Genomic DNA, 269548 nt, shown 5'->3' on the forward strand with positions numbered 1-269548 from the left:
GCATTGGGAGCACTGAGTCTTAACCACTAGATCAGGCTTCCAGGGAAGTCCCTGTACTCTAATTTTATTCATGGGTTTTTTTTTTGTTTTTTTTTTTTAAATCAGGGTGTGGGAGGTGCATACAGAGAAACAGTTGGTGTATTTAAGACAGGAGCAAGGCAGAGATGCACACCTGCACAGAAAGGATGTGGGTGTTCTCCTAATGAGGAGGAATGCCTCTATGCATGTTGAAAATCTCCAGGGACTTCCCTGGTGGTCCAGCGTTAAGATTCCACACTTCCTCTGCAGGGGGCGCAGATTCGATCCTTGGTCAGGGAACTAAGATCCCACAGGCCTTGTGACCAAAAAATAAAATCTTTATAATTAAAAAAGTCAAGGTCCTTTGAACCATAAAGAATAAGAAAGGTCTCTGTGACCAGATTTGAAATGGTCCTCAGGAGAAATAAAATGAAAAAGGGCAAGGTGCTGAACAGTGCAGGGAATATGCTTTTGTGTACGACAGGGAGGAAATACAAAACCAAAAGTATAGAGAGGAAAGAGAAAACTCATTTTAAATTTGAATTGGAAATATCAATATGCGCTCACGATTCAAAAATAAGAAAAAAGTCCCAGCTATGTCCTTCAGAAGGACCCAGAAGCAATGGCTGGCCCCCCATAGCAATGAGCACATGTAGCACCCAAATCTTAATCTTCCCTCCCAAAAAGGAACCAGGGCTGCTTGCAGAGAAAGGGCTAATCCAGAAATCTAAGTGGAACTGTACCAGTTTGTCCCAGAAAGCAGGGAGGACTGCAAGAAGGGTTTCAAAGGTCAAAGGAGCTGGTTTGAGAAGACCTCCCACTGACCAATTATTGTGAAAAAGGAAAAACTCCCTTGCTGCCTGTACACTGCTGCTCACAATACACATAAAACGCTCTCGAACCAAGTGCGTGGGCTTTTCACGACCAAGCACTTCTGACACCAACTGCCTGGAGTCAGCACCGACCCCACAGGTGAAAAAGGCTCCATCCCATAAGACTGTCTCCTACCCAGAAGCCAATTGCAAGTCCAGGCCTCCCCGACTTCCAACCGACTGGCTGTAAATTGAGGGTTCCCATGACCCTTCCTTGGGCTCAATAATTTCCTAGAGGGACTCTTAGAACTCAGGAAAACAGTTTAGTTACTAGATTACCGGTTTATTATGAAAGGATGCAACTCAGGATCTCAGGATCGGCCAGAAGGAAGAGATGCACAGGACACAGTACAGGGTGAGGGGGCGGAGTTCTCTGGGTTCTCCACCCTCCCTCCCAGCACTCCATGTACCCAGCAATCTGGAGGCATCTGAACCCACTCTGGTTATGGTTTTATGTCAGATTGATGCCTAGGCAGGGGCTTCCCCGGAGGAGGAGTGGTAAAGAGTCTGTCTGCCCATGCAGGAGACGCAGAAGACAGGGGTTTGATCCCTGGGTCGGGAAGATCCCCTGGAGTAGGAAATGGCAACCCACTCCAGTATTCTTGCCTGGAAAATTCTATGGACAGAGAAGCCTGGCAGGTTACAGTCCATGGGGTCGCAAAGAGCCGGACATGACTGCGCACCTGGGCACACACACACTTCATTACTAGGCATAACTCATTAAATCACTGGACATTTTTTTGGAGATGAAACTCAATCTTTAACCCATCCCCCTTCTCTGGAGTTTGGGGGCTGGGGTGAGGGTGGGGAAGTATTGAGGCTGAAAGCTCCAACTCTAATCACGTGGTTGGTTCCCCTGACAACCAGTGCCCCAGCCTTAGTGGCTTTCCAAAAGCCACCTCATTAACATAAACTCTGTTGTTATTGAAAGGGGCTTCTTATGAATAACAAAGACTCTCCTTTCACTTTTATCACTCCAGAGCTTTTCCAAGAACCATGGACAAAAACCAAACATATCTTGCTTATTATGTCAGAACATCACCAGTGTGAACTATTGGATAAGTGAAAATCCATTTGTGCATGGTATTTGATTTGAAAAAATAGAAAAAATGTATTTGCCACCATTCGAGTTGAATATATCAACTCTTTACACTGAAAGTTAGAATTAAAAGAATTAACCCTTGTGCACTGCTGATGGGATTATAAAATGATGCAATTGCTATGGAAAACAGTATGGTGGGCCTCAAAAAATTAAAAATAGGACTACCACATGGCCCATCACTTCTGGGTTTATATCCAACCAAACTAAAAGCAGGGTCTGGAAGATAATGACTGCATACTTGTGTTCATAGCAGCTTAATTTACAATAACCAAGAGGCAGAAGCTACCCAGTATCCATTGACAGATGAATGGACAAAAACAATGTAGTCTATACATAACAATGAAATATTATTCAGCCTGAAGGGAAGAAAACCCAACCACTTGCTACAACAGAGAGGAACCTTGTGGGCATTATACTAAGTGAAATAAGCCAGACACAAAAAGACAGATTGTGTGATTCCAATTACATGAGGTACTAGAGTAGTAGTAGTAGTCCCTTGGACTCCAAGGAGATCAAACCAGTCAATCATAAAGGAACTCAGTCCTGAATATTCATTGGAAGGACTGATGCTGAAGCTGAAACTCCAATACTTTGGCCACCTGATGAGAAGAACTGACTCACTGGAGAAGACCCTGATGCAGGGAAAGATTGAAGGCAGGAGAAGGGGACAACAGAGGATGAGATGGTTGGACGGCATCACCGACGCAATCGATGGACATGGGTTTGAGCAAGCTCCAGTAGCTGGTGATGGACAGGGAAGCCTGGAGTACTGTAGTCCTTGGGGTTGCAAAGAGCAACTGAACTGAACTGAACTGAGAGTGGTCAAAATCACTGATTCAGAAAATAGAATGATAGTTAATCAGGGGCGGAGGCGGAGAGGAGGGGGAAGTGAGGAGCCATTTAATGGGTATAGAGTTTCAGTTTGCAAGATGAAGAAGTTCTGGAAATCTGTTTCCCAACAATGAGTACACAGTTAACACTATTGATCTATACACTTAAACCGATTAAGGGAATTCCCTGGCAGTCCAGTGGTTAGGACTTGGTGCTTTCACTGCTATGGCCTGGGCTCAATCCCTGGTTAGAGAACTAAGATTCTTCAAGCCAACAACCTAAATAAATAACTGATTCTGATATAACTTTTATGTTTTTATTACAATTTTAAAAAATCTTTGGGTTTGTTTCATAATGTAATAGTAATTGTTTAAAGTTCTATAACTCAAAAAGAAAAGATTTTACTTTGTATTTTGGAGGTGTATAATTCATTCCCAGTTGATGAAGGAAACCTTTTTTTTTTTTAATTTGAAGGATACCTTTTATTAAATATAGAAACAGAAAATCACCACTCTTCAACCCCTAAAGAATAATTGATTCAAGCAAGAATCAACAATGGATGCCAGAACTGTTCAGTGAAAGTTTGTTGGGAAAAGGGCAGGATGACAAAACACCATCACCCCCTCTTAATTACTTCTTAATCATAAAGTGAAAATACATTTTTACAATTAAGAGAGATGGTGGTCACTTCCTTAAGCATCACTAATAGTGAGGCAGCTAACATCCTGTGCCATCCAATAAAACACAGCACCTCCTAAGACCATCCTTGCCAAGAAACTTTAAATCTAATCAGGCTTTTAGACATAACTTCCAGTTTACAGGAGGATAAAAATCAAGTCCAGTGACACCATGAGGAAGTAATCAGACAAATCCAGACAGTAGGACATTCTTCTCTGGTCAACTGGCCGATCTCTTTAAAAGGTCAATGTTTGGGGGTGGCGGAGGGGAGAGACTGTTCCAGGAGTAAGAAAGATAAAAACACTAACTGTAGTGGGGGTTGAGATAAGGTCTCTAGACAGGTCACCAAACTGTTCCGGTCACCCATTCACTGTCCATTTATTATTTAAGCTGTTTATAGAAACAGCTTCCAATAAGTGACATACATTGTCAAGCGAAAAATAGCGGAGGGCTTCCCTGGTGGCTCAGTGGTAAAGAATCCACCTGCCAATGCAGAGGATAGGTCTGATCCCTGGTCTGGGAAGATCCCACGTGCCAAGGAGCAACTAAGCCCGTGTGCCATAACTACTGAGCCTGTGCTCTAGAGCCGGGGAACCACGACTACCTAAGCCCGCTCACCCTCCACAGCAAGAGAAACCACCACAACAGGAAGCCCTTGCACAACCGCTCAAGAGTAACCCCTGCTCCCAGCAACTAGAGAAAAGCCTGAACAGCAACAAAGACCCAGCACAGAAAAAAATATATAAATAAGATGATTTTTTCTAAAGTCAATGTTTGGGGGTGAGAAAGAGGAGAGATTGTTTTAGGAGTAAGAAAGATAAAACAGTCAACTGTGGGGGGGTGGTAATACAAGGTCTCTAGACGGGCCACCAAACCGTTCTGGTCACACATCCACTGTCCATTTATCATTTAAGTTGTTTCTTTATAGAAACGGGTACCATAAGTGATGTACACGGTCAAGCAAAAAGTAGTGCATCCTGTGGCGTATCCCTGGAGAATATGCAGCCCACCTCGGATGCCCGTGGTTTAAACTGTGAGCTCCGTGAAGCAAGCAGGTGGTGTGGATCATTCCTCTGGGATCCCTGGCACCTGGCATAAGAGCTCATTAAATGCTTGTCAAATGAATAAATGATTGAACTAATGAGGGAACAGGTCTGGCCTCCCTGAGGCCGTGGAATGAGCGTGGGCAGGTGGGAGCTGCCATCTGAGGTTTCTGGACCTCCATCCTGTTTCAGGGACCTCAGCTCTTTGGCAAAGTCTGCAGAAGGAAACCCCACTACATACCAGACTCACTCTGGCCCTGAGGCTGCAGAATCAGACAATAGGGGTTTTTGTTTTATTATTTTTTTATAGAAGTAATATGTACTACAAAGCTCCTTAACCCTTTGGGGACCGGTACCTATTTGGGAATTCAGTGTAATCAAAGGATCCTTTTCCCAGCAAACCCATATTCCCGGGTCAGATACTTGAGTTTCGCACGTGATCTCGGATGATTCATGGACTCCCACCCCCAGGTCTATACTCAGGTTCCATGTAATGAAATTCCCGACTTGAAGAAACCCGAGGGACCTCATGGGTTGTCTTCTGAGGGCCTCTCAGGGTGCACGTCTCACTTCTCAGCTGCTGCCAAAGTTCTGCTCCCCAAGTCTTTTTTTTTGATTGTGCTGCACAGCATGTAGGATCTTAGTTTCCCAGCCAGAGATCGAACCTGCAACCCTTGCATTTGAAACACCAATTCCTAACCACTGGACCGCCAGGGAATTCCCCCTAGTCATTTTTTATATATGATTTTATTTATTTATTTTTGGCCGTGCTAGGTCTTCGTTGTGCGGGCTTTTCTCTAGATGCTGCAAGCGAGGACTACTCTCTAGTTGTGGTGTGAGGGCTTCTCATTTCGGTGGCCTCTATTGCGGACCGCGGGTGTTCAAGCATCAGTAGTTGCGGCTCCCGGGCTCTAGAGCAGGCTCAATTAGTTGAGGCATACTGGCTTCGTTGTTCTGCAGCATGTGGGATCTTCCAGGACCAGGGATGGAACCCGTGTCTCTTGAATTGGCAGGTGGATTCTTTACCAGTGAGCCACCAGGGAAGCCCCCAGTTAGTCATTATTAAAAGGGTCTGCAATGAGGAGAGGAAGGGGCTGCTGGGCCCAGTGAGGTCTGTGGCATTGCTGCCCCTGGGCCGGGGTCTCCTTCTCTTGGAGGGCACATCAGCAGCCCCCACTGAGGGGTGCACCCCCTGATGGATGGTGTCGGCAGGTGGCTCCCTGAGCCTGTATTTCCCGGGGTGGACTGGGTGACTGCTGGAGTAACTCATGTCCGTAGGGCATGACCTGGGTATCCCAACCAAACTGGGCTCCTGCCACAGAGCTCTCAAGTCCAGGAGCCAGGCTCTGAGCCCCTGGCCCATGCAGAGCAGAACTCAGATGACTGGGCAAGGTAGCCAAGGGGTGACCTGTGGCTCGCACAGTTGCAGTGAGCGCTTGATGTCCTTGGCTCATCAGTCAGTCCCAGCTGTTCCCAGAGACACTCTGAGAGTTGGGGGTGTTTGCATCTGTTTACAGACGAGAATGCTGAGGCTCAGGGAGGCTGTGTGACAATCCCTTCTGGGTCGACTACACGTTTACTGAGCAACTGCTATGTGCCAGGCACTGAGCTAGGTGCTGGGGATCAAAAGATGTGCTACACCGTGTCCATCCTTGGGGTTCACCATGCAATGGGGAAGAGAGCCCTAAACAGATTATTTAAAACCAGTATGACAAATGACAAAAAAAAAAAAACATGCCCCAGGGGTACACTACCCAGTCCAGAGTTCAGGGAGGTCAAGGAGGCTCCTTGGAGCATGTGACATCAGCATAAGGCCCTTGAGGATAAGGAGGATATACCAGGCTGGGTGAGAGTGGGAAGACCCCAAGTAAAGGGACCAGCCTGGTGTAAAAGAGCCCCCATTCCTGTTTGCAAAAGCATGCTGGCTTGAAGCTGCTTGGTTGGGGGAGAGAGGGGGCGTTTTGTGCAAGGTGAGGCCAGAGAAATAGACAAAGTTGAGGTCATGGAGCAACACAAGAGGGTTGAATCCACTTAACCAGCAGCACTTGAGAGAGGATTGGGGGGTCAGATTTGTGAAGCAGCTGGTCAAGAACAGCTGTAACCATTCGAGTGCCTCTCCACCTCAGGTGGGTGCTGCCTCTTGAGGGGCATTACTCTCGCTTTAAGAAGATTTAATTAGCTTGCCTGCAGACACTCAGAGAACCATTCCTTGCCCAGAGCTCCCTCTGGGCACACGTGGTGAGTGCGTTGGGGAGTCGGGGAGGCTAAGACCCCGGGGAGGCAGACCTGGCCTGGGGCAGTCCCAGGGCTCGGCAGGCGCTGGCACACAGAGAGCGGATGCGCGGTGTTGACTGTCGGGTTGTGGGTCTGGGGCTCTCGATGGCTCCCCAGGGCAGGGGCGATGGTTCCCGGCCCAGGGTCTGGAGGAGAGGGACGACCGTCCCAGAAGGGGGCTAAGAGGGGCCGCCTCCAGCTGGGGGCAGCCCGGCCCCCGAGCCTGAAGCCCGGAGGAGCGAGGAGGCGCCGCTCCCGGGGCTGGACCAGAGAAAGGCGGGTGGCTCCTCCCCAGCCCCGCCGCCCTGGGTCGGGGCGCGGGGCCGGGCGCCGCGGGAGCCGCAGCCCTTTCCGGGGGGCGTGCCCAGAGGCGGCAGCGCCCGGCTCCTGCCCCGACAGGTGCGCGCCGCGCGCAGGAATGCGGCCGGCCTGACTCACCAGCGCCTCCTTCCTACCTGCCGCCCGCCCCATAAAGCGGTCCCCTCCCCGCCGCCGCCCGCCCTCCCTGCAGCCTGCCCTCCGCACCGTCCCGGCTCGTCCGCGCGCCGCATCTGGAGCCGCCGAGCGGAGCTCAGCGCCGGGAGGGCGCGAGTCCCCCCCAAGGTAGGTCCAGCCATCCCCCTCACCGCCCGCCCCTCCAGGGCCCCGAGCCGCCGAGGCTGGGCGCGCTCTCGGAGATCTCCGAGGGGAGAAGCGGGAAGGGAGTGCGCACCCCAGCCCCGAGCAGCTCCGCAGGGAGCTGATTGGTGGGCCGGCGGCTTTTGTTTCCCCAGCTCTTCCTTTCCGAAAAGCCGGCCGCCCAGGGCAGGTGACCAGCCTGCCCGGGTGTGTCCAGGGGACGGACCCCCGGGGCCAAGGGCAGAGCTGGAGAAGGCGCTTGGTTGTCAGACCTCTGGGTGAAGGAGGGCAGCACGGAGAGAGGTCTAGGTGTCGGGAGGGCGCTTGGGAGAAAGTGGTGGGCAGGGTCCGGGTGGTGGCAGGGGGGCCTCCTAGGCTGGGCCCTTTTGGGGTTCAAAAAGAAGCAGCCACCTGGAGACAGAGGCCCTCCGATTTGGTTGGGTGGTGCCACCGTCCATCTGGGGTCTGGGGACTCCCTGACTCTCCTCTCCTCTTGGCCGGGCTCATGCCTGCCTTGCTCCCAAAGTCAGCTGAGGACACCCTTCCTCCAGGAAGCCCTCCTGACCTCACAGCCCACCACTGTGACCTCCTCCAGGGCCAGTCCCCCGTCCCCACCCCCTCAGCCGCGGGTGGCCCTGTCCGGTTGTAGGGGGCCTCTAGATGGCTCCTCCTGGGCTCCTCCTCCCCAGTGGCCTTGCCACACCCTGAGCCCAAGGCTGGACGGGGTTGCGGCTGCCTCCGACCACAGCTGGAAGTGAAGCCTACGGGTCTCCTTCCTGGAGGGGCTGAGCGGGTAGAGGAAAGCAGGAGGGACAGCGGGGAAGGGATGTCTGTCTGTCTCCTTGGCCTTGAGTCTGCGTGTGATAGAGCAGCAGAGGGGCCAGAGGATAGGGAAGCAGGAGGGAAGAGAGCCATGGAGGGCCGGTGCGGACGTGCCAAGTGGGGGTCCCATGGGGTGGGTGTCAGGAGCACACCCAGCCCACGTTATGTGGGCCAGAGCGTGTGTCCAAGAGTGTGCATGTCCCTGAGCCTGCCAGTCGGGGTGTGCCGCTATGTGATAACAGTGGGTGGCAAGCACACACTTCCGGGACCCGGCTGCTGCATAAAAAGGCTCTGTGCCTGGTGGGACCCACAGTAGCCTGGAGAGTTCATGTCCCAATGGCTCTGCCCATCCCGCCACAGTCATGTCTTCCAGGAAGCCCACAGTCCTCTTATGTGAAATCTTATTTTTTCACCCACCAATGACTACTTTGAAAACTTTTTAGGGAGTCCCCTTGGTGGTCCAGGGCTTCCCAGGTGGCAAAGTGGTAAAGAATCCGCCTGCCAATGCAGGAGACACAGGTTTGATCCCTGGGTCAGGAAGATTCCACTGGAAGAGAAGATGGCAACCCACTCCAGTATTCTTGCCTGGAAAACTCCCATAGACAGTGGGGCCTGGCGGGCTCCAGTCTATGGGGTAGCAAAGAGTCAGACATGCCTGGGTACGCATGCAGTGGTGGTCCAGTGGATAGGAATCAATGCTTTCACTGTCGGGGCCTGGGTTCAATCCCTGGTCAGGGAACCAAGATCCCACAAGTCACGCAGTGTGGCCAAAAACAAAAAAGCTTTTTAGGCGGTTCCCTGGTGGTTAAGACTCCATGCTCCCAATGCAGGGGGCACAGGTTCATTTCCTGGTTGGGGAACTAAAATCTCCCCTGCTGCAAGATTCAGCCTTAAAAAAGAAAAAAAAAATTTTTTAAAACACAAGTTGAGTCAAACACAACACTCCTGTGTGCATCACTGCTATTTTAGTCTCTGAATATAATGTGAAGTTTAAATGGTGGTGGGGGGCGGTTGCTGCTGCTGTGCCAGTCTCATTTGGACAAAGGGGATCAGGCAGTCATCCCCCACTGGTTCCCGTGCAGATTAAATGGCGATCATGTACGTGACATACTGGGCGCTTGCCCATTGTGTGCCCAGCCTGTGGGCACAGGAGAGTGAGTAAGAGCCAGGCTGGGCAGTGCCTGTACCTGCATGTGTAATGGTGCCCCAGGGAGGCCCGGGGAAGCAGCCAGTATTGTGTAGCCTGTGGGTGTGGCGCCTGTGCCCCAAGGCTGCAGGAAAATCATTTCCCCCCAAGGAGCACCCTTCTCGGCTGGCTCCAGGTGCCCTTACCCCAGGCGCCTCTTAGAGGTGGGCTCCTCCCCAGCTGACCGCCTGCGGATGTGATGGAGCTCCTGGTGGCCACCTTGAAGAGACAGAGGCAGTGCCCTCCTGCAGTCCCCACGGGTCTCCCCAGAGCCTGGGGTGTGCCTGCCCCACAAGCCAAGGTCTGAGCAAGGACCCAAGGATGAGGGCCAGTAGGCATGGCATAGTCTCGGGCTCCTGGGTGACTGGCTCTGCAGAAAGAGGCTGGGGCGGTCACTCTTGCCCTCAGCTCTGCCAGGCCAGGCACCTCTGGCCAGCCCCTCTCTTCAGCAGGCTGTCCATCTTGAAACGTTCTCAGGGATGCCACTGCCTGCCCCAAAGGTCACGGATGACTCGAGATAGTTTAATAGTTGAACCAAAGGGGGCTTCCCTGGCTCAGTGGTAAAAGAATCCACCTGCCAATGCAGGAAACACGGATTCGATTCCTGATCCGGGAAGATCCCACACGCCGAGGAGGAGCTAAGCCCAAGTGCCACGCTATTGAGCCCGTGCCCTAGAGCCCGGGAGCCAGAACCAGAGAACCCACCACAGGGAGAACCCTGCACACCGCAACTAAGGAGAAGCCCATGCAGCAAGGAAGACCCAGCACAGCCAAAAATAATGAATAAAAAAATCATTAAAACAAAAAAAACAGTGAAGCAAAGGCAGATGGGGTATCCTGGGTAGCTGGCAGTGTGTGTGTGTATGAGTGGGCAGCAGGGGTTTGTAATCCCGCTCCAGGGTAACTTTCGAAAGGGTGATCTGCTCAGGGCCCCCACCTCTCGGGCAGGCAGAGGTGAGGGGACCCCCTCCTCTGATGGGCCAGGCAGCCGTTACAGAACTTATCTGAGTAGCAAATCACATCCTCCCTTCCCCAGGCCCCAAATATTGGGAAGGGCCCCCCTCCTCCTGGGCTGTATCCCATCACCGAAGGGCAAGTAAGCGGGCCAGGACCCTCTAGGGTGGCCTGTCCCTGCCAAGCCTGACCCAACCCAGTGGGGTCTGAAAGGTGAGGGTAGAAAAAGCCCTGGTCTGCCCTCCGGGGAGCCCAGCACAAGAGACCCGGCACTGGGACAAGCTCAGAGCCCAGAGTCCTCGGTGGTGAGAGGGCGGGGGCCTCCCTGGCAGGGCGTAGGCCTGCAGGGCATCTGGCCACTCTAGGGATGCCAAGGAAGGGGGCAGAGAAAAAGAGGGGTCCTGTCCTGGGCCCTGCCACTTGTAGGCCAGGTGGCCTCAGAACATCGTTAAAGTTCTCAGAGCCTCAGTTTGTACATCTGTGCAATGGGAATGGTAGAGCTCTGACGAAGACCCAGTGAGCTGACACGTGGACCAGGGTTGTCAGGCATTGTGTGTCAATTGTGGCTGTTTTACAGGAAGAAGAGGATGGCAGGGCCACATCCCAGCCCGTGGACCAGGCTGCTGCTGGCAGCCCTGCTGAGCATCAGCTTCCCTGGGGACATGGGTGAGTCAGACACGCCCCTGCAGCATCCTTCTTGGTGGGGCCTCAACTTTCAAGGCACTGCCCTTATTAAGGTAGCAGGGTGTGGGGAGGCTCTCACTCAGCCATAAAACACACAGCCACCACCCACTTCAAGGGCTGCGGAGCCATGATCCTGAGCCGCGTGGCCCAAACTCTTAGGGAAGCGGAAGGAGACTTGGTTTAAAGGAGGGAAAAGACATCCACTCAGAGAACACAGGTGCTTGCAGGGTGTCCTGAGGCTTGGACAGTGGAGTTGAAAGATTTTATGGGAATTTGAAAGAGAGGGAGATGATCGTCACCGGCTCTCTGAGCGTCTGCGGTCCTACTGAAGGAATAGCGCCTGTCAGTGGAGGCCATTGCTGGTAGCTCAAAGCAGTCCGTGGGGGAAACATTTATACTTTGGAAATCGGTAAATGCTGCAAGTCAGGGCTTCCCCGCCTTCACCGGAGACCTTGCTAAACATTGACAGCACACCTTTTCCTGAAAGTCCAGGAGCCCCGCCCTCTAGTACACATATTAGGTCCTCACTGTGATTTTCACTAAACAAAACCAAAGGGTATCCCAACCTTTGGGGAGACTGAAGTTTATTTATTAAAAACTCACCGTGTGCAGGGCATGGGCTTGGCACTGGGGACGCTGATGAATGACACACAATCCCGGAGGAGCAGGCGGGGGAGCTGGTTAGGGTGTCCCCGCCAGCAAATGGGCCAGCGCCTCCGTCTCAGCCCCCACCCTCCTTCCGTCCAGACTTGGGTGGAGAGTCCCAGTTTGAGACCTGGCTCTGCAGGTTGCTGACCACGTAGCCATTGGCCTCTGTTTCCCCCTCTGTATCTTGGGAGAGAATCCCTACCTCTTTCAAATGAGGATGCTTAAGGGAAGGGCATCTCAGTGGGTCTACCCTACCCTGCTCCCCAGCGAACCGCTGCAAGAAGGCCCAGGTGAAGAGCTGCACTGAGTGCATCCGCGTGGACAAGGACTGCGCCTACTGCACGGACGAGGTGTGTTGCTGCCCAGCCCAGGCCGCCTCCCCAACCTGCCAGCCCCACCCCTGGGCTCTGGCCAAGTCCACACTTGCCACACCCTCGGGACAGGCGGGTGTGGGAGAACAGGCAAGGGTTCAGGAAAACTGAGGGACGTAAATCTGGGGTTAGCACAGCAGTGGGGACGGGCACTGCCCTCCTGACCCCCGTCTCCGTCTGGCCAGGTGTTCAAGGAACGGCGCTGCAACACCCAGGCCGAGCTGCTGGCTGCCGGCTGCCGGCTGGAGAGCGTGGTGGTCATGGAGAGCAGCTTCGAGATCACGGAGGTGCCTGGGGTTGGGGGTCGGAGGAGGCCGGGCCGTCCAAACTCAAGGCCGGCTGCTTATGGGGCGTTATAGGGTCCCCTGGATGAGCTGAGCGGTCTCTCCGTTAGATCTGGAGAGACCCTCCAGCCAGATGCCCCCCTCCTTTGGGCACAGGAAAGGCAGATCGACACCACCCTGCGACGCAGCCAGGTGTCGCCCCAGGCGCTGCGGGTGCGGCTGCGGCCAGGCGAGGAGCGGCACTTTGAGCTGCAGGTGTTCGAGCCCCTGGAGAGCCCCATGGACCTGTACATCCTCATGGACTTCTCCAACTCCATGTCTGACGATCTGGACAACCTCAAGAAGATGGGGCAGGATCTGGGTATGGAGCGGGGCAGGGCATGGAGAGGGTGCCCCCCCACCCCCGCCAGCTGCTCAGGAGGCCAGGGCTCAGGCTAGCTACATCCAGTCCTCAAGGAAGGGCGGGACTTCTGAGCACCCCAAGAACTCCTTCTCCCCATTCTCAGAGGAGAGTCCTGGCCAGACCCCTCAATAACCACTCAGCAGTACAGAAGACGGCCCCACTGGGTGGGCCCCAGACCCCCTCTGGTCCTGGCCCCACTGGGTGGGCCCCAGACCCCCTCTGGTCCTGTTTGGTTTTTTTGGCTGCACTGTGTCACGGGCGTGTGGGATCTTAATACCCTGACCAGGGGTCAAACCCGTGCCCCTGCAGTGGAAGCCCAGAGTCCTAGCCATTGGACTGCCAGGGAACGCCCTCCTCTGGTCCTGACAAGGAGGGTCCCAGCTGCTACGAGGCTGAGGTTAAGTCCGAGCTCGACAGACAGCAGGTCCAGCTCCCCACCAACCCCCTCCAACTTGCTGCATGCGTGACTCTGGGTCCCCTGAGTCCCATTCCCTTCATCTGTAAATAATGACAGGGCTGTTGTGTGCACAAACTGATGCCAAACATGCAGAGTGTTGACATGAAGTTATTAAGTTATTCTTCCTCTTCCTCCTTCCCGAACCAGCCCCCAACACCTATGTGGATGTAGGGGTCTTGGGGCTCAGCTGCCTCTTCTTTTTTGTTTTTAAAAAGTTTATTTATTTTTAATTGAAGGATAATTGCTTTACAATATTGCATTGGTTTCCACCATACATCAACATGTATCAGCTATAGGTGCACATATGACCCCGTCCCTCTTGAAGCTCCCTCCCACCTTCCACCCCATCTCACCTGCCTAGGCTGTCAGAGCTGCCCGGGTTTCAGGTCCCTGAGTCACACAGCGAATCCCCCCTGGCTACTATTTTACACACGGTAGTGTATCTGCTTCCATGCTACTCTCTCTGTTCGTCCGACCCTCATGTGCCCCCTGTCTTTCCTACTGATGCCCAGCTCAGGTCCTGAGGCAGCTCACCAGCGACTATACAATAGGATTTGGCAAGTTCGTGGACAAAGTCAGCGTCCCTCAGACGGACATGAGGCCCGAGAAGTGAGTGACCGAGTGGACGGGGGTCCTGGCCAGGTGGCCCACCTCCTCTCCACCCAGGCACTTTGAAAATCTTGGGGCTGAAATGAGCCAAGGGGGTGGTCCCCAAGGAGAGTAGGTGCGGGGCATAGGGGTCTTCTTCCCTGACTCTCTCTCTCCCTGTTGCTCTCCTTCCCACTTTCCCAGGCTGAAGGAACCCTGGCCCAACAGCGACCCCCCCTTCTCCTTTAAGAATGTCATCAGCCTGACAGAAGACGTGGAGGAGTTCCGGAATAAGCTGAAGGGGGAGCGGATCTCAGGCAACCTGGATGCCCCCGAAGGAGGTTTCGACGCCATCCTGCAGACGGCCGTGTGCACCGTGAGTGCCGGGAGGGTCCTGCCGGCCTAGACCAGGGCTATGTTTCTCTACAAAGTCAAGAGCTGCCCATTGGCCTGCTCTGGTGCCGGGCTGGGGCCCCCATACCCTAAGACAAGCTCAGACCCTCTGGGGGACCCTCAATTCCAATCCACGTTTAGAGGTGTTGGGGCCTGAACAGTCTTATGCTGGTTTTGTATTGGTCAGTGAGGCGGACCTGAGCCTCAGCATTCTGGAATCTTTAGTGCCCCAAGGCCAAGCTCCGTGCTAATACCCATCTCCAGCTGTGCTGGAAGAGGGCACTTTTTATGTGCACATCAATTTTTTCATTTAAAAAATAATGTACCGATGTTATAGACAATTTGGAAAACAAAGAACAGAAATTGCTCATAATTCCACCACCATTACAGAGCCAGCTGCTTGATACCTTGCCAGCAAGTATTGTTTCCTTATGTAGTTGAAATCAATGCACGTTATAGTTCTGCCTTTTTTTTCCTCCCCTATTGCTTTCATAAACCTTTTCTCTTGTAAGACACGGTTTCTAAAATCACCCTATATATTTCTCAAACAAATGGCCACGTGCTGCTGGCCCTGTTTTAAGTCTTTTGTTGAACGTCGCGTGGTGTCCATTCTTCTATGCAGTTGAGAGATGCTCGCAGTGATTGAGACCTTGAGGGGACACCTGGCTGAAACTGGCTCCCATCTTGCGTGGTGCCTGCTGTGGGCACAGTCCCTGCGTCCATTTCCCGCTCCCCATGGCTGGTTCTGTGCCCCCTCCCCACCCCCATCATCCCCGTGGTGCCCGCTGTGGGCACAGTCCCTGCATCCATTTCCCGCTCCCCATGGCTTGTTCTGTGCCCCCTCCCCACCCCCATCATCCCCCTGGCGCTGTTTGTCATATGCGTCACTCATGGAGGCTGTGAATCCCAAGTCTTCGCTGAGCCCCGGGTTGGGACGCACCTTCGCCATGACGGGGCACGACGCTGTGATGTTGCCGTCAGCAGGCCACCTGCTCCATGGGCACCCCCTCCTTGCTCTCCCCAGAGGGACATCGGCTGGCGCCCCGACAGCACCCATTTGCTGGTGTTCTCCACCGAGTCAGCCTTCCACTACGAGGCCGACGGGGCCAACGTGCTGGCCGGCATCATGAGGCGTAACGATGAGGAGTGCCACCTGGACCCTACGGGCACCTACACTCAGTACAAGATGCAGGACTACCCGTCAGTGCCCACCCTGGTGCGCCTGCTTGGCCAACACAACATCATCCCCATCTTCGCCGTCACCAACTACTCCTATAGCTACTACAAGGTGCGGGGCTGGGCCTCCCTGGGCCGGGGGAGGGACCCATGGAACTGCTCAGACACCCCCCACCCTCTTTTCCTTTCTTCCGGAAACTTCGGATGGGCCCTGGTGGGAAGAGGCAGTCACGTGCCCATCCTCCGACCCTACTCCCAAGCAGGCAGGAGCTAAGAGCGTCCCCCACCTGCAAAGTGGGTGAGCCCCAAAGCTCCTGTCTGGATCTGAAGAGATGACGCTAGTCAGAGGCTGAGCCCCGGGTCCCACTTTCTCTCCCGCAGAAGCTGTCGTCGTATTTCCCTGTCTCTTCGCTTGGGGTGCTGCAGGAGGACTCATCCAACATCGTGGATCTGCTGCAGGAAGCCTTCAACGTGAGGGCCAGTGCGGGGTCTGAGGGCTGCGGGGGCGGGCGGGAGAAAAGGCTGAATGACAGAGGATTGGGAAACAGGATAGGAGGGCGGAAGGGTCTCCTGTGGTCCCTGAGGAGCCCCTCGGGCCTGGCTCCAAGCTCCTGCGGGCTCTGCCCCCATGACCCCCCAGCACCCAGGCCTCCATGCAGGTAGGACTGCAGCTCAGGCAGCCAGGCCACGGTGGGTGGGTCTGGGCCCCACCTCCCAGGTCATCAATAACCTGCTCCCTTTTAGCGCATCCGCTCCAACCTGGACATTCGGGCCCTGGACAGTCCCCGAGGCCTGCGGACAGAGGTCACCTCTAGGATGTTCCAGAAGACGGACACAGGGTCCTTTTTCATCCGGCGGGGGGAAGTGGTATGCCTCCGTGGGGGCCCTGAGACAGGGTAGGGCAGGGACAGTGCCCTGCAGGGTGGGGTCTACCCGGACAGAGATCCAGAGTGTGGCATCCCGAGTCAGACAGGTCTGGGTTTGAAGCCCCCTGGAGCAGCCCCTTGGCTGAGCTCTGCACCGCCCTTGGCTGGTGCTCAGCTGTAAAGCGGAGATCAGTCAGCACAGAACCCAAGCTGCTCAGCTGAATGAGCGGGCCGAAGGCAGCCCTGCTTACTGTCAGGCTCCTGTTATCCTGACTCTGCCTGGAGGAAGTGAGTTGGCAGCCCTGAGGAAGGACGGGTAGGGAGCTGGGTGGCAGAGGCCAGACACATTCCTGAAGCGTTAGGGCCGAGAACCTTCAGGTAGAACTTCCATCCCAGCTGGTTCTGCCAGGCCTGCCTCAGCTAAAGGTACATACCTGTATCCCTGCAGGGTACATACCAAGTGCAGCTGCGGGCCACCGAGGACTTGGACGGGGTTCATGTGTGCCAGCTGCTGGAGGCGGACCAGAAGGGCACCATCCATCTGAAGCCATCCTTCTCCAATGGCCTTAGGATGGACGTGGGCATCATCTGTGACGTGTGCTCCTGTGAGCTGGTATGACACGGCCCCGCCCGGGGGGCGCAGGCAGGGAGAGGCTGAATTGACCACCCGGGGACCTGAGTAACAAAGCAGAGCTCCCTTTTCGGGGTGCCCTGAGGGGTGACGGCCAGCATCTCCCGCCCCTCCCCCACCCACCCCACCACGATTTCATTCCAGCAAAAAGAGGAGCGGTCATCTCGCTGCAGCTTCCATGGGGACTTCATGTGCGGACACTGTGTATGCCATGAGGGCTGGTAAGTGTGGTGGGGGTGAAACTAGCACCCAGGATGCCAGCAGCTCCCAGAGAAGGGGCCCGCAAGTGCTTGATGCTAGGCACACCATGGAGGTGGGCTGAGGAGGGGGTGGCAGCTGGGCATAGAAAGGGCTGAGAAAGGGGCACATCCAGTTGGCAGGTGGATTAAATTCAAAGCACTTTGAAAAACATGGATGTGGGATTTCTCTGATGGGCCAGCGGTTACGACTTGGTGTTCTCATGGCTGGAGCTATGGGTTCATTCCCTGATCAGGAAACTTAAGATCTGCAAGCCATCCAGTGCAATACCCACCCCCCCGCCAAATTAAAAAAAAAAAAAAAAAACCTGGATAATTCCTGAAAAAATACCTGGGTATACAGGATTATCTCTGGAAAGTCATTTAAGAATCAGGACGGTGGCCATCAAGGTGTTGTGGGTTGGGCAGAGGGGGAGGCTGACTTTGCCCTCCATCCCTTTTGAACCTTTAGTATCTGAGCCATCCTGGAGAAGGAAATGGCTACCCACTCCAGTATTCTTGCCTGGAAAAATCCCATGGACAAAGGAGCCTGGCGGGCTACAGTCCATGGGGGTGAAAAGAATCGGACTCGACTGAACACACAGCACATCTGAGCCATGGGCCCCTATTCCCTGAGCAGAAGTGAGTCACGAATGAGTGATAATGAGAGTAAGGGCTTTTCAAGCTTCAAGACGTTGAACAGATTTGTCGTGACTTGAGGGGACAGAGGGAGGGTCTCAGGGAACTGAGGTTTGAGTTCTGTTCAACCACTGCTGTCTGCTTAACTTAGACCCACTTAGAGCCTCAGTTTCCTCATCTGTAAAATGGGATGGTGAAAGCCCAGCCTTCTTGCTGGGCAGTGGGGAAGTGACTGGCTCCTCCCACAGGAGTGGCAAGACCTGTAACTGCTCCACGGGCTCCCAGAGCGACCTGCAGCCCTGCCGGCGGGAGGGCGAGGACAAGCCGTGCTCCGGGCGGGGCGAGTGCCAGTGTGGTCACTGTGTGTGCTACGGCGAAGGCCGCTACGAGGGTCAGTTCTGCGAATATGACAACTTCCAGTGCCCCCGCACCTCCGGGTTCCTCTGCAATGGTGAGCTGCTGACCCGAGTGGGGTAGCACAGGGCCTTGAGGGTGGCCTGGGTGCCCAGCCCACACCCTGCCCCGCTGGCTCTCCCATCAGAGCCCAAGTTGGGAGAGCTACACCAGGAGTCAGAATCCCCATGTGCAGGCCTAGCTCTCCTCCAGATTCCCTGAGCGCCTCCCCCAAGTCCAGCCCCAACCTGGACCTCTCTCCTCCTCTAAAAACTTGATGCCCAAGGCCCCTGCCAGCATGATATTATCCTTATATTTAAGACTCTGGTCCCCTGAGGTCCTCCGGTCCATGCCAACCTCTTCTCCACTCTCCCATCGCACTAGGGTGGGTACCACCCAGCTCAGTCTCAGGGATTGGTGCTGTAAGGCATGGTGATCTTCCCTCTCTTGGAAGATGCTACATCTCTGGCAGGCAGGGCCTGGGGTAATGCATCCCACAGGGCCCAACACAGTGTGGGTCCAGGCCTGGGGCAATAGGCTGGCCAGAGCTTCTGGAACTGGGCAGGGGTCACAGAACCCACAGGGGCCACATGGAAGGACTGACCGGGTAAGTGGAGAAGACTGAATGAAAATCCACTCACCAAATACTTATTAAATCTAAACTGTATACTTGCCACTGGGGGTCTATTCTTTCCTTCCTTTTTGCTTTTATCTGCCTTCTCTTCTCTTTACCTGCCCACCCCACAGTATACTAAGAGAAATGAAGGGAGAACCCAGCATGTCTGGAGAAAGACAGGTATTTAGCATAGGCGGAGCCATGAGATAGGAAGGGAGGGAGATGCTGCTGGAAAGGAGGCAGGGCTGGAGTGTGAAGGGTTTGGATTCCAGTCCAGGATGTATCCAGTTTTAGTCTAGTCACACTTTTTCTTAAAGGGCCAGACATTAAATGTTTTCAGTTTTGTAAGCCAAATCGTTTTCTGTCACTGCTGCTCAGCTCTGGCGTTGTAGCAGAAAGCAGCTATGGGCAATATGGAAGCAAATGAGTGTCGCTGTTCTAACACTTTTGCAAAAGCAGGTGGTGAGCTGGATTTGGCCTGCAGGCTGCAGTTAGTCAACCCCTATTGTAGCAAGGATATTGGACTTTATCCTCTGGGCAAAGGCAGTCATTGGAGGTTTTAATTTCATTTTCTAACTCTTTATATGTTAACTTTGTATCCAGCCACCTTGCTCAACTAACTTATGAAACCTAATAACTTATCTGTAGATTCTTCTTGCTATTTGGGGACATTTCTGATATTGGCAAATAATGACAGTTTTTTGTGTCTTACTTTCCAATACGTATGTTTTATTTCTTTTTCTTAACCTTATGACATTGGCCAGGACTCATCAGAGGTTCTTAAACAGGGGAGACATGTGACTGGGTTTGTGTTTTGGGGTGATCACTCCATCTGCAGAGTGGAAGGTAGAGGGCAGAATAGAGCGGGGGAAATGGAGAGAAGGGAACTCCAGGAAAGACAGGAAGAGGTGGCTCTGCCCGTGGCTGGAGACGTCCCAGCTCTCAAGTCAGCTCCGCCGGGTGGGCAGCCTGGACTGCAGGTGCAAATGTGCCTCTCCTCTCTCGCCTTCCCTTCTTTGCAGACCGGGGACGCTGCTCCATGGGTCAGTGCGTGTGTGAGCCTGGCTGGACAGGCCTGAGCTGTGACTGTCCTCTCAGCAATGCCACCTGCATCGACAGTAACGGGGTAGGCCTGGGCATGAGGCAGGCCGTGGGGGACGGTGGGCGGGGCCCACCTCTCTGACAGGGATGGGGGCGCAGCTGACTCACGGGGCCTCCTCTCGCCTCAGGGTCTCTGTAACGGGCGTGGCTACTGCGAGTGTGGCCGCTGCCACTGCAACCAACAGTCGCTCTACACGGACACCGTCTGCGAGATCAACTACTCAGCGGTGAGGCCAGACTCGCTGGGTGTGGGCATGGGGACCTGACGCCATGGGAGCTGCCTGAGGGGGTGAGGTTGTGGGAGCGGGCCTGGCAGGGGCCACCCAGCACAGTGCTCGTCTGCCCCTCCTCCTCGCCCACCCAGATCCGCCTGGGCCTCTGTGAGGACCTGCGCTCCTGCGTGCAGTGCCAGGCGTGGGGCACCGGTGAAAAGAAGGGGCGTACGTGTGAGGAGTGCAGCTTCAAGGTCAAGATGGTGGATGAGCTTAAGAAAGGTACAGGGCAGGCAAGAGAACTAGGCAAGGGGAGACCTCTGAGAGGTGGGGGTGTCTCTCATCCGGGGCGGGGCTGTAGAGCTGGGTAGGGAGCTCATAGTCCAAAGTGAGGACAGGCAGTCCACAAAGAGGGGTTCCAGACAGGGCACACAGACCCAGGGAGGGGATGCACAGTCTGGCCAGGGCACCCAGTCCTAGGGAGGGGGCCATGAACATAGCAAAGGCGCATAAACGGGCCCTGGAGGCACACAGCCTCCTTTCCTCTGGGTCAGAAAAATGTTCTAGAAGCCCAGCTCCTGAGTGATGCCCAGGACAAGCACAGATTTGCAGGCTTCGACGGTCCTGGGCAGGGCAGCCCCACTTCACCCCCTCCGTGTGCACAGTCTGCCGGGAACTCACATTCTTCCCCAGGGAGAGGCCTCTCCCCATCCATCCCGACCCCGTGATGGGCAGGGAGGGCCCCAGAGCAAGGCCGTGGTGAGGAGTGGACCCCTCGCCAGGCCCTGAGGCGCTCCGGGCTGGGGTCGGGTGCCCTGCTAACCGTCTGTGCCTGCAGCGGAGGAGGTGGTGGAGCACTGCTCCTTCCGGGATGAGGATGACGACTGTACCTACAGTTACACCGTGGAGGGTGACGGCGCCCCCGGGCCCAACAGCACTGTCCTGGTGCAGAGGAGGAAGGGTGAGCTGGCGGGCCGGCATGGATGGGCCTGGGTGGCCTGTCAGACCCGGGTCGGGCGGATGGCACTGGCTCCCTCCTCCTCCTTCCTTCCTAGAATGCCCCCCGGGTACCTTCTGGTGGCTCATCCCCCTGCTCATCTTCCTCCTCCTGCTCCCGGTCCTGCTGCTGCTGCTCTGCTGGAAATACTGTGCCTGCTGCAAGGTGGGGGCTCCCCCGGTCCCCACCCCACTGGGATCCCTGTAGGGGGCAGAGGCCAAGTGAACCCACATGTTCCACCCAGCTCTGGTGCCCTCCCCACCCCAGCCCCTCGTCTCTGCCAACCACCAGTGGCTGGATTCCTGGGAGTCCCTGGCCCGGGGGTCAGCTGCATGCAAAGGGTCACGAGAGCCAACAGGAAGGAAGGGCTCTGCCCACCAGGAGCTGGCCGTCTCACTGGGAAGAAAGACCAGAGACAGGGGAGCGCGGAGCCTGGCCCGGCATGGGATGCTGAAAGGGGAAGAGGCGCCCCTACGGCAGCCCCCAGTGTCGTATTCATGTGTGTTACAGGGAAAAGAGTTCTGTGATCAAATACATTTGAGAAAGCGGTTTCTCCTCTGCAGGGCTTCTCGGAGCCTTTGATCTAGTTGCATGCATAATGAAACTACGTGGGGAAGGAATCCAGTGCTTCCCAAAGGGGTTTGATCACAGAACCTTTTACTTTCCAGAGCAGATAGCGGAACCAGAGTCCCGTGGCATGCATTCTGGGAACCCTCTGCGCCCGTGTCCCTCTGTGCCCACACCCAGGCCCCTGTAACTGCCTGGATATCCCAGTGTCCGGGGCAGGCGCTGCTGACCCCTCTGGACCACTGGCATGGGCGGGAGGCAGTGGCTGGAGGGACTTACCTGGGCCGGTACGGCAGTCTCAGCTCTCATCCCCACCCTCCTTGCCTCCTAGGCCTGCCTGGCCCTTCTCCCTTGCTGTAACCGAGGTACGGGCCTGGCATCAGCAGGGGCAGTGGGTCTCTGACGGCTCCTTCCTTCAGTGGGGGTGGAGGGGAAGCAGGGCACCAAGTCTGGGACAGAGGTGGGGGATGTGGGGGTCCCACCTGTGGGGTATGGTGAGGGAGGGTCTAGGAAGCAGCCCCTCAGCCCCGTACTGAGGCCCAGGTCCCACAGGTCACATGGTGGGCTTCAAGGAAGACCACTACATGCTGCGAGAGAACCTGATGGCCTCGGACCACCTGGACACGCCCTTGCTGCGCAGCGGGAACCTCAAGGGGCGTGACACGGTCCGATGGAAGATCACCAACAATGTGCAGCGGCCGGGCTTTGCCTCGCACGCCGCGGGCATCAACCCCTCAGAGCTGGGTGAGGGCTGGGGCTGGGCACTGCAGCTCTTGGTGCTGCCCTTGGGGCCCAGGGCACATTCGCCACTGTTCGCCGGTCCGGGATCCAGTGTTCCTCTTTTCTCTGGGTATTGGGTGCAGGCACAGGCCTGGCCACCTCCTACCCTTCCTGAGGGGTGCACGCCCCCAAAACCCCCCAATCTGAGCACGGCTTCTGGAGGGGACTTCTGTGGCACCCACCGTAGAGGGACTGACGACCCCCTTCCCGCCTGCCCTAGTGCCTTACGGACTGTCCCTGCGCCTCGCCCGCCTCTGCACCGAGAACCTGCTGAAGCCTGGCACGCGAGAATGTGACCAGCTGCGCCAGGAGGTGGAGGAGAACGTAAGGGCCAAAGGAACCGGTCCCAGGCACCAGGCACCTCTGGGCTGGGTGTGAGCCGGGTGGCGGGACGGCAGAGGGAAGCCGCTGTGGAGCCTCGATGTGGCCGGGTGGGAAAGAAGGGCTTCCTCGGACACGTGCCCGACTGGGGGTCACCCTGGGATCTGCCCCTGTGAATGCTTCCAGAGGGTAGAGCCACTGTGCATGCCTGTGACCATGCCCCCAGCCACCCTCAGGAAGTCCTCTGGGGGCGGGGGCTCTCCCAGGGCCCCAGCCTCACAGCCCTCCCTTGCCCGGCAGCTGAACGAGGTGTACCGACAAATCACAGGCGCGCACAACCTCCAGCAGACCAAGTTCCGGTGGGTCCTGGGCGCCCGGGGTGGGGCTGGGTTGGGGGCGGGGTGCTGCCCCCATAGCTGATGCCAGGGGATTTCTCCCAAGCAGATAATCCCTGCCCCCTAGGGACCATCTGGCTCACGGTCTTCACTTTGTCCCCCACAGGCAGCAGCCCAACGCTGGGAAAAAGTGAGTTGAAGACACACAGGTGGGGCAGTACCAGCCCCAAGTCCCACCTCCCCCATCCCCACTTCCATCTCCATCGTCTCCGCCCCGCAGGAGAGGAGGGCTGTCCGTGTCTGTCCTGGGGTAGGACCTTCACTGAACACATACCTGCATGAAGCCCTCACCAAGACCCAGCCCCTGTATAAGAACAAGAAACCCACAGGGAAACCAGCCAACCCAGTCCCTGGCCTCATATGGGCAATACCCCCCACCCAGTACCAGGGACGGCTGATGCCCAGACCCAGCCCTCCTCTGAGGCCAAAGGCCTTGATCCTGGAGGCACCGCTGGTTGCCAACCAGATGGTCCAGCGGGTGACACACTTCTCTCCCAGTTCCCACCCCAAGTCCCAGAGCCCGCAGGGAAGAGTGGGGTGGGTTCAATGCAAAGAAGACAAAACACAGCTCTCACCGGGCACTTTGAGTGCTGACAGCAGGCCAGGCCTTGTTCTAAGGACTCATGTGTGTGGTTATCTTATTCAAGTAGGTATCACTGCTATTCCCATTATACAGTTGAGGAAACTGAGGATCAGGAAAGACGAGAGTTCAATCCCTGGGTCTGAAAGATTTCCTGGAGTAGGAATGGCAACCCACTTCAGTATTCTTGTATGGAAAATTCCATGGACAGAGTAACCTGGGAGGCTACAGTCCATGGGGTCACAAAGAGTCGGACACGACTGAGCACAACACAGTAGCAGCAGTTAAGACTCAGGCTTTCACTGCCATGGACCAGGTTCAATTTCCATGTGGCTTAGTAAAAAAAAGAGCCAGGATTTGAACCCAGGCAGTCTGGCCTGTCCCCTTAGCATCTTTGCTGTCCTGGTGTGCATCACCAGCCCTTCTGGGAGAGGTGGGCAGGGAGAGGAGCTTCATCTCACAGATAAGGACCCTGAGGCTGCAGGGGGCGGCGGTGGGGCTAGCCCAGGCCCCTGCATCTGTCTGGCTCTGAAGAAACCGCTTTTTGCTGCCTGGAATCTTGTGCCCGATGCAGAGAGGACAGGCAGGAGGGACGGACAGGGACGCGTGGCTGCCTCCCGGCCGGCCTGACACCCCTCACCCGCCCTGCCCCCAGGCAGGACCACACCATTGTGGACACCGTGCTGATGGCTCCCCGCTCGGCCAAGCAGGCCCTGCTGAAGCTGACCGAGAAGCACGTGGAGCAGGGGGCCTTCCATGAGCTCAAGGTGGCCCCAGGCTATTACACGCTCACTGCAGACCAGGGTAGGTGGGCAGGCTCCCTGTGCTCCTCCTTCTCACCTCCCATGCCTGTGCGGCCCCCTGACCCCCGTCTGACGGCTCCCCACCAGACGCCCGGGGCATGGTGGAGTTCCAGGAGGGCGTGGAGCTGGTGGACGTGCGGGTGCCTCTGTTTATCCGGCCCGAGGATGACGACGAGAAGCAGCTGCTGGTGGAGGCCATCGACGTGCCTGTGGGGACTGCCACCCTCGGCCGCCGCCTGGTCAACATCACCATCATCAAGGAGCAAGGTCGGTCATCGTGGGGGGACTCTGGGACCTTTGTCTCTCCTCACATCCAAGTGGAAGTGAGACCTGGCCATGTGGCCTAGGCAAGCAACTTAACCTCTGAGCCTTGGTTTCTCCATCTGCAGAATGGGTATCAGGCTCTTGTGAGGGGTGTGGGGCTGTACCTCTCTGCACAGTGCTTGCTCGTAAGTGCTCAGTGTGGGGCTTCTCTTATAATCACCAGAGGGTACTGAGTTCTCCTGGAGCTGTCCTACGACCCTCTCCTTGTCCTGTGGCCATTGAACTTGAGACTGAATGGGTCCCCAGGATGCCAGGACATCAGAGCAAGAAGGGACCTGGGGCTTCTTCTACCCAGGCCTATCTAGAGGGTGGGCAAGGTGTCACACCACCGTCACCCACCTTGCCTTCCCTGCTAGTTTCTTGGGGAACCTGGACTTGTTGATAACCGTCCTTCCGGTGTCCGGAGGGTCTGTTCTGGTCGCTGACCCCACCTCCCCACTTGCCGTAGGACTTAGGCCTGCTCTGCCCCGGCCCTCGGTCTCAGCCCTCATCTCTGCTCTTGCCGCTGCCTGGCCTCCCTTCTCTGCCTTGACCCTTCCAGGATGTCAGCTGGACAATGTTCCAGCCTTGTCAACTTTTCTTGGAAGACTTTTCCAGCCCCTCTGTCCACTCTCCCCAGAGAGCAGAGGGGTGAGGGGTGACAAGCAGACTCCTGAAGTCTAGGCCAGGCTGGGCCAGAGGGAGGGCAGGGGCTGAAAGAGGGACTGTGGTCAAGACCCCTGACAGGCACTTGGCTCCTTGCAGCCAGCGGGATCGTGTCCTTTGAGCAGCCTGAGTACTTGGTCGGCAGTGGGGAGCATGTGGCCCGCATCCCCGTGGTCCGGCGCATCCTGGACAGTGGCAAGTCGCAGGTCTCCTACCGCACACAGGACAACACCGCCAAGGGCAACCGGGTGAGTCCTCGCCACGGGGTCAGGCACATCCCGGCTCCCGGTGGGAGCCGGACACAGCGGCATCCTGGGTCTCTGGATGCTGATGGTGCCACGGGCTGGCCTCCCAACGACATGTCCCCCCTGCCACCCTGCAGCAGGGGCATCAGTTCAGTTCAGTCGCTCAGTTGTGTCCGACTCCTTGCGACCCCATGGGCTGCAGCTTGCCAGGCCTCCCTGTCCATCACCAACTCCCGGAGTTTACTCAGACTCATGTCTGTTGAGTCAATGATGCCATCCAACCATCTCATCCTCTGTCGTCCCCTTCTCTTCCTGCCTTCAATCTTTCCCAGCATCAGGGTCTTTTCACATGAGTCAGTTCTTCGCATCAGGTGGCCAAAGTATTGGAGTTTCAGCTTCAACATCAGTCCTTCCAATGAATACTCAGGACTGGTTTCCTTTAGGATGGACTGGTTGGATCTCCTTGCTGTCCAAGGAACTCTCAACACCAAGAGTCTTTCCCAACCCCACAGTTCAAAAGCATCTATTCTTCGGCACTCAGCTTTCTTTATAGTCCAACTCTCACATCCATACATGACTACTGCAAAAACCATAGCCTTGACTAGACAGACTTTTGTTGGCAAAGTCATGTCTCTGCTTTTTAATGTGCTGTCTGGGTTGGTCATAACTTTTCTTCCAAGGAGCAAGTGTCTTTTAATTTCATGGCTGCAGTCACCATCTGCAGTGATTTTGGAGCCCCCCAAAATAAAGTCTGTCACTGTTTCCCCATCTATTTGCCATGAAGTGATGGGACCAGGTGGGACCTGATGCCATGATCTTAGTTTTTTGGCATCTTCTTCACCAAAAGGGCTAGTGATGCCCTGAATAAGGCCTCATCATGTCCAGACCATCTGTGTCCTCCCTGCAACATTCCAGGATCCACCTGGACACTCTTCAAAGAAATAAACTGCCCTGTCTGCCATGGTCCAGAGACTCTGGCCTCCTTGACGGGGGATCACAGGCCTCATGTCCCCAGGCTGTCCTTGCCAGGCAGGCCCTCTGTGGGCCAGGCCACAGGACCAACCCTTTAGGGCAGAGAGGGCCTCGTGGTGGGCTGGTGTCAACTTTATCACTAGGCTCCAGTCTCAGACAACCACCGTGTCCGGGTGGTGGACGTGCTTAGTTTGGCTTATGTGTCTGTTTGTTTTTCTAAATTAATTACCAGCGTTTTGTGTATTTTGATTTTTTTGGCCATGCTGCGTGGCTTGTGGGATCTTAGTCCCCCAACCAGAGATCGAACCTGGACCCAGGGACCTGGCAATGAAATTGCAGAGTCCTAACCACTGGACTGCCAGGGAATTCCCTCTTACCATTACCAACATTTTTTTAAATTAATTTTTTTATTGGCACATAGTTGATTTACCATATTGTGTTAGTTTCTGCTGTACAGCTAAGTGAATCAGTTAAACAGAGACATATATCCACTCTTTTTAGATTCTGTTCCCATATAGGTCATTACAGAGTACTGAGTAGAGTTCCCTGTCCTATACCATAGATTCTTATTAGTTATCTATTTTATACCTATTACCAACATTTTAAAACTAAAAATATTCGTATCAAAACTTCACTGGACTTCCCTGGTGGACCAGTGGTTAAGATACTGTACTTTCATTGCAAGGGGCGTGGGTTCGATCCTGGTTTGGGGAAGTTCCATATGCCACAGAGTGTGGCCCGAAATTAAAAATGAAACCAAAAAAGCTTCACTGAAAAAGTAATAAAGGTTAGTCTCACTGGCCTGCAGGCCCACTTGGCAATCATGGGAGCAAGTGTGCGCACACACCCTGTTCTTTATTTCTTTTTATAGGTAGGAATAGTTCTCATTACTGCTCTAATGCTCCCAGTAAAAATTCCAAGAAGGAATTTGTACAACCATAACTTTTCACTGAAAGTGAAAAAGCATTAGTCGTTCAGTCGTGTTCAACTCTTTGCGACCCCATGAACTGTAGACAGCCAGGCTCTTCTGTCCAAGTGATTCTCCAGGCAAGAATACCGGAGTGGGTAGCCTTTCTTTCCTTTCTCCAGGGGATCTTCCCAACCCAGGGATCAAACCTGAGTCTCCTGCATTGCAGGCAGATTCTTTACCGTCTGAGCCACTAGGAAAGCCCTTGGAAAAGATCCTTTGGTAGTGAACTATGTTTTTTAACATTTTAAAATATTTCTCAACTTTTTATTTTGAAAAACTTCAAACCTACAGCAGAATGGAAAGACTAATAAAAGTTAGCACCCATTTACTCTTGACATTGATTTACCCATTGTTGACAGTTGCTTTCTCTCTTTCTATATAGATGTATACATGTATGTATACGTAGATAGATGCCTGGGGGTATAGCTCAGTGGTAGAGCGCATGCTTAGCATGCATGAGGCCCTGGGTTCAATCCCCAGTACCTCCATCCTTACATTTTTGGGCTTCCTTGGTGGCTCGGACTACTAGCAAAGAATCTGAATGTTAGTTTGCAGCGCCACCTAGTGGACTCATGTGAAAAGGCTCTGCCTTACACACACTGCTGCTGCTAAGTCGCTTCAGTCGTGTCCGACTCTGTGCGACCCCATAGATGGCAGCCCACCAGGCTCCGCCATCCCTGGGGTTCTCCAGGCAAGAACACTGGAGTGGGTTGCCATTTCCTTCTCCAGTGCATGAATGGGAAAAGTGAAAGTAAAGTCGCTCAGTCGTGTCTGACTCTTAGCGACCCCATGGATTATAGCCTACCAGGCTCCTCCGTCCATGGGATTTTCCAGGCAAGACTACTGGAGTGGGGTGCCACTGCCTTCTCCCCTTACACACACAGGGCAATCTATCTGCCCCATACAGGTACACCTTAATCCCAGGATGTTCAGGAAAAACCTCTAGGGCATTGAAAAATAAAAACTGGAGATAATAGAAGCATGCCACCCAGGAGGCAGGGCCTGGGGGCTGGTGGGATCCAGGCTTCAGACCCCCAGGGTGTGGAACAGTTCCTCCCTCCTAGGTGAGGCCTGCAAATCTCAGCTCCCCTGGCTGAGTGCCTGCCTGTGTGGGACCCTCCTGTATCTGCATCCTTGTCTCTCTCATCCTCTTTATCTGCATCCCTGTCTCTCTGTGCCTTGGTTCAAATCCCAGCTCCACCACAACTACCTGTGTGAACTTGGGCAGCTTTCTTTATCTCTGTGTGCCTCAGTTACCTGATCTGTAAAATGGGAACAGTAATATCTCTACCTCACTCTGCCCTGAGGATGAAATGAGCTAATATCTGTAAAGTGCTTGATGCCCAAGAGGTGCTGTATAAACAGGAGCCATTCCGTGTCCACGTGGGACAGTCTGTACATGAGGGTCTTTGCCTTGTCTGTGGGGTGGGGATCTGTGGGTGTGTGGCCATGGCTCATCTCCCAGGCCTGCTCCAACTCTGACCCCTTCCCATTCCTAGGACTATATCCCCGCGGAGGGTGAGCTGCTGTTCCAACCTGGGGAGACCTGGAAGGAGCTGCAGGTGAAGCTCCTGGAGCTGCAGGAGATGGACTCCCTCCTGAGGGGCCCTCAGACCCGCCGCTTCTACATCCAACTCAGCAACCCCAAGTTTGGGGCCCGCTTGGGCCAGCCCCAGTCTGCCACTGTCACCATTGGGGACCGAGGTAGCCAGAGCCTGGGGTCAGGCTAAGCAGGTGGGGAGGGAGGGTTGGGGGCTTCCTGACAGTCTCAGGCGGGAAAAATACAGAATGCTCAGTTCGATTTGAATCTCAGATAAACAACAACTCAACTTGTAGCATAAGTATATCCCATGTGCTATTTGGGATATACTTATTCCTTAAAAGTATCTTTGTGTGAAATTCCAGTTTAATTAGGCATCTTGTTTTTATCTGGCAACCCTGCTCTCAATCAGAGAGACCAGGGTCATGTGGCCACTGGCCTGCCGCTGGCTGGGAATCCCACCATTAGGCCTTAGCCCTTTGACTTCAGCCTTAGTTCAAGCTAAAATGCAAGTGTTTCAGAAGGGGTGAAACACTTCTTATGGGCCCTTAGCTTCCAGTATAGAGGGGCCTGTGAGCCTACCCTGAAGGGGAGGTTTGCCAAGAGGACCAGGGCGGAGGAGGAGTCTTGGGGTAGGGGAGAGAGGAACAGCGTTGGGAGGAGAAAACGTTCTCCGTGGGGCACTCCTTGGCTGCCCAAGGGACAAAGAAGGCAAGCCCTCCCTCTAGAGACTCTCCTGGATCCCCCTGGAATAGGGGGAAGTTCAGTTCAGCCGCTCAGTCGTGTCCGACTCTTTGTGACCCCATGGACTTGCAGCACGCCAGGCCTCCCTGTCCATCACCAACTCTCGGAGTTTACTCAAACTCATGTCCATTGAGTCGGTGATGCCTTCCAACCATCTCATCCTCTGTCGTCCCCTTCTCCTCCCGCCTTCAATCTTTCCAAGCATCAGGGTCTTTTTCCAATGAGTCAGTTCTTCGCATCAGGTGGCCAAAGTATTGGAGTTTCAGCTTCAACATCAGTCCTTCCAATGAAAACCCAGGGCCGTAGAAAGCATCATTATGAACAAAGCTAGTGGAGGTGATGGAATTCCAGTTGAGCTATTTCAAATCCTCAAAGGTGATGCTGTGAAAGTGCTGCACTCGATATGCCAGCAAATTTGGAAAACTCAGCAGTGGCCACAGGACCGGAAAAGGTCAGTTTTCGTTCCAATCCCAAAGAAAGGCAATGCCAAAGAATGCTCAAACTACCGCACAATTGCACTCATCTCACATGCTAGTAAAGTAATGCTCAAAATTCTCCAAGCCAGGCTTCAGCAATACGTGAACCGTGAACTTCCAGATGTTCAAGCTGGTTTTAGAAAAGGCAGAGGAACCAGAGATCAAATTGCCAATATCCGCTGGATCATCAAAAAAGCAAGAGAGTTCCATAAAAACATCTATTTCTGCTTTATTGACTATGCCAAAGCCTTTGACTGTGTGGATCACAATAAACTGTGGACAATTCTGAAAGAGATGGGAATACCAGACCATCTGACCTGTCTCTTGAGAAACCTGTATGCAGGTCAGGAAGCAGCAGTTAGAACTGGACATGGAACAACAGACTGGTTCCAAATAGGAAAAGGAGTCCATCAAGGCTGTATATTGTCACCCTGCTTATTTAACTTCTATGTAGAGTACATCATGAGAAATGCTGGGCTGGAAGAAACACAAGCTGGAATCAAGATTGCCGGGAGAAATATCCATAACCTCAGATATGCAGATGACACCACCCTTATGGCAGAGAGTGAAGAAGAACTAAAGAGCCTCTTGATGAAGGTGAAGGAGGAGAGTGAAAAAGTTGGCTTAAGGTTCAACGTTCAGAAAACTAAGATCATGGCATCTGGTCCCATCACTCCATGGGAAATAGATGGGGAAACAGTGGAAACAGTGTCAGACTTTATTTTTTGGGGCTCCAGAATCACTGCTGATGGTGACTGCAGCCATGAAATTAAAAGACGCTTACTCCTTGGAAGGAAGCTTATGGCCAACCTAGATAGCATATTTAAAAGCAGAGACATTACTTTGCCAACACAAGTCCGTCTAGTCAAGGCTATGGTTTTTCCAGTGGTCATGTATGGATGTGAGAGTTGGACGGTGAAGAAAGCTGAGCGCCACAGAATTGATGCTTTTGAACTGTGGTGTTGGAGAAGACTCTTGAGAGTCCCTTGGACTGCAAGGAGATCCAATAAATCCATCCTGAAAGAGATCAATCCTGGGTGTTCATTAGAAGGTCTGATGTTGAAGCTGAAACTCCAATCGTTTGGCCACCTCATGCGAAGGGTTGACTCATTGGTAAAGACCCTAATGCTGGGTAGGATTGGGGGCGGGAGGAGAAGGGGACGACAGAGGATGAGATGGTTGGATGGCATCACCGACTCGATGAACATGGGTTTGGGTAGACTCCGGGAGTTGGTGATGGACAGAGAGGCCTGGCGTGCTGCGATTCATGGGGTCGCAAAGAGTTGGACATGACTGAGCAACTGAACTGAACTGATTTTCTTTAGGATGGACTGGTTGGATCTCCTTGCAGTCCAAGGGACTCTCAAGAGTCTTCTCCAACACCACAGTTCAAAAGCATCAATACTTCGGTGCTCAGCTTTCTTTATAGTCCAGCTCTCACAGCCATACATGTGATGTGATGTGAGGGGGGGGAGGAGTCTTGGTGTTTAACTGGGCGTCTGATGCCCCCTGGTGGTGGGTTTGGGTTCCTGCCCCCCCTCAAAGCCAGAGAGGAGTCTGCTGACTGCCTTGCCTGGGCTTGACCCCCTGCAGATGAGCTGGACCGGAGCGTAATGAACCAGACCGTGTCATCACCCCCACCCTCCCGGGGCGACCTGGGTGCCCCACAGAACCCCAATGCCAAGGCTGCTGGGTCCCGGAAGATCCACTTCAACTGGCTGCCGCCGCCTGGCAAGCCAACAGGGTACCGGGTAAGGTGGGGGGGGCGATGAGGGAGGTGGATGGGAGGCTGGGCACACACTGTGGAGGTGGGCCCGCCGAGGCCAGAGAGGGCCCCAGGGAGAGGAGAGGGCAAGCTTGGCCTCAGTGGGTGGGGAACCCCCATCTGCCCCTGAGGAAGAAGTCCCTGGAATGTGGCCCCCAAAACCTGGAAACACCTGTGCTCTGTGCCAGCCCTGCTGTGTGCGCCTGGCAGGGCACTCAATCCCTCCACGTCTGTGTGCCCACGGGACCGTAAGGACAGGGCTCAGCGGAGGGACAGTGGGCCCTGACAGCTGCTCCCCACTGACCAGCCCCGCCCTGGCCACAGGTGAAGTACTGGATCCAGGGTGACTCCGAGTCCGAAGCCCACCTGCTCGACAGCAAAGTGCCCTCGGTGGAGCTCACCAACCTGTACCCGTATTGCGACTACGAGATGAAGGTGTGCGCCTATGGGGCGCAGGGCGAGGGCCCCTACAGCTCCCCAGTGTCCTGTCGCACCCACCAGGAAGGTGAGGCCTCGCCACGTCCATCCCTGGGCACCCTGATGCCAGCCTGCCCAGCCCCGCCCAGAACTCTGCCCCCTTCCCTGCTGTTGACAGCTCTCTTCCTGCACCCCCTCTGCCCCACCCAGTGCCCAGCGAGCCCGGGCGTCTGGCCTTCAACGTCGTCTCCTCCACCGTGACCCAGCTGAGCTGGGCCGAGCCGGCCGAGACCAACGGCGAGATCACAGCCTACGAGGTCTGCTACGGCCTGGTCAATGAGGACAACCGTAAGGGCCCGCCCTCTCCTGCCCCCAGGGAAGGGAGGGGGCGGAGAAAGGGAGGAGGTCACAGCCTCCAGGTCAGTGGATGAGCCCCCCATGTCCGGTTGCCTGGGGGCATCGTTAGGTTTGTGGTCAGGTTTGTGCTGAGCTGCATTCCAAAGCAGAGCCCAGAAGCTCCCAGGGTAGGTGAGGATGGAAGGCCTGAGGTTATGTGTGTGCGGTGGGGTCACAGGTCCAGAGTGCCTGCCCACGCAGGTTAAGGAGAGTGGCTCAATTCTACGTGGGTCTCTTCAGGCCAGGGTAGACAGATATAGCAAATAAAAAGCAGAGGACACCCTGAACTTCAGACAAACAATTTTTCTAGTACATTTCATGCAATACGTTATCTGGTAGCCCTAGGCCAGAGCACCTGGCAGAACTCTTTATTTTTCTCCCGTTGTGGAAGATGACCCCTGCAATTGTCAGGATGGAAAACTTTTCAAGGGAACTCAGTCCCCCGCTCTTGCCTGGTGCAGGGCCCTCCTCTTTGCATCCTCACCTGTTCAGTTCATCCCAGGGGTGGAGAGCTTCCCAGCCCCAGACACAACCTGTGGACCCTAAAGTGGGTCAGGCTTAGCACTCCCAGGTGGCCCAACAGGGCAGAGGGCAGCAGGATTGCTCTGGGCCTCAGGCTCCTTGCTCTGTTAGCCTGGCCGACCAAGCACAATCTTCTCAGCTGCTGCGTCACACCTTGGCTCATTCTGTTGGCGACTCCTGGTCCACCCATGGACCACTGTCAGGAAGTCTTTTCTGACCCGGCCTTTAATCTTAACTAGGCGTGACTGATGGTTTCCGCCCACAGTCTTAGCTCCTGCATCACAAACATGTGAGGAAGCCCTCCTGACCCAAGGGCATCAGCGCTTTGGGGTGGCCCCCTTCCCTTCTCCCCCTGGCAGACAGATGTGAGGGGGTGGCCCCCACCTCAGCACTCAGAGACCTCCCCCAGGCAGACAGTCCAACATCAGCCAGTTCTTGGAGCACAGCCATTTTCTTATCAGACAGCATCAAGCTTAGCAGGTGGGGTTTTCCCCGAGAGCCCTCCTTTGGACCCCTCGGACACTGGGATGTCTTCTGATCACCCAGAGGGCCCCATCTTGTCAGGTTGGGGCCCCTAGGCACCGTAACTCACTCAGAGCAGCCTGAGGTCTCTCCCTCCCCTCTCCCTGGGCTGCGTGTCCTCCCTTCTGGGTGTGGGGGAGCTGCCTCACCTCTGCTCCCGGCTAAATGACTCTTGTGCAACCTCCATGCCACCCTGGCGCCCTCAGCTCCCACAGGCCTTGTCCTGTCCTTGGTACAGGATCAGGCCTGCTTCTCTCCTCCCGTCCTTGCCCAGGTGGCCAGGGCAGTCATGGCGAGTGTCCGAATGTCTCCACTTTTAAAATATTTTTTATTTTTGTTTTGGTTGTGCCTGGTTTTCGCTGGGGCATGCGGGATGATCAGTCTTTATTGTGGCACGCAGGATCTTTTCAGTTGTGGCCTGTGGGCTCTGGGGCTTCCCTGGTGGCTCAGCAGTAGAAAATCCACCTGCCAATGTGGCAGATCTAGGTTCGATTCCCGGGTTGGGAAGATCCCCTGGAGGAGGAAATGGCAACCCACTCCAGTGTTCTTGCCTGGGAAATCCCATGGACAGAAGAGCCTCAAGGGCTATAGTCCACGGGGTTGTAAAAGAGTCAGACATAACATGGCTACTCAGCAACAACATGTCCGATCTAGTTCTTTGACCAAGGATTGAACCCAGGTCTCCTGCATTGGGAGAGCAAAGTCTTAGTCCCTGGACCACTAGGGAAGTCCCCAAATGTCTCCACTTTGGATTTCCCAACAGAGCATTTGGAGTTTGGTTGGGGACGGTGAGGCACAGTGGTGAGGGCACTCTTGGCTCTGGAGCCAGCCTCGCACAGACGCACGCGAACATAGGACTTTACCAACTGGTGGAGGTGACATGGGGCTGACTTGAATCTAGTGTGTCTCTGCCACTCAGCTTAGTGATGAATGCTGTGGAGCCCTGGTGACACTTCTCTAAGCCAGTCACACCCAGGTTCTCAGGGCTTGGCCCATGGCTGGGCTTCAACAGTTGCTCGCTCCCGGCCTTGTTCCCCCAACCCCTGGGTGCAGTTCAGGGGCTGCGCAACGGTCCTGGTGCATCCAAGACCGGGCCCAGGCTGGAAGCTGGACGACCCCTCTGAGGCACTCTCCCTGCCCCAGGACCCATCGGGCCCATGAAGAAGGTGCTGGTGGACGGCCCCAAGAAGCGGACGCTGCTCATCGAAAACCTGCGCGAGTCCCAGCCGTACCGCTACACGGTCAAGGCTCGCAACGGGGCAGGCTGGGGGCCTGAGCGGGAGGCCATCATCAACCTGGCCACCCAGCCCAAGCGACCCATGTCCAGTGAGTAGGGGGCAGGGAGGCACGGGGTGGGCAGGGGCCCGAGGTTGGGGCCCTGGCTCACCCCTCCCCCCCGCCCCGCAGTCCCCATCATCCCTGACATCCCCATCGTGGACGCCCAGAGTGGTGAGGACTACGAGAGCTTCCTCATGTACAGTGACGACGTGCTCCGCTCCCCGGCCGGCAGCCAGAGGCCCAGCGTCTCTGATGACACCGGTGAGTGGGCCTGGGATCCCGGTGAGGATGGTGGGGGTCCTGGGTAGAGGGTGAGGCTGTCGTTGGTGTCCAGAGACAGCAAAGGGGCCAGTGACCACTGGGCATGAAAATCAAGGCTGAAAGTCCCCTCTGCAAAATCAACGATTTGGCAGGCACCATTCTGGCTCTGGGTACAGAAGGAACAAAGCCGACGCGGCTCATATGACTCGTGTGCACGTCTCTGTGTGAGGACAGACAGACAGACATGGGCTTGGGGCACATGCACACGGGCTCGTGCACATGAGATTGGAAATACAGTTTTGAGAGTGGAAGGCTCACCAGCTGTGCCATGGAGTTGGGACACCCAGGGCACCTCCCAGGGACAGGGCTACAGGCGAGGAGGCAAGCCTGGTCCAGGAGCCCCAGAATAGCCGCTGGCTTGGGGGCCCCCAAAGCAGTGCTCCTTGCACTGGCCCTGCTCCGCTTCCCTCTTGGAATCAGTACAGTGTGATGCAAAGAGCCCTTGACTGGGACTCCTGGGACCTGTTTTAGCTCTGGCTCCATTGCGGGACGGCTTCCCTTGTAGCTCAGTTGGTAAAGAATCTGCCTGCAATGCAGGAGACCTGGGTTCAATTCCTGGGTTGGAAAGATCCCCTGGAGAAGGAAATGGCAACCCACTCCAGTATTCTTGCCTGGAGAATCCCATGGACAGAGGAGCCTGGCGGGCCGCAGTCCATGGGGTCACAAGAGTCGGACAGGACTTAGTGACCAAACCACCACTGTGGGAATTCAGATGAATCACGTTCATTCTCTGCCTCAGTTTTCTGATCTGTGAAATGGGATGCCAATCATACTACCCTGAGTGAAAGTGAAAATCCACAAGGATTTGTATTTCCTTTTTATATAATTTATTTTTGGCTGTGCTGGGTCTTCATTGCTATGCCGGCTTCTCATCGCAGTGGCTTCTCTTACTGTGGAGCAAGATGGACTCTAGGGCTTAGTAGTTTCAAATCTCAGGCTCTAGGGAACAGGCTCAGTAGTTCTGACCTATAGGCTTAGTTACTCCGCAGCATGTGGGATCTTCCCGGTTCAGTTCAGTTCGGTTAGGTCACAGACCAGGGATCAAACCTGTTTTTCCTGCATGGGCAGGTAGATTCTTTACCACTGAGCCACCAGGGAAGCCCCAGGATTTGTATTTTCTTCCTTCCTTACCTACATCCAGCCTCCACGGAGTCAAGCTAGGGTTCAGGGGTCTTGAGGGTTTTGAGGGCCTGGGGTAGAGAGCAGTTGCTATGAATCAGGTTCCCCAGCTTGTCGGCACTACACAGATTTACTCCGGCGGCTGGAACTCGCTGGGAGGCAGGCCAGGGAGACATCACTCCCTCCCTCATCCAGATGGGAAGCAGGCTCAGAGCCGGGGCTCTGGTCCAGGGGGTCTTCCCTCGCCAGCTGCGGCTCAGGCCGCCCTCTAACACCTCCGGGCTGAGGGTCCCACCTGCCGCCGGGCTCCCCCGCCGCCGCACACCCACTTCTCCGCGCCCCCGGCGCCCCCTGGCGGTGCCAACGCGGCCCTTCGTTGTTCCCAAGGCGGCGGCTGGAAGTTCGAGCCCCTGCTGGGGGAGGAGCTGGACCTGCGGCGCGTCACGTGGCGGCTGCCCCCGGAGCTCATCCCGCGCCTGTCCGCCGGCAGCCGGCGCTCCTCCGACTCCGGGCCCCCGGGAGACGGCGCCGCCGATGGGGGCGCGCGGGGCGCCGGCGGGGAGGGAGGTGACCGGCACGCCCCCACCCGCACCCACCTAGGCTCCGCCAGAGCCCACCGCCGCCAGGCTGCCTTGCCCGGTGACCCCAGAGCCGGGGGACCCCAGGGCAGGCATGTGGGCTCTCCCCAGAGCAGGGCCGGCTGCAGGGGCTGCGAGGCCCGCCGGGCCAGGGGAACTGCGTTCCAGAAGCCTGCGGGGGTGGGGGGACCATGCACTCCTCCAGGGGCCTCTGTCCCTGGTGGGCAGAGGGAGGCTGGGTGTTTTGATGCCAGGGGGCCCCCAGAGGGTAGGTAGGTAACCTCCCGGAACTCCCAGGGCTGCAGCAGCCCGCCCCTCGGGGCTCCGGGTCTGCCGCCGGGTCTGTGGGAGTGACCCTGCCCTGTCCCCGCAGAGCACCTGGTGAACGGGCGGATGGACTTTGCCTTCCTGGGCAGCGCCAACTCCCTGCACAGGATGACCGTGAGCACCGCGGCCCACGGCACCCACCTGAGTCCGCAGCTGCCCCATCGCGTGCTGAGCACCTCGTCCACCCTCACGCGGGACTACCACTCGCTGACCCGCACGGAGCCCTCGCGCTCGGCCACGCTGCCCAGGGACTACTCCACCCTCACTTCCCTTTCCTCCCAGAGTAAGTGCTGCCCCCTCCCCAGCCCTCCAGCCAATCCTTCCTCTCTTCCAGCTCCTGGAGGCGGGGGCGGGGGCTGCTGTCCCCCCTGCCCCCAGCTGCCCCTCGTCCAACACGCACACACGCCCCACCCCAGCTCACTCGTGTTTTGTCCTGCCCTAGGCCTCCCTCCCATCTGGGAACACGGGAGGAGCAGGCTTCCGCTGTCCTGGGCCCTGGGGTCCCGGAGTCGGGCTTCGATGAAGGGGGCCCCCCGCTCCGGGGACTCAAGAGACTCTATAATCCTGGCTGGGCGGCCAGCAGCGCCCTCTTGGGGGCCAGGTAGTACAGGGGTGGCTGTCCTGCATCTCCACGGCTGTCTGGCTCCATGTCACCATCCACCCACCATCAGCACTGCCCGAGCCTCTTCACCCTCCATTCCATCCACATCCATGCTGGTGCCTAAAGCGGCCTGTCCTCCTGGGGTGCTGGGCTGGGGCTAGGGCAGGAGAGGGGCCAGCTGAGGAGGGTAGGGGGGCCAGCTGGCCGGCTCAGGTGGAGCCCGCACCCATCCTGAGGATGGTGGGGAGGTGCTGGGCAGCCTGGAGAGGGGGCTGCAGGGCTGAGTGGGTTGCCCTGCCAGCAGTCAGGGAGGTGGGGCTGAGAACCAGGGACTCCTGCCCAGACACCCCCGCCACGGGCTGACTGCGACCCCCCCATCTGCAGGCTCCCGCCTGGCTGCAGGCGTGCCCAACACGCCCACCCGCCTGGTGTTCTCCGCCCTTGGACCCACGTCTCTGAAAGTGAGCTGGCAGGAGCCACAGTGTGAGCGTGCGCTGCAGGGCTACAGCGTGGAGTACCAGCTGCTGAATGGCGGTGAGGCCTGGCTGCTGGCGGGCTGACACACAGGGGCACCGGCTGTCAGGAGCCCAGCCAAGCTGCTTGACCACTAATGCCCCCCGCTCCCACCCCCCTGCCTTTCTGAGAGGGTCTTTCCCTTCCGAGTCCCCCACTGCCTTTCACTGCCTCCCCATCCATCTCCCTGAGCCTCTCTCCAATCACTTCCCTTGCAAGGTTTTGCCTAGGGACCCAGGGCCTCTCTGCTGGGCTATGAGAAGTGGCACTTTTCTGAGCAGGCATGACCTGGGCCTGTAAATAGCCATCATACACAGATGGGATTTCAGGTTCCACGCATCCCTTGTATAGTGCACAGACTGATCCTGGCTGGGTGACGACCGTGTCTGGGCTGCGGCCTAGAGGACGGGTGGGATCAGGCCAGGGGTAGGAATGAGGAATGAGGCTGCTCCGCTGTCTGCCTCCGTTGCCCACCCAGGTGAGCTGTATCGCCTCAACATCCCCAACCCCAGCCAAACCTCGGTGGTGGTGGAGGACCTCCTGCCCAACCACTCCTACGTGTTCCGCGTACGGGCCCAGAGCCAGGAGGGCTGGGGCCCAGAGCGTGAGGGTGTCATCACCATTGAGTCGCAGGTGCATCCGCAGAGCCCACTCTGCCCCCTGCCAGGTGAGTTGCTGCTCCCACCCCCGCAGGTGCCCCCACCTGACACTAAGACCCCCAGCTGTCCCCTGACAAGCTTCCTCGGCTGCCCCCAGGCTCTGCCTTCACTTTGAGCACGCCCAGCGCCCCGGGCCCGCTGGTGTTCACCGCCCTGAGCCCCGACTCCCTGCAGCTGAGCTGGGAGCGGCCCCGCAGGCCAGACGGCGACATTCTGGGCTACCTGGTGACGTGTGAGATGGCCCACGGAGGAGGTGCTGCCCGCCCCGGGTTGGGGGGCAGGGGAGGGAAGGGGTGGAGAGGGAGCCGCAGAGGCTGAAAGGCATCTCCCCTGCCCAGAGCCAGCCACCACGTTCCTGGTGGACGGAGACAGCCCCGAGAGCCGGCTGACCGTGCCCGGCCTCAGCGAGAACGTGCCCTACAAGTTCAAGGTGCAGGCCAAGACCACCCAAGGCTTCGGGCCGGAGCGCGAAGGAATCATCACCATCGAGTCACAGGATGGAGGCAGGCTTCCTCACCCCTTCTCCAGCCCCGCCCCTCCCCTGGCCACGCCTTCCCCGGCACCATCTTCTCACTGCGCCCCCCTCCCCCCTCTGCAGGACCCTTCCCACAGCTGGGCGGCCACTCGGGGCTCTTCCAACAGCCAGTGTCAGGGGAATACAGCAGCATCACCACCCACTCCAGCACCACTGAGCCCTTCCTACTGGGTGAGTTGCCTGGTGGGGGCTCCTGGCTTTCCCTTGGGGAATACAGAGCTAACAGAGAAAGGGGGGGCGTGGTCAGGACCCTGGGGGTGGGTCCTTCAACTCTTCTTCCCCTGCAGATGGACTGACCCTGGGCTCCCAGCACCTGGAAGCAAGCGGCTCCCTCACTCGGCATGTGACACAGGAGTTTGTGAGCCGGACGCTGACCACCAGTGGGACCCTCAGCACCCACGTGGACCAACAGTTTTTCCAGACCTGAGCCCCCGCCACACCCCACCCCACCCCCTCCCACAGGCGCTCCCTCAGCTACTCCATCCTTGGACCCCTGGTGGCCCAGCCTACCCACATGCTGATCACAGGGCCCCTGCCTCTGGCCACAGCGCAGGGGCTCACTGTCCTCTGGGCGGCATGGAGGGGGCAGAGGTCCTGGAAGGCCCCCTTGGCTGCCCCCTGCCCCAGGCCCGAGCCCCTTTGTAACCAAAGAGCTGGACCCAGCATGACAAGGACCCGGCTTTGTTCTGCACTATAATAAAGGATTTTGCTACCGCTTGGCTTTGCCCTGACCATGTTTCTGGGGCCTGCCCAGAGCAGGGAGCGGTTAGTTCTCACACCCACCTTTTCTGATGCCCCAGCACACATCCACCTCTTGACGCAGGCGGGCATCAGAGTCAGAGATACAAGTTTATTGAACACCCAGACAGGAGGGGAGGCCCGCCGCGTGCCCTCTGGGTGAGGGCCTCATAAGTGCAGCACCTTGGCGCCATCAGCTGCCTGGGAGAGGTAGAAGGTGGCGGTCCCGCGGTACAGCTCCTGTAGGGATGGGCGGGTGGGGGGTCTGAGCTCAGGGGGGCCCTGGGAGCCCATCTCTTCTGCTCCCCGCCCCCTGACTCCAGCACTGCCCACCTGGATGTGCTGCATCACTCGGGGAGCGGCGGAGGCCTCCAGCAGGGTCACCGTGCAGCCCCCAAAGCCACCGCCCGTCATGCGGCTGCCGTAAACCCCAGGTGCGGAGAGTGCGGCCTCCACCAGCTGATCCAGCTCAGGGCAGCTCACCTCGTAGTCGTCTCTGCGGAGAGGATACGGAGCCTGGAGCTAGCCCCAGCTGTAACACGTGTGCCTGCGGGGTGCCAAGCACCCAGGGGCCTCACCTGAGCGAGTGGTGACTCTCCACCATGAGGCGGCCGAAGGCTCTGTAGTCGCTGCGGCTCAGGGCGGCCGCCGCCTGGGCCGTGCGCTGGATCTCGCCCACCACGTGCCGCGCCCGCCGGAAGGCTTCTGTGCTTATCAGGTCCCGGCCAGCTGGGGAGGAAAGGGGCTCAGCAGACCCGCCACCCACGGCCTCTGGGCCCCTGTGGACTCCAGGCCGCTGGCCCTGGGGGTGCATGGGGCATCTCCACTCTGGTTCTGACGAAGCTGTGGGTAGAACCTCAGGTTGGGGAGCAAGATTTCAGACCTCATCTCCTCGATTATAAAAGGGGGTACCCAGGATGTCCCTGGGGGTCCAGTGGTTAAGACTCCAAGCTTCCACTGTTGGGAGCATGGGTTCAGTCCCTGGTTGGGGAACTAAGATCCCACGTGCTGGGCAGTGTGGCCAAGAAAGGGGGCATTACCCACCTCATTTGGGGTGTGGGGAGAACTCAGTGAGCGGACACATGCAGAGTTCCCAGCGTGTCTGGCACACAGTGGGGACTCAATAAACAGCCGTTTGAGCCCCATACTCAGTGCTTCTCTGGCGAATGGGACACTGCTGCCTTCCAGAGGCCAAGACAGAACAGAAAGGAAAAGTCCTGCTGGTGTTTTTGCTGGACTAACAGCGAAACCTCCAAGGGCCAGGAATCCAGAACTGGGGTACAGCCCAGGTCTGCCTGGGACACCCCAGGGAACCAGCAGGCTGTCCAACTGGCTAACGCTGAAGCAGGCAGAGCCAGCTGAGTCACTAAGGGCAGCCCTGAACACCAAGGACTTCACAACTTAATTCCAGGTGCCAGTGAGGTTCTGGAGCTGGGGAGGGACAGAGCTGAGCTCTAGTTGACAAAAGTGACCGCCTTGGGCAGGGGCCCCGCTGGGAGAGGCAGGCGCCAGGAGTCCAGCTGGCAGTTGTTAAACGTCAGAGACCAGGAGGGGCCCGATGTGGGGGGAAAGGGGAGGAGGAAGAAGAGGTCAGAGACCTGAGGAGGTGGGGGGCCAGGAAGCACTCAGGGGTGACTCTGAAGTTTCAAACGGGAGTGACAAGGGTGAGGAAACAACAGACAAGGCGGTCAGAGGAGCGATGCCCAGAAGAAGGATGAGTTCCGCCGGGGCCAGGTAAAGGCTCCAGGAACCCAGGTGGGAATGGGGGGTTGGACTCCCACCTGAGTCCTCAGTGAGGCGGTGGTGGCTGGAGTTGAGTTGGGGACAAAGCCTGGGGCAGGCCCGGGAGGAGGAACAGGACTCTGACGAAGCAGATCCAGCGCTGAGGGGGCGGGGAGGGCAGCCCCCAGGTTTCTGCTGGGAGCCTCCAGGAGAGCTGTCATACCAGGTGGCATGGGAGACAGGCGGGCAGGTTAAGAGGATTTAGAAATGAGCAGAGAGGAGAAAGGAGACAGGTGGGCAGGTTCAGAGGATTCAGAAATGAGCAGAGAGGAGAAAGACAGGTGGGCAGGTTCAGAGGATTCAGAAATGAGCAGAGAGGAGAAAGACAGGTGGGCAGGTTCAGAGGATTCAGAAATGAGTAGAGGAGAAAGGGCTTTCGAGGTGGCATGAGTGGTAAAGAACCCGCCTGCCAATGCAGGAGACATAAAGAGATGTGGGTTTGATCCCTGGGTCTGGAAGATGGCTCTGGAGAAGGGCATGGCAACCCACTCCAGTATTCTTGCCTGGAGAATCCCATGAGAGAAGCCTGGCAGCCTACAGTCCATGGGGTCGCATAGAGTTAGACATGAGTGAAGTGACTTAGCACACACACAGAGAGGAGAAAATGGGGGTTGTGAGCATCGGGGACCCTTCCCAGAGGACTGACATAGGAAGGAGACTCCATTTGAGGATGTTAGAAGACTGGGCATGTTTAAAAGCAGAAGGTAAGGAGCAGGCGGAGGACAGAAAGGCAGGCAGAGAGAAGCAGGGTTCCTGAGGGAGACAGAGACCTCCAGGGCTGGGGCGTGGGGGGCGAGTGGAAGGGCCGAGGAGGAGGGGAGAAACAGCACACGCGCTCAAGGGTAAAAAGCTCCATCACCGCCACCTGCACAGAGCAGGTGGGGCAGACCTAAAGGTGATGGCTCACCACGAAGGACGAGATGGTCCCTGAAACGGGCCCCACACTGCCAGGGAGGGTAGCTCCTAAGGCCAGCAGCCTGGCCCCGAAGGTAGGAGGACAAGCTGATCTGCCTGGGATCAAGTCTTAGCCCTGCCACTTACTGTACATCCCCATCACAAAAAAAGTGAGAGGGACTCCCCTGGTGGTACAGTGGATAAGACTCCACCTGCCAGTGCTGGGGCCACAGGTTTGATTCCTGGTCTGGGAGCTTCCCACACGCTGTGGAGCAACTGAGCCCAAGCTACAGAGCCCAGGAGCCGCAACTACTGAAGCCCGCGCGCCTGGAACCACCGCAATGAGAAGCCTGAGGACCGCAACCAACAGCAGCCCCGGATCGCCGCAACTAGAGAAAACTCAGGCAAAGCAACAAAGACCCAGGGCGGTCAAAAATAATAAATAAATAAAAACTTTTTAAAGATGAGAGTAATATCTATCCTACAGAGTTGTGAGAGAATTCAATGAGTTAATGTTTACATAACCTTTAAACTGTTCAACAGGCTACCTTCCTGGCCATGTATATCTGGAAACTTAAAAATACATGTTATCTTTTGACCCTGTGATCCTACTCCAAACAATCTAATCCTGAGAAAATAGTTGGAAAATGCAGAGAAAGAACTATGTATAAAAACATCCCTTGTGGTGTTAGATGTGATTATCAGAAACTGGTTAAGTAAATTAAAGGGCACCTATATGCTGAAGTGCAACAGTAGCTTTAAAAAGCCATGGTGATGGGGACTTCCCTGGTGGTCCAGTGGCTAAGATTTCACGCTCACAATACAGGGGGCCTGGAACCAGTGAATGTTCCCTGGCCAGGGAACTATTAATAGATCTCACATTCTGCAACTAAGAATTTGAATGCTGCAACCCAAGATTCCACATACCGAAACTAAGGCCCCAGGCAGGCAAAAAAAAAAATCGCTTCCAGTGGCAGGGTCTGGGGAAGGGGTGGCAGGCACCATGTCGGACCTCAAAGGTGGCAAGAAGAAGCCCCTGATGCAGCCCAAGAAGCAAGCTAAGGATATGGGATGAGGAAGATAAGGCGTTCAAACACAAACAGGAGGAGGAGCTAAAAGCCAAAGCTGAAAGGTCCCCTGCCCACAGGAGGAATTAAGAAATCTGGCCAAAAAATGTTCCTTGTGCCTGAGGCAATGATGATTCTTAGTTCCATTCCTGTTTAAACATCTGGACTCCCTGCCATTAACATCTGTTGCCACCTATAGCTACAATGAAGTGTTGTCTTGGAACCTATTGTACATTTAAGAGTAAACTTTTGTGGGGAAAAAAAAAAAAGCCATATTGATGACCGGCCTTTCATGGTATAGAAGTGTTCTGAGAGAGTTAAGGGCAATAAAAAGGCAGGTAGCAACACTGTATTTACTCAACTTTGAAAATACAGATGATGAAACCAATACAACAGTGTAAATCAACCATAATTCAATAAAAAAATTTTTAAAGTATTTTTAAAAAAGAAAATACAGAAAACCACTAAAGGAAATACATTAAAATGCTAAGAGTAGGACCTCCCTGGTGGTCCGGTGGTTAAGAATCCTCCTGGCGATGCAGGGGACACTGGTTCTATCCCTGATCTGGGAAGATTCCACATGCCAGGAAACAACCAAGCCTCTGCGCCACAACCACGGAGCCCACGTGCTGCAGCTACTGACGCCCGTGTGCCTGGAGCCCATGTTCCACAAGAGAAGCCCGCACATCACAACAAAAAAGTAGGCCCTGCTCACCGGAAGAAGAGAAAGCCTGCACACATCAACAGAGACTCAGTGCAGCCAAAAAAAAAGCCTAGTGGCTATCTCTGGTAGCGATCTTAGAGCTTGTTATTTTCTTCTTTGTCCTTTTCTGTATTTTCCACAATCCATATTTAATTGTTAGATTATCAAAGACTATACTGAGATATCAAGCAGTCCTACATTAGCAGTGTCAGGAGTGGGCAGACCTTGGCAGAGATTCCGAGAGGCGAGAGGATGTACATCTGGGCCAAAGTCACGCTGAGGCCCCACCCACCCCCACCCCCTGCAGCCCCAGCGGGGTGCCGAGCAGTCTCCAGGACAGAGTGCACCCAGCCAGCCCTCACCCTCCACTCACCCTCCAGCTCCTCCAGCTGTACCTCTCGAAGGCTCTCCTTGCCCAGTGCCCGGGCCACCTCTTCACACTGGCGCCGCCGCAGGGGATACTCGCTGGAGCCCAGTGAGTGGCGGACGTTGGAGTTGGTGATGAGCACGGCCAGCTTGGGGTCCGACAGCGGCACCAGGCTTGTCTCCAGGGACCTGGGGCGGAGATGGAGCGGGGGAGATGACAAGGCCGGGCACCTGCTTGCTGCGCAGGCTCCACCCAGGAGCTCCTATGAGGTGGGAGGTCCAAGGGGAGCCCCTGACCTGCAGTCAATGAGCAGCGCGTGGCCTCTCTGCCCCAGCAGTGCGATCAGCTGGTCCATGATGCCACAGGGCACCCCTGCGAAGCTGTGCTCGGCCCGCTGACACACCTGGGCCCGGGCAGCTATTGTCCCCGAGTCTGCGGCACAGGGCGAGGTGGGGAGGCTGGGGCCCAGGAGGGGGCACTAGGGGTCGGCGGGCGGGAGCAGCAGTAGCTCCAGTGACGTTCCAGGGAGATTCCCCACCTACCCCCTCCAAGGCCACGGTTGGGGTCGGAAGCTCTGATCACAGGACCTCAGGGAAGCAGGGCTGGGGGGGGACTGGGAGGTACCTGGGCAGAGCTGCTGTAGGAAGGTATACGTGGCCACTTCCAGGGATGCCGAGCTGGACAGCCCACCCCCCAGGGGCACGGAGCTGACCACCACTGCGCTGAAGCCAGGGAGGGGGGCAGCTGCAGAGGAAAGAATGGATGATGGTAAGATGGGCCACCTGGGAGGATGAACACAAGAAGGGTGTGCGTTCTGGAACAAAGGGAAGCAACTGCCTGGCAGCTGCTGCTGGGGGATGTGTCTCAATTGTCAGAGGTCACCAATCTTCTGGACCAAGGGGTCCGCTGCCCTCCACCCTCCCACCCTGAGGGTCCTGAGACAGTCTCCCAGTTCTCAGGATTCAGGGCTCTGGAGACCAACATATTGGGGTTTGAATCCTGGCTCCTCCAATAGTGGGATGGATGGGCAACCCAGGGCAAGTTCTGGAACCTCTGGGGGCATCAGTCTCCTCACCCGCCCATTGGGGAATCTCCACCCTGCACACCTACCCCACAGTGGATTAGGTGAGCTAATGGCCTTTGTGGCTGAGGCAGGAATCTGACCCAGCCTGGGGCCCCATACCTGGGTAGTGCTGAATCACTCCCTTGACATAGTTGGCCCAGTGAGGGGTCCCAGGCTCCAGTGGCCGCTGGCTTGTGGGCAGGGGAAACTGCAGCCGCCGGGGCTCGTCAGCATCCTCAGAGGTAGTGAGGAGGGAGACAAGCCCATCCGCGCGGGGGCTGCCCACCAGCACGGTCACAAGCTCCAGAGCCTGGCAGGAGAAACAAAAGTATGCAAAACTCCCAACACCAGGGGGCCTGGGACAGACAGGCAGCTGACCTCCAGGCTCCAGGTGAAGGGAATGGAGAGTGTCCCAGGGAAGAGCCTGACGGCTCATCAGGCCTTGGGGGGCTTGAGTCCTGCCGCAGGGGAAGGGTCAGTGCTTCGGGAGTGCATACCTGGACTCTGCCCTGAGCGTGGGCTCCTGGCTGTGACGCAAGGGGGAGAGAGTTCAACAAGGGAAAAAACAACAGAACAGCTCCTTTTGGCGCTTCCCTATTTGGTGGCAACCTCAGAGGCACGGTACTCACTCAACCTGCCAGGCTGCACCGAGGTATGGACACGGCCCCAGGCTAAGGCAGTCCAATCGCCCCTGTGTGACCTTGGGCAGATCACTAGCCCTCTCTGAGCCTCCTCTGCGAATTGAACGGGCTGGACCAGGAGGCTCAGGACTTTACTTCGCCCGGATCTACCCCTGAGCGTCCCCACCCCTTCCGCATTCCCCCACACCGTGAGGAGGCTCCCAGGGAGATGGGGAGGATCAGCGGTCCACAGCCTACTTCCTCGAGGATTCCCGCCTTCCTGCCTCCCGACGTGGGAAATGCCCCGTCCGAGAGGCTCTCTACATGCTCGGGCCCCACACGCGGCGGGAGTGAAAGTTCGGAGCGGCCCGCGCAACGGTGCACGCGGGGCGCTGGCGCCTCCCGCCCAGCCCCTCACCATGGGCAGCACCAGGCCCCGGTTGTAGTCCGTGTGTTCCCCGATGAGGTTGACGCGGCCCGGGGCCGACACGGCTAGCTGGGGCTCGGCCCCGAACTCCTCCAGGAAGGCTCTCCGGGCCTTGGCCAACAACTCCCCGGCCTGGGGCTGCTCCGAAGCGGCCATGACGCTCTCCCGCCGGCTCCGCCGGGCGCAGTCCGGGAGGCGCGGGATGCTGGGGCGGGGCTGCGCAGCGTCGGCTCACAGTAGCTGCTCGCGCCGCCCCAAACCGGGCCGCTTTGGCCCCGCCCCGCCCGCCGCGCCGGCCCAATCCACCGGCTGCGGGCGGGGGGCGGGCTGGCGGCGGGCTTCGGGAAGGGTCGTTGGGAGCCCACCGCGGCGGGGATTGGCTGGACCGGGAGATCTGAGCTGCCCTTCCCTGGCCTCTGTGTCACACCCATCCACCTAGCCGTCTACCTCGGCTGGAGCTACAGAGCTGGCCTCCAGCACACCTGGGTCTCCCAAAAGGCTCTCCCAGGTCCTAAAGTCCTGCAGGTGTCAGAGGTCACCAACCCCTGATCAGGAATCTCTCTAAGAGGGTGGCCAGACAATCAGTATAGAGAGAAGGACTGCCCAAGTTTGGTGGAGTGCCTTTCTATCGGCTCCTTTTCTAGAGTGGACCCGCTGTCCCAGCTCCTAGCAATGCAGCAGTAAGGAGGATGGTAGTGGGCAGTGATGGGCCCACCTGCCAAGGCAGCTGCTTTCTCGGTCAGGAACCTTGGTCCTAGAGTCTGGTGTCCCGAGTGTGACATCTCCTCTCTCACCAACCTGCATCCTAAACCTTCAAGCTTGTCCACAGTTGGCCATCCCATAGGAAACCTTGGAAGGGAAAGGCTGAAATATAAGCAGATTGTTTGAAATTAGGGAGGGGAGCTTTGTGGAGGGCTGTGGCCTGGGCTGTAGCTGGGGGTCTGCTCAGAAGTTGCCCCAAGAGCATTCAAAAGTTAGCTCTGAAAACTCCTAGAAGTAAACAAAAGGGTAAACCTTTGGGACGTTGGCTTAGTCAATGCTTGTTTAGATATGACTACAGAAGCACAAGCAACAAAAGAAATATAGGCAAACTGTACTTCATCAAAGTAAAAGACGTTTGTGCATCTAAGGACCCCATCAAAAAAGTGAAAATACAACTCACAAAATGGAAAAAAAATAGCTGCAAATCATATATTTAAAGGACTTGTATCAAGAATGTATAAAAGAACTTCCCTGGTGGTCTAGTGGTTAAGAATCCACCTTGTATGAACCTGCATGAAAAGTGAAAGTGAAGTCGCTCAGTCGTGTCTGACTCTTTTGCGACCAGTGGACTGTAGCCTACCAGGCTTCCCCATCCATGGGATTTTCCAGGCAAGAGTACCGGAATGGGTTGCCATTTTCTTCTCCAATGAACCCACATGAAGGGGGGAAAATAAGCTCTCCTGCTGCAATTGAAACAGTTTACCTCATATTGGGACTTAAACCCATGTACTAGGACTCAACCCTGGAGAGGGAGATGGCAACCTACTCCAGTATTCTTGCCTGGAGAATCCCATGGACAGAGAAGACTGGCAGGCTACAGTCCATGGAGTCACAGTCAGACATGACTAAAGTGACCTGGTGCTGGGACTCAAACCCAGTCAAAACCCTGCTTGGGACTTGAACCCACGTGGCTGCAACTTGAATTTGGCCAAAACCCACGGTCTTCCAACTGAGATCACAGACCTGGTTTCAGGACCTAATGAAGCTGAGGTTCTTGATCTCTCATCGCACAAACAGTTCAGTGAGAGACAAAGTGATAGGTAAGAAGTGGATTTATTCAGATCAGAGAGAAACACACTTAACCGAGAGTATGGGCCATTATAGAAGGCAAGTAAGGTGGCCTTGAAAAGTGGCATGGTTAGTTTTTATGGGTTGGGTAATTTCACAGGCTGAGTGGGATATTATTTCAACTATTTGGGGGAAGGGATAGAAATTTCCAGGAATTGAGCCATTACCCACTTTTTGGTCTTTTGATGGTCAGCCTTGGAAGTGTCATGGCAGCGCCTTGGAACCATCCTGGAGCTTCTGGCTGTGTCATTTAGCTTGCTGATTGAGAATCAAAGTCTAGTGGAAGTTGACTTGTCTGCCATCTTGGATGAATTTGATTCTAATCGGTTTATGTTGTGTCCTCTGGCTATGTCATTAAAAGTTGGGCCCTGTCCCTTTCCCTCCTATTTCACTACAGAGCCCGATTGCTCTGGAGCTTGCTGAGCAGAGCGAAAGATCCCACATGATGCAACGAAATTCCCACAGGCCGAAACTAAGACTCAATACAACCAAATAAATAAAAATAAATAAATAAAAAATAAAGTGCTGAGTCTTTAAAAAAAAATCTTACAATAGGAAAAAAGACAACTTTAAAATGAGGGGGGAAAAAGATTACTGATAAGTCTTGGGGATCAATAAAGAAAAGTTTTAAAAGTTAGAAAAAAATGGGCAGAATATTTGAACATTTTCCCAAAGAAGACATGAAAAGATGTTCAACATCATTAGTCATTTAGAGAATGCAAATCAAAGCCACAATGAGATACTACTTTACATTCATTACGATGGCTAAAAATGTTTTTAAAAGACAGAAAATAACAAGTGTTGGTGAGGATGCGGTGAAATCAAAACCCTCATACACTGCTGATGGGAATGTAAAACAAGCAGCACCATAAAATGCTAATCATAGAGTTATCGTATGACCAAGCAACTTTACTCCTCACTATACATTGAAGAGAATTGAAAACATGTGTCCCCACAAAAACTTGTATACTAATGTTCATAGCAGCACTTTCACATTAGCCAAAAAGTGGAAGTGATCCGAAAGGGATAAATGGATAAACAAAATGTGGCTTATACAATGGAATATTATTTTTTTAATTATTTATTTTTGGCTGTGCTGGGCCTTCGTGGCTGCAAACAGGCTTTCTCTAGCTGCAGAGAGTGAGGGCTACTCTTCAGTTGCGGTGCATGGGCTTCTCTTTGCCGTGGCTTCTCCTGCTGCAGAGCACAGGCTCTAGGGCGTGTGGGCTCAGTAGCTGGAGCTCGAGGGCTCTGGAGCTCAGGCTCAGTAGTTGTAGTGCATGGGCTTAGTTGCTCTGTAAGATGTAGGATCTTCCTGGACCAGGGATCAAACCTGTGTCCCCTGCATTGGCAGGCAGATTCTTATCCACCGCACCATCAGGGAAGTCCCAGTGAAATATTATTTAGCTATGAAAAGAATGAAGTTCTGATACCTGCTACAGCATGGATGAGCCTTGAAAACATAGTAAATGAAGGAAACCAGTTACAAAAGACTACAAATTGTATGATTCTATCAATTAAAAATGTCCAGAATAGGCAAATCTAAAGAGAAAGTAGATTACCGGTTTGAGGCTGAGAGAAATGGGAGAATAAGAGGTGATAAGTAAGAATACCAACTTCTCTTTGTAGTGATGAAAATATTCTAAAATTTACAGTGGTGATGGTTGCCATATCTGTGAATATACTAAAACCACTTTAAATGGGTAAATTATATGGTATGTGCATTTTTTAAAAAATTTACTTGGCTACCCTGGGTCTTAGTTGCGACATGTAGGACTTTCAATCTTCATTGCAGCATGGGGGATCTAGTTCCCTGAACAGGAATTGAACCTGAGCCCTCTGCATTGGGAGCTTGGAATCTTAGCCGCTGGACAACCAGGTTAGTCCTTATGCATTGTATCTTAATAAAATCGTTTTTTAAAAAACGAGGAATAAAAGCAATTCCAAATTTCATCTGATGGTCTGCTCCTTTTGAGCACTCCTCAGCTTCCCTGGTGGCTCAGACAGTAAAAGAATCCGCCTGCAGTGCAGGAGACCTGGATTCAATCCCTGGGTTGGGAAGATCCCCTGGAGGGATCAGCTACCCACTCCAGTATTCTTGCCTGGAGAATCCCATGGACAGAGGAGCCTGGCAGGCTATAGTCCATGGAGTCACAAAGAGTCTGACACAACTGAGCAACTTTCGCTCACTCACTCACAGTAAAGCACACACATTTTTTGGCATAGGTAAAACAAAACAAGATAAAACAATGAGTGGTTCTTGGGGCTGGTTGAAATGGAAGTAAACTCAAACCAGGCCTCCCTGCAAGGCAAAGATGCATCCTTGTAGGGAGCAAGGACCCCTTGTAGGAGCAAGGATCCCTTGCTCCTCGAATCATTTACCCACCTCAGCTCTGATGGCCAACCCACTCTGAGCCCAAATTTCTGCCCTTACTATTGTGATATCTCAGTCAGATGACTTAGCCTCTCTGAGCCTCAGTTTCTCATCCATCTCATGGGGCTGGTGTTTCCTTCCTGACAGACTGTTCAGGAGGAAGTGAATGAGATCATCTTCACAGAGTGCCCAGCCCAGCCTCTGGCACTTGGTGAGCACAGAATAAATATTTGCTATTATTATCAGTCATCCATTAATACATTGTTGGACTCTCCTGCAAGCAATGGGCCAGGTAAGAGCCTCTGGCTCTCACTGTCCGAAAAGGGATAGTCTCAATCTGACCCTCGTCCCTCACTGAGATAAATGACCCGACAGGGGAGGAAAGAGCTTTCTAAGAGAGTGGAGGAATTCTGACCACTAAGCAGCTCACACCCTTATTCTTTAATTTCCATTGTTTTATTTTGATTGAAAAGATGTCCTTTTCACCCATCTTCATCTTTTGTATAGTTTCAGTTGTTCCTGGAAAACCTTAATTTGACCCAAGGGCAAGTTCTCCTGTTGACTCACGCTGGACTCTGAAATACTGATTTCATCTACAAGAACTGTTTACTATCAGTGTTTGAATGCTGTCTAGCATATTACATAAAATTTGTTCAGAAGGAAGTCTGCCTCTGACCTTTGACCTTCCCTCCCATTTGCTGGCCAAATGTCACAAGACTGGGGGGAAAGTGGCACCTTAAAGGGGACACTGCCACCCAAAGTCTGTCCTCTGCTTGTCTGTATGCTCAATTCTTAGTCCTTGGGGCCTCCCTGCTAGATCTGGTCTTTCTTCATGAAGTGAACGTCTGTGTGCTTCATGCAGCTCTGGCATCTCCACTGCAATTATAGACAAGACTGGTTTCCTTTAGGTGTGGCGTGTGGGATCTAGTTCCCTAACTAAGGATCGAACCCGGGCCCCCTGCATTGGGAGCGCAGGGTCTTAGCCACTGGACCACCAGGAAGTCCCAAGACTGGTTTCCTGGTGGGGTTTGGGTCCACATCTCCCAAGACACAGTCTCTGAAAATATTTGCTCTCAGCAGATGGCTCTCCCTCCTTTTTTTTTTGTTGTGCCCGGAGGGTTAACCTATCTCCTGATTTGGGCCCTCTTTGCCCTTCTGTTTCATTAATGACGACAAATTCTACAGTATTGATAATACTGATACTGAGTTTGTGGTGGGCCCTGGTATCAGGGCTGAGATGTAGCCTCTAGGGCAGCACTGGTTGTTCACTACCAGTGCCTGCTCTGATTGGTCAGTGCTCCACAATTTTGTTGTCAAATCTTTTAAAAGGCACCAGACTTTGCACAGATTATTAAATTCTTACAAGCCTATGGGGTAGGCACTGGTTTTATCTCTATTTTACAGATGAGGGAAAGAAGCCCAAATGGGTTAAGGAACTCATCCAAGTGGGACAGCTGGGCCTTGAACCTGGGTTTGTCTGACCCTGAGATTGTTCTCTCAGCAACCACCCTGTCCCTGGGAGCACTCTGACCTGCTGTGACGTCTGCTTACTGCAGATCCCAAACTCAGCCTCTTGGTAAGGAACAGGACGGGTAACAGCTCTCCTGGACCCCTGGAGCCCCCGTTCCCAATTTGGAAGTCGACCAGTAAGCAGAGCTCTTGGGAACCTGACTGATTCTTTGCCACCTGGGCTGGGAGCAGATCCAACCAGTTGTGCTGTGGGGCTGCCAGGGCCATTGAGTTGGCCAGCAAGCATGCCTGGAGTCTCTGCTGTGTGCCAGGTGTGACTCCAGAGGCCCTGCTTCTGGAGCGCCAGGAGCTTCTCGTCCATCCCTGGCCCCAGGTGCCCCTGCTCAGAGGGGCCAGTTGCAGGCCCTGTCTTTATTTGGTGAGCCCCACTGTATCCCTGAAGTTCCTGCCCTCTGGGCTGATGGCTACCCTGCTGATGGCCAGGCAGGGAAGGACCTAGACACAGCTGACTCTCCCCGTACCTCGCCCTAGGCACTGCTGCGGACCCAGTCCCCAGGCCACTGTGAGTGGGCAGGAGAGCTGAGACTGGCTGTAGACAGGGCACTGAGGGGAAGAGGCCCCCAGGCTCAGTGAACTCTCAGGTTGCATGAAAGCTGGGCCTTGGACCCAACCCCATCCTGTCCCCTCTCCTGGTGCTCTTGGCTCAGTGCTAAGGCAGTGAAGAACTTATGGGAATGGTCCTGGGGGCCAGTGTGTCCAAAAGAGGGGGAGTAGGGAGTAAAGAGTAACAGAGCTCGGGCACCACCTCCCTGGGGGACGTATGCAGTCCCTCCCACACCTCTCAGCAAAGGCTGCCAGCCCCAAGCTTGCAGCCCAGCAGCCCCTCTCATCACTGGGACTGGTGGCTGGGAGACGGCCTTCTTCCTTTCAGCCCACTCTCCCTGCCACTCTGTATAGTCCCAGAACTGCAACTTTCTAAACAGGGGCTAGCAGCTGTTGGAGAGAAGACCCCAGACCCTGGCTGCCTGACCACGCCCCTCTGCACATCACTTGTGGCCTTACAGCTCCTCCAGGAGTCACAGCCTCACTGAAGCTCCCCCTCCACTCCGTCTTGCTGATAGCAGAGGTGACTGCACCGCCTCTTAGCTTCTCCCACAGGAAGGGCATTGGGGTAGGTGGGATGGGGGTGGAGGGTCCTCTGCTCAGGGCAGAACTAAGACCTGCTAAGGGTGTCCTCACCCTTGCTGGACACTGCACACAGGCTGGGAACTCCTCACACGGGAGTCCCATGACTCTGCTTGGAGTAACAGTGGTTGTCAAGGGGGGATCCCCCACTGCCGGGGACAGCTGGGCAGCCAGCCGGACCACAGGGAGCAGGCATTGCTCCACCCACCCCAGGAGGGAAGACAACAGCCTCTGGCCCCTCCTTGCAGCACAGCTTCTGTGCCTAAGCTTGAAGATGTTCCAGCTGCCCCCACCCACCTTGGCCCACAGCCTCGCTCTGTCCCTAGACCTGTGGAAAAAAGGGAGTCCAAAGGCTGGCCACCTGGCCCAAGGACACGGGCCCTCAGGGAGTGCTGCAAGATTTACAAGACCCGGGATAGGGTCTGTTCTTCCTTCCTCCAGCCTCGCCCTGAGGAAGGCAGGTGGAAGGCTGCTTGCTTGAGGGAGTTGCTGGCCAGAAACCAGGCCCAGCTGGATGGGATGGTCTGGGTCGGTGACATCCCTGAGGAATGCTGAGGCAGGCAGGACCACCAATGGGGTGAGGAAGAGGCTGTGGAGCGCATACAAAGGGAACTCAGCTCAGCTGTGTTCTTCTATCAGGGCCTGGGGTGGGGTTGAAGCCAACTGGCTGTGACCGCCATGCTGCGGTCTGCGCTGTGTCCAACTCTTTGCGACCCTGTGGACTGTAGCTCGTCAAGCTCCTTTGTTCATGGAATTCTCCGGGCAAGAGTACTAACTGGCGTGGGCAGCCATTTCCTTCTCCAGGGGATCGTCCTGATTCAGGGATGGAACCCACTCCTGCATTGGCAGGCAAAATTCTTCACCACTGGAACCACCTGAGAAGTCCCATAACTGCCATGAGGTGACTTAAGTCAAGGGATGGGGAGGGGTGAGGACTGTGCCCAGGAGAGGTGCTCAAGGATGTTGTGCCTCATGGGCCACACCACCCACAGTGACACAATGGCCACAAAGGGTGTGCAGAAAACTCACCCTTCTCCATGGAAGGGTAGGTTGGCCATAAGCCTGAGGCAGACTGCTGACCTGCTGCTGTTCCTGTTCCCATGTACAGGCTGGCCTTTGCCTGCAGAAACTTCAGGGCAAGCCCAGTGTTTCCCGCTCATCCAATGACAGCTGACAGGGCCGTTTCTACCCTCTGCTGCCCTACTTGAAGGTGATCCAGAAGGGGCCTGGCTCTCCAATTGAAGCACAGATCCCAGCATCAACACCTGACACCAGGCAAGCAGCAGTGCTTGCAAGGGGCCAGACAGGGGAGCCCCAGACCACTATTGGGGAGAACTGAGGAAGGTAAGGCTTTCTGAACATTTCCCCAGAGAAAAACTTTGTGAAAAAATATACCATCCAAATGAAGACCATAAAGATAAACTTTAAAAACTTTATTTTTGTTTGCTTTTTTCACACTATCTAAACCCAGAGATATAACATATGGGAAGTTTCCTAAACCAGAAAGTACTTTTGCCTGCTGGGTTAAAAATAAACTCTGGAAGCGCAAGCTCTACTATTAAAGCAGCAGATTCCAAGTCGCCCAATAAAATTCCGCCTCAGGATGCAGACTTCAGGCGAGTTCCAGCGTCAACCACCTGAGTGGTCCTCAAGGAACTCACCGCCACTGGACAGGGTTCCCACCACCACCACACATTCCACTGGCTAGGATTCCAACATCCTTCAAGAATATAATGAATCAACTGTCAGAACTGGTTATGATAGACCTTCTAGGAAATCCGTTTATTTTTATTATACTGTGTCAGATCCCACTTTTGGCACCTTATAAAAAACTATCAATTCTCAACCCTAATTTACCTCCCTGCTTTCCAACGGAACCCCTTAACCCTTAATATTTGAAACTAGTCCAAACTTAAACTCCACTGAACTGTTTATCAAAGTATCTTTCTATAGCCACTGACTTCAAATTATACAGAATGCTTTTGTCTGACTGGGTTCTTGGGTCCATATAACGCTTCACTGGTGGCCATCATTGGCTAGGAACACTAGTTTCACACTGAAAAGGCAGCTTAGACTTAAAACTGAGTTCTACACCTGTGGGCACTTGTTATAACTTGCTGTATAAAGAAACCTATACTGGGAGGGGACATATGTACACCTACACCTACGGCTGACTCATGTGGATGTTAGAAAACAATATTCTGTAAAGCACTCATCCTTCAGTTAAAAAATAAAGAAAAAATCTATAAACGTTCTCCACAAATAGTTTCAGGAACAAACCCCAAATTTGAGTCCTAGAATTAAATTTCCTTTCCTTGACCGATACGGGGACGCAGGGAAGCCTTTTAGTCCTAGGCCCACACTGCAAGTATGTTGTCATGGCATTTTTATAAAGCCTCTATAGAGGGCTGTTTACATGCTTTGTAGAATTATTCTTGCAAATACTGCCTTTGTCTATCAAGTAAAACTTGAAATAAGCTAGACAACGACTTATTAAAGCTTTGCATTCAATTTAGGTTTTTGACACTTAATTGAATAAACAAGTTTATTTGTAAATTTAGTCAACATACATAATTGACCTAAAAACTTCAATAGGATAAATTTTAAAACCACTTGGAAAGCCATCTCTATGAAGTGCTTTTCCCAGAACCTATGCCACATGAACACCATTTTAACTGGCAGAGGTTCCATAAGCTGAAGCTGTGTCCCTCCCCCACAGCAAGTTTACCCTAACAGTTATTATAATACAAACCCCACAAGGAAAAAAAGTTCGGTATTGTTCCCCCTTGGTAGAGAAAAGTTCAACCTAGTTATGAGACCAATCACAACACAAAGAAAAGCTGCACTAACTACTATATTAGTAACAGATGATGCTGGTGTGAGTAACTTGTATTATAGTCTAGAGCCCTTATAAATAAATCCCCCTCCCCGTTAGTGTTTGCATTATCAGCTAGAGGGTTAGTTTAACATGTGGTAGAATGAGGACTTAGGCAAGGTACAACGCGCAAAGCATTTTACTACGTAAATAAGTGCAGTCTACTCAGGAGAAAAACCAATCGAACTCTAAATTACACACACCTTAAAGACAACACTCCCCACATGTCAATGTAAAACATTTAATTTAAAAATGTTGACACTACAATATATAAAATAGCTATTATAAATGCACATAGTGTATTCTATAGCTGCCAGGTTTACTTTTTTTTTTTAAGGAAACTGTAAGTTACACTGTGGTTAAGACTTGTATCTTCACCCTTGAAAAAGCCCACATTCTATCACAGTGATGTATGGTCAGACTTAACAGCCCCAATTGTTAAACACTTGGATCAAGTCATAACCAGTTTTATTGCAAAAGGACCCTGTACACATTTATCAATTCTAGTACCTTAATAGCTACCCAACAAGTCATTAACATACAGAAACATGCATCATGAGAAGCAAGAAATATCACCCATCCCTTCTGCATATTAGCAACTTGTCACTCCTGAGCAACAGTGCTCACATCACTGAGGTCTGTGAACAGTCACTTTTCGCATTCATCCTGAGTGAAAGATGGAATGACTTAAGTACAAATGCAACATATTATAAACAATTTCTTACAAAAAAAGTCACAAATTAAACCGAAGTATTTTACAGAATTTACTACAAAACACCATAAAAACTGCCTTCACTTAAGCTCTCTCTCCCCGTATCCGGCGAGCCAACTGGATGTCTTTGGGCATGATGGTGACTCTCTTAGCGTGGATGGCACACAGATTAGTATCTTCAAACAAACCCACCAGGTACGCTTCGCTAGCCTCCTGTGGAGGACAAGAGCCACACTATTAGACTCTCTCCGAGGAGGGGGCCGCGCACCAGCCCTCCGACCGGCCGCACACAGCCCCCGCCAGCTCACCTGCAGCGCACCGATGGCGGCACTCTGGAACCTCAAGTCGGTTTTGAAATCCTGGGCGATCTCCCTCACCAACCTCTGGAAAGGCAGTTTCCGGATCAGAAGCTCGGTGGATTTCTGGTAACGACGGATTTCTCGAAGCGCGACAGTCCCCGGCCTGGAGCGAGGAGAGGGCAAAGGGACACCGGTTACGACAGCGCCCCGCGAGCCACGGGAAGCTTCCCGCCCGCAGCGCCGCCGAGTCATCGTCTCCCTGTCGCACTGCCTACCTGTAGCGGTGAGGTTTTTTCACCCCGCCGGTAGAGGGGGCGCTTTTCCTGGCCGCTTTGGTGGCCAGCTGCTTGCGGGGCGCTTTCCCACCCGTTGACTTACGAGCAGTCTGCTTGGTTCGGGCCATTTTCTTTTACCTGTAGAAGACACCCGTGACTCCCGGGCCGAGGCACGCTCGCCTGCCGGGATGCGGCGGCCCGGACGCCCGGCGCCCAGACCCTCCCGCCTCCTCGCGGCCCAAGGCGGACGGCAGATGGCCGAGGGCGGCCGCCGCCTCCTCCCCCTCCCCTAATGACTCAGGCTGCGAGTAGCAGCAGCCTCCTCCGGGAGGGGGGGCGCGGGGAGGAGTCACTTCCCCTTCTAGACGGGCGGAGGCCCGGCTGCCCGGAACCCAGGGTCGGGACCTCTGAATCACCAGCGGGAAAAAGGCGGAGACGCGGTTCCGGAACGAAACCCCAAGGGAAAACTACCCGCCCCAACAAGCCAGCGATAACAGCAAGTAGCCCCTACCAGCCGGCACTTGGCTCTCAACGGCCGCGACCCGGGACATCAACGGCGCGCAGGGCCTCAAGTCACGGATAAAACCCAAGAACACTTACCTAGTGCCGAAGTTTTACGGCGCTTCTCCGACCACCGCGCCGCCGCTGCTGCCCAAAGAGCTGCAGTAGCTGAGACACGGAAAGAACTCCTTCCAACGAACGACCAAACCGCTCTGCGCTCTAAGCCCCCCCTATGCCTTCGTTTTTATACCCACGCTTCACGCTGCGTCTCTGCGTCATAGGACCCTAATTTGCATACACCAATGACTTTTTCTATTGGCTGACGCTTTCGCCGACGCGCTGACATCCCCCGACACAAAGGCCGTGCTTCGGCCCCGTTCCCTGATTGGCGGACATCTAGACCACTGATTGGCTGTTAAAGTGGCCTAACTATTGGATGAATGCAAAGAGGAATGGACGAATCAGAGTTTAGCACTAAGCCGCTCTTCTGATTGGATAAAATGGAGCTATGTTTGGATCCTTCCCTTGGTTCCAAAGCTCTACAATAGAAAGTCAATGCAAATGAATTGCACTGGTCCTTACCAGGACTGGTCCTTAATCAGGACAGTCGGGAGGGCAAAGGCCCTAACGTTATTTGCATCAAGCTAATACAATGAAGGAGAGAGTATTTTAATGAAAATTTTGTAAATATTTTCCAATGTAAAATAAAATGCATTCCCTGTGATTATTTACTTTTCATGAACATTTTGATAGGTAGTAGCGTAAATGAAAATTAGAATTCAGTAAATCATGTTATCAAGTAGTTTATCTATCAGGCATATACATTTTAACCAAAATGCAGTTCTTTTGTTTGGTGGGGTGGGAAAGATAAATAACAAATACAAAGAAACAAATGTCAATAAATTATTTTATTTGTAAGGACTGTTTTGTATGTCCTTAGACCATCACAAAACACTTTGTGATTTCAATATGCTTACAGTTAAACAAGGAGTAACTTACTAGGCAACGTATTCTTTAAAAGTATGTAATTCAACTGAACGAAATCACTACAGCCAGAATGGGAATAGTCAATTCTAAACCAGTGTTTGCATGTCCCTAAAGAATAAACAAAAGACAACTAAATTAAATATGGTCCCTTGTATTTAATGGTCTATCATGGAATATATTTCTTCTGAAGAAACATGACTAATGTATAAAAATGGTAATCCCTACCTTTGCCTACATGTCTTGAGTGGCTTTTAATACTTAGTTCTTCAGATGATTCAGTTATATAAAATATCAAAGCAGGCTTAAGGTTAAGACCAGCCAAACAAAGTTCAGAAAATTGAAACAAAGCCTTGGGCATTCTACTCCGCAGTTTTTACCGTGGATTCACCAAATATTTTAAATTATTTAAAAAAGCAGAAAAATCAGGTACATATAGATTCCAACAGAGAATTATACTACATAAATACAAATACCTCAAAAACTTACATCTGACGTCAAGAGTTCCCCCTCTCATCATCAAAAGTGAGAGAAAAAAATGCACAGTTTGATTTAAAGTGGCTATGGCAAAAACACCTTTGGCTCAACCTCTAGTTCCAAATTCGTTATTTTGGCCCTCTCAATCATAACACGCACAATATGCATTCAATTATCATTTATCTATAAACTTATATCATAATTCAGTCAACTTTAGTTTCTCTCCTCTGCTCAAAGCTTAGGGTAGAGGAAACATTAAGTCATTTCATGTCAGGCTGAGAAGAGAAACCAAGATGAAGGTTCTTGCCCTGTTCTCAGAAACTGTGTAAAGCTGAAAAACAGGGAACTGATTATACCCCAGGTAAAAGACTGTCAAATGTCCTTGAATGTAACCACAAAAATACCCTGCCATCTTGACTGCTCAGATGGCCTGGAGAAGGAACAGGCTCCTAAATTAACACCCACTTTTGTGTTCCAAGGCTTTTCTAGGAGTTCCAGAACCCTAGCTGTCTCATGCTTTCTACAGAATACAGTCGCGATCCATCCCCACCCCACACTCTCGCCCATCCCTGCCCCCAGTTTTGCTAATTATTAGAGATAAACTAAACTAAGTATGTATTTACACGCATCCATTTAAGAATGATTAGTGGAAATAATCTCTCTTACTTGGCAGTCTTATCGCTAGGTTTTTCTTTTTCCTAAGTGAATGCAAAGAAGGAAAAACAACACAAAAATAGGGAAAAACCGAAAATGCTAATACAATCAAAACAATGCAGAATGTGAGGCAGCATGTAGGTTACTGTCCTAATTCCTGTTCTGTCACGTACTTGCTGAGTAACTTTGCACAAGTTACTTAAGCTCTCTGAGTTTCGGTTTCCACTTCTCTAAATTAAGCAGTTTGGGTGATATCATCTCTCAATTCTACTAGTACACACTTACTCTGAAACTCATGGTATACACTCATTTAAAATCTAGCACGCTGAACTGTATTTCTTCAATCAAATCACACTTGGGTATTTTGGAGGATAACCTATAAGTTGATTACTTGGATTTAACAATAGGATTAAAGCAATACACCACAATTTACACAACTTTTTTGTCCCTTCGCAATTTTTCATCTTCAAACACCCCCTAGTGCTTAAACAATTGATTTGGTCTGTTTAAAAAATACCAGTTTCTCAACTTGGGTTTGGCTTCTGATGTGAAATTACTCGGAACAACATAAAATAGATATGTATCAGTCTCAAACATGAAAAATTTTCAGTCAGCCCACAGTGCTTCAACCGTAAGGTTAATCGAATGTTTCTTTAATGAGATTATCATTAGTTGAGGTTATCTAATAAAACGCAATTAGCCTGTAAAACAAGGGTTTTGAATAGATTCAATATGGAAAACCAAGTTAAATGACAAGTGTTAAAATATCTATGAAGAACTTCGCCCAACTGGCGGGAAGAGGCGAGGAGGCTGAGGGCCAGAGCACGAAAGTGGAGTGCATTATCAATAGTACTCTCTACTCAAACCCAGGCCCTTCCTCTGATGCTTTTCGACGTTCCTGCAACTTGCCGGTGTACCTGACACTATGTTAGACGGAGATTAAATTCGTTCTTGGCCCTTAATGTACTGGAAACACGTTGGTCGGGCCAGGTGTCGAGTTGAGGGACTCAAGTCGTGTGGAGTTCCAGGTTTCGGGGCTGGTAAAGGTTTATGGAGCGCCTCGGCAAAGGCGCGGGAACAGAGTATTGTGTTGTATTGCTCTTCGTTAGCAGAGCTTTCTCAAGCTGACTTCCAGCAGGCCGCCTTTCCTTCACGCTTGGTCCCGCCGCAGGAATGAGGATGTTAGCAGACTCCAGGTGCCTGCAGCTCAAAGGCCCACTTGCTAGGGGCCCGCATCAGAACCGAGCCCAAACTGGGATAAGTACGGAGGCGAGGTAATCATTATCTTGTTGGCAGTGAAATTACACTTGGAACGGTTTCACAGCAGTCGTTAGGCCCTCCCTAGCTCTGGGGCTTTTCGACCCCAAGGGCTCCAATTGCAGGCAAAGGATCCCCTACGAACCTGGAAACGCAGTTAAGAAGTAACGCAACCGGACTGCAAGCCCCACAAACCGTCGCGGGCCCTCAACATCCGGGACACTGGTCGCAAGGCTCTCTGGGTATCGTGGTCCGTTCCTTCGGCAGCAACCCTCTGCCGGCGGTAAAATTCCAGCCGAACCTGGGACCACAACTCCCAGCAAGCTTTGCTGCAGCGCGGGGGGTCTTCACGTTCTCGTGGCGCGGCGCAGCCGCACTAGGGCCTCGGCGCGGACCGCGCAGACTGAATAATAAAAGGGGAGCGGCGAAGAGGCAGGAAGACAGGACCATGTCGAAGGGCCCCGGGCCCGGCGGCTCCGCAGCTTCCTCGGCGCCCCCGGCCGCTACCGCTCAGGTGCTGCAGGCACAGCCCGAGAAACCGCAGCACTACACGTACGTAGAGCACCCCCCCCCGCCGCGCGCGCACGCCTGACGTCAGCGGCCAGCGTGAGTCACGCGCGCAGGGAGAGCGCGAGGCGGCCTCTCCCTCCCCCCCCCCCGTCTTCCTCCGGCCCGGCCCAGACCGGTTCCAACCTGCTGGGGCCGGTCCCAACTGCCTACAACTGCCTCCAACCTTTGGTCGGGCTGAGGGGCGGGAAACCCGGTCTCCGGCGCCGAGTGGGGAAGGCGGGAGCTTGGGATGCGGAGTGCACACCTCGTAGGCCGGGGCCTTTCGAGGCCTAACTGTTCCTCAGACCGTAAAACTACAGTCCCAGGCACTTTTAGGGGCGATAAGGAGTCCAAGACGCGACCAGGATGAGTTCCTAAGGAGCCAATCTTAGACTTGCTTATGAATGGACGGTTAGCGTGAAGTCCTGTCAGGCGACCCACTTACTAGGAACCAGAGGCCTTTTGTGACCACAAGGCCCGTATGTTGTCCACGGAGGCCACTCTTGCTTGAAATCACTTACAAAACAGTTGCCTCAGCCTGGGTGATGGGGTCCGAGTGTTGGCCTCAGGCCCAACCCAAATGTGGCCTCAGAGGGAGCCCCAAATGCTGGCGCTACAAGTCTAGTGAGATGGAAAACCTCTTGAGAATGTGCTTGTATCTTAAGTGGAGGTCCCTGTCTTCTCTTTATTTTCCTTCAGGGTATTTCTAAGCAACTACTTAGAGCTAGATGCTTTGGGAGAAAGTGAGAAAAAGAGGCAGGTCCTCCTGTAGAGTAAAATGTTGGTTTCCATTTTCCCTGATGTTCTTTGAGTACCGGACATCCCCTTGGGCTCCCAAGTCGTGTACAAGTCTAGAAGGATCCCGAAGTGTACCTCAGTCTTGCTAGAGATTTGGAACCTGGGGGTTGAACAACGCTTAACGGGCACACGATAACGCTGCCTGGTGAACCAAGTGCAAGAAGCATATGTTGGAGTAGAAATACCTAAAAGTAGATAGGAAGAGTTCTTGTTTGTCAAGGAAGTTAAGACCCATTGGGAGGCTCTTCTGGGATTAGGGAACATCGATTTTAAGAAGTGTATTGGGTTCTTTGTTAGATTCTCTGTTATTGGTTGAAATCATTTGAGACTTTTTCTTCTCTTCAGTCTGACTCACGTTAACTATAACTTTTCCAATGTGGCGATTGCTTTGCTGGCCCTTTCTTGCTGGAGTTCTTTCTGCAGTCTGGCCATTGGTTTTGGTGAGATGGCCTATAAAGAAGAATTCAGTGATCAGATGAAGGGTATGGTCCAACAGCAGAGTCTAGATTTGGACATCTGCAAACTTCATCTTATTGGAATTTATTTATAATCTCTGGTTGCTCAGATCACATTTTTTTCAGTAAAATATGGATAACATTTTGAGTAATGTGAATCTTGGTTTCAGCAATTTGTGTTTCTATGTTGTCATTGAGTATACTATGGAATCTGTATTAGAAAGACTTTCTAACCATTTTGTAATTGAGAGGTGAAACTAATCAACAGCTGTGTAAATATTAATATGAGTCTTTGTTCTCTTGATGCTAATTGTTTAAAATTTATTTATTTGGCTGCCTTGGGTCTTAGTTGGGATATGTGGGATCTAGTTCCCTGACCAGGGATGGAACTCAGGCCCCCTACAGTGAGAGCGTGGAGTCTTAGCCGCTGGACCACCAGGGAAGTCCCTGATGCTCATTGTTAGAATGAGATTTGTTTAAAATTTGTCTTTCCGCTCCTTGTAGGGTAAGTACAGAGTCATCAGTCATGGCTCTTGAAGTGGCTTAGTAAATGGACAGTAGCAGATGTAAAGCCCAGGTCTGATGGGAGGTTGGAGGTGTTACCGCCTCTGTTATCTGTTCGTGTGTGTCTGTTGTTTGTTTTTATCTCCAGAAATCAGAGGTAGAACTCAGTTGGTAGAAAGAGATAGAATTCTTTCTTGATAGATTTATGAGCCTTCAGAAACCTGGATGATACGGAAAGCTTCAGTCCCTTGCCATGGGGTCTGAGGAGCAGGGAGCATCAAGACACTGAGTATGGCACCAGTATACTTATTGGCTCTGAACCCATTTGTTGTCCTTGGGGGTTAGAAGACAGGAACATTTTAATTTTGATTTCAGTATTTGCTATAAAATTTTGAGCTGCCCTACATTTTTTAAATTCTCCTTCATAGCATGAATTTCTAGAATTTATTCCAATCTAAAGATGACCTTATCTATTGCACTGATACCATCATTAAATAGATACAGACTCCTTTCTTTTTTAATGTTTGTATTTTTTTACCTGTAAATTTTTTTTACCTTTTAAAGCTTTCTTATACATAAATGATGTTAATTTCATGTATTTTTTTTGTACCTGATATTTGAGATTATGTGACAAGCAGTAATTTTGCAATAATTCAGAGGAGGTTTGCATTAAAATTGAATCCCACTGATCTACAGTCCGTGGGGCCACAAAGAGTCCAACATGACTGAGCAACTAAGCACACACATCATAATGGCAGTATTGGCAAATGCTTTTGAATCCATCAAAAGTAAAAATTGCCTTCCTGTTCGCGTCCTTCTTGCCCTTTATTCTTATCCCACAGCCAAAGTCCTAGAGTTTGAGCCCTCCTTTTTCTAAACCAAGAGGATTATCATAACGTAGTTTGAAAGATAATTATTTTGTTGGGTGTTTTTTTAAGCTCTTGAATAATGTTACTTTAAGAGAAACAGAAGTAATCCTTTCAGAAAATTGATGTATTGGGCACTTGTGTGATGCCTGAGGAATTCGACCCTTTTAGAAAGTGGTTATATCAGAATTTCCTGTGCTGTACAATTCCATGTGTCTGATTAGCTCTAAGTAAAATGATAATGTGCCTGTATTAGTGCTCTTTAATACAAGAACCACACGACCTCTTGCTAGGTAATTTTTCTTTTTTTGACAGAGACTAAGTTTAATGCAGCTTTATTTAGAACAAATCCATCTTATATTTTAGAAGAGTTTTATGAAAACATTGAGGAATGGGAAATTTTGGAGTAACACAAATTTAGCTAACTTTGGGCTTTTTTACTACATAATTATATTGTTAAAAGTGTATAGTTGAACGGTCAACAAAAAAACTTGCTATTTGGGATTTGGCAATTCCCTGATTTTGGGAGTTCCCTGATAGTCCAATGGTTAGACCTTGGCACTTTAACTGCTGTGTCCTGGGTTCAGTCCCTGGTCAGGGAACTAACATTCTGCAGCTTAGCGGAAAAAAACTCAGTTTTTGACCTCACTATTTTGATCCCATAAGCGGATATAAACCTCAAAGACATCATTTTTGGATTCTTTTAGTTGGCAGTTGATTCTCAGACTTCTTAATGCTCTGTATTAAAGGAAAGTGAAATTCTGGTTTATTAAAGGTTTCTTGGAGCTTTCTGACCACTGGGTGATCTCATAGGAAGACAAGATAAATGCTTAATAGCCTCATCTAGCCAGTTGTCATTTTAATTGAGGCCTGTTCCCTGGGTATCTTTAAACAAGAATAATGTAGCAGTACTTCCATAGATAAATGATTTTGAGGGAAATCTGTTAGTGTATGCATTATGTAAATCTCTTGATCTTAGCTTGATTGCATCTGACTGTTTTGGAAAATCCAGGCAATGAACAGTATTTAAGTCATTATTGCAAATTGCAGTAACATTGTAAATACATTACTCTAGAGCACAACTTGTTGCACAGTGGAAGTCACTGGAAGCATTCCTTAGCAGCCTCAGCAGGAATGAGTTAAATTACCAATAAACATTTCTGGATCTTGTTTGCTTATTTATCAAGGAGAGCTAATTTCTTGCAGGACAAAATTGAGAGCTCACTGTGGCCTTCAGGCAAGCCTACAAAATCCCCATTAATAAGTGCCCGTGCTAAGGGTAGCCTTAAATTTAGCATCTAGTTGATATTTGCTATCATCTAAGTTAATGATTAAACTGAAAATTTGCTTAATGGTTAAGTTTTTTTGTTTTAATCCAGCTATGTTAGATACTAAAGAAGGCTTCCCCACCATCTATATGCATCTGCTTTGACTGGTGGTTTCTCTCAACCTACAAAGACTGTGGCTTATTGGTGAGGGCAGCTGGACAACTCTGAGAGCAACTTAGAGAAATCCATCTTGAGCTCCTTCTCTGGAAATAGCATCCCAGATAAGTGCCCAAAAGCAAGACACCCTCGTGGACCTACTTCCTCCCGCTTTCAACACATTGATGCCTGAAGGTGAGGTCTCCTTCCTGTGTGTCTTGGGAGCCATTAGCTCACTTAGGTAACGAGAACCCTGCAACAGCCTGAGCACCAGTCACCTGCAGGCTTTCTTACCAGACCTTTGCCTAAAGGCTGTGTTTCACCTTAGGAAAGATGCTAGGTCAGAGCCTGGGAAAAGTCAGGTTGCATTTAAAGCTGCGTTACTTTAATTAGAGGACTGGTGTAGAGATTATTTTCCCAAATGAGGATGATATTTGCTTAATGATTAAGTTTTTCATTTTCTTTTGTTTTGTTTTTGATCCAGCTGTGCTTGATACTAAAGGAGGTTTTCCCACATACGCATCTTCTGTATTTTGCAATTACAACTGTGGACAGTTATGGCTAATCCTAGTAGATTGTCTTCCCTTCTTTTAACATCTTGGATGAATTTTGGGGCACACTAATGTGTTATGTGAAGATGGATGTTGAATGTAAGTTTCTTGTTATTCTTAGTCAATATATGAAAATTACAGTTAGCCTGATTGCTAAAAATGCCAAGGATTTGCGATCAGTATCCTTCTGGACAATGTAGTTTTCTTGTTTTCTTACCATATAGATTCTTTGTAGAGTTACCCCAGCCAGCCACCTTAAATACCTGCATGGGCAACAGAGAGATCTGTGGAGAAAGTTTGGGTAAAGTCAGTGCTTATGAACATAGGTATGGGGTTTATTTGGGGGGATGGGAGTGTTCTGGAGTCAGACCATGTTGATGGTTATACTAAAAACCACTGAAATGTACACTTTAAAATGGTGACTTTTTATGGTGTATAAGTTACTTCTCAATTTTTTTTTGAAAAAAAAGGATTGTTAAAAGCAGTGTATATGAGCCCTCAAGAGACTTTTGACACATGGCCTGTCAGGGCTTGGTGGTATCATTCAGCATGGCAGAGCCCACAGTTTTCAGAGAGTTCCTTGGCACCCTTCTCCCAGCCTTCTCAATGGCTCCATCTCCGTATATCCATTCTAGGCAAGTGCCTCCATGTTGTAAGTCTATGGAGATTCTTTTAAGAAGTGAATACTCAGCAAATTTGGGATTCTAGTTGTTGGTAGTTGTACTTGAAATCGTCTCTGAATTGATAACCATTATATAGAACAAGCACACTTTTCCCAATAGCTTCGTAAAATGAATTGTGTTTATTTAGTAGGGTGGCTGGGAGGTAGAAGGGGTTGCTGTTCTGCTAAAATGAACCGATTCTGTTCATCAGGTGTTGTGAAAATTGTTTTAATGATCACATGGGCATTTCTGTAAGGACAGGCCATGTGTTTCAGGCATTTAAATGATATCAATGGCTATAATATTTTTAGTTCAAATAATCACAATTAACTTTTAATTTCTTTATAAAATCCCTCAACTTTCACCCCTTTTTTCTTTGCCAGTGTGTAGAATTTGACAACAGTTTCAAGAGCTGATGAGGAAGAGAAGATGGAAAGGAGTCTAGCGACTTAAAAATCTCATAGCGTTTTCTGTGAGGTGACCTTTTTCCTGTTGGTGGCTCAATTTATTTAGGAGACAAAGATATTAAGGCCTGTGATAGTATTGTCATGTCATATCTGAACTTACTGAAATATTCTCTCCCTTTCCTTATTCTTTATATCACAGTTTGCTTTTTGTGTTCATAAGTTGACTCGTTTGTTTCCCATTAGTATTTGAAACACCTTATGGCCACAGTGAGTCCTAACAGAATGACTTCTTGTGAGAAGCCGGTGGGTCTTCCCACCTTCCTATGAAATTTTGGCCTATTCACAAAACTACTGCCATTGAAGAGAGATAGTTAATGCTTAGGAAGGAAGAGGTTGATAAAACCTTGGCGTGGTGTGTTATGACTTGAACGTTTTTAAGCAGAGGTTTTTATATCTAAGCTTGTATTCATTTTGGTAAAAGCATTACTCTTTTTATTTTACTTTTACTGATAAGAAGTGCCAAGCATCTAGTAGTTCAGGATTTGTGTTAAGTCAAACGTCACATGAATTAGACTTCTCTGGTGGCCCAGTGGGTAAGACTCCATGTTTCTAACGAAGGGGGTGTGGGTTCAGTCTCTGGTTGGGGAACTAAGATTCCATGTGCCGCATGGTGCAGCCAAGAAACAAAACAGCAACAACAAAACCCACATAAATTAGAAACACACACTTGTATTTTCTTAGTTAAAACCAAATCGAACAGATTTTTACTATTGAACTGAGTAATTTTATAATGAATACATAGGTGAATATTATATACCCAGTAGAGTATGTTGAAGTTAATGCTTCTGTTTTTGTTTTTATTTTATGGTATTGTAATTAATGGCCTGTCAAAAACTCCCTGACATGTTTTCAACAGCTTCTAGAGAAATATTTATACTTATTTGTTACTGCTGTTGTTTTTCCTATAGCTCAATGAAGAAAAGCATAGTTAACAGTCCACATGGCGTTTAAGAGTAGGGACTCTAGGACCAGACTGTCTTGAGTTGCAAGGCCAGCTCTACCACTTACTAGCTGTGGGATCTCGGGCAAGTGACTTCCCTCGTGCTTCAGTTTCCTGACGATATTGACAGTATCTGTGCCAAGGGGTTGTTATGAGGATTCAGTGAGTTAATGTATATAAAGTGCTTAAAACCATGCCTGGCACTTAGCACAATGAAAGTACTGTTCTTACTCAGTATCTGAACAATGCCCAGGTTACTGCTTTCAGTAGCATTGCTGCCTCCTTCAACAGCCTGAGCCTGTGTTGTCTTCAGAGCATACTCCTCTCTTCTGTATCCATTGGAATTTCACTTCAGTCACAGTTCTTACAGCCTTCATCAGCCTGGTTATATCTTACATGATGAATTTGTTCTAAATGGATCTACTCTTTCAGGGATACAGACTTTGTTGTACAGAAAACAAGTGTTCAAAATAACACATCAGTTCAGACTTTATACTAAAATACTCATCAAATTGGAAGCTTTTCAGGCCAGTTGTGTACAAGAAGACTTTGAATCAAAGCAAGGTGTTATCTAGTTTAGAGAAGAATTATTATACCAGAGTATTCAATAGTCCTCAACATATTCTCCAGAATCAATGATATGAGTCACTGATTACATGAACTTGCTTCAGTTTTACCCATTGCAAGATCCTTAGGCCAAGGAGACAGTTATAGAAAGAGGGAACCAGGGTACTCTTCATGGTTCTTGTTCATTCTTGGGGCCGGGACAGTTCACAGGTGTCAGCTCTTTCCCAGTGAAGAATGGGCTGAAATCATTTGCGATGAGTGACTCCCCACCGTAAATGTTTCCTTGCTAAAATGCCTGTTGTACTTGTACCGTGGGTCCCGGTGTATGTATCTGTTTTAGGATAGTTCACTGTATCTTGGAGGTTGCTACTGGCCATAAGGTCTTTGGCTAAAACCTAGTTATAGAATCAAAGCCTGTCTAAAGATTTAGACATACACAGAAATTCACTAGATGCTTATTTTGTTTGCCTGAAGAATACTCTTTGAACTTGCTTTTTCTGCCAGAAAGAATGTGCTAAACCAGGATCACGTCAGAAGATAGCACTTGACCAGAATTTATCAGCGCTTTATCCAAATATTTACCAGTTACGAATTTTAGCTCTATTTGTTTTCTTGTTTTGTTTTTAACTTTGGCTGCTCTGGGTCTTCTCTGTGGCCCACAGGCTCAGGAGTTGCCGCATGTGGCCTCAGGGATCTAACCTGTGTCCTCTGCTTTAGAAGATGGATTCTTAACCACTGGACCACCAGGGAAGTCCCTGGGGCAGTTTTTTAAAAAACCTTTTTTTTGGTGGGGGTAGCAAATCCTACTGGTGTGGTTATTGTTATGTATAATGTTGTATGGTTTCTGGATTACGTTGGGTGTGAAACAGAATGTGTTTGTAGATCCCTACAAATGTTGAGTCTAGAACTGCTAATAGTTTACCTAACGCTTTTCAAAAATGAGGCAAGATTTCTTCGCAAATTGTAAGAAATATTGTTAAACACACACACATAAATAATTTAGGATTCTTAACGTACTGCTTATCTGCTCTTATAATATTCTTGAAATTAAAGATTTTATTCTCAAACTTAAAAAGGAAATATCTTGGTAAGCCATGAAGTATGAGCTCTGTGACCAAATTTCTTTATAGGAGTTACACATGGGAGAAAAAAAAAAGTAGCCAGTAAGGTTAATATGAATATGGAAAACAGTAGATTATATTAATAGATAAGAGTCATTTGAGCCTTTGGACACAATAACGAGTTTTTTGGGGGAGCTTGTTTATTTTCTCTTTTGCAAGTTTCAGAATCCCGTCACGCTGTGACTTGGTCTTAACAAGGAATATTTAAGAACAGGTTCATTTCTTGCATTTTAAGATTTCTTTTTGCACGATAAAGCTTGTATATTGCCTGAAACATACAAAAGTCAGATTTTATAAGACTAGCTGCAGTGGTGACTTATTAGGGACACGGGTACATCTGTCATGTTGCCAGATCCCTGTGGCCCCGGTGGGAGGCTTAGGAGCAGTGACCACTGACTGGCTAGGAGAACAGCTGGGCTCCCAGGAGCAGGGCCATGACCTCCAGACTGCGAGGCGTCCAGGGTGGGCTCCTCCTGTCGGCTCAGTCTGTTGTCTCCTTTTTGTTGGGCTCATAGATTGCTGTTTACTGTGCACATTGGGAGTCCTGAGCCCACCCTGTATTGCCGCACCAGCTCTTCCTGTTGCTTCTCCAGAGGCCATCATTGTCTTGCCTGTGTGCCTTTTTGTTCAGATCTGACCATTCTACACATGAATCCACTCAGACTTTACATATCAGAAGCAGGATGACATTTTAGGAGTCATTCATTTTACAAACAAGTTTACCACAATTGAATTTTCACTTAATTCTTCTGACTTATTAGCAACATACATCTTTATTTAATTTTGGACCAGATAGATTCCCTGTCAAGTTGTCAGTAAAACTGTAGATTTCTTTCCTAACAAGTTTTCTTTATCTTAAATGTAAAGTTACAGTAAAGAAAAGTCATGATAACCGCTAAAATCAACCATTAATACTGGATGTATTTTTCTTTCTGGTTTTTCTTTCTGTATATAGTTTAGGTAGTTGTCTGGTTATATTTATATATTTTTTTCTTTCACTTAATGTATCTCTGTTTATCTTTGCACATTCCCAGCAACAACTACAGAGCAAGCCATCCCACTGGTTGCTTTTCTAGTCTGCTTGTAAGGCTGAAGATCTTAAATTTACTGTTGAGTGTGAGGAGCTAGGCTGTGTGGATATTGTGGGGAAGGTAGCTAGAGAAGTTACTGGTTTCTTAATCGCCAGGAGAAACATCTAAGTTGCCTCTCAGTGTTTCGCTGAGTTAGTGCACAGCTTTTGTGGACCAGGCTTATACCACTTGGGATGCTTTAATGTTTTTGCTTTTTCTTGGACACGTGTCTTGAACACCTGCTGCAAGCTGGCTTTGTGCAGGGGTACAAAGATGAGCAAACCTGGCTGTATACAGAGCAGTTGAAATTCTCTATGGTGGGGCCATACCAGTTGTGTTCAAACAGTGTGGTGGAAACATGGAGGAGGGGGCGATTAATACCCCTGGGCAGGGCAGGAAACTCTCCTGCAGAGCGAGGCACAGCACAAAGGGGATCTGGACGCAGGAGCAGCATGACCAAAAGCAGGAGATGAAAAGTGAGGGGAGGCTGTGGTGTGTTGCGGAGTACCCACCCCTCAGACTGAGGGTGGCAACCTGCGGCTCTGTGCCAGACCCACCCAGCTGCCTGCTTGTGTGTGGCGGGTGAGCCGAGAGAAGGTTTTACATTTTTAATGGTCGAAAAAGAATAATATCTTGTGACACGTGAAAATTACATACATGAAATTTAATTTTCAGCATCCATAAATAAAGCTTTATTGGAACCCGCACTCATTGGCTTACATATCGTCTATGGCCACGTTTGCAGTTTAACCACAGAGTTCAGTAGTTCTGATGGAGACCAGGCGGTTGCTCTGCATTCACACATGTGGAAGCGCAGTTCAGTTCAGTCGCTCAGTCGTGTCCAACTCTTTGCGACCCCATGAATCGCAGCAGGCCAGGCCTCCCTGTCCATCACCAACTCCCGGAGTTTACCCAAACTCATGTCCATCGAGTGATGCCATCCAGCCATCTCATCCTCTGTCGTCCCCTTCTCCTCCTGCCCTCAATCTTTCCCAGCCTCAGGGTCTTTTCCAATGAGTCAACTCTTCGCATCAGGTGGCCAAAGTATTGGAGTTTCAGCTTCAACATCAGTCCTTCCAATGAACACCCAGGACTGATCTCCTTTAGGATGGACTGGTTGGATCTCCTTGCAGTCCAAGAGACTCAAAAAGTCTTCTCCAACACCACAGTTCAAAAGCATCAATTCTTCGGCGCTCAGCTTTCTTCACCGTCCAACTCTCACATCCATACATGACCACTGGAAAAACCAGAGCCTTGACTAGACGGACCTTTGTTGGCAAAGTAATATCTCTGCTTTTAAATATGCTATCTAGGTTGGTCATAACACGGCTCTAAATTGCTGTACGGTGCACTACAAATCACAGTGACACAGGTACAACTTGACAATGTTTCTAGCGCCGCGGTGTTTTATTATTCTTTATCACCAGTGCCTAACTATCATGTCAAAACAAGAGGAAGAGAAAAACGGACTTGAAATGCCGTGTTTTTTAGGGCACAGCGGAGTGGATTTTCTTGTCCCTGAATTAGTTGGCCAAGGTGTCTGTAATTAAAAAGCTGTGCTGAAAGAGTCCATCAGCATTACCAGACTACACAGTTGTCACAAAATTCCCAACTCATAGGAAGGCAACAGTCAGAAAAATTAAAATTTTAAAGAGACTGTTTTGTTACAGCGGAATTTCTTCATAAAAATGAAAATGAGGCTGCAACTGAAAATGAGGCCTCATTTGTTAACCAGGCAAATAAAGCCATACTAATATTGAATTAATTAAATTGCATTTGATTGCAGGAACTGAAGAAACATGTCCAGAGCATTTGTTTAAAAGAGCATTAGCCGTTGAGCAAGAACAATTTCTCAAAATGCTGAGGTCAATGGGAGCAACATCAATAGTCAATTAAAAACAAGGCAAATGATTTTGTGTAGTTTTTCTTGGCTCTTGATGAGTCGACAGAAGCTGTTTAGTTGTTTTATTCATGGAGTCAGTGCCATGTTTGAAGTGACTGAAGAAGTAGCCTCTTTGAACAGTCTACTTAAAACAGCTGCAGCTGAGAATATTTTCAAAAAAGATAAGAAAATACTAATTCAGTACAACCTGAAGTATAATCTGTTAATATGTGTCACAATGAATGATGGTAGGAATATGTGCAGAGTAGAAAATTATTTAATCTGTCATGAGCTATTGAAATGCTAGGATCAGTGATGAACTTCACTCCCTCTTGTGGGATTTAAGCATCCTCATTTCCATGAATTTTTATCAGAAATAAAAGCTGAATATTCTGACATGCCCTACTACACAACCATTTGATAGCTTAGCAGTGGTAAAATTCTCTTGCAGTTTTTTGAATTGAAGGCTGAGATTGAAATTTTTCTGAAAGAACAACCATTTTCAGTCACTATTACTGAACACTGAATGACTTTGGAAATTAGCTTTCGCTGCAGACTTGATGATTTTTCTTAATTCATTCTAAAATGACAAGGAAAAACATCACTTATATGCAAACTTTATATTGCACTAAAGTCATTTTGACAACTGATATTTGAATCATAAGTCAGGCTGCCTTATACACTTTCTCTGCTGCTGAAAGTTAAAGGTGAGACCTCTATTCCTACACAGATTTACCTTGGATATAATTTCTGAACACAAATTACAGTTTGAGCAGTGACTGCATCTCGATAGGAATACAAAAGAAATTTCCATATTTCAAAATATTTGCAAATGAGTTTACACCAAACCTTCAGATGAAAGTGATTAAGAGAAAAGTATCAGGACACTAATACAATTCTATAAATGTCTTTTAAGACTAATATATGGTCAGTTAAAGTCATGCTTGTAGAATGATAACTGCACTTGGCAGGACCTATCTGTGTGAACAGACATTTCCAAAAGTGAAGTTGGTCAAATCCTGTTACAGAGTCAATATTAACAGATGAACATTTGTAACCGATTTTTGATGCAGGGGACCCCCAACTTTGCAAATGTTATACTTGCCCCCCAAGCCTGTTCTTTTTAGTAGACCCATGAACAGTATGAAAAGGCAAAAAGATAGGACACCGAAAGATGAACTCCCCAGGTCAGTAAGTGCCCAATATGCTACTGGAGATCAGTGGAGGAGTAACTCCAGAAAGAATGATGGGATGGAGCCAAAGCAAAAACGATACCCAGCTGTGGATGTGACTGGTGATAGACGCAAAGTCAGATGCTGTAAAGAGCAACATTTCATAGGAACCTGGAATGTTAGGTCCATGAATCAAGGCAAATTGGAAGTGGTCAAACAGGAGATGGCAAGAGTGAACGTCGACATTCTAGGAATCAGCGAACTAAGATGGACTGGAATGGGTGAATTTAACTCAGATGACCATTATATCTACTACTGTGGGCAAGAATCCCTTAGAAGAAATGGAATAGCCCTCATGGTCAACAAGAGAGTCCGAAATGCAGTACTTGGATGCAATCTCAAAAACTATAGAATGATCTCTGTTCGTTTCCAAGGCAAACCATTCAATATCACAGTAATCCAAGTCTGCCCTGACCAGTAACGCCGAAGAAGCTGAAGTTGAACAGTTCTATGAAGACCTACAAGACCTTCTAGAACACCCCCAAAAGATGTCCTTTTCATTATAGGGGACTGGAATGCAAAAGTAGGAAGTCAAGAAACACCTGGCATAACAGGCAAATTTGGCCTTGGAATACAGAATGAAGCAGGGCAAAGGCTAATAGAGTTTTGCCAAGAGAACGCACTGGTCATAGCAAACACCCTCTTCCAACAACACAAGAGAAGACTCTACACGTGGACATCACCAGATGGTCAACACTGAAATCAGGTTGATTATATTCTTTGCAGCCAAAGATGGAGAAGCTCTATACAGTCAGCAAAAACAAGACCGGGAGCAGACTGTGGATCAGATCATGAACTGCTTATTGCCAAATTCAGACTTAAATTGAAGAAAGTAGGGAAAACCACTAGTCCATTCAGTATGGCCTAGATCAAATCCCTTATGAGTATACAGTAGAAGTGACAAATAGATTTAAGGGACTAGATCTGATAGAGTGCCTGATGAACTATGGGCAGAGGTTCGTGACATTGTGCAGGAGACAGGGATCAAGACCATCCCCATGGAAAACAAATGCAAAAAAGCAAAATGGCTGTCTGAGGAGGCCTTACAGATAGCTGGGAAGAGAAGAGAAGCAAAAAGCAAAGGAGAAAAGGAAAGATATTCCCATCTGAATGCAGAGTTCCAAAGAATAGCAAAGAGAGATAAGAAAGCCTTCCTCAGTGATCAATGCAAAGAAATAGAGGAAAACAACAGATTGGGAAAGACTAGAGATCTCTTCAAGAAAATTAGAGATACCAGAGGAACATTTCATGCAAAGATAGGCTCGATGAAGGACAGAAATGGTATGGACCTAACAGAAGCAGAAGATATCAAGAAGAGGTGGCAAGAATACACAAAAGAACTGTACAAAAAAGATCTTCACGACCCAGATAATCACGATGGTGTGATCACTCACCTAGAGTCAGACATCCTGGAATGTGAAGTCAAGTGGACCTTCGAAAGCATCACTACGAACAAAGCTAGTGGAGGTGATGGAATTCCAGTTGAGCTATTTCAAATCCTGAAAGATGATGCTGTGAAAGTGCTGCACTCGATATGCCAGCAAATTTGGAAAACTCAGCAGTGGCCACAGGACTGGAAAAGGTCAGTTTTCGTTCCAATACCAAAGAAAGGCAATGCCAAAGAATGTTCAAACTACCGCACAATTGCACTCATCTCACATGCTAGTAAAGTAATGCTCAAAATTCTCCAAGCCAGGCTTCAGCAATATGTGAACCGTGAACTTCCAGATGTTCAAGCTGGGTTTAGAAAAGGCAGAGGAACCAGAGATCAAATTACCAATATCCGCTGGATCATCGAAAAAGCAAGAGAGTTCCATAAAAACATCTATTTCTGCTTTATTGACTATGCCAAAGCCTTTGACTGTGTGGATCACAATAAACTGTGGACAATTTTGAAAGAGATGGGAATACCAGACCATCTGACCTGTCTCTTGAGAAACCTGTATGCAGGTCAGGAAGCAGCAGTTAGAACTGGACATGGAACAACAGACTGGTTCCAAATAGGAAAAGGAGTAAGTCAAGGCTGTATATTGTCACCCTGCTTGTTTAACTTATATGCAGAGTACATCATGAGAAATGCTGGGCTGGAAGAAACACAAGCTGGAACCAAGATTGCAGGGAGAAATATCAATAACCTCAGATATGCAGATGACACCACCCTTATGGCAGAAAGTGAAGAAGAACTAAAGAGCCTCTTGATGAAAGTGAAAGAGGAGAGTGAAAAAGTTGGCTTAAAGCTCAACGTTCAGAAAACTAAGATCATGGCATCTGGTCCCATCACTTCATGGCAAATAGATGGGGAAACAGTGGAAACAGTGTCAGACTTTATTTTGGGGGGCTCCAAAATCACTGCTGATGGTGATTGCAGCCATGAAATTAAAAGATGCTTACTCCTTGGAAGGAAGGTTATGACCAACCTAGATAGCATATTTAAAAGCAGAGACATTACTTTGCCAACAAAAGTCCGTCTAGTCAAGGCTATGGTTTTTCCAGTGGTCATGTATGCATGTGAGAGTTGGACGGTGAAGAAAGCTGAGCGCCGCAGAATTGATGCTTTTGAACTGTGGTGTTGGAGAAGACTCTTGAGAGTCCCTTGGACTGCAAGGAGATCAGTCCTGGGTGTTCATTGGAAGGACTGATGTTGAAGCTGAAACTCCAGTACTTTGGCCACCTGATGTGAAGAGTTGACTCATTGGAAAAGACCCTAATGCTGGGTAGGATTGGGGGCGGGAGGAGAAGGGGACGACAGAGGATGAGATGGTTGGATGGCGTCACCGACTCAATGGACATGGGTTTGGGTAGACTCCGGGAGTTGGCGATGGACAGAGAGGCCTGGCGTGCTGCAGTTCATGGGGTTGCAAAGAGTTGGACACGTCGGAGCGACTGAACTGACTGAATGGATTGCCAAAACTTGTGGCCAGTTATTTATCTTCACAAATAAAAATTTGTGGAAATTTGTTTTTTCTCTTGTTATGTAAGTACCTACATAATATCCTCAGTCTGGGCTCTTAGCCCTCAAAGTCTAAATTACTTACTGTATGGTCCTTGACAGAAAAGTTTGCCGACCCTGCTGTGGAGGTCAGCCTGCTGGTGGGGGGAGTGAGTCCCTGGCTGCAGAGGCGTCAGAGTGAGGCCACGCCAAACACTCTTCTCGGAGCAGTGGGGAGCTAGATACGGATTGAGACACCAGCTGCTTCTCGCCTGTTGCCTCCAAACTTACATAGTTTTGCTAACAGCCATCTCTAGTACTTTTCTGTTTATCCAGATTCTCCTCACACTCCTCCCCAGAAGAGTGAAAAACCTAAATGTATAAAGCTATTAAATGAGACAGCTTGGAACAGGATTTAAAGTGTAGTTGGAATTCCCTGGCGATCCAGTGGTTAGGACTCTGCTTTAAAGCACTGCCAAGGGTGCGGGTTTCATTCCTGGTCCTTGCAGCTGAGGTCCCGCAAGCTGCACTGTGTGACCAAAAATAATTAATAAAGAGTTTAGCTGGAAATTGAGCTGGTAGCAGTTAGCACTTCTTTTCACACCTACTTAAGAGTGATGTAATTTACTGAATTCATTGTTAATCCCTTATGTGTGTTATCACTGTTGGTTTAATGGGCCAGGTGAGTGAATTTAGATATCAAGTAGGCAGATTTTTGTCATTTTTTTTAGAACTTTGGAAAATAAAAATAATCCAGTAAATATTAAAAGTATTATTTGATTTTTTAAAATTTGCATGTACTTGATTTTAAAAGTTTTTAGGGAAAAGTATTAGTTTTATAAAGCAATTTAGTACTTTGATACCTATGATTATATTTGTGTAAAAATACTGGGAGGAAATTTACCAGAGGTCTAACATCATTTGTGGTGGAACTTAGGATAATTTTGCCCTTTTCTACATTTAAAATTTTTTTGTAAGTGGACATGTTACTTTCACAGTGATCTTTTAGAGGATAATTAATATGATATCCTAAAAAGGAATGAGAGGTGGCTTTGATTGGAAGTCAGCCCCCGGTGGGACAAACGTGCAGGCACTGCTCCTCAGTTAAGGTGAGCCCCTGACCAGCTGCAGTGTCCCTCTAACCCTCGTTGATGCTTCTGCTGGGCGAAGGTGTGGCTGTCTCCATCAGCTCTTATTTACTCGGGGCCTGGGTGGTTTCTTTTTTTCTTTTTCCTTGGTGGTTTCTCAACTCATGCTGGCCACGGTGGGTCACCGAGGCCTTGCAGTTTGCAGCTAGTCTGTGTTCATTGACGTTTATCCTTGAGTGCGGGTGTTCCCAGGAGGTGGTGGGGGAAGAATTGAGCTCTGTGGCCCTGTGCATCCCTCAGATCTTGGAGTGGGGCCAGGGTGGCTGGTGAGTCTTCTCTCCTAACAAAGGATGCCAGGACTTCTTGGTTTTCCTGAGAGCTGGTTGAATTGAAGAGAAACCTTTATAAAATAGAAAGATGGGTTGGAGCTTAAAGGAGAAAATTGTGCATTTCTTCTGAAAATTTGTTTCATTTCAATCCATGAAAGAGTGATTTCTGAGTGGTTTCTCTTTGCCGTCTTAGTACTGCATTGCCGGTTAGCACAAGGTTGGAGGGGAGCCGGGAAGTTCTCACTAAACAGTTTGGTTCCCAGGTGGTGGATGGTACAGTTCTGTTAGCAGAAGTTTAGAAATTTTTCTCATTAATTATTGTTGGTTGACAGTGGGTACTCTGCCTGCCTGGATTTGGTCATTTGGCCCCTTTTCTCACAAGAGGCTTTTATGCAGGACAGTCTGCCCTATCCCCTGAGTTACAAATTTCCTGCACTGTGGTCCTTTTCACAGGGAAATAAATAGTTTAGGCTTCCAGCTCTCAATGTCTGCCTGCTGGAGGCATCATAAAACTCTTGGTATTGCTTTGTGGACTTTGGCCCTTGTGCGACTTTTTATTTCTTGTTATATTCATTCAACAAACTTTGTTACTGTAGTGGGTTCTTACATGCTTGCTATCAAGGACTTTATAATCTAATAACAGAGGAAAATGTACACATTATTGATACGCAATACAGGATAAGGGAATGTCTAAGAAATGCCTAGAGAAAGTGCCATAAAAACTTAGAGATGATAACTGGGGACAGGGGCAGGAAGGGAGGTTAGGTAGAGGTGAAGGAAAACTTCATGGAAGTGATGGCGTCAAAAGGTTCATTACCTTTGAGTTCAGCCTTAAAAGATTTTTCCTGGTAAGGGAGGTGATAGGTACAAAGGCAGGGAAGTTAAAGATCTCTTTGTAAGACACCAAGGACTCCAGAGTTACTGAAATCAAGACAAATGAAGCTGGAAAAGTACATTGGGCCAGATGTGTAGGGCTTGAAATGCCAGGCCAAATAGTTAGTCTTTATTTCTCACTCTTCTCTGGCCCTGGGTTCAGCTTCCTCCACCCCCATTCCCCACCTGTTACCTCTCGAATGAGTCTTCTGTGGGCCGGGAGTCAGGTAGAGTGTGTGCTGCCTGGGAGAGATCAGTCTAGCCGTTCAAGGGGTAAGTGTCCCAGCTCAGTGCCAGGGTTTGGTCCCTGCGTACAGCACGCGGGGCAGAGTTCTGTCTTTAATCAGACAGGGTGACAGGGAGAAAGACCTTGTGTTCCAGTGCCAAAGAGGGTGAGAGAGGCCCTAGGGAGCCTTCCAGGGTTCAGCCCAGTGTCTCAGTGGCTACTGCTGGAAGCTAAAGGCTTTTAAGAAAGTAAGAATTCCGTTTGGGCTCTGGGAGGAATGGTGAGTGCACTGCCGCATCCACTGGACACGGGAGGCCAGATGCAAGGGGCCCGTTTATTAAAAGGTCCCAAGTGTTTGCCCCACGGCAGTGGGGATGGAGATGAAGAAGTGCCAGATGAGGTAATCTGCTGCCTCCACGTCTGTTCTCTGTGGCATCCCTGCCAGCTGAAGCCCTTTGGAGCCACAGCATCTGCACGCAGCACTGTGGACATTGCTGCCCCGCAGAAGCAGGCTTGCCAGGACCTCTTTCTCCAAGAGGACAGGCAGTTCTCTGGACTGCCTCCTTGGGTTTCTACTGAGGCATTGATCCTAAGCAGATAGGTGCCACTCTTAGGGTTGCTAGATTTAGCAAAGAAAAATACAGGATGCCTGACAGATTGAAATTTCAGATAATGGAAAATTTTTTAGTACAACCGTGTCCTATGAAGTATTTGATTTATCAAATTCCAGTGTAACTGGATGTTCTGTGATTACGCTGCCAATCCTGACTATTTCTCACTCTTCTGTGGCCCTGGGTTCAGCTTCCTCCACCCCCATTCCCCACCTGTTACCTCTCGAATGAGTCTTCTGTGGGCCGGGAGTCAGGTAGAGTATGTGCTGCCCGGGAGAGATCAGTCTAGCCGTTCAAGGGGTAAGTGTCCCAGCTCAGTGCCAGGGTTTGGTCCCTGCATACAGCACGCGGGGCAGAGTTCTGTCTTTAATCAGACAGGGTGACAGGGAGAAAGACCTTGTGTTCCAGTGCCAAAGAGGGTGAGAGAGGCCCTAGGGAGCCTTCCAGGGTTCAGCCCAGTGTCTCAGAATATACCTGCAGCCTGGAGATGCTGTCCCTAAAATTTGGCCCCTCCTACACCTCACCTCCTCCTCATTTCCCTTTTGTAGTTCTCCTACCCTACTCACATTCCACAAAGGCACTTGGAGCTCTTCACCTCCACAGACGGTTTCTAAGAAGGCTGAGTGCCGAAGAACTGGTGCTTTTGAATGTGGTGTTGGAGAAGACTCTTGAGGGTCCCTTGGACTTCAAGGAGATCAAACCAGTCAGTGCTAAAGGAAATGAATTCTGAATATTCATTGCAAGGATTGATGCTAACACTGAATCTCCAATACTTTAGCCATCTGATGAGAAGAGCCAACTCATTAGAAAGGACCCTGATGCTGGGAAAGATTGAAGGCAGGAGGAAAAGGGGACGACAGAGGATGAGATTGTTGGGTGGCGTCACCGACTCAACGCACATGAGTTTGAGCAAGCTCCGGGAGATAGTGAAGGCCAGGGAAGCCTGGCATGCTGCAGTCATGGGGTCACGAAGAGTCGGACATGACAGAGCAATTGAACAACAGCTGTTTCTAAGCTCATACTGTTTCCTTTGCCTAAAACACCCTTCCTACATTCTTCACCCATAAGTGCCTCTCCTTCCCTCTCCCATTTCTCTGTGGCAGCCTGGGTCAAAGGTCCTTCTTCTGGGTTCCCAAGGAACCCACAGCAAACCTTTCTTGTAACCTTTCCCACAGGTGACTGTTTGCACCTGTTACTGGTGTGTCTTCCGTGATGATGCAGGCTTCCTGGGAGAAGCACCTGCCACCTCAGTGTCCTCAGTGCTCACTACCGCACCTGTACCTAGTAGGTGCTCAACAAAGAGATGCTGAATGAACAGGACGCTATTTGAAAGCTTTACTGCCCCTTAAACACCTCTCTGTGATCTTTAGGGAGCACCCACCTCCGGCTTTCCCCCTGCCCAGTGTGGAAGCCTGGACACTTCACACTTCAGGGCTGGGAGGATTTTTTTTTTTTTTTTTGGGCCACGTTACATGGCTTGCAGGATCTCAGTTCCCCAACCAGGCACTGAACCCAGGCCCTCGGCAGTGAAAGTTCAGAGTCCCAACCACTGGACCGCCAGGGAGTTCCCCTTGTCTGGGGGGATTTTCCAGCACTTTCATTAGCATTAAAGAAAACCTGTCTGGAAGGTCTCGGCCCTGTCCTCACACCTTCAACAAGCCCAGGCTGGCAGGGCCCTGAACACCCTGGCATGAGCCAGAGACAAGGGCTGGACCTGCTTCCCTGTGTTCCAGGCCTCCCAGCTCCAGGTGGAGCTCCCATTCTGGACAGAGGCTCCAGGTCAGTTGGTCGCTCCCCCCATGCTCCCTTCTGCCCACAACCTTCTGTGCCTTCTAGAACCATCCTCCACACTGCCATCAAATGCCCTTTATCAAGCCATTTGTTGCCTGCGTTGCTAGGAGTTGAGGAAATGAATAAACTGGCCTGCCTGCCTGTCCCCCAGTGTGTGTGTGTGTATTGGAGGGGGATGAATCTAAGAAACGCTCGACCAGGACACAAAGTGACAAAACAGAGACGGATGATGTGGTTCTGTAAGGGGGTCGGGCCCTCCGCTGGGTGGTGATGGGTGGGGCTTGGAGTTGTCTCGGTTATCAGATGCAGAGTAAAGGAGAGAGACACAGGTTGGGAGGAGGCCAGAAGTACAGCCCCCAAGCCGGGGTGAGTCGGGATGGAAATAGAATACCTCAGTCCTGCAGGTGGTTGGTTGTGAGACTGTCGGGGGGGAAACATAGCCAAGAGGGAGTATCTTCAGATCCTTCTAACATGAGCTTCACAAACAGACATTTGGGTGATGCTGTAGGAAACGTCTCTGGGAGGAGCTTGGCAGACAAGACAGTGGCTACCTGGGACAGGGGTCTGGAGGGATACCTGGTGACCTGGGTTTTCAGCCCCAAAGCAGCAGCCTTCCTGGCGCTCAGCCCGGCGCCCATCCCTGCTCCTGGGATGAGTGAGGCCTCCTGGCCTGGCAGGCAGATCTGGGCAGCAGAGACCCCGCAGGACACTGCAGAGAGGGCCCTCAAGCTCCTGTTTGCAGCCTTTCCCCTGAGACCAGTGGTTTGGCCTAGGAAACCTCGGGTGTACTCGGAAAACAGGCCACTGAGGAAGCCCTCCCCTGGTCACCATGGGAGGCAGCTGACCGGGGAGGGCATCTGTGGTTCTGCCCTGCAGGCTGTCAGGAAGGATCCTCACGCTAAGGTCCTGCCTTCAGCCTGGTCTTCTCTGGTGTCTCGGTGGAACCGGCCCCTCAGAGTAGGGCCCTTGGGGGACTGGGTGGCCCGCGTCTTGCTGGGAAGCAAGGGCCGTGACGGCGCTCCTGGCCTGCTCACCGGGGCTCCCTCTGCAGGTACCTGAAGGAGTTCCGCACTGAGCAGTGCCCGCTCTTTGTGCAGCACAAATGCACTCAGCACCGGCCCTATACCTGCTTCCACTGGCATTTCGTGAACCAGCGTCGCCGCCGATCCATCCGCCGTCGGGACGGCACCTTCAACTACAGCCCCGACGTCTACTGCACCAAGTACGACGAGGCCACGGGCCTCTGCCCGGAGGGCGACGAGTGAGTGCCGGCCAGCCCGCCCTCCGAAGAGCCCATCCCCTGGGTCAGAGGCTGCCTTTGGGGGACTGCTGCAGCCTGGCGCACCTTCCTGTGACCCAGACCTGGGCTCAGAGCCTGCCATCCCCCAGGGGAAGCCCCTTCTCCTTTCCCCACTTTTGGGAGGACCTGCACAGGCCTTTCTTCTCCTAAGCCTGAAGGCCACACCGGAGCCAGAGTGGCTTCCTGGGCCTTCTTGTCCTGGTCCCCTGCAGGTCACAGGACCCTCTCCTCAGCCCACGCAGTTCCCACCACAGCCACTTACACAGAGCCTCTCCAGTTTCCCTTTTCGCTGACTGAATATTTTGCTAGGGCTTCCCCCAGTGGCTCAGTGGTAAAGAATCCGCCTGCAATCCAGGAGATGCGGTTTTGATCCCTGGGTCAGGAAGATCTGCTGGAGAAGGAAGTGGCTACCCACTCCAGTATTCTTACCTGGGAAACCCCATGGACAGAGGAGCCTGGCTGCAGTCCATGGGGTTGCAAAGAGTCGGACACAACTGAGCGACTAAAAGAACAACAAAATATTTTGCCACAGAGCTCTGTGAAGAGGCAGCATAACAAATGACAAGCATAAGAAGGTGGCAAGCCTGGGAAGGTCTCTGAGGGAACACGTTGTGACCCTGCCTAATGTGTGCTTCCCCCATGCAGAGGTGGTGATGGGGGGGTGCGCCTCACTGACCGTCTCGCACCAGCCCTCCCCATTCTCTCAAGGGTCAGAGGCTTGCTGATCCCACCCCAGCTTAGTGCAGCACCCAGAGCTCAAAGCGGTTTGCTTCTCTGAAGACCCCTGACCTGGGCACTCTTGTTCTCCCAAGAGTGCCCTCCTGGGAAGCTGCTTTTCAGGACGGCCCAGGGCCGTGATGGAGTAGCCTTTGAGAAGCTGACATGCAACGCCAGGCCTTATCAGGCCCCACTTGGGGCTGCAGCCCCTCCTGGCAGTGGGAGGGTGGCTCTGTTACCATAGCAGGGCTTGTCGCTTGCTTGCCTGCTCGACCCCCATCACTGCCTCCTCCAGATCATGAAAAGCCTTCCACAGGCAAGGAAAGGGCAGGGCTGGGAGCCCAGCTGCGGCGGGGGGAGGTGAGTGACCCCCAGCCCCTGCTGTGTTTCAGGTGCCCGTTCCTGCACAGGACCACAGGGGACACTGAGCGCCGGTACCACCTCCGCTACTACAAGACTGGAATCTGCATCCACGAGACCGACTCAAAGGGCAACTGCACAAAAAACGGCCTGCACTGCGCTTTTGCTCATGGGCCCCATGACCTCCGCTCCCCCGTCTACGACATCAGGTGGGTTGAAGGCCGTGCCAGGCTGATGGCTGTGGGCCCCGGGCAGGACCGCAGCTGGAGTGCAGGGCTGGCATTCTGCTTCCTTCCTCCTCATGCCCCCTCCCTGCTCTCTCTCTCTTCTGCTACTCTCCCCGCAGGGAGCTCCAGGCAATGGAGGCCTTACAGAACGGCCAGACCACAGTAGAGGGCAGCATGGAAGGCCAGTCAGCTGGGGCTGCGAGCCACGCCATGATAGAAAAAATCCTCAGTGAGGAGCCACGGTGGCAAGGTAAGGGTGGCCACACGGATGGCCAAGCCCCTGCCACCAGCTGCCTGTCCTCTCCCCTGTCCTCCCCATAGCCTCCCTGAGCACCACCCATTGCCTTCTCCACCCCAAACCACCACCTCTCCTGGGAGGCCTGTGCCCCCTCACCCCACTTCACACCCAGCCAACTGCAGCCCAGTCCTGCAGGGGCCCTGCTGGGGGAGTCTCCCCCGGGACCCCTGGCCCTGGTCCTGTCATCCCAAAGTGTTAGGGGTTTCCCTGGTGGCTCAAATGGTAAAGAATCTGCCTACAATGCAGCAGGAGACCCGGGTCAGGGAGATCCCCTGGAGAAGGGAATGGCAACCCACCCCAGTATTGTTGCCTGGAGAATTCCGTGGACAGAGGTGCTCCCTAAATGCCTTCAGGGGCTTTCACAGATACGTGGCTGAGCGTGTACATGAGTAGGTGTATTCTCAGCCCTCTCGAGGACTCCCTGTTTACTCTCTGACCTGTGAGCTTCTCCAGTGAGGGATAGTGGCATCCTCTTTACCTCTCTCCTGGGTCACAGACTTGGCGTTGGCCCACAAGGAAGGGGCCCTGCTCTTTCCTGTCACCAAAATCTTGGCTCCTAGACCCTTCCCAGTGGCTTCTCCTTTCCCTGCCCCTACCCTGCCCACCTGACCCCTGCCTCTGGCCTCCTGTGCAGAGACCGCTTACGTACTGGGGAACTATAAGACGGAGCCGTGTAAGAAGCCCCCACGGCTGTGCCGCCAGGGTTACGCCTGTCCCTACTACCACAACAGCAAGGACCGGCGACGGAGCCCCCGGAAACACAAATACAGGTCCTTTGGCCCCAGCAGGCCAGCCATGGGGGGAGGGTGGCAGGGGACAGATCAGGGCTGAGGCTGCTTGCACTGTGCTCCCAGGGGTGAGGGGCTAGGGAGGCCAGCCCCGGGGGTCGCAGGACCCCACTACAGGGAAGGGGAATGGTTAGGAGAGCTGAACAATCCTTTGGCGTGAAATGAGGATCTTTTCACTAGAAACTCCTCTAGTTCTGACCCAGAAGGGTGTCTTCAGGGCCAAGCTGGGATGTGGCTGTAGCCTGGCTCTCCTTTTGCAGCAGAGTGCTGGGGGCAAGGGAGGACTTGGCTGAAGGGAAGAAAACAGTGTCCTTCTGGTGATGTAGCCAGGCTGGGCAGGGAAGCAAAGCCTGGCTTCTGGCCCGAGTAAGGCCTCACTCTACAGCTGATCTTTCCTGTTTCAGAGCCTGGCTTTGCAAAGCTGGGAGACCTGAGAGGGGCCCTGAATAGCTGCGATCTTGTTAGCATCCCCCAGGTCCAGTCTGCGTCCCTCTGACCCACCCTCTCATTGAACTAGGTCATCTCCATGTCCGAACGTAAAGCACGGGGATGAGTGGGGAGACCCCGGCAAGTGTGAGAATGGAGACTCCTGCCAGTACTGCCACACCCGCACGGAGCAGCAGTTCCACCCCGAGGTGGGCCTTGGAGCTGCGACCCTTTGAGGGGCGGATGTCCTGTGAATGTGGCTCCCTTAACGCCCAGAGGCGCACTGGAAAGTCATAGCCCTGACCAAGATCATGAGTGGGGACGATCCCTCTGTGAGAGCTGGGTCAGGGCTGGTTGGGCCTGTGACCCAGGGAGGGAGGTGGTCCCCGGCGTGGGGGTGGCCATGTCTGCTTACTCTGTCTTGAGCAAGAAGTTGGTAGGGAGAGACTTCGGAGAGTGGCCTCGAGTGGAGAGGAGAAAGAAGAGACTTCTAAGCTAACCCTGCCCTGCTGAAGGCACCCTGGCTGCTGTCCCTCTGCCTAGGCCTGACCTGCCTCTCTTCTGCTCTGCCCTCCAGATCTATAAATCCACCAAGTGCAACGACATGCAGCAGTCAGGCAGCTGTCCCCGAGGACCCTTCTGCGCCTTCGCCCACGTAGAACGTACGCTCTTCCCGCTGCCCTGGGGCAGGCCCTCCCCCCGCCCCCCTCCCCTTCCAGAAGCTCAGTCTGTCAGCCAGCAGTGGGCCCTGCCCCCACTGGGAGTTCCATTCCCCCGCCGCCCTGCCCCACCTCTGGAACTGGCTCGAAACCCAGAGCTTCCAGGGTGGTGAGAGAGCAGGGACTGTGCCCCTGGTGGCGCGCTCAGAGTCCCAGGCAGAGGGAGGCAGAGCCCCGAGCCACTGTGCCTCTCCCGTGGCGGTGACCACTGATGGAACACAGCGTGGACACGGCGCTCCACCCTGCTGAGAGCAGAGCTGTCCAAGCGAAACTTAATGCAGCCCCCCTGAGTCTTTGCAGATTTTCAAGTAACCTCACCTAAAAGAAGAGAAATAGTGTTAAATTAGTTTTTAGTATATTTTTATTTAACCCAACATAAAATAATATCATTTAAAATATAATCAATGTAAAATCAAGGTTGGTTTTCTTCTTTTTCCCCCCAAACCAAGTCTTTGAAAGCCAGTGTGTACTTGAATAGCTGCAGCACAGTCCAGTCCAGACCAGCCACATTCTGGTCTCAGCCGTGGCCTGTGGTTCTGGGCTGCCGTACCGCTCAGCGCAGCTCCACACCACCCAGCCTGTCTCAGAAACAGGCTTGAGTTCCTGCCCCTGTCCACCCCAGACCACTGCTGTTTGTTCTTAATCCCTTCCTAGCCTTAGGCCTTGTCTCGGGGATTAGAGTGAAGAAGAAATTGTAGGCCCAGTGATGGGGAAGCGTGCATTTGGCTCAGAGGTGGGCCTGGCTAAGGCAGTATGGAGAGTTGATGAATGGCCCAAGCTTTGGAGTCATGTGGATTGGGGTTCAGATCCCAGCTCCTCCGTTTCCTAGTTCAGCTACCTTGAGAGATTTACCTAACCACTCTGAGCCTGAGTTTCCTTATCTGTAAAATGGAGACCATGATATTACTTCTATCTTCTGGTCATTGTGAAGATTCACAATTCATACAAATTGCCTGGCACATAGTAAGTGCACAGTACGGTGTGTGATACTGATAGAAACAAGGAGGAACCTTCCCTTCATACACAGGGGGCTACGTGATCTCCTTTAAAGACCCCAGGTGCATTTTTGGAGGGCCAGAGCTGGCTCAGGGGCCTGCTGACACCCTGCCCCTGTCTCTTGCAGAGCCCCCCCTCAGTGACGATCTGCAGCCTTCCTCAGCTGTGTCCAGCCCCACCCAGCCAGGCCCTGTCTTGTATATGCCGTCTGCTGCTGGAGACTCGGTGCCCGTGAGCCCCTCCAGCCCGCACGCCCCTGACCTCAGCGCTGTACGTGCCTGTCTGGGGGTGGGGGCACCATTCCTGCCCAGAGCCAGCACCTGCCTCTCTTGCCCTGTGCTTGGGGAGATAGTCTCTGCCCAAGGGGTTCTGCCCTTTGTGCTCCAGGGTTCTTCTGTCAAAAGCTGATCATGCTGGGGTGGTGTCCCCAGAGCCTATATCAGCCTGGGTAGAGCTGTAGAAGGGATGGAGAGCCTCATGAGGTTCTGAGTTCCCGGGTGCTGGTTGCTCCCCCTGGCAAATGGAAATGGAACTGAGCCTCTTGCTAGAGACTCTCCCTCCGACAAGGGGATGGAGGGTGGCCATGCCTCCACCTGCATTGTGCTCACTGGCCCACTCTCTTCCTTCACTGCAGCTCCTCTGTAGAAACAGCAGCCTCGGCAGCCCGTCTAACCTCTGTGGCTCCCCACCGGGCTCCATCCGGAAGCCCTCCAATCTGGAAGGCATTGTCTTTCCTGGGGAGTCTGGTCTTGCCCCTGGCAGCTATAAGAAGGCTCCTGGCTTCGAGAGGGAAGACCAGGTGGGAGCCGAGTACCTGAAAAATTTGAAATGCCAGGTAAGGGTTGCGGGGGCAGCCCAGTGAGGTCAGCCACATTCTACCTGTGGCTGGAGAAGCCCTGGAGGGTTGTCCTGGCCCGGCTACGGGGAGCGTGACCTGGAATTAGAAAGTCCGTGATCCCAGCCTCTCGAAGATTAAGAGAGTGGGTGAGGCCATCCCATTTTACAGATGAAGACAGGCAGGTTAGAGGCGAGCACCTCACCCACCATCAGAGCCATCAACCAAGGGGTAGGGGTTCCCAACGGAGTCTTCTGACCCCGCGTCTGGTCTCTGCGCTGCCTTGATGGAGCAGTAGGGCCTTGGGGAGCAGGACAAGAGGGGTCCAGAACTGGGCTTCTCTGTGACTTGGAGTCACCAGGGAGGAGAGGAGCACAGCGCCCCTGGTCCCCATGGGAGGGAAGGAGGATGCGTGTGAGTGACGGGACCACACAACAGCACCTCATGCCTCCTTGCCCCTGGTCCCTGCAGCCTCAGCAAGCTGATGCTTGGGAGGACTCTTGGGCTTAGGAGGCCTCGCTAGCACCACATTCATCTCCTGCTCCCTGACTTTTCTCTCAGGCCAAGTTAAAACCCCACTCACTAGAGCCCAGGAGTCAAGAGCAGCCTCTGCTTCAGCCTAAACAGGTATAGAGCCCTCAGCCCCCGCCTTCCCCTTCTGGCGCCTGCTGTAGACAGGACACGCCCAGAACCCCAGGAGGCTTCTTCAGGGAGCTCCGGGCACCGCTTTCTCTACAGACTGAGGGCAAGATTAAGGTGGGGCCCCGAATCCGAGGGGGTGGGGGGTCAGGCCCTGGAGCCCCTCACCACCTGGACTCATTCATTGGTCAAAAAACTCATTGAGCAACTGGCACTGAACTCGCTTCCCCCTTCCCTACTTCAGGGTTTTAGGGGCGAGGGAGCCTGCAGTCTCCAGGCCACATGTCTCCCTCTCCAGCCCCTCAGGAGGGTGTTGAGGGAACAAGCCGAGAGCTGGGACACACCCTTCCCGTCTGCCCAGCCAGCCCCTGGCCACGGCCTCCATGGCAGCAGTCCCACTCCATCTCTTCTTCACTCTCTCGTTCCAGGACATGCTGGGCATCCTCCCCGTCGGCAGCCCCCTCACCTCCAGCATCTCTTCCAGCATCACTTCCAGCCTAGCAGCCACTCCCCCTAGCCCCGCTGGCGCCAGCAGCGTCCCTGGCATGAATGCAAATGCTCTGCCCTTCTACCCCACCAGCGACACGGTAGAGTCTGTCATAGGTAATTGGGCCACTTCTGTTGCGAGTCTAGGAGCAGATCTGTAGCCAGGGATACTGGGTCTCCGGAGTGAGGCTGGTCGCTTCAGACATCAGTCTTGGGAGATCAGAAGGCGGGCGCCGTGAGTCCTTTGACCTGGATGGAACGTGCGTCCATGGTGTGGGGCCAAGACTTGGCTTTCAAGCACGTGAGCCCTTCCATGTGCTCTTCTGTGCAGCTTGGAAGAGGGACCTCTCCCGTGGGGGTGTGCAGTCTCATTCCAGCACAGGTGTCAGTCAGCCCCAGCAGGCGTCCTTGTGAACAGCCCGCCAGCTGTCCTTAGAGCACCTGGTCATTAGATGCCCCTGCCCTCTCCTCAGCAGGCACATGTGGGTGAGGGTCAGTGCCAGGTCCTCTCACAGGCACCAGGGTGACAGATGAGACAGGCCGTTCCTGTGCTCCCCGTCCAGCTCCGCAGAGCGCAGCGGACAGGTGTTGGGCAACTGCGAGGCACTAGCCACCGAGGGTCCAGAAACCTGCCCGCCCTCAGGGAGCTCAGGGGAGGAGGCCTGCCAGCAGGCACTCGTTTCCCCCTGGGGCCAGCACAGGCGGCTTCAGAAGGGAGAGCCATTGGAGCTGGACTTGGCCAGGGGTCAGTCTGGGCAGAGGAGCAGTCCAGGCACTATGGAGCCTTGAGATGAGGCAGGGGCAGGAGAAGAGGCAGTTAAGGGCAGGTGGGTCCAGACGGCGGGGACTGAAACCTGGGGACCGTGTAGCCCCTCGGGAGGCCGGCCGGCTCATAGGCTGCTCACTCTGCCTCTAGAGTCTGCGCTGGATGACCTCGACCTGAACGAGTTTGGGGTGGCTGCCCTAGAGAAGACCTTCGACAACAGCACGGTGCCCCACCCAGGCAGCATCACCATGGGTACTGGGTGGTGGGGGGCAGGGGGCAGGGGCTGGCCAGGGGGCGGGCCAGCGGGCAGTCCCCTGCTCAGCGTGGCCCCGCATGGCTCATCTGGCCCTCACTTGGCCCCGCTCCTGGCCTCTCTTGCAGGTGGCAATCTACTGCAGAGCTCCGCGCCCGTGAACATCCCCGGCTCCTTGAGCAGCTCTGCTTCCTTCCACTCCGCGTCCCCGTCCCCTCCCGTCAGCCTCTCCTCTCATTTCCTGCAGCAGCCCCAGGGCCATCTGAGCCAGTCAGAGAACACATTTTTGGGGACCTCAGCATCCCATGGATCTTTGGGTAAGAGCTGGTATGGCTCCCTAAGGCCTGGGGCAGGAATCTGGGCTTTTGGAAAGTGCCTTTGGGCATTCTGTCCCGGCTGGAGGCAGTACAGAGTGGAGGTGAGAGCCGGGGATCTGGACTCAGAGGTGAGTCAGGCCCCTGGTTCACAGTGCTCTGAGCTGTGTGAACCTGGACAAGTGACTTAACTTCTCTACCTTAGTTTCCTCTGTCATGTGGGTATAATGGCAGTACCACCTCATAAGCTGGTGCTGAGGCTTAAATAATGCAAGTGAAGTGCCAGGTGCCGGATCAGTACACAGTGAGAAGCATGGCCTCAGAGTTGCCAGGGCCTCCGTCTGTTCTTTGTGCCAGTGTGGTGGCTCTGCCCGTCACCCAGGGCTCCTGGAGGCCAAGGGAGAGGTCGAACAGGCTCACGCATAGTGCGGGGTGGCCTTCCTGGCCGGCAGAAGCGCCAGGGAGATGCAGCTCTAACCCCAAAGGCTGTTTGCCAAACCCACCGTTGGAACTGTGTGGACCGGGTCTCTGGAAGGCAGGTCAGAGCAGAGAGGCTAGAAACTCGAGGGGCTAGAGACCTGCGTATATGTGCAGGGCCCAGTGAGTGCTGACTGAGAGAACAGACGTAAACCAGCGATGCCCAGCCTGCTGCCTCTCGGTCACCAGCAGGTACTGCTCTGACTCCCCCTCCAGCAGCTGTTCCCAGAGATCAGAAACAACACCCCACCCCACCCCGCTGCCCCCGAGGGTGCTGGCCGTCCTGGGCACACTGAGCCTGAGCCTCTGAGGTGTGCTTTGACTTTGCGACCAGGTGTGGGTTCTGCCCTGATCTCACTGGAGACACTTAGGAATGACGTTGAGCCCTCTGCTTCACAGGCTTAGAGCTATGTCTCTCTGACTTGCCTCACACATTCTGGAGGCATCTTGACTGTATCCCTCCGTACTGGCCACGCATTCATTCATTCCTTCCCCACATAGTTACTGAGCAGTATATGGATACAGTGTGGGCTCAACCATCCCTGTTGGCGTGGTGCCATGGTCTGCTGGGGGAGGCACAGGCGCCAAGCCATGAGATCATACTTAGAGACCCTCACTGTCATGTGGAGGCAAAGGGCCTGCTCTGTGATTCATGATAATGGGGGGACCTAACCTGGGGGAAACACCACCCAAGAGGACAGGCACGGTGGAGCGCCTTGTCTCCACATGGGACGTCGCTGGTCATGTGGTTGTACTTGTGTTGCTTGGAAGACAGACTCTCTTAAATCCGTGTGGTTCTGGAACATCCTGGCTGGATTAGCGGGAAAGGGGGCAAGAAAGAAGTCATTAGAGTGATACATGTGGGCAGAATGCAGCCAGAGGTGGGTATAGGTCTCTTCCTCGGAAGATGGGGCGCCTTAGGGGCCATGGAGCAAGGGCGCACAGTATAAGCAGTTCAGTTTGGTTCAGTCGCTCAGTCATGTCCGACTCTTGGCGACCCCATGGACTGAAGCACGCCAGGCCTCCCTGTCCATCACCAACTGCCGGAGTTGACTCAAACTCGTGTCCATTGAGTCCGTGATGCCATCCAACCATCTCATCCTCTGTCGTCCCCTTCTCCTCCTGCCTTCAATCTTTCCCAGCATCAGGGTCTTTTCAAATGAGTCAGTTCTTCATATCAGGTGACAAAAGTATTGGAGTTTCAGCTTCAGCATCAATCCTTCCAGTAAATATTCAGGACTGATTTCCTTCAGGATGGACTGGTTGGATCTCCTTGCAGTCCAAGGGACTCTTCAAGAGTCTTCAACACCACAGTTCAAAAGCCTCAGTTCTTTGGTGCTCAGCTTTCTAGTCCAACTCTCACATCCATACATGACTACTGGAAAAACCATAGCTTTGACTAGACAGACCTTTGTTGGCAAAGTCATGTCTCTGCTTTTTAATATGCTGTCTAGATTGGTCATAGCTTTCTTCCAAGGAACACATGTCTTTTAATTTTATGGCTGCAGTCACCATCTGCAGTGACTTTGGAGCCCAAGAAAATAAAGTTTGTCACTGTTTCCCCATCTATTTGTCATGAAGTGATGGGACCGGATGCCATGATCTTAGTTTCTGAATGTTGAGTTTTAAGCCAACTTTTTCACTCTTCTCCTTCACTTTCATCAAAAGGCTCTTTAGTTCTTCTTCACTTTCTGCCATAAGGGTGGTATTATCTGCATATCTGAGGTTATTGATATTTCTCCCGGCAATCTTCATTCCAGCTTATGCTTCCTCCAGCCCAGCGTTTCTCATGATGTACTCGGCATATAAGTTAAATAAGCAGGATGACAATATATAGCCTTGACGTACTCCTTTCCCTATTTGGAACCAGTCTGTTTAAGCAAACACCCACCAAATGACCAGGTGAGGGCTGAGCAGGTGAGGGCGCTGGGTGAGCACATGGCTTAGCTTATCGCAAAACGTAGGCCTTTGGAGCCAGATGTCCTGACTGTGTACTAGCTTTACTGCTTACTGTTCCTATGATTCCTGGCAACGTGTTTTATCTCAGTTTCCTTGTTGTAAAACAAGGGGGGTGGGCCCAGGGCTCCCTGAACTCTTCCTGTTCCAGCTCTGCCATAATCTGAGGCTCTGACCCATGTCTTGCTTTCCTGAATCTCCTCCTGGGCCCTCACATCACAAGAAGGCTCCCCTTCCTCTAGGCTGACTGTAAAGTTGGGATCACAAATCACCACGCTCTCCGGCTGCTCTCCCCAGTCCCCTGAATCACCTTGGGAGGCAAATGAGGAGAACCCTGCTTTACAGACAGGGATGCTGAGACACAGAAGTAACAGGTGGTGCCTACACATCCCTGTGAAGTTCCCAGCCTTGCATTGCTGGAGCCTGGCACAGACAGCCCCTGGGAGCCTCCAGGTAGGGCTGACAGGGCCCAGGCCCGAAGCCCTTAGGAGTGCTGATGGCCCTCCCCTTCCCGGGGCAGGTCTGAACGGGATGAACAGCAGCATCTGGGAGCACTTTGCCTCTGGAAGCTTCTCCCCGGGCACTTCCCCTGCCTTCCTGTCAGGGCCGGGGGCTGCAGAGCTGGCCCGGCTTCGGCAGGAGCTGGACGAAGCCAATGGCACCATCAAGCAGTGGGAGGAATCATGGAAGCAGGCCAAGCAGGTACTGACTCCCAGGCCCACGCGCCTTCCCAGGGCCTAGGTCATTCAGCCGGAGCCTGTCGTACATGGACTGGGTGCAGGGGCTGGGGGGCGGGCAGGGGTCCTGGAGAGCAAGGCAGAAACTCGGCTGTTTATGCTCTCCCCCGTGGAAAAACTTGCCTTGTCAGTCGGGACCCTGGGGTGGCTGGTATCACAGGCCTGAAATGCCCTCTCCAAGCTGTTCATGTGGTCTGGTTCCACAGTACCTCGTGCCTCTCCCCAGAAGCCCCGGCTCCTGAGCTCTGGGTCCAGGGTTCTAGGTTCTGAGATGGGCCACAGCCTGGTTGCCCCTCAAGGTGCTGGCCAGCTCCGCCTGGTGCTCCCCTGCTACGCTGGGCTTGGCCCCCTGCCCTGCCCACAGAGGGTCTCTCGCAGGTCCTGAAACTTCTCTTTTCTGCAGGCAGCATCAGCCCTCCTCCCTGCCCCCCTTCCCAGACACCTGCCCCAGCTCCCAGCAGGCCCCGCGGCCGTGGTGGCCCCCACGGGCCCCCAGAGACGCGCACTCGGGCAGGGGAGAAGGGTAGCGGGCCATCGTGACAAGGTGCTGCGTGTTGGGCCCACAGGCTTGTGATGCCTGGAAGAAGGAGGCAGAGGAGGCCGGAGAGCGGGCCAGCGCGGCGGGTGCCGAGTGTGAGCTGGCCCGGGAGCAGCGGGATGCCCTGGAGGTGCAGGTGAAGAAGCTGCAGGAGGAGCTGGAGCGGCTGCACTCGGGCCCCGACCCTCAGGCCCTGCCCGCCTTCCCCGGCCTGGAGGCCCTCTCACTCTCCACCCTCCACTCTCTCCAGAAGCGGCTGCGGGCTCACCTGGAGCAAGTGGACAAGGTCAGCACCCTGGGGAGCACGGGTGGGGCTGCACAGTGGCCTCGGCCAGTGCTGGGACTTGGATGGGTCCCTGCCGTCCTGGGGCTGGCTACCTTCCTCCTGAGAGCCTCTGCCCCAGCTGAGCTGACCCAGGATGCCCGCGCTGGAGCTCCCCTCCGAGGAGAATGTCACTCCCTGGGGAGGGGAGAGTGGAGGTAGGGGGCGCCAGGGCCCACCCCAGCTCTTTGGAGGGCCGGCCTGAGCTGCGCTAGTGCGCCTGCGCCCTAGGCTTCCTCCTGACCACTTCCCTTCCTGTGAGCTCTGCATGCCAGCAGACATTCCAGAATGTTAGGTCCCTGGGGCTCTTGTCTGCATTCCTCAGTGCCCTGCTGGGTCCCTGGAGCACGACCTAAAGGAAGAGCTTTCTTCCCTTCACAGGACTTCCAGCAGCCAGGCCCCACGTGTGGCCCATTGGTACCCTCTCCAGACCCCAGAGTTCTCACGGGGGACCTAAGGTCACTACAAGATCTAACAAGACAAGAGACCGGAAGCCTCGGTGCAAGGAAAACCCTGACCCAGTGGGAGCTGCAGAGCAGCCCTGCCTTCCCCTACCCCACCGGGCCCCACTGGGCCTGCTGGCATCTGAAAGCAGAGATTGGGTGCCTCAAGGCGATGAGCCTGGCCTCTGACCCTGCCCTCTTGGGGGCTGTGAGCAGGCTCTAGAGCTCTGTGCCCGTTTCCTCACCTGATGGGGCTGAAGTGAGAGTTGAGGGACCTCCTTGTCCCACGTGGGGCCAGGCCAGTGACTGTGGTGTCCCTTCCTCCGCAGGCCGTGTTCCACATGCAGTCGGTGAAATGCCTTAAGTGTCAGGAGCAGAACCGAGCGGTGCTGCCGTGCCAACACGCCGTGCTGTGTGAGCTTTGTGCCGAGGGCAGCGAGTGCCCCGTCTGCCAGCCGGGCCGGGCCCATTCCCTCCAGTCGTGACCCTGCAGGCCTGGCCACGGCCTGGCTCAGATCTTCTCACCTAGGACTTTTTAAAGTATATATATATATATATATATATATATATATATATATGTATGTATGTATGTATGTATGTATGTATATGTATATGATTATGTATATGTATACATTTCTGTACGTGTGCAGGTATGTGTGGGCAGCCAGCGTGTGAACAGTGTCTGTGTGTATATCTGTACATAGATATAGACACACACTTTAAAACAGACTTACCAAGCACTTTTTAAAAGAAAACTATTTTGCAGTTCTCCCCCTGCCCGCTCCCTACCTTTCCTGCTGCAGAGACAAAGTCCCCTCTTTTCCCACCAGCCTTCTGGCAGGGAATTTGTTTCTGTCTCTTTTTTATGTAGGAACTAACTATTTTTAACTTTTTCCTGGGGCCTGAGCAGGTCAGGGTGGGAAGCTCCAGGGGGCCGAGGGGCGGGGACAAGCCTTCAGGGCAGGCCCTGTTCACCCCGCCTCCCCAGGCCAAGGCGAGCGCGCGAGCGCCAGAGTGAGGAGGACCCGGGGGGCAACCCTGGTTCCTAGCTGTCAGGCTGAGAGGGGGGTCCATGCCCGCCGAGCTCCTAGGTTTACCAAATGTGTATTTAGTCTGGGCTGGCAGGCCAAAGCTGTGGGGCCAGCCCCACTCCCGACCCTGGGCCCTTGACGCTCCTCGAGGGGCAAAGCCCAGGCGTTCTACCCCTCAGGTACCTGAGGCCGGGGTCTTCCCCAGCCCTCCCCCCAGCCCTGGGCTCCTGGAGTGGCCTCCCTGGCCCCAGGGACCTGGAGGCTGGCACTGCCCTCTCCACCCCACTCCCCCTTCGGCCCTCGGCCATCCCCCCTGCACAGCCCTCCCCCTGGCAGCTAGCAGGGCAGTGGGCGGGGAGGAGCTGCGGATGTGAGGACCAAGGCGGGCCCGGCCCTGCCCTCCTTGCCAGGCGGGGCTCCGTATGCATTCCGTGGTGCTCTCTGAGTGCAGCTGACGTCCTGCCCCGGTGGGGAGCAGGCGCCCGTGTGCATGTGTGTGCGTGCCTGTCCGATGTATATTGTGTCTTAGCTTCCATTTTAAAAATTGTTCTGTACAGAGAGATGCGGCAGGGGTGGGAGGGCAGAGTGGGGCCACCCCGCCCCCTGCACTGGGGGGTCTCGGGTGGGAGCGAGAGGGCCGCTGAGGGTCTGGCCCAGCCCAGGCCCCACCTTGGGCTTAGCACGAAAGGGCTTTCAAAGAATCAAGTGAAAACTTTTTTACAAAAATGCAAAAATCAAAGCTCCAAACGTATTGGAAATAAAATATGAACTTGTGATGGTGGCTTATTTACATGGGGGTACAGGAGAGCAGGGCTCTAAATGAGGGCCTCTTGATTATGCGCTGGACGGCTCCCAGCCCAGCCGTCCCATCCAGGCCCAAGGGCTGCTCCAGGCTCCTGGACAGCGTGTTCTCTGCCGCAGGCCTGCTGGGGCCTTTAATCCTGGACTGGGAGGCCGCCCAGGCCAGAGGACTCTTCAGAGCTCTGTTGTCAGTGGCAACTGGTGTACTTAAGGCCCGAAAGACAAGGCCCCTAGTAGTTTCTCAGAAACAGACAGTGCCTGCTCATAAAAGCATCAAAAGAAGGGTGGGCCTGCCCCTTGAGGGAGCCTTCGGGCCACCTCTCCCCCACTGCCTCAGGGAAACAGAGCCTTGGAGGTGACCTTATCTGATCATCCCTGTGCAGACATGGAGAGGTTAAGTGAATGACAGTGAGCCCCAGCCTGTGGGGCACTCCCAGTGACTCCCAGTCACTCCCAGTGACTCCCAGCCTGTGGGCCACTCCCCTAGGCAGGTCTAGAGCGGCTCCTTGGGCTCAGCCTGCGCCCACAGGAGGCCCCTCACTCCAGGTGCTCTCACGAGAGTGCCAGGCTCCTGTGCTGGCACTGGCCACGGAACCTGGTATGTCTGGTGGTGGTTTCTTCGAAGCCTTCAGCCAGAACACCAATGATCCCAGTTGCCCCAGCCCCTGCCGTTGCATCAGTTCCCTCCACTCCCGCCTGCTCTGTACCACGGGGGAGTGAGGGGTGGGTGAGGGTCCAGGATTGGGGCAGCCCAAGGTCGCCTGAGGACTGAGGAGGGAGTTTGCACAGCCTGACGGTAACCTGGGCCCCACTGCGGGCCAACACTTCATGTTCTGTGAGAGGACAGTGGATTGTTGGTTTGTTTTATTTTTGCTAAGAAAGTTTCTAGGTTTTACGCACTGTCCCAAGGAGGAGGGGTCCTCAGCAGACACACCAAACTGTCCCCACGGCCCGCCAGTTCTCACCCTTCTGAGCCAGAAGGTCCCTGGCTCCCGGCTCCTCAGCCTGGGTGCCGGCAGGCCCCTCAGGAGGTTCCCTCCATCACAGGTGCTGAAGAACAGGCCCCAGGAGCCTGGCCCCCATCCCAGAGGCTAGGACAGGAGATGGGGGCTGAGACCCTGCTCTGCCAGAGCAACTTCTCCCCAAGGAGGGGGGCAGGGGTGAGGGAAGCAGACCGCTGTCCCCCCACCCCGGGACAGGTCTTGCAGGGAATGCTGAGGCCAGGACCAAGGGGAGGAGGGAGGGAGTATAAATACTGTGAACTGGGCTCCTATCACTGTGGGCCCCAGGCTTTGGCAGCAGGAGCTCCCACACGCTGGGGCTCCCCAGACCCGAAGGGCCCTTCTGGGGTGTTAGGCCAGGTGGGAGGGCTGCGCTGTGGCAGGAGAACCCAGACCGCTCCCCCCCCCCCAGGGACCGAGCCTCCACCGCTACCGCCCCGGCCGCGGGCCGTGCTGGGAGGCCTGTTTGGCCCGCTGCCGCCTCAGCCGCACAAATGCCTGGGCCTCGCGGTCACCCTTCCGGCTCTCCAGCAGCTGCAGGATCAGATCCCCTGTGAAGAGAGGCGTTTGGAGGTCAGACTCGGGGAGACGCAGTGCCTGGCGAGTGGTCTGCCCCATCCACCAGAGCCTAGTGATGGGCCCACCCCAGCTACGCTCACAGGAGCCCCGGGGCAGTGGCACTGCCCGAATTCTCAGCCCAGCTGCAGCGCTGGAGCCTGATGTGCCTCAGGTGGCGACCATGACCTTTTCATATGAGAACCTTGGGCCGTTAACCAACGTGTGCCTTGGTTTGCTCATCAGGAGAACAGCAACAGCTGCCTCGCTGGGTGGTCGTAAGGGAGTGGTATGAGGGTTAATGTGTCCGGGGCTTAGAATGGGCCTGTCACAAGTGCTCAGACACAAGACCTACTCCTCTCATGGAGCTCGGGGGCTGTTCTGCAGGAACGTGCTGACCTTATCCCACCAGGGAGAGGCGCGCACACCCGGCCCAGCTTAGACATCTCAAGTCCTTGATCAGACCTGAGAGCTCAACAACACAAGCACCACTCCGGCTCCACAGGCTTCCGCCTCCAGGGAGGCATTCCTAACCCCGACGTCACCGCCTCTCTGGGGGCTCCAGAGCCTGGCGGCCCCTCCCCTGCATCCCAGTGCTGGGCCAGGCCCTGCACTCACAGCCTCTCGGCCTCTGCCCTGCCCAAGGGCTCAGGCCTACCGTCAGGTGCAGGGTAGGTGAGGGGCAGGCGGGTCTGAGGCACCTCGCCAGGCCCCTCCGTCCCTGCCAGGCCGGGCACGGAGCGCAGCGGCAGGAAGGCCTCCCCCTCCAGGTCATCGGCCCCCAGCGTGTCGTGGTCCAGCACTGTGAGCAGGAGGCACGCCCCGTCCTTCTGGCACGGCTCAGCAGGCACCAGGCTGGGCAGGGGGACAGAGTCAGCTCAGCTGCCCGCCCCGCGTAGTGCCACGGCCACCCACCCCCGCATGCGGGCTCGCCCAGATGGGTGGGGATTAGGATCACAGCGTCAGCTCTCAGCCTGGCATATCTTGGGCCACATGCTGTCATGCCTGCTCTGACTGTGGGCTGATGCTTTCAACCAGGGGCCCCTGTGTACCCAGGCCCCCCCTGTCTTGGGGAACAGAGGACCTCGGAGACAGGACCCTTCCCTGAAAGCAAGCCTCTCAGTCCAACATGTGGGAGGAATCTCCCCAACAGTGCCCTCTAACTCCACCTGCAGGGGTGCAGGCTTGAGGCATGTGCCAGCAAAGACTTGTCCCCACTGCCCCCTCCCTGGGGCTCAAACCCGGTCATCTGAGGGGAGCCCCTGGGCCCCAACTGGCAGGAACAGGCCTGAGGCGGGTCCAGGGTTGGGGGACGCAGCCAATGTAGGGACCACTCACAATTCAAAGGTCTCATCAAACAGTGGGTGAAGGTCCTTCTTGTGCTTTTGGGTCTCCCGGGGGGCCAGCTCAGGGAACTCATGCCTGGGTTCCAAGGTCAGCTGGACAAAGGGGTCGCTGGAGCCTGGCAAGTGGCCGGGGAGGGGACGTTGGCCAAGGATAACACCCGAAGCCCTGAGTGCTGTCCGCACCCCAGCAGCGGTGCCCTGCCCGCTAGCACTGCCCCCTCGTGGTGGTCCAGGGGAAATGCACCGAGCGCCCAGGAACTCGGGGGGACCCTAGCGCAGACACGGAGAGCGGCCGGGGCAGCGTCCACTCACCATTGGAGTCCAGGGGCAGCAGGTTGGAGGCGCTGAGCAGCTCCACACGCAGCTTCTGCTCGGAGGGGCGGTAGGAGGCCTTGACGGTGACGGCCCCGAGCTCCTCGGAGGTGGTTGCTGCCTGGGGGCGAGGCGCAGGGGCGGGGTCAGCGGGGGCCGAGCAGGCGGGGCGGGGCTCCAGGTGCGCGGGGCCTCACCTGCTGCTGGAGGCGGCTGCAGAAGTACCTGTGGACGAGCTCCCGACTGGAGGCCGCCTGCAGCTCCAGGTCCCTCTGCAGAGCCTGAGGAGGGGACACACCCTGAACCCTCACCCCCAACCGCAGCCCAGGGCTGCCCTTCAGAAGGTCACGGCCGATGGGGAAGCCCACAAAGTGATGTGGAAAGCCCCGGGTGCCTTGGGACCACAAGCCAGGGTTGCCCCGGCGACAGCCAGAGGCACCGACAAGGCGGGCTCCGCAGGTGTGTCTCAGCCGCCCTGCCCCAACCCGACTTTAGAAGAACCTCACGCTCTGTTTAAGGTTCTGCTGTTGCTGTCTTAAATTTTTCAATTTTTTTTTTTTTTTAAGAAAGGACCCATATTTTCATTTTGCACTGAGCCCTGTAAATTATGCAGCAGGCCCTGGACACAGGCGGGCACAGGAAGGCAGGCTCCCCAGTGCCGCCAGCTCACCCAAAGGCCCCTACCTGAAAGGTGGCGGTGTGCAGGGCCTCTGGCGGCAGGCCACAGCCCTCTGCATAGAAGCAGATCTCCAGGTTCTAGCGGGGGCGAGAGGTGAGAGATGAGCCCCCCAGGCACTCGTCCCAGCAGGGTGATCATTGTTGTCACTAGTGTTATTACCTGTAGTGCAAACTTCAGCCTGCTACTTGCCAGGGGGCAGCTCCGCTGGGTGGCAGCCACCTCGGCCAGCACTGTGAGTGTGTGTGTCCAGAGCAGACTCAGGAGGCTGGGGGGACGTGCAGAGGGACGCAGGACACAGGACAGGAGGACAGAGAAGGAAGCCAAGATGCTCTTGAGAAAGGGGAGACCTCAGGGCCCCCAGGCCTGCCCCCAGGTCCGCCCCACCCCCACCCTCCACCTGGTGGGACTTCACTGGTGGGATGGGACCTGGGGCGCAGGCAGGGGAGGGAGGGAGTGCTGGTCTCCTGAGGGAAGAGGGGGTAAGGGGGCAGTCAGGCCCAGTCCTATCCACAAGCTAGTGAAGAATCCTCATAGGATTATCAAACCCCAGTAAACAAGGGGGGTGGGGGGGAGGGGGTGGTCCCCCAATGACAGAATCTTGAGTGAAGATGCAAGTGGCCAAAATGAATAGGATCTCATGGATCAGCAGGTACTACTTGCAGGGAGAAAAAAAATAGCAAACCAAGCCACAGTCCATCCTAATAATAACCTGAAATAACTGAGATATTCCTTGTCGAAGTAGAGTCAGGCAGAGAAACACACACAAAAAGTGTGTGCTTAAGAATAGGGGAGGTCTAGGGGCTTCCCTGGTGGTCCAGTGATTAAGACTCCATGCTCCCAATGCAAGGGGCCTGGGTTTAATCCCAGGGATAGAGCCCTCAGATGGTCTCCCCAGCCATGCTGCCCCAGCGGGAAAGGAGCAGACCTCCGGGGGCCAGCAGCCCCGTGTAGGGGACCAGTGGGCATCATCGTCACTGTCGTCACGGCGGCTCAGTCACTGACCACTCCCTTTGTTGCAAGCTCTGCTCTCAGCACCTCACGTGACTCATTTAGTCCTCAACAGAGGCCAGAACTATGACCAACTGCACAGAAAACTTGAGTAATCTGCTCAAGGCCATCCACCAAGCAGCAGTGAAGCTGGAGTCTGAATCTGGGTCATCCAGAGCCCACGCCCTTGACCTCTACCCACTGCTGCCTATGTTCGGGGCCCTGCTCCGAGAGACCCTAACGGGAAGCTCTCCTGGAACATGGGGGAGGAACACCCAGGGAGGGAATATGAGGGAGGACAGAGCTGCAGCCCCCGGAAGATGCAGCCCAGGGCCAAGGGAGGGCAACCAGCAGGTTTCAGCTCAGACCGAGGCGAAGTGGACGGGCTTGTGCAGTGGTGAGCACCCTGACCCGGGCAGCGAGCATTTTAAGAACCCTGTTGCATCTTCCCCTGAGGCTGGACGCTGAGGCCGGGAAGGAGGGGCAGTAGGGAGGAGCGGTGGGGGCGGTGGGGCACCGCGGGGCAGGCGGCTGCTACAGACCTGCTGAAGTTCTCCTGCACCAAGTTGGTGTTCATGTAGCAGAGCTTCACCTCCAGGAACTTCATCAGGGGCAGAATGGCCTGGGGAGGGGTAGCGGCATGTCTGGTTCTGGCCCATTTGGGTCCCACCCCCGGCCCCTCGCCCCTACCCAGAAAGAAAACAGGGCCAGGAGCTTTCCTGCCCATCTGTGGAATGTCTGCAGGGCCAACCCTGGCCACAGTGGGCTCCAGCCACGCTGGCCTCCTCTATAGCTCTCGAACCTGCCAGGCCTGGTCCCACCTTTGCCCATGCTGTTCCCTCCCACAGAAATCCTCATGGCTCCTTCTCTTGCTTCCTTGAGGTCTTGACTCAGCTGTTACCCTCTGAGTAAGGCCTTCTCTGGCCACTATCTAAAACTACAGTCCTCAGGGACTTCCCTGCGGATCCAGTGGTTAAGACTCCGCACTGCCGCTGCAGGGGGTTCAGTTTCCATACTGCTCAGGGAACTAAGATCCCACAAGCCACATGGTGCAGCCAAAAAAATAAAGCAGTCCTTTGATCCATTCCACTCCCTTGTGTGTTTTTTCTCTAGAGAATTTATCATTATCTAATACATGTGAGCTTCGGTGCTAGTGGTAAAGAACCTGCCTGCTAATGCAGGTTAGACGTAACAGATGAGGGTTCGATCCCTGGGTCAGGAAGATCTCCTGGACGTGGGCACGGCAACCCACTCCAGCATTCTTGCCTGGAGAATCCCATGGACAGAGGAGGCTGGTGGGCTACAGTCCAAGGGGTCGCACAGGGTCAGACATGACTGAAGCGACTTAGCACGCACGCATGCATAGATACATATACATTTATACACACACGTATGTATAGTTCCAATAATGGCCACAGTGACAGTTTATACTTAGCTCTTTTTTAACCTCCCCTACTAGAATGAAAACTCTAGGAAGGCAGGGATTCTTATCATGGTGTCCACTAATGTATATCCCCAGTGTCTAAATCAATACCTGGGACAAAGTGGGTGCTTAAATAGTTGATGAATTAATGAGTAACATTCTCCCAAACCCTGATAGCTCAGTTGGTAAAGAATCCGCCTGCAATGCAGGAGACCCTGGTTCTATTCCTGGGTTGGGAAGATCCCCTGGAGAAGGAAAGGGATACCCACTCCAGTATTCTGGCCTGGAGAATTCCACGGACTGTATAGTCCATGGGGTCGCAAAGAGTCGGACAGGACTCAGCGACTTTCACTATTCTCCCAGTCACAGGTGTACATTACTATCCCTGATTGCAGATGTGGAACCTGAGGCCAGCTGGCCTGAGTAACCAGGACAGTCATGTGACTAGGCAGTTGAGAAGGATGCAGGGCTATCTGGCTGCAAAGTCTAAGCCCTCCCCCACTGCATCCCCCACACTCAGTGCTGGGAGAGCCTGTGGAATGACCCAGCCCCACCCCCTTAGCATCCAAGGAGGAAACTGAAGCCAGGAAGGAACATTCCTTGCCCACGTCTGTGGAGCTTAACTCTGACACCTCACGGCCTTCAGCCCCCTGCCCACCCTAAGCCCCTTGGCAATCCCTGACCCAAGCTGCTGGCAAAGTCAGTGAGCAGGGTGGGCCACTCACATCTTCAGGCAGGACAGACTCCCTGATGCCCACGAGTTTCTGGATGTGCTTGGCAATGCCCGCCTCCAGCTAGAGACACAAAATGGAAAGAGGGAGCCCAGGAGCATGAGTTGGGGGGGGGTCGGGAGAGGTTGCTTGGGGCCTGCGTTTAGGTTCAGGAAGAGGAGGGGGCAGGGCACTGACCCCAGTCCTGCTGGGAGAGGACTTCAGGCTGAGGTTGGGTGGGGTGGGGTCACTGTGGGTCAAGTAAATTACCTGTTCGGCCAAGGTGCGGACGCCGGTGCGGATCTCATGGCCCAGCCCGGCCAGGGCACCCTGCAGCTGGACATGCAGTGTGTTCTGCAGCTGCTCCTGCTCCAGCACAGCCCCCACCCGCTGCTCCAGCGCCTCCCATGCCAGCTGGGTGGGCAGCTTGCCGATCACCAGCCGCAGCTGCTCCATGTCATTCACCACCACGCACAGCTGCAGGCGGGCAGGGGCACAAGGAGGCAGGTTTCCGGAATAGTGTCAGCACTGGCCAGCTCCGCCCCCAGCCCAGTCCAGCCCCCGGCTCTGGCCCTTACCATGTTGGCCGCCTGGCCTTGGTCCTTTTGGCCTGCAGAGAGCTCCCGGGCACGGGCCTTTATAAGGCTGCAGTACACCAGGGCCAGCCGACAAGTGTCCTGGGGTGGGGAGGGGATGATCAGTTTGGTGGAGGATGATGCCAGGAGAGGCAGGTAGGGGAGGCACAAGGACCTCAGTGTCTTGGGGAATTTAGGGTGGAGTGTTCTGGATGCCGCTAGGGTGAGAACTGGGACTTCCCAGGTAGCTCAATGGTAAAGCAGCCGCCTGCCAATGCAGGAGACGCAGGTTTGATCCCTAGGTTGGAACGATTCCCCTGGAGAAAAGTGAAGCGAAAGTTGCTCAGTCGTGTCCGACTCTTTGCGACCCCACGGACTGTACAGCCCATGGAATTCTCCAGGCCAGAATACTGGAGTGGGTAGCCTTTTCCTTTTCCAGGGGATCCTCCCAACCCAGGGATCCAATCCAGGTCTCAAACATTGCGAGCAGATTCTTTACCAGCTGAGCCACAAGGGAAGCCCAAGAATACTGGAGTGGGTAGCCTATCCCTTCTCCAGTGGATCTTCTCAACCCAGGAATCGAACTGGGCTTTCCTGCATTGCAGGCAGATTCTTTACCAACTGAGCTATCAGGCAAGCCCTTCCCCTGGAGAAGAAAATGGCAATCCACTCTAGTATTCTTTTTTTTTTTTTCCTCCTAGTACTTCAATCCCACTCCAGTATTCTTGCCCGGGAAATCCCAGGGACAGAGGAGCCTGGTGGGCTACAGTCCATGGGGTCACAAAGAGTTGGACACGACTTAGCAACTAAAATAAAGAAACCAGTGGCTAAGACTCTGTTCTCCCAAAGCAGGGGCTCAGGTCTGATCCCTGGTCAGGAAACCAGATGAGAACTTGGGTGAGAACTTCGGAGAAATGGTGGAGTGGGAAAGAGGCTGCACCTCCACGAACTTGACAGTGATCATGAAGGCCTCCTCTGGGTCAGGCCAGTCCAGCTGCTTGGCAGTGTGGCTGATCTGGGCGAAGCAGGTGGACAGATCCACAGCGGACGTGCTATGCTTGGTCAGTTCCCCCAGAGGCACCAGCTAGGAGATGGGGGAGTGTGTAGAAAGGAGAATTCAAGCCTTGCCAAATCCATGCCCCTTCCTCCCCGCTTCCATCTGCAAGCATCCAGAGCTCATACTGCCAGCAAGCTCAGAGCTGGGCAGGGGGCTGCAAGGAGCACAGCAGGGCTCCGCTCAGAGCCCGCAAGCTGCCAGGATGAGACTATAATGGGAAGCCACGGTTTACCCATTACAAGAGACAGCGTTTCACACCTGCAACTGGCCTCAAAAGCACCGCTCAAAGCTGGTTACCCCGCTTCCGCACCTGCTGCAAGGTCCCGGCAGAGCCGAAAGCCACACCCCCAAATCTGGGACTCCGCCCCTAGAAGGACCACCCCTACCTGGTCCATCTGTACCGCGCGCTGCACACGCGCCAGGGCCACGTTGTAGGTTTTCTGCAGCCAGGACGGGATGGCCGGCTGGAACCAACGGTGGAAGCCTTCCAGGGCCAGGACGCCATCCCTGGGGAGAGCGGGGGTCAGCCTAGGGGGCTGCGAGACCTCCTCGCCCAGCAGCCAGTCGACTACCCACCTCTCCGAGGGGAGTGGGCCCAGCTGGTAGAGCTCCTTGAGGCTGATGTAGAGCTGGAACAGGCTCTCGCCTACCTCCGGGGTCACCGAGCCGCCCACCGCCGCGACGTGATCCTGCACCCTCTTGGCCACCTGTGGAGGGAAGGCGTGATGGGCGGAGCTCCGGAGGCGGGCGCTAGGGGCGCGGCCACGGGACGCGGGGAGTCTCACCAGCCACTGCAACTCCAGGAAAGCCATGGAGAAGAGGTCGATCTTGAGCACGCTGAAGGAAAGGCAGCAGGCGTGACCTGGCAGCACACAGCCGGGCCCCTCCGGACCCCGGGCGCGGCCCCCTGCACCGCCCCCGCCCCGCCACCTGCTCACTTATGAAAGATCTTGTTCCACGTGCGCTGGCACTGGTGCAGGTCGCCAATGATGTCCTGTACCAGGCTCAGTAAGGCCTTGCCCATCTCCAGCAGCCCCTGGCAGGGACAGAAGTGAGCCAGGCAGGGCTTCGAGCGGTGGGCATCCAGTCCCACCACCTACCGCCTGGCACGAGCCCCTCACCTGCACCATCGGCTGATGGTGCTGCTGCTTCAGGTGGAACCATTCCACGGTGCCAGCCTAGGGGCAGAGAGGCTGTGAGCAGGGAGGGGTGCCAGGCCCAGGCACGCGCCCTCCCCACCCCCAGGGCAGGCACCGTACCCGCAGTGCCTCGGTCACCAGGCTGGGCAGGGGGGCGCTGTCCGGGCACAGTTCCCCAAAGGCCTTCATCTTGCACATCTGTACCAGGATCCTGGGGGGATGGGGAGCTGTGTCCAAGATGCCGCTGCCCCACGGCCCTGCTCATTCCTCCAGCAGGCTGACACCCGCCCAGAGGCACCCCCAGACGGGGGCGGGGGTCACCACTGACCTGAGGAGGGACTGCAGCCGGGCTGGGGAGTCAGGCACCGAGAGGGGGAAGACAGATCGGAACCTCCGGATGAGGGAGAGGCCGTAGGCTAGCAGGGAGCTGAACGAGGTGGCCAGCTCCTCCAGCTGCAAGACCCGGAAGGTTCCGTGAGGCGGAGGCTGCTTTAGGGGCTGAAGCCGTTCCCTGAGCCCTGCCCGCCCCACACCTCCCCCCGAGCCCACCTGCTCTGCCTTGAGCCGGCCCTGGATCCACTGGTACTCGATGCTGGTAATGGGTAACAGGAGGCAGCTGCTAGGGAACTCCAGGCTCTGGTAGAGACGGCTGTAGGCCAGCCACTGCCTGTGGCAGACAGGAAGCCCTCAGCCAGCTGGGGGACCTCTTTTCCCACAGCTTGCCTGGCCTGGGGTGGGGGGTCAGGGGTGGACAGTGCCCAAACCTCCCCAGCCCCACTCTGCCCCAAAACCTCCCGGGGTTTCTCATCAAACTTTAGAGGCTAAAACCAGTGACTGAAAGTAACCCATGGAATTGCTTTTGTTCCCATAGTGAAAGTTGCTCAGTCATGTCCGACTCATTGTGACCCCACGGACTATACAGCCCACGGAATTCTCCAGGCCAGAATACTGAAGTGGATAGCCGTTCCCTTTGCCAGGGGATCTTCCCAACCCAGGGATCGAACCTGGGTCTCCCGAATTGCAGGTGGATTCTTTACCGTCTGAGCCACCAGGGAAGCCCTTTGTTCCCATAAGGGCTTTTCAAAACATGTAAGTGAATTGCCCTGTCTCTTAAATTAGAATATTTGTGATTTTAAAATTCAGGACTTCTTGCTTCTTTCGAAAAATCAGATTTGGAGACTTGAACCTTTAAGTCCAAGTCAGCCAGAGCATCCCTTTAGAGAGCTGAGGGAAGACTTCACAGAGGGGGCCAAGCGGAGACAAGCGGGAGGGTGAAGGAGCCTGGGGGAGGATAGCAGCACAGGACAGGCCTCCGCCGTTCAGGGACGCAGTGGCCACCCGCACTCCTGCTGGGGTCCTGGGGCTGGGGCGGCAGACTCAACTGCCCAGAAGGACTCAGGTGATGTCAGGGAGTGAAGTGTCCAGAAGGCAGCCATGATGGAAGCCAGGCTTCCCTGTCCTGACCCCCTGCCGCCCAGCAAGGTGACAGCCCTGCCGCTTCAGCACGAATCTTTCATGGGAAGCTGGCAATGTGAATCTGCACGGGAAATCTCCAGATTTTAAAAGTTGGCGACTGGACTTCTCTGGTGGTCCCGTGGTTAAGTCCCTACCTGCCAATGCAGGGGACGCAGGTTTGATCCCTGGTCCAGGAAGATGCCCCATGCAACTAAGCCCATGTGCCACAACTCCTGGAGCCCGCACGCCCTGGAGCCCTGCTCCGCAACAAGAGAAGCCACTGCAGTGAGAAGCTCGCACACCACAACTAAAGAGTAGGCCCTGCTTGTTGCAACTAGAGAAAAGCCTGCACACAGCAACAAGGACCCAGCGTAGCAAAAAACAAATAAAGTTGAGTCAGTTGGCAACTGACTCAAAACTTAAAATACACAGTTTGGGCCCCAAACAGAAACCTCTGGAGGGTTAGACTTGGGGCTGTCAGCCTGAAGGAGGGCAGGTAGGGAGGGAGAGGGTGGTGCAGTGCAGACGGCCCTCGGGCGCTCTGGCTGGGCTGGGTACTCACGCCAGGGACCGGTGGAACTCCGACAGGTCCTTCTGTGTGGCGTGGAGGAAGAGGATGGTGGCCGCCTGGGAGCTCAACAGCCCGTCCCAGGAGGTGCTGCCAGCCTGAGGAGGCAGGCGGAGGGGTGTCAGGACCCGGCAGGCGGGCCCTGGCCCCGCCCGGCCCTGGGAGGGCAGTACCTGGTGCTGGGTGACCTCGTGGGACACCAGCTGCTGTAGGAGGTGGAGGTGCACCGTGTAGCTGGGCTGGGAGCGGCTGGCCTCAGTGGCTCTCTGCGGGGGGTTGGGGGGAGGCCCGGCATGGCTGTGAGCAGAGGACCCCACGCCCGGGGTGGCCCCGCCTCCCCACCCAGCCGGGCCACCTACCCGCTTGTGGATAAACTGGAACTGGAGGTGACACTGACCACGGTCCGGGTAGGTCTCTGTACAGGGCTCCAGGGGGTACCAGTGATCCTCACGGCAGCGCAGGTCCTGGCAGGCCAGGCAGGCAAGAGGTGCCCATGCCCTTAAGCCGCAGGAGCCGCTAACGCTTGGGGGCCAGGGAGGCAATGGGAGGCAGACCCCAGGCTCCGCCCGGTACAGACCTGGAACCCCTCTCTTGGACCCCTCATCACCCCCAGTCCACTCACCTGTAGTCTGAGAACCACATTCCCCAGGAAGTCATCCTGGCCTTTGTCCTTCCGGGCCTCCTTAAACATCCTGTCCCAGGGAGAGGGGCCGAGAGCCTGGCCAGGTCAGGCTGGGATCTGCTCCCTACCTCTGGCCACCTGGGCCCAGCCAGAGCCTGCAGCCCAGCCACCGGGCTGCACATGGTGGGGGCGGGCTGCGGGCAGAAGGAGCCCCTATTCCTCCCCCGGGGAGGACCCTGAGGCACTCACCTTCTCAGCCCATGCAGGTCTGTGAGCTCCCCGAGCTTCTGTCTGACGGACTCCACGGTGTCCATGTCCCTGGTGTGGGCAGAGGCTTCAGTGGGAGGCAGACAGGGTGTCCTGGAGCCCCCGGCCCCTTCCTGCCAGGCTCACTCCCACCCCCTTCTCTTCCCCACCCCAGAGGGCAGGGCCCGCCCCTCACCACATGTCCAGATGAAAGCTGGCGTTGCTTATGTCCTCAAACTCTCTGTAGTGAGAAAAGAGCATGGCTGAGGGGCTTGGATGGCTAGGCCCCCTGACCCAGCCACTGGACCCTAGACCTGAGCCTGCCATCCTCAAAGTCAGTTCAGTTCAGTCACTCTTTGCGACCCCATGGACTACAACATGCCAGGCCCCCCTGTCCATCACCAACTCCCGGAGTTTACCCATGTCCTCAAAGTTACCCATCCTCAAGTCTTAGCCCTTGCCTGCAAACTCCTCCTCCTTCTCAAATGCATTGCTCCCTCCTTCAGGCTATGCCCACCCCCATTAACCCAGACCTGCCTGACCCCCCTTCCCCAGCACGTGGCATTTATATCACTGCCCTGTCCTGTCTGGCCTCCGGTCTGTCTTCCCTGCCTTGGAAGCAGCCTCTTCCTCTGGTCAAGCCACGCTCTCTCCCCCAAGCCAGGAAGTCCCGCTGATCTTACTGATGGGGGGCACCCACACCACCCCTGACGACCAGAGAGGGTGGGAGCTGGGGCAGGGCCACGTACAGGATGAAGGTCTCGTCCCACACAGGGTTGAGCGTCTGGGTGATGACCTGGGTGCGGTGGGTCTGCTCCTCGGGGATGGTGTGCCTCACAACGGCCTTCTGCCGGCGCCGGAGCCCCGGGCTGCCCCCGGACATGCTCATCCCCTGCTCGATGCCCAGCAGGCAGTAGGGGTCACTGAACCCTGGGGAGGAGGGGGTGGGGGAGGCAGTCAGGGTGTTGGCTAGGCTCCCAGGGAGAGTCCTTATCATCCCCTCCCCATCCCAGACTCCAAGGGCCAGGGCCAGCAGCCCCCAGCTGAGCCCCAGGGGACGCTTGGGGGATGGGAACTCTGGGACAGGCTGTGATGGGGAGAGGAAGGAGCCAGGAAGAAGGCCCCGGGTCCCCATCACCTACTCACCGCTGACATCCTTGCCCAGGATACCCTTAGCTTGTTTCACCGTTGCCTTCAGACAAAAGACTGGTTTCTGGAGCGACAGGAGGTGGGGGCTGAGTCCCCGAGGGAGCTGGCCCACCCAGCCCCCCTGCTGGCCCAGGGCAGCCCTGGTGGGTTACCTCGAGCTGCTGGACACGCTTTAGCATCTGCTGATGCTCCTCGGGCTCCATGCGGAAGGCCTGGTGGGGCAGGAGTATGGGAAGCTGGGGGCACAGGGTGGGGGGCCAGGCTGCAGGGAGGCGGGTGGGAGGGGGCTGGGCTCACCTCCTGCAGGTACCGCAGCAGCTCGGAGGACTCGCCCACATGGTTGGGCTCAGGCTGCCCCAGCCGGTACAGGACCGTGTAGAGAGCTTCCTCGTAGAGCAGGGCCCGCTGAGACACGGCAGGATCACCGTGGGAACCCCCGTCCACCCACCACCACAAGGTCTGAGCGCCACGAGCCACCCTGGTATCCACGGCATATGCCCAAAGCGGGGACCAGGCATCCGCACGCACGGTGAGGTGGGGTTGAGACCCAGCTTTTGCCAGGAGCCGGGCAGGCAGCAGGGGGCTGTTTGGGAGGATGCTGGCCTGCTTCCTAGTGCCCCTCTGTACCCCCAAAACACCCCGATTCTTACCTCCTCAGGTGACAAGTGGTGGGATGAAGGCTCGATCTGGAGAGCGAGGCGAAAAGACAGGGTGTCTCAGAGGCCGGGACCGGGATTTGGATGCCCGTACGGCTCCCCCCTGGGCAGGCCCAGCCCTAGGGCTTGGGGGCCCCAGCACCCAGGGTCCAGCCCCACGGTGCCGCGCACCTGTTCCTGCGGCAGGCCTCCTGGGGGTCCGGCCCCCGGGCCACTTTCCTCGTCCCCTGGCCTGCCATGGCTCGGGTCCATCAGTTCTCAGCTGCCCGCCCCCCCTGGCAGCGTGAGCTCAGCACGGCCCGTGGCCCCAACCTTCCTTCCTTCCCCAGAGGAAACAGGGCTGCTTATCGGCGGCTCTGCTCTGCACCCCAGCGGCGGAAGTGAGGCCCAGCAGCGAGGTGGGAGACTGGGGGGCATGCCCAGTGGGCCTGGGGGCTGCTCAGCGGGTCCCCCAAAACCCAGCCCACAGCAGCCACGCTCTTTGCCTAATGGAGCTCAGGTCTTTAGAACTGGAGGAGCTCTGGGTGGCCAGCAGGGGATAGGGGCAGGTGCCGGGATGAGCCCACCAGAGAGGGGGCTCAGAGAGGCTCAGACCCCGGACCTGAGGCTCTGGGGAGCCCAGAGAACACCTGGCAGGCCCTGTTTTGCCGACCCCGATCCCAAAGGCTCTGCCCGGGGCTGGGGTAGGGCCAGGGAGGGGAGTAGAGCTGCAAGAGGTGGGGCCCCGCACCCAGAGCCGACAGAGCCCCACCCAGGCCTGCTCGGCTGCCCGCTGAGGTCCCTCCTACCTCCTGAGCCCTTGGGGGCCGAGGATCCTGCAGATCTCTGACCCTGCGGCGCCTTATCTTGATGGCCTGGCGCAAGAGGGGAGGGCGCCGCTGGGGCCTGGAGAAGAGGGTAGCCATGGTGTCCAGCCCTGCCCTTCCCCTCCGCCTGGGGGAAGATAGAGAAGCCACAAGGTTATGCAAAGAGCCCGGGGCTGCCACCCGGTTCCAGGGGAGGGGGAAGGAAGGGCAGGCCCCGAGGAGGGTCAGGTCAAGGTTTCACCACCTTGGGGTGGGGGCCTCTGGCTCCCTGGCCCCTGCACCTTCCTCCCTGGGGCTGGCTGGGATGCTGGGAGGAACCTGGGCAGACTGGAGGCAGAGGCAGACTGGGGGGGTGGGGGGCGGGGCTGTCCCACCGCAGCCTCCCACACAGGGGCCCTGGGGAAGGTCCAGCACCATCCAGCAAGGGGCATGAGGGCCGGGGGGCAGCAGCCTGGCCCCCCCACCGGGTGACTGAGGGAGGCCCACCTGGCCGGTAGGTCCTCACCCGCAGCTTCCTCTGGATGGACCGCAGACCTGGAGTTGGGGTGGGGAGTGGGCAGGGCACAGGGTGGGGACCCAGAGAGGCGTCTCCCCCAGGGCCAGCCAACTGCTCAACCTGCTCTGCCCCACAGGTGACATTCCACCGAGCTGACGGGGCCAGGCTGTGCCGGGTGGGGACGGCCTCATGGCCCCTGCCTCCACAGGGAGGGCAGCCTCTTCAAATGCCCTTGCAGAGGGTTTCACCAAGCCCAGGGGCTGCTGGGCAGGGCTGGCCAGAAGGAAGGGGCTGGGGAGGCGACTTGGTCCAGAAGGCACAGGAAAATGGATGCTTCAGGCTAGGCTGGGCTCCATCACATCCAGGGCCTCCCTCCAGGTCAGGGTCCTGGGGGCACAGGCCTGGATGTGGGCTGTGGCCATTTCCCGCCCCTCCTGGCCTCAGGCACGGAGCTTCTTCCCAAGGAGGGTGGCGCCAGGGCCTACGCCGTAGGGGCCAGGCTCGCCCGGCCAGCCTTCAGACGTGCTGGGCCCCGGGGGACTCCGTGGGTGGACACTGTTGCTGAGCAACCACCACGAGACGGACACGGGAGAGGCCTTGGCATCCTGGGCCCAAATGGGCCGAGAGAACAAGGGACTCTCAGACGGGAGGGAACACCATGGCCCAGGGGCCTCCCCCTGCCCCCACCCGGCCGGAGGGCAGACAGCTCCCCTTCCCAAGAACACCTCCCTCACCACACAGAGCCAGACAGCGGTCCAGTCACTTCATTTTCACTAGTTCACATTTTCAGCAGACAAATCAAGGTGCAAACAGGATTTATTTCACATTAATATATTAACTGAATTTTTTTTTGTCAAATAAATAGGGAATCCTCTTTAAATAACCATCTCCTCTCTTCACAGCCAGTCCAGGAGCAAGTGAGAGCAAAATTTTAGTGCACTAGGGGACACACTGCCAGCCAGGCATGAAGCTTAAAGGGAACAAGGCAGGCTGAGGGGCTGGCAAGGGGCCTCAGTCAACGTCCAGGCCGGGCCCCAGGGCTCAGGGGTCTGGTTCCCAGCCCACCCGACAGCCCCCAAGTGGACATGCAGTCTCCAGTTCCAGTGCAAGAGGCCCCTTCTAGAGGGAAAGGAGAGGTGAATGGAAACAAATTCCAGAAAAACCAGCGAGGCAGCAGAGGGGCTCTCCCCCCAGCCATGACGGCTGGTGGGAAACCGCAAACGTAGAAAGCGGAGGCAAGAGGAAGACCCAGGACGAGGCAGAGACGGGAAGGTTGAGTGTGAAGGGGCGCAGCCGGCTGGGAATGGAATGCAGGTGGACAGTCGGCAGGCAGGTGGCCCTCCTCAGCCAGGCACAGAGGAGGGCAGATGGAATGTGAGTGGGGCCTGGCAGGGTGCCCAGGGCAGGGGGTGGGGGTGGGGCAGGGCTTGTGAGGCTGGGGATAAAGTGGCTACAAAATCAGAGAGCTGGACTGCGGCAGAGGAGGTGGCCAGAGAGTCCCTCCGTGGGCAGAAGCTACGAGAGCAGGACGGGGACGAGGGGGGCGCCCCCTGTCCCCTCCACGGGACGGCGCAGCAAGCCAGCAGGCTCCGGGCTTGCGTGGGAAACTGGGAGGCACCGCCCCGAGTCAAGGGGCCCCCCCTTCCTTCGAGGCGAGTTCCTGATAACTGATTTTTATATCAGAGCTGGAGGAAGGACAAGGCCCTCCCATCATGCCCCCACAACCCCGACTCAGCCCCAGGGGGAGGGGAGGAGGGGGCGATGGGAGCCAGGAGAAGGGGGTGGCAGAGTCTACTGGGTCTTCTTATCTTCGGGGGGGTAGTAGGGCGGTGGTGGAGGCTGGTTCTGAGGAAGAAAGGAAAGATCACGTTAGGACAGTCTGAACAAGCCGAGGTCTCTCCCGCCTCTGAATAGCAGCAGCTGGGGCTGCGGGGGCCCCTCCAGTGCACGCCCACCCCACTCACCGTGGGCATGTAGACATTGTGTGGGTTGCCCGGGTTGTAATAGGCGCTGGCAGCTGCTTCCGCGGCCTTGGCTTCAGCTGTGAGAACATGCACACTCGGGACGAGCCCCAGAGACAGGCCTCCCCACTGCCTCCAGCCGCCCCTGCAACCCCGGTCCCCTGGTGCTCGGGTGGCTAGCGCCAAGGACCCGGTTCCATGAATCAAGCAGTGGTTAACCTTCCCTGAGAGCTTCTGGCACCATCGGGACACTGTCCCGTCCACCACCCCCTGTACACCTCCCCATCTGATCTTCACCATGACACCCCCAGGTGGTTCTGTTGGCACCTTTTGCAGATGAGAAGACTAAGGTACAGAGAGAAACCTTTCCCAGGGAGCACGGCCAGCTAAAGGGGAGAGAGTGGGCTGGCGTCTACTGATCTCTCTTCACCACCAGCCGCCACGCGGCCGGTCCCCCGGGACTGTCCCTAGGCCAGTGGTCGTGTGTTATCTGGGGCTTCCATGCACCCATGGGGAGCAGCCCAGGGGCTGAGCTCACCTGCAGGAGTGGAGGGGACATCGGGGCCGCTGACCGGAGGCTCCATGGGCCCAGGGTAGGGCGGTGGTGGGGGCTGCACGTACCCCATGGCCCCGTCCATCATGGGGGGTCCCGGATAGAACTCTGCTCACGAAAGGGACGGGACCCGGTGAGCGGTGCCCCCCGACCCAGGCCCCTCTGGCTGCTCCTTCCGTACTGAAGCAGGTCCAAGAACAAGTCTCCCCTCTGCAACCCCCTGGCCTGGGCGGGGGTGGTTAGTGGGCGGGAGGTAGGGATGGGGGTGGGCAGCAAAGGACACACTCACCAGGTGGGGGCGGTGGATAGGGGTAGCCAGGAGGGCAGGGGTACATTCCATTGGCGACTGGCGGGGGGAAGACATAGGCCCCGCTGGGCATGTAAGAATAGCCATAGGCTCCGTTGGGGGCTTCGCCTCGGGAGGCTACATACAAGGGGAGAGAGAAGTGAGTGTCTCCGGCCTCAGGCGCGGGGAGCTGCAGGGTCCCTGGGTGTGCGCAGCCGACGGGCCTCAGCCCTCCCTGCTCGAGGCCACCTCGGGCAGGGATGGGGTGAGGGGTCTGGGTGCGGATGGAGATCAGAGCTGGGGCAGAGGAGATAGGGGTTGAGGGAGGGAGGGAGGGGAGAAAGGAGGCTCAGGGAGGGGCAAGAACAGAGCTGGGGGAGCCTGGGGCCGAGGCGAGGAGGTCTGTGGAACACAGCCCTTGGGGACTTCACAGGTTGCCTCATAGGAGCGTAATGGCTGGGTTTGTTTCTGTGAGGCCACAGAACAATATCCTCGAGGCCAAACGGCTCTGGCAAATCGTCCTATACCTGCTCCAGGCAAGGGAACCTCAGCCTTTGGGGTACAGGGAAGTGATGCTAATTACAGGTTTCCTTCCCACCGCCCTGGTGGCTCAGACAGGAAAGAATCTGCCTGCAATGCTGGGTCGGGAAGATCCCCTGAAGAAGACAATGGTCACCCACTCCAGTATTCTTGCTTGGAAAATTCCATGGACGGAGGAGCCTGGCGGGCTACAGTCCAAGGAGTTGCAAAGAGTCAGAAACGACTGAGTGGCTAACACTTTCACTTTCCCTTTCCAAACTCCCAGCCCTGGGCAGCTCGGGGCCCAGGGATTCACCTCCTGACTGCTTAAAAAGCAGAACTAAAAGGAAACAAATCCAAATGAACAAAATAGCACACGCATTCCACAGGTCCTCAGCCCCGGATTCTGAGAGCCTCGATACCTTGCGATGCCACCTGTAACATCCGCTGTCCAAATTCGATGGCGCCCCCGGACATAAAGGTCAGCTTGTAGGATGCAGAGCCTTCCCAGCCCCCTGAGAAGAGAACAGAGCGTCAACAGCTCAGGAGAAGAGCGTTCTGTCTGCAGAGATGGTTATACGTCCTCTCCAGGCCCCATCCAATGGCCTGCCACTCACATCACACGCCAGCACTGCGACCCGGCCGGCCCCCTGCCCACTTCCTGCGCAGTCCTGTAAGCACAGCTGCGCTGGGGCCTCCCACCTCCATTAAAGCAGCAACAGCTGATTCAAGTTCAGAGCAGATCTCTCACTCCCAGGGGAGGGGTTGGTGGTGCTGAGAACAAACTCCTGCACCTCCAGCCTGGCTTCTGTCCAAGGGCGAACCATGAGCTCAACAGCAAGGCTCAGGCCGGGCTGAGTGTGGGGGAAAGCGAGCAAGGCGCAGGGGTCTCTGGGGTCTGCCAAGAGCCTGCCAGAAAGCAGGCTGGGCGTTAGAGACCGGCTCGAGGCACAAGGCCCCTGCCTCCCACGCACCTGACACAGCTCCCTCCCACACCTAACGTCTGACACACGCCCCAGGTCACAATGAGCATTTTCACTGGGTCTGCGGTTGTTAAGCTGCCTTGGCTGTCTCTCTCTGACCTGAGCTGTCATCCTGAATGCCAGCATTTCCCAGCTCCTGGCAACTTCACCCCCCGCTGAATGGCTGACAGCCCAAGGGCTGGTCTTGGAAGCTACTCCGGAGCCCGGAAGAGGACCAGCTAGGGTGTCAGGGAGCCAGAGACCCTCTCCAGGGCTGCAGTCAGAGGTGCCCCGAGCCCCCTCGTCACCCACCTCCTGCTTCGGCCTTCACCGTCCCCTTGATGTAGTTTGCCCCAAACACAGGCTGCTTGATCTCACAGTCCTTCATCAGATAGAAGGGCATCATGAAGGACTGCATGGCATCCTTCGCCCTGGACAGAAAAATGACCTGCAAGGAAAGAGGACGAGGGCCATCACCACTCGGACCACAGCCAGCCTGGCCACCGCTTCCTGTGTGTGAGGCCGCCGCTCCCAGGGCTGGAGTGGGCGGCCACAGCCAGCACCCAGCAGCCCCAGGGCACTCTCTGCAACAGCCACCCCCGGAGGGTGCCTTTGGAGTAAAAGGCCCCACATGCAGCCGGGCTGGGGAGGCCAGATGTGTGAATTCACAAGAAAAATGCGTGGCTCAGGCCACACACGTGAACAGGACAGCCTGCTCTGTCACTGATGGGTGGTGAGTAGGCGGCGGATGTGGAGCCTCAGTGAAGAAGCTGCGAGGCCAGGGCAGAGGGGCGGGGAAGGGCTCCCGAAGCGGGGGTCCAGCCCGAGAACGGCAGGGGTGGCGGACCCTGGAGAAGGGGCGGCCCTAACCCACCCGTGGACTCTGCCCGATCAGCAAAGCTCCCACCCCATGTGTGGAGAACCTGCTGTTTTACACCACGACTTCCATCTGTGACTGGAGCTGCCAACCTGAACCCCCAGAGACAGGCTTTGAGACACCCCTCCCCACCCCCACCCTGGTCTCCTCTAAGGCCTGTGCTCCTCTCCCCTCTCCGCCTCTAAGTCACCTCTCGGGCGGGCCTAGGCAGCCATCTGCTTCCAAGAACATCCGTTTGTGTTTCTCTGGAAGTCTCTTTGAGTCTGCCCAGGGAACTCTTAGGTGAGGCCCATCTGCAGGCTGGCATTTCTTGCTCTGCCGGGTTTGGCCGGGCTCTCTGCCCAGCCTAGAGACTGCGGCTGTGCTACTGAATCCTGTGGACCACACTTATCACTCTGGACGTGCACAAGGGCCTCATGGGCTACTCCTACAGAACTCAAAGTAACCACGGCCTCTCCCCCCAGGCCCAGGTCATTCCAGCAGCTGCACTGAACTCCAGACTGCTTGCGGCAGTAGCTCGGAAATTTGCATGGATTCACTGTCCAGCCGTCAGTTTTGCTGCATGAAGAGCCAGGTGGTTCTAGAACCAGGGACATGTTGCAGAAACACGCTGACGTTCATCAGGGTTCAGAGGCCACTAGACTCACGAGGCTGAGGCTGACCTAAGGCTGCTACATCAGCCTCCAGGAGCCACGAGTCTCCAAACCAGGTGTCTTACTGTACAACTTACCCGGTACGGGGTAAGGTAGACGGTGCCTTTCTTGGTCCCTTTGAAGGCCTCTGGCACATTCCTCATGTCACTGAACGTAAGCTCAACATGGTCATAGGACATCAGGATGCTGTGAGAAAAGAGGACAGGCCCTGATGAGACTGCTGGAGTCACAATCTGTCACCCCCAAGGACTGAACCCTCTTGGGTAGCAGCTGCTTATGAGTAGCTGCCAGCATGTGGTCGTTTCAACACCGCTGTGAGGAGTGTGACAACATGGCCATGGAAAAAATGAGCAAGCTGGGTTCCCCGAACCCCACCCACAGAGCCCGGAAGTGACCAGTGTAGGGACTTCCCTGGCGGTCCAGTGGTTAGGACTCCCCATTCTCACTGCAGAAGGCCCAAGTTCAACTTCTGGTCAGGGAACTAAAATCCTACAAGCTGCAGGGCACAGCCAGGAAAAAAAAAGTGACTAGTGCAGTAGAAGAGCTGCAGGGCTTTGCAGACACCATAATTCTGCCAATCAGGTTAGATCATCTGGGTTAACTCCTCTTTCTTCCAGGTCCTTATGGCAGGTTCTCTGTTTTTGTTGGTTTGCTTTTTTAAGCCTGATGCATAACATTTTAAGACATGACTCTCCACCTTACCGAAGGGCTCACTTCAGGGTTCCTCTAAACCTGGGGTGCTTAAGCTGAGTGTGCAGGGGTTTCAGTCCATGAGTCCTCAAGATGATCACACACATGCTTTTTCCTGCGACAGTCCATAGCTTTCATCCCTCTCACAGGGATTCTTGATTTGCAGAGTGAGGTTCGCTATTTTACACATCAAGCTTTATATGCCGAATGTAGACTTCAGTTACCGTTTACACAACTTTTTCAGAAATGGGGCTCAAGTATTTGCTAAAAACAAGGCACACCATTATTCAGCAGCACGGAGTCCTAAACCAGGTAGGAGGCCCAGGAGGATAGATAACATTCTTTTTTTTTTTTTTTTAAAGATAACATTCTTGTCCTGGAGAAGACCCACTGAGACAGAAAGAACAGTCCCTGGAGATGGTACCAAATGGCATCAGCAGGGTTTGTCCACCCTGGGACTGGCTCGCACACAGAGAGGCTACACACCCAGGGCCATGTGAGGTTTCTCTGATTACAAGACAACGCGGTCCAAGTTCACGTGGTTCTATTTGTCTTTTTTCCCCTCCCAGATATCACAACTTCCTTCACTGGGGAGGGGTAAGTGGAAAGAGAACCAGTACCAGAAAAGACAAGGAAAGCTCAGAGAAAAGAGGTCATTATCACGAACAGGCTGGGCCTGGCAGACCCTGAGCCGGTAGCATGGAGAAAGGGGCAGTATTCTGGGCTCCCTGAGTGCTTTCCTCTGACTCAACAAGCATGCTGTGTTACAGCCCTGGGCTGAGTGCTGGCCTTAACCAGCGTCTAGGCTCTGATCCCACCAAATCTCTTCCGGGGACTCGGACTCCTTCTGTGCTCCTTCAAGAGGTGCTTTTGGATCATCAGAGCTCAACCAGGGCTGGCCGGTCTGATTCTCAACGCCCAAGGAGCAAGAGAGAAGCCATTCAAGGAGTAGAAGGTGGTAGGAGAGACAGAATTGAGTGGGGGGTGGCCAGGACAGGTGGGAGACTGCTCTGGGGAGTGACCCTGGCCAACACGAATTCAAGGGAAAGAGGCAAAGACTGACCTTTATAGGAAATATGTCAGGCATCTGACAATCGTTAACTATGTAATTTCACCTCTGGGCCTCAGTTTCTCACCTGGAAACTGAGCAGTTCCGGAACATACTGAAAGGCTACATACTGGTAGTTAAGGCTACTGACTTTGGAATCAAAACTCCTTTGCTGTTACTACAGCTCTGTGAGCTCAAGCAAGCTTCTTAACTTCCCTGTGCCTCAGTTTCCTTACATATAAAATGTGTATCGAGTAACAACATCTGCCGCACAGGATTCACATACTGAAAAAAGGCTGGAGATGCAGCCCCTCCCCGACACGCAGTAAACGCCTAAATAAATGGCAATTACTTTTGTCTAAAGCTCTCCGCGTTTCCTAACGTCGCCTCCTCTGGGCAAGGGGTTCGAGAACCACCCGCGGGCTGCACTTGTCTCTGCAAGCCCCCGCCCCATCCGGCCGCCCCGGCCCCATCCCACAGCTGATCGCAGCATCCCGACCCCTTCCTCAAGGCCCACTCAGCTGCCTGTAGCCCCGCCGCCAGCCGTTCCCCCCGCCCCCCATCCGTTTCCCCTCTTCACGGGTTCACGCCCCGCCGCCCACCGCCCACACCCTCGGCGCCCACACCCTCGACGCCCGCCCCTCCGGGCCTCTAGGGTTCTTCCGCATTGTCTTCACCTCTCGGTGTTGTTGACGATCACTCCGCCGCCCTCCGAGTGATTCTTGTTGAGCGCCATAGTCCCTCGGAAAAGGGTCCCGAGCCTGCGGTCGCAGTGCGCTTGCGCCCTTCTTCGGCCCGCCCCTGGTGGCGTCGTTCTGATAAGCGCCAGCCAATCACAGCTCCCGAGCGGAGGCTGGCCCTACCGCCTGATCCCGGGCGTCACGTGCTAAGAGTTTACGGCCTCGCCCCCACCCCCCTCCCTGGGTTGCGCCTGCATCACAAACAAGCCCGAGACTACAACTCCCAGATGGCAATGCTCCTTCAACTCCGACGGCTCTTCCTGCACGCTAGCGGAAGGATGCGTTCTGGAACTTGTAGTCTCCGAGACCAGAGGCCCCGATTGACTCCACTAGTTGCATAACTAATCCCCACCCACCTCCACTCGGCCCACCCAAATGAATAGTTCGGTCAGCCACAGAGGAATTAATCGTAAAGGCGCTGGAGGCAAAAGCTCATACCCACAGGATGGGGATTGTAACCTACCCCAGCTGTAGGAGCGCTGATCACTAACTGGGGCAGCTTCATTCCGTCTACAAACGTTTGGGGAGAACTTCTTACATGACTTTGCTCACCCCCCCCCCCCCCACGACACACACACTTGAGTAATCACTGAGCCAGACAGATGAGTGCAAGACCAGTCTCTGTTTTGTAGAGAAGAGTCAGGAAAAACTGCGATCGCTCCCATGAAATCAAACCCAGGCCCTCCGAAGTGGGCGGTGGGAATCTCGGTTGGGGGAAGAGAACCCGAGCCCAGCGCCTGCATCTCATCGCCGCGTCCACCACCGCTGGCCTCGCGGGGGCGCTGCTCCCTCTAGAACGTTATAGCTTTGCTGCCCGGCCCTCCCAGCATTTTCCAGGCTCGAAAATTTAAACCAGACTGGGAGTAACTGAATGCAATTGCGCACAGTGCGAGACTGAGTGCTTAGGGCTGAGTCACTGTGACCCAGCACTGTGCGGTCCCAGCTCGGCCGCTGTAGTTTTGTAAACATCCCCCACCTCCGAGGCGGGTCTTTCCCGGAATTGTGGGAGTGGGAGTTGGGGCGGGGCGCGCGCGCGCCGGGAGGAGTGTCTCACTCCCGCCTCTGGCGGTGCTGGTGCATCATTGATTTTAAGGGATCAGAGTTTGATTTGAAGCAGACTGCTAATTTCCTGACACGTGGTGGCCAACTTTGTGATCCACCTGCTTGACTTTCATTATGAGTGAGATTTCCTAGGTGAGGGGTCAAAAACTAGTAAATATTATGAAGCAGGTAACGGCTTTCTATAAGGTCTTGTGCAAAACCAGGTTGGACATTGCAGGACAAGTAGTACATCAGGGGACATGATGAAATCTGCCCTTGAAGGTTAGGTTAAATTCCATACATATGGGACTTTCCTGGGGGTCCAGTGATTAAGACTCCATTCTTCCACTGCAGGGGGCAAGTTTTCCATCCCTGGTCAGGGAGTTAGTGAAAGTCTGCTTGTCGTGTCCAACTCTGCAACTCCACGGACCGTATAACCTGCCAGGCTCCTCTGTCTATGGAATTTTCCAGGCAAGAATACTGGGATCTTCTGGACCCAGGGATCGAACCTGGGTCTCCTGCACTGCAGGCAAGTTCTTTACCTTTTGAGCCACCAGGTGGTAAAGGCAGGGCACAGCCTATATCCCCGGCACAGCCAAAAAAAAAATCCACACATGCAATCTATGCAGTCGTTGAAAAGAATGAAGTCAAATTCTGTGTGCTGAAATGGAAAGGTTGCTAAGGTTTGTCTGAACAAATGGTGTATAAATATACTTACATTTGTCTAAAAAATAAGATCTAGGTATTAAGTCTCTTGAAAGATCTACCAGACATCATTTTTGGCGTTACTGCTTTGAAGCTCAGCTCTGGGAATGGGGTTGGCAGGTGACTTTTTGTGCATTGTATGCTCTTTTATACTGTTTGTTTACTGTGCACATTTTATTTATTTTTTGGCCATGCGGCATGCAGGATCTTAGTTCCCCCACCCGTGTCCCCTGCAGTAGCACGGTGTCTTAACCACTGAACCAGAAGGGAGGTCCCTACTGTGTGCATTTTAAATGTTAATAATACATTTCAAAAAGAAAGAGAGGGGAAAAAAGAGAAAACTCAACCCAATAATGGGTGTGCAAGAACAGCTGCTGTAAGTACCAAAAGAGGGGACGTGGGAGAACAGTGCACGACCCCGACTGGTGGCAGAGACAGAGGCTGGTTTTGTGGAGCCTGAAGCCTTTCCCGTGTTGGAGGCCCTGTGTAAGAACTAAAACACAGGATTATAAACACACCATGCTGTGGCCACAGTGAGGCCTCATGAGAAGAGGAAGTCTGAGTGGAGCAAGGTAGCAGGCTTAACCAATTCTGGCTTAAGCGTCCAACTTTTGCAAGTTTCATAAAACGCATGTGACCATGTGAACACATTGTTAGGGCTGCTCCCAGGCAGTGGATAGGGCAGGTCCTTTCCAGGACCACACTGAGGGACTCAAGAGCAGTTCATTGTTGAACCATGTCAGGGTGGAGGTGGAGATAAATTAGAAGTTTGGGATTAACATATACTACATATACTACTGTATGGCTTCCCAGATGGCTCAGTGGTAAAGAATCCGCCTGCCAAGCAGGAAACACAAGTCCGATCCCTAGGTCAGGAAGATCCCCTGGAGTAGGAAATGGCAGCACACTCTAGTATTCTTGCCTGGAAAATCTGATGAACAGAGTAGCCTCGAGGGCTACAGTTCATGGGCTCGCAGAGTCAGACACCACTTAGCGTCTAAACAGCAAACAGCAGCAAACAGAAAGGACCTACTGCATAGCACAGGGAACTATGCTCAATATATTGTAATAACCTATAATGGAAAAGAATCTGAAAAAGAATATATGGGTGTGTGTGTATAACTGAATCATTTTGCTGTGCACTTGAAACTAACACATTATAAATTAACTATACCTCAAGAATAAATAAAATAAAAACTGCTTAAGCATTTTGTCATGAATGCTATTTTTCCCCAGAAGGAGACTGTGAAGTGTATTACCTAAAAAGGAAAACAAAAAAGAGTCACAGATCAGGATTGAGACAATTTTCATTTTATATTGTGATGTCCTCTGAGATTTCGGTAATACATTGTCTTTTAAAATCTGCTAATCCTTGTGCCCTAAATTGATTTCATAATCCTCACTTTGAAAACTCCTATTCCAAAAGGAAGGATGAGGGCAGTGTGGGTGGGGGAAGCGGAGGAGAGGACAGGAGGAGAGTGCTGGAGTTGATGGGAATAGCGCCCCACCCCACCCCACCCCACCCCACCCCACCCCACCAGAGATGGGACTTGCATCCACCCAGCTCCTGGAGCTGAAACTGCCCCATATTTACGGTTCCCCAATCAGTTTACTAAAGGCTGTGTCAGTGAGATTTAGGTCATTCTCATCCTCCTGGTGAGGAGGAGAGTTTTGTTTCTCTTAGTATTTTTTAAAATTATTTATGTATGTATAGTTGCACTGGGTCTTTGTTTCTGCACTCTGGCTTTCTCTAGTTGCCGTGAGTAGGGGCTACTCTGTTGCGGCGCACAGGCTTGTTGTGGTGGCCTCTCTTGTTTTGGGGCTCAGGTTCTAGGTGCGCGGGCTAGCTGTGGCACACGGGCTCATTAGTCGTGGCTCTCCGACTATAGAGTGTAGACTCAGTACTTGTGGCACGCAGGCTTTAGTCTGGACGCTTCCTGGACCAGGGATTGAACCTGTGTCCCCTGCATCGGCAGATGGATTCTTATTCCCTGTACCACCAGGCACGGCTGAGAGTTTTTCTTTAGATGTCACATCTTTGTTTCACTCTTCATGGGCTAGGAGACTCAAAAGACTGAGGGGCTTTTTTCCATTTCTCAACCAAGAGGGCAGGGAAGCCTTCCTGTTCCTTAACAGTAGTTCCCTGCTCTGGCTGAACACAGAAGTTGTACAAAGGTACAAAGCCCCAGGCTCTTGCCTGGAGCCTACTATCTGTGACTGGGGCTGGAGAGGCTGGAGATTGGAGATGACAGAATGACTAGACCTAGAGAGGGAAGGGGTGCTTTCCAGAGCCCTGAACTGGAGCAGAGTTTGGGGAATTCTCAGTGGTACCCCTCCAACCCACCCCCGCTTTTCTCTCCTGCTCCCACACAGCAATCCCAAGAGGCGGGTTGTGGTCATTGGGGGTCCTGAAGTGTGCTTTGGGGGGTTGTGTGAAATTGTCCAGCTATCTGAACAGAGAATTCAGTATAAAGAATTAACATAGGTATAAAGCTAGGCATGTTGCTTTAAAGGTAGGTCGCTAGGTAACAGAAAAGGTGAAAATAAATAATTCTAAGGTGTCCCAGTGGTATCTGAACCTAGGATTGGAGGAACCAAAGGGCAAAGTCAGAATAATTATAATAAAACATGGGAGCTTGAAGGAAACACCCCTGGGGACTAAAACCTAATGCTTTGAGTGGGGCACATGCTCGGAGAAGGCAATGACACCCCACTCCAGTACTCTCGCCTGGAAAATCCCATGGATGGAGGAGCCTGGTAGGCTACAGTCCATGGGGTCGCTAAGAGTCGGACATGACTGAGCGACTTCACTTTCACTTTTCACTTTCATGCATTGGAGAAGGAAACGGCAACCCACTCCAGTGTTCTTGCCTGGAGAATCCCAGGGACGGGGGAGCCTGGTGGGCTGCCGTCTATGGGGTCGCACAGAGTCAGACACGACTAAAGCGACTTAGCAGCAGCAGCAGCAGCAGCAGCAGCATGCTTGCTGGTGGCAGTGTCTCTGAACGGGGCTCAGGGTAGCTAGTTCTGCAAGGGGTGGAAAAATGGCAAACTGCATTTAGCTGCAGATAAGGAACTGCAGCTGGGCTTCCCTGGTGGCTCAGTGGTGAAAATCTGTCTGCCGATGCAGGAGACATGAGATGTGAGTTCTAACCCTGGGTTGGGAAGATCCCCTGGAGAAGGAAATGGCAACCCATTCCAATATTCTTGCCCAGGAAATCCCATGGACAGAGGAGCCTGGTGGGCTACAGTCCATGGGGTGGCAAAAGAGTCGGACACGACTAAGGGACTAAACAGCAACAAAGGAACTGCAGCTTCCGGGGCGAGGAAACCTTCCGGTGATGACGAAACAGCCAGACGCTGAGAAGCGGTTGACCCCCTCCTCCTCGCCCTGCAGGCCCTTTAGCGCCCCCTGTTGGCAGAACCTGACAGGGAGCAGCAGGTACTGGAGAAATGCAGCGTCCTAGCCCCTGTATCAATATTCATAAAACGAAGGTCATGGCACCCGGTCCCATCACTTCATGGCAAATAGATGGGGAAACGAAACAGCGGCAGACTTTATTTTCTGGGCTCCAAAATCACTGCAGGTGGTGACGGCAGCCATGAAATTAAAAGATGCTCGCTCCTTGGAAGAAAAGCTATGACCAACCTAGACAGCGTATTAAAAAGCAGAGACATAACTATGCCAACAAAGGTTTATCTAGTCAAAGCTATGGTTTTTCCGGTAGTCATGTATGGATGTGAGAGTTGGACCATAAAGAAAGCTGGGCGCCAAAGAATGGATGCTTTTGAGCTGTGGTGTTGGAGAAGACTCTTGAGAGTCCCTTGGACTGCAAGGAGATCCAACCAGTCCAACTTAAAGGAAATCAGTCCTGAATATTCATTGGAAGGACTGATGCTGAAGCTGAAGCTCCAATACTTTGGCCACCTGATGCAAGGAGCCGACTCATTAGAAAAGACACTGATGCTGGGAAAGACTGAAGGAGGGAGGAGAAGGGGGCAACAGAGGACGAGATGGTGGGATGGCATCACCGACTCGATGCGCATGAGTTTGAGTAAACTCCGGGAGATGGTGAATAACAGGGAAGCCTGGCATGCTGTAGTCCACGGGGTTGCAAAGAGTCAGACACGACTGAGCAACTGAACAACAACAACAAGCCCCTGTACCACAGAGCCCTGTTTACAGGGTGGATGTTGTGATTTGAATTGTGTCCCCCCTCAAATGCATGTGTCAAAATCCTAACCCCTAGTTCCTCAAATCGTGACCTTATTTGGAATGAGGGCTGTGGTAGATATAATTAGTTCAGATGAGGTCATTAGAGTGGGCCCTAGTCCAACATGACTAGTGTCCTTATAAAAAGGGGAAATTTGGGCACAGCTATGCACACAGGGAGAATGTCATGTGAAGACAAAGGCAGAGTGCTACAAGGATTGCCAAACATTGTCAGTAAACCCCCAGAAGCTATGGGAGAGGCCTGGAACACATTCTGCCTGAGAAGGGACCCACCCTGCCAACACCTTGATCTCAGACTCCGGCCTCCCCAGAGCTGGGGGACAATGCATTTCTGTTGTTTAGGCCAACTAGTTTGTGTTACTTTGTTAGTCTGCTCAACCAAAGCAGACTCACACAGTGGGGCTGGAGCAGAAAGACAACAGTTGGTCACAATCTCCAAACCCTTGCTTGGCCCAGGGGAGAGGAGGCTCATCATACAAGGACCACTGGGGCTCAGATCACGGGCATCTCAGCTGCTGCCCCAGTGGAGATGCTTTCCTATCCCATGTGTATGCTCTTTTCTTAGTGGCTGAGTCGTTCCCCACTCTTTGCAACCCTTTGGGCTGTAGCCCATCAGGCTCCTCTGTCCATGAGATTTCCCAGGCAAGAATACTGGAGTGGCTTGCCATTTCCTCCTCCAGGGGTTAAGGGACCGAACCTGCATCTCCTGCATTGCAGACAGATTCTTTACTCGCTGAGCCATCCAGGAAGCCCCCTTCTATCCCATAATGTACTGTATAATGTAAGTAAGTGTTAGTCGCTCAGTCGTGCCCAACTCTTTGTGACCCCATGGACTGCAGCCCACCAGGCTCCTCTGTCCATAAGATTTTCCAGGCAAGGATTCTGGAGTGGGGTGCCATTTTCTTCTCCAATGGCACTGTATAAATCCAGACTATGATTCTACTGAGGGGAAGACCCCTCAAACCCGAAAAAAAAAAATTCCTGAGATTGAATTTCTTACCCTCTGGGTGAAGGGCAGCTCATAATCAAATTTTATGATTTCGGAAAAATACCAAAATTGACATTTCTTGTACCTGAGCGTTATGGAGCCTTTTCATACTCGATACACTGAATTTTTTTCCTTCACTCAAGCCAGTCATCATCTTGAGAAAGAGAACTCTTGGTAACCTTCAACTTTCCGCCATCTGCTGTTGGTTGGTTGGGCTTCGAAGCTGGAGCGGTAGACGCCACATGGGTGCCAGTGATGGGAAGTGAGCTGTTTCAGGGCATGTCATTTTGGCCGCGGGTATTTCAGTAACTCAGGTTCCTTGCTCCTCCATCAGGAAGCCCAGCCAGGGCTTGTCTGGGGCTGTTTCTGGTTGCTATGGAGATGAGCTCCACCCGGCAGTTCCCCATCCAGACCTCCCTGCTCTGTGGAGTTCAGCATCCCCAGGCACAGCTGCAAGGCCGGTTTTGAATGATTCCTGCTGTGAGAGTGTTTATACAACGCCCCTGCTCTCCAGTTCCCCCTCTGTTCCTCCCACATCCCAGAAAGCCAGAAAGACCCAGGCATCACCTCTGACCTTGTCTCCACCCCAGCACCGAAGAGTTGTGCCTGGAGGGACCCTTCTACAGGAGGAAGCTCAGGGAGGGGTCTGGAGGGGCTCCTGTGGGTCTGGGCCCCTTCCTGCTATTTCTGGGTCCTCCTTCCAAGAGGGTGGGGGGCAGGGAGGCTCCTCTCCGTCTCCCTGGAAAGATGCATGATCTCTCTCATCCCTTTTTTTTTTCCTTCTTTAAAACCATTTTTCACTTAAATAATAGAAGTGGGTTGGGGTTTTTTTTTGGCCATCCCACAAGGCATGGGGGATCTTAGCTCTCCAATCAGGGATCTAACCCAAGCCTCTTGTAGTGGAAGCATGGAGCTCTAACCACTGGATGCCAGGGAATTCCCTATAGAGTGATTTTAAACTTTCAAATCCGATTGTATTGTTTACCCATGTGAAACCCTGCCATCAGCTGCCCATTCCTCCTAATTAAGGTCCAGAATCCTTACCAGGCTCTGCCCCACCAGGCCTGGCTGCCACTTCACACCACTTGCCTTCCTTAAAACACTTTGGTCCCTGGGTGCTTGGCCCAGTCCCGAGCCCACACTCATCCTCTCCGTCTTGCTCACTCCTTGTCCTCCAGGCCTCAGCTGTCCCTTCAGGGAGGTCTTTCCTGAAAATGCCTGTCCGCCAGCCCCACTAGGGCCCCTTCTCATGACCACTGTCTAATTTCCTTTTTTTTTTTAATTTCTGTCCCTGGGAAATTTGTGTTTCATTTCGTTTTGTAATATAGCAGAGGCAAAACTTTTCTTCAGCGTAAAAATACACTGGCTACGTCACATAAAATTTACCACCGTAAGTGTGAAGTTCGGTGGCATTAAGCACGATCCCATTATTGTGAGACCATCCCCACCATCCTTCTCCAGAACTTATGCAACACCCCAAATGGGAATTCTGACCCCAGTAAACACTAGCTCCTCAATCCCCCCGCCCCCAGCCCCTGAGAACCCCCCTTCCTACTTTCTGTCTCTATTAATTTGCCAATTCTAAGTGCCTCCTATAAGTGGAAACACACAAGATTTGTCCTTTCCATTTGGCTTATTTCACTTAGCTTAATGTCTTCAAAGTTTATTCATGTGATAGTATGTGTCAGAATCTCAGTCTTTTTTAAGGCTATTGTGTATTTAGACCACGCTGTGTTTATCCATTCGTCCATTGATGAACACTTGGGTTATTTCCACCCTTAGGCTGTTGTGAATTATGTTGCTATGAACAGGGGTTTACAAGCATCTGTTTGAGTCCCTGCTTTTAGTTCTTTTGGGTGTATCCCAGGGGTGGAGTCCCTGCCCTTTTCTTGTGCAGTACTTATTACGGCTACGACTATCATGGGGCCGGTTGTGTGGCTCAGGCATCTCTGTCGGGATTCCTCACCACGGTATCCCCAGCCCTGAGTACAGCACATCGCGCTGAATACATATTGTTGAGTGTGTGAGTGAAAGCGTCTTGTCTTAGTGGGTGGAGCAACATGGAGCGTCCTGACACATTTAGTCTGGGCTAATCTTAGCTCCCAAAGAACAAATTCATAGAGCTCCCCAAGGACTGACAAAATTTCCAAGAGTATAAATTTTATTTATTTTTGAAATATAAGTATACACGTTTTAATTTATTTTTAAGAATATATTCATATTTTAGAAACAGGACATGTACACGTATGACTAAGCAGCGTGGTTGACACAGACCACATCCACACCGGTAAGCTTCCAAGAACCATTTGCTGTGCTGCCAGTGGTACTGGTGAAGAAAGACGGAGAATAAATAATAGTGCTTTGGGGAGCATCATGGTCATCGATGGGGTAGGTAAAGAAGGAGCCTCATTGTGGACATAACAGCAGGAACAACTCCCCAGTACTGCATTCAAGAGAAAAATAATAATACCAGTAATGTGTATTGAAGGCTCACTCTGTGCCAGACTTGTACCAAGCACTTTGCCTAAATAGCTCATTTCATCCTCAAAAAAACACTATGCGCTTTTCTCTGAATTTCTCCCACCTGTTTCTTTGCCTCCTCCAACCCACTCCCTTCTGGCAACTACCTGTTTGTTCTCTGTATCTGTGTTTGAATTCCACTACTATTATTTTTAAAACCCAGTACCAATCATTAGCAGTCTAGATTCACAGATTTTTATTTCACTTATTTGTTATTCTTTCAGCTTCCCCGAAGGGCATGTGGGATCCTAATTCCCCGACCAGGGATCAAACCCGTGCCCCCTGCACTGAAAATGAGGAGTCTTAACCACTGGACCACCAGGGAAGTCCTTGCGCTTCTTTTATTATCCCGATTTTACTAGTGAGGAAATCGAGGCACAGAGGGGGCTAAGTACCCTGCCTAAAGGCATATGGCTAGGAAACGGCCAAAGTGGAATTTTTAGCCCAGACTTTCTGATTCCAGAACTCACACACAGAGCCATTCTTCGCCACTGCTGGAGCAGAGAAGTGCTACTCTACGTTATAGCCAAATCAGAGATATTACAGAGTAAAATTAAAAACTGAATGTCATTTACAGACAAAGTACCCAGGACCTCAAAGACTACCTCCTACCTGTCTCCATGTTTGGGCTGTGAGCACCTCTCTGGCCAATTCGCTGAGAATGCTGGGAAGCAGATTGAGGCTTGCACCCAGATGCGGCCCGTGAGAACCACTCGAGACCTCCTGCAGTTCTTAGGCATCTCCCGGAAGACATGATGGTACAGAAAAGGAGTGACCTCGTGTTCCAGATTTTGAACATTGGCATCGAATGTTGAGTGTATTGCAGCAAAAATGGAAATGAAGTCTTTCCTCTCCTGAGAACAGGGAAAGTAAACAGAACAGGAACAGGCTAGAGAAGAAACTTAAATGGGCCTGAAAGACTTAATCACTCCTAGTTTTATTTTCGGAGAAGGCAATGGCAACCCACTCCAGTACTCTCGCCTGGAGAATCCCATGGATGGAGGGGCCTGGTGGGCTGCAGTCCATGGGGTCACTAGGAGTCGGACACAACTGAGCGACTTCACTTTCACTTTTCACTTTCATGCATTGGAGAAGGAAATGGCAACCCACTCCAGTGTTCTTGCCTGGAGAATCCCAGGGACGAGGGAGCCTGGTGGGCTGCCGTCTATGGGGTCGCACAGAGTTGGACACGACTGAAGCGACTTAGCAGCAGCAGCAGCAGTTTTATTTTGCCTTCACTAATCTGTAGTGTCTGTTAGATTTGTCCTTCACAAAGCTAACCTATCGCCCCCTGATACTGTTTTTATTGCATCCTGCACCTGGTGTTTGCTCTCTCCTCACTCTCTTGAAGCAAATCACCCCTTATCACTGTTTGCATTTCAGAAAGAAGGTCAAAGGCAGATAACCCAGAGACAAATAAACCCAGTTACGGGACTGTTTTGAAATAACGCAAGAAGAAGAAAAACACAAGACCTTCATAACTTTGAGCTTTATCATTTACCCTAAAACCACAAAACCCAGGCTATATAACGTCTCTCAATTCCCCTAGGAGGTGGGTACAGTCCTTGAGGTGCTAGCCTGCTGTGTCTTTCCCCCCATGCATGGCAGAGGAATTAAGCCATCTTTCTTTTATTATTGTTATTATTAATTAAGTAATTTATTGGCTCTGCAGGGTCTTCGTTGCTGCTCGGGCTTTTCTCAAGTTGCAGACAGCAGAGGCTCCTCTCTAGTTGCGGTGAGCAGGGGTGCGCGGGCTTCTCATTGCCGTGGCTTGTCTTGTTGAGGAGCACAAGCTCTAGGGCATGCAGGCTTCAGAAGTTGCACACGGGCTCAGCAGTTGTGGCTTCTGGGCTCTAGAGCACAGTCTCAATAGTTGTGGTACTCGGGCTTAGTTGCTCCACAGCATCTGGGATATTCTTGAATCAGGGATCGAACCCCCATCTCCTGCCTTGCAGGCAGCTTCTTTACCACTGAGCCACCAGGGAAGCCTCTAAGCTGTCTTTCTATTTCCTCCAAATTCTGTCTCCGTGTTTCTATTTGGCATCGGTGGACAGGGAGCCCAGATTTTGGGGACAGGTATGGGGCTGAATGGGACACAGACCCTGCAGCTAAATGCTGTCTTCTTCTCAGGGGAGAAAACCCAGCAACAACAGAGACAACTCCAAACCTCCGCCCCTCCTTCCTGGCCAGGCCCTCATTTTTAGCCACAGTCTCAGTCCAGCCTCACCCTGTGCCTGGGAAGTGAAGAAAGGCACTTCTGTGAGTTCCTTGAGTGGGCTGGAGGAGGAGGAGAGGGAGGAGATGGAGCGGGGAGAATGTGTCTACCCCTTTCCTCCTGGAATTGGGGGTGGGCGGATGGTGGGAGCAGGGAGGGGTGCAGGACCTAGCCGTCTGCAGCTGCCAAGAGGGGAGAGATGCTTGAGTCTGTTGATCAGTCTGTTGTTTGGAATTCCGGGGCTCATTTTCCCACAGAAACAAAGCTCAAGTGGCGGTTGGCTCCCCGCCTGTCCCAAAGGAGCCAGACTCGGCTAACAGCAACGCAGCCTCCGACGACCCTTCACACTCTTCACGCACTGCCAATGTCTGGTATTGGCCGGGCTCCCATGGGAGCTTCAGAAACTGCAGAGCCTCAGGCCGCTCTGGAATAAAGGACTCTGGTGGCCGTGGAAACCAGGGTCTGGGCCGGGAGCGGCTCTTCCACGGGCGACAGCACTGAGAAGCAGCCTCTGTGTGTGTGTGCGTTGACATTTCTAAGCACATACCTCAGTTTCTTCATCTGCAAATGGTGGTGGTAAAAGAAGCTTTGGACTAGATCGATGGTTTTCTAAACTTTGTCTTTTTAACAGCTCCTCTTTTTTGCAAGTCATCTCGCATAAAATCTGCTCTGATTATAAAGCGTTGTCAGGGCCGCTGAGGGGCTGGCCCCCTGGTATCCCTTCCCACCCTGCCAGCCTGCCCTGCCTCAGTGTCCCTCCTCAGAACTCCAGATGTCCTCAGAGCATGTTTGAAAAGTCACTGGGCTGGATCCACACACACAACTACACCGAGGCAGACATGCAGACCTATACACTAATGCACGGGCAACATACAAGCACAGACACATGCAGAGGCACACACAGACACCTAACACACACATAGGCAAAGAGATACGTCCAGAAACACATAGACGCTCACACACACCCCATCTCTCCAGCTCTAGTATGATCCTACAATCAGATAGGAAGTGCAGGGTTACAGCTAATACTCTAGACTGGGGATGACAATGAAACTTGGGATCAGCCTCAGCCAAATTCTTGTGAGCTATGCAGCCCTGGGTGAGCCGGTCCCCTGCTCTAAGCTGTAAATGTTAACACTGGGATCTGAGGTTAAGGTGTACAAGGTTCTGTGAGTCTCAAAGCTGGCAGTCACTCGGGTGACTTTCCAGGTGGCTCAGTGGTAAAGAATCTGCCTGCCAATGCAGGAGACGCGGGTCCGATCCCTCGGTCTGGAAGATCCCCGGGAGGAGGAAATGGTAACCCACTCCAGTATTCTTGCCTAGGAAATCCTAGGGACAGAGGAGCCTGGTGGGCTACAGTCCATGTGGTCGCAAAGACTCGGACACTACTTAAAGACTGGACAACAACAAAGGCGCTCTGCAAGTGGCAGGGACACTGTGGCTGCAGACTTGACTAGTCAGGCCCGAATTGCAGGAAGGAAGCACCAGTACTGTGCAGGCGCCTCGTCCATCTAACTCACTTTCCGTGGCATGTCGAGACCCTGCAGAATCAGGGGCCTGAGCGTTCTCTGTAAGAGGAGTGGGATGGGGCGTGCCAGGGCAGGGGTGGGAGGGGCTCTGTGAAAGGTGGGAGGGTTCCGGAGGTGAGGGGGCTCCCCATTGGTCCACGTTGCCACAGCAACGTGGAGGCACCACCTCCCCCATCCGCCCCCTGGCCCCGGTGAGCTGGGGCCCTTGGCTGTCAAGGAAACGGTGCCGAGAACACAGAGCCCCAGGAGCCAGCAGGCCCCGCCCGGAAAAACAACATCCTGGCTGTGGGGCACCAGCAGGCTCTGTGGGAGGGGCTATTTTTAGCGGGTGAGGCAGCCGGGGCAGGACTTGTATGGCCTTGCTGTCTGGCTGCATAACTCAGCCATTGTCCCGCCTGACCTTAGGCCCGGGGCGCAGAGGCCTCTGTCTGCCCCTGCTCTCCAGGCTCGGCCCTCCCTGGGGTGCACCTGAGTCACCGAGAACCCCCCGGGGGGCGGAGGCTGGCCTGGGAACACACCTTGTGGCCTCAGGGAGCAAGTTCTCCGCCTTGAAATCAGCACGCAGGCGTCCCAAGCTGTGATGGGGTGGGGTGGGGGGTGGCCCTAGGGCCACAGGGGGCCCTGGACCTTCCTGGGAGAGAGGCAGAGGCTCTACTGGGGCACAGAGCCCGGAGTCTCCCCAGAGTGGAGGCTGAGCCGCGTTCCAGCCACCTAGCTGGTGCAGAGATGTGAGGCAGCCTCCAAAGAGACAGGTCCTTTTAGGGAAGACGTTCCCAACTCCAGCCACACCCTGGGGTCAGTTCAGCCGCAGCCCTCATGAGCTGAGAAGCTGTGCATATGAAAACAGCGTCTCAGACTTTGTTGCCCTCGCCCAGGAGTCCTGCCCTGCTCTCACGGAGTGTGAGATCTGCATTGAATCTTGGGCAGACACCCTTCGGTAGGTTACAGAACTAGGCTATAGCAACAAGGATGAAAATAGCTGGTGGGCACCAGACCATCCAAAGCAAACACGCGGGGAGCCAGAATGACTGTGGGGCTGGACCCCTCTGGAAGAAGCCACCTCTGGCTCTCCCTGTTTAGAACCTGGGAGTAGACGGTGTGCAAAGGGTAGGCACCCCGTTTCAGTCTCCTTTTCCTGGGACCAGGGCCTTGCTCCCTTCTGCCTTTCAAGACTAGCTCAGGAAAGATGAGAAGTACTGGGAATTCTTGGTGGATGCAGAGAAGGGTGCTTCCCAGGTGGCTCAGTGGTAAAGAATCCTCCTTCCAATACAGGATACGCAAGTTTGATCCCTGGGTCAGGAAGATCCCCTGGAGGAGCAAATGATAACCCACTCCAGTATTCTTGCCTGGAAAATCTCACGGTCAGAGGAGCCTGGAGGGCTACAGTCCATGAGGTCACAAAGAGTGGGACATGACTGAGCCCGCATGCATGCATGAGAGAAGGGTAGAAAAGGGAGTCGTTCAGACACCAAACGTTTATTGAGCACCTACTATGTGCCAGGCACTGTCCCAGGAACCTGGGAGAGGAGGGGTCAGGGTAGCCTGGAACTGTCCAAGCTGCGGTTCCTTCTCCCAGAAACAAGGCCTGCAGGGGGACAGGGTCTGGGGAGCCTCCTCCCTGAGAGGTGGAAGGCCTTGGTTACAGAAGGCGGAGGCCTCTAGGAATGAGAAGGCTGGGGAATGTGTGGGGGTCCGAGGCTGGTGCCTTCTCTGGTTCAAACCAGGGGTGCAGAGAAGCAAGCTTCCCGGGAGCTGGGCCAGCAGCGGGAGGAGGCCCCAGGCCCCGGCATCACCTCCTCTTCAGCACGGATATGCAGGACTTCTTGAGGGGCCCGATCTGCAGATGGGCGTCTACACTCTCCAGGAAGAAGGCAGGCTTGAGCCTGCGTGTGAAGAGCCCTGCAAAGTGGCTGTCCAGGCGGCTCTGGAAAGGGTCGACGGGGGAGGCTGGTGTGCCACTCCGGCGCGCCCGGGAGGCCCTCAGCCTCCGTAGGAGGCTCATCTTGCCATCCCGCACGGCGTAGAAGCCCAGGGCTCGGTCGGCGTATTCTAGGCAGATCCCCACGGTGGGGGAGAAGGGGTGCGGCAGGGGCGCCTCCTGCCCGTGGAACCAGACAGAGAAGTTGCGTCCATTCCATTGCAGACAGCAGGAATAGGCGTTGCGGCCCAGCCGGCCCCGGTCGTAGGGCTCTTGTGGGGAGAAGTCTTCGGCCATGACCCCCACGCTGACCCAGCCCTCGATGATCTCCACCTCCCAGTAGTAGGTGCCCCGGTCCAGGGCGCCCTCGCCCAGCACCTGCTCACAGTGGGTGAAGCGGGTGGGCGACTCGGGGTAGTTAATAGGACACAGCACCCTCTTCACGCCCTTGGTTCCAAACAGCTGCAGGAACTTGTCGGCTGTGTCACTGTCCAAGTCCACAATGTAGGCAACTGCCCCCAGGGACCGGAGAGAAAGGCAGGGCTCAGGTCCAAGGTCAGGCGAGGCAGCCTTCCCCTGAGAGGCCCACCTCCCCCAAACACCTCTCCCATCCTTTGTAACCAGCACTGGACTTCAGCCACTGCAGGGAGCCCACCGTGAGCTGACCTAGTTCATCCCCTGAACTGGGGACACGAATCCTGGCCCTTGGGCACTTAGGGCCCAGCCCAGCAGCCTTGGGAGAACCCAGGTGAGCATCCTGGCAAGCCCAGGTGTCAACTTACACTTGAGGAAGTAATCCCTGGGAGCCTCACTCTCCAAGTTGTTGGTGCTGTCGGGGTCCTGGGACTCAGCGTCTGCTGCCAAAGAGGAGACAGTAGGAGGGGGTCTCCCTAGTCTCCCTAGCTGCCTGTGGCTGGGCTGCGCAAGGCAAACCCCCCTCTGAACCTGTGATTGAAATTCTCCTCCTCCTCCATCCTCCCAGCACCCCAGGCCACCTGGGGACAGGCACATGCCCAAATACGGTACCCTGTGTTCACACGCGTGCCTGGTGCTTGTTCTACGCCCCCTCCCCACCTCCGCCCCGCTCCACTTCCTCCCTGGGCTTCAGCCCCTCGGAAGCCAGAGGGTGGGCCAGGACAGGCCCGCTCTGCCCCCTGGGCTGCAGCCGAAGGGGCTGACTCGTGATTACAGGGTGGTGGCTTGAGTCCCTGGCAGGATTTGGGGTCCCACCCTGCGCTAGGCACAGTTTCCATCCTCCACTCCTGAGCAGGCACCGGGCCTGGGGCCCTGTGTGGGGAGCCTGGGGAAGGGTGAGTCACTTGCGGGGGGCGCCCACCTTCCGTGCCGGGCTTCTGCAGCCCGTCCTCGTCGCCGCCCAGCCCCCGCAGCTGCTCCCACTGGCTGGAACAGGCCGCAGCCAGAACGGCCTGCACCGCACGCACAGCCTGGGAGGACTTGGTGAAGCTGAGCTCCCTCGGGGGTCCAGGCCCGGGGCCACACCCCTCTTCCAGGGCCAGCCTGAGTGCCAGGAGCTCCTGTGCCAGAGAGACGCCCATTAAGGCCAAGCCGGCCACAGCAGCTCCCCCGGGATGGAGCTAGACGGCTCCGCCAGGCGGCCGGCACAGCCCCAAAGGCGGCCCCCGCGGCCTCCTCCCCCCCGCCGGCCTGCGGAGCTGCCCTCACCTGCACGAAGCTGACTGAGTCGGCTTCGGGGACCTGACTGAGGTTGTGGCGGGCCCTGCTGAGTCGGCTCCGCTGCTCCTCCTGCCGCCGCAGGTCGCCCTGGGAGCGGCCCAGCATGGTCGCCTCCCCCTCGTCAATGAAGCCCAGCACCTCCGTTTGAAACCCCTGCAGGACGGCCGCAGCCTCGGCAAACAGCCGGCTCACCCTCTCCCGCTCTGCCACAGCTGCGCTCTGCACAGGACAGTGAGGGGGGGAGGTGGGCAATGAGGACAGAGAACACCCCGATGACGTTTTGGCCACCTTCTCAGACCCCCGCCTTCCCAGTGTGTCTTGTTGGGGTCGGGGGGAGGAATGGGACTGAGGCACCAGCCCGAACTGCCCTGGGTCTGCACCATGTCAGGAGGGAGCTGGGCCATGCCCTGGGCACGGGCTTCTCTGGGGTGGACGGTGCCATGCTGAAAGCTCACAGCTCCAGGAGCCTGCGGCAGGGGTGGACAGGGGTGGGGTTGGATGGGATCTGACCTTGATGAGGGCCACTGTGCGCCGGGACTGAGCGATGCCAGCGCCCAGCTCGTCCATGCGGTCCTCCACGGCGCTCAGGACTTTGGGCTGCTCCGCCTGTGGACGACAGCCTCGAGGAGTAAGGGGTCTGGAAGTAGGGTCCCGGGCCTCACCAAAAGGGAGGTGGGGGTGACCAGGTGTGGTATCTGGGTCCAGGTGGACTGGGAGTGGTGATGATATACCAAAGGGGCCTCAAGCCTAGGCTGGTGCCCTTTCTGAATGCCTGGGAGAGGGCAGGCTGGTGGGCCGTGGGCTGCTTGCCTCCCCTCTTTGACTGGTGCACAAGTCCAGGGCCCTCTGGGTCCTCCATGTTGCTTGCTGTGATTTGAGAACTTCCCTCCGAGGGAAAGAAGCAGAAAGTGAGGAGGGGCCCTGCGAAAGGCGCCATTCAAACTGCCTGGGAATCACTGTCCCCCAAGACGCTGTGTCCCCAATCCAAGCCTGAAAAATGGGGATTCCGGGCAAATCCCCTGGGTCTTATGAGTCATCACTTCAGGCAGGAGAGACGGAAAATCCCAAGGCCAGAGGCGCCAAGACCAGGCCGGGGGCCAAAGGAAACTGGGGGCGGAGGTAACGGGGCCGGACAGCCAGCACATGCGCCCACCACCAGCCCCCGGAACAGCCGGACAGAGCGGGCTGTGTGCTCGGTCCACCCTCTGCCGCACTCCTGTCGCCTGCCACACCCATCCAGACGCTCAGCCCAGGCAGATCTGAGCGGGGACCGGCGGGACCCCGGCCGAGGCACCGACCGCCCGCCGGGGACCCTGCGCACCCCACCTGGCTCCTTTAGCCACCCGCCATGGGCTCCGCCCCAGCCTCAGTCCCCCAGCCCGATTTTTGCATCCTTTTCGAGTTCTCACTGGGTCCCTCCAACCCCCGTTCTCATCCCGAGAGGAATGTCCCACAGCGAGCGGATGACGGTCAGGGCTGGAAGGCACCGCAGGTTAGAGAGGGGAATTAAGAATGGCAATGCAATGAGGGGTCCTCGGCCGGCGCGCGAGGCCCATCCCCCGCCCCAGCCCGCCCGCCCGCCCGCCCGCCCGCCCGCCGCGCCCGCGCCCTACCTCCTGGAGCGCGCGCTCCTGCTCCAGCGGCACGAGCTCGTGGCCTCGGTGCTCCTGGGCGGCGCAGGCCTCGCACACACACACGCGCTCGGCGCGGCAGTAGCGCTCGAGCGGCCGCAGGTGGCGCGGGCACAGGCTTTCCTCCAGCCGACGCAGCGGCGGCACCAAGCGGTGGCCACGCAGCGCGGGGCTGCGCTCGTGCGGGCCCAGGTGCGCGGGGCAGAAGGACGCGAGGCAAGAGAGGCAGGAGAGCGCGGCGGGCAGGGCGGCGCCTTCGGGGCACGCATCGCAGCGCACCGGCTCTTCGCCGGGCGGCCACGACTCGGGCGCGCAGGGAGCCGACGGCTCCGGGACGCTGGGCGGCGCGCTGGGTGTTGCCGGCTTGGGGGCCGGGGCCGGGGCCGGGGCCGGGGCCGGCGGGGTCGGGGCCGGGCCGGGGCCGGGGCCGGGCCCCGGGCCCGAGCCCTGGCGGAGCTGCAGCAGTTCGGACAGCGTGTGGTTCTTGCGGAGCTGGAGACCGTCGGGGAAGGGCTCCTGGCACAGCGGGCAGCGGGCCGTGCCTCCGGGGCCGCCGGCGCCACCCGCTCCGCGGTGCGGCCAGAGCGCGCCCAGGCAGGCGAGGCAGAAGTTGTGGCCGCAGGGCAGCGTCACCGGCTCCCGGAGCGGCTCCAGGCAGATGGGGCAGCTGAAGGGCCCACTCCCGTCCATGGCTCCGTGGCCGCGGCGCACCGCCTGCGCCGCTCGCGCCTGGGAGGGACCTGGGCCGTTCACGACGCGGCGCCGCCCCCTGGGACAGAGGCCAAGGGTCCGGCCCCCGCCCGCCCCCGGCTCGGACCGCCCCCCAGCGCAGAAGGCCAGCCTGTACCCGGCCCCGGCCCGGTCAGCGTGGGGTGGCCTCTGGGCCCCAGTCTGACCCCTAGGGGCTCCTGGAGGAAAGGGCAGTGAGAGAGAGCGCAGAGGAGGGCAGAGGGCAGAGAAGGCGACTGGAGGGGGCCACACTGAAAGCAGGGGAGGAATTCACCCCTCCATGACCCCCGATGGGGGTCCACCCCACGGCCAGCCAGGGCCTCCAGAGAGGTTGGGCGACCGCACTGTGTCAGGCAGGCACCTTTGCGCTCCACACCCCTCCGCAGCACCTTTAGCCAAATTGCTGAGCTGCTGAGACTTCCTGGCGGTCCAGTCGCTAAGACTCCCTGCCCTCCCAATGCTGGGGAACCAGGTTCCATCCCTGGTCAGGGAATTAGATCCCACATGCTGCAACTAAGCAACTAAATATTTCACATGCCCACAAGGAAGATCAAAGATCCTGCGTGCCGCAACTAAGACCTGGCTCAGCCAAATAAATATAAAAAGACAAAGTTGCTGAGCTGCAGGGAAAAATAACTGCTGAGGGGCATATGTTTTTGCCTCTTAGTGACTCTATTTACCTCCGGTGGGGAACTTGGGCTTCTCGAAACTTAAAATGGGTAGTTGATGTTGTCCTCCAAGTCCACTGTCCTAGGAATTCAGTTCCAGCCCACGGACACTCATGTGATGTGCTCGGGGCTCGGGCTGTGGGTTCCCCAAGTGGAGGCATTCGCTGAGACTAGTCTAACTACGCACTTAAAATGGTGCATTTTAGTATATGTAAACTATACCTCCATAATGTTAAATTTAAAAAAATAGAATGGCAACAAAATAACTAAAGGAGCACTGGGTTATAACCCTAAGTATAAAACAAACTTCCATGAGTTCATGCTGTTATAAATAAATCTCTGGATAAATAAATAAATGAGGGAGAATAGACAAATTTCCCACTCAGAGGAATTCTAAACAGTTTGGCACATTCTCCAAGATGGAGAATGGCTTCCCACTCCGCACGTGTGCAGGGTGCAGAGTGACTTCCTTCCAAAGGGAGCAGAAGAGTAACTTGACAGTGTACAGTGATGAAAACGAGCCCAGCCAGGTGATCAAGTCAACATCAACAGTGATAAGTCATGTCGGGCAGTAAGTACCGTTGATATGATGTGGTCTTCCTACCCACAGCCCCACTCTAATTATGATTAAAACTTTAGACAAATCCCAGTGGAGACACAGTCTACACAGCGCCTGACAAACAGAAGCAGGGAAAGTCTGAAAAATCATCACAGCCAAGAGAAATCCATGGAGACATGATAACAAAATGTCCTGTGTATTCTGGATGTGTTCCTGAGAGAGAAAAAGGATGTTAGGGGGAAACAGGAAATTCAAATAAATTATGGAATATAGTTAATAAGAATGTATCAGTATTGGCTCCTTCAATGTGACAAATGTACCATAGTCATGATATGAGCAAAAGGGCAAATTGGGAGGGAGGTATAGGGGAATTCTGAGTGATCTTTGCAATTTTTCTGTAAATTTATAAGTATTTTAAAATTAAAAGTTCATGAAACAGATTTCCCTTGTGGCTCAGTGGTAAAGAATCTGCTGCCAGTGTAGGAGACACGGGTTTGATCCCTGATCCAGGAAGATCCCACATACCACGGAGCAACTCAGTTCCTGTGCCACAGCTATTTAGCCTGTGTTCCAGAGCTCAGGAGCCGCGATGACTGAGCCCGCGTGCCACAACTACTGAAGCCTGAGCCCCCTAGAGCCTGTGCTCTGCAACAAAAGAAGCCTGTGCACCGCAGCTAGAGAGTAGCCCCTGCTCATTGCAACTAGAGAGAAGCCCAAGCAGCAATGAAGACTCAGCACAGCCAAAAATAAATAAATAAAATTATTTTTTAAAAAGTCATTAAAAAAAAAATAGCTGAGGCAATGATTCCTACACCCAGGCCTGCAGACCTCCTGCTGATGAGAGGCCAAAATGGGAGGAATACTTGGATGGAGATGGTTGATCCACATAGAGGTGAGGATTAGCCTTTCTTATTCCTGCAGGGCCTTTCTCAAAGCCTAATGTAGTCTCAGACGTCTTTCCAGAGTAATGTTTTTATTTTTACATATTTATTTTTCTATGTTTTGGCCGCACTGTGCTGCCTGTGGGATCGTAGTTCCTGACCAGGGATTGAACCCATGCACCCTGCAGGGAAAGTGTGGAGTCTTAACCACTGGACCACTAGGGAAGTCCCCAGAGTAATGCTTTTAAATGCACAAAATAACATGCACAGGGTTGCATGGCAACAAATTACACTGAAATACAGGTACAAAATATAAAGAACACAAATTTGTGATAAAGTTAGTTATATCTGTGTTTCTTTAACACAAGAACAAATAACAAAATCTGACAGAGGCCTAAGAATTACTGTGTTTTTGAGACAGTGATGAATGTAAGCGTATTTCAAGTTCTCTGTCACTTCTGTAACGTGCTATGAAAAATCTGTCATTTTTATTGGTGACAAGTCACAGCTATTGCTAATATCATCGTGATGTGTTTTCTCCATTTGTAATAGAAAGAAATGCTAGATTACCATTAGAGGACATTGAAAATAAAGAGAATTTCCACCTCCTCAAGACCCTGGGTGGAGAAGAGAATGGCACTCCACTCCAGTACTCTTGCCTGGAAAATCCCATGGACGGAGGAGCCCAGTAGGCTGCAGTCCATGGGGTCGCGAAGAGTCGGACACGACTGAGCGACTTCCCTTTCACTTTTCACTTTCATGCATTGGAGAAGGAAATGGCAACCCACTCCAGTGTTCTTGCCTGGAGAATCCCAGGGACGGGGGAGCCTGGTGGGCTGCCGTCTATGGGGTCACACAGAGTCGGACACGACTGAAGCGACTTAGCAGCAGCAGCAGCAGCAGCAAGACCTTGGGTTAAACTGTCTAATTTAGGGGGAATTCCCTGGTGGTCCAGTGGTTAAGACTTGGTGCTTTCACTGCTGTAGCTCCGATTTAATCCCTGAGTGGCGAACTAAGATCCCACAAGCCATGAGGCTCAGTCAAAAAACAAAAAATCTAGAGCAGAAAAAAGAGTCACAGGTATAGAGAACAAACTTACAGTTACTGGGGGGGAAGGAGGTGGGACAAATTGGGAGACTGGGATTCACTGTGTACAAAGTAAAGGGTATACACTACTATGCATAAAATGAGAACCTACTGTATAGCACAGGGAACTACTCAGTGCCCTGCGGTGACCTAAATGGGAAGGAAATCCAAAAAAGAGGGGCTATATGTATATGTATAACTGATTCATTTTGCTACACAGCAGAAACTTAATATAGCATTGGAAAGCAGCTATACTCCAATAAAAATATAAAATCTGATTTAAAAATATGCTGTGCAGAGCCTCCTGGAAGGAGAGAAGAAAACTAAGATCTATTAAATATTAAAAGGGGTGGATCCACTCCTGAGGAATTTACGGGAAGTGGGTGGGGGTGAAGTCATGGAGGCTTTCATGGAGGAAGTGTCATCTGCGTTGGGCTTTCACAGACTGCTAGGGCTCGGAGGCGTGCAGAAACTAGGGTGGGAAAAGACCTTCTGGGCAGAGCAGCAGGGTGAACCAGCCTGGGTGTGCCTGGTTTGGCAGAGAGGCATGTAATGAGTTCCATAAGTAGTTTCCACAAGGAGCACTTGATCTGGATTGTCCCTTGTCTGCCAAGATGAGGGATGGTTCAGAGGCTCAGACATCAGAGGCTTGGCAGCCAGGCTGCCTGGGCTTGCTGAGACCACAGACCTGCTTGGCTCTGGAAGGGAGAGGAGGTGCCACTCAGGTTTGGGGCTACATACAGGGGACAAGTTTTGCCCTCCAATCCCCACCTCACAGCCTGTTCAGGAAGGTGTACTCCTCCAGGAATGCCTGGAGATGTGATTTGTCAGGGTGGTGGCATTTTGATATCTCATTTCCATTATGGAAGCTTTTAAAGTTGCCCAATATATTCATTATTCTTTTTTTGGCTGTGCTGTGTAGGCTTTTCTCTAGTTGCAGCAAGCGGGGGCTACTCTCTTGTTGTGGAGCACGGGCTCCAGAGTTCGTGGGCTTCAGTAGTTGTGGCACTCGGGCTTAACTGCCCTGTGGTATGTGGGATCTTCCCGGATCAGGGATCAAACTCGTGTCTTCTGCATTGGCAGCTGGATTCTGAGCCACCACGGAAGCTCTATATTCATTATTCTTGAAATGAATTGGCTCTTAAGTTAACTGACACTCTGCTCACGGCTGCATCTCACTCTGTCCTCCCCAGGACTCCCATGAAGGAGGGGAAATGGAATTCCAACAGGTTGCATATCTTGCCAGAGGTCACACGCCTAGTCTTGCAGAGGAGACAGAACTTAAACCCAGAACGTGCACCCTGAAAATAATCCTAAACCTCATAAATGGCCCTGTCTGGCTGCAGTATCTTGAAAAAAAAAAAAGTCAAACAGAAACAAAAACAAACTGCAAAAGCAGTCGAACAAACAATAGTACTTAGCAAGCCAAGCTTAGCTTTGCTTGAATCTCTGGAAAAAGGAAATGGGAACCAAGCCATATCCCACAACAGCACTTTTTCTATTGATGTACTTTAAAACATATGTATTTATTTCAAAATGATATATTTAGAGTATCTGAAAAATAAACAATTTAGTGAGGCATATAATAAAAGCTGCACTCCTGTATCCCACCTTTTTCAGATTCTTGCTCCCATGGACAACTAGGTTCAACCCTTCTGTCTCTTCTAGCACTTACCTCCGTATCCCTAAAGCACACGGGTGTGAGCTTGACATCTGGATGTTTGTGCTCATATTTCTGGAGATTCTGATTCTTTTTTTTTGATATCCAAAATGTGTTTATTGGGATGGTTCCCCATTTGTTCTGATACAGGGTACTTTTAGTGCTGCTTCTGTCTGAAGCAGCATCCTTCTGGAAGCCTTGCTTTTCCTCCTGTAGGCTGTCAGAGGACAGTAGCGCAACCAGCACACAAAACTACTGTTTGTGTGTGGCTAAAGTCGTTGGTGATTTTATAGCATCCTGGGCGTCTCACATCCGGAAACAGGAATTGGGGCTCTGCATGAGGTGCTTCTTCTTGTGTTCCCTCTTCTCCCCTTCTGGAGAGGGACGAAGGAGATCCTTTGCGAGAGGCATGTTCTCTTGGCAAGGTTGTCACTGTCAGGAAGCGAGATTTTGATTCCTTATCACTTCTCCTTTATGTTGAATTCCTCATTGCTTGGATCCCGAGGCTCCCCTTCCCTTCATTGATTTATTTCTTTATTTTTGAAAATTACATCCTCTGGGAGTTTCGTGGTAATGGATGCGGAAGTGTCTGCAAATGTCTTTGTTCAGGCTTTGCCCATGATTGACAGTTTGGCTGGGTATGGAATTCTGAATAGAAATCCTTTCCTCTCTCAGTCTCAAAGACCTGGCTCCATTGTCTTCTAGTTTCCAGCCCCACGTTACTTGAAGCCACATTTCCTGGTCACCACACTGCTCCTTTCTGTTCCTCCCTCCACAGGCAGGATAGCCTCTGATTCTCTTTACCCCTCCCCTCTGGCCTCCAATCCACCAGCCCCAGAGGCCCCTATCTTTTAAAATCTCTCCTGCCCTACCCTTCTCTTGTTCTGTTCCTATGCCCACCCTCCTGATTCTGCCTCACAGATGCTCAGAAACTGTGAGGAGTGGAGCAGAGATGCTGGAAACACTCCTAGGCTCATCAGATGTGTCCCCTTTACAAATGTTATGCCCCCGAGTCCATGTTTCTTTCTCCCTCTGCACCAAGGAATTTTTTCTGGTAAGGAGGTGGAGAGTGGTAGAATCAGCAGGGCTGAGAGAATTTAATCTGAAGTAACTGTCCAGGAGAGTTAATTCTTGCCCTCACACTGACATGGGAAGCACTGCTCCATAGCACTCTATGGAGTTCATAAAAATATGAACTTCCCTGGTGGTCCAGTGGTTAAGACTCTGAGCTCACAATGCAGGGAAGTGGATTCAACCCCTGGTCAGGGAACTAGGATCCCTCATGCCACATGGCATGGCACTCCCCGCCACCCCCCACCCTGCCCAAAAAAGGCAGTAGTGTCATGCAAACAAAAGTTAATGGTCACAATGTAGAACATTCCCACAGGACAATGTGGAAAGGACCAACAACCTAATAAAAAAGATAAATCCATAGATTAAATGACCCAAGACACTTTGCACTATGGAAGCAGAGAAAGGTCTGTTGTTCCTCTCTCTGTCCCTTTTTCTGTGGGCTTGGCTAGCTGGACATTTGTGTAGGGGCTCTGGGATGAGGCGGGATGGTTAGAATCTGTCCGCTGGGGTAGCCAGCGATAATGGCTACTGGCCAGCCGAATCCTGTATCTACCCTGCTGGGGCTTTCAACTCCTGCTGTTAAACCAGCCGTCATACTGTCACACTGACTGTCCAGGGTTAGAACCTTCTTACCCTGTTTGGGGACCTCCCAACTTTAGGAATCCTTCTGGAAGCTCCTTGCCCAGGTTGCACCAATCAGAGGCCTAGCCCCGCCCTTGATCAGAGAGCCATGTGGCTGACAAGTGAGGCCACAGGATGGAGTCTGCAACCTCGGTAGTATCAGGGACCAGTGACAATGTGGGGAGGGAAGTCTATCTTACAGAAATATAAAAATACTTGGTAATTTTTGGAGTGTGTGTTTTGCATGTTATCCTTTTCTAAAAAAGCTTTTATTGTCAAATACTTACACACAAGTATATAAAACATGCATGTCCAGTGTAAAAAATTAGAAAGCAGACACCCTTGGGACCACTATCCTGATCAAGAAGTACTTTCTTGTACAAAATTACTGCTCCCCAATGACCCAGCACCCTCACCTCCAGAAACACAAGATAAAACATGTACAAGGACCTGCAGGGAAACATGTTCTGAATAGCAAAATCAAAAACAAAAGGAGCGGGAGCTGTGCTGGCACCTACACTTGATGCCCACGCTCTGGGTAGGGATGAGGTGAGAATGAAGGCGGCCGAGGCTCTGCTGTGACGACTGGCTGGTGGCCTGGGGGGCAGGAGTCAGCTGGCCTGACTCAAAGTTTCTTCATTTCGTCCCTTGTGTAAAAATAAAATCTTCAAGTCTCCGTTGTGTCTCTGTTGAGCGATCCCTCTTTAGAGAATGTAGCCCATGTACAGGGCAATAAATACGGTCAAAATTTCCAGCTCATAAATCATCATCTTAAGACTTCCCTGGCCCAGTGGTTAAGATTCCAACTTTCCACTGCAGGGGGCAAGGGTTTGATCCCTGGTTGGGGGACTAAGATCCGACATGCTGAAGGGTGTGCTCTCCCCCCAAAAGTCATCATGGCCATATTTTTAGAGCCCCTAAATAAAACATTTTGAAGTCCAATAATGGGTAAACAAATTCTGATTAAAATTTTTCTTTGTCATTAGAATGACCGTTTATGTTGCAGTTATTCAGGGAGAAAATTTGAACAATGTGGAAAATGCTTATGTTAAATAAAAGATGCAGAAAAACACAATTGTTTATAGAATATGAGCACAGGATGTACAAAGTAAAAGAGAAGACGAAAATATACCAAAATGTGAAGGAAAATAGAAAAGAGGTGAGGAGGGAGAAGGTAAAAAATCAACCTTCTCAAGGTTTCCTCTAGGAATCCTCTGTTCCTAGGTCTACAGTGTCTCGGTAGGAGGTAAACTGGTGTTGCCCCGTGAGTGACTGTCCTGCTGTGGTGTGTCCTGCACTGCACGCACGCTCCTGCAGGACCTGGACACCACGCTGATCTCTGAGGTCCAGGCTGCACTGGAACTGGGCTCCCATCTTCCTCCTCGAGCCCTGCCCCCTTCAGAGAGGGGGGAAAGCTGAACTCCAGTTTGGAGGCTTCCTCCCGCCTCTCTCCAAGTGGCCCAGCCAGCTCCTGAGTCAGTCTTCCAGTCAACAACTGGTCCCATTACAGCTGTGGCCTCAGGTCCCCAGGGGAGCAGCTGGGGCAGTTCTGGGGCCCATGGGAATGGTGGCAGCTGGTCACCAGGGTGGCACTCATCCCCTACCTTCCTCAGTTGAGCCCCGAGGCCTCTTCCTGGAGCCCCGGAGGGAGGGTGGCCTCGGGCTGATGGCACAAGGTCAGGGTCCGACCCTCGAGGAGCCAGAAAATAGGGTAGAGGGGCCGGGTGAAGATGGCATGGAAGGTGTGCAGGGGTTGGGTCTTGGGTTCCAGGCTGTAGAAGGTGAGGCGGCCAGAGTCCAGGTCCAAATCCACGCCCAGGAGCCGCCCTGACACGGCTGGGAGGCGCTGGGCCTTCCCATTGTGCCAGGCCTGGGTGCAGTCCTCCTGAATGCAGAGCCCCCAGGAGCTGGGCCCGCGGCCGATGTTGTCCGTGTGGGGCCCCTGCCTGCGCCTCGTCAGTTCCGAGTAGGCGACGCCCAGCGTCACCGAGTGGTTGGACGTGCGCACCTCCCAGTAGTGCTGCCCAGCCTGGAAGCTCTGGGCGCACTGCACCTGCCAGAGCTCAAAGCTGCCGGGCCCGTCTGGGCCCCGGGGCTTTAGAAGGTGCTTTACCCGCTGGTCCTGCTGAGACAGGTAGAGATGGCGGTTGGCGCTGACAGGGTCGAAGGTCAGGTTGCGATAATCTGTTGGGCAGAGGCGGATGGAAGGTGAGTGAGCAAGGGCGCCTGCGCCCGGCTGTCACTCTGTTCTCAGAAGGGACAGACAGCACCTGAATTTCCATCAACGGCCCCCCAGACGTCTGCCGGGGTCACTGGAAGCTGAGCGAACGTGGACATCATCTCAGCATCTGATCCTCTGTGCGACCCCTGAAGTGGAACCTCCCATTGGCCTCATTTCACAGATGAGAAAACTGAGGTTCAGAAAGCTAACCTAACTTCGTAGTAAGTGGAATAATCGTGATCGATCCTGGGTTCGCACAGCCAGAATCTCCTTAAACACTACACTCGCTGCACGTGTAAGAGGTGTGCATCCTGCAACAGCTACGCGGGGAGCGGGGGGCAAGGCCAGCCCTAGGGAGGGGCGTAAACAGGTTTCCTGGACAGAATAGTCACAGCAGGTGCCCCCCAACACATGCACAGGGACACACACATGTGCTCACAGTGCACACATGAACACACACGTACCTGCGTGTACGTACAATGCACTCACACACACAAGCTCACACAGGTGCAGACACATGTGTGCTCTAGGCCTTCTTACTCTGCCACAGTCTCCTCCTCAGTGGACACACCGTGCTCACGACTGGTGCCAGGGGACCTGGGGACTCTACAGGGCAAAGCAGGGTCTTAGGGGAGTCATCAAGAGGAGCGCTCATGGGGGGCCAGGCCACTCACTCCATTCCCACCCCTAGTGGGAGGGACAGCAGGGCCCAAAGGGGCAGGCAGAGGTCTGGGATCGGCCTTACCCACGGAGCCCGAGTCAGCAGCTTCGGCTGGTACTCCGGAGTGGCCCCCCTCTTCCAGGAGGAGGGCACACAGCTGGCTCAGTGACTCCTTCAGGCCACCCAGCTGCTGATCTTCGTCCCACTGTGGCAAAGTCAGTGGCCCGAGAGGGCCTGGGGGCACCAGTTGCTGTGATTCCTGTGTGCAGGGGACAGCTGCAGTAAGCCCAGGCATGAGGGGCAGGCGCACTGGCCTCCCGGTCTGCCTCCCCAAGGCCTGGTACCTGGAGGAAGGTCTGGTCATCCAGATGCTCCAGAAGGTGGCGAATCCTGCAATCACAGAGAGACACGGCCTCCAGGTGGCCCTGCAGGCGCTGTTTCTCCTCCCGGGCCTGCTCCAGGGCCTGGGTCTTGGCCACGTCGATGTCCCTCAGAGCCCAGGCCCGCCGCATCTCCAGGGCCTGCAGCAGGCGGCTGAACTTGCCAGAGACCACGGAGGTCAGGGTGCAGGCTGAGTTCTGGGTGGGCACAGGAGGAGCTGAGGACAGCCAGGGCCCTGGGCTGCCCACTGGGCTGAGGGGTAGGGAGCCAAGGTCTCTCTGCCCCCCGCCCCCCAGCCCTTCATTTCCTGCTGCCAGGAGACATTTTCAAGTAGCTCACGCCTACTGCCCAGTGTTCCAGGGGCCGGCTGGTGGCCACCTGAAGGACACAGCATGAGGACATGGTGGAGGGGTGGCCTGGTACCTGGATCTGGCTGCTTCGCTGCTGCAGCTCCTGTAGCTGCCTCTCAGCCTGGGAGGCCTGCTGCTGGGTGACCTCCAGTGTGGCTCTCAGCTGGGCCTGTGGGGCCCACCAGGGGACAAGTGACAAGAAGGGGCCAGGACTGGCTGTGAAGTTCCCCCTCAGCCAGTCAGCAAGCACCTGCAGATGCTCAGACTCCCCTTCTTGTGCCACCCGGGTGAGGCCCATACACAGGGCATCAGCCTTGGTTCTGAGCCCTGGGGGAACTGGGTCAGGGTCCCAGGGAGGCCTGGACAAAGCCCCTGCCCCACCAGGAGCAGATTGGTGCCCAGGTGGTACAGAAACCTCGGGCTGAACACGAGCAACACGGCTATACTCTCAGGACTGCAGGACGGCACCCCAGGTAGGATTTGGGGCCCTGCACCCGGTCAAGAGCCTGTCTTGCTTCTGCTCATCCCGGTGACACCCTGAAGTGAGGGACCCAAGTTATCCCCGCTTCACAGAAGAGGAAGCAGGTCAGGGAAGTTCATAACTTAGCCAGGTCACTGCATCTTCCCAAGTGCAATGCTCGTGCCTCGGTCCAGGCTGCAGAGCCTCCAGCACAGTACAACATGCTGGAGGTAGGAAGGGGCAGGGCAGAGTTTGCTGGTTCACCCTGACTCTCCCCCAAGGGTGCAGTCCTGCCCTCACCCCAGCATCACTGCCCCTCCCGCTAGCCAAGTTCTAGCTCCTTCACTGCTTCTGCCGTCCAGCCGTACCACCCATTCCTTCCTGCAAACTTCACACTCCGTACACTGTCTTCAGCCCCCAAGGCAGTAAACTCTTGTCCTGACTGCGTCCTCAGCAGCCGCGGGCATTGTCTGTCCTCCAGCACTCGGCTCTGGGCTCCTTGAACTCCTCACTCCATCCCGGCTACTCACTACCGTATCCTCGCCCTGGACCTGGCACCGGCCCTGACATCTCTATTCCAAGCGTCCATGTCCTGACCGCCACCTCCTCTCAACCCGGAATCAAAACAGGGCCAAGCCCGCGCGGCTGAAGCTGCCCGCCCCCGCCCGGGCGCAGACAGCAGTGCGGGTCCCCGGCGAGTCACCTCGCGCGCCCGGCGCTCGACGTCCAGCAGCACCCGCTCGTGGAAGCGACACTCGCGCACGGTGCACACGCAGCACACGCAGACGCCCTCGGCGCGGCAGAAGAGCTCGAGCGGCCGGCCGTGCCGGGGGCAGCGCGCGCCGGGGCCGGGGCCGGAGCCGGGGCCGGGGCCGGGGTCGGGGCCGGGGCCGGGGCCGGGCGCGGCGCGCAGCTCCTCCACCACGCCGCCCAGAGCCACGTTGCGGCGCAGCTCGGCGCCGTCCGGGAAGGGCTCCCGGCACTCGGGGCACACCTTCTCGCGGCGGCCCCACCAGTCCCGGATGCAGGCCCCGCAGAAGTTGTGGCCGCAGAGCAGCGTCACCGGCTCCTTGTAGAGCTCCAGGCAGATGGAGCAGCTCAGCTTGTCCTCCAGCTGCTGCGCGGCCATAGCGGCGGTGGGCGGCCCCGACACGCGGGCGGAAGGCCCGGGGCCTCTTAAAGGGACCGCGGGCGCCGGGGTGTGGGTGCGGCGGGCGGAGCGAGGACCCGCCGGGGTGACAACTTGTCTTCCCCTCCGACCACACCAGCCGCCACTCCCAGCGCCGGCCCGCCGCAGCACGCCCATTCCGCCCTGCGCCAACGGCTCCCGGCTCCGAGGCGCCCCTGCCTGCCTTCTACCGCCCAGGCTGGATGGGGGTCAGCTCTCTCTGGTCCCACCCTGGGACCTCATCCCACTTCCCGAGATCCTCAGTCCAGCAGCTCCCGTGCAGGGGATTTGGCCCCAGGTTCTGGAGACTAGAGCCTTGGGAAACCCGTTGGGCTTCCAAGCCTCCTCCTGGCTAAGGGCCACCCTCGGAACCTCTTCTGAGGCCCTCATCTGAAAATCTAATACAAGTAACACTGACAACAGTTATCTACCTCCCATGGGTTTTGGCTATTAACTGGAACAGGACAGCACGTGGGAGGGCCTGGCAAGGAGCCCGGAGCACACAGCTGGTGTTCATTAAATGCTCTCCCCACCCAAGGGGCTCTGCTGCATTTTTTTCCTTGAGCTGAGTTTCAGGCACTTGCCGGACTAGGGTATCTCCCCTTCTCTAGGCTATGCCTAATTTTGGTTCTTCTAAAGTAAACAGTGAGGTGTAAATGTATGGTTACCAAGAGACAGAGACCAGAAAATAGTGGTTCCTTTCCACCCCCTTTAATGGAAACTCAAAGCAGTCTTCAACTGCACTCGGAATACTGTGCTGGGGCGAGTCCCTTGTTTGCAGGTCCAAACTGTTCTGGAACCCCACTTCTTAAGAGTTGGTTCCCCTGCAGCTTGAGCAGAGGGGGTCCCTGGGGCAGTGTGCTGGGCCAGCGTGAGAGGCAGGGTTAACTCTTCTTTCTTTCTGATCTAGCTGGTTTAATTTTGATTCTGAGGCAGGACATCCTCTCAATGCAGCAAACCTTGTATTGTCGTGTTTTGTAATATGTTTATAGTTTCTCTTTCTGATCTCTTGACTGGCTCCTAGGCAGTCTTCTCCTTTAGAGAAGAGAAATACCCTAACCACCCAGCAACCATGCAGGAGCTTCCAGGGCTCTGAGCAGGGCAGTGTGCCCAGAGATCTCTGAGACCTGCCTGTGCCCCACCTGACAAACCTTCTTTTTCAAAGAATCTGGAGGCTGGAAGCATGAGAAAAGCCCGTGAGGGGGACAATGCCCAGGGCTGGCAAATTTCTTTCAAGAGGCCTGTGGGGGCAGCCAGGGCCCACCACCTGCGCTTCTTCTGTACCTGGCTTCAGCCACTGGATCACAGGGCCTCTGACACTCTCACAAAGCAGAGGTGAGGGGGCACCTCCGGGGGTGGGAGGCAGCCTTCTGCCCACTCATAAAGCAACAGATTTCCACCAGCAGGCACTCTGGCTATTGCCAGAACATAAACTCAGACCAGCTACAGCCAAAATCTTTATTGGAAGCCCTACCCCTAGCCTTCCTTCCCAAGCCCTGAGCCTGCTGGGAGGGTGGCAGAGGGGCGGCCTCAGGCAGGAGAACCCCAATCCTTGGCCCCTTAGCGCTGCGTCTCTATTGCCCCTGCCTGCAGAGCCTGGCAGGGTGGCCTGAGAAGCCCAGTTCACTCTCTGATGTGGGGGGCACTCTGGTCCCTCAGTAGATGCCATAGGTGGGTTCGTGACTGTCCCTGTACCGGTCCAGGTAGCGCAGGGGCTGCCGGTGGGGGAAGCACTTCTGCTTAGGGTGATAGGCAGGCGGCCGCACAAACTCAAACACAGGCTCTCGCATATCTGCAGGAAAAGTGAAGGAGAGGCACGCGTGTGGACTGCTGCTGGCCTGAGCCCATCTGTCTGTCTGCTCTGGGGGACTGCCCAGCCAGCCCACACCAGGAATGGCACGCCTGCTGGTGGCCCTCTCCTGACAGGCGCTTCTCCTGGCATGTCACGGGAGGTCTGTGAGCTCAGAGCAGCCGCCCCCTCCCCCCTGCCCACTCTGCCCTTACCCAGGAGCTGGTGGAAGATGTGGGTGACTGAGTCATCCCAGCGGCACTGGAAGAAGGCCAGGCCAGCCGGGGTCATGGCGTCTTGGTGTTTCTTGTAGAAATCAAAAGTGTGGAAGGTCCGCTGGGCAAGCTGGTAGCTGTAGGAGGAGGGGAGCATTTGAGAGTTGGGGGGGCACCAGAGCCCCACACCCCACCTCTGGTCCCACAGGCAATGCTGAGAAGCCCCTTAGGGTCTGCCTAGCACAACTACCCTTCTGCTCGCCTCAAGGCCCAAGTGATTAGAGAGGAGACCTGAGGAAGACTGACCGTTACTGGGAAGCTGGCCCTCCCCTGGCGGGGAGGAGCTGGGGTGGGGAGGCACAGATTACCAGGGTGAGGGCCGGGTGTCCCCGGAGAAGTCGATTGGCTTGTCCTGCTTGAAGAGAAGGAAGGCAAAGCGGTGGAAGCCGGAGCCTCGGGCGGGGAATGGGGGGAGGTAGGGACACGTCTCCTGTCCTTCAGCCACCCTGCTGCCCGGGATGTTGGTGCTGGTGGGAGAAAATGCATCTGTTAACTGCCACTCGCCTCAGGCAGCAGCAGGAACATCCCCACCCAGTGCTCCCTAGAGATTGCTACAACTCCCCAGGAGGACCCTAAGATGATCTCCACTACACAATCAAATAGGAAAAAGAGCCTTGTACACCTTCAGATGGAGAGCAGACATGTGGAGGGAAAAGTAGGGGCTGCGAGGCCAAGAGCCCCAGGAACTCTCAGGATGAGAGCAAGCTCATGCAGCTGGTTGCCTGGCACTGGGGGGCTGGTGGGGCGGCACGGCCACTCGGGCGGGAGAGCCACGCCACCTGGGACTGCTTCTCTCCCAATGTCCCGAAGGCTCTGGGTTTGTCAGGGAGTGTCTGCCCAGCCTGGCACTGGGATGGCCACTGTACCTGCCCCAGGTACAACTCGCCAGAGGGCCTGCTGCACAGGGTGGTAACTGCAGTTGAATAAAAATGCCTGACCTCTGCCTCTAGCCCTGGTCCTCAGAACCAAAGGCCACCAAGAAAACAAAAGGCAGCCCACAGGTGCCAGAGGCCTCTCATGGTCTCCTTTCCCATTTGCTTGTCACTGAGCCCCTCAGAGTGGCTAAGGCACATGGTAGCACGACCCTAGTTTCAGAGATGAGGAAATGAGTTCAGGGAGACAAAGAGATTTGTGGGAGGGGCCGAAACCCACTGCCTGCTTTCCTTCTATACCCTGGATCACCCTTCAGGGTCCCTGGCACCCTCAGGAAGCAAAGGTGAGGGACCACCTCCAGGGTTGGTAGGTGGTGGTTCATCCATGGTGGAGCCAAGACTCAAGTGCAGCTCTTTCAAGGATGCCAGAACCTCCTCGAAGGCTGAGCCACACCCCATCCCAGGTACTTACACCAGCCAGTGTACGTACTCGGCGTCCGGTTCCAGCAGGTGTCCATCTACACACAAACACACCCCACTGACTGAGGGCACTGCTGCCCCCTCCCTCCCCCTCCCTTGGAAGGAGCTGGGGCTGGAGCTTCCCACCTGGCCCCTCCCCCAGCTCCCCAGGGCCTCCCCGGGGAGGTGAGGGAGGCAGGCATCCCCATGAGCGCCCAGACCCTTACCCAAGTTGGTGAGCAGCAGCGTCCACATGGAGCCCTCATCTGCCTCATAGCTCACCTCCGGGGGCTGGGCAGCCTGGTGGGGAAAGAACAAGGGTGCTGTCACCCCATCAGGGATGGACAAACTGTTCTAAACAGACCTTTATCCTGGAGGGCAGGAGCCTGAGGGAGCCTTGGAGAAAGGAGAGCCCATTCTGGACCAAGTGCCCTGGAGAGCCCCTTGAGAGGCAAGTGAGCAAAGACTTATCCAAAGAGCCCTACAGAGCTGCCTATCCAGAGATCTGAACCACAAGAAAGCCAATGGCCAGGGGCCGGGAGGGCACTCTGATGGAGCTTCTTTTTCTTTCACCTTCCATTCCCTTCTTTGTGATTACTTTACCATGGTGGTGTTTACTGGGAAATCAAAGAGACAGAGAACAAGAAAACCCCAGGTCAGCCTACCAAGACGCTGCGCTTGTGCCCTTGACCACCGTTAAGAACCGCCTCTGTCAACGCTTTCAAAAAGGAGTTGTCTCTAGCCCGTGGTGGGATGTGTCTGTGCACACAGGGCAGGGAGGGTCACAGGCCAGCAGTTACCTCAGTTGGAGTGACTTCATTGCCATAGTACACAGGTACCAAGTCGTCCTCGCCTATGGCATAGGCCACATGCAGGGGGACTCGGGGCACGAAGGTGGCTCCGTGGAAGAGGTCCCGATAGAGGCCATAGTATTCGGCCAGACGCTGCTTGTGGTAGGGGCCACAGGTTCTCTCCCATTCGGCCTGCACGGCCTCCAAGGGGATGCTCGCTGGAAAGGAATGATGCCGGTCGGGATGCAGGATAGGGGCAGGGACACACCCAGGACTCCCTCCCTCGGGAAGGCTTACCTGTGCGGAGGCGAGCGGCCCGCTCCTCCTCCACACTGGCCCGCAGCTCCCGCAGGACCTGTTTCCGTTCCAGCAACTGTTGGCTCCGGCGGACCTTAGGTGGAGGCAACCCAATGTCAACCTTGTCTTTGGGATCTGGGGAGGGAAGATGTGTTTGGAGAAAGTGGAATCAGGTCTTAGCTAAGCTCCCCGTCTGTCAGGATACATTTAATAGGAGGCTTCCTGTGTGCTGTTTTCAGTCTTGCATGAATTCTATGTTCCTTAACAGCACCTGAATACAGGTGCCAGAGAGCTGGCAAGCCGGCTTTGGGGGACAATAGGAATTCATGTATCTCATTCATATGGAAATTCCATATGGTGATCAGCAGCCATTTACAAGTCTCCTCCTTTCTGGTATGTAAAGTAACTGTTACAACCCCCTCTCTAGAAAATAATTCTAACCTCAGGCTTTCTAGATGACTTGTTAAGACTTTTGATCCCTATCTCTGCTAAAAAGGGCTATCTGGTAAGAGAGTATATATATGCCCACAATATGTTGAATAAATGCCTTTGTTCCACCAGAACACTGATCACCGAGTGTCTTTCCTCATTTTCTCTCTCTTTCTCTCTCTCTCTCTCGCTCTCTCCCTCTCTCCATTTCAGGCTGCTTCCACGGAGCACAGGTGTCCACCGTGTCTACTTATTTGCCCGGGCTTTCAAGACCTCTTCGAGAGGGCACCCTGAGCCTACGTAGACGGTGCTAGCTCTTTGTCCTAGAGTTATATTGGCATACTGTGTAAACCAGGGAATATCAGCCTCTTTTTCTTCCTTCTTTTCTTATCGGTTGACTCTGTACCCCCAAGTTCCGGTCCATTAAAGGACCACAACACCTGTCCATACTTTCCCTCTCACTGGGCAAACTCTGCTACTATTCACAAAACTAAAACACTGTGCTGTCAGCTTCACAGACCTGGACTTGTTTCCATCACTAAGCAAATTGGATACAACGTGAGGCTGTATTTTCTGATCCCTAAACAAGGTTATATCTGCGTGCATGTGTACTAGGTCGCTTCAGTAGTGTCTAACTGTGCGACCCCATGGACTGTAGCCTAGCAAGCTCCTCTGTCCATGGGATTCTCCAGGCAAGAATACTGGAGTGGGTTGCCATGTCCTCCTCCAGAACATTATTTGTCTAAGTCATGGGAAACCCAAGCGGATGGTGACCTAATTATGGCTAGGATCACCTTCAAGCCTGTTCACATCTGGCCGTGCAGGGTCCCTGAGTCACCATCCCAAGGCTTTCAATTTAACTCAGCAAAGTACTAGTCATCTGTGGCAGATGTAGAGATCTAGTGGTGGTCAAGACAGACAGGATCCCCGTCCTTAGAGAGCTCATAGTTTGGGAGGGAAGCAGCGAAGAGTCAGGATGCAGTGTCGCCAAGGTGACATCAACAGTGTTATGGGAGCACAGAGGGGTGTTCCAACCCAGAACTGGGACGGGGGCAGTTGGTCAGGAAAGGACTCTAGATGTAGAACATCGAAGGTGGAAATCTAATAATGAAGGAAGAGAATTTTCCAAGGAGGGGAGCCAAAAGGTATGAAAATGCTGGCGGGACTAAGCCACCACCAGTGCACACAGGAACGTGAGCAGACCTTCTCCGCCAAGCTCGGGGAGCACGCCGGCGGAATCACCCCCCTCCAACCTTCAAGTCCCAAGGCGGTGGGTCACAGCCCAGCTCCGGACACCCCCACCTGACTCCTCCCCGAAATGCTCCCGGTACGTCCGCCACCAGTGTGCGTCCTGCGCCTCCCGCTCCGCCCGGCGCCGGTAGCGGTCGAAGCTGCGGTATTTCTTCAGCCGCTCCAGGTTGCTCACGTCGATGTCCTCGTTGGGCATCGGCCCCAGAGGAGCGGCCCGGCGGCTCAGGGCGGCTGCGGGGGGAGAGCAGGACATCAGGCTGGCCCCGGCCCGGCTCCCGCGGAGGCCCGGGGCGGGAGCCGGCTCGAGCCCCAGGGTTCGGCTGGATGGGGACTTCCAAGAGCCCCTCACCCCCCAGAGCCCTCACCTGAGGTGCTGAAGCCCCGCAAACTCCGACTCCCGTTCAGCACGGTCCGCCACCAGGGCGCCGCCATCTTCCCTCAAGCCGGCGCACCGCCGCTCCGAGGACCCCGCAGAGGTGGCCGGAGCGGCGCCTGAGCGCACGGCGCAGGCCCCGCTCCCGCGTCCTGGGCCCGGAGTCCTCCTCTTCCGGGCTGGAGGTGGCTGCGGGCACCCGGCTCCCCGGGTCCGGAAGTACCCAGTGGGCGGCGGGGCGGAGCTGCGAGCGGTCCCGCCCCATGCCTGCCGCTGGCCACCAGGGGGCGACACAGACTGGGTTCGGTCGGCCGGGCTTGTAGCCGCCTCTGCTGGAAAAGGTCCACCCGTTGCGGGGCTCTGGGTGTTGTTCTCGGGCTTCCCTGGTGGCTCAGCTGGTAAAGAATCCGCCTGCAGCGTGGGAGCCCTGGGTTCGATCCCTGGGTTGGGAAGATCCCCTGGAGAAGGGAAAGGCTACCCACTCCAGGATTCCAGCCTGGAGAATTCCATGGACTGTATAGTCCGTGGGGTCGCAAAGAGTGGGGCACGTGTTGTTCTCAAGGGTCACCCAACTCCGGAAGGCGGCGTCCTCAGCCCCTGCAGTGGTGTAGCAGCACGGGCGGCGGTAGGGGTTGTGAGCAGGGACTCAGGAGTCCCCTGCTTGGGTTCACACCCTAGGATGTGACTTTCCCTTCGCCTTTGCAGTTTTCCTCATTTGGAAAGAAAGTAGGTAGTAATAGTGCTTATCTCATAGAGGGTGTTAAGGATTAAATGAATTAACATATATAAAGCATTTACTGTGGTATGAAAGTGTCAGTCGCTCAGTCCGGCCCTACACTTTGTGACCCTACGGACTGTAGCCCACCAGGGTCCTCTGTTGATGGGATTTCCCAGGAAAGAATACCGGAGTAGGTTGCCATTTCCTCCTTCAGGGTATCTTGCCCACCCAGTGGTGGAACCTGGGTCTCCTGCGTTGCAGGTGAATTCTTTACCGTCTGAGTCCCCAGGGAAGGCTAAACTGTGGTATGTGTGCTCAGCTGCTTAGTCGTGTCCGACTCTTTCCGACCTCGTAGACTGTAGTCCACTGGGCTCCTCGGTCCATGTGATTTTCCAGGCAAGAATAATGGACTAGGTTGTCATTTCCTCCTCCAAAACTGTGGTATATGTGTTAGCTTTTGATTACCTCCAGTTTTTTGCCTCTGCCTGATGAGATGGTTGGACAGCATCACCGACTCAGTGGACATGAGTTTGAGCAAGCTCCGAGAGTTGGTGATGGACTGGGAAGCCTGGCGTGCTGCAGGCCATGGGGTTGCAAAGAGTCGGACACGACTGAGCAACTGAACTGAAACCTTTTCAGGGTTGTGTTGTTCTTGGGATCTGGTTCTAACAAGATAAAGCTTGGTACCCCAAGTGACCTGGAGTGGTTTCTGCTCTGGCTCCTGCTTGGAATTCAGGCTTCCATGACACCAACCCTTTGGTAACCCAGCAAATGGCTCATGTGCCCATGATGCAGAGCCAGACTCTGACAGTGGGTTTGGTTTGTGGCAAAGTAAAGACTTATTGCCAGACACCAAGGAGCGGAGTGGAAGACAAGCCTCAGATCTACTCCAACTTGGTCTTTGAGTTCGGAGGGTTTTTTTTTTTTTTTTTTTTAAGGCTAGAACAAAGAAGCTGGGGTTATTATTTTGTGACTTTTTCCCCATCCCCCCCCCCCCCGACATTTCTTAATTGAAGTTTTGGGTATCTGGATGTTTCTGGTTTACGACTCTAGCCAGGTGGTGCATGGCTTGAGGGGGTCTGTTACCTCATCTTGTCCTGGAGAAACAGCAAAGTTTGCACATTAATGGTGATATCTATAGTAGCAATCTTAGTATATTAACTATGTTATCAACAGCAGCAGTTTTAGTCATCTGATTCTGTTTGATTAGTGCCCAGTTAGCACAGGATTGAGGTCAGAAGGTAAAGGAAAGGGAATAAAGTTTTGGACTGAGATTAATTATAAACTTGGTAAGGGAACACGTTTTTGCAGGGACTTGCTGTCACATTTTTCAATTAGTTAGCACTTTTCTCCCCCTGCACAGGACCTTTGTATGTGCTGATCCTTCTGCCTTGCCCTCCTTACCTTTCCCCCTGTTGCTAAGTTACCTCCTAGATCCGGTGAAGTGGTCCCTCCAGGAAGGCTTCTCTGATGTCCCAACCAGGGTTGGTGACGCATTCAGTTGCTCCGGTACTAGCAGAAGCTTGACCCTCACATTCACAGAAATGATGTGAGGGGTCTCTTCATCCAGCAGCAAGTGGCCACACCTTGAATTTGGTTTTCATCAACAGCAGCCAAACAGCTGAACTCACCATCAATGCCAGTGCACCCATCAGTGCACAGCTGCTATATGTTAAGGCCAGTAAGACCCAGTTCTGCCCCGAAGGAGTCATTGCTTATTAATTTGTGAAATCCTGCTGATCAACAGCAGAGCCAAAGGCTGTAAACAGACCAGGACAGTGCCTCAGGCCAGGAGCACAGGGGTTCCGACTTTAACGTCCTGCATGTTTACACCTGGCTCCTTTGCTATTTTATCTTTCACTTTTGCTCTGAATCCTCTTCTGCTGGCCTCTAACCCCCAACCCCACCCCCAGCCCGCCACTCTAGAATTGAAGACTTATGGGACCTCCAGAGGCAGAGGCACAGAGCTTGCTGGTCAATCAGGTTGCTCCTGTTTCTCCATTATGCCTTACTTTCTTTTAAAAGATTATTTAATTCTGTAGCTGTTTTTTTTTTTGGCCACACCTCACAGCGTGCAGGATCTTAGTTCCCCGACCAGGGATCAAACTCATGCCCCCTGCAGTGGAAGCTGGGAGTCTTAACCACTGGACCAACAGGGTAGTTCCAAGTATTCCTTACTTTTGAAAAACATTCCATTCTCTCACTGTCCTAGAACCTTCTAAAAGGGGGGCTTGCTGGGATATAATTCAAATGCCCAAGCAGCGATTCCCACTTGTGTCAACTTGAAGCAAATAATAAACATGAATAATTCTTGAAACCGGAAGTGTTAGCCCCACCAGTGTTTTTATCATGGTTACTTTCTACCAATATTTCTCTCTCTACAGAGACCATCTAGGTTATGACCTTGAGGTGTCGTTTATCACTTTGAAGGGAAAAACAAAGATCAGCAGATACATACATAACACTCCTGTGAGCAGCCTCCTCTTGCCTGTGGCCTAGGAGAATGTTAATGAAAAGGGGATGAGTACGCCACCTGCCACACCTTAATGCCGGGGACGGTGATTCAGAGCAGTTTCAGGCACTGTGTAAAGGGTCATCATGACTCAGTGCCCGTGGAACATCTCCATGTGGCTGTTTCATGGGCACCCAATTGCCCAGGCCAGGAACCTGGGAGTCTTCCTTGACATATTTTCCTTCGTGACCCTCCATGTCAGACACCAGAGGTTCCCCAGTGCCATGCTTTCCTGTCCCCACTCTTGCCGGCCCTGGTCAGTCTGGTCTCCACCAACAGCCACAGTAGGTTTTCTAAAACACAAATATGGTCGGATTTCCCTGGTGGTCCAGCGGTTGGGAATCCGCCTGCCAGTGCAGGGGACACGGGTTCCATCTCTGATCTGGGAGGCTGCCACATGCCATGGGGCGACTAAGCCTGTGCACCACAACCACTAAGCCTGCGCCCTGGAGCCCGGGCTGGGCAACAAAAGCAGCCACTGCAGTGAGAAGCCCATGAACCACGACTGAAGACCCAGCGGCACAGTCAAAGAATTAATTAAAAAATCCCACAAATATGGTTCCACCCTGTTTTAAATCCTTCAATGAATACCCATTGCCCTGGAGGTACAAGCTCAAACTTTAACAAGGTATTCAGAGCCTTATCGACCTGCCCCCTAATTCTAAGCTCATTCGCTGTGGGCTTCTGCACAGCCTCCAACGTGTCATCACCTGTGATCATCCTTGTATCTGTCAAGTGCTTGCTTAAATGCCAGCTTCTCCTAGGCCATGCCCAACCTTAAGCCACGCCCCCAGCTCACCACACAGGTGGGAACTCATTAAGAGTGTTGAGAGGACTGAATTCCAAGCTTCAGCAAGGCTTTTAATGGGACATGGATGCTTCCCTCCTTGGTGTGGGCACCCGCCCCCCCAGCAGAGCAGGGTCTTCTACTTCACTCTGGGTGCAGCACACTTTTCTAGGAGGCAGCTGTGATGTGGCTTAGCACCCTGGGCTTTGGAACCTGCCCAAGCACAGCTCAAACCCAGGTCTGGCTGTTTGCTGCTGCCTTGGGCAGGTTATTTAACCTCCAAGTCTCAGTCCCTTCATCTGTGAAGTAGGGGTGATAATCACACCCTCCTCTGGCCTGTGAACCAGCCAGGAGAGCGGGGGCAGCTGAAGGGTCCCAGCCATGGTCAGTTTTAGAGCAAATAACAGCCCTACAGAACAAACATTTCTGATAAATAGATTCCAACTCTGATGAGCTGTGGCAAATTCAATGAACCTAGTCATGAAGGATACAGCAGTTCAGTGGGTCCAGGAAGAAGGTTGTAAATACATGAGATCCTGCTGGAGGCTGGGCCCACTCACGACCCCCTCGGCACTGCCCTCCTCCACTTTCCTGCTCCTCTGACGGTCCTCTCTGATGGGAGGTGAGAGAAGCCGCTCTCGAGGTAACTGCTGATTTTTCTTTTTCCCCAACCAGGAATCAAACCTGCGCATCTTGCAGTAGAAGTATGGAGTCTTAACCACTAGACTGTCAGGGAAGTTCTGGTAACTGCGCTTTTATTAGTTGAGTCCTTGGGTCTGCAGCAGACAACTACCAACCACCTCACCCCTCTCCTGGTGCCCCTCTGGAAGGCTTTGGCCCATTGCCCGTACATGGAGAAGGGCAAAACCCCCCACCTCGGGCAGCATTCGGGTGCGGCCCCTCCCGTCCTCCGGTGCTCTGTATTCTCCCAGGATACAAGCAGGGGCTTGCTCTGTCATCTTCGTTCCCACCCGCTGGGGTTCTGCAGCCAGTGAACAGCATGGAGAAAAGCCTTCCGTCTTTCCCCGCACCCTGTCACCCTCTGGGGAGTGTATTAGAAGCTGATGAGCCCAGGGTCTGTGCCAGTGAGTCGGTTGCCCTGACAGCTGGGAACGAGGCGCAGGTTTTGTGTGCCAGCCTGAGAGCAGGACGGGCTGGCTGAGCCCCAAGAGCACGTCAGAGCTCGAGGTAAAAGCGCCGGGCACGGCGCCCTCCTTGCCCCTGCGGCACCCCCACCTCATCAGCCAGGAGGCCAGAAGGTCCTGTAACACGTGTGGCCTGGCTCTACATCCTCATCAGCAGGGAGACTCCATGCTCTCTGTCGGCCATTCCTTGTGGCAAGGGAGTGGAGAAGCCCCCTGCCTCAGGAGAGGCCCAGGTGAAAAGATTCTAAAACCATCCACGGGCTGAGGGTCCACAGAGCCCAGTCAGACACTGGGTCCTGAGCTGGAAGTCTGTGGGGAGCAGAACCACAGCTGCCGCTGACAGTGTTGTGGGGCTGCGTGCTCTCCGCACGGCGTCTCCCCAGAGGCCGCTGCCTCCTGGGGTGTCTGAGAGGCCTGGGTGCACCCACCTGCCTCAGCCATGGGCTGGAGGGCTCGCAAAGAACCCGCCGGCACCCTGTCCACAGGAAGAGCTGTAATTAGGCCCTGGGCATCGAGGGGCTCTCCTAGGCGCCCCTGCTTCAAGCTGGCGGCCAGCAGGTCAGTTCCAGGGTCTGAGGCCTCTGCTGAGGAGGCAGCTGGGCCTTCAGCCCGAGTGGGACGCCATGTTGTAGGAGGCTTTCTTCAGGGTCTCCAGGAAGAACTGTTCGTTCTCCAGAAAGTCACGGTCCTGAAAGGCAGAGCTGGGTGAGCAGTTGCCCTCTGGGTCCCTCCTGCACCCGCTTCTGTGGACAGGGACGCGGATCACTGGGCTGGGCATGAGGGGACCCTTGGGGTCAGTGGATCAGTCCTCTCCCGGCTGACGTCCTGCCTCTGCCTGGCTCTGGAATCTGTGGGGGTGGGGCAGGGAACGCACCAGCTCTCCCTCCAGGGGAGGCCATGTATCAGCACATGACATGGCCCCTCTCGGCCTGTCTGCAAACTGGAGAAAATGACAGTACCTGCCAGGGAGGGCTGTGGGAGGGGGAACGCTTACAAGGCACAGCGCAGAGGCTGGCGGGTAGGAAATGCTCCCTCAGTGACACTGTGAGCGTCTGCGAGGTCTGTCCTTTACCTGCCGGGCTGCTCTCCGCCAGGAGGGGCATGGGCTCGGCCCTCCCCAGGGCCAGGCCATGCTCTCTCCTGCCTCTGGCTGAGCTTCTTACTGTGAACACGAGGAGCCCTGAGTCCAGGGGCAGTGGGTGGGCCTAGGTGGCCTCTGCTCTGGGACGCTTACCTGCTCAGCTGTGTGTTTCAGCAGCACCAGCTTGGCGTAGAGGTGTGAGGGACCCAGGCCGACCGACGGTTGGCTACGCCAAGGAACGGCGGCGGCAGGTGCCACAGTGGCTGAAAGGCAGAGGACAGGGTCAATGGGCAGCATGGTGGGAGACCAGGACAGTCACAGCTGGTTCCTGGGGCCTTCTCAGCGCTGCGGGTGGGTGTGACCGGACCGACCTTCCAGGCACATCCAGCTTTCAAAAGCCTTGGAAAATGCTCTTGGGATCTCAGCTGCTAAGTCCAATTCTTAAAATTTATTCAAGGGAAATAATCGGGGAGAGATGTATGTATTATACAAAGATTTCCACTGAAGTGCTAGTTACCTTTTCGACAAAAAAAAAAAAAATCACTCAGTAGGAAATTAGTAAAAATATAGGACAACTCATAATGGCAAATTGTGTGGATTAAGAGTTAAGTTAAATGTTTAATTACTGACATGAAAATATGTTCCATCTGAATATTTCTGAATGGAAAAAATAAAGGTACAAAACAATATATGATGCAATCTCATTTTTTTTTTTTTTATGGAGGAGAAAGAGTGGCTAATCTTTGCCAGGCAAAGGGGGTGTGGGCTAGCGCCTCAAGAACTCAATTTTGCTTTTAAAAATATACACACAACAGTCTAGAATATTATGTACCAAAATGTTTATAAAGTGGTTCTAGAGACTGGGGTTGAAGGTAGTTGTTTTTTTTTTTTTAATATAAGCATGGTCCGTTTTAAAACTTAACTTGGCTGTGCTGAGTCTTATTTGCAGAACACGAGATCTAGCTCCCCAACCAGGGTTTCAACCCGGGCCCCCTGCATTGGGAGCTTGGAGTCTTGGTACACTGGGCTGCCAGGGAAGTCCTGAGGGAAGTATTTTAAACACTAGTTTCCCTTCTTCTATTTTTGACCTATTTTTCTATAACATGCATTACTAGCATAAAAAAAACAAGATGACTTTAAAACTAAGCTGCGGACTTCCCTGGTGGTCCAGTGGTCAAGAATCTGCCTTCCAATTCAGGAGACGTGGTTTTCATCCCTGGTCCGGGAAGATCCCACATGCCACAGGTCGACTAAGCCTGTGCGCTGTCACAAAGACCCAGCAGAGCCAAAATAAAAAATAATAATAAATGAAATAAAAATAACTAACTTAGGTTTTAAAAAAACAAACTCAGCTGCCTCCAATCTTGAGCACACAGGAGGCTGGGCAGGATGTTGCTGGCATGCTCTACCCAGTGGGCAGGCTGAGCCGATGTCCCCTCCTCCCGGAGTTACTTACCATTACCACTCAGGCCAGAGGCTGCAGGGTCCTGGGCCCTGGAGGGCAGGTCCTGTCGGACACGATCCAGCTGCAGCCGCTGTTGGGCCAGACTCAGATGCTCCTGTCCCGGGCCCCAGAGAGGACACCACAGTGAGGGCAGAAGGCTGGGGAGGGGGTACTGGGGGAGGAGTGCTGGGGGAGGGGCTGTGGGGGAGGGGGAGGGGTGCTGGGGGGAGGGCTGCTGGGGAGGGGGCCAGGGGAGGGGGTGCCGAGGGAGGGGTGCTGGGGGAGGGGGGAGGGGTGCCGGGGGGGAGGGCTGCTGGGGAGGGGACCCGGGGAGGGGTGCCAGGGGAGGGGGTGCCGAGGGAGGGGTGCCGAGGGAGGGGTGCTGGGGGAGGGATGCCGGGGGAGGGGGTGCCAGGGAGGGGTACCAGGGGGAGGGGTGCTGGGGGCAGAGCCTCTGGGAGGCGCCTTGCCTGGTGCATGTGGCGCTCCTGCTGCCGCAGCCGCTCCTGCTGTTCCTGCACCAGCTGCAGCCGGGCCTGCTGCTCCGACTGCACCTGCCGGGCCTCGCGCAGGGCCCGCTCCCCCTCCTCGTACTTCTTTGAGGCCACCTGCGGGGAGCCCGCCTGGGTCAGCTGGGCTGGCGGAGGTCAGCGCGCCACCGGCCCCCCGACACACCCCAGCTGCACCGCGGCACCTGGCTCATGCTCTCCACCTCCTCAGCGCGCAGCCTGATGCGCTGGGCAGCGGCGCTGACTCTCTCCTTCTCCAGACGCAGCTCCTGCCGCTCCCGCTCCAGGGCCTCCCTCTCGACTGCCAGCTGGTCCTCTTTGGCCCGGAGCTCACTGGCCCTGATCTTCAGTTCTGCCTGCTCCTGGAGATGGCAAAGCCTGGCTGCATTCTCCTTCCTGAAGTTGAACTGGGCTCTGGGGACCTGCAGGTCACCCTGCCTCATTGCTGGGGCTGAAATCCACCCTGACTCTGGGAGGAGGTGGTGGGAGACCTGGGGCCAAACTCTGGGCTCAATTTCTCTGAATCCATTTCTTCATTTCTTGAATATCTAAGTCATGGGAACGTGATGAGGATTAAAAAAAAAAATGAGTATAAAGCACCAGGATGCTAAAAGCAAGTTGTTACTATGATATGATGATTGTGGTTGTTTTAATTCCTATACTCTTGTTACTGCTGCCTGGTTTCCTAAGCTGATCATCCTGTGGAGGAGCAGACCGTGAGGGCCAGGGTGGGGAGAGGGGCAGGGCTGCGCGGGGTCCTACCTTGGCCAGGCTGACGAGGGTGCCCTCCCGCTGGGTGTCCACCTGCAGCGCCCGCTCCGCCTCGCGTTCGGCCCGCTCCTTACACAGCTTCTGCTGTGCGAAGAACTCGGCCCACTCGGCCGCCAGGCGCCGCCGCTCCTCCCCGCACTTGTGCATGACGGACTTCTGCTCCTCCAGCAAGGCACTCTGGGGTGAGGGTGCGAGGGCGCGAGGGCCCCGGTGAGCATCCCTGGGCCTGATGGCAGGGATGGATCCCAACGTGGTGCTGGACTCACCTTGGCCCTCTCCAGCTCCTCCCGCTCCATGGCTATCTGCTGGACCATGACCTTCCTCTGCTCCTCCAGAGCGCGCTGTGCCGACTCGGCCTTGGACTGCTCGGCGTGCACCCGCCAGCGTTCCTGCGGGCCCGGCAGGGTCAGGGTTGAGCGCTCCGGCCCCTGGAGGCTCCACCTGCTCCCCAGACAGGCGTGAATGCTCCCTGGGGAGCTGAGCAAACCATCCTCATCTGGCTTTTCCCATGCTATGCCACAAACACCTCCTTTCCTGAGCAGTAAACATGGGAAGGAGCCTGGGGACTGGTGTGAGGCAGGCACTGCATAAAGCGCCGAAAGGGCTGAATAAACATGGTTCATGATATAAAATCATCTGTGTCCACATTCTGACAGGTCTACAGGATATCTGTGATGTCATCAGTGGCCATCTCAGGCTACAGGATAATTTTTCTTTATTGTTGCCAGTTAGTTTAATTTTTTCAATGAAACATTACCATCTTAGAACTTCATACAAAAAAAGAAAAGGTTATTACTATTCCTGAATTCATCAAATATTTACTGTATCAATTCACTCAGGAATTGCTTGTTTTGTTTGGTGTAAGGTAGGGGTCAATGCGAGTTTTTTTTTCTCACAAGTACAGCCAATTGTTTTCATCACTTATTAGATTATGAAAGAAACCCTTCACCAATTTCCCTGTCCTTGCACTGGGCCATTCTAATCTTGTCTATATTGTTCCAATTTTAGCACACGTGCTGCTGAAACAAGCACAAAAGGGCATGATTTTTTAAAGCACAAAGCCTGCTCTTATAGATGGAAGAGATGAAGGGAGTTTAAAGACAGCTCAGAAGACAAGAGCATTTCTCCCAAAGTCACATCAGCGATGGCATCAGTGATGAGTGGGTAGGGGCTGGACGGGGTGGGGTGGGGGCGCTTCTGGAGGTTGGGGAGGTGGGAGCCCCTGCAGGGGCAGGAAGGGGCAGGAGAGACAAAGACAAAGAAAAGCGCCGAGGAGGCCAGGGCAGAGTACAGCTGCCCAGTGCCGGGGAGACAGACCTCGCAGGAGGGGCAGGAGGACGGGCCCCACCTGCTCCAGCAGCCGGCTCTGCTCACCGAGGCGTGCCTCCATCTTCCCAATGCCCTCCTGGAGCCGGCTACGCTCTTCCTCCATGTCCCGCTGCTGCCGGCTCAGCCTCTCCTGCAGCGCTGGGGGCAGCCCACAGGGTGCTCACTGCCCGCCTGCCTTCCTGTCGGCGGGGACGGGACGGAGGAGCCCGGGGCCTCAGTACCTTGGAGCTGTTTGTCCTGCTGCCGGATCCCCAGCTCCCGCTCCTGGGACGTGCTGAGGTGTGAGGCCTCCACGCGGGAGGACAGCTCGCGCAGGCTGCTGGAGAACTTCTCCATCTGCTCGATGATGCTGTTCAGGGACCTGGGGGGCGGGGGGCGGGGCTTGGGTCATGAAGGCCTGGGGCCCGTGGCCCCGCCCCGCTGGGGAAGCAGAGCCTGATGGCAAGCCTACCGCGTGTGAGAGGTGGCGCTGGTCACGGCGTCGATCTCCCGGTCCTTCAGCAGCTTCAGCCGCTGCAGCTGCTCCTCGTGGTCCTTGCGCATCTCCAGGATGGAGGCCCTGGGGGACGGTGGGGAGGGCGGTGCAGTGAACACCCCCCTGGGCAGCTCCATCCGGGACGGGGCTGCTCTGGGTGGTCAGTGCTCCATGGCCTCTCCTCCCAGGCCCCAGGCACTGCCTCCATTTCCCTGGCTCCTCCGCCTTCTTATCTGTCTTGGTACCTGGATGCCACATCCTCTCTCTGGGGGCAGATTCCTTGTTATTCAGCCAAGGACACCTGACAGGCGGGCCCGACAACCCTTTCGTGTCTGGCCAATCTGAGCCGTGGGGAAAGGCCGACTCAGCCCACCTGGGCCGACCCCCTCATGTGCCTTTTCTTTAGTTTCGCTCTCCTCTGGAAAGGGAATCAGATCCACACGCCAGGCACAACCTTTTCCAGGGCTCGAGTGGTCCGGCTGATGGGTTGGTTAGCCTGTGCTTAATTAGCGCTTGGGTTGCTTGCTGCTGCCAGGCCCTGCCTGAATAGCCAGTGACCTCGGGCCCTGTTGAGATGCCCTCACTACTCTGAAGGAGTGGGGGGATCCCCACTAGGGATGGGGGGGTGCATGAGATGGGTCAGTGAGGTTGGCCTCAGTTCTCAGTCCTCATCTAGAAGGGAAGGGGTCAAGCCTTTGTACAGAGGCTGCTGAGCCCATGGCTTGGGGTCTCAGGGCAATTGGCTTCCTCTGGCCACCCCTGAAGTCAGCCCCCGGCCCCCTTCTCACCGCTGCAGCTCCCGGAGCCGCTCCATCTCCTGGTCTTTCTCCTGCATGGCGGCTGCCAAGCGCCGCTGGTGCTGGGCTGCGAGTTCAGCGCGGGCCTGCTCAGCCTCCTGGCAGCGCGACAGATACTGGGCAGACAGCTCCTCGTTCTCTCTCCGCAGCCGCTCTTCCCGTTGCTGGTACGATGTTTCTAGCACCTTGACACGGCTCCTGCCAACAGAACACCCAACCGTGAGGCTCAGGAGGGGAGGGTGGCCATCCGGAGGGCCCCTCGGGGCGCCCAAGCTGGGGCTGGCCCTGAGCCACGGGCAGCCTGGGCTGGAGGAGCGGGGTACCTCTGAGCACGCTCGATGAGCTCCAGGTCTGCCTGGTGCCGCTGCTGCAAACTGTCCAGCAGCAGCTTGTGCTGGGTCCGCTCCAGCTCCAGCTTCCGCACCTGGGCCGTGGCGTGGAGGGAGGGAGACGGCGTGGAGAGTCCCTCAGGCTGCCTGGGGAAGACGTCCAGCCCTCACAGCACACCCTCCCACCAGCCCTGCCCTAGAAGCCACTGCCCCTCTACCCCTCACCTGGGCCTCAAGCTCCACCAGCCGGGCCTGACTCTGCAGGAGGTTGGCCTGGAGCTCGGCAGTGCCGCTCTGAAGCTGAGCCTGTGCCACCAGGAGCTGCTGCTGGTACTCGGGGCCGGGCAGCAGGCTCTGGGCCAGGGACTCCGGGAGCAGGGACTGGAGAAGAGGGGGAGGGACGTGCCCCATTAGGTAGGGGACAGGGGCCCAGATAAGCTCACCTCTGACCTGCCAGGCTCCGCACCTGACCTGTGGCTGAAGACAGGGACAGGGTCATGACACCCAGAGGCCAAGGATGAGGCCTGGAGGGTCATATGGTCCCTGTCCTTCTCCTCTCAGGTCAGGTTGGGGAAAATGAATCTCCTCCATGCCCTCAGAACAACATCCTCCCAGCAGGGGTTCCAGATAAACAGCCGGTTCCCAGAGTCCCAGCTACAACAGAAGGTGGTAACCCCGGCCCTGATGTCAGGCCTGAAGTCCCAATGCAGAGCGATGCTCTGTGTCCTGTAGGCTTACCACCACCCACCCACCATCGCAGAGGTGCTTCCAGGTTTCCGGGGAGGTGCTCCTGTGGGGCCAGGCCTCCTTGGGCCTGGAGGTCACAGGTGCTATTGCACCTGGGCAACGTGGGAGGACGGCAGTGGAGGAGGTTTTCTAGACGGAGCAGCAGGACAGCTGAGCCCTGCGCTCTGAATGAAGCATTCTCAGCTGCCTCCACCTCAGGGCCACCTCAATTCTCCACTGGTGCCGGCAAGTGAGCACCCAGCCCTGCCTGGGAGAGGCAGGCGAGTGCTGGTGGGGAGCCTGGGGAGCCCGCTGAGAGGACAAAGCGCTCCTCCTGGTGGTTTGGCAGGTGCTGCCTCTGAGCACAGGAGAACTGCCCCACAGGCCCACCTGTTTGTTCACCCTCCCTACCTGAGCAGGTACAGAAGGGCCTGAGGGTTCCTGGGAACTCGGGAAAACAACTGCAGGCTCTGAAAAGTCAACAGCACAGAAATGAGGCGGCGCAGGGAGGCCCGCAGTCTAGTCTGTCTGCAGGGACCCCCGAAGGAAGATTTCAGTGCCTCTCCTCCACCCAGAGTTAACCTCCCGAACAAAGCAGAACACACACCGGTGCCAGAGTGGTCTCCAGGGGCTCTTCCCCTCTTTGGGTCACCTGCATGGAAGGCCAAGGTGGCCTTGTTCCAAGCCACGGGGGACCTGTGGACACAGGGAGGGGGTGGCAAGGTGAGCAGCCTGCTGTGAAGGATACAGGGAGAAGGGGAGGGCTGGTCTGGCAGGAAAGGCGAAGGCCAGGGTCAAGTCATAGACTGGAAAGGCCTGAAGGCTGGTAGTTTACTAAGAGTGGGGTCCCAGCTGGAAAAGGGGACGAGGATCTGGCTTCAGGTCCCCTGACTCAGTGGGTCTTGTGGGTGGTCTCGGATCCCATACACCACACTGACCACGTGGAGCCCAGCACAGCCACCCGCTATTCTAGGGACGGGGGCTCAGGTCAGCCCACTGCGCCTCACCCGCCTGCAGCCCCGCCTCAGACTGGACGTACCCAGAGGTAGCAGATGGGCACCATGGCCCCTGCGTTGCTGTTCCTGGGATCTCCCCGGCGGCTGCTGGCTCGAGCCCTTGGGTGCTGGCAGCAGGCTGACTGAGAAAGCAATTGTTAATATGAAGGCAGGAGAAGGTCCGGGTTAGGCTGGACAAGGGCAGGCTGGGACAAAGCCCAGGAGGGAAGCTGCATGGCCGCCCTTCTTCCCAACCCCCTCCACCTTCCTCCTGTTACCACTATCCCATCATGGGAATTCTCCTCCCGGTCCGAGCCCCTGGCCTTCTGCAGTCCTCCCGGGGGCAACTGCCTGGTAACATCTAAGTAGCAGCTGTGGACTCGCACGGGCACCATGCCACTCCCGCAGCGTCCACTGAGGCCCTGGTCACTCGCCCACCGGCTCCAGTGCCCCGTGGTTCCTCTCGTCTCCATCCGCTCTTCCCTCTCTGTTCTTGGCTCTTGGGGCCAATGAGGAAGCTTTCCCTTCCCTTTGGTTTCGGGTTCAGGTCCAAACCGCCCTCCTCACTTACTCAACTCCAGGGCAGGGTGACATCCCCAGCCTGTCACACAACTGCCCACCTCGCCTCCTCTCTGCTCTGGCCGCAGAGCTTCCTCTGGATGGTCCCGGCTCCTCCAACCCCTTCTGGGGCCGCTCCCTGTCCTCCCCTACATTCCACAGCCTCCCCCAGGAGCCCTCTGGTAGCCACTGTCTTCTCGAACACTCCCTAAGAGCATGAGTGACTCCCCACACGTGTTGCCTGCTTTAGCTTGGTCGGCAGAGTCACTGGACACTGGGTGTCTTGCCAGCCCAGGGGCGCTGTGGACAGAGACCTGCTCAGAGGCACCAGGAAGGCTGTGTGATCCCCACGAGGGCACCCTGGGTCTCCTGCCCAACCAGGCCAGCACCTGGCCCTGCAGCAGCAGGGTGTGAGCGTCAGCAGCCCCCCAGCTCCCGAAGTGCGGGAGCCAGACACTCTCCCAGCACCCAGAGAGGGGGAGAAGCAGGGCTAAGAGACTGCACTCTGCCCACAGTCAGCACACTGGGGGTGCTCCTGTCTGAGGTGCCGAGGTGGCAAGTCCTCCCTCCAGGGAGACAGCAGCCTAGGCCCTACCTGCGGGAAGGGGGCCAGTCGGCTGCCCCCGCCAAGGGCTGGCCCTCAGAGGCCACGGCGCGCTCCTCTCTGGCCAGACCTTGGGACTTCTTCCGGGACAGGGCGTGGCTCAGCCAGTCCCCGTCTTCGTCCTCCTCAGATGCTCCTGCCTCAGCAGCCTGGCTGCCTTTGGCAAGAGGGCCGGTACCCTTGGTGGGTGGTTTTGCCCCCAGGGAGGAGGGCGGCCCAGCTGGGGCAGAGTGGTGGACAGGGGCGGAATGCTGGCTCGCAGGAGTGGGGCCCCTCTGAGCCTCCCTGCCTGGGGAGGCGGGGGGCAGGTCAGAGCCGGGGTCCTTGAGGCCCAGCCAGTCGGCACCTCCCCTCCTGGGCTGGGTGGGGCTGGAGGCTGCTGGGGTACTCTGCCTGGAGCCCGCTTCTCCGTTGGGGTCTGTGCCGCCGTCTAAGAACCTACTTCAAGACAGAGAAGAGGGGAGTCTAAGGCAGGGCAAGCAGCCTGTCCCAAGAGCCCCTGACGGGCCTTTCCCTCCACTGCTCAGGGGGACTAGGGGGCCCACACTAAGGTGTCAGGATGCCTGGGGCCCTGCTCGGCCAGAGCCACAGCAAGCCAAGTGAGGTCTGCAGAACGCCTGGATTCAGTCACGAAAACCAGGGACAAATCAATCTGCAGCAAACAGGACCAATCACGGGCGCACACACCCAGAGAAAAGTCAGCCAGGTCAAGCACTTCTAGGCTTTCCGTCAATAGTCATCCGTCACTCATTCATTGATTTGGCCATTGTCTCTTGTGGCTCAGCTGGTAAAGAATCTGCCTGCAATGTGGGAGACCTGGGTTCGATCCCTGGTTTGGGAAGGTCCCCCGGAGAAGGAAAAGGCTACCCACTCTAGTATTTTGGCCTGGAGAATTCCATGGACTGTATAGTCCATGGGGTTACAAAGAGTCAGATACAGCTGAGCGTCTTTCACTTCCCTCTGAGTTACTGGCAGGTGGCAGCAGGTTCCGAGGTTTAAGGGAAGAGTTGATACACATGTGTGCAAGGTTACTGAGCTGAAAAGAGAGGCTGAGAAAGCCGACGTGACATAACATTAACACCGTGGAGCCTGGAGAAAAGGTAGGAGGGAGTTCTTCTCACAACTCTTCCGTCAGTTTGAAATTATTTCAAAATATAAAGTTTAAAATATATACTGGGAGAAAAAAAAATCTCCAAATTCAGAAAAGTCCATCCAGTAGCTTAACATTTTGTTGCCGACTGGGACAGGACCACTGTTAGGACGGTCAAGGCAGAGCCCAGGGCTGGGTTCCGGGGAGCTGCGTCTGAGAAGCTGCTGCTCAAGGTTCACTTTGCTCCCCCTGGTCTGGGTGTTCCTCACAGAGGAGATCAGCTGACGTCACAGCAGTTTCCGGTTCCCCGGGGCTTCCAGCTGAGTCAAGTCCACCTCTTCCTTAACTCTTCCAAGGAGGCTGGGAGCAGAATCCAGGGTCCGCTCCTGCTGGGGGGCCGTCCCAACCCCTTGGCCTGGACTGGTGGGCACTGGCTACTCCCCTCCTTTGGCGTCCATGGAGGCTACTGCCTCCCAAACAAGCCTGGTGGTGGGATGGGGCGAGGGGGGCCCCCGCTTTTTCAGCGGGCAGCCTGCCTCCGCGCTTACCTGGCAGACTGCCGGCGGGATTGCCGGCCCTCGGAGGAGCCCACGGTGGGCTGGTATGCCCCAAAGGTGAAGTCCTCGTCACCCCAGCTGTCTTCTTTGTCTGTGGACGAAGGAACCTGTGATCTAGAGCAGGGGGAGTCGACCTCTTCTGTGAATGCTGCAGAATGCTGGGTTTGAAAAGGGCTGACACAGCAGCTTGACAGGTAAGACGAGTGATGGGGACGTGGAGGTGGAGGAAGCCGGGTGAGGGGCTGGGCGTCTGTCTATGCCTCTAGTCCCAGCACACAGAACATCACCACGAGCTGTGAAAAGCGCACCTGAGCAGCCCGGCCCCGACCCCTGCTGGTGAGGCCCGGTGAGCTCGCGTGTCCCAACAAGGACTCCGAGCCGCAGGCCGATGCTCTGAACACAGCAACGCTGGCCAGAGCCGCGTCTTTCAAACTGTGAGCTGCTGCCTATTAGCAGGTTGAGAAACTAATAAGTTACAACCGATACATTTAGTAGTCAAAGTGCTTAGTTGCTCAGTCATGTCCAGCTCTTTGAGACCCCATGGACTGCAGCCTGCCAGGCTCTTCTGCAAAATCCTGAGATTTTCCAGGCAAGAATACTGGAGTGGGATGCCATTTCCTACTCCAATTTATTAGTCAAAGAACATATAAACAAAAACAACAACAGAGAATTGAACATGGAGACGATTATTTTCTGACACTTTTGACCCAGTTATAAACATGAATAATATAACGTGTGTGTGTGTCATGATGTAAAGCTTATTTCTTATTATGGCTCCTGGTAAAAACCTGTTCTGGGGATCCTCCGCCCCCACCCCACAAGCCTCCTCACCCTGTGGCCGCTGGTACTTCTTGTCCAGCTTGAACTCCCTATGCTCGCCGGTGCCTGGCCGGGCCAGGAGCTTGGCAGCAGGGCCCCGACCCAGCAGCTCATCCAGCTTGGAGCGGGCAGGAAGGGGCCTTTCCCTGCAGGACGGAACACGGGGCAGGTACATGTGAGCATGAGGGGCTCCTGGGGGGGCCACACTGTACCCTCCCTCTCGCTTTTCCCTGGTGGCACTCTCCACGCCCAGGGCCCCTTACTGGTCGCCTGCCTGCCTCCTCTCTGCCTTGGGGCTGTCTCCAAACCCCAGGGTGGCCATGATGTCGTCCCCATCGTCAAAGAGCAGCTTTTCCTTCTTTCGGACTGGAGTGTCCCCAGCAGTTAGAGGGATAGAGGGCCCTAAGAGACAGAACACAGGGCACAGTGCCCTCAGCCTTCTGGTCCTCCACTGTGCAGTTTGAATGGGCTGAGGGGGCGTTTCTCTACCTTTGAGTGGAACAGCAGGCACGGTGGTGTCTGGTCCCACCCCGGCACCCGACTCCTCCAGCCCCACTCCCGGGAGCGCCCATCCCCTCTCCCCTCCCTCTTCCCAGAGACTGATGACCTCTTGGTCCAGGATCTGAGACCTTTGGTCCCTGCCTGGTGGGGTCTCTGGATCTGCACTGGGAAGTTCAGTGAGTCAACTGCAGCAGCCCTGGGAACGTAACAAGCCTTCCTTACCGTGATCTCTGACCGGGGCTGGGTTCTTTTTGGAAGAGGTTTTCGTCTCCGTGGAGGGCAGCTTCTTGGGGATTCCTTCCTCATCATCAGAGAGAAGTCCTGCCAGGGGGTCTTCTGAGTCTCACAGGCAGAAGGGGAAGCAAAGGGAAGACTATATGTCACGTTCAGGAAAACCAGCGCTGTACTGCACTGGGGGAGTTATTGACCAGAGAGCTGTAACTGCTCTGACACCTATGCAAGGCGCTGGGCATCTGGGGGCCTGGGGTAGCGGGGCTCCAATACACGGCAGACTGGGCCAGGGGAGAGGGAGCAGGGAGAGTGGCCCCAGGGCCCACATTCCAGCGTGACTGCCCCAGGCTCTGCTGTCTGCACCAACCTTCTAGGAACATCCCTGAGGCTTGAGAAGAGTGCATGAAGCAAGGGACTTTCCCCCACACTTTATAATCTTCAGTTTGACCCCTGGCTTCCAAGTTTGTGCAAATAAGTCCCCAAATATCCCAGCCAGCAGGGCAGAATTAGTCCCTCCCTCAATTCATGAGGAACACAGCACCAGCTGTCTGCTCCACATCTGACAGACAGAGTGACTAGCCCTCGGGCAAACAAGTATGTGTGAGCAAAACTGAAGCATCCTAGAGGCATGACTGCAGGGCCTGTGGTACCTTCCAAGGAGAACTTCCTGTACTGATGCCCACAGCTGGAGGGAGATGGAGGTAGCTTCTTGGTGGGAACGGCATCTCCTACATGGAGCAAAGAGGAGTCAAGGTCACAGGCCCAGGTCTCTTCTGGCCTACACGCCGCCACACCGTGACGGGGACTGCTGTGTACTTCCATCTGGTGGATGAGGGCTTGTGGCCGTGGACACAGCTGTGGGAGAGGTCTATACTGCCCTGGATCTCAATCAGGCTTTTGGCCTGGAAATGCGGTCTGGAAGTGACTTAAGGCCCTCTATTCACAAGTTGCTCCAAACAGGTACATAGGTTGGAGAGATGCAAAAGTTACCACAAAATTCTCCAATTTTAACTCAAATGGATTCTCCAGGAGTCCGATGAAGTGGGGGGAAGCTCAACTTGTCTCCCTCCCCAACCATAAACACTCCAACACACAGGTACACAGTGAGCTCCTGGTCTCCTCCTCTCAGGCAGAGAAAACCCACAGGGCACGAGGCCTTCTGTCTAAGCATCTCCCACACCCCTAGAGTGTCTCCTCATTCAAGGAGCTATGTCCTACTCACCTTTCTCATTGGCGGTTAACACACCAGCGGTTTTAAGAGGACTAGGTGGCTCTTCTTTCCCAGAACCCTTTGCAGGCCTTTTGTTTGAAGCTAGATTTGACTTCTTCAGACCTAAGAGATCAGCATCCATTTCATCCAGGTCCTGGAAAAGCAGGAAGGAGGAAGGAATCCCCACAGGTGCTTAGCCAGTGGGTGCTAAACACCCCCAGGCTCTGAGCAGCCTGGTAAGGATGCTGCCTCCAACTTCCACAAGGGACAGATGGGGACTTGGGTGGGGGACCAACCCCAACAAGGTCACAGGACAAGGACAGAGGCGGGGCCAAAACCCAAAGGCTCCACACAGTCGGTCTCAGATAAGCTGAAAGGTCTTCGGCTGGTACTCCCACCAGCCCTCATGAGCAGCTGCTGCCTCAATGTGAGAATGGGAGGGAGCCTCAAACCTGCTTTCAGCAGCTTCTCACAAAAGCTTAGCAAATGTCAAAGCTGTTTGCAGCAGAAATGAAACAGGAGGGTCCTGGAGTTTAAGGTTCCCCAAGGTTGGGACTTCCCTGGGGGTCCAGAGGGTGAGAATCTGCCTTCCACTGCAGGCAAGGGTATGGGTTTGATCCCTGGTCAGGGATCTAAGACCCCACATTCAGTGCAGCCAATGAATAAATTAATAAATAAATGAAGGAACAAGAGGGAGAATGAAGGCTTGGTGTAAAATCATGTCCCAGCCCATCTCCCCGAAGCTGTTTCCTTACCTTCAGGGCCTGCAGCAGAGCCTGCGGGTCTGCATCAGAGATGTCTGAAACCTACATGACGGGAGGGTAAGGAGAGACATGCTGGTCAAGGCCCAACAAAGCTCAGGACCCTTTTCACCTGGTTCCTGTTAGGGCAGGACCAGAGCTGGGTGAGAGGAGGAGTATGATTTGGAGGGTTCTGCCCTCATGGTGCTCAGGCGTTATATGAATTCAAACCTGCCCAGCTGTGGACACCCACAAAGCACTGCTGCTTTCAGGTCCTCCCAAAAGCAAGTCCACGGTCATCACAAAACAAATTAGGCTACTTTCCCTCCATGTGATCAGACAGCGTGGAGTTTACCATGAGAAGTGCCATTAGAAGGGCAACCGCCGAGCCTCCAGCAGCTGCTCGGAGCTCTCCTTTCTAGTTCATCTCACCGGGAGGAATGAAAAGGACTTGCTCTAAGTCCACCTGGCAGCCCTTGGGTACTGTTTTGAGAACAAACTGGCTTTGTGGGGACTTCTAAACCTTCTGTGGGCAGCCCCTAGGACACAACACTCATCTCACTGCCTCTGGGGGTAAGCAGAGCTGGTGATGAGGAGGGAACGGGCCAGGCTCACCTCGGCATCAGCTCCTGCCAGGCCTGCCCGGGTGATGAAGGCATCGTCTTCCAGGAGGGACCTGCAAAGGAACAGAGTCTATACCCACACCTCCACCCCCAAGGTCCCCAGGACACTAGATGATTCAAGGAAGGAGAAGGAGCTTAGAGGGGCCAAGTGAACCTAGACAGACTCTTCTCCAGAAGGACAGAATTGCTGAATGGAATCTCACAAGTCACTGAATGCAATGATTTTTAAGTTTGTTAAAAATGTAGAGTCCCTTTAAAAACAACAGGTAAGAGAGAAAAACAGAACTACTTGGGCTAAAATGAAGGTGGAGAGTGGAGCGCTCACAAAATGCCTCCCTATCTCACAACCATGGGGAAAGTTGAGAAGAACAATCTGAGAGTCATCAATTTGAGAGTCAAGCATCTAGGTCAATCCTCTTATTCTGAGGGTAAGAAAACAGAGGATCAGAGAGCTTCAGGAGTTGCCCAAGGTCACACAGTAAACAGGACTAGAAGCCAGAACCTCTGACCTCCAGTTCAATTCCCTTCCTGCTCTTCAAGGATCCTCCATTGCCCCGGAGCTGAAGGGAGGACAGGAAGGTTGTGGCCCTACAAGTAGGACCCACCGTGAGTGGCAAGGTGGGGCAGGGCAGGAGTGTTTGGCCTGAAATGGGGCTTGGATGCCCGAGCGGTCCCATGTGCTCACTTTGGTCTAGGCCTGGAGGGAGGGGGCGCCTGGGCTACACCTGGGGCGTCTCTGGCACGTGACGTTAGTTTAACAGGTTTCTCAGGTGGTGTCGCTGAAAAAAAGAAAATAAAAGATGTGATTCGGCCACGAAGAACTGGAGTCGAAATGGAAAGGACTGCAAGTTGCCCACCAAGCTGTCTCCCACATCTTCCTACTGAGAGAGGGGCCTTTTTGGAGGGAGGAAACTGACCCTCGAGGCAGGTCTCTTAAAAACCTGAATGGAGGAGGGCATCATATATTTCCAAGCAGGAAGTCAACCCAACTGGTGCCAAACCAAGAGGCTACTCCCACCCCTGAACAGGAATGCCGAAACAACGCACTTCCATTGTCCGTGGGTTTGTGCTTTGTGCATGCTTCTGGGCCAGGGTAGGGGGAATCTCAGCCATGCTGTGGCTGGTGCGATTTGCTGACCCCAAAGCCCTGTTTCTCGGTGCAGCAGACACAGACACACAGGGTAAGGGACTTGTGTCCAGAATACAGAAATAACTCTTACAAACTCAGCAATAAAAAGACAAGTAACTCAGTTTGAAAACTGGGTAAAGATCTGAATAGACCTTTCTTCAAAGATATAAATGGCCAGGAAACACATGAAAAGATGTTCAAGATCATTAGTCATCATTAGTCATTAGGGAAATGCCCACAGAAATCACAATGAGATTTAACTTTACACCCACTAAGATTGCTATTTGTTGTCACTGTGTAGTTGCTAAGTTGTGTCCGATTCTTCTGTGACCTCATGGACTGTAGCCCGCCAGGCTCTCTGCCCATGGGATTTCCCAGGCAAGAATACTGGAGTGGGTTGCCATTTCCTTCTCCAAGATTGCTATAATGAAAAAGAAAATAACAATTACTGGCAAGAATGTGGAGAAATTGGAACCCTCTTACACTGATGATGGGAATGTACAATGGTACAGTTCCTGTGGGAAATAGTTTGGCGGGTCTTCAAAAAGTTAAACATAGAGTTATCATATAATCCCATAATTCAACTCCTAAGTTTACACCCGAAAGAACTGAACACATAAGCCCATACAAAAACTTGTACATGGTTGTTCATAACAGCATTATTTATAACAGCCTAGCTGAAATGTGGAAACCACCCAAACATCCATCAACTGATGAATGGCCAAACAAAATGGGGCATATAGAACAATGGAATATTGTCCAGCCATGGAAAGGAATGAAGAGAAGAATGTTACAGTGCAGATGAACCTCGAAAACGTGGAAGGTGAAAAGAAGCCGGATGCAAAAGCCTCATACTGTATGATTCCATTTAATGTAAAAGAAGGCAAATTCATAGAGAAAGAGTTAAGTAAGTGGCTGCCTACGGGTGGGGGGAGGGGAGAGTGAGGAGTGACTGCTAATGGTGTGGAGTTTCTTTACGGGGTGACAAGAATGTTCTAAATTCGGCTGTGGTGGTGACTGCACAACTCTGTCAATATACTACATGTCACTGAATCGTACACTTTACAAAAGACTGAACTTTATGTGAATTATATCTCAGTTAATAAAAGAGAGAGAGACCAAGCCTGAATCAGGGGGTTCTGGGGAAGGGGCACTTACTCTCATCTCCCAGGAGGTCACCAAGGACATCATCGATGGAGTCTGGAACAGAAAAGGGCCGCTGTGACTTCAGGAAGAAAGAAGGGTCCTTTAGGGCCTCATAGCTTGAGACCTTATCCAGGATACCCCACCTGGATACTTCTGGATACAGAGCCCAATAAAAAGGATTTTTTCCTGAGTCCCATCTGTTGTTTATTTCTGAGTTACTCCTAGGGCCAGTGAGGCAGCATAGGGAGTTCCGTAGGATAGCACAAGCTGCCTTTGGGATTACAGGGAAAACAGCAAGACTCACACCAAGGGCCTGCCCTAGTGGCCCAGTGGCTAAGACGCCATGCTCCCAACGGAGGGGGCCTGGATTCAGTCCCTGGTCAGGGAACTAGTGACTGCATGCTCAGTCACGTCTGATTTTTTGCGACCCCATGGACTTTGTTGCCCGCCAGGCTCCTCTGTCCATAGAGTTTTCCAGGGTACTAGTTCCTACAACTAAAGATCTCAAGTGCCGAAACGAAGACTCGGCACAAATAAATATTAAAAAAAAAAAAAAGACATTCACTGAGAACATTCAGGCAGACATTTCTAAATTATGTGGACCCAAGGTGGGGGAATTATTTTTGGCTTATCGGTGATGTTTCATCCCCACTCACCTTTCAATCTTTTCTTGGTTTTTGGTGCCTAAAAAGGGAAAAACAAATTCCATGAACAAGATCAGACAGTGCGAAGCTAAGTCGTGTCAGTCGTGTCCGACTCTGTGCGACCCCATAGACGGCAGCCCACCAGGCTCCCCCGTCCCCGGGATTCTCCTGGCAAGAATACTGGAGTGGGTTGCCAGTTCCTCCTCCAGTGCATGAAAGTGAAAAGTGAAAGTGAAGTCACTCAGTTGTGTCTGACTCTTCGCGACCCCATGGGCTGCAGCCTACCAGGCTCCTCCGTCAATGGGGTTTCCCAGGCAAGAGTACTGGAGTGGGGTGCCATTGCCTTCTCCGATCAGACAGTGAACGTGTACTAAAACCCAGAATGCAGAATGAATTGTTTTGCCTTTTGCAAAGATGGGGACAAAGAGCACCAGTGGCATTTGGGGACAGATGCCCTTTATGGTTTTCTCAGAGTTTCTCAGAATAGACTCATTCAGAGCACGAAAAGGGCCACCTTCAACCAGCAGTGGATGCCACAGTGGGTCCCATCCAGTGGGCGGAAGTCTCTCCTCTCCCCCCAGATTTCCAGATGCCACACACAACCCCTCCCAGGATGTAACGTTTTTCTCTAATCCATGTCCTTGACTGTTCAGTATCAGTGACAGACATGTAAAAATGCTTTCCAGATGGATATTCAGAGGCTCAAAAGAGATGCTCACTTACTATTTAATAAGAAGTTGCTTTTTTTTTTCTTTTCTTTTATGCTGTGCTACACAGCTTGCTGGACCAGGGATCGAACCCATGCCCCCTGCATTGGGAAGCAGGGAGTCTTAACCACTGGACCCGCCAGAGAAGTCCCATTAATAAGTCTGATTAAAAAAAAAAAAAAGTTTGATATCCATGCTCCTAATCATCACTCTTCTTTGGGGCCACCCAGCCCCCAAAGTACTTCATGCAGTCAAGCTCTTGGAGGTGGAGGCAGGGGGGAGGATAGACTCCCATTTTCACACACCTGCTCTGCATTCTGTGGTGTTGGAGAAGACTCTTGAGAGTCCCTTGGACTGCAAGGAGATCCAACCAGTCCATCCTAAAGGAAATTAGTCCTGAATATTCATTGGAAGGACTGATACTGAAGCTGAAACTCCAATACTTTGGCCACCTGATGTGAAGAACTGACTCATTAGAAAAGGCCCTGATTCTGGGAAAGATTGAAGGCAGGAGGAGAAGGGGACGACAGAGGATGAGATGGTTGGATGGCATCACCGACTCAATGGACATGAGTTTGAGTAAGGTCCAGGAGTTGGTGATGGACAGGGAAGCCTGGCGTGCTGCAGTACATGGGGTCACAAGGAGTCGGACATGACTGAGTGACTGAACTGAACTGCTCTGCATTCTGCTTACCATCTCAAGGGTCTGGGGGCTGCTTCTAGCTCCTTCACAGTGCTGTCCAGCTCACTGGAATTCTGCCTGTCAGGCTCATCCTCCCTAATGAAGAAAATTATAAAGTGTCTGCTCACAAACAATTTGGATTTAACAGTGCTTGAGCAAAAGACTGATAAAGCCTTCTCTCACTTTACCTATTCAAGAGGTCAAAATCTATTTTCATTAATTAAAAATGCCTTATGGTGGGTGATTCAGATGAGAGGCAAAGTGTTCTGGGTAACTTTTCGAGGCTTGGAGATTATTTGAAAAAAGTGCAGTGGTCGTCATTCCTTATTCTGAAAGAGGATACAGAAAATGGCAGGGCCCCATCTTAGAAAAGAGGTGGGGCTCTGGCACTGTGATCAATACACCTTTCCAGGCAACACTCAAGACTACTTTCCCAGCAGCAATCAGCACACAGAACGGATGTGAAAGCTGGTTACTCCTTGATAGTATTTTCACTATCGGTGGAAAATTTCCCCCTTTAACTGTAAATCCAACTCACTCCATTAGTGGTGAACTGTTTTTCCCAGAATTATCATTCTTGCCCGCCCGCTCCTCAAAAAGTTACCCAAACTGACCTTTGGCACAGCTTGGAAGAAAGTAATAGGAGGTGGGCAGCTCTAGTTGTCTGGTGCCAGCCTGTCCTGTTATTAGAATGCAAAGTTAATGCGGGGTTACTGCACAGGGGCCACTCTGAATGCTTGTGTTTTTCCTTCTCTGTAATGGCAGTGTTCACGACCTACAAGTCCCAACGTGTTTTGTCTCCTATCACATCTAGGAGCCTCTCCCATTTCCCAGTGATCCTGTCCCAGCCTCGCAGACCGTGGGAATTTCTAAGGGAGGCTGCAAAGGCCCCAGGACCACAAGGACCATCGCATCGTTGTGCACAGCCAACTCCGTGCCAGGCGTTTTAAGATCCCTTAGCTAGGGCCCTCCCGGTGTCACCCCCTCGGTCCTCGCGCCCAGCCCATCTCGATCCCGAGGGCAGCCTATGATCCTTCCAGCCCCTGAAATCCTCCCCACGCTCCCCGCCCCCCGCCCCCGGTTACGTGCCATTCCCCTCGAAGGCGCAGTCCCTGGGACGTGTCCCAGACATAGCTGCGGGGCCAGGCTCCACTCCAGCCGGGTTCAGTCAGGCCTCCCGCTTCGGAGCGTTACGGACGCCAATCTCTTAGTCGCCCGGCCTCCGGAAGAAAGGCGAGGCGCGAAGCATCCTGGGGGTTGTAGTCCTAAACCTGCTCACCTGCTAGAGCTAAGGGAGTCTGAGGCGCTGGAATGAACCACACTTCCCAGGGTGCCCCTCCGCGGCCGTTAGTTGGTGCACCGCGTCCAGTTGGCCGCTGGGCGCGTTGCTAGGAGCTGCCTGACCGCCCCTTTGCTAAGGGGGCGGTACCTGGGATTCCGAGGCCGGTGAGCTTCTTCCTTCCGGTTTTCCTGCGGAACTACCACTACCTGGGCTCCAAAGTGAAGTGAAGTGAAAGTCGCTCAGTTGTGTCCGACTCTTTGCGACCCCATGGACTATGCAGTCCGTGGAATTCTCCAGGCCAGAATACTGGAGTGGGTAGCCTTTCCCTTCTCCGGGGGATCTTCCCAAACCAGGGATGGAACCCAGGGCTCCCGTATTGCGGGCGGATTCTTTACCAGCTGAGCCACAAGGAAAGCCCACCTAGGCTCTAAACCAAACATTCCCTGGTGGCCCAGTATTAAAACTCCGCACGTCCACTGCAGGGAGCACGGGTTCGATCCCTGGTCTAGGAAGTAAGATCCAACATGCTCCACGGTGCAGCCAAAAAAAAAAAAAAAAAAAAAGTTCTTTCAGCATTCTTTTGAGGGCTGACTGGTGGAAAGGTGGAGGGCGTGAGAAATGTGTCAAGTGTGGAAAACTGACGGGCAGTGAAACCATAAGGACGTATTTATTCCACACCCCAAAGACTAGGAAAGTGGCTGTGACCTTCAATTATGAAAACCAAAGCTGTGAAGCCAGGATGAAACCCAACACCACCACCTAATAATGACAGTAACACTTTGTGTTGATTACAGAGTTTATTAAGGGTTTTTCAATTTTACAAAGGAAGATGGGGTTAGTGGTTTGGCTTATTTGAAGGTCGGTAGGTCACCACTGTCCAACCATGACTCAGTCTTTGGACCCGTGCACCTCCTCCGGTACTCCCACCCTCACTGACATGTCCTGCCAGACATGCGGAACAATACATGCTAAATACACTTCATCAGGTAGGAACCAAACTCAAACCACGACAGTTTAAGCGGTAAGTAGGTAGCAAATTATATGTGCCAAAGTAATTTCCTTGAATTCATAGCAATTGGAAATGTTTACAAACAAGCAGTCACCAGTTGGAATATTATGCAGAGGATGGACAATCACGTTGTTACCTAATCTGTGAAATAGTTGACAGTAATGTGGGAAAACTGTTTTGCTTCAGAGTTCTTAATATCCCTCACAATGTTCCATGATTTTCCTAGAGATAATCAGTGGCTCACTTATATGTAAGACAAAATAAAAATCAAAAATTCCCTGAAACCTAGGAATTTGCACATCTGTAAAGGTTAACATCTGATAACTCTAAAATTTCCTTATATGTTTCTATGTTTACTATCATGGACCACAGGAATAATGAAAATTTGAGTTTGGAGAGCTATAAGCAAAACTCCACCAGTATTTTAAAACGAAAAGACATTTTATTAATTTACGGTGACTTGGTCTAATCCTCCAGAAATAGAATAATAAATATTCAATTAGCTGAGATGATCTCTGCATTTTTCCATGAAAACCTTTATGAGTCAGGAGACTCAAAAGAAGACTCTTGGCCTCAAGCAGAATCATCAGTTTCCTGGCAAGGCTCCTCTCCAGTTGGTGCAGCAGCTACTGCTTGAGGACAATCTATAACCCCAGGCATACCTTGCACAATACACAAAATGGTTAGTGGGTGTTACGGGCCATCTGCATCTAGTTTTCTTTTTACGGAGATGGATAGAAAGAACTCAGAAAGGGTTAGGACTCTGACCACAGTCATCAGAGGAATTTTTGTTCCCCACAGAACTCAAGGATCATGAATCAATGTATTTCCCCAACCAAAGCCTTACACTGAAGAAAATCCAAGAATTAAGTTCTAATATGTTAATGTTACTAACAGTTAAAGGCCTCCAGGTGTATGTTATCTGAAATTACAACCAGTGAGTTCTTAGAAAGTATGTGAACATGGTTAATGTTGCAATTAAGTGAATGTTCTGAAGATAAGCTGCTACTTAGTGGTAAGATGTTCTGAAGACAAGAACATGAAGGCCCACAAAGGCTTTGGGGCCAACTGTGTTTTGAGGTAACTTATGTCCAAACACTGAAGTATACCTCAGTGTCTATTGAGCAATATGAAGTAGAAATCCAAATACTTCAGGATGTAGCAAACTTCATCCATTACAAACAGCAAAAACCTCATGAATCTTCAAAGGGTTATGTCAGTATCATCTAATAGGAACATTAATTCTGCTCAGATTTATCATCATTTTGGAGATTAGGGTGAAATTTATCTGTACGCTTTATGAAAATGGCTCACAAAAGAACCCAACAGAACCAACCTTATCTGTGGCAAAGTTTGGCTTCTAAGGGACAGCAAGCTGGGTCTGCGCTTCCTTATGAGAAACCAACAATCCCATATTCCTGCATGGACAGAGCACTCAGATACTCTACAAAGACAGCATCATGGCAGGTTCAGGGCTATCTGCTCTGGCAGGTCTCACTCCTTCCTTCCTTCTTTTGTTTGGTGTTACCTAAATCTACATCTTAAAATTCTTCATAATTTAAACTTATGTTTAATTTTATGTGGCACATTCTTTCCATCTTGATAGTGACAAATTCTTGAGGTCTTATGGTACCTTTATTCTTCAATTACAGTGACTAAAGTTCAAAACATTCCAATGTTAATAAAAATACTGTCAATATCAGATCTAGCTTTTAAATAAAATTCAAGGTGCTGAACTGAAGGTGGCTCTGGCAGAGTCCACCACCATGTTTCAAACTGCTTAGATCCCAGACCTGTGCAGCTGGATTGTGTGGGTGTCATTTCAAAAACCCTCATGTCCTGGCCATGGGTTAGCCCTCTGTGAATAAGATTTTTAACCACTAACTGGAAATAATTCTATATTTAACAGGTTAACATTAAGCAATCTGAGTTTACTGTTATTTCCCAGAATCTGATCTAGTCCCAAGAGATACCCATACGAGATTTACAGAGTGCTTTTTTACTTCAATCTTAACACAATTATGAATTAGTTCTCCTGGTGGAAAGATTAAGGCTTGTGTCAACAGGCAGTATTTCTTCTGCTGGACCTTAAAGTCTCCTATTACTAGTGTCACTGGGATAGATTTCATGTAAGGTCTCAAGAAGGTAATTACATTTCCCTGAATTACATACTACATTCTCTAGACTGACTCTAGAACTGGCTTCATGAGACAGAGGTTACAAATACAGTTAACAACAACAAAATTAAGTGATTTGTTTTACATTGATTTGAAGAAAAAAATTCATCATGAGATACATGTTTAGCTTTTAAACATAGAATGATTGTATAAATTAGACTTCAGCTGAAAGGACAATTTAGCAAGTCAGATAAAGCTCCTAGAAACATACTGAAAATAAAACCAGATATATCATAAGAAACATTCTATGGAGCTTCCATTTATCCTTTAGCCACTGTTTCAATGATTATATTTTATGATTCAAAAATCAGAACACATGGTTTGTCAAAGGACTTTCCTGGGTACGAGGTGATGAGTGATGCTTTTATTTTTCTAAGGCCAGACACGGTAACCTCCAAGCATTTTAATGGCTTCTGCCAGAGTGCCATAATATAGGAAATCTGGATTGTTCTAGAAAATGTAGTTACCATGGTTACCAAAGGTACAGTAACCATAACTGATAGCTCCCCACGCCCTTATTCTTCTAAGAAGGAACTGTGACTCTTTTTCTCCTTTCTTTAGCATCTTTCTCAGGAGAGGGAGATCAAAACCACTCAATTTGGAGAGCTCATCAGTCGCCAAGAGTTATATGTAGAGATGACTTGAATGCCTCCCCCTTCCCGAGAAGCTGAGGCAAAGGGAGCTGTAGTGCTACTAGAGGGATAATTTAGGGAAGCCTCCAATGGAAGCTTAGTTCTGAATTACACAGGGCAGGGACCCTGCGCTCAAGAAATCTCTGGGTTGGAAAGATGCTACTGTGAACACTGAGCAATACATCAATAAAGGAGGGCAAGCAGGCAGGAAAGGTATCAGTGTGTCAGGCACGAACTCACAAGCTTCCTGATTAGTTTCTTTTCTCCAGTCTTTCTTCTTCACTCCTGCTTTCTAGCCGGGGCTCCTGGCAGCTGTGGTAGGACAATGAGCAAGAAAGCTTGGAAGGGTTCTACCCTGCTTAAAAAAAACACCTTTGCTTAAAAACACTTGTATATCCAGTGATTAGCAATTAAGATGTGAAAATAATTAACTACTTAGTAGTTAAATTTTACTAATTATCAAAAGTCCTGGCCTCCTGGGATCAGCAGCAATACAGATGGAAGTCGCACTGCATTTCTTAAAGCTTTTTCTGAATGCTTAATAGGTCTCTTTCAGTGTTAATTGCACTTGTAAAACATATCTGTTTTTTTCCTTTAATTTGAAAAATCTGTTCATTTTCTTTTTTCATTTATAAAAAGAGAAAAGGGTCAATTTATCACTTGCTATACAGCTTTTCTGAATTTGATCAAGATTCCACGCAGATTTGTGTGACAGGTGTAAGGAGAACAGCTACTTTCAGGGGCAGACTGCACTTATCATCAAGCCACGTCAGAGCTTGGACTGCACTGACTTTAGGTGCTTGTAAGATTCATGGACCTGCAGGAAAGGGAGAGAGAAAACATTACTGATAAGGAGCTTGCAATTTAAAATAGCGTTGTTTTTTTTTTGCTGCACTGGCTCTTTATTGTGACTCAGAGGCTCTTTGTTGTGGTGCAGGGGCTTCTCGAGTTGTGGCATGAGGGCTCTCTAGTTGTCCCATGGCATGTGGGATCCCAGCCAGGGGTCAAACCCACGTTTCCTGCATTGGAAGGTGGATTCTTAACAACTGGCCCACCAGGGAAGTCCCAAAATAATGTACTTTTAATCAAAAAATTATCTGAACCTTATTTGGATCCTGATTCACAAAAATCAAAGGTGGGTGGTGGAAGAATTGAGCTAACTGGGAAAAATCTGGACACTGACTGGCTAGTTCATGATATTAAAGAATTATTATTAATTTGTTTAGGTGTGAGAATGGTATTGTGGTTATGCTTTTTTAAGAAAAGAATCCTTATCTTTCAGAGATACATATTGAAATATTTATGAATAAAATTACCTGATACCTTGGATTTGCTTCAAAATAATTCTCAGTTGGGAGGTTCAGATGAAATGCAACTGGTCATGAGCAGACAGTTGTTTAAACACGATCAAGGGTACAGGGAGATGCACTGCAGTGTTTGTGTATATGTTTGAAATTTTTCAACTGTTGTTAGTTAAGGAAACTAAAAACCCACATACTATAGGAAAGATCTTGTTCCCTTCAGAACCTGTCACTCAAATAAAGGGACTGTCTGAAGTGGTCATGAGAGCTCTCAAAGCTTCCACAGGTGGTCATTCTCCGAGGGCTTTCCTGCCTTAATATTTAAATAAATAACTTCAAAAGGTGAAAGACACTGTTTTCTTTTTTACCTCTGTTTTGTTCAGTGGGGATTTCTTGGCCCATTCAAACAAGTTTTCGTACACATTCCCATCATAGCGGCCAAGCACAGAGCCCAGTGTCACATCCTGAAAATCAAATGCATCCACCAGAGCAACCGCGTCAGGGCGAATCGCAGTCAGCAGCTCCTTTATGCGCTCGTTCACCTGGGTGATCTGAGACTCTGTCATGATGCTCCCCTACAGGGAAGAAATGAGCAAGCAAGCACAGATGTTATAAGGTACGTATACAGACAGATATTTATGAATATATAGACACACACATATGCACAACTACGAAGTAAACCAAAATTATTTTCTATAAAAAATTAAGAAGTAAATAAATAAAGGGACTTAAACTTAGAAAATCCTGACCTGAAGAAAATCCCCTGCATTCTGACTGATTCCATACAAAGAATACAAGAGACACAAACGCCTTAGGACATCTTGGATGGACTTCTCTTGAATCTGGAGGACTTTTTCCGCAAAGAGCTTAACTGCCACATAGTGGCAATGTGCCTAGATATAAAGAAAGCATCAGAATGTAAGAATCTCTGAAAAAGATTCAACAGTGATAAGGTTTCTGTACTAAGAAAATGAGGGGGGTGGTGAAGGATGGAGGGGGGAGGGGGAGAGAGGAGAATCATCACTGACCTCACTTGCTCGAACAAGGTCAATGGATGTTAGGTTCCATGCTACCTCCTTGCTTTTTCTGTGAATCACTTCAGTCTGAAGGTTTTTAGCAGCAATTTCTACTAATCTGTTTAAAAAAAAAAAACAAACAAACCTGGAAAACCGGAGCCCAAGAAGGTGACAGCGAACACTCGTGCCTCCCACCTAGGCCCTGGGCCTGAGGCCCCTGCAGCTGCCAGTGCCAGCTCTGGTGGGTGCACCCACCTGGCCGCTCGAAGCTTGTATGCCTCTGTCAGGCTGTCGGGGCTGTTGATATCCACCACGGTTGGCCAGACGGCCACCTGCTGTGGCTGGATGCGCTGGCTGGGCAGGTCATTCAAGTAGGACACCATGCCACACACCAACTTGCCTGAGTGCACCTGGTCGTAACTTTTCATCAGGAACCTAGAAGTCACCAGGACACATGCTGTTAGTAACTATGCTTCTCGTGAAACAGAAATAAAATGAATTCCTGTAATGACTTTAAACTGTGTGACAGGGGTTTCATACTAGTCTGAGCACAAGATAAACATCCTGGGTCAGGATGGAAGGCAAAATGACATCTTTCAGGAGCAAACATAATGCGAAGAGGAAACACGGGAACAAGTATCAGTGGAAAGGACTCGGACACTCCTGAGAACACAGGATAGAAATCATGAATTAGATTCTTACCTGGCCGTCTGCAGCATCATGACAGTGTTTTCCCCCTCGAAGGTGCAGGTTGGGGTAAAATTGACATAAATATTTGGAAGTCCACTGCAGTGAGAATAGCCATGTCCGCCACAAGCCATCCGACAGGCTTCAATAGCTGTGTTCGCTGTCCAGGACGTGAAAGCCTTCAGCCCAGCAGTGAGTGCGTGAAGCTGAAGGGGGAAGCACAGGCCATCAGGACGTCTGTGGTGCTGACAGCCTGTGTTCCAAGTAGACACACTGAACCTCACTTAACAGAAACTGTCACTTGCAGAATCAGGGACTTGCCTGGCATCCAGTGCTTAGGGCTCTGTGCTGTCATTGCCAGGGGCCCAGTTTGATCCCTGATTAGGAAACTAAGATCCCGCAAGCCGCCTGGTGTGGCCAAAAAAACCCAACAAACAAAAACCAAACAAAATCACTTGCCATGTATGTAAACTGAAAAACACCCTCAACTAATTAGCCTAAACTAGGAACATTACCACATTCCCTTCTGAACTGTTCTATGTGGCAAAAAAAGGCACCACTTAGGTTCTTTTGCTCAATAAAGGACCAACATAGTACAGTAATTCTGAAACTTAAAAACATGGATAAATCCATAAAAATATGGATCCTTTTCAAGGTATCCCAATGTTTAATTTTCTCTGCACACGATCGCCCAGGGAAGTATGAACGAAAAGGGTTCCCACAAGGGACAGAGACCAGACACAGACCTCAGGCAGCTCACTCAGATCCCCGTGGCCGATGTCTTCATTAATCCGAAGATAGGTCTCTTTCATGTATGCGCCTACAAACTGGAAGGCATAGGCAGTGGCCAGGAGGGGAAAAAGTTTATATTGCTGGGTTTGATAATCCAAAATCTGTGGTTCCGGTTCACTAAAGTATATGAAAAAAGGAAAAACAAACAAACAAATAAATGCCTATATAGAGCTCACTATGTGCCAGATTCTGGACTAAGCACTTTGATAGATTAATTTATCTAATCCTCACAAAGATCCTGTGAGGTGATTTTTATTAGCTCTATTTTACAGATGGGGAAAATGAGAGGTTAAGAACCTACCTGGGGTCACAGAGCTAGTAAGTGGCAGATTCTTGATTTAAATCTAGGCTATCTGGTTACAGAAGACCACATTCTGGACCACCTTGTTGAACATGTGAACAGGATTTTCTAGTTGACATTACTATTTTTCTCAATCTTTCCAGTCTTTCCAGTTTGACTATGAAAACAGTATCTCATGGCAACATACAGAACTAAACTTCGTTAACGTCACAGGAGGAAGGCAATGTTAAAGGGTGTAGCTGGTAGAATAAACTACATTCTGACCACTAATATGAGAAGACACAGTGTACTAAATTTAATATTTAAAGTCTAAGAAGAAAGATGGCAGAGGAATAGGACGGGGAGACAACTTTCTCTCTCACAAATTCACGGAAAGAACATGTAGACGCTGAGCAAATTCCACAAAACAACTTCTGAATGCTGGCAGAGGACATTAGACACACAGAAAGGCAGCCCATAGTCTTCGAAAGGAGGTAGGACAAAATATAAAAGATAAAAAGAGAGACAAAAGAGGTAGGGATGGAGATCCATCCTGGGAAGGGAGTCTTAAAAAAGAAGTTTCCAAACACCAGGAAACATTCTCTCCAGTGGGTCTGTGGTGAGCCTTGGAATCGCAGAGGGCAAAGTAACCGGGAGGAAAAATAAATAAATAATTAAAACCCACGGTTTATGTACCTAACAGCAACTCCCAGAGGGCGTGCAGCCCAGACGCACGCATCCCCAACTAGCAAGCGGGGGCTGGGCAGGGAGGGGCGGGCTGCATTGCTTTGGATAAGGACTGGGCCTGAATGCCCAGGGGGCAATCTGAGGGAACTAGATTGAGACAGCAACCTAGACCATGGGATAGCTTTCCCACGAAAAGCCTTAACCTAAGACACTGCCAGGCCTGCTCACAGAACAAAGGACTGAGCAGAGCAAGCCGGCTGCAGACCAGCCCATCTCCCGCGGGAGACAGCCAGAGCCGGAAGGGCGGAATTGTGGCCCCAGAGAGGCATCCTATGCCAAACTGCAAGCAGACCTCGTTGCTAACCAGAACTTCTTGGGACTCTGGAGGGTTGACACCCGCCAAGAGGGTTGCAGATAGAGATCAGTTCTCCAGGGGAGATGCACGACACACCTGGGAAGCTGCGCCCGTTGTACAGCCAGAAAACCGAGCGGCTGGGACAGGGGAAAGGAAAAAGGCGCAGCCCCTGATCGCGCTAGCCAAAAACCTGGTCACCGGAGCTGCTCGGACCTAGGAAGGGCACAAAACCCAGGCTCAACCAAGTCTGCACCTTTGTGAAGTATCCAGGAACCAGAAACTGAGTGGCTTAGACCTGGGAAGTACAGGCAAGCCCAGGGGCCCGCTTCAGACAGTTCCCGGCAGTGCAACCTAGAGCCTGAGCAGTGTAGACTGGGAAAGCACACACACCATGAGCGGGGCAAACCCAGCGTGGCTGAAACATTGTGAGCACACGCCAGCAAGATTTGTTTGCAGTGTTCCTCCCTCCCCACAGCACAAATGAACAAGTGAGACTAAAAAAAAGTGACCACCACCGCCCGCCTTGTGTCAGGGAGGACATTAGACACTGAAGAGACCAGCAAACAGAAGAAGCTAAAAGAAACAGAGGGAACTGCTTTGGAAGTGACAGGTGCAACAGATTAAAACCCTGTAGTTAGCACTGACTACACAGGAAGGGGTCTAGAGACCTTGAGAAGTACAAGCAGGACCAAGGAACTATCTGAAAATGAACTGACCCTACACCTTCCGTAACAGCTCCAGAGAAAGTCCTAGATATGTTTTTACTATTATCATTTTATAAATTTTTAAAACTTCTTTTATTACTTTTTTAAATTTTATTTTACTTTTATTTTTTATTTTTAAGTCCCCTATTACTCCTTCAATTTTCATCTTTATAACCTACTATTATCTTGCAAAAAAAAAGTCCCATTTTTATTTATATATATTTTTTAAGACCTTATTTTTAAAGCAAACTTCATATATATACATATTTATTTTTTTTATAATTTTTGTGACTCTGGTGGGGTTTTTTTTCTTCTCTTTTTTTAATATTGTATTTTTGAGAACCTAACCTCTAACTCTAGATTTTTAATCTTTGCTTTTGAGTATTTGTTATCAACTTTGTATCTTCAAGAACCCAATCTTCAGTACCCATTTTTACTTGGGAGCGAGATAACTGGCTTGATTGCTCTCTCCCCCTTTTAACTCTCCTTTTTCTCCACCAGGTCGCCTCCATCTGCACCCCCCCCCTTCTCTACCCAACTCTGTGAATCTCTGTGTGTTCCGGGCTGTGGAGAACACTTAGAGAACTGATTACTAGGTGGATCTGTCTCTCTTCTTTTGATTCCCCCTTTTCTCCTCCTGGCCACCTCTGTCTCCTTCCTCCCTCTTCTCTTCCCTGTGTAACTCCGTGAACATCTCTGAGAGATCCAGACGCTGGAGAGCACATAGGGAAGTGATTATTGGCTAGCTTGCTCTCTCCCCTTTTGATTCCCCTCTTCTCCTCCTGGTCACCTCTATCTCCCTCCTCCCTCTTCTCTTCACCATGTAACTCTGTGAACCTCTCCAGGTGTCCCTCACTGTGGAGAAACTTTGCATCATTAACCTAGATGTTTTATCATCGGTGCTGTACAGATGGAGAAGTCTTGAGGCTACTGTAAGAATAAGACTGAAAACCAGAGACAGGAGACTTAAGTCCAAATCTTGAGAACACCAGAGAACTCCTGAATCCAGGAAGCATTAAACGATAGGAGCTCATCAAACGCCTCCATACCTACACTGAAACCAAGCACCACCCAAGGGTCAACAAGTTCCAGAGTAAGATATACCACGCAAATTCTCCAGCAACACAGGAACATAGCGCTGAGCTTCAACATGCAGGCTGCCCAAAGTCACACCAAACCCACTGACATCTCAAAACTCATTACTGGACACTTCATTGCACTCCAGAGAGAAGAAATCCAGCTCCACCCACCAGAACACCGACACAAGCTTCCCCAACCAGGAAACCTTGACAAGCCACCTGTCCAACCCCACCCACAGTGAGGAACCTCCACAATAAAGAGGAACTTCAAACTACCAGAAAACAGAAAGGCCACCCCAAACACAGCAATATAAACAAGATGAAAAGGCAGAGAAATACCCAGCAGGTAAAGGAACAGGATAAATGCCCTCCAAATCAAACAAAAGAGGAAGAGACAGGAAATCTACCTGATAAAGAATTCCAAATAATGATAGTGAAAATGATCCAAAATCTGGAAAACAAATTGGAGTTACAGATAAATAACCTAGAGACAAGGATGGAGAAGATGCAAGAAAGGTTTAACAAGGACTTAGAAGAAATAAAAAAGAATCAATATATAATGAATAATACAATAAATGAGATCAAAAACACTCTGGAGGGAACCAACAGTAGAATAACGGAGGCAGAAGATAGGATAAGTGAGGTAGAAAATAGAATGATAGAAATAAATGAAACAGAGAGGAAAAAAGAAAAAAGAATTAAAAGAAATGAGGACAACCTCAGAAACCTCTGGGACAACGTTAAACACACCAACATACGAATCATAGGAGTCCCAGAAGAATAAGACAAAAAGAAAGACCATGAGAAAATACTCGAGGAGATAATAGTTGAAAACTTCCCTAAAGTGGGGAAGGAAATAATCACCCAAGTCCAAGAAACCCAGGAGTCCAAAACAGGATAAACCCAAGGTGAAACACCCCAAGACACACAATAATCAAATTAACAAAGATCAAACACAAAGAACAAATATTAAAAGCAGCAAGGGAAAAACAACAAATAACACACAAGGGGATTCCCATAAGGATAACAACTGATCTTTCAATAGAAACTCTTCAGGCCAGAAGGGAATGGCAGGACATACTTAAAATGATAAAAGAAAAGAATCTACAGCCCAGATTACTGTATCCTGCAAGAATCTCATTCAAATACAAAGGAGAAATCAAAAGCTTTACAGACAAGCAAAAGCTCAGAGAATTCAGCACCACCAAACCAGCTCTCCAACAAATGCTAAAGGATCTTCTCTAGACAGGAAACACAGAAAGGGTGTATAATCTCGAACCCAAAACAATAAAGTAAATGGCAACGGGATCATACTTATCAATAATTACCTTAAATGTAAATGGGTTGAATGCCCCAACCAAAAGACAAAGACTGGCTGAATGGATACAAAAATAAGACCCCTACATATGTTGTCCACAAGAGACTCACCTTAAAACAAAGGACACATACAGACTGAAAGTGATGGGCTGGAAAAAGATATTTCATGCAAATAGAGACCAAAAGAAAGCAGGAGTAGCAATACTCATATCAGATAAAATAGACTTTAAAACAAAGGCTGTAAAAAGAGACAAAGATGGACACTACATAATGATCAAAGGATCAATCCAAGAAGAAGATATAACAATTATAAATATATATGCACCCAACATAGGAGTACCACAATATGTAAGGCAAATGCTAACAAGTATGAAAGGGGAAACTAACAATAACACAATAATACTGGGAGACTTTAATACCCCACTCACTATGGACAGATCAACTAAACAGAAAATTAACAAGGAAACACAAACTTTAAATGATACAATAGACCAGTTAGACCTAATTGATATCTATAGGTCATTTCACCCCAAAACAATGAATTTCACTTTTTTCTCAAGCGCACACGGAACCTTCTCCAGAATAGATCACTGGGCCATAAATCTAGTCTTGGTAAATTAAAAAAAACTGAAATCATTCCAAGCATCTTTTCTGACCACAATGCAGTAAGATTAGATGTCAATTATAGGAGAGAAACTATTAAAAATTCCAACATATGGAGGCTGAACAACACACTGCTGAATAACCAACAAATCACAGAAGAAATCAAAAAAGAAATCAAAATATGCATAGAAACGAATGAAAATGAAAACACAACAACGCAAAAACTATGGGACACTGTAAAAGCAGTGCTAAGGGGAAGATTCATAGCAATACAGGCTCCCCTCAAGAAACAAGAAAAAAGTCAAATAAATAACCTAACTCTACACCTAAAGCAACTAGAGAAGGAAGAAATGAAGAACCCCAGGGTTAGTAGAAGGAAAGAAATCTTAAAAATTAGGGCAGAAGTAAATGCAAAAGAAACAAAAGAGACCATAGCAAAAATCAACAAAGCCAAAAGCTGGTTCTTTGAGAAGATAAATAAAATTGACAAGCCATTAGCCAGACTCATCAAGAAACAAAGGGAGAAGAATCAAATCAACAAAATTAGAAATGAAAACGGAGAGATCACAACAGACAACACAGAAATACAAAGCATCATAAGAGACTATTATCAGCAACTATATGCAAATAAAATGGACAACTTAGAAGAAATGGATAAATTCTTAGAAAAGTATGACTTCTCAAAACTGAAGCAGGAAGAAATAGAAAATCTCAACAGACCCATCACAAGCATGGAAATTGAAACTGTAATCAGAAATCTTCCAGCAAGCAAAAGCCCAGGACCAGATGGCTTCACAGCTGAATTCTATCAAAAATTCAGAGAAGAGCTAACACCTATCCTACTCAAACTCTTCCAGAAAATTGTAGAGGAAGGTAAACTTCCAAACTCATTCTATGAGGCCACCATCACTCTAATACCAAAACCTGACAAAGGTGCCACAAAAAAAGAAAACTACAGGCCAATATCACTGATGAACATAGATGCAAAAATCCTTAACAAAATCCTAGCAAACAGAATCCAATAACATATTAAAAAGATCATACGTCATGACCAAGTGGGCTTTATCCCAGGGATGCAAGGATTCTTCAATATCCACAAATCAATGTAATACACCACATAAACAAATTGAAAAATAAAAACCATATGATTATTTCAATAGATACAGAAAAAGCCTTTGACAAAATTCCACATACATTTATGATAAAAACCCTCCAAAAAAGCAGGAATAGAAGGAACATACCTCAACATAATAAAAGCTATATATGACAAACTCACAGCAAACATTATCCTAAATGGTGAAAAACTGAAAGCATCTCCCCTAAAGTCAGGAACAAGACAAGGGTGTCCACTCTCACCACTACTATTCAACATAGTTTTGGAAGTTTTGGCCACAGCAATCAAAGCAGAAAAAGAAATAAAAGGAATCCAGATTGGAAAAGAAGAAGTAACACTCTCACTGTTTGCAGATGACATGATCCTCTACATAGAAAACCCTAAAGACGCCACCAGAAAATTACTAGAGCTAATCAATGAATATAGTAAAGTTGCAGGATATAAAATTAACACACAGAAATCCCTTGCATTCCTTACACTAACAACGAAAAAACAGAAAGAGAAATTAAGGAAACAATTCCATTCACCATCGCAACGAAAAGAATAAAATACTTAGGAATATATCTACCTAAAGAAACAAAAGACCTATATATAGAAAACTATAAAACACTGGTGAAAGAAATCAAAGAGGACATAAACAGATGGAGAAATATACAGTGTTCATGGATCGGAAGAATCAATATAGTGAAAATGAGTATACCACCCAAAGCAATCTATAGATTCAATGCAATCCCTAACAAGCTACCAACAGTATTTTTCAGAGAACTAGAACAAATAATTTCACAATTTGTATGGAAATACAAAAAACCTCGAATAGCCAAAGCAATCTTGAGAAAGAAGAATGGAACTGGAGGAATCAACCTGCCTGACTTCAGGCTCTACTACAAAGCCACAGTCATCAAGACAGTATGGTACTGGCACAAGGACAGAAACATAAATCAATGGAACAAAATAGAAAGCCCAGAGATAAATCCACACACCTATGGACCCCTTATGGCAGAAAGTGAAGAAGAACTAAAGAGCCTCTTGATGAAAGTGAAAGAGGAGAGTGAAAAAGTTGGCTTAAAACTCAACGTTCAGAAAACTAAGATCATGGCATCTAGTCCCATCACTTCATGGGAAATAGATGGGGAAACAGTGGAAACAGTGTCAGACTTTATTTTTTGGGGCTCCAAAATCACTGCTGATGGTGATTGCAGCCATGAAATTAAAAGACGCTTACTCCTTGGAAGGGAGGTTATGACCAACCTAGATAGCATATTTAAAAGCAGAGACATTACTTTGCCAACAAAGGTCCGTCTAGACAAGGCTATGGTTTTTCCAGTGGTCATGTATGGATGTGAGAGTTGGACGATGAAGAAAGCTGAGTGCTGAAGAATTGATGCTTTTGAACTGTGGTGTTGGAGAAGACTCTTGAGAGTCCCTTGGACTGCAAGGAGATCCAACCAGTCCATCCTAAAGGAGATCAGTCCTGGGTGTTCATTGGAAGGACTGATGTTGAAGCTGAAACTCCAATACTTTGGCCACCTCATGCAAAGAGTTGACTCATTGGAAAAGACCCTGATGCTGGGAAAGATTGGGGGCGAGAGGAGAAGGGGACGACAGAGGATGAGATGGTTGGATGGCATCACTAACTCTACGGACATGGGTTTGGGTTAACTCCAAGAGTTGGTGATGGACAGGGAGGCCTGGCGTGCTGTGATTCATGGGGTTGCAAAGAGTCGGACACAACTGAGCGACTGAACTGAACTGATGGACACCTTATCTTTGACAAAGAAGGGAAGAATATACAATGAAGAAAAGACAATCTCTTTAACAAGTGGTGCTGGGAAAACTGGTCAACCACTTGTAAAAGAATGAAACTAGAACACTTTCTAACACCATACACAAAAATAAACTCAAAATGGATTAAAGATCTAAACGTAAGACAAGAAACTATAAAATGCCTAGAGGAAAACATAGGCAAAACACTCTCTGACATAAACCACAGCAGGATCCTCTATGACCCACCTCCCAGAATATTGGAAATAAAGCAAAAATAAACAAATGGGACCTAATTAAAAGCTTTTGCACAACAAAGGAAACTATAAGCAAGGTGAAAAGACAGCCTTCAGAATGGGAGAAAATAACAGCAAACGAAGCAATGGACAAACAATTAATCTCAAAAATATACAAGCAACTCCTGTAGCTCAATTCCAGAAAAATAAACGATCCAATCAAAAAGTGGGCCAAAGAACTAAACAGACACTTCTCCAAAGAAGACATACAGATGGCTAACAAACACATGAGAAGATGCTCAACATCACTCATTATCAGAGAAATGCAAATCAAAAGCATAATGAGGTACCATTTCACGCCTGTCAGAATGGCTGTTATCCAAAAGTCTACAAGTAATAAATGCTGGAGAGGGTGTGGAGAAAAGGGAACCCTATTACACTGTTGGTGGGAATGCAAACTAGTACAGCCACTATGGAGAACAGTGTGGAGATTCCTCAAAAGACTGGAAATAGAACTGCCATATGACCCAGCAATCCCACTGCTGGGCATACACACTGAGGAAACCAGAATTGACAGAGACACGTGTACCCCAATGTTCATCGCAGCACTGTTTACAATAGCCAGGACACGGAAGCAGCCTAGATGCCCACCAGCAGACGAATGGATAAGGAAGCTGTGGTACATATACACAATGGAATATTACTCAGCCATTAAAAAAGAACACATTCGAATCAGTTCTAATGAGGTGGATGAAACTGGAGCCTATTATACAGAGTGAAGTAAGCCAGAAAGAAAAACACCAATACGGTATACTAACACATATATATGGTATTTAGTATATCGGTAAAGATAACCCTGTATGCAAGACAGTAAAAGAGACACACATAAATAGAACAGTATTATGGACTCTATGGGAGAGGGCGAGGGCGGGATGATATGGGAGAATGGCACTGAAGCATGTAAATTATCATATGTGAAACAAATTGCCAGTCTAGGTTCGATGCATGAAACAGGGTGCTCAGGGCTGGTGCACCAGGATGACCCGGAGGGATGGGATGGGAAGGGAGGTGGGAGGGGGGTTCTGGAAGGGGAACACATGTACACTCATGGTGAATTCATGTCAATGTATGGCAAAACAAATACAATATTGTAAAGTTAAAAAATAGATAGATAAACTATTTAAAAAAATAAATAAATAAAGTCTAAGAAGGTCCACTGAGCAAGCAAAAAAAGTCTGCTCTTATCAATTTCTTTATTCCTTCTTTAAGAGTAAAAAGTTTATCAAAGAGTCATGCCCAATTAGTAGGCAGTAATAAGAACAAACTATGCCCATGAACACAACAGGGAATCAAGTTTAATGTCACTTTCACTGTACTCAATTTGTAGTTGTTAGCAGCAATTAGAACCTTCACACCACACCTTCAGTGTTTTGAACATTTCACTTATAAAGCTCTAGTTATATTATCGTTTTTCTTAGAAGGTTAAAAGTAATAATTAGGTGCTTATTCTTATCTTTCCACTTAAGGAAGTTTAGGTTCTAAGTAGCAGACCCAGTACACTGCCATCCTAGCTAATTTTACAGCAAATGCACTTTCTCCACATTACATTTGGGAATTTTGATATCTGGATGGGTTTCACACCAGGCCTTTGGTACTGACCTCATCTCAGATTCTACCCTTACCCTGGCTTGATTTCAGACTGATGCCTCACGGCGCTGTATCGGATGGCAATGGTGCACGCCTTAGACAGGCATCGAGCGGATTCTCCCACGAGGAAGGACCTGATGAACACCATGGTCCCGTAGGTCAGCTTGTTGCTCAGGGGTTTTACGTACGTGCCATCAGGCTTCACCTGGAAAAAGAACATGAGATGGATGCTTCCTTCTGTTAAACCCAAGTGGCAGTTTATTCTCAAAGTGTGGTCCCCAGAAAGGCAGCATCAGCACCAACTGATGGTCAGTCCCCACCCTGACCTCCTAAATCAGAAACTCTGGGGGCTAAGTAATCTAGGTTTTAGCCAGCCTTCCAGGCGACTCTAATGTATGCTGAAGTGTGAGCCCCACTGGTTTAGCAAACCAAGACATGCTCTTCGCACCTGTCAACTGATCTGATTTCACGGTCACAATAAAAGCATCATCAGAAGTAAAAAATCTGTTATTACCTTCTAAACGAACAGACCATTCCAACCCTGTGATTATTAATGCCCACTGAAACCCCCATGTCTGACACATCTGCTCCTATTTTCCATCTCACTGTACCTGGGCATGCTTCATCAGCATGTTTTCTCTGGGAATACGATAGTTGTCCATCTTCAAGTAGCCATTATCCATCTCATCATAGCCAAATTTGGGGCCAATGTCTCCTACGGTAATACCTATCGCAGATGAAAGGAAAGTCACAAGGTGTTTATGTTCTGGAATTCCTGGCTCCCCTCCTCTTCTTTAGTTATATATTATACTTTTTGCAGAAGATAGTGACTGGTTTAATTTTCCATCTCAACATTAGATAATCCTAACCTGGCAAAGGCTTATGGGTCCCAAGTTCACGAATAGGTACAATGAAGGCATGTAATCCATAGCATTTCCCCTGAGTGATGAGCTGGGCAAGTACGATAGCATGATTTGAAGTTTTTCCAACTACAACATAAAAGAGAATGAGAGGGGAAAGTGAGCAAATGTTCTTACGTTTTCAAAAGACAGAAACAAAAGAGAGAAAAGCGTATGTTAAATATAAGACTAAGATTTCATCAATAGCAAAATTCATTAAATTTTGGCAAAATAAGCCTTCATTTTAAAAATTCACACACATATATATAAAACAAACTTTTACTGGAATATAATTGACATATAACATTATCTAAGTTTAAGGTAGACAAGATGTTCATTTGATAGCATTTTAAAGAAGACAGTTTTACTTGTTTTACTTATTTTTCATTCATTTACATAAAGATATTTTTAGGATAATCATAGAACATTAAATTACTTCCTTTTTCTCCCTTAAGGCAGAGCTTTCCAAAACAGTAGCTACTAGCCACATGTGGCTATTTACATTTAAATTAATTATAATTAAATAAAATAGAAGATTCAGTCCCTTAGTCAGCTAGTTACATTTCCAGTTGCTCAGGTGGCCAATGGCTACCACGCTGAACAGCAAAGATAGAGAATATTCCACCACTGCAGAATACCCCATTGTACTATGGGATACAGCTGCTTTAAGAGATTTTTGGTTAGTGCATCCAGAAATATTTCCCTTCTATTGTATGTTACTTTTTTCCTTATCAAAATATAATACCACATATTAAAATATATAATATGGATAAAAAAATCCTTCATTTGAAATATATATATTCTAAAACAATAACTCAGGATAGAAGACAATATTAAATAAATTTCATATCAAAGCTATTTATAACAAAAATTTAAAAACTAAAATACTTTTCTTTTTTAAAAAATACTCATTTCTATTTCTGTTTGATTATTTATTTGGCTGTGCCAAGTCTTAGTTGCAGTATACATGATCTTTAGTTGAAGCATGTGGGATCTATTTCCCTGACCAGGAATTGAACCCAGGCCCCCTGGATTGGGAGGGTATAGTCTTAGCCACTGAACCACTAGGGAAGTCCCTCAAATACTTTTCAATACATAAATCACTAACCAAACTGGGAATACTAAATTACTTTATTTTTTTTTATTAAATTAGTTTATCTATTTTTTAACTTTACAATATTGTATTGGTTTTGCCATACATTGACATGAATCCATCATGGGTGTACATGTTTTCCCCTTTCAGAACCCCCCTCCCACCTCCCTTCCCATCCCATCCCTCCGGTTCATCCTGGTGCACCAGCCCTGAGCACCCTGTATCATGCATCGAACCTGGACTGGCAATTTGTTTCACATATGGTAATTTACATGCTTCAATGCCATTCTCCCATATCATCCCACCCTCGCCCTCTCCCATAGAGACCAGAATACTGTTCTATATATCTGTGTCTCTTTTGCTGTCTCGCATACAGGGTTATCTTTACCGATTTACTAAATTTCATATACATGTGTTAGTATACTGTATTGGTGTTTTTCTTTCTGGCTTACTTCACTCTGTATAATAGGCTCCAGTTTCTTCCACCTCATTAGAACTGATTCGAATGTATTCTTTTTAATGGCTGAGTAATATTCCATTGTGTATATATACCACAGCTTCCTTATCCATTCGTCTGCTGATGGGCATCTAGGCTGCTTCCGTGTCCTGGCTACTGTAAACAGTGCTGCGATGAACATTGAGGTACACGTGTCTCTTTCAATTTTGGTTTCCTCAGTGTGTATGCCCAGCAGTGGGATTGCTGGGTCATATGGCAGTTCTATTTCCAGTCTTTTGAGGAATCTCCACACTGTTCTCCATAGTGGCTGTACTAGTTTGCATTCCCACCAACAGTGTAATAGGGTTCCCTTTTCTCCACACCCTCTCCAGCATTTATTGCTTGTAGACTTTTGGATAGCAGCCATTCTGACGGGTGTGAAATGGTACCTCATTGTGCTTTTGATTTGCATTTCTCTGATAATGAGTGATGTTGAGGATCTTTTCATGTGTTTGTTAGCTATCTATTAAATTACTTTAAATGACGATTATGGAAATTATGCTAACACATGGGAATGCTTAGATAAAAATCTATGAAAAGCAGCAAAATTGACAGCTGTCCTCTGCACTTTACAAGTGTATAAATATCTATAACAGGTAACACAAGAGAATGTGAAAAGCTCAGCATAGTTTAAGCCCTAAGAGTTTTTTCTATATTTCAAAACTATTCTCACAGGTCTACATTCTAAACACAATGTTATAGTAAGTCTTCAAAACATCTAGTTACTGTTAAAAAAATTCACTTACGTCCACCAGGCCACCACTTGATGGAGGTCACAGTAGGACTGTTGAGAATGAACTCCTGGGTTTCAGGGTCATAAGTAGCTGTGGTTTCCAAGCCTCGAAGATGGGTTCCTAAGGAAATGAATTATAGCTACTTCAGATAGAATATGGGAAAAAACAGGTACAGGGTAAAATCTCCTGCCCAGTTCCTTTAAAGCGCTAGCATCTCAGAGAGTAACAACATCTAACAATAAAACATCTGTAGATGAGCTACAAATGGTTGATAACCAAGATCCTGAATTTCCGATGCTTAAATCAGATAGTTCATATTAAGCTGAAAATATAAATGTCAAGCATGTTCCATTTCTATATTTGATTTACTGCACAGCAGTGGATAGGGAACATTTATTTACATCAACCAAAAGAAAATGTAAAGACAGATTAGAATCATAGTTTCCTGAGATCACAGGCTATGACTTTAACAGGGAAGTTAACTGCCCCTTTAAAGGCATCTCTAAGTTGTTACTGTGCCGATTTCAACTCATTTGTATTGCGTCTACCACACCAATTCAACATTCTGGAATTCTGTATTATAACAGAGAATGAGAGAACACAGGACAGGAAGAGACTGCAGCTAAAGTTCTTGTAAACTGAGAATTTATTTCAGAATGAATGCTAGAAAGGAAAACAAGTTTTAAAACTTTAAAAGTTATAACCATTATGGGGAAAAGAAGACCTAGAATGGTGACTTTTTTTTAATTTCTAAAAGTCCAAGTTCACCCTGCAGGCTTCCAACACTAGGCTTTCACTTATTCCTGGCTGGTTCACCACTTTCATGTTTATTGGAGATGGACAGGGATTTGTTTTAAATCCTAATGAAAAAGTGACAGTCGCTCAGTCGGGTCCGACTCTGTGACCCCATGGACTATATAGTCCATGGAATTCTCCAGGCCAGAATACTGGAGTGGGTAGCCTTTCCCTTCTCTGCTGCTGCTAAGTCACTTCAGTCGTGTCCGACTCTGTGCGACCCCATAGACAGCAGCCCACCAGGCTCTGCCGTCCCTGGTATTCTCCAGGCAAGAACACTGGAGTGGGTTGCCATTTCCTTCTCCAATGCATGAAAGTGAAAAGTGAAAGTGAAGTCACTCAGTCGTGTCCAACTCTTCGCGACCCCATGGGTCTGCAGCCTACCAGGCTCCTCTGTCCATGGGATCTTTCAGGCAAGAGTACTGGAGTGGGTTGCCATTGCCTTCCCTTTCTAGGAAGGATCAAACCCAGGTCTCCCGCATTGCAGGCAAATTCTTTACCAGCTGAGCCACAATGGAAACCCAAGAGTACTGGAGTGGGTAGCCGATCCCTTCTCCAGTGGATCTTCTCGACCCAGGAATCAAACTGGGATTTCCTATATTGCAAGCAGATTCTTTACCAACTGAGCTATCAGGCAAGCCCTTAAATCCTAATACAAACATGCCAAAATTCTTTGAAAAAAGTTACAGAAAAATGTTCTAAGTGACCCTCTCCCTATCCTGAAGTCAATGATGAGAACTTTTTACCAGACTGTTCTGATAATGCCAGATTTCATTCACCACTTAAAATTAATTGTAAAACATTCAGAAACTTCCAAGTTGAATAACAGAAATGGTCAGTTTATGGTGATCAACAACCTTCCCCTGGGTGGGAATCAAGGAATCAGACAGTGAGACTCCTTTCACCAAAGAAGAAACTTTTACAGAACAGGTAATGACAGAGTGATTTCAAATGCACAACTGAACCAAACAGTATTCCACTTTGTGTCTTAGGAAAATCCTGTGAAATACTATTTAGCATCGAAGCTGAAAGTCAAATGAGCAATCAAATTAAGATGAAGCTGTTACAGGAATAAGGAACAAAGAACAAATATACACTAGACCAGCTGTTCTGAAACCTCTGAGTAGGCAAACAGAAGCCAGAAGTAGATGAATGGATACCATTCAAACACAAATACCAATACAGAATGAGTGCTACCAGGAATAGCCACCAGCTTGAGCCCCATCCAGTTCAGAGAGAAAGGTAGGTGGGGGATGGAAAGAAAAAAAGAAAGGTGGTACATACAGAATGTGAAATCAATTACCTGAAGTACAACTTATCTAATTTTTACTAAACTTTGGCCAAAGCCACCTTTAGAAGTTTACTGAATTTAGTGAATCAACACAAATAATGTCAAGGTAAAAAATGCTGCCTGTTTTGGTTATATAGGCTACTCACTTCCCTTTAGTACACATGCTATTAACATGTATTTCTTCTGGAATCTGTGTAAGTTCATTAAGGTATTAGTACCAAAGGGAATCATAGTAATGAAGAAAAAGAGATGGGTTCAGACTCTCTATACAAATTCTGTACAAATGCAGTGAACCTGAAAAACCACTTAGTAAGTAAGACCTAACTCTTAATTCTTGATCTGGTGAAGGGAAACCATGAATAAGTAATCAGTATATCTGTGATAACATAAGTTTTAATTTCCACTGACCAAGGCATTATCTATGCCAAGACTTACACATGTGAAAACCTGGAGCGCTGCAGAAAGACTGCACTTAAACAGATCTCACACAGCACGTGGACACGCCACTGCGGGCATGTGATGGACGCTCCATGTGCGCTAGGCTTGCAGAGCCCCACCCAACCCAGAAGGTAGACGGAATGCACCATACCATGACCCATTTCTGTTTGGGCATAAGTGCCAATGATCTCCAAGTTCCAGGCAGGCATGAAGAAGCGCTCCTGCTGTTCCTCGGTTGCCTGGTGCAGCAAGGTGGGCAGGAACATGCCCAAGTGAAGATCCAGAGGCCCAGGCTGCCCTCGATGCACAAAGCTTCAAAGAAATACCAAGGATGGGCATTTGAGAGTCATCAGGTGTGAGAGAATCAGCAATTTGAACAAACAGCAAGGGAAGGAGGAAAAAAATACCTTCTGTTAAGTATGAATTAGCTGAGTAGACTTCATCATGGATGGGAGCACTGCCCCTTTCTGTATTACATTATAACTCTTGGTTAGCTCCATTTTTCTTAAATTGGTGAGAAGTATTTTCTAAGGCGACTCATTTCTAAAATAACTAATGTTGGCAGGGATTGGGAACTGATTCCAAAGCCTGTGCAGCCAGGACCATGTGACCAAGGCAGAGGATTACAGCCTTGCAATTAAGGTAAATAAAAATTCTGAAGAGGCTTGATGGAATGGAGAATTGAAGTTGTACAATGACATATATCCTAACGAAAAGTTGAGACAGGAGAACACAAAAGTTCTCTTGGAAAAAATTTTTCCAGGATCTAATAATAATGTTTCTGGGTTGGAAATCTTTACTGTTTGTCTATAAAACATCCAGCATTAATCCACATTCCTCACATAATTTTGGTCATTTCATTCGGATTCATTAAAATATCCAGCCACATGCTATTGAAACAATTTAATACAAAAACTGACAGTGCTCTTCACCCCAGGTATTAATTTCAGAAATAAAAAGACATGCAATTTTTAGTGAAGATCATGATATTCACAAATAACAGATTCATGCATAACAAGCGCTCCATTACAATCATATGGGAATTATCAAAATTATAATAAACATGTTAACTGTCATTTAAAATCCAATTTCTAAAGTCATTCTTTTCCATTTAAAATTTGCAAGTGCCCTAGACTTTCATGTGAATTGATTTCTAATAGGAAATAGTACTATATAGGTTTGTAATGTTGCATGCTACTGGCATTTTATCTAAATTCCAGCTCTAAATTAATCAATTCTATATTGCTCTTACTATGTTCTTTATCTTAGAAATGAGCCTAAACATTTCAGTTTCAAAACTTCTCCATTTGTTCCACTTGAGGAGGAAAATAATCAGGGGGAGGGTGCTCTAGGTGAGAGCTGATCTGTGACGTCTTCCCACAAGGGTTGAGGTGAACTGAGCTTTCAGCTAACCAACCACATGAATATCAAAAAATGCACGAATAACTTCTTCATTTTACAAAGAAATTAAAACTGAGATGAATTAAGTGTTTTCAGGTCAGAAAGATAATGGCAGGACTTCCCTGGTGGTCCAGTGGTTACGACTCCATGCTTCCAATGAGGGTAAGGGGACAGGTTCATTCCTAGTTGGGAAACTAAAGATCCCACAGGCCTCAAAGCACAGCCAAAAAAAAAAAGATCATGGCAAAACAAGGAGAAGAATCTCATAGCCTAATCATGTCTTCTAGTGCAATCTGGGCTGAGGATGACAGTGGGGACATTAGAAAGACCTGCCAAGCCAGTTAAGATTTGGAAGCATCAAACTGGAAATCCTGTAAGATATTACCACTGGTGGCAACTGAGTGAAAGGTCCATGGGCTGTCTCTGGGCTATTTTGCAACTTCCTATGAATCTATAGTCATTCCAAAATAAAAAGTTTTTTTTTTTTGAAATCGTGAAAATGCTTAGAAAAACAACATTCCTGGGATGAGAGAGTACTTTCACTCACAAACAGAAATGTCAACTGTCCCGTTTTTAAAGGAATGGTGTGCAGGAAGAAAAACTAAAGTGTGTCTAGGAGCTGTAAGAAGAGAACTCTAACTACAGCCAAAAGCTGTGGCCTGAGGCCAACCACTCTCAGCGCTGAGAGCACACTTTTCCATGGCTAGAAACCAGAGCAATTCCTGGTGAAGGAGAGGCTGCTCTGAGGCGCCTTTCAGACTCATCACGGGCGGGGGTGTATCAGGGAATAACGACCAACACCAAGGGTTGCCACAGAGCACACTGAGAAGGGCAGGGGGAAAACTACCATCAGCACAAACTGTTCTGAAGCTGAAAGTTGTTTCCAGGAGTAAAACGTCTCTTGTAACTAGGGTAAGGATTATTCAGAAGTGGAGGAAATGTAGAAACGTTACAAGGACAAACTTACCTGGATAGTTTTTTTTTTTTTTTAACCTGGATAGTTTTTGATTTAAATCAAGTATTGATATTTGCTGTAACCTTTATGCATGATAAAGATCATAAATTATTTTAAATTAATTTACTTTATAATTGCAAAGCACCAACATTTTACTCGGTAAGGAGCTGCAGTCAATTCTTTCAAAAGCGTTAACACCAAAAGGCTTTCCCCGTATCTCCTACATGATACAGGGCTGAGAAGGTTGGCCAGTAGTGAGGACAAACGATTATATTAATAACATATGAGAAAGGAAGAAATCAAAATAGCAACTCAATGGACAGCATGATTATAATCCTAGGAAATCAACAACAAAACACCAACACCATCAATCATAAATTAATTTAGAAAAGCTATAGGCTTTAAAAAATCATTCATTCTTATCCATTTGAACCATTCAAATAGAAATCCCATTAAAGAGAAAGGTGATTTATAACAGCAACAAAATATTTTAAAATTTTAAATAACTTATCTCAGAATATTAAAGATTTAATTATGAAAACACACAAATACCTAGTAGGATGAATGAAAGATACAAGTAACAGAAAAGAAATCACTAATTCTTAGCTCAGAGTACGAAGGAAAATTAATACTTCCCAAGAAAATACTGGGATTTAATGTAACACAGGTTTTAAATTCCTATAGAGTATGTTTTAGAACTTGATAAATTCAGATCAGAATTCATCAAAAAGAATAAGTATGCAAGAACACTAAATACATATATCTTGAAACATAGGCTATAATGATAGTAGGTTTATCCTATCAGATTTTTTTTTCCTATCAGATTTTTAAATATCTTTAAAACAACGAGCCAAAGCTTATGATGTTAGAGAAAACAGAAAGAAACAAATTAATGTAATATATTCAAGGTTTCATAAATAAATTGAAACTATTACAAAACTCTAAGATAAACTAGAAAGAACGTAATAAAGTGAAAGAGCTATTAGTTAATAAACATGAATACTGTATGTGAGACTGATCACTCTGTATCATACACAAATAAAAACATTAAACACAAATTCAACAGACAAAAAAGGGAATAAAATGGAAGCTAATTACCCAAGATATGAGAAGAAAATTTATACCAAGTCAGAGACAGATGCACTGAGTCCAAAATATTTAATGAAACAGAGCCAACAGAAACAATATAACTTTCTAAGATCAACATGCAGATTCTATTTATCCAACACTCAAAGGAGAAAACGGCAGTTCATACATATGAAATGCAGAGAGGAAGCCAAACATGTAATATCCAGGCTCATTAGCATCGGTAAATGAAAACTTTAATTCTTAGATAGATATAAAAGTAGCAAAAAAACCAAAGTGACCATGTTGATGGGACAAAGGAGACACGAGTACACTAAATATATCAAAACCTATTCCATGTCTTGTGCAACAAAATCTATAAAGTACTCATTCTCTTCAAATGTAGTCATTCATCTCTGAAAAAGATATTCCAAAGGCATAACCCAAAGAACACAGCTTTTGTAAAGACGTTTATATTGTTATTACTAACAGTGGGGAAATTAGAATATCCAGGGAGCAAGTCTCATGGGAAGGCCAACAGGGAAGAGAATCACTCTGGGAAAAAAGAGGATGGAAGGCTATCCAAGAGACAGAGCAGTGAGATCCAGGAAGAGGAAGGTTAGGGGCTTACAAGATCAAGTGCATGACCTATTTTCAAGCTTCAAAGGAAGACTATTTTCACAGTTTAGTATTAGAGATGGGAATCTGCAAAGATCCTGCAGCATCTTCAAGGATGACAAGCATGTACTACAGAAGCTCTATTTTCCTTAATAATTATAACAATAACAGAAAAGGCAAGAAGACTCCCTATGAAGTGGCCACAACTTGAAATGATCAAATAACCATGACGACCAAGACACTATCCGCTTTGTGACCTGGAGAGACATATGGTCAAGGGATAATTAACCCTAGACCATGTCCCAGACAGTCTCTTTAACAATGGAGCTCCGGGGAGAGGGTGCCCTCCTTAGTCCAGGCCTCTGCCTTTGATTAGGGCTTGCAGATCCACAGATCCAGCATGTGTTGGGCTTGTGTGCTTGTACAGACAGGAGTGTGTTTAAAGGAGGGAAGAGAACACTGGTGAGCTAGACTTTCTGCAGGTGGTTGAATTTTAAGATCCTTGAGGATCCTGGAATAAGACTGAGCACTTTTAAGTTTCTTCACTTCTCAGAGGCTTCCTAAAGGCGAAAGAATCCCAAACTGGAAGTTACAGCTAATTCTGTAAGAACGCGAGATGATCACTGTTGACCAATGTTCCAAAGTCTCAGAATTTAAGTAGTCAAATTGTCATCCTGTACAAGTTGCTCTATTTCCAATCCCGCTGATGCTGAAGTACTTTTTATATATTCTGTATAAGATTATACTCTCACGGGATGTTAATTAGCCAACTGACTGGCTTTTTAGGAAAAGAACAGCACTCAGCAAAGCAAAACTAATATGAACTGACAAAGTTCCAGCAAGAAACAGACCTAATTTTAAAACTCTGTTCTCTAATAAATCATAGAGATCAAGACAAAGTTGGTTTCAAACAGAAGAAAACATTTGGAAACTAGAAGGAAGAAGGGAAAGAAAACTAACAAATACAATCTTGCCCAGAGCAACACAGGACCTTAATCCAACCCTCTGGGCTCCTCAAACCAATGAAGTTTAAGTCTTCAATTCTTCCTCTCTTCCTTCAAATATACATGGGAAATATACTTTATAAATAGAGGCAGAAGGATAAGACAGACCAACAAGAGATACACAGATCAGACTCATTTAGCTTCACAATAGTTTACATCTCATGTCTCCAGCAACCAGTATGCCTCTTAAAGTCAAATAAATTCAATGATAAATTTGAAAAAAAACAAAAAAGGATTCTGTACCACAAAGCTATTTCAAGATTACAAAACACCCACACACACTCCAAGAGAGGAACACTGTAGGAATGTGATCTTTCTTCCCTTAGGACATCTTTCCTCAGGTCTGTCATCTTAGTGCTGACCATCCTGGAGTGCCTGGCAGGGTGTTCATAAAACTGTCCCATGACCAGGATCTGCAGTGCCCATAGACATTATGAGAAAGGACATTTACTTAAACCAATTCACAAGCCAAAAAACACCAAACCAAACACAAAAGAGGAATGTCCCTGATATCTGTATCCTTTTTTCCTTCCTTTTCTTTGCTTTCCTTTATTTACATGAGGGAAACATTTTGATAATTAGGAATGACATTGGGCAGCTCAAATTCAAGACCCTTAAGCTGGTCAGTGGCCTTGTCTATGAAAACAAACTTGTTTCACAAGACCAAACACAAAAACTTTTTTAAAGGTTTTCAGAACAATTTAACTAAGAATTCCTGGTAATTCAAAGTCCATGGGCAGGTACAGAAAAATGAATAAAAAGAAACAAAATGAAGAGCATCATGGACTTTTTTCCAACCCCCTAGCAGCCTTCACAACTTTAACCCTCTGCCTCATTAAAATCCACATTTTTAACTTCATTAAAGCAAAGCATCTTCCACATGTTGCTGAGGTGTGAAGCCTCTTAAGAACTTCCAACTAAGTCTTTAAATCAGACAGCCACACAATGGAGCACTTTGCCATATTTTCAACCCCATCTTCCCAAACTGCTCAACACCCATTTTAACTGGGTGTACACAGCAACAGTAAAAAATAACAATGATAGATCTTTCAGGCCAGAATCCTGGACCAGTGTATGGGGAAATAAACTATGAGGAAACGGTGAATTTTAAGATTTATCAATTTAATAATAAAATTCCAAACGTGTAGCGGCAGGGGGAAAAAAAGTCAAATGCCCAGAGTCATTTGTTAACTGAAGACCTGACTGGGCTACCCACTGACCCTGAAATGTGGACTAACCGTGGCCCATTTCCGTCTGGGCGTAGGTCCCAATTATCTCGAGTCCTTTGGATGAATGCAGCCATTTCTCTTGCTGAGCAGTGGTGCCCTGATTCAGCAAGGTAGGAATAAACATGGAGTAATTGAGGCCCACAGGTTCCACAAAATTGACCAAATGTAGTCTACAGGAGAGAAAAGAAAAGGTTCTCAGCCTTATTCTAGAAACTGCATTCTACCACCATTCTCGCCAGACACGTATGGCCCTGAGGATGAAGGTTAGACAAGTTTAAACCCCTTTCTTGTGAAATTAAGACTCATACTTATCATATGCTACCTAAAAAGCCAACGGCAGAATCTAGTGGTATCTCTTCTCCCCCTAGTCATTTCAGAGCCAGGATTCTGAATTTCATACTTAATCCAGGAAGCAAATTCTACCCATGTTTTAGCCTCAGACCTCTTTTGTTTATTATTTGGTTGGTGTTATTTGTTGGTTTGATTTCTTGGAACATGAGTGTGTGTTTTTGCTTTATTTTTAGGCTTTACTTGTCTTGAAAATCAAAAGAAACTCCACAGAACGCTTACACTTGCTGAGCTGTTAACAAAATGTCCTAAAGAAGAAAAATTTAAACTATTTTTCCCTAGTAACCAAAGCAAATGTCCAGGATAGTATGTATACATTCTGGGGCCAAATCTATAAAGGTCTTCAGAGCTTACAGACGGGTAAAGCAGGTAATGTGAACATGTTAAAAATCACAAAGGGTCTCTGAAAATTAGTCCAGATTAAGGGAATTCTAATTTTAATGAAATTCAGTTGTTAATGATTTTCCCCTAAAAGAATCCGTGAAGTAGTCAATACAAGTTATATACACTAGTCAGCCTCGGCCATGTCGGGTTAGAGATTTCATAGGGGTCTATTCTGTCAGCCCTATCTATATAAACAGCTTAAGGTACAAAGTAAGTATCATCTAACTGACCCTCATGATGTTTCAAGGGATGGACAGAAAGCAGTGTCACCACCACCCTGTCCTGGCCTGTAGAACAAGCAGAGCATAAATTCAAAAGAAAGAGGGGGTAGGCTGCCAACTCACTTTTGGGGAGGCCCTACATCCATACCACCACCTTTTAGAGGTGCTGAGGACAGATTCAAACATTCAAGGAGTGCCTGGACTAGCCAACATCAAAAATGCTTTTTAACTCTGAGGTTCTCTGATTTTCACACAAATGCTAAATGTTAATTTAGACGGCAAGGAGAGAAAGAAGGCAAAGGAGGCAGAGGAACAGAAGAGGCAAGTGAGTTTCTAGGTAACTCTCACAGCAGCTGTTCTAGAGAGAGAAGTAAGATGCTTTGCAAAAAACATACACATCTCACTATGGTGGGATAATGTGGAGGTAAATGTAAAAACCGGCCTCTCAAAGGCAAGGGCACCATAGCACTCCATAATAGCCATGCTTTAATGAAGGAGGAAATGAACCTGCAAGAATTTCTGAGAAATAAAAGCAGTAATTCAGTTGCTAAAACCAGTAGCAACACGAGACACGGCCCTTCCCTTCTGGGAAATGAGGAGGCTCTGGGTTGGTAAAGTGCTGATGTTGACACAAAATAATTAATTCTAGAAAACTGAGAGGGAAAAAATATGTGACACAAAATAAAGACTGTCAAATACTTATGTTTTTGACATACTGAGATTTTTTTTTTGAGGCCTCTTGAAGTTAACTAGAGAACAATATCTGAGCACTTGTTTTAAGTTATGTTTAATCCTCCCTGAAGACGCTTTTCAAAGAACTAGCTTTAAAAACCTAAGAAGGATTAAAAAAAAAAAAAAAATCATGACTGGTTCACATCAGAATTTTGTTACTTTAAAAATACGTTAGTTTTTGCATAGCAAACAGTATCATTAAAAGACAAAATTACAGAAAAGGAGATCAGGAAAGGAATTTGTATATTCCCCAAACAGCAAAGTCTTACTTTCTCAAGGAATGGAGAGAATTCTTCTACTGCTTAAGCTGAGAAAACTCAAAGTACTTTACTAATATTTTAGTCAGTTTCAAAATATTCTCATGCTTCATTTTGTGATAGGGAAACTGGATATAAAAGAGACCAGTAAATGCCCCAAATCCCTAGAAAGAGAAATATTACTATATTTCATTAATTATAGCATCCCTCTCCCTAAAGCCAATTTTAGTGTTTAAGACATCCAATGTATCTGACAATTAATGGTACATCACAGTTAAGTTTGTTAGTAATACATAAAACACAGGTGTGAGTAACAATTGATGGTGTTCAGTAATTGCCAAGACTAATGAAACATTCTCTAACAAACATGATCTTCCTGTCACATCCCAGAAATACTGTAAGGATGTCAAAGGGCCTGCCAAAGGTTATATTTTGTCTTTTTCCCAAATAGTGAGGTCTGAGTCATAAAACATAATACAGAAAAAAAAAAACAAAAACCAAAAAACTGGCTGGTGTCCCCTGATCTTTAACTCACATAAAGGACTGTGTTCTATGTCACTGTGACTTCACTGGAGTCTAGTTACACATTACACACAACCACAGATTATGAAATCTAACTAACTTTGAAACACACGGCAGTAGCCATTTAAAAGTAAAACAAAACAAACCTCTTGTTTAAAGGAAAAATCAAATTTTACCAATTTTACAAGTTCACAAACTCAATTCAGGTAAATCAGAAACATAATTTTCCAGGAGTTACTCCACCTCACAGCCACAAGTTACAAACTTTAAAAAATGAGCATTCGGAAGTTAGTAAGTACTCTGACTGGACTACCAAATTAACTCTATTTTTATAACTAAAATGGAAAGAAGTTCTGAGTGTAGTCTGGAGTAAATTTCTTCTTGACAATAACAACCAGGTCAAACTCGAAAATAGATACCAAATTTATCAGTTGGCAGTTGTATAGGGAGGAATGCCTATTGCAACATAAAGACAGAGCCTGTAACATGTTTCATTGTTTCACTTTTTTTGGCTCTTAAAATATGTACCATCCAAATCATTTACTCTCTATTGATGAAAATATTGGAGTTCTTTGAAAATGTAGAGACCTAAAACAGGAAATGCCCAATAATAAATGAGAAGAGATGCTGCAAGTCAAAGGAATCTTATACTAACATTATGTAATTAGTGTATATTTACATAAAGGCAAAAAAAAAAGTGTGCGTCTTATTTCTAACTAAAAACACAACAAAAAGATGGCCTGAAAAAAGAACATACTCTTTTCAGCAGTAGGACCAAGGCATATTTTTATGAGGTCTCATATGCACAGGAGGGCCATTTAGACACCCTCACCAGATTCAACAAAGCTGGGAGTTCTCAGAATACTTCATATCCATTCTGAGGTTTGACTAAAGTTCTTCCTCATCCACCCATATTTTCCATTATTTTAAACTCAAGAGCTACATTTAGTATATGGAAATACAATCTGTTACTGCTCCAAAATATTTAATGTTTGGTGTTTGCAACGGAAAACATCCTTCTAAGTTCAGCTTCTAAATTTAGCAGGCCTCCTTCTTAGAAGAAGCAAAGTCATTCTGCATTTAAATCGCTCAAAATTGAGAGGTCTGGACCGCATGTGTATGATTCTTGAGAAAGAAAATTACAGCATCTCCACGACAAGCTTTCTACAAACGTCAGCCCTTTTTAAAAGGCTTAAATATCAAAGTAAACATTATTTTCCACACATAGAACTTTAAAATGGCATGAAAAGATGTGAATTTGAGTCTTCAAACGCCAAACACTATGAAAAAGGATACCACAGATGGCGAATTCAAGGTTCAGGCTTAGGCCCTTGCTCTTAAGCTAAGGCATACCTACTTTTTAAACCACATGATTTCATCAGGATCTGCGATGCGAAACTTCCTCATCTTCTTCACCATGGTGGCACTCTTCTTAACAGCCACCTCGTAACGCTGGCTACGGCTGAGGAAATTCAAGTTCTCATGCTGGAAATCTGGGTCTTTCAGAATGAGGTTCTCTGGTAGGGAGTTAAAGGGTACCAAGAGGAAGACAAGAAATTCATGGCTCCGTTAAAGGTCTCTGGATCACAGCAGGTTTCAGACTCACGGGCATAGGTCCTCTCTCGCGATGGGCGATTCCCCCAGCCACAGCCTCCCCTGGAAGTGCGGAGGTCCCGCAGCTCCCCTAAAGCTGGGCCAGAGGCTGTGGCCTAGGCCCTACAGCGCCCCCACACCCCCGACTCCTCCCGGAGGGAACCTCCAGCTCTGCTTGGGAAAGGAGGGGAGGAGGCCTGGCCAGCTGCCCTCACCGATCTCTCGGCGGCGCCGAGTGTTCTCGGGGCTGCCGTCCAGGACATTCGTGAGCAGCTCCGGGTTGAAGCTGGCGCCCGCCCGCTCTTTCTGCAGGTCTTGATTCATGGTGACGGCCGGCTGAGGCACCAGGGCGGCCGACTCAGCGTCGGTGGCAGCAGCGACAGCGAGAGTCCGCAGCTCCGGCGCGGGGCCGGCACTAAGAGCCGTCCCCGCCCCCCGGCCCTCCCCGGCCCGCCCCTTCTCCTTCACCGCGGCCCCAAGGCGCGTGACCGACCGCGGACTGCGCGTGAGGCGGCGGCTGTGCCCGCTGTGCGCGCCGCCGGGGCGGGCGAGTCCCTTGTTCTCGGCCAGTGGCGCCTCAGAGCAGCCCCCTGACAAGCGGACCCCGGAAGAAGGTCAAGGAACTGCCCAGGTGGTGGTGGTCTGGTGGGGGGGAACCGAGACGCTCTCAGCAACCCGCCCCTCCCTCGTCAGGCGATCCCGCGGGGCGGAAAGAGGCCGCCCGCCCTCCCACACCGCTTCGCCGCGGGGTTGGAGGGGGCGGGACCACGCGGCTGAGGAGGACTGCGCCTGCGCCCCTGGACCCGCCTGCGCCGCCGCTTCCGGGTCCGCTAGCGGAGTCCTCCCGGGACGTGAGGGGGGGAGGGGGGCTCCAGGGCTGCAGCGGATGAGCCACGGCTCCTTGAGTTGGCTCGGGGAGGTCGTAGGGTTCTCCCAAAACCCTCCAAGAGTGGAGGAAAAAGAACGGGGACAAAAGGTCGCACTGAGGAGAGGCTCCAACCATCACTTGGTTGAGATAATAGCATCTCTGCTGCCAGAGGCGAAGGCTGCGGGGGAGCCGAGTGTGAGATAGCTAGCGCTCCCCCGACCCCGCGTTTATTATGGGTGTGGGTGTGGGCTTCGGTTCAGTCGCTCAGTCCTGTCCGACTCCCTGCGACCCCATGGACTGCAGCACTCCAGCCTTTCCTGTCCATCACCAAGTCCCAGAGCTTGCTCGGACTCATGTCCATTGAGTCGGTGATTCCATTCAACCATCTCTTTCTCTGCCGTCCCCTTCTCCTCCCGTCTTCAATCTTTCCCAGCATCAGGGTCCTTTGTAATGAGTTGACTCTTTGCATTAGGTGGCCAAAATATTGAAGGTTCGGCTTCAGCATCAGTCCTTCCAATGAATATTCAGGACTGATTTCCTTTAGGATTGACTGGTTTGATCTCCTTGCCGTCCAAGGGGTTCTCAAGAATCTTCTCCAACACCGCAGTTAAAAAGCATCAATTCTTGGGTGCTCAGCCTTCTTTATGGTACAATTCTCACATCCATACATGACTACTGAGTGTGGACTTAGAGTGAGACAAATTGTCAGTGTGCTTCTGCGTGCTCAGTTGTGTCTGACTCGGCAACACCATGGACTGCAGCCGTCCGGGCTCCTTTGTCCGTGAGATTTTTCAGGCAAGAATGCTGGAGCTGGTTGCCATTTCCTCCTCCAGGGTATCTTCCCCACCCAGGGGTCCAACCTCCATCTCCTGCCTAGCCTACCTTGGCAGTTGGATTCTTTAACCACTGAGTCACCTCGGAAGCACCAGTGGTGTGCTTAGAGGTCTTGGAATCCAGACTTCCGTTTTCACAATCATCTTCCTCATCAAAGTAGTAAAAAGCGCACATTAAAAAAATACTAGAATAGGAGGATTTGTAATGAGAAGCAGAAATTCCTCATCCTCAGAGGCAGCCACTTTTAATCATAATAAATTGTGTTTTTAGTTTTGATTCCTAAATATCGAAGTGAAATACTTAGAGAGTATTTCTTGATTTGCTCACTTTAGTTACCTTTTAACCTATGCCATGGTAATGAAGATATGGCACACTACACATCTACTTTATCTCTCACTTAGCTTTGTAACTTTAAACAACATACTAATTCGCCCCACCTTTTTTTTCCTAGTCATGTTTTTAAAGCTCTCTACTTAATAATCTGTCCTTATTGCATCAGTTTTTAATAACAGTACTGAGAATAAGGTAAGGTGAGTGAGGCATTCACTTCAGACACAGTAAAAGGGAGCACCAAAAAACTAATCAAAGTTGCTGTGCTGTGCTAAGTCACTTAAGCTGTGTCCCACTCTTTGCGACCCTATGGACTGTATGTAGCCTGCCAGGCTCCTCTGTCTATGGGATTCTCCAGGCAAGAGTACTGGATTGGGTTGCCATTGCCTACTCCATAGTCAATGTTAGTAGCATTTTAATAAGACATTAAAAAAAAATTAGAATGTAGGAAAATCTGCATGATTAAAACAGATCTGATGAGTAAAATAGCAAAATTTTAAATAGAGACAAGATCTTGAGTACTGATTGTTCCTTTTGTCTCAGACTCCAATGTACCTGGGCAGAAGTCTCAGATAACTCCTGCTGTTTTTAACGCACCTAGGCATCACACTGTTTAGTCTGGCTACTGTGTATTCCTTTTGTTTACAAGCTGGCTCTCACAGCCACTATGGAGAACAGTGTAGAGATTCCTTAAAAAACTGGGAATAGAACTGCCATATGACCCAGCAATCCCACTGCTGGGCATACACACCAAGGAAACCAGAATTGAAAGAGACACGTGTACCACACTGTTCATCGCAGCACTGTTTACAATAGCCAGGACATGGAAGCAACTTAGATGTCCATTGGCAGACGAATGGATAAGAAAGCTGTGGTACATATACACAATGGAATATTACTCAGCTATTAAAAAGAATGCATTTGAATCAGTTCTAATGAGGTGGATGAAACTGGAGCCTATCATACAGAGCAAAGTAAATCAGAAAAAAAAACACCAATACAGTTTTTTAATGCATATATATGGAATTTAGAAAGATGGTAACAATGACCCTATATGCAAAACAGCAAAAGAGACACAGATGTAAAGAACAGACTTTTGGACTCTGTGGGACAAGGCAAGGGTGGGATGGTTTGAGAGAATAGCATTGAAACATGTATGTTATCATATGTGAAATAGATCGCCAGTCCAGGTTCGATGCATGAGACAGAGTGCTCAGGGCTGGTGCACTGGGATGACTCTAAGGGATGGGATGGGGAGGGAGGTGGGAGGGGTTTCAGGATGGGGAACACATGTACACCCATGGTTGATTCATGTGAATGTATGGCAAAAACCACCACAATATTGTAATTAACCTCCAATTAAAATAAAAAAGAAATAAAAGCTGGCTCTCTTGTGCAACAGAAACTAACATATCATTATAAAGCCAATATACTCCAATTAAAAGATAAATTATTTAAAAAAAACAAAGCTGGCTCTCCAATATCACCAACATAATCTGTTGACTAAACAAATTTGAGTTGATTGCTTACTCAGTAAGGGTGACTGCTGATTAGCAAAGCCTGGGCAGTGCCTCAGAGAGACAGGAAGACCAGTATTTATTGAGAATTGGAAGTTTGGTTTTAGATGAGTCTCTTAGTTCAGGATTTTGATTAAGACTTGGTACAAACCACTGCACAACAGTCAAAATTAGCAGAAAGGGCAAGGCAGGGGAACTCAAAAAATCTCAGTGAACAAGCTAGTTGTTGATATTCAAACCCTCTTTCTGGACTGGACAGTCAGGAATAGTAAAAGATGCTAATGAAGGCTCAGCACCAGGAAGTTAAGTTAATGTGGGCAGTAAAATGTAGTTTGGGTTCTCTGTGAATGGGCTGATTGTAGGGGAGAGGTAAATGGTTTTGGTTTTCACTCTCTTCTTCACGAATATATCCATCCATCTGATAAATATTTAATAATTTTCCAGACACTGTCAGGCACAGGGACTATACCGGGGAGTATGCCGAGTCATGGCCCTCATGGAACTGATAAGCTAGTGGGAGACATCAACATTAACCAAGTAAACAGATCTTATTGTTTGAAATTCTATTATTTAGTGGACTGCACTGAGGATGGGGTGACTGGGGGTGGTGAGAATGCCATTTTAGATGAGGTGGACAGGGCTGGTCTTGCTGAGGAGATAGACAGCCTGATAGCTGAGGAGGGGAGAGATCCAGCCACGTGAAAGTCTGGGGAAACCTGTTCAAGTCTGCAACAAAGCAAATGTGCAGTTCTGAGATGAAGGTGAGCTGGAGGAGGGGTGATGGTGAACAGGCAGAGCCCACGTGGCATCATGGGCCAATGGAGACTTGTAATTTTAACAGTTATAAGAAGTGGTTAAGGGACTTCCAAAATCACAGGGTGGTGACTGCAGCCATGAAATTAAACGATGCTTGCTCCTTGGAAGGAATGTTATGACAAACCTAGACAGCGTATTAAAAAGCAAAGACCTCACTTTACCAACAAAGGTCCGTATAGGTAAAGCTGTGGTTTTTCCAGTAGTCATGTACAGATGTGAGAGTTGGACCATGAAGAAGGATGAGCACCAAAGAACTGATGCTCTCAAACTGTGCTGGCAAAGACTCTTGAGAGTCCCTTGGACTGCAAGGAGATCAAATCAGTCAGTCCTAAAGGAAATCAACCCTGAATATTCATTGGAAGGACTTTTGCTGAAGCTGAAGCTCCAATACTTTGGCCACCTGATGCGAAGAGCCAACTTATTGGGAAAGCCCCTATGCTGGAAAAGATTGAAGGCAAAGGAGAAGGAGGTGGCAGAGGATGAGATGCTTCGATAGCATCACCGACTCAATGGACTTGAATTTGAGCAAACTCCAGCATATCGTAGAAGACAGAGGTGTAAGTCCATGAGATCGCAAAGATTCGGACACAGCTTAGCCACTGAACAACAAGGGACTTCCCAGGTGGTCCAGTGACTTAAGAGTCCAAGCTCCCCATGCAGGGAGCCTGGGTCGGGTCCCTGGTCAGAGAACTAGATCCACAGGCCACGGCAAAGATCCCGTGTGGCAACTAAGACCCAGAGCAGCCAAAGAAAGAAAGAAATACACAAGTAGATATTAAAAAAAAAAGAATGACTCCTGGGCTTGAGCAAATGGAAGACAATGGGGCTCTAAGAGATAGAGAGAGTGGCTGGTAGGTGGTATTAAAGCCATAGGACTTGGTTCTGGTTGAAACATCGTCCTCTTTTGTCTATTTCCTCTCCCTGTCAAGGGAGAGGACGTAAATGGATGAAGTGAACAGGAGAACGGCAGTTATCAAATTAAGGACACATAATGTCAATACAGTACTATTCCAGACCTTTCTGTGGACTTAAAATTGTCCAATGAAGTCCTTTATCACAATTTTTTCCTCCCAACCAAGGTCCATGGATCATGAATTATATTTAGCTGTATTAGTTTGCTAGAACTACCATAACAAAGTGCCACAGACCAAGTGGCTTAAGCAATAGGGATTTGTCGTGTCAGAATTCCGGAAGCCGGAAGTGTACAGTCAGGGTGTCAGCAGGGTGGTTCCTTCTCAGGCTGTGGATGAGAACCCACTGCATGCCTGTCAGCTCCTGATAGCTTGCTGGCAATTGTTGGTGTTCCTGGCTTGTGTAGTACCTCTGCCTTCATCTTCACCTGGCTTCCTCCTTTTGTGCATGTCCGTCCCTGTTCAGACTTTTCCCCTTTTTAGAAAAATACTAGTCATACTGGATGAGGCCTTCGGGAATGACCTCATTTTAACGTGGGTACCTCTGAAGAATCTCTATAGGTCACATTCTGAGGTCTCGGGGGTTATGACTTCAACTTTACTTTTTTTGGGGAGGGGGGGCAGGAATTCCACCTGTAACAGTTGTCCTGTCACTTTTGTTGTGTTGTCGTTGTTCAAGTTGTGTCCGACTCTTTGCGACCCCGTGGACTGCAGCATGCCAACTCCCCTGTCCTTCACTGTCTCCTGGAGTTTGCTCAAATTCATGTCCACTGGGTCGGTGGTGCAATCTAACATCCCTTGACCCTCTTTTAACTGGAGAGATTTCTTTGTCTTCCGTGATTTTGACACTTGCTTTGAAGAATGTCTCTCAATTCAGATTTGTCTGATATTTCTTCATGATTAGATTCAGATTATGCATTTTCTACAGGAATATCACAGAAGCAATGTGTCCTTCTCTGAGCGTCACATCCAGGAGGCACATGAAGGTTGTATTTGCTCATTTTCTTCACTATGAACTAGACTGTTTTCCCCTTTGTAATTAATAAGTAGTCTGTGGGGGAGATACTTGTTAAGACCATGTAAATATCCTGTTCTTTTTCTTTAAAAAAATTTTTATTTATTTGGCCGCACCAGATCATAGTTGCAGTGTGCAGGATCTTCAGTCTTTGTTGCAGTTTGCGGGCTGTTTAGTTGAGGCGTTCAAACTCTTAGTTGCACCATGTGGGACCTAGTTCCCTGACTGGGAATTGAACTGGCGCCCCCAGCATTGGGAGCATGGAGTCTTAGCCACTGGACCACCAGGGAAGTTCCTAAATAACCTGTTCTTCTTCAGACTTTTACCCAATAACTTTTCACATCCATTGACGATTCTTCCTTGAATTTACTTCTACTCTGGTAGAAGTAAAACTCTGGTGATTGCAAAACTTTTAAAGGCGTAGTGAAATAGTCATTTTATTTGGTCACTGTAAAATTCATTTAGTTGAGATCACACTTAAATTGGAAGTAATCCCCATGTGATAGAATCTTTTAAGGCCATAGGTCAAATCATGTGACATAACTTGAGTTTTAACATTGGCGATTCATTGTGTAATATAAGACTAACAAAGAACTGTAACTTTAAACACATGAATAAATGACTTCCGGGTTGATGAATGCAGGGATGGGCTGGGCAAGTGACAGGAAAGGGCATAGAAGCGCCACATCCCACCCCACCTCCAGTGTTCTATGCATCTCTTCTTTTTGGTTGTTCCTGAGTTATATCCTTACCCTTGTGTGATAAACCAGTAACCTGTTCTAATTGTGGAGCGATAAACATATATAATAAAGTTTCTTGTCCACAAGAAACAAGTCCTAATCCGACAAAAGCTATGATGAACTTAGTTACAAGTGTTACTTCTCTGATCTTCAATCCCACTGCAGAAACCTGGGCAGTTCCTTCAGAAAAGATGAAAGAAGCAGTCAGATTGGGTCACCACCCTTCCTGTACAGTATTTTCAAACTTCCCAGTTGTTAAAAAGAAGAATATTTTTCATACCATGGATTTTTCTCCTAGAAGTGGATATTTTACCTTGAGGAATGAAAAGGCTTGAAGTACAGGTTGTACCATTATTCAGATTTCTAGAGAGATTATTTGAAATCCAGTTGAGCCACAAGAAAAGCCTGTTCTGATATATCTTCACAGAAACATTCTTGAATGTGCGATAGTATATGGATAATGATTTATGGAGCCAGCTGTGCTTATTAAGTCAACAGAAATATCTGAATAAACACATAGCAACTTTTGTTTGAAGAAGAAAATTGAGGTTAAAGTTTACAAAAGAGGGCTTCCCTGATGGTACAGTGGATAAGAATCTGCCTGCCAATGCAGGGGACACAGGTTTGACCCCTGGTCTGGGAAGATTCCGCCTAAGGAGGAGCAACTAAGCCCAGGAACCACAACTGCTGAGCCTGTGTGCTGCAACTGCTGAAGCCTGCATGCCTAGAGCCTGTGCTCTGAAGCAAGAGAAGTCACTGCAATGAGATGCCCATGTTCCGCAACGAAGAATAGCTCCCACGGGCTACAACTAGGAAAGCCCTGTGTGCAGCAACAAAGACCCAGTGCAACCAAAATAAATAAATAAAATTATAACTTAAAAAAAATTTACAAAGGAATTTCCTCCCCACCCTCAAAGAGTTAGTGCTTCTGCGTGGTCATTTTAAAAATAAAAATTAATGACCTAGTTACTTATAGTTTAGCTTATGCATGGTACTTGAGAGTAGAAGAATTACTTTAAAAAAGATTCTCAAGTTTCAGCATTTTGCTAGATTGGATGGGATTGTCCCCATTATCAACAACAGCAATCACTATATTTTTTCCTTCTCTTGACTGTTTTGGGGGTTTGGTTCTGTTTTTTGCTTCTCTCTCAGGCCAGAGATGATTAGGGGGCTGTCTCTGGTAACCAGATAGCTCTATCAAAGGTCACAGCTATGAAGGATGTCTGTGTTTGGAGGAACCCCTGAGTAAGTTGCTTCTCCACTACACTGGCCAAACTCATTCTTGGCACACGACACCGACATGACCATGGAACATGGGTCAACAACCATCCCCCATGACCTCCTTGCTAGAGGATATTGCAAATACTTGTGCAAGATTCTAGGTTACATTAAACTTTGGGAATAGAGCTGTGTCATCTGATTTTCAGAAGAATCTTGGAATTATTTAAATTACCATTTTCTTGGTTCAGATCTCCATTTGCTTGTCCAATCCAGAAACAGTTGAAGGCCAACACTTTCAGGATGCCTTTAATTAGTCCTGAATCCCCGCTTATCTAACATTTTGAAAAAATGAAAACCATTCAAAAATAAGTTTATTTTAAAGGTGTGAAGACACCCTTTATGTACAACTATGAAAGTGTCAAAATATATTAAGTGAAAAAAAAATCAAGAACAGCATGTATACTATAGTATATATAGATGGGAAATAAAGATATGCTTACCTTTGTCTTTATTTGCATAATGAAAAGATAAAAATTTTATGAAAATGGGCTCACCTCAGCAGGGATTGGCAAACATCAGCATGGACCAAGCCAACCCATTGCATGTTGTTGTAAATAAAGTTGGAAGGAAATAAAGTACACTCATTCGTTATATACTGGCTATGAGAGTTTTCATACTAGGATGGCAGAGGTCAGTAGTGACAGAAGTCATATTACTATCTGCCTTTTACCGACCCTTTTAGGGGCTTGAGGAGGGAAACGGTTGCCTAGGAATTAGAGCGGGAATAATACACTTTCTGGATTCCCGGGTGGCTCAGTAGTAAAGAATCCTGTTGCCAATGCAGGAGACACAGGTTCTATCTATCCCTGGGTCGGGAAGATCCCTTGGAGAAGGAAGTGGCAACTCGCTCTAGTATGCTTACCTGGGAAATCTCATGGACAGAGGAGCCTGGCTGGCTACAGTCCGTGGGGTGGCAAAAGAGTCAGACTCAGCGACTAACCAATAGCCACAAATACACTGTCCACATAGATCTATCAAAAAATCTTCCTAAATTTTAAAACACCTCCCCCTGGAACTAGCTTTTCAGATGTTGCTGGTCTCACGTCTGTTAATCTCCATCTCGTGGTTGGCTTGGTTTGTCATTATCTTCAAAAATCCATGTCAACTATTTGGTTACAGGAGCAATGATGCTGCCCAAACCTGGGATCTATTTCTTCCCCTGGGAGGTCAGTGCTGGCCAAGTTCCTGATGGGGACACACTGAGGACATTTGGCAGGTGAGAATGTTTTTCTTCACATGGTGTCGAGGGAGAGTGTTTAAAAAAAAAGATTGAGTCTTTTAATGTATTTTTAAAAGTATTTTTAAATTATATGTTTTAAATTATTTTAAAATGATTTATTTTACATTTTAAATTTATTATATTTTCAAAATTGTTTTAAAAAGCAAAGTTCTTATAATTTTATCTAATTATTTAAAAAATACTAAAAAAGTCAATGTATATTCATTGTAAAAAAAGTTGATAATCTGTAAACGTGTAAAGAAAGCCAGCAAAAATCATTAACCTTTTGTTGATTACATGCTTTTTCATGTGTGTATGTGTATGTATACGTGTGTGTGTATACACACAATGTGTGTATAAACATATATACTGTATTAGTCACATATTCCAGTGCAGTTTTAGTGACTCACTCATGTCCGAGTCTTTGAGACCCCATGGACTGCAGCCCGCCAGGCTCCTATGTCCATGGAATTCTCTAGGCAAGAACACTAGATCTGGGTAGCTGTTCCCTTCTCCAAGGCATCTTCCCAACCCAGGGATCGAACCCTGGTCTCCTGCATTGCAGGCCGATTCTTTACCTTCTGAGCCACCAGGGAATCCCCTAGTCACATATTCAGTTCAGTTCAGTTCAGTTCAGTCGCTCAGTCGTGTCCGACTCTTTGCGACCCCATGAATTGCAGCACGCCAGGCCTCTCTGTCCATCACCAACTCCTGGAGTCTACCCACACCCATGTTCATCGAGTCGGTGATGCCATCCAACCATCTCATCCTCTGTAGTCCCCTTCTCCTCCCACCCCCAATCCTACCCAGCATCAGGGTCTTTTGCAATGAGTCAACCCTTCGCATGAGGTGGCCAAAGTATTGGAGTTTCAGCTTCAACATCAGACCTTCCAATGAACACCCAGGATTGATCTCTTTTAGGATGGATTGATTGGATCTCCTTGCAGTCCAAGGGACTCTCAAGAGTCTTCTCCAACACCACAGCTCAAAAGCATCAATTCTGCGGCGCTCAGCTTTCTTCACCGTCCAACTCTCACATCCATACATGACCACTGGAAAAACCATAGCCTTGACTAGACGGACTTTTGTTGGCAAAGTAATGTCTCTGCTTTTAAATATGCTATCTAGGTTGGCCATAACCTTCCTTCCAAGGAGTAAGCGTCTCTTAATTTCATGGCTGCAGTCACCATCAGCAGTGATTCTGGAGCCCAAAAAAATAAAGTCTGACACTGTTTCCACTGTTTTCCCATCTATTTCCCATGGAGTGATGGGACCAGATGCCATGATCTTAGTTTTCTGAACATTGAGCTTTAAGCCAACTTTTTCACTCTCCTCCTTCACCTTCATCAAGAGGCTCTTTAGTTCTTCTTCACTCTCTGCCATAAGGGTGGTGTCATCTGCATATCTGAGGTTATTGATATTTCTCCCGGCAATCTTGATTCCAGCTTGTGTTTCTTCCAGCCCAGCGTTTCTCATGATGTACTCTGCATATAAGTTAAATAAGCAGGGTGACAATATACAGCCTTGACGTACTCCTTTTCCTATTTGGAACCAGTCTGTTGTTCCATGTCCAGTTCTAACTGTTGCTTCTTGACCTGCATACAGGTTTCTCAAGAGACAGGTCAGATGGTCTGGTATTCCCATCTCTTTCAGAATTTTCCACAGTTTATTGTGATCCACACAGTCAAAGGCTTTGGCATAGTCAATAAAGCAGAAATAGATGTTTTTCTGGAACTCTCTTGCTTTTACGATGATCCAGCGGATATTGGCAATTTGATCTCTGGTTCCTCTGCCTTTTCTAAAACCAGCTTGAACATCTGGAATTTCACAGTTCACGTATTGCTGAAGCCTGGCTTGGAGAATTTTGAGCATTACTTTACTAGCATGTGAGATGAGTGCAATTGTGCGGTAGTTTGAGCATTCTTTGGCATTGCCTTTCTTTGGGATTGGAATGAAAACTGACCTTTTCCAGTCCTGTGGCCACTGCTGAGTTTTCCAAATTTGCCGGCATATCGAGTGCAGCACTTTCACAGCATCACCTTTGAGGATTTGAAATAGCTCAACTGGAATTCCATCACCTCCACTAGCTTTGTTCGTAGTGATGCTTTCCAAGGCCCACTTGACTTCACATTCCAGGATGTCTGGCTCTAGGTGAGTGATCACACCATCGTGATTATCTGGGTCGTGAAGATCTTTTTTATACAGTTCTGTGTATTCTTGCCATCTCTTCTTAATATCTTCTGCTTCTGTTAGGTCCATACCATTTCTTGCCTTTATCGAGCCCATCTTTGCATGAAATGTTCCTTTGGTATCTCTAATTTTCTTGAAGAGATCTCTAGTCTTTCCCAATCTGTTGTTTTCCTCTATTTCTTTGCACTGATCGCTGAGGAAGGCTTTCTTATCTCTCCTTGCTATTCTTTGGAACTCTGCATTGAGATGGGAATATCTTTCCTTTTTCCTTTGCTTTTTGCTACTCTTCTCTTCCCAGCTATCTGTAAGGCCTCCTCAGACAGCCATTTTGCTTTCTTGCATTTCTTTTCCATGGTGATGGTCTTGATCCCTGTCTCCTGTACAATGTCACGAACCTCTGTCCATAGTTCGTCAGGCACTCTGTCTCTCAGGTCTAGTCCCTTAAATCTATTTGTCACTTCCACTGTGTACTCATAAGGGATTTGATCTAGGTCATACCTGAATGGCCTAGTGGTTTTCCCTACTTTCTTCAATTTAAGTCTGAATTTGGCAATAAGCAGTTCATGATCGCAGTCACATATTGCTGGGTAACAAATCACCCCAAAATTTAGTGGCTTCAGATGACCACAAAAGTTTATTTTTTTCATATGTACCGTGGGTCAGGAATTAGGAAATGGCTTTGCTGGGTGGTTCTGGCTCAGATTGGCTTTGAAGATTGTAGTTGAGATGTTGGCCAGGGCTGCCAGCATCTGAAGGCTGGCTTGCAGCTAGAGGATCTGATTCTACAGGGACTTACTCACATGTTGGGCCGTTTTGTGCTGCCTCTCGTCACGCAGGCTCACTTTCTCACAGTATGGAATATGGATTTCAGTACATGGCTGCTTGAAGGTCTTCGTAATCCGGCAGCTGACTTTCTCCAGGAGTGACTCAACAGAGCCAGCAAAGATAAACCCACAGTGTCAATGATCTCATCTCAGAAGTCAGTCTAGGTTATCTTCTGCAATGTTTTGTTGGTTACACAAGTCAGCACTAGTTAGGGTGATAGGAGGTTGTACAGGGATGTGCATGCCAGGAGATAAGAATCACTGGAGGGATTTCCCTGGTGATATAGTGGCTAAGAATCCACTTTTCAATGCAGGGACACAGGTTTGATCCCTGGTCAGGGAACTAAGATCTCACATGTTGCGGGGCAACTAAGCCTGAGAACCACAAGGAAGAGCCCGTGTGCTGAAACAAAGACCCAGTGCAACCAAAAAAAACACAGACTCATTGGGGCCTGTCTTAGAGACATATCAGTTCAGTTCACTTCGGTTGCTCAGTCGTGTCCAACTCTTTGCGACCCCATGGACTGCAGTACGCCAGGCCTCCCGATCCATCACCAACTCCCGGAGTTTACCCAAGCTCATGTCCATTGAGTCAGTGATGCCACCCAACCATCTCATCCTCTGTCGTCCCCTTCTCCTCCCACCTTCAATCTTTCCCAACGTCAGGGTCTATTCCAATGAATCAGTTCTTTGCATCAGGTGGCCAAAGTATTGGAGTTTGAGCTTCCGCATCAGTCCTTCCAGTGAATATTCAGGACTGATTTCCTTTAGGATGGACTGGTTGGATCTGTTTGCAGTTCAAGGGACTCTCAAGAGTCTTCTCCAACACCACAGAATCAGAGCAGGTGTGTGGAAATGGGAGTCTACCCTCCCCCCTGCCTCCACCTCCAAGAGCTTGACTGCATGAAGTACTTTGGGGGCTGGGTGGCCCCAAAGAAGAGTGATGGTTAGGAGCATGGATATCAAACTTATTAATGGGACTTCTCTGGTGGGTCCAGTGGTTATTCTTATGGAGGTTAGAAAATACCTTGATCCCTACCCCACAGCACACACACATGAATTATTCTAACTGGATCATCAATGTACAAGCTAAAACTATAAAATTTTTTAGAAGAAAACAGAAGATCTTCACATACACCTTGAGACAGGCAAAGATTTCTTGGACTCAGAAAACAAAAGCCATAAAAGAGAAATAATGAATAAATTTGGACTTCAACAAAATTAAATGCTTCTCATCAAAAGATACCATCAAGAAGATTAAAAGGCAAACCACAAACTGGGAGATATTTGGGAGTGATGTGTGTATGTATATTGTGTATATTCAACAAATGATTTGTATTTAGAATATATGAAGAACTCATACAATCCAATAATAAGAACATAAAGAACTTAATTTTTATTTATATATTTTTTATTTTGTTGGCCACATCATGTGGCTTGTGGAATCTTTTTTCCCTAACAAGGAATTGAACCCAGGCCCTCAGCAGTGTAAGTACAGAGTCTAACGGTTGGACCACCAAGGAATTCCTAATAAAGAACTTAATTTTTAAATAGGTAAAAGATTTCAACAAACACTGTCAGAGAAGATATCCAGATCACAGATAAACACATGAAAATTTATTCAACATCACGTGTCATTAAAGGAATGCAAATTAAAACCACAATGATATGGCATCTCATGCCCACTAGAGTGGCTAAAAGTCTGACCAAATCAAGTGCTGACAAGGATTTGGAGTAGCTAGAACCCTCATACATTGCTGGGGGGAAAGTAAAGTGACACCACCACTTTGAAAAATAATTTGGCAGTTGCCTTTAAACAGACAGATTGACCATGTGACCCAGAAATCCCACTTGGGAATTTCCCCACGAGAAATGAAAAGGTGTTCAGCACAAGTTCTTAGGCAAACTAAATCAGCTGTTAAATGGATAATAATAATGTATTAGCCCATTCAACTGAGTGCTAACAAGCAATACAAAAAGGAACAAGCTACTGATTTATGAAACACATAAATGGGTCTCAGAACCATTATACTGAATCAAAGAAGCTAGACACAGAAGGATAAATGCTTATAGGGTTCCATTCACATGAGATGCTTAAGCAGGAAAACTCATCTATGGAGACCAAGAGTAGATCAGTGATTGCCTGAGGTGGGAGATGGGAAGACTGAGTTCAAAGGGGCACAAGGGAATTTTGAGGGGTGATGGAAATGTGCCAAAGCTTGATTGGGGTTCTCACTTGCACAGTGGATGCTTTTGTCAAGAGTCAATAAACAAGTCCCTTAAAAAAATTTTTTTTAATAATTTTTATGTATTTGGCTGCACTGAGTCTTAGTTGTGGCTCTCGGGATCTTTAGTCACGGCATACAAACTCTTGGTCGAGGCATGTAGGATCTAGTTCCTTGACCAGGGATCGAACCTGGGCCCCTGCATTGGGAACTCAGAGTCTTAGCCACCAGACCACCAGGAAAGTCTCAAACAGATGTCTTTTAATGCATGTAATTTATACTTCAATTATATAGACCAAAACAATGTTTTCTGTTGCTACCACTTTAATTTCTCTGATCCGAGTGAGGCTGAACATTTTCCCATGGACATTCTGGCCTCCCAGAACCATTTGAGCCTTGGGGTGATTCTGTCAATGGAAGGGAATGATCCCATGTACCCTGACCTCCAGGTTGTGCAGCTACGACATGACCCAGTCCCAAGTAACCCTGATGGCTCAACTCAGATCTGACCAGCACCTGATCCTCGTCTGTACCAAGTTGGTGGAACCGTTCCAAGCCCAGCTAGGCTCCCTCTACACTGTCCTTGGGGAACTGGAGCGCCAGAAGGGTAAGCCTTGACCTCACACAGACTTTTGGGTGCTTAGGCCTGGCTTCTAACCCAGCATGGGTCCCTCACTGGGGTTAACATTCCTTCCAGATCAGTAGGGACTCAAGGGAAAGAGATGTGATCGCCCTCCCAGTGGACCTGCCATAGGGGAGCGAGAAAGGGGGGAGAGAAATCCTTCATTTCTGAAGGTCTAGAATGCGCCAGGCTTGTGGTTTGCTTAAAAGTTTTTGAATCTACTCACCAGCCCTTAATCTGAGTTATCTTATGGCTATTTCATAGATGAGAAAATCAAGACCCAGAGAGGTTGGAGTAAGAGGCCAAGAAGTAAGAGGGGCTAGAGTAAGAAGCCAGGAAGTCAGGGTGAGAGAAAAAGAAAAGAAGCAACGTAGGAGAATCTCTGTGGCATCGGGAGTAGAAGGTTGCAAAACTTTAAAACCTGGATACTCAGATTCTTTGCCTCCCTCTCTGGCCGTCCCTGTGCCATTTTTGTCCTATGGTTTATATAGCTATAACATCTTGTATCTGGTTATTCTAGTTATTTATTCTAGTTATGAAACATTATTTCATAAGCATTCCTCTGTGTCTTGAAATTTTTTCTAAAGTATTTAATGGCTATATAATATTTTATAGATTAGATGTATATACTAATTCACACAGGGCTTCCCAGGTGGCTCAGTGGTAAGGAATCTGCCAGTCAATGCAGGAGACACAGGAGACTTGGGTTCGACCCCTGGATCAGGAAGATCCCCTAGAGGAGGAAAGGGCAACCCGTCCCAGTATTCTTGCCAGGGAAATCCCATGGACGGAGGAGCCTGGTGGGCCATAGTCCATGGGGTTGCAAAGAGTCTGAGCACGCACGCACACACACGCATGCACTAATTCACACAAGCATTAGACATTTGTATTGTTTCCATTTCTTGCTCTTGTAAGTACACTGTACATTAATTCATTTAAAAAACTATGGGATATTCAGTTGGAGAATATTATACAACCATCAAAAATGGTGTTATAAATTTATATCTATTGACGTGAAAAGATGTTCATAGTATTTTACCAAAGAAAAACCAGTTTATAAAACAATATGTATCATTTGATCTCACTTTTGTTAGATGGACATTTTTATACATACAACATTTATCAAAATGTTAAGAGTAATTATGTCTGGGTGGTAGAACTGTGGGATTCCCTATACTTTTATTAGCATTTTACAATGAAAATATATTGCTTTATAGCCCGGGGTGGGGGAATCCAGTTTAAAAAAATCTGTCTCAATATATATTAAAAACGCTGCAGTTAATAGCCTTGTGTTCTAATCTTTGTTCATTTTCTGATTATTTCTTCAGGGTAGTTTCCTAAAAGTGGAATTGCTCCATTAAAGGCTATGTCTCTTGATTTACACTACCAACTTACTTTCTAAAAGTTTCAGTGGTTTTTAACTCTGGATGAAATGCACTAGAAGAAAGCAATTAAATGGAGCTTACTTTAATTATATTTGGTTTAATAAAAGTTAATCTTTATTCAGGCTTAAGCCTTTGAGCTCAGAGTCCTTGCCCTCTTAATTGATTTGAAAGAAGTATCAGCAGAAGGGGTGGAATTGAGGACAAAGGACCTGGAATAAATGATTTCCCCTTTGACCTCAGCCCACATCACCCAAGGCTCCCTCCTGTACTCCTGGCCCTGGCAGGGAGTCCTGGGAGCTCTTAGGAGTTGCGTGCCCAGTATCTGGAACTCAAAGGTCTGATCGCAGATACAGAGATAGCGGTTGAAACAAAGTTGGGACCAGGGCCTGGAGTGGACATTTAGAATTATTTGTGGAAAGATAAATGGAAAAAACTGTAAAGTCCAAATTCAACCCCAATAACTTTTTAAAATTGAACGTTTTCAAATCAAGCATACACAAAAGTAGGAGCCTCCACGTATCTGGCACCCAGATTCAGCAGAGATCTGCATTCCATTGGTCTGTGTCTTCATCGCCCACATCCACTTACTTACTTTTTTTTTTTCTGCGTTGTGATGCATGTAGGATCTTAGCTCCCCAACCAGAGATTGAGCCCTCGCCCCCTGCATTGGGAGCATGACCACTGGACCACCAGGGAAGCCCCTTACCTACTTATGTTGCTGGTGTATTTTAGAGCAAATCTGACATTGCTTCATTTATCCATAAATACTTCAGTGTGTATCTCTAACAAAATCACGATCGCGCCCAACAAAATTAATAGCTAGTCCTTAATATACTCTAGGACATAGCTTGTCCCTGTTCATTCCCCTCCTCGGCCCCCGAAATGGCTTTTTAGAAAAAGTTAAGTTGAAAAGAAGGAGGTGAACAAAATCCATGCGTTGCCTTTGGGTTACATATCCCAAGTCTTTATAACAGTTCTGTCTTCCTTTATTTTTTTATTTTTTTAAATGCCGTTTATTGGAGACCGTGGGTCTGGAATTAGTCCTTTGCTTCCTCCTGCTTGCATTAAACCTGCTCCTCCTTCCTTTGATTTTATCCTGCCTTTTTCTGAATGGATTTTATTTCAGGGAAAGTTCTTTAGAGAAGAAGCACAGTGAATAAGCTCGGGAGGAACCATTAAATTCTAGCCCTGAGGAAAGAATAAACCCAGGTGACAATCGTTATCACTGGCTGCTCAAATCTTTAAGTGGAAGTTGGTGGGGAGTGTAGCACAGGAGTCAGGCCTGCCCTGTTGATCAAACATTACACATAGCTGACCCATCAACTGTGGGCCTCTGGTGTAACGCACCAGGAGAACACAGACAGACAGTACCGCTCTGACGTATTTTTTTTTTTTTAACTTTCTAAAATTTTTTTGTCCATGCCATGTGGCGTGTGAGACCTCAGTTCCCCAGCCAGGGATTAAACCCCCGCCCCCTGCACTGACAGTGAGGAATCTTAACCACTGGACTGCCAGGGAAGTCCCCTGCTGGGATGTATGCTTGACAAAAAAAAAACAAACCCAGGAAGCTTAATTGTCAAGCCTTAGATCCAGCAGCATTTTCCCTAGGCTCCAACTACTTCACCGCGTTTCTCATTATTTTTCATCTCAATCTGTGTTTTTTTTCTTTCCTAAAAAAAGTTTTCCCTTGGTTTCTAATTTCTGAGACATACATACTCATCCTTCAGGAAAGAAAGACAATGGTGAGGAGGAAGGGCAGAGTGTGGGCTGAGTTTTGCAGTGGCCGCTGACCTCCGGCCTGGGGTGGCATGTCTGGCCCCCAGCCAGGTCCAAAGTCCTCTGGGGACACAAAGGTCAAGTAGACACAGGCCCTGCCCCACGGCAAGGCCTGCAGTTCTGAGGAGAGACTAGAGGCTGCCTCAGATCATCTTTCTGAAATGTTTGCAGACAAAAGAGAGAAATGCCAGTGCTGAGCCCCCTCTGGCAGGCCAGGACACCCTGCAAGGCTCAGGGCTTCTGATCCAGGGATTAAGGGGTGAGGACGTGGCCTCGCCTCTGCCCTGGGGCTCTCATCCTAAGTCCCACCTCCTCTGGTTTCCATTCACCTGACTGCTGCTTCCTGCCCCTCATAGGCCTTCCTTGTGTCCTCTCAAACCTTCGTCATGTTAGAATCCAAACTGCATTTCCTTGCTCAGTTACCCAGTTCTGTTATTTAAAACAGAAGTGACATTCTGAGCTCTTCCACAGTAAAGAATTACCAAATTAAAGAGAGGAATGCTTTCAATGTTTGTACTTTGCTGAAAAGTCTTTTTCCCAGGGTCTATAAAGCATTCATTTGTTTTTATATTTTACTACTTTTGTTTTTTTTTGTTTTTATATTTTACTACTTTTTATATTGTCACTATTTTATTTCAAGCCCCTTTCCTGTGCTCTCGGCTTCTCTGGGACTTGCCCGAAACCTAGCTCTTGTCCCAGACAGCAGTTCCCCTCCTGCCCGCCCGCGTGGAGCCTCCCAAGTCACACACATCCCAGAACCCAGAGGCGGGGCCGGAATCTAGCCAGCTCTTCAACTTTGTCACCCACACCTTCCCCCTCCGCCTCTGCAGTGACCAATTCTGCCTCTAAGAACCTCTACCCCATCCTTCCTCCACACCCAAAACCACCTGCCTCTGCCATCTGAAACTGGGTTCCACCCTTGGTATCTTTCTGCCCTCTGCCTCGTCACCACTGGGATCTGAAAACTTTGGACTCCATTTTCTCCCACCTCCTCTCCCTTCCAGCTGGACCTTGCTATCATTTCAGTCGCTTTCCTAGCAGAAGTTCCAACCTCTCACCTTCCATTGCTCCTTCCTGATTAAGCCCCAGTCTCCACCCTCTCAGTTCGGTTCAGTTCAGTCGCTCAGTTGTGTCTGACTCTTTGCGACACCATGGACCACAGCATGCCAGGCCTTCTTGTCCATCACCAACGCCCGGAGTTTACTCAAACTCATGTCCATTGAGTCGGTGATGCCATCCAACCATCTCATCCTCTGTTGTCCCCTTCTCTTCCTGCCTTCAATCTTTCCCAGCATCAGGGTCTTTTCAAATGGGTCAGTTCTCTGCGTCAGATGGCCAAAGTATTGGAGTTTCAGCTTCAACATCAGTCCTTCCAATGAATATTCAGGACTGATTTCCTTTAGGATGGACTGGTTGGATCTCCTTGCAGTCCAAGGGACTCTCAAGAGTCTTCTCCAACACCACAGTTCAAAAGCATCATTTTTCGGTGCTCAGCTTTCTTTATAATCCAACTCTCACATCCATACATGACTACAGGAAAAACCATAGCTTTGACTAGACAGACCTTTGTTGGCAAAGTAATGTCTCTGCTTTTTAATATGCTGTCTAGGTTGGTCACAACTATTCTTCCAAGGAGCAAGAGTCTTAATTTCATGGCTGCAGTCACCATCTGCAGTGATTTTGAAGCCCAAGAAAATAAAGTCTGTCACTCCACTGTTTCCCCATCTATTTGCCATGAAGTGATGGGACCAGATGCCATAATCTTAGTTTTCTGAATGTTGAGTTTTAAGCCAGCTTTTTCACTCTCCTCTTTCATTTTCATCAAGAGGCTTAGTTCTTCTTCGCTTTCTGCCATAAGGGTGGTGTCATCTGCATATCTGAGGTTATTGATATTAATATCCCAGCAATCTTGATTCCAACTTGTGCTTCATCCACCCCAGCATTTCTCATGATGTACTCTGCATATAGATTAAATAAGCAGGGTGATAAGATACAGCCTTGACATACTCCTTTCCTCATTTGGAACCAGTCTGTTGTTCCATTTCCAGTTCTAAGTGTTGCTTCCTGACCTGCATACAGATTTCTCAGGAGGCAGGTCAGGTGGTCTGGTAGTCCCATCTCTTTAAGAATTTTCCACAGTTTGTTGTGATCCACACAGTCAAAGGCTTTGGCATAGTCAATAAAGTAGAAGTAGATGTTTTCCTGGAGCTCTCTTGCTTTTTCGATGATCCAATGGATGTTGGCAATTTGATTGCCACTCTCTCAGGTCCCACCTAACTGTTGATGGAGAAAGTTCACAAAGCTCCAGGGATTCCCCTGGTTTCAAAGTCTGTCACCTCCTGTGGGCCCTTATCTCTCCAGGGACCTGCCTAGAACTCCTTCCACATGTCCTGATCAGTCCCTTTCCCGCCCCCCCACCCAACTCCCCATTGGCCACAGCTACTTTAGGCATTCACCTGTCATGCAGGAACCCCTACATCATCACCTCCCCTGTCCTTTCCAGCACATCTCCTCACCTCCTACATCCCATGTTAAACTGAGGTCACAGCAGCAGTCGTCCCTATAGTTACATGCATCAGCGCCCACGAAGTTGAGATGGTTAGATGGCATCACCGACATGAGCAAACTTTGGAAGACAGTGGAGGACAGAGGAGCCTGGTGTGCTGCAGTCCATGGGGTCGCCAAGAGCCTTAGTGACTCTACGACAACAACAACCACACCCATCAGTAGCTCCTTTCCTCCAGTCTGGGAGAGAGGAGGGTCCCTCCTGTCTGGGGCACAGCGCCCCTGTGCTGTGATGAACACCTGCCTTCCTGCTGGGGCTTTGCTTTCTCAGCTGAACCCTTAACCTGTTACCACTGGTTCTTCCCTCCACCATATAAAGCACTTAAGTCTCTTCTATATTAAAATAATAGTAACAACAATATCCACCTAGCAATGACCCTCCTGCCTCCACAAACTTCCTAAAAGACGGTAGGTTTTTTCCATATCATCTGTTCCTTATCTCAGACTCACACCTCAACCCACGGGCTTCTGGTTGCTCTTTTATCAGCCCCTTTTACTTTGCTGCAGGTTCTTTTTATCTTTACAAGAAGAGATTACCCTAAATAACTGTTTCTTTGGGTTCATCAACTCCTTTCTCTCACCCCTGCTCCTCAGATGCTCTTCTTTTATTCCATTTATATAGACCTTTCAAAGATGCCCACTCCATGCCCACCTGATCTAGGCATAGCAGCCTCTGTAGTCTAAGTGCTGGGGCAACAGAAGCTGACGACACACAGGCAACCTCTTGTTTCAAGTGAGTTCATCTTCCTGTGTTAACCTTTGAAATTTAGACAGTCCAAGCCTCTGAATTCTGCCCTCGGGCTGTGTTAAATCAATAAAGCGGCCTAGATTAGAAGGAAGGTTAGACATAGACTCTAACCACAGAATGCCTCTATCTCAAAAGGGCATCAAAGAAGACAGGATAATGTTCTAACATTTATTGTATTCATTGATGTGCTCAGAGAGCAGAGAGAACGAAGTGGGAACAAAAACAAACTGTTAGGAGGACAAACTCCAGATGTTCTTCCTGTTTGGTGTCACCTGGACATTGACAAACGTTTCCATTGGGTCACCACAGCCTCTGCTAGAAGCACCCACAGCTGCTTGTCCAGGGTGGGATGATCTGCCCCTATGAGGCTAGACTCTCCCCTTGGATTGATTAAATATGGGGTTCTCAGGACTTCCCTGAAAGTCCAGTGGTTAAGACTCCATGCTTCCAGTGCAGGGGGCGCAGGTTTGATCCCTGATCAGGGAATTAAGATCCCAGATGCTGTGCAACATGGCCGGGTTTGGGGGGAAACAACAACTAAGGAGCTTTATTAATGTCATTAAAAGTCTTCTGTGTTTGTTGGGAACTGTATTCATTAAAAACAAAAAATGCGGAGGTACTTCTCTGGTGGTCCAGTGGCTAAGACTTCACGCTCCCAATGCAGGGAGGCTGGGTCCGATCCCTGGTCAGGGAAATAGATCCCACATGCTGCAGCTAAGAGTTTACATGCCTCAAAGAAGACAGAAGATCCCATGTGCCGAAAGTAAGACCTGGTGCAGCCAAATAAATAAATAAATTTGTTTTTCAGTGTGGAGTTCTCTTTGCCTCAATTCCCATGATGCCAAGGGGCCCTTCCTTTGGTACAAATAGAGAACTAGGATGTGATAGAGACCCTCCCTCAACTCTGGGCCTTTGAGCCCTACAGAGAAGCTGGTGGGAGTTAGGATGACAAAAGAGGGGAGTAGAGGCCATATCTTTCTGGGCCTTCTCCCAGGAGAAGTGGACTTTTCAGGCTATCCCTCTAAGTTCCATGTCTGTTGTGGTGGGCCCAACAGTTCTGAGGCCCAAGTAGACAAATTGCCAGCATCCGTAAACCATCCCGTCAGACTCTCTGTCAAAACTCAGGACCGAGGATAAATTGAGGAGAAACAGTTAGAACGGCTCTGAAGGGTGTGTTGCTGACCCTGCCTGTGCCTTGGTGTCTGTGTTTCAGACGGAAGCTGCCTGGTGAAGGCCCGAGTGCTGACGTGTGTGGAAGGAATGAACCTCCCCCTGTTAGAACAAGCCATCCGGGAGCAGAGGCTGTACCAGCAAGAGAGGGACAGCGGCCAGTAGAGAGCAAACCAGGAACTCCTGGGAATGCCACCTTCCCGCCCGGCCAGATGCTGGAGCTGCTGCAGAGAAGATGCAGGAGCATCCCCTGAGCAACAGCCTTTGTCTGGAGAGACGAGGGGAGGGCAGCCTAGAGCTCCAAGGCCGGGCGCTGGGGCGCTGGGTCGCTGGGCCTCTTGTGGGTCCTGGAGAGTTCCAGAATGTCCCCATGAATAAAGCCTGGTGGTGTGACTGAGCAGTGCGTGCACGTGGTGCAGTGCCGGCAGGGGCCAGGAGGGGGAGCCTCGGAGCAGGCGGCCTGCCTGGCAGAGAGGCCACAGGATCGCAGGGTTTCTGGTGAATTCTGGACTGAGGGCCTGAGGGGAGGCTGCTGGTGGCAGGTGGCCCAGGACCGGGTGTAACGGGCCCAGGACACAGCGGGGGTCGCTCCTGCCAAGGTTCTGCCCACAGGAGGCCGAGCATCTCCAAACAGGCCGGGCCCAGCCCCTCACCCTGGCCTCACGGCCTAGTGCGGCGCTGTGACTTTGAAGCCCTTCCTGACCCCTGACCTCCCCCCTGAGTTGACCCTGGACCCCCCAGGGCAGCCCCTCTGGGCAGCCTCCCGCCCCGGGGCCGGGACCCAGGTAGGGGCGGGTGCTGGGCAGGGGAAGTTTGGACCCTCCTGCGCTCCGTAGCCTGGCTCTGGGGCAGCTGCTTCCTGGGACCTGAGGGTTCCTGCCCGGCCTGGGCTGGGTGAGGGGCAGCCTCCCTCCACGACAGGTTCCTGGGGATGGGCTGGGGCTGGGGTGGAGGGTGGGAGCCGGGCCAGGGCCTGGTGAGCCCTGGGGGCCACAGGCCTCAGGAGCCTCGGGGGCCTGGGTGGGGGCCCGGCAGGGTGTGCCCTGGAGGCTGAAGGGGCAGCAAGGATGCTGGGCATGAGGGGGAAACGCCCCAGGCGCCATCTGTTTCCAGGGCAGCTTTGCGGACATGGACGTGTTCCAGAAGGTGGAGAAGATCGGAGAGGGCACCTATGGGGTGGTGTACAAGGCCAGGAACAAGGAGACCGGGCAGCTTGTGGCCCTCAAGAAGATCAGGCTGGATTTGTGAGTGCTGGGGTAGCCTCTGAGACCCCCTGGTTTGGAGTGACCCAGCTATCCGTCTGACCCTCATCTCAGAATTTTGTATTCGACTCCTTTTCTGACTGCTGCTCACTCATGTCGTGGGGGCCACATGGGTGCAGCCCTCATTCATCCTCATCTTGACCAGGCTTCGCCCCTGGCCTCTGGGAGTGATAAGTATGTGCCCAGGACAGTCCCATTGCTAGGAGGTGGGCCATCCTTATATAATGTTATATATAAAACCCCCCTCCCCAACCCTCCTCACCCCCCTGGCAGAAGCACCCTGCCCAGCTTCTCACTCCCCTGCTGCACCCTCCTCTCCTCCAGGGAGACCGAGGGGGTCCCAAGCACTGCCATCAGGGAGATCTCCCTGCTCAAAGAGCTTAAGCACCCCAACATTGTCAGGTGAGGCGGGCAGGGGATGGGGCGGTGGGCCTGTCCCAGCCCAACTAGGAGCTGTGTGTTGACTGGTGCTGCCCGGCCAGGCTGCTGGACGTGGTTCATAGCGAGAAGAAGCTTTACCTGGTGTTTGAGTTCCTTAGCCAGGACCTGAAGAAGTACATGGACTCCACCCCGGCCTCTGAGCTCCCCCTGCACCTAGTTAAGGTACTGGGAGAAGGACGGGCTGACCAGCAAAGGCCCCCTCAGTCAGCCCCCACCCCACCTCCACTCTGCCAGCTCCTTCTTTCTCTTGCCCGCTGTTCCAGAGTTACCTCTTCCAGTTGCTGCAGGGGGTGAACTTCTGCCACTCCCATCGGGTCATCCATCGAGACTTGAAGCCCCAGAATCTGCTCATCAATGAGTTGGGGGCCATCAAGCTGGCTGACTTCGGACTGGCTCGAGCCTTTGGGGTGCCCCTGCGCACCTACACCCATGAGGTACCAGGGGACAGAGGGGGAGAGAAGGGATGTCACCTGTGCACCCAGCCACCCTGAATGATGCTGTTTTCTTGCTCCCAGGTGGTAACACTCTGGTATCGTGCCCCCGAGATCCTCTTGGGCTGCAAGTTCTATACCACGGCTGTGGATATCTGGAGCATCGGTTGCATCTTTGCAGAGATGGTAGACAGAGGGATAAACATGGCCACAGGGAGGCCACAGGCAGGGTCCTCCTGGGGTAGGGGGGACGTGGGGGCTCTGATTCTCCTATTAAAAGTAGATTAAGGGATGTTTGGAATTGGGCTAAAGGTCTTTTTCCAGAAAAGATCAGGATTTTTAGCACAGCCCTGGGAGAGACGTCTGGAAGTTGCCTCCCTGGTCTGGCTTCTCAGCTGGTACTGGGTTCTGTATGACAAGGGAATAGACCCCACGCTTTCTCCCCTTCCCCATTCCAGGTGACCCGCAGAGCCCTGTTTCCGGGCGACTCTGAGATTGACCAACTCTTCCGTATCTTTCGGACCCTGGGGACACCCAGCGAGGCCATGTGGCCAGGAGTCACCCAGCTGCCTGACTATAAGGGCAGTTTCCCCAAGTGGACCAGTAAGGGGCTGGAGGAGATCGTGCCCAACCTGGAGCCAGAGGGCCAAGACCTGCTCTTGGTAGGTACAGGTAGGCGGCAGGGAGGCCAAGGCCTCCTCATGCCAGCTGCTGCTCTCGCTAGAAGTGTCTGCTTTGTCACCCAGCCTCTTATGTAACCTGGCTCCTTCTGGGGCAAAACCGGTCTCTTTTCTGACCTCTGTACACAGTTGGCTTATCTCTGTGTGTATTAGTTGCACCTGGAGGCCTCTCCCACAATAAGTCCAATGTTCGTCGTCTTTTTTAAAACTTCTCTCTTCCAGTTAGCTTTGCTTTTATGCTGTGATGGATGTGTGTGCTCAGTCACTCAGTCATGTCCAACTCTCTGTGACCCTACGGACTATAGCCACCAGGCTTCTGTGTCCATGGGATTTTTCAGGCAAAAATGTTGGAGTGGGTTGCCATTTCCTACTCCAGGGGATCTTCCCAATGCAGAGATTGAACTCAGGTCTCTTGTATCTCCTGCATTGGCAGGCAGATTCTTTACCACTGGGAAGCCCTGTACTGTGATATGTGCCCTTTCTCTTGGTTGTCCTGTGTTTTGGTAATTTTTTCTTGCGGACATTATTCAGAGCAGGCTGTCCCCTCCTGCTTCCTCAGTCCCCGCCACAGTCTTCGGTCACCACTCCAGGTGTACCCTCTTGACCCCTTGGGCTGGTGCACGCTGGGATGCCCAGAGGGTCCAGGCATCCATCCTTGCCCCCAAAGCCTCAGAGCACGTTTTTCTCTTGGGTCTGATGTTGGGTCACAGGAAGGCAGGGCAGCAAGTTCATCTTTACGCTGTGTGCCCAGCTTTCCCGAGGGCTGTGTGCGTCTCCCAACCCAGTGCTGGGGGGCAGCATGGACTTCCCACCAAGACTCCTCACCCTCTATCCTGACTGCTTTAAGGTGAGGAGGTCCTTCTACCCCCCAGCTGGGTTTAGGGATTTTTGTTTTTGCCCCACTCTCAAGCATGCTCCCTGGACGTGCTTGGCCCCTCTTCCTAATACTTAGATCTGTCTCAACTAGAAGTGGGGTGGAGCCTAGAAAGCTCTCTAAGGAAGAGGAGAGACTGACTCAGCCTCAGTAGCATGAAGGAGACAGGGGGTGACTCAACAGGGCAGGACTAGACCAAAGTCTTTGTCCCCAGATTCCAGGAGTGTCTGGAACTGGTTCTCCAGCTGGGAGGTAGTGGCTTTGGGCGGTTCTGGGTTTGAAGGCAGCTGCTTTGGGGCTATGGGGCCCTGGCCACACCCGGGGCCCAACCTCTCTCCTCCTCTCTCTGCAGCAACTCCTGCAGTACGACCCCAGCCGGCGGATCTCAGCCAAGGCCGCCCTGGCCCACCCGTACTTCTTGTCCACCGAGACCTCCTCGGCGCCCCACCAGTGTGTGCTGGAGCATTTCTGCCGCTGAGAACCTGCGAGGCCCACCGCCTCAAAGCCTCTCTGCAGCTGCTGCCCCCCGCTGCCTCCCCATTCACTCCCCAAGAAAGGGGACACACCTGGGGAGAGAGCAATTTGGCATCAGCTGTCCGAGGGCTAAGTTTGGGTTAGTCCTGCCAGCAGGCTAGCAAGTTCCTGTGTTGTTTGCTGGGTTTGCCTTTTCAAGATGAGGGCACAGAAGCCCCTTGCCTGAGGAGGTCCATTAGAGGTGGAGTCCCCGGGCATAAGACTGGCAGATGCCAAGGAGAGCAGAAACCCTGCCCGGGCTGCCAGCAAGGGCCTCCTAGCGCCCCTCGGCTGCCCCGCCCTCAGCTGCAGAGCAAGACCCCCAAGGTAGGGGTTCCCCCCCAGCTGGTCTTTTTGGATTTAAAATGTTTTGGGGGAAGAGTTGAGTTCCAGTTAAGAGTCCCACGTTAAAACAGGAGGCAGAGCAAGGAAGAGAGGCCATTTTCCTGATCCCGGGGGGAGGTTGGATGTTCTAAGTAGCTGTCCTGTCACCGCGGATATGCTTACGTTTGTATGCCTCTGGCTTTAAGAAAAGAAAATAAAAGTGATGTATTCCTGAGTTTTCTAGTGTTTCTCTCTGCTCTGGGGGGACGCCGGGGACGTGCAAACAAGGGGGAGGTTGACAGAGGGCTGGAGACTGTTTCTGCCCCGAACTGGGTGGCCCTGAGCTGGTTGTAGGGAGGACCTGATCCTCCGTGACCTGCCCCTGTCAGGTCCTTCCCGGAGTGAAAGGAGCCACTGTCCTCTGAAAGTCCCCGTTCCCAGCAGGGCCAGTTGGGTGTGTCCAGTCCCCACCTAGGAGTGCCATCCCTCCTGCTCACCCCCCATAAATATCGACTCTGTTCTCAAACGTGAACAAGACACCAGGAGAAACCAGCTAAAAGACATAGACTGGCCGGGCAGATGAAAATGTGTACTTCCACTTAACCACATCACTCAACCCCCCTCAAATTGTATGTAATTATTTTATACTGTTAGGTTAATCATGTTTCCATTATGGCTTGCAATTGGAGTTATCCTTTTTTGATCTGCCTATTGATTGTGAAAACTGATAAACATCTTTTACTATTGTAAAAGAAAAAGAATAAAGACACCAGGAGAATTCGTTTATTGGAAGCACGGGGTGAGGGAGGAGCCGGGAAAACAGAGCTGCTGGCTCAGGGGATGGGTCAGGGGTTACCAAAGTTACGGGAGGGAGTCCAACCCCGAGAACGCTTGAGAAACAGAACATCGAGGAGACAAAGGGAAGCCCCACTGCCCCAGGTTAGGCTGCTCCGGGGCCGGGGTGCATGCCTCCTCCCCTCCCCATCCCCACTCACTCCCCGTGACTGCTCGGCCCCCATCAACGCAGGGAGCGCGGGATAGTGGGGGAGATGGAGCGGTAGCAGCGGTACCCCTCTAGCGAGGCTGGGAGGAGCAGCAGGCCGCTCAGGGGGTCCTTCCGGCAGCGCCCCATAGCCTCCTTGTAGCTCAGTCGCTCCTTGGAGATGGGATCTGTCAAGTCCTTCTCGTAATTGGCCTCATCCTGCAGGAGCTGGGCCAGCTCTTCGCTGATCATGCCAGAGAGCACGGCCTGCGCCACGGGGATGCGGCCGGTCCTCTTGGGGTCGATGAGCCCCCCGGTCAGGTGCTGCACCCGCAGGTGCGGGAGCACACTTTCCTGGGGCATCCAGCCCTTCTGGACGGCCTCGCCCACCGACAGCCTCTTCTTGGTCACGGGGTCCTCAATGCCGGTGAAGGCCTTCTGGGCGTTGAGCAGCCTCTGGGTTGAGCCGCTCTCGATCAGCCCCTGCTCCATCGCCTTGTGCACAGAGTAGCGCTCCCGGCTCAGGAGGTCCACGATGCCCCCCGTGGCCGCCTGCGCCTCCAGCAGCTTCTGCCCGGTGATGGGGTCCAGCATGTTCTTGGCCACGGCCGTCTTGATGGTGCACTTGTTGTCCGTAGTCGTGTCGTAGACGCCGGCGATGGGGAAGTTGTCCTCGCCGAGCCCAAGAGAGAAGCTGGGAGAGAAGAGACTGGTGTTCTGGGGGGCCGGGGAGGCGAGCGGGGATTTGGAGATGATGGCACCGATGGAGAGGGAGGGGCAGGGCTTGGTCTCCCCGGCCACGAGCAGGGCAAACTCGCTGATGGGCAGCTGGCCGTCCTTGTAGAGATGGTACTCCTCCTTGGAGATGCGCCGGCTGTGCAGGGCGGCCTCAATAGAGTACTGCTTTCCGCTCTTGCGGTCCAGGAGCACAGACTCCTCCCCCTGGGGGCCCGAGGTGGTGACCTCCTCCCAGTCACACTCGAGATCCTGCAGCTGGAGGTACTGGCTTCGGTCGATGACGCCCCTCTTGTAGGCCTCGTACGGGGACATGTCCTTCCCCGTTTCAGGCTCCAGGATGGAGATCTTGGTAGAGAGGTTGGTCTCCCGCGTCTGGGTCTCCTGGTTGAGCTCCTCCCGGCTCATCTGGGTGTGGAGGTCACGGAGGGTCCGCTCCTTCTCGTAGATCTGGTCCTTCTCGTGGAGGATGGCCGACTCGAGCTGAGAGAGCTCCTGGCCACGCTGGGCTGCCCTCTGCCTCTCGCTCTCCGTTTTCTGGCTGAGCAGCTTGGACTCCTCCTGCAGGCGCAGCACCCGCTGCTGCTTCTGCCTCTCCAGCTCCCACAGCTCCTGCTGCAGCCGCCTGCACTCCTGGCTCGCCCGGTCTCGGGTCTTCTGGAGCTCGGCCTCCTCCCGCGCCCAGGTCCTCCCCAGCGCCTCGGCCCGCTCCACCCGCTCCCGCAGGCGCCTCACCTCCTCCTCCCGGCTCTCCCGGGCCGCGCGCTCCCGGTTGAGCGCCTCCCACACCCGGGCACGCTCTCCCTCCAGCACCGGGTCCTTCTCCACCCTGATCACTTCCTTGTAGATGGTCTTCTCCTGTGGCTTGGTCTTCTGGAGCACGTCGATCTGCACCTGCAGGTTCTTGCACTCCCGATGCACCTCGGTCGCCTGGGTCTTCTCCTGGGCTAGGTCTTGCCGGAGGGCTGCTGTGGACTTCTCCAGGTCCGGGTCCTTCTCCAGCTGGACTACCTCCTCCATGATGATCTTCTCCTGCACCGCTGGAGGCCGCTTCTCCAGCTCCTGGAGCCTCAGGGTCAGCTGCCGGAGCTCCCTCTCCACGGCCAGCTTCTTGTTGCGGTCCTCCTGGAAGTTGAGCCGGCCCTCGTCCTCCCGCACAGTGGCCTGCAGCTGCTGCACCTCCCGCTCCAGCTGCCGCCGCCGGCTGGCCTCCTCATCCAGGCTCCGGCTCAGCCGGCTGTGCTCCTCGTGGAGCTTCGGGTCCTTCTGGGTGACCACCACCTCCTGCACCACCACCCTCTCCTCGGGCCGCCGCCTCTCCAGCAGCAGGTACTTGTTCTGCAGCTCGTGGACCGTGTCCTCAGCCGCCCGCCGCTTCTGAGTGGCCTCCCGCACCTCCTGGCGCAGCCGCTGGGCTTCCTGCTCCAGGACGGGGTCCTTCTCGCGGCGCACCACCTCCTTGTTCACTGTCTTGGTCTCCACCTTGGAGCGCTCGCGCCTCCACTCGTCGCGTTCCCCCTGCAGCCGGATGAGCTGCTCCTGGGCCCGCCCGCTGCCGTTGACCAGCTCGTTGAGCTGGGCCTTCAGGCGGTCGATCTCCCGCAGCAGCGCAGGGCTCCTCTCGTGCCGCACCAGCTCCTGCGTCACCTGCTTGTACTCCACTACGGGCTTCTGCGCCCGCAGCACAGCCAGCTCGGGCAGCAGCCGCTCCACCTCCTGCTCCACGCCGCTCCTCTTGCGGGTGGTCTCCTGCAGCTCGGCTCGGAGCCGCGCGATCTCCCGCTCCGTCTCCGGGTCCACCCGGAAGGTCTCCTGCACGCGCTCCTGCAGGTCCACCCGCGGCTTCTGCTTCTCCACCATGCTGTGCTTTCTGTGCAGCTCCTTCAGCTCCCTGGCCAGCACCTCGTTCTCACTCCTCTGCGCCTCCAGGAGGCTCCTCAGCCTGGACGCCTCCTGGAGGAGGCCAGGGTCCTGTTCTACCTTCTTCACCTCCTTCACGATCACCTTGGGCTCCACGGCGCGGATCGCTGCCTCCAGATCCACGACTCGAGCCTGCAGCTTGGCCACGGCATCCTCCGTCCCCTTCCGCTGGGCCACATCCTCCTGAATCTTCAGCCTCAGGGCCTGGGCCGCCTGGAGCATCTCCAGGTCCTTCTCCACCTTGACCACTTCTTTCACCACGACCGTCTCCTTCACGTTCACCTCCTTCTGCTCAAGGGCCAGCAGTTCCGCCTTTAGGGCCTCCAGCTGGGCCGAGACAGCAGTGTTCTCCTCTTGCAGGAGCTGGAGCTCACCGCTGAGCTGGGCCGCCTGGCTGTCCAGGCCGGGGTCCCTCTCGATCTGGGTGACCTCCTTGGTCAGCAGGTGAGGCTCTGTGGCCTTCCTCTGGCTCTCGAGCTGCATGACCTTCTGGGCCACCGCCTCCAGGTCTGCCTGCAGGCCGGCCCGCTTCTTGCCCTCGTCCTCCACCTGGGACTTCACCCTGGACAGGTTGCTCTCCAGCTGGGGATCCCGGTAGAACTCTACCACTTCCTTCTCCTCCAGTTTCTCCACGGGCTGCTGGGTCTTCAGCTGCAGCAGCTGGCTCCTCTGCTCCTCCAGCTCGCGCTGCACCTGAGCTACCCGCTTCCTCTCCTCCTCCAGCTGGGACCTCAGGGCCTCTGATTCCCTGCCCGCTCGGGCAGGGCTCTCAGACCCCTTCTGGGTGTTAGGGGTCACTTGGATGTCCTCACTGAGCTCTTTCTGCAGAGGAAGAGGGGAGAGTCCTGGGGTAAGGGGAGGAAAGGGATAAGCCCCTGTCCAAAGACTCTGATGCTGGGAAAGATTGAGGGCAGGAGGAGGAGGGGCAACAGAAGATGAGATAGCTGGATGGCATCATCGATTCAATGGACATGAGTTTGAGCCAACTCCAGGAGATGGTGAAGGGCAGAGAAACCTGGCGTGCTGCAGTCCATAGGGTCGCCAAGAGTCCGATATGACTAAGCAACTGAACAACTGAACAACAACACCCCGCCCTCCTGAGATCAGGATCCTTCCCTGCTTTCTGAGACTTCCCAGTAGGTCCTGGGAGGTGGAACTGAAGACCTGAGGTGTTTGGAGGTAGGATTTTAAGAGGCTTCATTAAGGCCCAGTGTGTTAGGAAGTTAGGCAGTGTTCAGGCTGCATTTGCGCTAGAATGTGAAAGTAAGAAGGTCCTCCCTTCCCAACCTTTCCCTGCTCCCCTTCCACCCAGGCTCCCAGAAATGAGCCTGTGCTCCTCTGGGGGATCCTGGGATATACCTCTGGGTGGGAGGTGGCTAGCCAGTCCCTTGGCCAGTCACCGAGAGCCATGGAGAGCTCCCGGGTCCTGGTCTCCCGGGGATGGAGACCTAGGTGGCCTCTTGCTCACTGGGGCTGGGTCCTGAGGCTGAAGACAGTGGGATTTTCTCCTGTCCCCCCCGGGGTGCTGCCCAGTGGCTAAGCTGTGACTGCACTGAGTAACATCTCCTGGTACTACACTCTGAGAAGGAAACTAGCCTGGAAGGGCTGCTGGGGAGGCAGAGAGCCACACCTCCCTCAGGCCACTAAGCCTGTCCCGGGGCTGCAGTGTGAGCAGGTAGGGAAGTACGTCCGGTCGACCACTGGCCCAGGCTGCCTAGGGTGGGGACGGATGGACACCATCCCCATACCTTCTCCAGAATCTTTCTGGCAAATTCCAGCTGGTGCAGTTGCTGCTGGTGGGCAGCTGCCACCTCAGTGTAGGCCTTCGTCAGGTTCTTCTCCTGGAGAGGCCAAAGGAAGAGGGTGGGTCAGCGTCAGCTCCTCCCTCAGAGGCTGCAGAGCTGGCCCCCCGGGAATGAGGAACGCAGAGCCCGGCTCACCTGGGCCTGGATGCTGTCCTGCAGGGGAGCCACTCGGGGTCTCTTGGGGGCCGACCCCCGCTGGGAGGGCTCCAGGGAATCATGGTAGGCGTCTACCTGCAGCTCGTAGTCCTGAGCATGGGGGGGAAGAACACAGACTGGCTGTCAGTAGGGGAAGCTGGGGGAGGGGGAGTAGGGGACTGGCGGAAGGAGGGAGGGGGAGGGGGAGATAAAGAGGGAGGAGCTGAAGGGACTCCTTACCTGGAGGGCCACCTGCAGGTGCTGGGAGAGGCGGGATGCCATGGCCCTGTCCTGCTCACGGCCTTGGATCTCCTGCAGCAGTCTCTGCCAGGGCAGGAGGGAGGGTCAGGGGACCCCCGCTCATCTGGACTCGCCTCCAGGCCAGCGGGCAGCCAGCAACACCCAGGGGCAGCAAGCACTCTGTGGGAAGCTGCCTTCCACCACCCCACCCTCCTGGCCATGACCCACCAGGGCCTCTGCTTGAAATATCTCATCTTCCAACACACACATACTGGTCACACTACTTACTCCCCAGGCCTCAGATTGGGTGTCAGTTCCTTCCAGATCACTTGCCCTGACCCCATGGGTGTCCTTACAAAGGGCTCCCACAGCACTCTGGCTTCTCCACCAATGCACTTATCAGCATCATGGCCTGAGATGCACTGGCCTCCCCCAAAAACTGCAGGCTGCCTGAGGACCAGGCTGTACCCAGCCCCTTGTTCATTACTAGCATGTATGATGTTGGAAAAGACTGAAGCCATGAGGAGAAGGGGTCGACAGAGGATGATTTGGTTGGACAGCATCACTGACTCAATGGACATGAGTTTGAGCAAACTCCAGGAGATAGAGAAGGACAGGGAAGCCTGGCGTGCTGCAGTCCACGGGGTCACAAAGAGTCAGACATGACTTAGTGACTGAACAGCAGCAGCAACAATATAGTAGGAGGCATGAGGAAGAGGATGAAGTAGGAGTTGGTATCTCCAGGAACACAAAGCCCACAGCCCACATTGGGCCAGACAGGGAAAGGCTGGCTGCTTCCGTGGACAAAGCGAAAGTAAAAGTGAAGTCGCTCAGTTGTGTTCGACTCTTCGAGACCCCATGGACTGTAGCCTACCAGGCTCCTCCATCCATGGGATTTTCCAGGCAAGAATACTGGAGTGGGTTGCCATTTCCTTCTGCAGGAGATCTTTTTGACCCAGGGATTGAACCTGGGTCTCCCGCATTTTAGGCAGACGCTTTTCCGTCTGAGCCACCGTGGACAAAGTGTAGCATTTTGGGTCGGGGGGCTGGTGAGCAAGGCCTCTGGGGTCTGAGCTTTGAGGGCATTAAAACACTGGCCACTAGAGGGCGGGCCACACGCGCACGGGCTTCTCTCCCTGTTAGGAAGGCGGCCAGGGGAACTGGGCCTCATCTTGAGGGCTCGGCTCTGGGTAAGGGGCGGGGAGACGGGGCAGCCCATACCACCTGCGCAGCCCCAGGTCCTTACCTTCTGCGCCTGAAGCTTGTAGGCGATCTGGCTGGGCCCGTCGCTGGGCTGCACTTGGTTGTGGGGCAGGCGCTCCAGCCAGGCATTCAGGTTGTCCATGCAGTTCTTGAACTGCTGGTAGGTGAGGCTGGCATCCTGCACCATCTTCTCCCTGCAGGAGGAGGAGCAGAGGTGAGAGTGGCCCTCGGGGGGCAGGCGAGGGGTGCGCACAGGAGGCTGGTGGGTTCCTCCCTCCCTGGGACAAATCAGGGGGTCTGACTGACTCGCCGGGCTGATCCCCTCTAACTCTGGCCCGATGGCTGGAGCTGGGCAATCGGAGTTGGACCGGACACTTTCTGCCAGGCACCACCTGGGAGGCTGATGCTGTTATCATCCCATTTTAGAGGAGAGGAAACTGAGTCTCAGAGAGGTGCGCTCAGCAGTCCAAGGCCCCACAGCTCGTCAGCCGCAGCCACCACGCACTGTGGGGCTGTGCCATGAGCCCCAGTGGCCCGGCCACTCACCGCAGGTCCAACTGGTCCCCCACGGCGTGGTAGCGGTCGGTGAGGGCCTGCACCTGGCGCTGCTGGTAAGGCAGGTCTTTGCAGAACTCATGGAAATTGTTCTGCAACGCGCTGCACATGTGCTCGGCAGCCTTCAGCTGGCGGTGCAGCCCCAGCACACAAGCCTGCTGCTCCAGCAGCTCCCTCCGCCGGCGCTGGGGCAGGAGAGGACACAACGTACCCTTGTGGTTCGGTCGGATGCCAGGCCCAGGCCCACCCTCCACTTGCCCCCTGCTCCTGGGGTCAAGCTGCGCCCCCCTCCTGCCAGGAGGCCACCCGGCCCCTTACCTTCAGGTCGCTGACCCTCTCCTGCAGTGCACCTGGGCCCGCGGGGATGGGGGCCTCCTGCGCCAGGGCGGACTCAAAGCCTCGGATGACCTTGTCCGCATCCCAGGTCTGCCGCTCCAGACCCAGGGCGGCCTTGGCTCTGTCGCAAGAGGAGGTCCAGGGTCGGACACCCCCTTGGCCGCACCCCCGAGGCCTCGCCTAGCGGCCCCCGCCCCCTGGGCACTCACTTCTCCCCGTAGAGGCCGCAGAGAACCTGCACGTCCCTGTACTTGTTCTTGACGCTGTTGAGGACCACGGGCAGGTGCAGGGCAGCGGGCCCTGAGGGCTGCCCTGACAGAAACGCCTCACACTTCTGCTGGGCCGCCTCCTTCTCTGCCCCCAGGCTCTGCAGCCGCTGGGCTGTGCCCTGGTGGGTAGCAGGGGTCTCAGGATCTCTGGTTCTGGGCAGGTGGCTTCCACCCAGCCCCCCACTATGTCAACCTAACTCTGCTCACGGGGCCTCCAGAATGTGGTGTGGACATGCTCGGGCTCGGTTACCAGGTAGATGACCGCAGGCAGGTCAACCTCTCTTACTCTCTTAGCCTCCTCATCTACAAAATGCTTGATGGGAGGATGAAATGAGACCCTGTGAGTCAGAAGCTCTTGCCCTCCTTAGTCTTCACGTCACTGTCCTATTCACAAAACCTTCAGTTCCCTGCCCCCTCCCCCCAGTCAAGCAGCAAAGCCCTAGTTCCATGCAATTGGGGTTATGATTTTGTTGATTCTTTTATCAGTTATTCACCCATCGATTCCATAATCCATTAGTGCTGGTTCCACACCACATATTGCCCACCTTCCAGGCTAACTGGACCCCCAATACCCCTGATGCAGAAGAGGACCTTCAAAACCCAAGGACCAGGGACTTCCCTGGCAGTCTAGTGGTTAAGACACTGCGCTTCCACTGCAGGAGGCATGTGTTCGATCCCTACTCGGGGAACTAAGATCCTGCATGCTGCATTCGGCCAATAAAGAGAAAAAACACCCCCCCCAAAAAAACACCCCCAAACCAAGGACCTATTTGGAGATTGCCTGAGCCCAAGAGATATGCCAGCTTCCCCCCCAGGGCAGTGGTAATCTGGCCCAGCATGGGGAGAGGCATTGTCCAGGCTGTCACCCCACACAGTGCCTCCTTCTGCCACTCCTCCTTCCTCGCTGGGCCCCCCAGGGCCCCATCTGAAACACCTCTCCCACCTCTGGAGCCCTGCCTCCCCTGGTCGGCCCTCTGACCGAGCTGAAATGCTCCAGAACATGGTGGAGTGAAAAAGACCGAGTTGCACAATCATGTGAACAACATGCTTCAAATTTTTAAAAAACTAAATCCAAACAATATATTTGAGTAGAAACCGGTCTGGAAGGATACAACCCAAACTTCTCCCCCCGCCGCCCCCCAGCCCCAGGTGTGGGGAAGGGGTGGCTTTCACCGAGAGCACTTCTGAGTCCTTCTGTGACCATGTTTACATCCCTGCACCCTCTCCAGGGAGGCTCCCCGCCAGCCACCCCGGAGAAAGCACCCGTAAGATGCTGCAAGCCTCCTCGTTACTCTCAGGACACTCCTCTGGCGTGGAGCGAAGGGCCTTTCCTCGGAGTCCTGTCCCTCTAGAACCTTTCTGGGCCTGGTTATACTTTAGTCTCAGGACAACCACGTATTATTGTGCCTGTTTTCAGGGATGAGGAAACCAAGGCCCAGAGAGGTTAAGTGAATTGCCCAAAGTCACAGAGCAGGTCAGGGGAAGAGCCAGGATGGGAAGGAGCTTGAGTGAACCCTGGACTGTGTGATCGCATCTTCCACCTCGGGAGCCTGCGGCTGTCCCACACCTCCCTCCCCAGGGCTGGACCGTTTTTTATCTCAGCTGCCCTGGCTCACCCACCTGGTGTTTCTGGATGCGGCCCTCCAGGTCCTCGAGTGGCGCAGTGCGGCTCAGCGGGGCCCGGGCCCGGGCCAGCAGCTGCTTCTCTATCTGCCCCAGGTCCTCCTCCAGCTGGGTCATCTGTGTCAGGAGCTTCTGGGCCTGTGGGTCGGCTGGGCCTGAGCTGCTTGGAGCTGGGGGAAGAGAGTGCCTCTGAGGGCCAGGACCTGCCTCGTGTCTGCCTGCCTGCCCGCCTGGTGGGCCCCTCCCTGAGTGCCCACAGACAGTCCCGTGTGGGGGAGGGCGGTGGGCAGGGCCTCACTGAGGGAGGAACATCAGGCTTGCCAACTCAGGGAATGGAATCCCCAGATCATAGCCTTTAATTCAGGGTCACTCCCTGCCCATGGCAGCCTCCAGGTGACCAGAGTAGGCATCTACTCCTATTTCAACAACGCCTCCCTCTTTCCCTGGCCAGCCCTTGGTACCCTGCTGGCTGGGCCGTAAGGGCTCCTTGGCACTGGCCTTCAGGCGGCTCTGGACTGTGGTCAGTTTCTGCTTCAGGGCCTGCAACTCCGAGGCGAGCCTGGAACAAGGGGGCAGTCAGAGAAGGACGATCCTCCACGCTCTTCCCCAGCCCTCGCGGTCAGATGTTTAGGCAAAGAGCAAGCAACGGCCTCAAACCGCAGGGCCTGGTCTGGGTGGGTCCACAGCCTGCCTCCCGACCCTCTGGGTCCCCAGATGGACCCACCTGGAGGCCCTGGCCACGGCTTCAGGGTCCGGAGCTGGGATGCAGAAGCAGGCAGCTGGGGCCCGCTTGGGCTCGCCTGCCTGGCCCTGGACCACCCAGGTGTACGGGTCAGTGTTGTCTACCAGTGTATACTGCTCACCCCGCAGCAGCTGCACCTGTTGGGGTGCGGAGGGGCGGGGAGGTGGGGAGGGGCCCATGCAGGCTTAGGGGCCAGGCAGGAGAAGGGATCGAGGCCCAGTAGAGGCCAGTAGGGTAGAGGCTAGGGACGGGGCCAGGGAGGGACCAGAAGTGCCGGGGTCAGGATAGGGACCAGCCAGGTGCTGGACAGGGCTTGGAGCGGGTGGTGCTGGGGCAGGGGTGGAACAGGGGTGGGGCGGGCATTGGCAGGAGTGGGTAGGAGGGGGCAGGAGAGGGACTAGGGGTGGCAGGGGTGGGGTGGGTGGGGCCCTGGGTGGGGCCCGGAGGAGCTGGGTGGGTGGAGACTGTACTTCTCCTGAGTCCCAGTCACAGATGCTGTCCACGCGCAGGGGCTGCGGAGGCAGGTTCCTTCTCTGGGGCAGAGGGGCCACCCCCTGGCTCTGCAGCTGCAGGTCCTTGACGGTCTTTTCGGCCACGGTCAGCTGCTTTTCCTCTGCCTGCAGTGACCCAGGCAATGGGGGCTCAGGCCAATCCCACCTGTGCTCTCCAGGAGGGCCAGGAAGGGGTCCTGGCCGTCATGAAGACAGGGTCTCTTAGTCAGCAACATAAAACGAGCCCCTCCCTGGGCACCCAGGATCTTAGAGTCTGCTGGTTGGGGTGGGGTAGGGGGCTGCCCAGCAACCAAGCCCCAGGCCTCCAGAGTGGGAGCTGGAGGGCTGTTGGAGCTCCTCTGGGCAGTCCTTGTCACATTGTGCGTGCGTGTGTGCCAAGTCACTTCAGTCGTGTCCGACTCTGCGACCCCATGGACTGTAGCCTGCCACACTCATCTGTCCATGGGATTCTCCAGGCAAGAATACTGGAGTAGGCTGCCATGCCGTCCTCCAAGGGATCATCCCCACCCAGGGATCGAACCCACGTCTCTTATGTCTCCTGCACTGGCAAGCAGGAGGGCTTCCCTTGTGGCTCAGCTGGTAAAGAATCTGCCCGCAATGTGGGAGACCTGGGTTCCATCCCTGGTTTGGGAAGATCCCCTGGAGAAAGGAAAGGCTACCCACTCCACTATCCTGGCCTGGAGAATTCCATGGACTGTATAGTCCATAGGGTTACAAGGAGTCAGACACGACTGAGCGACTTTCACTTTCTTTACCACTAGTGCCACCTGGGAAGCCCTGTCACATTACAGGCGAGGAAACTGAGGTCCAGAGGTGGGAAGGGCTTGCAGCTGACAGACCAGGCTCCCCCGGCTGGAGTGAACCCCCTCCTCCAGCCCTCAGGGAGGGCAGGGGATCCAGGCAGGACTAAGCACCCTGGAGGCGTGAGGCCCAGACACTCAGGCAGGCTCGGTTCCCAGGAGCGGATACAGGGAGGGGTCGGGGGGCCATCTCACCTCCAGCTGCCGCAGCATCTCTGTTAGGGTGCCAGGTGGGCCCCCTGGGGCAGGGCTGTACTGGCTGTCCAGGCTGGAGTTGAGCTTTGTCAGGGTCTGGCTGACAGAGTCGGCCTCTTCCTGGAACTGAGGTCGGTGGGTGGTCAGGGGTGGAGCTGGGGCACCTACTGCCTGCCACCCTGAAAACCAGCTAAACCCAAACCAACTGAACCCAAAGTGCCACTTGCCATCGGCCTTTCTACCCTAGCAGTGGGACCTTATAACTGAAGTGCTTGGCAAATCAGGCTTTTTGGGGTCACTGAACTTAATTTCTTTTAGTGTCATAAAATACATTGTTTTTTGTCCTTCCTGCACAGATGAAGGGCGGTGCCCCTCCTGGAGGACTCACTCCAGCACCTGGAGTCCTGGCTGGAATCCAGGGGTGGGTGCCCAGGGCATCTCTGAGCAGAAGCACATCTCTCAGCATGCGCTTTAAAGAGACAGCCCACAGTTGGGTGATACTATGGAATTCTGGTCAGTGGATGTGCTAACGTGTAGTGGATACATAGGAAAATGCCCTTAAAAAAAAAAGAAAAAGGGAAAACTTTTGGCTTCTTTATTTTCTCAAAGTATATAAACTATTTTAGTTGGAAACTACCAAAAAAAAAGTCCCTATTGGACATTCCCTGGGGGTCCAGTGCTTAGGTCTCAGCACTTTCACTGCCATGGACCTGGGTTCAATCCCTGTTGGGGGAACTATGATCTCACAAACTGCATGGTACAGCCAAAAAAAAAAAGTCCCCATTGTGGACATATATTTTTTATTTTTTTGTTTAAAAAAAAACCCCATTGTCTGTTATTTTTATAGATAGGATTGTTGTCTATTATAGTCTATTATAATCAATGTTTCTCAACCCTTGTTTCATTATTGTACCTTCTAAGGAGCTTTTAAAAAAAATTTTTTTTTTAAATTAATTTACTTATTTGGCTGCGCCGGGTCTTAGTTGCTCGTGTGGGATCTTTAGTTGTGGCGTTAGAACTCTTAGTTGCATGAGACCTAGTTCCCTGATCAGGAAGTGAACCCCGAGCCCCCTGCATTGGGAGTGCAGAGTCTTAACCACTGGGCCACCAGAGACGTACCTGTAAGCAGCTTTTTCCTTTTTTAGTCCTTACTTTCCCCATCATTGACATGAAACTTTAATATCAGATGTGCTGTATATCATTTACATATGCATATCTGTGATTTATGTGATCTTTTTATGAAAAAAAAAAGCCTTTTTTTTCACTTTCAAGAACCAACATTCACCACCCCAGGAGTGACATCACCCTGTCGAGAATTCATGGGTGACATTATTTTCCCCTGGGACTCAGTCACAACGATGCAGCTCTGCCATTTTTATGAGGTGCCTTGGCCCCTGAGATGCGCATCATGCCCCCTGCCCGGCCCTGCCCCAGCTCACCCGGCGGTAGTCCTCCACGTGCTGCAGCTGGCTCTCCTGGCAGATGCAAAGGTTCAGGAAGTTCTGCCACTCCAACTTCAGGGCCTCCTGGTGGGCCTGGGGGCAGCAGTTTGGAGCCTTCGGACCGTGCCTGATCTGGTCTGTCCACCTGCCCACCCACTCGGCTGGCCCTGCCCACTGTCCCCGCTGGCCCGGGCCCGGTCTCCCCAGCCTCCTGGGGAAGCTCCCTGACCGAGGGTCCCCAAGGCAGCAGGGAGTGTCCAGCCCTCGCACCTGGATGGGCCCCACGGCCGGATGCCCGAGCTCCACCATGCGCTCCCCGTCGTCCTCCAACTGGTTCACGCACTGCTCCTGGCTCAGCAGCTCGTGCTGCTTGAAGTGCTGGGAGAGGATCGAGGCGGGGGCACTGGAGGTGAGGACCAGGCCGTCCTTGTCCCCGCACCCCGCCCCCACCTGCCCCCGCTGACCTCATATTCCCTCCGCATGCCCGCAGGGTCGGCCAGGTGGTCGCTCCAGTCTTGCTGGAGGATGCGTTGCTGCTGCTGGGCCAGGGCGCTCAGCTGCCGCGTGCAGCCCTGCAGATGCGTGTACAGGCTCCCCAGGCTCTGCCCTCGCCAAGAGGCCGCCTTCTGTACTCGCATGCGGGGAGAGAGGCACTGTTAGGCTGCGCCCAGGAAGGCTGGCCTCATCAAGGGTGCAGGCAGCCCACCCAGCCCGCTGAACTGGCCCTGCCCTGGGGCTCACCAGGAGGTCCCGGTACTGGCTCCGGATGGTGGCTGCGTCCTGCCTCGACCAAGGTGGAGAGAACGCAGGCCCAGTGAGAGATGAGGTGCAGGGGAGAACGCACCCCACACCCCTGGGCTGCCACTGCCCCTCCTCCATCCCCAGCCCCCGAAGACCAGCCAGACCTCGCTCAGGCTCTGATGGGAGAAAGGGAACCAGGGCTGGGGCCAAACAGGGGCGTGTGTCCGATGGCTCACTCACCAGCCCTACGAGGGTCCGCAGCTGCTGCCCGTAGGCCTCGATCTCCTTCTGCAGGATGTTGTGCTCGGCGACCTGCTGTTCCAGCTCTGCCATGCCCGGCCCGTACTGGCCCTCGCAGACCTGCTTCTGCAGAAAAGCTGGCCGCTCAGCTCTGCCTCGGGGCCTGGGGTGGGGAACCCCACACCCACCCTCCCTCTCCACCCAGCATCCCCATCAGCAGGGGATGGAGCTAGTCATTTGGGCAGAGGGTGGACAGGCCAGGCACTGCCCGGATGAATGGCTGCAGGTCACCTTGGGGCACGTGCTAAGTCGCTTCAGTTGTGTCTGACTCTGTGTGACCCCAGGGACTATAGCCCGCCAGGCTCCTCTGTCCATGGCATTCTCCAAGCAAGAATACTGGAGTGGGTTGCCATTTCCTTCTCCAGGGGATCTTCCCAACCCAGGGATTGAACCTGCATTTCTTATGTGTCCTGCATTGGCAGGTGGGTTCTTTACCATTAGCACCACTTGAGACACCCTGGGGAACATGCTAGTCTCCAGTGGCCCTGGCTGAGGCCTCAAGGTCACATGACTGTGGATCCTGAATCCCACTGGTCCCCAAGTCTCAAGGCTCAGCTCTGAAAATCTCCCCACTCTGCCCTGCCTCCTGCCTGGACACCTCCAGCGTGTCTCCTGAGCCTGCACACACCCTGCCCTGTCCATGCCCTCCCCTGTCCCTTCATTGTCATCACGGCATCCCTTCTGTCATGACAGCAAAGCACAATTCCTCACCTGATGTTCCGGGGGCCCTTGACCTGGTTCTGCCTCCCTGCCGAGAAAACCCCTTTTTCCATCGCACCCCAGGCTTCCTCCAGGCAGGAGCCTCTGTTCCTTTTTTCTGAAATATCCTTTCCTCACCACTTCACCCCATCCCAACCGAGCTCTCCCACCTGCAGGAAGCCCTCCGTGATTGCATGGTCTCCTCTATCTCCTCCCTTTTCAGAGACCTAGCCCCGACCCAGGTCAAGCATGCATCAACCCCTGATGAAACGCAGCCCTGTGTCGCCCTCTGATGGCTGCTGGGTGACCCCTGACCTGCTTCTGCTCCAGCACCCTCGCCCAGTCGACCCTGGGCCCCACGTCGGGCGGCAGCACCATCTTCTCGTACAGGGCACGATACTCAGCGCACTCCTGGGTCACCCGCTCGTGCAGCTGCTTGATGCTGCCAAGGAAGTGGCCAGCAGGTCGGAACCAGGGCTGGGGCTCCCCCAGGACTCCCAGCGCCTCCATCCTGGACCCCCAGCTCCTGCCGCTGCCACCCCTGCCCCACACTCACTCCTTCTCGATCTCCTCGGCCTGCGGGTGCTTGAGCCGCTGGGCCTTGTCCACATCCAGGAAGAGGTCCTTCAGCAGCACCTCGGCCTCCTTCAGGCTGCGGCCCACCTCCTGCCGGTGCTGCAGGGCCTGGCGCTGCTCGCTGTGCTGCCGGTCCTGAGGCAGGGAAGGCATCCTTGCTGCCCGAGCCCCTCTGCCATCCAAGGGACCCCGGCCAACCTTGGTGCCCACAGGGGAAGAGGGCAAGGTGCGGGCACTGGTGAGGTGAACTTAGGGACACAGGGGAGGCCCTATGACCTCCCTGCAGGAAGCACTCAGGAGGGCTTCCTGCAGGTGGGAGGGCTTTTGGGGATGGGGTGAAGTGGTGAGGAGAGGACATTCCAGAAAAAAGGAACGGATGCTCCTGCCTAGAGGAAGCCTGGGGTGCAATGGAAAATGGGTTTTTTCTGAGCAGGTAGTGCAAAATCGGGTCAAGGGCACCCTGAACATCAGGTGAAGAGCTGTGCTTTGACATCACTACAGAAGGGGTGCTGTGATGACAATGAAGGGACAGGGGAGGGCGTGGCGTTGGGAGCCCACCAGAGAAGGCATGCCAACCTCTCACTCCCATTGTGTTTGGGGATTGACCAGGGAAGGACAGGATCGTCTGTGTATCTTTACCAAGGCGACTGGGCACCTCTGGGACCACCAGGCATGGCAACGAGTCTCCCATGCCTCCGTGCCCTGCCATCTGCCCCCAGCTTCACCTGCTGCAGCTTCTTCTGGGTCTCCAGGATGTTCCTCTCCACCTGGTCGGCATTGGCCTGCATGCGGGAGATCAGCAGGGCCAGCTCCTGAGTGGCAGCTCTGATGGGGGGTGGAGACAGAGGCAACACAGTTGGCAAAGTTCCCTGTTTCCGTTGGGCAGAGGTCTGCCCACCCGGGTGGGGTCCCCTGCCTGCACCCGCCCCGTCCTGCCCTATAGCCAAGCTCACTGCCCTGGGGGGGGGGTGGAGTCAAGACCAGGGGAGGCCTGGCCTCTTGGTAGGAATCTCTATGAGATACACAGTCCTGGGCAGGGGAGCGCTGCCTTCAGTGAGGGTTCAGAAAACGAGGGCCCTGGGTGTGGGTGGCACCGTGGAGCCGCCGTCTTCCCATCCAGGAAGTGCCTCTGCTGCTTCTTCAGGCTGGAGGGCAGACAGCCCACGCGTGAATCACTGGCTCAGCCCCTCACACCTGAGATGGGACAGCTGGATTCTGGGGAGGGGTGAGTGAGCTGGCTGGGGGCAGGGGAGTAGCAGCAAGTGCCCCAGCTCAGCTTCCTCCCACCCCAGGCCTGTCTCCCCACCACTGCGCCAGGCTTTGCAATGCCCGGAGTTCCCAGTGGGGGAGGTGGGCCACGAGATTTCCAGGGAACCCCAACACTTTCCAGATTCGGGGGTTCAGAGCCCAAGCTGGGACCTGACTTGCTCCAGGGGGTACAGCCAGGAGGAGCAGGGTATGAGCCTGAACCGGGGTCCTTTCCCAGGGCCGTTTCCCAGCCTCTACAGGGCGCCAGCTGTGGGCTCCAGCTCACTCTCTGGGGCCCAGAGGGTCGAGCAGATCTAATAAGAGCGTAGTCTAAGCCTCAGGAGCACAGCACCCTGTGAGGTCACAGCCCCCGGGGAGGGATGGCAACCCGGGCTGGGCCTTGAACCAGGGGTCCAAAGAGAAGCCCCCTCCAAGCAGAAGGGCCATGCCACAAAGAGACATCCTGAAGGAACTCTGACTGACAGCCTGGTTTTTATCTTCCTCTATCACTGCAGCTGTATGGTCTTGGGCAAGTTACTTAACCTCTCTGGGCCTGAGGCTCCTCACCTATACGTCAAGGCTCTAGTAATATCCACCTCCTCACCTTGTTATTGTGTGAAGAAAACTAGTGTCCTGGGCAGAGTCAGCACCCGGTAAGTGTTAGTTTTTACTCCTCTAAAGGGATTTGAAGGCTGGGACCTGTCGATTCTGTTTACGATGGCATCCCCAGAGCCTAGAGTAGTCCCGGCACACAGTAGGTGCTCCATAAATAGGCACACAGTAGGTACTCCATAAATACGTGGTGAACAAACGGACTGCACGGGAGGGGACTGATGTGCCCTCCTGGGGCGGCTACCGCCAGAGGACAGGGCCGAGTGGAAGGAGATGACCGGGAGCCGCCCTGGAGATGGGAGCTCCAGGTCTGGAATCCTGAGAGGGCTGCTCCCGCCGGGAGGAGCCCACTCCGCCCTGGGCAGGGCCCTGAGCCCCAGGGGGAACATGTCACTCCAGTGAGAGTCTTAACCACCGTCTTTCCTGTCCGCCCAGAAGCCCAGCCTCCATGTCCTTGCCCTGATCCCTATCGGGTGCTGGGCCTTTCATCTCGGCCCCCACCTCCACAGCCAGGACCCCAGGCGAGCTGCCACCTCCACCCAGCAGAGGGGGCTGATGGCAAGTGAAGAAGGCTGACCGAGTCTGTCTGCAGAGTGTGGGACTCTGGGGGGCCAGGCTGGGGCCCCCGCAGAGAGCTGGGTGAACTGAGGAAGGCTCTGAGACATCCCAGGTCCGTGGGCCGATCCCACTTCCCCGCAGCACCTCTCCGCACACCCACCCAGTGAAGGAATCATCTCAACTCCGTAACAAAGCTCTCAAGGCCCAAGGTGCCAGCCGGTGGGGAAAGCGGCAGCCTGGACCTGGAGCAGCACAGCCCCGCCTCCCTGCTTCTGGGCACTCCGCCGCCCACCCCTAGGCTTCTCTGGCCTCTGTTCTTCTGCCCACCCTGTGCCCAGGTCCCACGGGTCATCCTGGCGCAAGTGGAGCCTAGAGGGCAGACCCATGGACTGAGAGCCTTGCCCTCCAGCCTCCTCACCTCCCAGCAGAGGAGGAAAGCGAGGCCCCTGTCCAGCATGTCTGCAGAGCCCTCAGGCTGCACCCCCCAGAACGTGGGGAGCTCCAGACCATGCCTGGGCCCCTGCCAGGGCTGGAGCTGGGCCGGGGCCAGCAAGAGAGTCCACCCCCAGGCTCTTTAGCCCCAGGACACCAAATGCCAGAGCTGGGCTGGTCCCCGGCTCTGGCGGGCTGCCGCCAGGTGGCTGGAACCCCTGGGTCTGGAGCCATCCTGGCCCCGGCCCCCACCCCTGGCTGTGCTCACCTGCTGTGCTTGTTGGGGGACCCCTTGGGGGAGCCTTTGGCTGGGGAGCCCTTGGGGGACCCCTTCCCCTGGGAGCTTTTGCTCAGCCCCTTGAACATGGTCCTGAAGGCAGGTGCGGGCTCGGGCTGGGCTTGGCTGGCGAGGGCGGGCGGGCAGCGGGCGGCGGGCAGCGGGCAGTGGGCGTGCGTCCTTGCTGGCTGCTCAGCTGGGCTCTGGCAAGGTGGGGCGGCCAGGCACCGTGCGGGCAGTTTCTGGGCGGGCCCTCCCCGCAGGTGAGGTGGTGAGGAGGCCGGGGCTGCGCGCATACACCCCCACTCCTCACACCACACTCTCCCTGCTCCTGCACAACCAGTTTGGGAGGAAAGGGTACAGCCCAGAGGGCGGGGCGCCCGTGCCTGCCTGAGTCTCTGAGAAGGTTTGGACTTGTTACACCCAACGCCCAGAGCCAGAGGGAGCCAGCAGTGATCACGCCCAGACAGGGAAATAGCCTGGCCCAGGGGAGACAGGGCTCCAGACAGACGGACGCGCGTGTGCACACGCAGGCTCAGAGATCGAGGCCCGGCCTTAGAGCTCGGGGTTAATAAACACCTCTAGCCAACACCCTGCTATCAGGCACACCTCTTCACCCAGGACTCTCCGCCGGGGGCTGCTCCCTGCCAGCTCAGGGTGGGCGGAGGGACCCCCAGCTCTCTGCTCACCCCCAGAGCGTCCAGGTTTCTGCTCCATGTCCTCCACCGACAGGGTGGGACAGCCAGGGGGCATTCTCCCCGGACAACTGGCACAAGGTACCTTTTAAAAGTGGACACCACCCAGCTGGCTCCCCGGAGCCCCACCCCACGGTGCTGCAGAACGCTTTTCCTGGCCGGCTGGCTCTCCCATCTGTCTGTGGCTCTGGGGCCAGATGCAGTCAGATGTGCGTTGCTGGGGTCCTCAGAGAGCTGCACACCAGCTCTAGAGGGGCTGGGACTCCCCCAAGGGCCCCAGCACTAGCCTTCGAGTGCTGCTGAGTCCAGGGTCTGGCGGAGCCTCCTGGGAACCCACAGTTTTTTGTTTTTTTAAACAATAGTTGTGTTTATTTTTGGCTGTGCTGGTCTTCATTGCCACCTGGACTTTTCTCTAGTTGCGGCGAGCGGGGGCTACTCTTCGCTGTGGTGTGCGGGCTTCTCACTGCAGTGGTTTCTCTTGTTGCCAAGCACAGGCTCTAGGGCACTTGGGCTCAGTCGTTGTGGCTCCCAAGCTCTAGAGCACAGACTCAACAGCTGTGGCGCATGGGCTTAGTTGCTCCGAGGCATGTGGGATTTTCGCGGACCAGGGATTGGGTGTATGTCTCCTGCATTGGCAGGCAGATTCTTCACCAGGGAAGCCCCAGGAACCCACTGTTACTTGGGTTTCCTACCGCCTCTCCTGCCTCCCAAGAAGGGGCCCCTGGTGGCTTTTCTGGAGTCGAGTCGGATGGAATGTCCAACAGCGGTGCCCGTTTACTGGCCTTTTCCTCACACTGAGGGCCAGGAAGGTCATCTTGGTAGCTGCCTTCTCCCGCAGTGGCCCCCAGGGTCTTCAAGAAAGGTGTGGCTTCCTCGTCTCCAGGCACTCGTTTCACTGGCCCAGCTCAAGTCCCTCCTAATAGATCTGGAGACATTCCCTGGAACCATTGCAGTTTCGGTGAAAAGGAGGGTTTGAGGGGGAGCAAGGTGAAGGGAGGGATGCAGACAGGCTGGGTTTGGAGCGCTGGGACATCCTGGCAGGCCCAGCTGAGGGCAGAAGACATCTGGAGAACAGATAAGGGTCCCAGCAGACTGGGGAGACCAGGGACAGAGTCCCGAGACCGGCCACGTGCCCCCGGGGGCAGAAAAGGCCTGAGTCTCTTTTGGCTGCATCTCGGGAACAAATCTTTGAATTTGGCCCTGGAGAAGGGACAGGAGTCACCCATCCTTGGGGTAGGGTGGGGGAGGGGAGCAGGAGGCCTTGACCCAACAGGGAAGTGTTGGGCTGGCCAAAATGTTCATTTGGGTTTTCCCATACTATCTTATGGAAGAACCTGAATGAATTTTTGGCCAACCTAATAGAACAGGGACATAGCAACGGGGAAGCAGAGTGGTTTCCACGGTTCTTCTCCCAGCTGAGTGTGATGGTGAGACGGAGCCAGAGAAGGAAGGCTGGGCCCGGAGGCCACTCACCCTCTGCCCTAGCCCCTCTCCATGTTACTCCCAGATGACAATTGTCTTCTAACCATTCGCTGCATACCTGTCATTTTCTGTTCTCAGAAAAGGACCCATTTGTTGAAATGACTAGTGGGCTCAAGAGCCAGTCCAACCACTGGCTTCTCATAGCAAACCCGAGAGTCGGCTCACGTCCTTATCTCTGAGGTCGGGCAAGTGACAGCAATATCCCAGGAGAGCCAAGACAGAAGACAGCAGCCCTCAGCCCACTCTCCTGTTTCCCCGAGAACTCCAGGCCCCTTCTTGGGAGGGGGTGGTCATTGGATTCCCCAGGGGAGAAAGTCTAGACTCCAGCCCCAGGAATGGAGGCATCCAGGGGAGACCCCGCTGAGTTGTGCTCCCCCCCACCCTGCCCCAGGTGGAAGACAGCAGGGAGGCTGAGTTCTGGAACGTTAGAGCTTTGCCTCCTCTCTGCAGAAGCACACCCCCACCCCCAGTCCTGGAAATAAATAAGTATCACAGAGGGCCCTCACACGCCTGAGATTAAGATGAACTGATTCACTGCAAGAAAACCAAGAGCTGAATTCCTGGCATGACGGTCTAACATCAGATCAAATCAGACCGCAGTTCCCAGGTGGGGCTGGCGTGCAGGAGGCAGGAGCAGCCAGCTCTCCGAGATGGTTTCACCGCATGATGCTCCTCTTCAGAGGAGGAAGGATGGCGGTAAAGAAAGATGTAGGCTCCTCAATATCTGAGAAA

At 52.1% G+C, this 269548-nt stretch overlaps 14 protein-coding genes, 4 long non-coding RNA genes, 2 other non-coding genes and 1 pseudogene across 99 annotated transcripts; 7 read left to right on the forward strand and 14 right to left on the reverse strand.

Annotated features, from left to right (window-relative positions):
- Window positions 1–7127: 7127 nt before the first annotated feature.
- On the forward strand, window positions 7128–40725 carry ITGB4 (integrin subunit beta 4). 6 transcript variants are annotated; one of them, XM_081575328.1, is made up of 40 exons: window positions 7128–7421; window positions 10976–11064; window positions 11998–12080; window positions 12287–12388; window positions 12542–12746; window positions 13758–13854; window positions 14038–14209; window positions 15251–15514; window positions 15784–15873; window positions 16147–16269; window positions 16717–16881; window positions 17044–17120; window positions 18023–18225; window positions 19806–19909; window positions 20013–20111; window positions 20249–20378; window positions 20935–21057; window positions 21152–21258; window positions 21992–22025; window positions 22213–22404; window positions 22661–22764; window positions 23062–23120; window positions 23263–23286; window positions 24392–24540; window positions 24627–24806; window positions 25608–25756; window positions 29195–29399; window positions 32049–32206; window positions 32545–32725; window positions 32848–32985; window positions 35221–35403; window positions 35485–35616; window positions 37747–37983; window positions 38143–38301; window positions 38686–38835; window positions 39293–39481; window positions 39571–39726; window positions 39812–39976; window positions 40072–40179; window positions 40296–40725. In XM_081575328.1, exons 2-40 carry the CDS (start codon window positions 10986–10988, stop codon window positions 40433–40435), a joined length of 5415 nt encoding a protein of 1804 aa, XP_081431454.1. In that variant the 5' UTR covers window positions 7128–7421; window positions 10976–10985; the 3' UTR covers window positions 40436–40725. The 6 variants fall into 6 exon arrangements, with proteins under 6 accessions (XP_081431454.1, XP_081431456.1, XP_081431455.1 ...); XM_081575331.1 differs by lacking the exons at window positions 7128–7421; window positions 38143–38301 and adding exons at window positions 8058–8229; window positions 10481–10611; XM_081575327.1 differs by lacking the exon at window positions 7128–7421 and adding an exon at window positions 8072–8264.
- Window positions 28112–28183, forward strand: TRNAA-AGC (transfer RNA alanine (anticodon AGC)). The gene has a single exon. It is a non-coding gene; the product is annotated as a tRNA-Ala (tRNA).
- A 113-nt stretch (window positions 40726–40838) lies between the features above and the next one.
- GALK1 (galactokinase 1) lies at window positions 40839–47902 on the reverse strand. Its single transcript, XM_081575332.1, has 8 exons — window positions 47661–47902; window positions 46743–46932; window positions 46184–46303; window positions 45856–45991; window positions 45566–45747; window positions 41325–41475; window positions 41080–41242; window positions 40839–40986 (listed from the first exon to the last, which is right to left on the reverse strand). The coding sequence occupies exons 1-8, from the start codon at window positions 47823–47825 to the stop codon at window positions 40915–40917; spliced, it is 1179 nt and encodes a 392-aa protein (XP_081431458.1). The 5' UTR covers window positions 47826–47902; the 3' UTR covers window positions 40839–40914.
- An 8044-nt stretch (window positions 47903–55946) lies between these two features.
- H3-3B (H3.3 histone B) lies at window positions 55947–59410 on the reverse strand. The gene is made up of 4 exons (XM_081575346.1): window positions 59290–59410; window positions 58690–58827; window positions 58424–58577; window positions 55947–58328 (listed from the first exon to the last, which is right to left on the reverse strand). The coding sequence occupies exons 2-4, from the start codon at window positions 58815–58817 to the stop codon at window positions 58200–58202; spliced, it is 411 nt and encodes a 136-aa protein (XP_081431472.1). The 5' UTR covers window positions 58818–58827; window positions 59290–59410; the 3' UTR covers window positions 55947–58199.
- Window positions 59411–62967: 3557 nt separating this feature from the next.
- On the forward strand, window positions 62968–98901 carry UNK (unk zinc finger). 3 transcript variants are annotated; one of them, XM_081575336.1, is made up of 17 exons: window positions 62968–63114; window positions 84549–84758; window positions 85907–86083; window positions 86221–86351; window positions 87034–87169; window positions 87705–87822; window positions 88191–88275; window positions 89456–89598; window positions 89963–90163; window positions 90725–90790; window positions 91231–91405; window positions 92205–92306; window positions 92436–92624; window positions 95575–95756; window positions 96358–96615; window positions 97424–97544; window positions 98508–98901. In XM_081575336.1, the coding sequence occupies exons 1-17, from the start codon at window positions 63011–63013 to the stop codon at window positions 98891–98893; spliced, it is 2784 nt and encodes a 927-aa protein (XP_081431462.1). In that variant the 5' UTR covers window positions 62968–63010; the 3' UTR covers window positions 98894–98901. The 3 variants fall into 3 exon arrangements, with proteins under 3 accessions (XP_081431462.1, XP_081431463.1, XP_081431464.1); XM_081575337.1 differs by lacking the exon at window positions 98508–98901 and having other exon boundaries at window positions 97424–97661; XM_081575338.1 differs by lacking the exons at window positions 95575–95756; window positions 96358–96615; window positions 97424–97544 and having other exon boundaries at window positions 92436–92556; window positions 98239–98901.
- Window positions 98902–99773: 872 nt separating this feature from the next.
- UNC13D (unc-13 homolog D) lies at window positions 99774–114324 on the reverse strand. 3 transcript variants are annotated; one of them, XM_081575333.1, is made up of 32 exons: window positions 114195–114324; window positions 113401–113436; window positions 113048–113155; window positions 112903–112962; window positions 112748–112814; window positions 112351–112531; window positions 111798–111842; window positions 111605–111673; window positions 111356–111425; window positions 111093–111197; window positions 110907–110999; window positions 110728–110831; window positions 109260–109377; window positions 109039–109163; window positions 108831–108921; window positions 108693–108749; window positions 108510–108607; window positions 108357–108408; window positions 108148–108278; window positions 107958–108078; window positions 107455–107598; window positions 106518–106616; window positions 106210–106416; window positions 105955–106023; window positions 104349–104428; window positions 102979–103084; window positions 102825–102896; window positions 102338–102421; window positions 102141–102261; window positions 101821–101944; window positions 101141–101337; window positions 99774–100478 (listed from the first exon to the last, which is right to left on the reverse strand). In XM_081575333.1, exons 1-32 carry the CDS (start codon window positions 114309–114311, stop codon window positions 100357–100359), a joined length of 3273 nt encoding a protein of 1090 aa, XP_081431459.1. In that variant the 5' UTR covers window positions 114312–114324; the 3' UTR covers window positions 99774–100356. The 3 variants fall into 3 exon arrangements, with proteins under 3 accessions (XP_081431459.1, XP_081431461.1, XP_081431460.1); XM_081575335.1 differs by lacking the exon at window positions 114195–114324 and adding an exon at window positions 113578–113733 and having other exon boundaries at window positions 113048–113133; XM_081575334.1 differs by lacking the exon at window positions 114195–114324 and adding an exon at window positions 113578–113733.
- Window positions 114325–115506: 1182 nt separating this feature from the next.
- On the reverse strand, window positions 115507–123012 carry WBP2 (WW domain binding protein 2). 4 transcript variants are annotated; one of them, XM_081575342.1, is made up of 8 exons: window positions 122935–123012; window positions 120597–120705; window positions 119302–119437; window positions 118450–118542; window positions 117512–117646; window positions 117208–117330; window positions 116673–116749; window positions 115507–116553 (listed from the first exon to the last, which is right to left on the reverse strand). In XM_081575342.1, exons 1-8 carry the CDS (start codon window positions 122991–122993, stop codon window positions 116500–116502), a joined length of 786 nt encoding a protein of 261 aa, XP_081431468.1. In that variant the 5' UTR covers window positions 122994–123012; the 3' UTR covers window positions 115507–116499. The 4 variants fall into 4 exon arrangements, with proteins under 4 accessions (XP_081431468.1, XP_081431469.1, XP_081431470.1 ...); XM_081575343.1 differs by having other exon boundaries at window positions 121222–123001; XM_081575344.1 differs by lacking the exon at window positions 118450–118542.
- LOC145540600 (uncharacterized) lies at window positions 119107–122620 on the forward strand. The gene is made up of 2 exons (XR_014078412.1): window positions 119107–121101; window positions 121572–122620. It is a non-coding gene; the product is annotated as an uncharacterized LOC145540600 (long non-coding RNA).
- Window positions 123013–123249: 237 nt separating the features above from the next.
- Window positions 123250–135298, forward strand: LOC145540601 (uncharacterized). The gene is made up of 7 exons (XR_014078413.1): window positions 123250–124567; window positions 132193–132353; window positions 132710–132811; window positions 133063–134037; window positions 134158–134220; window positions 134616–134744; window positions 134958–135298. It is a non-coding gene; the product is annotated as an uncharacterized LOC145540601 (long non-coding RNA).
- Window positions 132109–136317, reverse strand: LOC145540602 (uncharacterized). The gene is made up of 3 exons (XR_014078414.1): window positions 136221–136317; window positions 133098–133339; window positions 132109–132408 (listed from the first exon to the last, which is right to left on the reverse strand). It is a non-coding gene; the product is annotated as an uncharacterized LOC145540602 (long non-coding RNA).
- A 1368-nt stretch (window positions 136318–137685) lies between these two features.
- On the reverse strand, window positions 137686–142204 carry TRIM47 (tripartite motif containing 47). Of its 2 annotated transcripts, none has more exons than XM_081575340.1 (6): window positions 141456–142204; window positions 140353–140448; window positions 139831–140061; window positions 139484–139682; window positions 138930–139001; window positions 137686–138659 (listed from the first exon to the last, which is right to left on the reverse strand). In XM_081575340.1, the coding sequence occupies exons 1-6, from the start codon at window positions 142161–142163 to the stop codon at window positions 138019–138021; spliced, it is 1947 nt and encodes a 648-aa protein (XP_081431466.1). In that variant the 5' UTR covers window positions 142164–142204; the 3' UTR covers window positions 137686–138018. The 2 variants fall into 2 exon arrangements, with proteins under 2 accessions (XP_081431466.1, XP_081431465.1); XM_081575339.1 differs by having other exon boundaries at window positions 138930–139004.
- Window positions 142205–147213: 5009 nt separating this feature from the next.
- Window positions 147214–147467, reverse strand: LOC145540603 (small ribosomal subunit protein eS27 pseudogene; annotated as a pseudogene).
- Window positions 147468–148989: 1522 nt separating this feature from the next.
- TRIM65 (tripartite motif containing 65) lies at window positions 148990–153977 on the reverse strand. 4 transcript variants are annotated; one of them, XM_081575398.1, is made up of 6 exons: window positions 153528–153977; window positions 152438–152533; window positions 151978–152211; window positions 151718–151892; window positions 151513–151578; window positions 148990–150935 (listed from the first exon to the last, which is right to left on the reverse strand). In XM_081575398.1, exons 1-6 carry the CDS (start codon window positions 153951–153953, stop codon window positions 150361–150363), a joined length of 1572 nt encoding a protein of 523 aa, XP_081431524.1. In that variant the 5' UTR covers window positions 153954–153977; the 3' UTR covers window positions 148990–150360. The 4 variants fall into 4 exon arrangements, with proteins under 4 accessions (XP_081431524.1, XP_081431526.1, XP_081431525.1 ...); XM_081575400.1 differs by lacking the exon at window positions 152438–152533; XM_081575399.1 differs by lacking the exon at window positions 151513–151578.
- A 1459-nt stretch (window positions 153978–155436) lies between these two features.
- On the reverse strand, window positions 155437–160616 carry MRPL38 (mitochondrial ribosomal protein L38). Its single transcript, XM_081575402.1, has 9 exons — window positions 160521–160616; window positions 160207–160386; window positions 158476–158610; window positions 158188–158396; window positions 157615–157687; window positions 157401–157446; window positions 156365–156523; window positions 155997–156133; window positions 155437–155784 (listed from the first exon to the last, which is right to left on the reverse strand). The coding sequence occupies exons 1-9, from the start codon at window positions 160585–160587 to the stop codon at window positions 155648–155650; spliced, it is 1143 nt and encodes a 380-aa protein (XP_081431528.1). The 5' UTR covers window positions 160588–160616; the 3' UTR covers window positions 155437–155647.
- Window positions 160617–162384: 1768 nt separating this feature from the next.
- Window positions 162385–186811, reverse strand: FBF1 (Fas binding factor 1). Of its 50 annotated transcripts, none has more exons than XR_014078418.1 (32): window positions 186477–186594; window positions 185400–185483; window positions 184011–184038; window positions 183367–183408; window positions 181765–181858; window positions 181072–181132; window positions 180472–180522; window positions 179729–179870; window positions 179157–179234; window positions 178498–178617; window positions 178038–178176; window positions 177787–177920; window positions 176947–177046; window positions 175300–175746; window positions 174191–174289; window positions 173759–173847; window positions 173563–173621; window positions 172651–172806; window positions 172420–172520; window positions 172088–172294; window positions 171276–171383; window positions 171046–171185; window positions 170844–170962; window positions 169762–169884; window positions 169487–169672; window positions 168910–169086; window positions 168686–168823; window positions 168228–168330; window positions 166925–167034; window positions 166119–166378; window positions 165037–165157; window positions 162385–162908 (listed from the first exon to the last, which is right to left on the reverse strand). XR_014078418.1 is itself a non-coding variant. In XM_081575358.1 (32 exons), exons 4-32 carry the CDS (start codon window positions 185400–185402, stop codon window positions 166295–166297), a joined length of 3438 nt encoding a protein of 1145 aa, XP_081431484.1. In that variant the 5' UTR covers window positions 185403–185483; window positions 185576–185716; window positions 186002–186067; window positions 186667–186811; the 3' UTR covers window positions 165284–166294. The 50 variants fall into 50 exon arrangements, 39 of the variants coding, with proteins under 39 accessions (XP_081431484.1, XP_081431478.1, XP_081431507.1 ...); XR_014078416.1 differs by having other exon boundaries at window positions 175300–175749; XR_014078425.1 differs by lacking the exons at window positions 162385–162908; window positions 165037–165157; window positions 186477–186594 and adding exons at window positions 185576–185716; window positions 186002–186067; window positions 186667–186811 and having other exon boundaries at window positions 165284–166378; window positions 170870–170962.
- LOC145543938 (U6 spliceosomal RNA) lies at window positions 170425–170527 on the reverse strand. Its single transcript, XR_014081176.1, has one exon. It is a non-coding gene; the product is annotated as a U6 spliceosomal RNA (small nuclear RNA).
- A 636-nt stretch (window positions 186812–187447) lies between the features above and the next one.
- Window positions 187448–220623, reverse strand: ACOX1 (acyl-CoA oxidase 1). Of its 5 annotated transcripts, XM_081575397.1 has the most exons (15): window positions 220357–220623; window positions 219906–220065; window positions 216094–216254; window positions 209964–210124; window positions 207301–207408; window positions 204936–205055; window positions 204678–204793; window positions 204102–204271; window positions 194238–194400; window positions 193507–193697; window positions 193060–193239; window positions 192817–192922; window positions 192538–192681; window positions 192157–192363; window positions 187448–191304 (listed from the first exon to the last, which is right to left on the reverse strand). In XM_081575397.1, exons 3-15 carry the CDS (start codon window positions 216156–216158, stop codon window positions 191257–191259), a joined length of 1779 nt encoding a protein of 592 aa, XP_081431523.1. In that variant the 5' UTR covers window positions 216159–216254; window positions 219906–220065; window positions 220357–220623; the 3' UTR covers window positions 187448–191256. The 5 variants fall into 5 exon arrangements, with proteins under 5 accessions (XP_081431523.1, XP_081431518.1, XP_081431519.1 ...); XM_081575392.1 differs by lacking the exon at window positions 216094–216254; XM_081575393.1 differs by lacking the exon at window positions 209964–210124.
- On the reverse strand, window positions 196576–197588 carry LOC145540614 (uncharacterized). Its single transcript, XR_014078426.1, has 2 exons — window positions 197100–197588; window positions 196576–196815 (listed from the first exon to the last, which is right to left on the reverse strand). It is a non-coding gene; the product is annotated as an uncharacterized LOC145540614 (long non-coding RNA).
- Window positions 220624–220627: 4 nt separating the features above from the next.
- Window positions 220628–243574, forward strand: TEN1 (TEN1 subunit of CST complex). Its single transcript, XM_081575415.1, has 4 exons — window positions 220628–220755; window positions 229573–229669; window positions 235361–235518; window positions 243221–243574. Exons 2-4 carry the CDS (start codon window positions 229578–229580, stop codon window positions 243340–243342), a joined length of 372 nt encoding a protein of 123 aa, XP_081431541.1. The 5' UTR covers window positions 220628–220755; window positions 229573–229577; the 3' UTR covers window positions 243343–243574.
- Window positions 243575–243625: 51 nt separating this feature from the next.
- Window positions 243626–247937, forward strand: CDK3 (cyclin dependent kinase 3). Of its 10 annotated transcripts, none has more exons than XM_081575406.1 (8): window positions 243626–243962; window positions 244291–244421; window positions 244764–244841; window positions 244922–245042; window positions 245144–245314; window positions 245396–245497; window positions 245770–245973; window positions 247218–247937. In XM_081575406.1, the coding sequence occupies exons 2-8, from the start codon at window positions 244306–244308 to the stop codon at window positions 247341–247343; spliced, it is 918 nt and encodes a 305-aa protein (XP_081431532.1). In that variant the 5' UTR covers window positions 243626–243962; window positions 244291–244305; the 3' UTR covers window positions 247344–247937. The 10 variants fall into 10 exon arrangements, with proteins under 10 accessions (XP_081431532.1, XP_081431531.1, XP_081431533.1 ...); XM_081575405.1 differs by having other exon boundaries at window positions 243626–243675; XM_081575407.1 differs by having other exon boundaries at window positions 243626–243675; window positions 245159–245314.
- A 534-nt stretch (window positions 247938–248471) lies between these two features.
- EVPL (envoplakin) lies at window positions 248472–266741 on the reverse strand. Of its 2 annotated transcripts, none has more exons than XM_081575349.1 (22): window positions 266631–266741; window positions 264238–264337; window positions 263493–263647; window positions 263252–263378; window positions 262178–262303; window positions 261938–261976; window positions 261661–261822; window positions 261467–261574; window positions 261194–261289; window positions 259755–259880; window positions 258718–258864; window positions 258230–258384; window positions 257967–258064; window positions 257503–257675; window positions 255823–256001; window positions 255596–255734; window positions 255269–255462; window positions 254766–254916; window positions 253520–253603; window positions 253280–253390; window positions 253088–253180; window positions 248472–252161 (listed from the first exon to the last, which is right to left on the reverse strand). In XM_081575349.1, exons 1-22 carry the CDS (start codon window positions 266726–266728, stop codon window positions 248721–248723), a joined length of 6102 nt encoding a protein of 2033 aa, XP_081431475.1. In that variant the 5' UTR covers window positions 266729–266741; the 3' UTR covers window positions 248472–248720. The 2 variants fall into 2 exon arrangements, with proteins under 2 accessions (XP_081431475.1, XP_081431474.1); XM_081575348.1 differs by having other exon boundaries at window positions 257503–257712; window positions 257935–258064.
- Window positions 266742–269548: the final 2807 nt, after the last annotated feature.

The sequence above is a fragment of the Giraffa tippelskirchi genome, chromosome 3 (assembly GCF_054371585.1).
Source record: "Giraffa tippelskirchi isolate mGirTip1 chromosome 3, T2T-mGirTip1v1.2.pri, whole genome shotgun sequence".
NCBI classification, from domain to species: Eukaryota; Metazoa; Chordata; class Mammalia; order Artiodactyla; family Giraffidae; genus Giraffa; species Giraffa tippelskirchi.

Bases quoted from the DNA above. Each gene is read 5' to 3' on its own strand.
- ITGB4 (XM_081575326.1), top strand. The intron at 18,226-19,805 runs GTGAGCTGCTGA...CCTTCTTTGCAG, and splicing joins CTCCGGGTTCCTCTGCAATG to ACCGGGGACGCTGCTCCATG. The intron at 37,363-37,746 runs GTGACCGGCACG...CTGTCCCCGCAG, and splicing joins GGGCGCCGGCGGGGAGGGAG to AGCACCTGGTGAACGGGCGG.
- GALK1 (XM_081575332.1), bottom strand. From the start codon at position 47,825: ATGGCCGCTTCGGAGCAGCCCCAGGCCGGGGAGTTGTTGGCCAAGGCC. The intron at 46,304-46,742 runs GTATGGGGCCCC...TTTCCTCTGCAG, and splicing joins AGTGATTCAGCACTACCCAG to CTGCCCCCCTCCCTGGCTTC. The intron at 45,992-46,183 runs GTACCTCCCAGT...CCTGTGCCGCAG, and splicing joins CCTACAGCAGCTCTGCCCAG to ACTCGGGGACAATAGCTGCC.
- H3-3B (XM_081575346.1), bottom strand. From the start codon at position 58,817: ATGGCCCGAACCAAGCAGACTGCTCGTAAGTCAACGGGTGGGAAAGCG. The intron at 58,578-58,689 runs GTAGGCAGTGCG...TCCTCGCTCCAG, and splicing joins AAAAAACCTCACCGCTACAG to GCCGGGGACTGTCGCGCTTC. The intron at 58,329-58,423 runs GTGAGCTGGCGG...TGTCCTCCACAG, and splicing joins CCGCCATCGGTGCGCTGCAG to GAGGCTAGCGAAGCGTACCT.
- UNK (XM_081575336.1), top strand. From the start codon at position 63,011: ATGTCGAAGGGCCCCGGGCCCGGCGGCTCCGCAGCTTCCTCGGCGCCC. The intron at 88,276-89,455 runs GTACGCTCTTCC...TGTCTCTTGCAG, and splicing joins CGCCTTCGCCCACGTAGAAC to AGCCCCCCCTCAGTGACGAT. The intron at 89,599-89,962 runs GTACGTGCCTGT...CCTTCACTGCAG, and splicing joins ACGCCCCTGACCTCAGCGCT to CTCCTCTGTAGAAACAGCAG.
- UNC13D (XM_081575333.1), bottom strand. From the start codon at position 114,311: ATGGCTACCCTCTTCTCCAGGCCCCAGCGGCGCCCTCCCCTCTTGCGC. The intron at 101,338-101,820 runs GTGAGTGGTCCC...CCCCCTGCCCAG, and splicing joins TTTGATGAGACCTTTGAATT to CCTGGTGCCTGCTGAGCCGT. The intron at 100,479-101,140 runs GTAGGCCTGAGC...CTCTCTTCACAG, and splicing joins CACCTACCCTGCACCTGACG to GGGATCTGATCCTGCAGCTG.
- WBP2 (XM_081575342.1), bottom strand. From the start codon at position 122,993: ATGGCGCTCAACAAGAATCACTCGGAGGGCGGCGGAGTGATCGTCAAC. The intron at 120,706-122,934 runs GTGAAGACAATG...CTTTTCTCACAG, and splicing joins ATCGTCAACAACACCGAGAG to CATCCTGATGTCCTATGACC. The intron at 116,554-116,672 runs GTGAGTGGGGTG...TTTCTTCCTCAG, and splicing joins ACAATGTCTACATGCCCACG to AACCAGCCTCCACCACCGCC.
- TRIM47 (XM_081575339.1), bottom strand. From the start codon at position 142,163: ATGGACGGGAGTGGGCCCTTCAGCTGCCCCATCTGCCTGGAGCCGCTC. The intron at 140,449-141,455 runs GTAGGGCGCGGG...TGTCGTCCACAG, and splicing joins AGGAGCGCGCGCTCCAGGAG to GCGGAGCAGCCCAAAGTCCT. The intron at 139,005-139,483 runs GTGGGCGCCCCC...CCTCTTTGGCAG, and splicing joins GCAGAAGCCCGGCACGGAAG to CAGACGCTGAGTCCCAGGAC.
- TRIM65 (XM_081575398.1), bottom strand. From the start codon at position 153,953: ATGGCCGCGCAGCAGCTGGAGGACAAGCTGAGCTGCTCCATCTGCCTG. The intron at 152,534-153,527 runs GTGACTCGCCGG...TGGGCCCCACAG, and splicing joins TCGAGCGCCGGGCGCGCGAG to GCCCAGCTGAGAGCCACACT. The intron at 150,936-151,512 runs GTAAGAAGGCCT...TCTGCCCAACAG, and splicing joins GAGGAGGAGACTGTGGCAGA to ATTATCGCAACCTGACCTTC.
- MRPL38 (XM_081575402.1), bottom strand. From the start codon at position 160,587: ATGGCGGCGCCCTGGTGGCGGACCGTGCTGAACGGGAGTCGGAGTTTG. The intron at 156,134-156,364 runs GTAATCTGTGCC...CTCCTCCTACAG, and splicing joins GACACCCGGCCCTCACCCTG to CTACCAGCTTGCCCAGCGGA. The intron at 155,785-155,996 runs GTAAGGGCAGAG...CTTTTCCTGCAG, and splicing joins CATCTTCCACCAGCTCCTGG to ATATGCGAGAGCCTGTGTTT.
- FBF1 (XM_081575352.1), bottom strand. The intron at 179,235-179,728 runs GTGAGTAGGACA...TGCTCCATGTAG, and splicing joins GTTAACCGCCAATGAGAAAG to GAGATGCCGTTCCCACCAAG. The intron at 166,379-166,924 runs GTAAGCGTCCCA...TCTGCCTTTCAG, and splicing joins TGAAACACACAGCTGAGCAG to GACCGTGACTTTCTGGAGAA.
- ACOX1 (XM_081575392.1), bottom strand. From the start codon at position 220,465: ATGAATCAAGACCTGCAGAAAGAGCGGGCGGGCGCCAGCTTCAACCCG. The intron at 210,125-219,905 runs GTAGGTATGCCT...ATTTCTTTGAAG, and splicing joins GAAATCATGTGGTTTAAAAA to CTTTGTGCATCGAGGGCAGC. The intron at 204,272-204,677 runs GTACAGTGAGAT...TTCTTTTTCCAG, and splicing joins TGCTGATGAAGCATGCCCAG to GTGAAGCCTGATGGCACGTA.
- TEN1 (XM_081575415.1), top strand. From the start codon at position 229,578: ATGATGCTGCCCAAACCTGGGATCTATTTCTTCCCCTGGGAGGTCAGT. The intron at 229,670-235,360 runs GTGAGAATGTTT...CCTGACCTCCAG, and splicing joins ACACTGAGGACATTTGGCAG to GTTGTGCAGCTACGACATGA. The intron at 235,519-243,220 runs GTAAGCCTTGAC...TCTGTGTTTCAG, and splicing joins GGAACTGGAGCGCCAGAAGG to ACGGAAGCTGCCTGGTGAAG.
- CDK3 (XM_081575403.1), top strand. From the start codon at position 244,549: ATGGGTGCAGCCCTCATTCATCCTCATCTTGACCAGGCTTCGCCCCTG. The intron at 244,842-244,921 runs GTGAGGCGGGCA...CTGCCCGGCCAG, and splicing joins AAGCACCCCAACATTGTCAG to GCTGCTGGACGTGGTTCATA. The intron at 245,498-245,769 runs GTAGACAGAGGG...TCCCCATTCCAG, and splicing joins GTTGCATCTTTGCAGAGATG to GTGACCCGCAGAGCCCTGTT.
- EVPL (XM_081575348.1), bottom strand. From the start codon at position 266,728: ATGTTCAAGGGGCTGAGCAAAAGCTCCCAGGGGAAGGGGTCCCCCAAG. The intron at 262,304-263,251 runs GTCAGGGGTCAC...GCTTTTCTGCAG, and splicing joins GGGTGCTGGAGCAGAAGCAG to AAGCAGGTCTGCGAGGGCCA. The intron at 253,391-253,519 runs GTAAGGAGTCCC...CCCCATGCTCAG, and splicing joins ACCTGCAGGTGGCCCTCCAG to GACTACGAGCTGCAGGTAGA.